General features: G+C 40.3%; 2 protein-coding genes across 6 annotated transcripts; one reads left to right on the top strand and one right to left on the bottom strand.

The window, feature by feature from the left end:
- Positions 1-19,067: 19,067 nt before the first annotated feature.
- Positions 19,068-23,984, bottom strand: LOC136872235 (uncharacterized). The gene is made up of 2 exons (XM_068227379.1): positions 23,844-23,984; positions 19,068-19,771 (listed from the first exon to the last, which is right to left on the bottom strand). The coding sequence occupies exons 1-2, from the start codon at positions 23,974-23,976 to the stop codon at positions 19,068-19,070; spliced, it is 837 nt and encodes a 278-aa protein (XP_068083480.1). The 5' UTR covers positions 23,977-23,984.
- Positions 23,985-145,793: 121,809 nt separating this feature from the next.
- Positions 145,794-279,834, top strand: stai (stathmin). 5 transcript variants are annotated; one of them, XM_067145358.2, is made up of 8 exons: positions 145,794-145,916; positions 181,118-181,203; positions 231,853-232,019; positions 252,665-252,856; positions 258,111-258,251; positions 260,652-260,792; positions 277,857-278,012; positions 278,310-279,834. In XM_067145358.2, the coding sequence occupies exons 2-8, from the start codon at positions 181,182-181,184 to the stop codon at positions 278,394-278,396; spliced, it is 906 nt and encodes a 301-aa protein (XP_067001459.1). In that variant the 5' UTR covers positions 145,794-145,916; positions 181,118-181,181; the 3' UTR covers positions 278,397-279,834. The 5 variants fall into 5 exon arrangements, with proteins under 5 accessions (XP_067001459.1, XP_067001460.1, XP_067001456.1 ...); XM_067145359.2 differs by having other exon boundaries at positions 145,807-145,916; positions 181,115-181,203; XM_067145355.2 differs by lacking the exons at positions 145,794-145,916; positions 181,118-181,203 and adding exons at positions 216,940-217,102; positions 217,452-217,529.
- The last annotated feature ends 1,713 nt before the right edge of the window (positions 279,835-281,547 follow it).

Genomic DNA, 281,547 nt, shown 5'->3' with positions numbered 1-281,547 from the left:
AGCTTTATTATTCACACCAGGCAGGCACCAGAAGAATACGGTTATAGTAATGCATATGCCAAAATAATGGCAGAAATTTATAACATTACGTTGAGTGAGGGTGAGAAAGAGTGTGCATTTCCTTAATTCCTCATTGAGCTTGAAAGCCAACTTAATTACAAATATCTTGATTGATCATTTACTTAGGTAAGGGAAACTCCTTTATTGATACTTAAATGAGGTTATACTTCATTGTAGTTATGCCTGGTGATTTCATTACATAAATAGTCAAGTTTGCAGCAGTGATGAGCCATTTAAAAAAAAAACTAGACTAGGGCAAAGATATTTGCTTTTTACGTGCATAACCTTACCGGTACATGCCGAGTACTATATATCCAGACATGCCAACTTTCAAAAGCAAAAAATCAGAAGAAATTTGGCAGCGAATCGTGACGTATTACGACACATCACTGATGGAAGAACATGTACTAATTCATTATAATTCAATACATTAACAATTCTATTTGGCCTACATATATATTTTTTTCATCATTTATATGTGAATACTAAATACTGGACATACCTGAACTGTAGGAACATGTAACTTCTCATCCTTCAACATGGTGATCACATTACGACTAATTGTTGTTCAACACTCCAGTAGCTGACTTAACCCTCTTCAGAAATTCGGAATTAAATTTTTGCTCAAAGCACTTGCCTTGCTGAACTGATTTCAAGGTTAAAGGTTTCTCCAAAGTTTGTTCAGACAGCAAGGATCTGAACTGTGTTTTTGTCTTTGTAATTCTGCTAAAAATCCTTTCACATTCTGCATTGGTATGTGGAATTGATAAATTAGCAAGCATATTCATATCATGTCATATTTAAGTGCAGCATCAGTTGATTTAATCTGACTTACCAGTGCCCATTGAACATCAGTTCTTCCTTTTGCTGCCAGGTCTGTTTCTTCGAGCTGAAAGTTACAGAACTGGGAGTGCAGAATATCAGTTTCTTTATCCAAATGTTCCGTTTTACTAGTCAAAATGTTCAGACACTAGTTAATAAAAAAATCTAAGGCTAGAAAATGATGCCTTACTTATAACAGAAATATTTACAACTTCTGCATTAATTAAAACTTCGTCTTTGAATGGAAATTTGTGTATCATGTAGTCACATGCTGAAGAGAAACACTTTCTAACAGACTTAAAGAATATGCACTTTTCCTCAGACTTCAAAGTGTTCACTAAAACAAATGCAGAGTTCCCCATCATCAGATCACAATCATCCTTTTGATTTGCTGGAATATAATAATCTACATCAAGGAGAGAGGAGGAGCTTTTAATAACGTGTGGTTTCACAAACCTTGCCATCACATTCTTCATTTGTTCCTCCAAAACTGACTTCAAAAAGTGGATGTGCAGCATACTTGACTGAATAGCTACATTTCGGTTCTCAAAGATATCCATAAAACTTGAGAGAAAAAGGTAACCAGATTTATGTAAATTTGATGAAAGGAACGTGAACAGTCATCCTTCACGTGACAATGCATGGCTCTTAGTGTCATCAGTAGATTCATTTTTTTTTAAGTGAAACTGATGACTGGGTTTTCCTTTTAACTGAGGAGTGAGGTGAAATGTTATGACAATCCTTCACCTTTTCAGACAAACAAGACACATCTGCACTTAAACTGTGCTTAGGAATTTTGTAAGTCCTCAAAGTTCCCATCTGAAAATCCTTATCCACAATTTTGCTCCTGAATAAAGTAACCAAAGGGTCCCACTGCAGCAAAATCCTATCTAAACACCTTCTTAGTGATAACCATCAAGTAGGCACATGCTTCAGAATTTTCCTGATCTGTGTGTTGTGTAAAGTCTGAAATTCTCTGAACTTTTCTTTACTCTTTGTACTCCTTTCTAAATAATAAAATGTATCAATTATGCTTTCAACTATATTTACGGGCAAGCACGCTGCACCCTTCTCTGCAGCGAGATTAATTAGGTGACAAGAGCAGCCTACAATGATTATGTTACTATTTTCCTGCTTCAAACATCCTGCCATACGATTCCTTAATCCTTCCATTACTGGAGCATTATCAGCACCAAGAGCTAGGCAGTTTTTGAATGGAATGCAGAATTCCCAAAAAGTTGAGAGCAAAAGATTGGCCTATGTTAGCTCCAGTAGCATCCCCTTCTAAATTAGGCACAGAGAGTAGACAACTCTGAATCTCATTGAGTTCAGGCCTAAAACGTGTTACGACAATGGGATATATATTCAAGTCATGTTTTTTGCTACCATCAGTAGCAACAGGAAATGCATTAACCTGCAGATGTGATACAATTTTTGCCCTTTCTTCCATGCACATTTCTGTAATGATAGCTGCTGTTTTTGTTCTAGCACACCCATATTGTTTAGCGATTTACAAATCAGAAAACATTTTCGAAACAAAGGTCCCGCATTATCGGCACAATTTACAGGCAGGTTATGTTCTTCTATAAATGATGTAAATAATGCCTCGGTATTTGTCACAGGATTTACATCTTCCTTTTCACGTGAAAAGTTCAGTTTCTGGTTTCTTTCTACACACTGGACACTCTCCTTATGTTTTATCGTTTGCATATGTTTGAGTATATCGCACTCTCTACCCCCATGCGCAACTGAAAAATCACACCTACATATAGTACAGAATGTGAATGTTGGTCCCTTTCTGGATTCACTCAAACATGGAAACTCTTCCCTGTAAGCACTTTTAAACACTGCATCATATTTCTTTTTTGACATTTGGGCCAAAACAAATATTAAAACACAACACGAGCACTTCTGCAGGTCTTGGCCCGGGTAAAACGACTATGTTGTGCTACTTCTGTGGTTAAGTTACTGTACTCCAAAGAGAATGTTACTCGCTTGCAAAGAGAATGACTGTATTATAGACCAAAGAGGGGCACATGACTGGCCACCGTGCCCCTTACTGTCATCTGTCATCAGCCATATATTGATAGAACGAGGAAATCCACGGGAGTTTAAAATGATTAGGAAAATCGGGAGATCGGTCCCGGCGATTGGGAGGAACAATGAAAAATCGGAAGACTTGGCACATATGTATATCCCTCTGTGGGATGAAGATCAGCTCTCAAATGTCAAATAACTGAACTCAAATGCAAAGAAACAAAAACTTTACTGATGTGATGAAAAACTTGTGTTTCAGATTTGTTGCCTATTTATTGGCTAAAGCATTTTAATGGTCCAAATGCAACACAATATTACAAAAGATTCCCCTCACACCATGGGCAATAACTGTTCTGTGAAACTAGTGACATTTGTCCTTGTTATTTTATTTTCTACGTTTAGTGAAAATTAATATTCTGGTATCAAGAGGCTCAGGTTGCTATCCGTCAGACGTGTAATACATATTCAGTCATATGGAAAAATAATCCTTTGCATTTGCTTAGTGAAAGAGTAAAATGATTCCAAACTATAGAATTCATTTCCTGTTGCCAGACTGAGTGGCTCAGATGATCGAGGTGCTGGCCTACTGACATCAACTTGGCAGGTTCGGTGCTGGCTCAGTCCGGTCGTATTTGAAGGTGCACAAATACATCAGCCTCGTGTTGGTAGATTTAGTGGCATGTAAAAGAAGTCTTGAGGGACAAAATTCTGGCACCTCTCAGTCTCCGAAACCATCAAAAGTAGTTAGTGGGGCATAAAAACAGTAACATTATATTATTATTTCCTGTAAAACAATCTGACGTTCCACATTTTTGCAGTGGACTCTTCAAATACAGTAGAAGTCCGTTATAGCGACAATTCGTAACGGCGAAAAATGTACTCACTATAACAGATTGTCGTTATATCCGATTTTTCATAAAAGTCTGGAAAAACCTCTACACATTGAAATTGGTATGAAACGGCAGTCAGTTTGTTCAAAACTTGCATTTTCACAGATGATATCACACTACATCTTGCTCTTTCGTTATTTTCCAAAATCTGATACTACGTGAAAGTGTATGTTTAATTTTACTTTACAATGGCGAAAAATGAAAGTATCCTCCTATTCAATACATCATATATTCCGTCATTAGACGGAGTAAACAAGTTCAGACATGTTTCGGCTCGTTTGAGCCATCTTCAGTGAAAAAATTAGGGGGGTTGGAATAATTTACATAATATGAGTTGAAAAAATGCTAAAAAACATAAAAGCGCAAATGAAAAAACAAACAAAAGAGAGCGCTTTCATTATGTTTTTTAGCATTTTTTCAACTCATATTTATGTAAATTATTCCAACCCCCCTAATTTTTTCACTGAAGATGGCTCAAACGAGCCGAAACATGTCTGAACTTGTTTACTCCGTCTAATGACGGAATATATGATGTATTGAATAGGAGGATACTTTCATTTTTTGCCATTGTAAAGTGAAAACCGTCAATACGGAATGATTCTAATATCTTGTATGTTTAATTCTCAAAAAATTATACTATCACTCCATAGGCCTCTGTTGCAAACGTTCCATTTTTCTTCTTCAAACAGCATCACCTAACCTGACCGTATATGTATCATGAAAGAGTATTTCAAGCACGTGTAGAGAAATGATAACCTCCTCGCTACAAATTTACATGGGAACAGCCTTTCCGAAATTTAACTAGACGCGAAAAAATATAAACTATCCTCTGAATCAGTGATGTAACCTACTCTGCCATATCTCATTCTTACTTAATTTCAGTATAAAACATTAAAAATTAATCAATTTCTTACTTCTTTACTTTAGCCTTTATTTCTAACGAGTTAACAACTGCAATCGGCCACATCATTTCCGCATTTGTTACAAAAACATGTTATCCTCTTTCATTTTGAATGTTCTTTTATAGCACAGCAGTCGACGGGCATTACTAATCGACTCCGAATTACAATATAATACACAAATGTTGAGGAGAAAACTTGCAGGTGTACATAGCGAGAAAACGATACCGTACCGAAGATGACTGATAGCATTTTGTGACAAATGTTTCAGTTTTCTTATTCACATGATGTCACCTAATCTAACTTAACCGAACTATATGTATCATGAAAATATATTCCAAGCGCCAGTAGAGAAATGATAACATTCTCGCTGTAAATTTACATGCGCATAGCCTCTCCGAAATTTAACCAAGCACGAGAAAATATAAAACTAACCTCTGAAGTCAAAGATGCCCTCTGCCATATCTTCAGGTGTATCACATTCTTACGTAATTTCTGGTTTTAGCATTAAAATGAAGTGATCGTTTACTTCAGCTTTTTATTTTTAAGAGTTAACAACTGCTATCGGATATGTTATTTACGCATTTATTACGAACACATGTTCTCCTCTTCCATTTCCATTTTTCTTTATGGAACAGCAATTGACGGGTATTACTAAACAACTCGGACAATGCCTTTGAATGTCGATGAGAGCGCTCGCTAGTGGACATAGCGAGGAAACAATACCGGTACCGAAGATGATCGATCGCATGTAATATAATCGCTGGGTGCATAAATGTGGGTAACGGAAAAAATTGTGCACGCTTAATTGCTCATAATAATGGATGCATCAGTGATAGGGCTCTTCCTGTAACTGAAGGATAATACACAGTTTAATATAGGAATTTTGAAGGGACAGACACAAACTGTTGTTATAACAGGGTTCTCGTTATATGCCGTACTCGTTCTAGCGGACTTCTACTGTATTTTATTTACAACATACTGAAGAAGTGTAGAGCATTATGATAATGAAACTGTATTGAAATGATGTTTTGTATAGCACACAAAAATTTCATTCTGAAATAGTTAAACTCATTCTTAAAAATACCATGAAACCTTTGTCAACCGTAATAAAGCATTGTTTCATGATTTTGGATGACCAACATTTCGGACAATAAGTAAATGGTTACTTGTGGCTTCTAAAGGTAAAAAATTACATGTGAAATAATTGTTTTGGTTGAGTTCTACTTCTTCTTTCTTGGGTTGTATATGTACCCATGAAACGGGCACTCCCGATCTCATTCAGGGTCAACTTGTCTGGCTCAGAGAGAGTATGTGCGACGTTCTTGCACCAGCTCTAATGGCACTTCACTCTTCCTCTCTTCGGCTCATCGATGGCAAGAGCTTTCTGTACGAAATTGTATTCATTTCTTCTTCTGACGTGGCCATAGCAGCGGAGATGTTTTTCCTCCATCTTGTCACTGATGGACACAACTTTGAAAGATCCTCTCACGTGCTCATTGTGCACTTGGTCATGCAGAGCAACATCCACATCCCTGTGGCATGCATTCACTGGTCATGCTTTTTCTGCCTTGCCCAACATTCAGAGCTGTACACGAGGGCAAGCTGGACAGTGGTTTTGTACATTTTGCCCTTTAATTTAACTGGCATCTGGTTATCACACAGACTGTATTTAAATTATAATATCAGTTTGCAGAATCACTTCATACACCCAACAATTCTTAAGTACCTTCCTACTGGACTGTGGTTTTTACAAAAAAATCTCTTGAGATTTTCTTTTTTAAACTTTCTTTCCACATGGGATTAAGGGTAGATTATTAAGATCAATCAAAGATATTTATGTTGACAATTGGGCTGCAGTTAGAATTGATAGTAGAATGAGGTCTTGGTTCAAGGCACTTACAAGACAAGGTTGTAATCTTTCACCATTGTTGTTCATAGTTTACATGGATCATCTACTGAAAGGTATAAAGTGGCAGGGAGGGATTCAGTTAGGTGGAAATGTAGTAAGCAGTCTTAATGGCAGATTGTTCCGAAAGCCTGCAATCTAATATCTTGGAACTTGAAAATAGGTGCAATAAGTTTGATATATATGAAAATTAGCCTTTCCAAGAATAAATTGTGTCATTAGTAGGGGGCGGATTTATATGACCTAAAAATGTATGAAATATGTATGCACTTATGACCTTAAAAACATAAAAATATGACCTATAAAATTCAAAATATGACTTAATGAATAGCATCTACGTTACATAGAAGCACTTTTATTACGATTGCTACAGGCTGCAATTAATTTACAGTTTAAAAAATGTTTAATTCTTTGAAATCTCTAACCCAAAATCAACTAAAATGATGAATATTTCATGAACTCGTTAAGATTACACTGCATACTCCTAGGCAAGGACGGACTCTGTGGAAGACATAAATACTACAGTCAATTTTACTGTTCAATATTCAATCAGTTTTAATTTATACACAAAACATATGTTATTTGAATGAAACTTTCATACCTGATCTAGTCTACATTATCAGAATTGTTGCAATTTATGACCACATGCATCTTAAGATTGTTGAATGAGAATCCCCTCCTGTTGTCGCTGAGTAAGGTCTTGTAGTGAGAAAAACTTCTTTCGATATCACATGATGTAACGGGAGCGTACTTGAAAAATGAAAATGAAAATGAAAACCTACAACCTGTTTTCCAGTCATTGACCGGGTCAGGGAGAGCGTACTTGAATAGAGTTAAATCACTTGGAGAAAATTTCTGGAAATCTGCAGATGAAGGGTTTCCACAAAGAATGTCACTTATTCCACGCAGGTACACAAGTCCACTATTTTTTTCCAGTACATTTTCTAATTTTCTACACACCCTAGATGCTATTGTCCCTTTCGCAAGCTTTAATTCCTGTTCAATGCACTTTACAACATCCAGTGCATCGCTTAGTTCTGCATCTGAAACTTCCAGTTGCGTGATTGCTCCAGATAAAGAATTAAAATAGGACTTTATGTAAGCCAGGTCCGCTTTTAATGTAGTGCTTGAAAATAAATCTTGAGTGGTTTTTATGGAGGACGATTCTGCAGGATCAAAAGTCTTCACGATCTTCTCCACGACATCTAGGTTGTTGCAATAGTACACTGCGGCATCAAGCCAAGTCCCCCATCGCGTTATAACTGGCTTGGGAGGTAGGGGTAGTGAAGGTGCTTCTCCTTGAAATTTCTGAACGCGAAGTGGAGCTTTGACAAACACTTTCTTACAATTCGATATTAATTTATCAACTTCAGGGTAGCTACTTCTGACTTCTTCAGCTGCCCTACGCAAGGCATGTGCAACACATGTCACATGTATCATTTTCGGGTATAGGATTTTAAGTCCCTTGGCTGCCTTCACCATATACGGAGCAGCGTCAGTTACAAGTAGAAAAATGTGCTCTCTCTTTGCCCCGTTTGGTCACAACAGATTCATTGAATTGTCGAAGAGAACTGCAATGGTGGAATGGTTCGTCTTCTCTAGCACTTCACATGCAAGGAGGAACGTATCTCCAGGCCGGTCTTCCTTCAGCGTGCCAACGATCACATTTGCTACCTATCTTCCATCCACATTTGTGGTCTCGTCTATTGAAACCCATATCTTACTGTCTCCCACGCCACGCCTTATTATATCCAATATTTCTTCATAACGAGGGGTCAGATAGTCCTTCCTGAGAGTAGATTCGTCGGGAACAGAATGCTTTGTATATTTTTCAGGAAACTGTCTGAAGCTTCGGCTGTTAAGTTTCTTTAAAGGGATATTAGACGGAAGCATCATCTTGCAGAGATCTTGTGAAAATTGTGAACACTGTGAACTTGATGTCGGGGTTTCGAATAGCAGACGTTGCCTATTTTCGAGTGCAGAATATTTAGTTACACAATTCTTATGTTTTACAGTATTACAGTGTTGTTGCACAGAGAAGCGTTTTTCGGCAGTAACTTTTACCTCACACAATTTACAGAATAATTTCACTCCATCCGTACTGAATATGTTTTCACCGAACTCGCGAACAAAACTTCGCAACTTTCCACAAATTGAGACTTTTGTTTTAGGCATATTGAAAGGAACTGAATGACTGAAGCTTCCTAATGACCAAGGTCATTCAGTGTGTTGAAGAGGGAGGGGGAAGGGGATAGATAAGAACAACGACAAATAACTGCAGAATTGCCTCCGCTTCCGTGTAAACAATAGCCCGATTTCGAGGAATTGACCCAGCTAGCAAACAATAGCTCATACCTGTTAGAAACATTCCATACAATACTTTATAATGGTTCTTCAGTAGTATATTCCAGTCTATCCTGAAAAATAATTTCTACAGCTTATTCTGATTTTTATAATACAAAATTAAAATGAAAATTACCAAAATATGCTGTTATAATGATATTTTGTTGAAAATATGCCATAAAACTTAAGAAAGCTAAAATTTGCTTTTATATGCCCAATGAAACCTGTTTAATTTTGATTATCATGCTTGGAAACGTGTTGAAAATACAAGACTATAAGATATAATGTCAAGGGAAAAAATATGACTGGTCATAGAAATCCGCCCCCTAGTCATTAGGTAAGAAATTCAAGAGAACTGAATGTCAGATTGAGGATACAAAGCTGGAACAGGTAGATAATTTCAAGTACTTATGATGTGTGTTCTCCCAGGATGGTAGTATAGTATGTGAGATTGAATCAAGGTGCAGTAAAGGTAATGCAGTGAGCTCGCAGTTGCGATCAATAGTATTCTGTAAGAAGGAAGTCAGCTCCCGGACGAAACTATCTTTACATCGGTCCATTTTCATTCCAACTTTGCTTTACAGGAGTGAAAGCCAGGTGAAATTAAGATATATTATTCATAAGTTAAAATTAACAGACATGAAAGTATAGAGAATGATTGCTGGTACAGACAAGTGGGAACAAAGGCAGGAGGGTACTGTACCAGGAAATTATTTGATAATAAGCCACGACTATATATTTCGGAGAGTAATGATATCTTAATCACAGGGCACAGTTGGTGTAGACCTGGAGCTGGGTACAGAGAGAGGCCCTAACTACTGTAGAATAAGTTCTAAATTCTTTAAACTGAATTATTCACATAAGGTTCACCTTACAATTATGCTGGTTACAGTGAAGTTGTTTCCATAGAGCCTCCTTGATGGACAGCGACCCAGCAATGGAAACACGATCCCTCGTGTGCAGCAACCAAACCATGGAGCCACGGTCCCTTGTAGGCAGCAACCAAACCATGGAACCGCGATCCCTGTAGGTAGCAACCGAACCATGATCCCTTGTAGACAACAATGGGTCGTTGTTGATTCTTGAAGGTCCGGGCGTGGGATAACCACTCACTGATTATGTTACGCGAGTGGCCACATTTAACTGTACCTCGAGTATCGGAATGATTCACATAAACCACAGCACTTAGTGGACTGTAATCGTTGTCTCGGCTCTAACTTAGAATTCAAAACATTAAATTAGAAAAATAAGTTGCACTTGGGAAACTTGTTGTGGCTTCCACAGGAAGAAAAAAAAACATATTTGACTTCTGCCACTTGCGAATAGTCTTTCTTTCTTTCTTTCTTTCTTTCTTTCTTTCTTTCTTAATCTGCTTACCCTCCAGGGTTGACTTTTCCCTCGGACTCAGCGAGGGATCCCGCCTCTACCGCCTCAAGGGCAGTGTCCTGGAGCGTGAGACATTGGGTCGGGTGATACAACTGGGGAGGATGACCAGTACCTTGCCCAGGTGGCCTCACCTGCTATGCTGAACAGGGGCCTTGCAGGGGGATGGGAAGATAGGAAGGGATAGACAAGAAAGAGGGAAGGAAGCGGCCATGGCCTTAAGTTAGGTACCATCCCGGCATTCGCCTGGAGGAGAAGTGGGAAACCACGGAAAACCACTTCCAGGATAGCTGAGGTGGGAATCGATCCCACCTCTACTCAGTTGACCTCCCGAGGCTGAGTGGACCCAGTTCCAGCCCTCGTACCACTTTTCGAATTTTGTGGCAGAGCCGGGAATCGAACCCGGGCCTCCGGGGGAGACAGCTAATCATACTAACCACTACACCACAGAGGCGGACGAATAGTCTTTCTACCAAATTAAAATTTGCACTGTTCATTGGATCTCATCACAACACAGTTTATTCCTATTCACGTCAAGAAATAGAATGTCTGATGCAATAACTGTACTCTTAGAATTATTATTTATACAGTAATTCTAAAGAAACTTAATGTTTGTAGCAACCTACTAGAAGTACCTTTCACTCGGAAATTTCACTTGCATTTTACATGAATGTCTATGAGTGCACTTGTGTCTATGTATAGTAGTGTAAATCACTTGGAAAAAAAATCACTAGCATTCCTGACTACTGTATTCTATGTGAAGTAATTATTATTAACTAGCTGATGTACCCATGCTTCGCTACGGGATTCTCAGAAAGACTGACTTTGTGGTTTTCCTAACTGAAATCAACATAAGTCATTACAAAAACATAAGTATGAATGTAGCGATTAAAAGCAATGCTATCATATAAAATACTCGATCAAACGGAAAGCCGCACGTTTTATCACTTTTAACGAACAGTGCTGCGGTTAGATTGCGGTGCCAGTCTAATAGTACAAAGTTCCAGAGCTGGGATGACCAGACCGCAGATTGCCATGAACACTCTTCTGCCATTATTCCCCTAAATATACACACTGTTCATTCCAATCGGTGCCTCAGAGTAGGGATTGAATAGCCCAAATGCTATGATGATCCAGTGTGTTACGTACCAGTAGTATCAGAAAATTTATAAACCAGGGAAATGGCATGCCAAAGAAGAAAGTTGTCTAACTCCCCAGCTACTTCCCATCAATATTCAGGCAGGCTGTTACACTCTGTACGACTGGGCGAGTTGACCATGTGGTTAGCGGTGCGCAGCTGTGAGCTTGCATCCGAGAGATAGTGGATTCGAACCCCATTGTTCTCAGCGCTGAAGATGGTATTCCGTGGTTTCCCACTTTCATACCTAGCAAATGCTGGGCCTGTACCTTAATTAAGGCCTAAGGCACTCCTAGCCCTTTCCTATCCCATCATCGCCATAAAACCTATCTATGTCGGTGCGACGTAAATCAAATAAAAAATACTCTGTACGCAGCAGTAGTCCTATCTATCGGAGATGAGGGGCAACAGAAGACACAAAGCACATGACGACAAACAGTGGTCCATGTAATGTTATTGTTGATCAATGTTAGGAGCTTTCTATATTGTAGGCCTTCACATTTAGTTTTCTTTCGACTCTGTGATTTGTAAAATATTTTATACCGTAAACTGTAGTTTCTTATTCTACGACTTGCGTAGCGATTTTCATTAAATACTGTTTACCCATTTTCTAGTTACTCGGCGCTGATATGGACTTAGTAACAAAAATCCAAATTCATGAATATGTTTGTGATCATAGCCAGTACGGTAACAATGTATAAGACATGAATAATAGGAAATTTAATACTATATAACCTTAGTTATGTAGCAGTCATCGATTACACCTCTAATAAGAAATATTTGAGAATTACATTTTAGGCCTTCCCCTAAACTACCATTTCACTCAGCGTGAATAAAATAATTTACAGCCTAGACTATAGCGACTTATTTCCTGACTTTGCATACCGATTTTCATCAAGATAGGACTACCAATAACAACAATATTTGAGAATTAAATTATAGGCCTTCCCCTAAACTACCATTTTTCTCAGCGTGAATGCAATTATTGATAGCCTAGATTGTAGCAACTTATTCCCCAACTTAGCATACCCATTTTCTTTAAAATACGACCACTAATGATATAAATAGTTGAGAATTCAGTTTTAGGCCTTCCCTTAAACTACCATTTCATTCAGCGTGAGTAAAATTATTTATAGCCTAGATTGTAGAGGCTCATCCCCCGACTTCACATACCGATTTTCATTAGACCACTAATAACATAAATAGTTGAGACTTCAATTTTAGGCCTTCCCCTAAACTTCCATTTCACTCAGCGTGAGTAAAATGATCTATAGCCTAGATTGTAGAGGCTCATCCCCCGACTTCACATACCGATTTTCATTAAATTCTCTTAAACCGTTTTCTCGTGATGCGTGTACATACATACAGATAGACAGACAAACAGAAATTACAGAAAAGTAAAAAGTGCATTTTCTTGTTACTATGGACATGACCGATACAGAAATACCATTATTTTCAAATTCTGAGCAATGTACAGACAAAACTCTTATCTTATATATATAGATTTTATTGTGAAAAGTCTGTTTACAGAAAAAAGAAAACATATCACTTTCACTATCGCATTTATCTATGTAATGTCTAAGTTGTACAAATGTTGTACGAAAGTGAAGTCCCTGAATATCCTGTTATTCACATCGTAATGTTAAAATTTAAGACAAGTTCACTTGGAAAAGTCACTATTCTGGCATACACGTAAATGTTAGTTATACAAAACTTAGAATCACCTTCTTTAATATATTTTATAAGTCCCTCAACGAGGTTCAACTTGCTGAAAGTTTATAAGTACCGTAACGCCAGAATTATTCTATGTTCCACAACTCGCACGTCACTTAAGCATAATTTCGCTCTGCAGGCTGACTCCGTATCATGCGGCGAACCAACATTGTCTTATTGCCGGTGTGAACTGCAGTGACAGGACGAAGAGTTGTCCTTTTATACAGATCTAGCTCTGACATAATGTTTTATAAAATTTTGAATATCTCCGTAATCCCTGGATCGATTTTGGAGAAATTAACACGAGGAGACTTTTAAAATGTGCACTATAAGATGCCATTGTTTCTGAATCAATACGTCAATTGGTTTAGGATATAGAAAATTTCTTGCTTGGATGTTTCCAGATCGTATGGCGCAACCTGTCCTTGACACCACACTGGCTGTGTGATGACGAAGGTGGCGTTGTGCGGGTTGACTACTTGATCTTGCAAGACTTTAGTAGTATGAGTGCTGAAAATACATTCCCTAATACTTTATAAATTATTTATGGCGTATGTGATTTAAGAAATACTTCATGTATGGTCAATCCCGGTACAGTACTTGCAATGAGGAGATGAAAGCCAAATTAGGAACGAACTCGATGGATGAAGCTGTATGCATAAGTCGGCTTCGGTGGTGGGGTCATGTGAGGCAAATGGAGGAGGATAAGTTACCTAGGAGAATAATGAACTCTACTATGGAGGGTAAGAGGATTAGAGGGAGAGCAAGACGACGATGTTTAGGCTCAGTTTCTAACGATTTAAAAATAGGAGGTATAGAACTAAACAAAGCCATAGAACTAACAAGTAGAGGATTTTGGCGGCATTTAGTAAATTCACAGAGGCTTGCAGACTGAACGCTGAGAAGCATAACAGTCTATAATGAAGACGGACGGATGGGTGTTCTTTCCACGGCGTTCTCTGGTAGCCATAGAACTAACAAGTAGAGGATTTTGGCGGCATTTAGTAAATTCACAGAGGCTTGCAGACTGAACGCTGAGAAGCATAACAGTCTATAATGAAGACGGACGGATGGGTGTTCTTTCCACGGCGTTCTCTGGTACCATTATCTTGCCATTGTGTTATTAGGAGGACATCTTCATGATATAACATCACTACTTTGTTCAATAAAGCTATCTGAGAAATAAATTTTTTAGAATTTTTTAATAGAAAATCCTTAGCTAAATTACTCACACTCTAATTATAGTATGAGGAAAAACGCTTACTTCTAATGCATTACATCCATTGTTGATGGTGATCAATCAGTCAGTATTTAGGTATTTATGGCAGTTGCCCAGCCCAGCCTTTTCTTAGATGATTTCAAAAAGTTGGAAATTTATTTAACATCTCCCTTGTTAAGTTATTCCAATCCCTAACTCCTCTTCCTATAAACAAATATTTTCCCCTATTTGTCCTCTTGAATTCCAACTTTATCTTCATATTGTAGTATAAGTGGTATAAGTTACCAACTTTATCTTCATATTGTAGTATAAGTGGTATAAGTTAAGCGACAAGGCCACATGGCCGTGTTCCGTGTTGTTTTACGTGTTTATAACATAGGGCATTCTCTCAAATGCAGTACCCTTAATGACAACCCAAAACACTAGTAGGTTCACTTGGACACTGTTGCAACAAAACTTTATTAACACTATCCAGGCCTGTATGATTAATAGATTAAGGATTTATATGCGGTAAAAATGTCCAAAAATGCATCCAATTATGCACTAAAAATCTTTAAAATATCCTGTAAGAACATTAAAATATTGTACTTAGGGCTGTGCACAGTAGGGCTACGTGAAATAATAATAATAATAATAATAATAATAATAATACACTGGCGGAAAATGTAATTTAGCGTTCTGTACATGATATTTTAGCCACTGAGAGTCAAAGTGGTATAAGTCAGGAAATGTTAGTGTTTGAGTTATATTACTGAGTGCACTCACAATGCTGAAAATTTGTTGGGGGGAAGTGGTATGCCTATTGGTGATGGGATATTCGATTCATTTGATCATCAGTGATCTGAATTTAGAGCTGTTGCCCAGGTGGAAGATTCCCTATCAATTGTTTGCCTAGTCTTTTCTTAAATGATTTCAAAGAATTTGGAAATGTCATTATATTCACGGTAAGTACATAATGCAAAATAAATAAGTTAAAAATTGAAATGCAGGAAAAAATAGGTACTTGTGCAGTACTATACATGCTTATTGTACTGCAGCACAAAAGTAGTTAATAATAATAGACATAACTCAAATTTTATACACTACCTTATGGTTTTGCTCAGTTCTCTGAAAGTCACAACTCTTATTAGGTATATATACAAAATTAGATGTAAAAATACCTTTGTCCACAATAAGCAGCCTACATATAAATCAAAGAAGTTGCTTTATGTCACACCGACATAGATAGGTCTTATGGTGACGACGAGATAGGAAAGGGCTAAAAGTGGGAAGGAAGCGGCCGTGGCCTTAATTAAGGTACAGCCCCAGCATTTGGCTGGTGTGAAAATGGGAAAACACGGAAAACCATCTTAACGGCTGCCGACGGTAGGATTCAAACCCACCACTCCCAAATGCAAGCTCATAGCTACGCGTCCCTTTGCACGGCCAACTAGGTCAGTCATCGTTGAAAATGTATTTTTCTATCAACAGAGGATTTTTTTAAATCATATTTTGTATAGGCTACCCTAGATGAACAGTAGCCCACTGGTTTTCTGATTAAACATTTTTTATTTAAGGTATTGCATCAGTCAGCTCACTTACTCACTGTCCACATACCCTGATCATCTCGTTATTTTGTTATTGAAGTATTGTGCAATGATGCAACATACGAACTGAGAGAATACCAAGCGGTTCTTCCCAATATAAAACAGACAAATTTTGAGTAGTCATGAACGTGACTCATAGTCATAGGGTAGGCTAGATAATAATTATATTGGCTTTACGTCCCATTAACTACTTTTACGGTTTTTGGAGATGCCGAGGTGCCAGAATTTAGTCCCACAAGAGTTTGTTTATGTGCCAGTAAATCTGACACGAGGCTGACGTATTTGAGCACCTTCAAATACGACCGGACTGAGACAGGATCGAACCTGCCAAGTTGGGGTCAGAAGGCTAGCACCTCAACCGTCTGAGCCACTCAGCCAGGTGGGTATGCTGGAGAGCTGAGTTTAATTTATTTTGAACTAGCTGATGTACCCGTGCTTCGCTACGGGATCCTCAGAAAGACTGACTTTGTGGTTTTCCTAAGTGAAGTCAACGTAGACCATTACAAAAACGTCAGTAGGAACGTAGCGATTAAAAGCAATATTGTCATATAAATACTTGATAAAATGAAAAACCTCACATTTTCTCACTTTTAACGAACAGTACCACAGTGCCGATGTAACAGTCCAAGAGTTTCAGAGCTGGAATAACCCGGATGAACCAGTATGTTACGTACCAGTACTATCAGAAAATGTATGAATCAGAGGAACGATACACTAAAGAAGAAAGTTATCTAACTCCCCTGCTACTTCCCGCCAATATTCAGGCAGGCTGTTACATTCGGTAAGCCCGGGCGAGTTGGCCGTGTGGTTAGGGGCGTGCAGCTGTGAGCTTGCATCCGGGAGATAGTGGATTCGAACCACATTGTCGGCAGCCCTGAAGATGGTATTGCATGGTTTCCCATTTTCCCACCAGGCAAATGCTGTTGTGTACCTTCATTAAGTCCAAGGCTGCATCCTTCACACTCCTAGCCCTTTCCTATCCCATCGTCGCCATAAGACCTATTGTGTCGGTGCAAAGTAAAGCAAATTTTTTAAAATACTCGGTACACAGCAGTACAGTATTAGATGAAGCAACAGAAGACTCAAAACACATCACAACAAACAATGATCAATGTAAAGTTATTGTTGATCAATTTTATGAGCTTTCTATATTTTAGGCCTTCACATTTAGTTTTCTTTCGACTCTGTGATATTGGTGCGTCTTATAAAATTACTTGTAGCGAAGACTGTAGTTCCTTATTCTTCGATTTTACATACCGATTTTCATTAAATTCTGTTTATCCATTTTCTCGTGACTCGGTAGTGATACGGACTTGTAACAAAATTCCAAATTCATTAATATCTCTGTGATCTTAGCCGGTACAGTAACAATGTATACGATATAAATGAGATGGACAGTAGGGGATAAACGGGAATAAAAGTCAGGGTGTGAGTTTCACAAATAGGAAAAGTCCTCTGTTTTAATTACTGCATTGATGGGGTGAAAGTTCCCTTTGGGGATCATTGTAAATACCTAGGTATTAATATAAGGAAAGACCTTCATTGGAGTAATCACATAAATATGATTGTAAATAAAAGGTACAGATCTCTTGCACATGGCTATGAGAGTATTTAGGGGTTGTAGTAAGGATGTAAAGGAGAGAGCTTATTTGTCTCTGGTGAGACCCCAACCGGAGTGTGGTTCCAGTGTATTGGACCCTTACCAGGATTACTTGATTCAGGAACTGGAGAAAAATCCAAAGAAAAGCAGCTCGATTTGTTCTGGGCGATTTCCGACAAAACAGTAGCGTTACAAAAATGTTGCAAAGTTTGGGCTGGGAAGACTTGGGAGAAAGGAGACGAGCTGCTCGACTAAATGGTATGTTCCGAGCTGTCGGTGGAGAGATGGCGTGGTAGGACATCAGTAGACGAATAAGTTTGGATGGTGTCTTTAAAAGTAGGAAAGATCACAATATGAAGATAAAGTTGGAATTCAAGAGGACAAATTGGGGCAAATATTCGTTTATAGGAAGGGAAGTTAGGGATTGGAATAACTTACCAAGGGAGATGTTCAATAAATTACCAATTTCTTTGCAATCATTTAAGATAAGGCTAGGAAAATAACAGATAGGGTATCTGCCACCTGGGCGACTGTCCTAAATGCAGATCAGTAGTGACTGATTGAATCTAACAATGGTAGGAACTCTGCGCAAAAATAAACCTGAAATTCCAGCCTCGTTCCTTCCGTGCAGAAAAAAGAAAAGTCAGAGAGAGATTGTTTTCAATATACAGTCGAACCTTGATATCTCTAGCCTCCATTACTCGAATTTTCAATATCTCGAAGTAACTTAAATTTCCCGGTCGTTTGTCCTATTCTTGGCGTGTATTTATTTCTCTGTTACTCGAAATTCAGTTACACGAATTTTTCGAAGCAAACATTTCCTCCCTTGAAGCAAAAAATACTCTGTAACTTGAATTTTGTGCAACATTAACTCTGCAGTACGTCATGTGTGGTTTGTGAGGAACAGTTAACAAGTTACAGTGATGCTGCGAGCTAATATGACGGGAACCGAAAAACAAAAACTTCTAGTGACCGAAAAATCGGCGAAGCCTCGCTGTTTCTCGGGTGTGAATTAATTACCGGTCACGTACGAAAGCAACCTCCGAAGCGCGATTGACGAGCTCGTGGTATTGACGAGAAGTTTCAACGTGAAGGTAGGAAACTTTGACAGTAACAGACAGAAGAGACTAAGGGATTTTTTCCGAAGGTATCTCGAAATTTCGATAACTCGAAATAAAATTGAACTGATTCAGCTCCCGAGGTGATTCGAGATATCGAGGTTCCACTGTATAAATACCAGAATATCTTTCGAAACCTTCAATTATACCGTATTTTAAGTCAGAATATCGTGAAACCAAAACTTGGTATAACTGGCATAAGCAACCCAATTTTAAGGAAGAGGGGCTTGTTATTTCTCCCAAGTAAGTGAAGCGTGTAACGAAGACCTAGTGTTTTATTTCCTTTGTTAATGGTAAACGAAGAACTTACATAAGAATGATACAGAAATGATATAACTCCATTGAGTAGTTTAAATACTCTGATCACGACTGTCAAATGCCACCAAGGACAATTCACTGATAGGTTGTAGACTTTCTTGTGATACCACGGTTAAGGTGGAGAGAGAAGACTGGGGAGTGCTTGCAGAAGAAAAATGTTGCTCGTATGCATATTGCTCAACAACTTCCTGAATCCGATTTCTGAAAGAAAGCAGTTTAGTCGGGGGAATCTTCCGAACGTGAGGAAGTAGACTTTTAAAGAAATGGAGATGTTCATCTTCATTTTCCCTCTCTCTCTGACGCTTATGCTTTGATTTTTCTTTGAAATAGTGAAGCTTCTGTCTTTCAATTTCCAACAGGGCTTCGTTGTATATGTTTGTAGGCCTCAGCCTTTTTGTCCTCGCTTGAACAGGAGATTCTTCACATGCAGGAGGCGGTAGGCTGTCCTCATTTTCATCCGCCTCTTCCCGGGGCGATGTTGGAGGTGATGTAACTGTAGTGAACTGTGAGTCATCCAAACTAAGAGCTGCGTCATGTGAACTGGGCGCCACTTTACTCACATTACCACTCGCTTGTCTAGGTCTCACCACATCCTTTAGGAATAACAACAAATTAAAGTATGGCCATTTCGATGTGTACGTGTTGCCTGCTTCACCTGAACGCGAGGATGGAATTTTCCCAAGCTCAACAGCAAACTGATCTCTTAGATACTTCCATTTCTTCCTCAGTTTTGTTTCTGAAAATAACACAAGTTATACGTTAGAATTGGTGTGGTACGGTATTTACATAACACATAAGTATTAAAATTAACAATTTTGTTTTCAAATGTCTTGCAAATGGATCGTCATTCAAGGCCCTTGCTTTTACTTATACAACGGGAGCATCTACAGTGGGGAAAATCATTGCTGAGACGGTATTGTATTATGAGATGAGCTACTAGAAGGACAATATTGCGACCCGTTGCGCGGAAAAGAACCTAAAGACGGATTTTTCAGTTTTTTTGTGGTTCAAAAACTGGCATAAGATACTGGGTATTTTAAAAAAGAGTTCATGCTTCTAGGTGCAATACCGGTACTTCAGAACATATTAATTATTGACTGTTGCTATTAAGAAAACTGTATTTTGAGAAACACGCAATTACAGCTTTTACTAATTTTCTTACCAATTGTGCGAAGTTTTTATAACATCGAGTGGCGAAGACTCGAACTGCTGCGTAACTCAGTTTTTTTAAGAAGACCCATGGGAAGCGCAAGAAATCAAAATATAGAAATGCAATTTTTATACTCCAGACACTTTAGTTCAGCTCTGTTGTAAACTTTCCATTGAAGACTTTGGATTCTTTTCCGCCCAACGGGTCACATAGGCCTATACCCATACTGACAAGAAAGCAATAGTAGAAGATTCATATCGCGCTTATAATTTTACTAGCAATTGTACCCGTGCTTCGCTACGGTATTCCAGATTGTATACGGATATCGAAGTAAATTACTGTACATGAAGTTAATAATAATTTTAAAATTGAATGTAAATTGGCGTTATCCGAGAAAAAGCATAGGGAGGTCCGCAGACGATGTTTCCAATGTATAGTGCGATTTGTGGAGTTGTGATGATAACGACAGGTGCACTTGTCTACCACAAACCATTATGTTTTAGAAACGTTCATTAGGGTGAAATTTGTGTAAGATTTTCACACAGTGCATTACTTTTCAGATACGTATGCGACAGCTTCAAACATAGAATATGGCTCACATATGGCTACTGGATGGGCCAATATTCGTGTAGAATTTGATGATCCCATCTTTCCTATAAGTGAATCAAACCACCAATTGTACGTGTACAAAGAGCAAAATTCAGGTAAATCCAAAAATAGAGAAAAATTTAATGTATACGGGATAGAGATACGACAAAAGGTCATGGGACCGAAGTTGTAGATCACTCCAAATTGAACGGAGATTGTGCCATCCGTTTTGTGATACGACTTACCGTTTAGCCACGAAATACATCGAAAGGAAGGACTGCACCGTCATTAAAATTGCCTCCATATTTCGATATTTTTCGGGGGTAAAAAATAAAATGTTTAAACATCTCGTAAATTTTCCGTCGGTTACATGCTAAAAGCTATAATTTTGCAAAGTTTCAATTTTCTAATTTGTTTGGGAGATTGTGCTGCGATCTTGATATGGGGGAGTGGGTTAAAAATCAGGACTTTAAGGAAACTTTTAAGCCCATAAAACTTGTAGGTTCTGGATAAATATCACCGACTGTGTTCTTATGCAGGTTTGAAACTCCCAGCATGTACCCCTCAGAGAATTATGAGAATTTGAGATTTTTCTAGGGATCCTGAAGTCATCAGGTTGTCTGGTACCAAAACAAAAGTAATGGAGTGCAGTTGAATGAAGGCAGGTGATGCAGGAAATATTAAATTAGGAAATGCAGTCTTAAAGGAAGTAGATGAATATTGTTACTTGGGTAGTAAAATAACTAACGATGGCAGAAGTAAGGAGGACATAAAATGCAGATTAGCACAAGCAAGGAAGAGCTGTCTTAAGAAATAAAATTTGCTCACTTCAAACATTGATACAGGAATTAGAAAGATGTTTTTGAAGACTTTCGTGTGGAGCGTGGCATTGTATGGAAGTGAAACATGGACGGTAACTAGCTCAGAAAGAAAGAGAATAGAAGCTTTTGAAATGTGGTGTTACAGAAGAATGTTGAAGGTGAGATGGATAGATGGAATCACAAATGAAGAGATATTGAATCGAACTGGCGAGAGAAGATCGATTTGGCTAAATTTGACGAGAAGAAGAGATAGAATGATAGGACATATCTTAAGACACCCATGACTTGTTCAGTTGGTTTTTGAAGGAAGTGTAGGTGGTAAGAATGGTAGGGGTAGACCAAGGTATGAATATGACAAGCAGATGTAGGATGCAGTAGTTACGTAGAAATGAAAATGTTAGCACAGGATAGGGTGGCGTGGAAGCTGCATCAAACCAGTCTATGGACTGATGGCTCAAACACAACACAACAACGACATTTACAATAAGTTACAAAAGTTGTAAACTAGAAAAGCAGCTGGAATTGATAAGATTTCTGGGGATATACAAAAAACAATGGGTTGGGATACTGTATCATATGTTCTGATCCCCCAGTAACCCTCTCCTGGCTACGCCCCTGTCTAGATGGAAAGTTTAAGTGCTTTCAGACTGTCCTGGATAGCGATGTAGTCTGAGCGCTGATATGTCCATACCAACGAGTCATACTGCATGAAAATGCAACCTGGTGTAAAAGCCTGAACTGCCATAGATAAAGAAAGCTTCTACAAGAAAAAGAAAACTGTTTTGTGATCCGCTAGAGAAAGATCTGAGTAGTTAGTGACTAGTGCAGTGTTACGAGTGTAGTATAGCTCTGTAGTCTTTACGGTGCCGAAACATGCAGTAGTCATGCACGATGAGGAAGGAAGAACAGAGAAGAGTAGAGACATTCGAGATGTGGATTTGGAGAAAAATAGGAGTGAGGTGGGAAGATAGAATAACGCACGAGGAAGTGCTGAAGAGAATGAAAGGAAAGATAAGTAAATATAAAGAAAGAGGCACAAGACAAAAAGAGATGTTACAGCTATGATTGGACCTTCCGAAAGGCACAACAACCTATGATGATAAAATGGTATTGAGAATTTGTACAGTGGCGTATGCTGGAATCAAGACGTGGGCTACCACTCGACTTAGGTTACCCCTTCTTCGATAGTTGAGCTGCAGCCAATTGCCACTGGAGTAGCCTGCTGTGTTATCAAAGCTGCTTCACAAGCTACTGCCCTGGCCTCTGCCACTGCCATTACTCAACACCTGATCAGTGGTGATGGTGGCCTAAGGTTTAGCAAATTAAAGTCCTGCTTTGTGGCTAAATGGATAGAATGCTTGCCTTTGGTCCGATGGTCCCGGTTTAATTTTCAGAATCAACCCCCTCATACTGTCAATTTCTCTGGCTTGGGGACTGGGTTTTTAAGACGTCTTCGCCATTCATTTTATCCTCGTTAGGTCACCACCAAGCGTATACAGATGCCATGCATTATTATTATTACATTAAATAAAAACGTTGAATTTTACAGCGGTCGTGGCCATCGTTTACTGGTTAATTAACTTCCTCGGGAGATCAATGGTGGTGTCCGACCCATGATCACGGGTTCGATTCCAACCAACAAAAGAGAACACTAAACTTGAAAGAATGCATTTCATTTTAGCACATCTACCTATAAGGAGAAAGCTACGGTATATCTACTCCTATAACAGCAGCCCTGCAGTGGCATCCTTCAAGGATGTAGAAGTAAACGGGAGTGAAATATCAGCGCTCAGTTATCTATACAATTAAGTCAGAAGTATGAGGTGAGGAAGCACATAAGATGAGTGACGCATGGTTGATAGTTATCAGTGGCGATCTGACGGAACGAAGCCTAGCACAGCTATCACCCCGGACCCAACACCTATCGGACATTCGTTAGCAAGCCTCGTGAGGTGGGTCGAGGGGAGAGGGACGACGGTCTGGGCTGCAATATCAGTCTCAGAAATACGTGCGACTTTTCTTTTTCTCGCTGCTTTCAAGTTTTGTAAATGGAACAATGTGTCAAATGCTTACATTATAATGTGCTTTAGACTTCCATCGTCCTCAATTCAGGTATGGGCTGCACTGATACCCTTGGTAGCTCTCAGTATACGCCACTGATTGGTGAGACCAGCAATCGTTGTGTTCAAGCTCGTCAATCAGTCACAACATTATTTTCATTAAACATTACCGTATTATTTTGTACTTACCATCTTCTTCCATGTCGGCACTTATATCTTTCCAGCACTTCTCCACCACATTTCTGTTGCTATGGTATTTGTCTTTTCTGTTCCATATGGAAGGTTTATTGTACACAGCAGCGATTAAAACTTCGCTGTCCATTTTCCTCTCTCTCTGTGCCGACAAGCAGCAAGTAAGCTGGTCGGCGCGGCTACAAGCCTTGTGAGACCTGGCGCATGCGCGCCAGTCACACTTGTCCCTCGCACTCCTTACCCAGCAATCGCTCAACCTGCGTCTGATATGCTGGCGCTGGCATCATTAGCTAGAATTAGTAGGAAACCTGCTTCTTTGCTCGCTGGCTGTCGGAGCCGGTTGAATGCAGATGTGAATGGGTAGTGATGTTTTCATCACCACCTTGCGTAGGGGACAGAGAAGACTAGTTCCACAGTAACAGAGGTGTTGGAAACAGTAAGTGCAGAAGTGAAAGAGGATGGTAGGCCTAAGTATGAAATTATGATAGATTACACTGATTTTTGTTTGGTTTCGTTAATTCTTAATCCCGGAACACCGCAGTGGGGTATGAGAAACCGACGTAAGATATATAATTATATAGGCTACCTTTCTTTTCTTTTATTTATTATTAAATTAGTTTACCGTACAGAGTTTTTTTTTTTTTTTCGGACTCTGCGACGGATCCCACGTCTACCACCTAGAGGGTAGTGTCCTGGAGCGTGAGTCATTTGATCAGAAAAATAACTCGGGAGGTGGAGGACCAGTATCTCGCCCAGGTGGCGTCACCAGCTATGCTGAACAGGGGCCTTGTCGGGCGGCGGGCCGGGGATGGGTAAGGAATAAGAAAGGAAGCGGCCGTGGCCTTAAGTTAGGTACCATCTTGGCATTTGCCTGGAGGAGAAGTGGAAAATCATTTCGAAGATCGCTGAGGAGGGAATCGAAACCCCCTCTACTCAGTTGACCTCCCGAGGCTGAGTGGACCACGTTCCGGCCTTCCTACTACTTTTCATATTTCGTGGCAGAGCCGGGAATTGAATCCGGGCCTCTGCACTAGAGAGGCGAGCCTTTCTTATTTTGACCATTGGAATTTTGGATCATCCCTGTAAATTAGGTTGCAAGAGACATTCTGACCACACAAACAAATACAGAAACCCGAACGTGTTTACCTCATAAACCAGTGCGTATTGTTAATGTGCTGACCTCGAATACTTGTGTCAATCTGGCTTATGACAATTATACTGTATCTGTGTGATGTTTAAAGTGAATAATTCCGGATTAAGACTGTCAGAAAAAATGCAGAAATTAGAAGACGGTGACAGTGAAAGGGGTGTACTGTAGGTGGTGACTGGGAGAGTCCGACGGTGTAAGCGAGGACATTGAAACCAGTAGTGAGTTGATGTGTTTGTAGTGTGGCAAACCGATCCACCAGGCTGAGTGGCTCAGACAGTTGAGGCGCTGGCCTTCTGACACCAACTTGGCATGTTAGATCCTCCCTCAGTCTGGTGGTATTTGAAGGTGCTCAAATACGCCAGCCTCATGTTGGTGGATTTACTGGCACGTAAAAGAACTCCTGCGGGACTAAGTTCCGCCACCTCGGCGTCTCCGAAAACAGTGAGACATAAAGCCAATAATATTACCGAGAATAGAAGCTTTAGAAATAATTATGTTACGAAAGAATACTGAAGATGTCAATGCTAGAACGGATCACAAATAAAGCGATACTGAATGAAGTTGGTGAGAGGAGAATGGTTTGGCAAAATTTGACCAGAGGACAAGGCAGAATGACAGGGCACATCTTAACATCTTGAGACATCCAAAAATTCTTCAGTTAGTTTTTGAGGAAAGTATAGGCAGTAAAAACAGTTGGGGTAGGTCTAGACATGAATATCTCAAACGGTTTAGAGTAGATGAAGGATGCTGTGGTTATTTCAAAGGCACAGCCAACAGCAAAGTGAGCCAGTTAGTGCATCGCGTGCAAGCACCTCTTCGAAGCACACTGGAATCACTCGGCACTAAGAAAACTCACCAGAAAGGATACAATATATGATGATATTATTTTGTGACATTCTTACTGCGAGTAACGTATAATAGCTTGTAAATATCAATCTACTGTCCGACTCCATGGCTAAATGGTTAGCGTGCTGGCCTTTGGTCACAGGGGTCCCGGGTTCGATTCCCGGCAGGGTCGGGAATTTTAACCTTAATTGGTTAATTTCGCTGGCACGGGGGCTGGGTGTATGTGTCGTCTTCATCATCATTTCATCCTCATCGCGATGCGCAGGTCGTCTACGGGAGTCAAATCAAAAGACCTGCATCTGGCGAGCCGAACTTGTCCTCGGACACTCCCGGCACTAAAAGCCATATCATTTCATCGATCTACTGAGTCGGCAAGAAATACATTCATAATAAATAAGTTATAAGATTGTGAGTAACTGCTATTTGCTTTACGTCTCACCGACACAGGTAGGTTTTATGGCGACGATGGGATAGGAAAGGCCTAGGAGTGAGAAGGAAGCGGCCGTGACCTTTATTAAGGTGCAGCCCCAGCATTTGCCTGGGGTGAAAATGGGAAACCAAGAGAAAACCACTTTCAGGGTTGCCGACAGTGGGGTTCGAACCCACTATCTCCCGGATGCAAGCTCACAGCCGCGCGCCCCTAACCGCACGGCCAACTCGCCCGCTATGAGTAACTGCAAACAGACCTCGACAATGTTGCGAGATGGACAGCAGGCAATGATATGATGATAAACGTGGTTAAAAGTCATACTTGCTACTTAAAATAAAACAAATAATTTAACTCCCAAGAGTTTCTTTCTGGGAAAAAGTTCTCGAACGATTTCCGTCCTACAACTCAGCGAAATAAAACTACGGTATACTTGTTCTTGCACAGTGTAGAAAGAAAACTTACCCTCACTCGCTGGTAAATCGTAACATTTGCTGTCGTGTTTAACGGGGTATAAAACAAGTTTGTAAGTTTTCGGAAATTAAAGCAGATTGAGCAACTGTTTTGTTTTTGAGCCCATAAATGATCTGTAATACCTGACCTCCAGTTATGTGCCACGGGAAAAACTGTACATCACCCTAGACACACAACAGTTTATTATTGAACTTGCACTTTCGTTTAGGATCCATTGCAGAAGTCAAAGTATACTGATGTTTATTAAAATCTCGTGGCCAGAAATTTTATTTCAATCAAGGTAATCTGTACAGCCCTCAGAACCTCCCACTGCCTGCTTACGCACTCCCTCAGTTCCCGAGAAAATAGAGTTGGAGTGATTTCTGAGTGCGTAACGCCATAAGCCACAACTCTTGGAAGACGAACACATGATTGTGTCTTTGCCTTGTTTGTTTCTCCTCCGTCCTCAAGGTTGGTCAAAGTTGACGCAAGTGCGATAATAATATCGAGCTCGAATAATAATTATTATTGTTCCGGGGTATTTGTGGAACGCAGAGAGAGGTAAAAGAAGGTGCGGGCTTGAATGGGTCTAACTATAACATCAAGAATTGAATTAAAACTTTAACAAAGATTATATTTCTTTAGAAATTCAAAAATTAACAAATAACAACATGACAGGTACAATTAGCAATCTTGAAACAAGACTTGGAAAAATCCAAGATGATTGAATATTTACAGATTTGGGGCTTCAAGCCTTTAGTCTACAGTTCTGAGCAACGAGCTCAGTTTTACAAAACTTTTAAATTCAAAATGAGGAACAACTTAGTCAAGGGCAGAAAACCTCTAAGTCAAGAGCACTTGCTCCCTGAATTACAATATCTAGTCTTCCAGAGGCACTCTTCATTAATTACAAAACCTTGAAAAGAGCTAACAGGCTCTCAGTTTCTTCCAGCCTACACGAGGCAAAATTACATCAAAATCTAACATTCTCTGGCCTCTCAAGGCACGAATTACAAATAGGAATAGTATTACACAGAGGTATCTAGTACCCAACCTACAGGGACTTTGCGAAAAAGAACAGATTAAATAAATGGCCCGGACCCAAACTGAACGGAGGCGTACACAGCGCTCCCAGATAATGAAAAATTAAAACCTACAGGGCTCTCGGCCGATGAAACTGGGGGTAGTCCCAAACTACCGAGATGGCTCGCATGGAAATAACTGTAATTCATTACAGGAAAGAAATGTTGCGAAAACGGAGTCACCTCAAACCCAGATGAAGGGGAGCTCGAGAGAGTAACTCACTCTCTATCCCCAATGTACAGTTAAAACTTTAGAAATGTTTACATTAGCCGAAAGAAGATAGAGATTTTAGAAAAGTTTGTTACATAATTAAAGGTTCGGACCTTCCCCTCGGATAAAGCTGCGGAGGTAGCTACAGAAAAGATAATTTATATGGCCATTACCTTGTAGATGTTCTGCCGGCCGAAGAAAGAGGCGCCCCGCCTCCTGCCTTAACACACACACCTAGAAAGACGGCGATCAATTGACAAGATAGCCAGAAAAGCCGCAATTTATATACCCTCAGGGAAAGTTCGAGAGAAATCAGGATTAATCCGGACACACCCTCTCAATTTTTATTGGTCAATTCAAAGTGAACAAGAAATTCGGGATTGGTTGAAAATTAATTACAAAAATTCCTGATTGGCCAGATACAAAACTGGCGACCAGAAAGAGAAGTGTTGCCAACCCAAAAATAAATGAACATAGATTCAGTTATGGAAAACCTAGGAATACGAAACTTCCTTAAGTTATAAGTTCTTCCACCTTGCACCAGAGTGCATGATCGGAGTTTTTTGGTAGTGACATCTGTGGAAAAATGTCCAAACTTCTTGATGTATAGCAAAACAAAACAAGGAGAAATTCAATCAGTTTAGGAAACTTCACAATAACACAGTTACTTAGTATTATAGTAGTGACATCTTCCGATTAAAGTTCCTACTTAATGTGTTATCAGTTTCATTTTTTGATCGATAGAGGAGTTTATTAAGGCGCTAATTTTGAATAAGCGGAGTAGAGGTGTACCTCCCGGTACAATTATTATTTTGCGATCGTGATTATTGTTATTATTATTTTACGATCGTGATGATTATTATTTCTTGTATGTATAGCTGTGAAGTGTTACATCCATTTAGTATTAGTATTACTATTATTTACGTAGTCGAATTATTGTATTATGTGTGAGGTTATGCCATGGAACATATGTTGTACATAGACATTGATATCAGTTTCGTTAATATAAATACCTGTAAATTAATATTATGTAATTTATTCTTACCTGTATAATTTGTAATCCATAATTGTGAAACACATTGTAACTTCCAGAATGGTATAGATACTAGAATGATTGAGAATATTCTGTACACTATTTCTATGTGTTAGACACTCTGGAATATTCAAGAAGGTAGGTTTTTTTTGTAATGTATTTTCTAGACGCCTGGCCAGGCACATATAAGGAGGCGATCTTGACGGCAACGAGTGAGTTGTGGAGTTAGTTACTGTTAAGTTACTGAAGTTGTGGTTTGGAAGTTATTGTTTAGTAGCACGTGGCTGACATGCCGAGTTAGGGCAGTCTCCATGTTGAATTAATCTGTAGTCATCTGTATTCAACTGTGTTTCCAAGTGTAACCTCGGTGGGATTCGGTGTCAGTTGTCAACTGTTTAAAGACGGCGGCTTTGTTGATATTCTACAAGTGAAGTGTTTTTTGTTTTTTTGATACTGTGATTAAGTTTATGTGTGTGTTAATTTGTGTATATGTGTGAAAATATAATTGTATCAACTGACAGCATCTCGTGTGCGTCTGTGTGAGTACGTTAAAGTCTACGTCCAAACGTTACCTGTTTTCTCCTTCCACCCGAAATTCTTCTGATCATGACTATACAATATCCGCCAGCGTCATTTCACTTGCCACCGACGTCTTGATATTTCAACAACTGCCAAACGACTGGTAAGTTTGTTATATAGTTCAATGGAGTTCAAATTGAATAAACACCTCTTTGGAAAACAATAAACCAATCAGTTTTAAGATTTTATAATAAGGTAGCTCAAAATGGACTCATTTATCAATTAATCAATCGTCATCTAGACCTTAATTAAGGGTCGCTGCCCAGGAGGTGCACTGAAGCTCGTCTAATAATGTCATCCCACGCCATCTCTCCACTGACAGTTCGAAATTCAGAGATTTAGAGTAGGTGAAGCACAGTAGCGGTGATTGGTAATAAAAAGTGCGGGGGCACAAAAATGTATAGACAACAAAAAATACCCGGGTCTGGGTGATACAGCGCGGAGGGGGGGGGGGAGGGGGGTGTAGACATCAAAATTGAAAAAATCCATAAAAGTGTAAATTTTTGCCGCACTCTGAGCGAATTTCTATAGAGACATAAAGGTTGACAGTCTACCAACTTATGTGCGGTAATAGTAGTACTATGCAGTAAGACTTTCACCAAAGGAACAATAATTATGCAAGTATTACAATTAGATAGAAGTACGACGTGATTATAAAATGTAAGAGTCATTTAGTATTTGACTCACGAACAAAGTAACAGACACAAAATAGAACTGAACAAACGCATTGACTGATTGAGACAGCCAGAATTAAGAATGCGCGCGGCGAGCGGGTAACCTTGGCTAAAATATACCCCTGCTACTCTTTGTCGCGGAATATGCTACACAATGCTCCGCGGGTCTCCACGACTTGCTGTAGCGTTGTACAATTCGATTAGCCGCCACGAACGACATTTTCTGCGGATTTCCGCTAAGTGTTTTTCTTAATTAAAGAAATTAAAGGAAACGATTAGCTGAAAAGACAACAGGGTGTGCACATTTTTTTTATAATTCCTTGTTTCAGGCGGCTAAAATAGAATAAGAATGTATTTTTTCTCCACAAAGTGGAACTCGCCCCCCCCCCTCCTCCTAATCACCACTACTGAAGCATTATCTGGTTCTGTAATCATTAAGAGCGGAATTCCTCAAGGCAGTATTATTGGACCTTTATGTTTTCTTACATAAATGATATGAGTAAAGAACTGGAATCCGACATAAGGCATTTTGCGGTTGATGTTATTCTATATAGAGTAATACATAAGTTACAAGATTGTGAGCAACTGCAAAAAGACCTCGGTAATGTTGTGAGGTGGACAGCAGCTAATGGGGTTGTGAGTTTCACAAATAGGAAAAATCCTCTCAGATTTAATTACTCTGTTGAAAGGATGAAAGTAACTCATCGTGATCATTGTAAGTACCTAAGTGTTAATTTAACGAAGGATCTTAATTGCGATAATAACATTAACGAGGTTGTTAAGAAAGGTTGCAAGTCACTCATAAGACCCCAGCTAGATTTGGTTCCAGTGTATGGGACCCTCACCAGGATTACTTGATTCGAGAACTGGAAAAAATCCAAAGAAAAGCAGCTCGATTTGCTCCGGGTGATTTCTGACAAAAGAGTAGCGTTACGAAAATTTTGCAAAGTTTGGGCTGGGAAGACTTGGGAGAAAGGAGACGAGCTGCTCTACTAAGTGGTCAGTGGAGAGTTGGCATAGAATGATATTAGTATACGAATAAGTTTGCGTGGTGTTTTTAAAAGTAAGAACAATTACAATATGAAGATAACGCTGGAATTCAAGAAGACAAATTGGGGCAAATATTCCTTTATAGGAAAAGGAGTTACGCATTGGAATAATTTACCAAGGGAGGTGTTCAATAAATTTCCAAATTCTTTGCAATTATTTAAGAAAAGACTAGGTAAGGAACATATAGAGAATCTACCTGGTCGACTGCCCTAAATGCAGATCAGTGGTGATTGATTGATTGATTGATTGATTGATTGATTGATTGATTGATTGATTGATTGATTGATTGATTGATTGATTGATTGATTGATTGATTGATTGATTGAACATACCGCTTAACCGAGCAGCTCATCTCCTAACTCCTAAGTCTTTCCAACCCAAAGATTACAACATTGTCGTAACGCTACACTTTTGTCGGTTATAACCCAAAGCAAATCGTGCTGCTTTTCTTTGGATTGGTGAGGGTCCCATGCACTAGAACCATACCTTAATTGAGGTCTTACCAGTGACTTATACGCCCTCTCCTATGCATCCTTACTACAACCCCTAAGTACCCTCGTAATCACGTGCAGAGAGCTGCAACCTTTATTTACAGCCTCGACAATGAAGATTTGTTTTCTTATATAAACACCCGGGTACCCACAATGATGACATTTCTTCTTGGTGAAAACCTGCCTTTTCATCCCGATGCTTTCGATTTTCACTGTTGCGATATACACGCAGACATACAGAACACTACGACAGAAATGGGTATAAACGTAGACTAGTTTTAACGTCCTGTCCCATGAAATACAAAGGGGTATTTATTTTCAATTCCGATCAGTCCGGACACCGGGAGGCAGGGGTGTGCGCAGAGTGGGGAATATTCACCACCCCTACGCCAAATGCAGAAGTATAGAACTTGTGATTAATAAGTGGCAACCATGTAAATGAAGATTCTAAGTGGCTCATAGTTTTGTTTTTAATTTGAACTACGGTACGTATTTGCCAAAAACATGTTGATGCTTCCATTAATACACTAATATTACTGTGAGCTTGACCTGGCATTTAACCTTCAGTCTGTGTTATATTCTGCAATTATTAAGACATCGTAGTTCTCAGGTAATTCCCATACGTCACTAGAAAAAGATAAAAAGGGTATTATAAGACCTCTGTGCAGTCTTTTGGAAGGGATTTTACCCTTACCTTTACCGCCAAAGAGTTGAGTGAGAGAAAGTGTGGACCTGTGGAGAAAGGGTACACTTAAGCCGCAAGTTGAGTGACCAACAACACATGGCTTTGTGAACAATGGATGACACGAGCAGGTGAAATATTTGCGATGTGACGAGTTCAGAACTTCAGACGGAGAGAGTCAGACACCAGACAGTACGCCTCGTGAAGTAACCTAGTGACGTCGGTTTCTGCAGACAACTTCGGTACTTTTACCGAATAAATAAAAACTAAATAAAATAAAGACGAGTCAGTTGAAGAATCTTCGAGTGATGTGTTATCTAGACTTCATCAGGGACGGTTTCTCCATAAGGTTGCAGGTTTGCGCTATCCCCATTAATTTTTTATGTTTATTTTAGGTACAGTTTTATAATTTGGATTACTCAACTACTGTATTTCCATTCAAAAAGACATACCTTTCAAGAGCTTGAAAGAGAAAATACTGACTACAGGCTTTGCCTACGAGATATACAAGGCCGGGAAATAGCTACTAGTTTGTCGCTGAAAAAGCGGCCCGACCGTGTTCACGGTTTGGCCGCTAGACGTCAGGTTTCCGTTCTGTTCTTGGCAGACTTTAACATTGTGATATGCTGAGTAATTGTAATGCTATGTTGATTTTGTGCAATTTATTGTGAATCTTGTTTCTGTCGGTGAGTGTCTGTGAGGTTGAGAAGAAGGTGCACTGTTGTGTACCTCTCTATGTATTTCGGATGACACTAAAAAAGCATGAAAATTGACGTTCCATAGTTTCCCTTCCGAGTGCGGTTTAAGGGAGAAATGGAAGCAAAGTATTTCTAGGCAAGGTGATATAGTAGGATTTTTTTATTTTAGGTACCTAGCAATTCTCATAAAACAAATTTCAGTGTAAGCATATCAATCAAACTTCCTTCTGTTTTCATTGTGTATCCTGTTCACAAACAGGAAAATGTCAAACGCAGGAAGTGTCCAGCTCCCAAAAATGATGTATTGCCATCAATTTTTTTTTTTTTTTTTTTGCTAGTGGCTTTACGTCGCTCCGACACAGATAAGTCTTATGGCGACGATGGGATAGGAAAAGCCTAGGAGTGGGAAGGAAGCGGCCGTGGCCTTAATTAAGGTACAGCCCCAGCATTTGCCTGGTGTGAAAATGGGAAACCACGGAAAACCATCTTCAGGGCTGCCGACAGTGGGATTCAAATCCACTATCTCCCCGATGCAAGCTCACAGCCGCGCGCCCCTAACCGCACGGCCAACTCGCCCGGTTCTTCAAAATTTAGTAAAAGTTCCGATTCAGATAACGATGAACATATCATATCTTCATACATCAGCCACAAACGAAAAAGGAGTACAAGTCTCGTTTCTATACCAAAGAAAGTCTACGAGTATCTCTGTTTAAAAAAAAAAAAAAAAAAAAAACACGGATGAGAAAGTGAAATACCAGATTACAGAAAAGCATCTGTAAATTGAGAAGTAGGATACGGGTAATGAAATCAGAAAAAAAAATACGGTATCTGAACTTGACCAAAAAGAAAAAAAAGCTAACCAAATTGAAAAGCATGCTAAAGTGGGTCATTTAGGAGCTTTATTCCTGTTAGAAATTGTTACGGAGTTATCCATGGTAGTTAGAGGTGAAAGAAGGTGCTGGGATGAATAGGTCTCAACTTACGAAATTAAAGTTAATTTAAAACTTTAACAAAGGTTATATTTTCTTTTCAAGATCAAGAAATAACAAGTATAACAGGAACACAGTTGTATATCAACAAGTTAAGAATGTACAATTACAGTTTATTAATGGACTAGCAAGATACCCGTGCTTCGCTACGGTATTATACTGAAATTTATAATTGAATGCTTATTGTTTTATATATAATCCGCCGAAATTCGCGATTTGACTCGTTCTCTGAGAGAATCTGCCAAAATTCGCGATCTGACTCGTTTTCTAATAGATTACGGCAGGTTTCCTCCCATCCTTCAATCTTTCTTTCCAGCAATCGATTTCGTACTTCCCGGGCTAGGTCCAGGTATTCCACCCGGCCAGTTGGGTCCCTAAATCTTTGCCATCTTTTCCTATAAGCATTTTTGATATATATATATATATCAAATCCTTCAGCAGATCCGGGGAGGTGTCGTCTTGGGTGCCTTGGCGCTACTGAACCCGCGGTCGGACTGCATTCGTAGTCATTACCCGTCCAGGACCCGTTTCCAGCACGGTCCGCACATTTGACGACGGTCCAGAACATTATTATTATTATTATTATTATTATTATTATTATTATTATTATTATTATTATTATTATTATTATTATTATTGTTACCGTGTTTTAGCGGTAGGTAGAGGCGTAAGAAGGTGCGGGCGTGAATGGGTTTCAAACTACGGAATCAAAGTTAATGTAAAAGTAATTTAAAATTTAACTAGGTTATATTTTCTTTTCAAAAACAAAGCAATAACAGACATGGCAGGTACAATGTAGCAAAACAAGGGGAGATACAATATTTACAGGTTTTGGGCTTCACGCCCTGACTTCTGCGATCAGCTCAGTTTTACCACAAACACAAGTTTTAACAGAGGGGCAGAAAACCCCATTCATCCCTAGGAGCCCCTGGCTCCGAATTACACAGAAAAGCCTCCACGAGGCATATGACACTCCATTTTCAAAAGAGCGATCCGCTCTTAAAATTTAAGCCTCTCAAAGGCCACACCAAACTCTACCTTCAAGCTGTCCTCTAAGGACGTATTCACAGGGGTAAAATACCCAACCTACAGAGGTCTATTACATGAAAAGAAGGTTGATTACATGACCTCTAAAATAACAATTTGAGAGGAGGCGATCTTGCACTCCTAATACACTTTGTTTTTTTTTAAAACCTAATCTGGCTCTGGGCCGCTAACGCAAGGGCTAATCCCATACTACAGAGGTGACTTAGAGAAGAACACTTTACATTACATAAACGAAGAATAGTTTGAGAAAATAAGTTCACCTCAAAACAAATGTGAGTGGGAGCTCGAGAGGGTTAGCACTCTCTATCCCAATATGTAGCTTTACAAGAAAAAGATGAAAAGAGGAATTACATTTTAGGAAAAGGTTACATGATGGAAATGCTTCGAACCCGCCGCGAGTGTTAAACTGCCGACCTAGCAAGAAAAGAAGTTATTAATAGGCCATTACCTGGTGTTGAACGGCTGAAGAAGAAAGAGGCGCTTCCCGCCTCCTGCTATGTACTTAATACACTGAAAGATGGAACAGAAGTGGCCCGGAGACCCCAAAATCAGCAGTTTATATCCTCTCGCGGAAGATTCTAGGCGTTAGGGGAAATAAAACACCCTCCCTCAAAGTTTTTATTGGCTAGGGAAAAGAAACCCCTACATAGAGGAAGAAGAAACACATTATTGGTGGAAAATTAATTAAAGAAATTCGGGATTGGCTAGATCCAAAATAAGGGGAGAAAGAGGGGTATACAGCCAACTTAAACCATGACAGAAAAAAAATTTAACAAAGAACAAACTCTTGAAATAAAAATTTCTCCAACAAAATAGTTCTTTGATTTCGCACTAGGTTGCACTATTGTAATTCTTCAGTAGTGTCCTCTAGAAGAGAAAGTTCACACTTCTTACTTCAAGCGAAACAAAAACACATCAAAAGTGACACAGTTCAAAAACTCAAAATTTTCCACGTGGTGACATCTTCTGAGAAAGTAGAGAATTAATAGAATAGATAAAGTTCAACCTTCCTCCAGAAGAGGAGTTTCAACTGGCGCAACTTTTAAATAAACGGTGTAGAGGTGTACCGCCCGGTACAATTATTATTATTATTATTATTATTATTATTATTATTATTATTATTATTATTATTATTATTAAGACCGCTACTTGGCGGTAAATTACGTGTGCTGCCATTGTCATTGTTGAGAATATGACCAGCACCATTGTCGCGCGTAGGCAAGTGTGCGGGATTTCTGGCGATACGAATGACATACTTTCGTGCATTATTGACCTTATTATAGAGGTGAAAAATAGGACGGTCAATCTCATTCCTATCGTTTATTTCAAATGTATTTAAATTTTTATTTATATGCCAGGAGAATCTACTGTAATGTAAGAACGTTCTCCGAAGGAAAAGATGGCTCTTGAAAACGAACCCAGGAAACATTAATAATGATCGGTTTATGATCAGAATAAGTACATCGAAAATCTACAGCCTGTTTCCAGTCATTCCTCAGGGTCAGGAAAGGAATGAATAAAGCCCCCCATCTAGCGACGACAACAGGAATTGTGCCGGCTGCCGAAACCTGTCGCACTCCTCAGGGTCAATGATTAATGAATGACAAATGAAATGAAATGATATTGGACAGTGTTGCTGGAATGAATGGTGACAGGAAAAACCTGTCCCGCCTCCGTTTTGTCCAGTACGAATGTCACATGTAGAGACCAGGATTTCAACCAGGGAACCCAGCTTTGAGAGGTCGGCGCGATGCCGCCTGAGCAACGGAGGCTCCTTATAAATACATTATGAACAGTAAAATCAATTGGTCTCACCTCCGTTTACACCCCACCGCCGTTAAGTTTATTTACCCCCCCCCCCCCAAAAGAACTAAAAGAAGGCGTGTTTCTTTATGTTTAAAGGAGATTCCAAACACCAATGTTCACGTCTATTACCTTTAGTTTTGAGATAATTAATTTTAAATTATTTCACCCCCCGCATTCATTGGATTTTCCGACAATAGGTGTTTCTTTACTTTTAAAGCAGATTCCAAATATCAAATTTCACGTCTGTAACAACTTCATTTTTGAGATAACAGTAGTCTAATTAAAATAATTCAACACCATTTTCAGTCCCTTTTACCCCCCCTCTCCACCCATGTGGTATTTCCGAAAGCTAAAAATACACGTTTCTTTATTTTTAACAGAGATAAAAATACCATTTTTCACTTCTGTAACATGTTAAGTTTTTGAGATGTACTGTATAAAAATTAACCCCCCCCCTTGTCATCCCCCATTAATTGGATTTTCCAAAAGCAAAAAAAAAAAAAGTTTCTTTATTTTGAAAGGAGATCCCAAATACCAATTTTCAGGTCTGTAATATCTTCAGTTTCTGAGATTTAAGTATCCTCATTAAAGGCATTCAACCCTTTTTTCACCCTCTTCTACCCTTCCTATCGGGATTTTCCGAAAAAAAAAATTAGTGTTCCTTTCTTTTTAAAGCAGATTCTAAATACCAATTTTTACATCTGTAAACTTTTAAAGTTTTAAGATATAAACACACTCATTTTAAAAATTCACCCCCCTTTTCACCCCCCCCCCCCCGATTATTTGGATTTTCCAAGAACGAAAAAATACGTGTTTTCTTATTTTTAAAGTGGATCCCCAATACCAATTTTCAGGTCTGAAATATCTTCAGGTTCTGAAATATAAGTAGCCTCATTAAAGGCATTCAACCCTTTTTTCACCCTCTTCCACCCTTCCTATCGGGATTTTCCGAAAACAAAAAAATACGTGTTTCTTTATTTTTAAAGGAGATTCTAAATACCATATTTTACATATATAAACTTTAAAAGTTTTGAGATATAGATACACTCATTTTAAAAATTCACCCCCCTTTCACCCCCCTCCATTAACTGGATTTTCCAAAAACAAAAAAATACGTGTTTCCTTATTTTTGAAGGAGATCCCAAACACTAAAATTCACGTCTGTAATATCTTCAGTTTCTGAGATATAAGTATCCTCATTAAAGGCATTCAACCCATTTTTCACTCCTTTTCACCCCTCCTATTGGGATTTTCCGAAAACAAAAAATACGTGATTTTTTATTTTTAATGAAGATTCTAAATACCAATTTTTACATCTGTAATCTTTAAAAGTTTTGAGATATAGATGCACTTATTTTAAAAATTCACCCCCCCCCCCTTTTACCCTCCCATTAATTGGATTTTCCCAAAACAAAAAAATACGTGTTTCTTTATTTTTAAGAGAGATCAAAAGTACAAATTTTCAGGTCTGTAATATCTTCAGTTTCTGAGATATACGTACCGGTATCCTGATTTAAGGCATTCAACCATTTTTCACCCTTTTTCACCCCTCCTATTGGGATTTTCCGAACACAAAAAAATACGTGTTTCCTTATTTTTAAAGAAGATTCTAAATACCAATTTTTACATCTGTAAACTCTTAAAGTTTTGAGATATAGGTACACTCATTTTACAATTTCACCCCCCTTTTTCACCCCCTTAGCGACGGGATATCCAAAAATCCTCTTTTAGCGAGCACCTACGTTTTAATATAAATGTATCTCCAAAGTTTCATTTCTTTATGTCCAGTAGTTTTGGCTCGGCGATTATGAATCAGTCAGTCAGTCAGTCAGGACAAGTTATTTTATATATATATAGATTTTGGGCTTCGAGCCCCAGATTCACAATCCCTGAGCAATGAGCTCAACTTTACTTATGAACAAGGTTCAACAAAGGGGCAGAAAACCTCAATCATGCCAAGGAGCACTAGCTCCCAATTACCAATTAAGCCTGCTCGAGGCACACAAAAACCAAATTTAAGAAAGAGCAGCCCGCTCTCAAAGTTCAAGCCTATTCAAAGGCCACACCAAACTCCACCTTTAAGCTGCCCTCCAGGCACATAAGAACAGGGGTAATAATACCCAATCTACTGAGGCCTATTAAGTAAAGAAACAGGCCAATTACATGGCCCCAAAATACCAACTTGAGTGGAGGCGTAACGTGCACTCCTAATACGACTTTTTTAAAAACCTATTTGGCTCTTAGGCCGCTTATGCAAGGGCTAATCCCATACTACGGAGGTGACACGATAGGAAAATTTATTACATAACGAAGCGAAGAAAAACGGTTATGGAAACGTAGTCACCTCAAAAACCATATGAGAGGGAGCTCGAGAGGGTTAGGCACTCTCTATCCCGATTTGTAGTTAAAGAGACGGAATTTTATACCAAGTGTCTTTTACATTTTAAAGGAAGGTTACATGATAAAAGTTTCGAACCTGCCCCGAGGGTTAAACTGCTGAGCTCGCAAGCAAAGAAGTTATTAAAAGGCCATTACCTGATGGATGAACTGCCGCCTGAAGAAAGAGGCGCTTCCCGCCCCCTGCTACATAATCACACTAAGAAAGATGATACTGAAGTGACCAGGAGACAAGAAAATCAGCAGTTTATATATCCTCGCGGAAAATTCGAGACGTTTCATGAATGAGAACCCACACCCCCCTCAACTTTATTGGCTAGGATCAAGCAACATATCCATATCGGAGAAGACACACATTATTGGTCAAAAATTAATTAAAGAAATTCGGGATTGGCTAAATTCAAAACAAGCGGAAAGAGAAAGGTTATACTGCCAACCCAAAAAATGACTGAAAGAAATTTAACAAAGAACAAACTTATGAACACAAAATTTCTCAAAAAACAGTTCCTTCACTTCGCACCAGGGTGCACAATTGTAGTTCTTCAGTAGTGCCATCTAGAAGAGAATGTTCACACTTCTCACTACAGAGAAAATAAATATAAATCGAAAAAGACACAGTTCAGAACTCTTCAAAATTTACAATAGCGACATCTTCTGAGAAACTTTAGAATTAGCATGGTTGTTAAAGTTCAGGCTTCCTCCAGTAGAGGAGTTTCAACTGGCGCAATGTTTGAATTAGCGGCGTGGAGGTGTACCGCCTGGTACAGAAATAATTTAATTTTCTTCTTCTTTCTTCATCCGTTTACCCTCCAGGGTCGGTTTTTCCGTCGGACTCAGCGAGGGATCCCACCTCTGCCGCCTCAAGGGTAGGGTCCTGGAGCACCAGACTTCGGGTCGGGGGATACAGCTGGGGAGAATGACCAGTACCTCGCCCAGGCAGCCTCACCTGCTATGCTGAACAGGGGCCTTGTGGAGGGATGGGAAGATTGGAAAGGATAGGCAGGGAAGAGGAAATGAAGCGGCCGTGGCCTTAAGTTAGGTACTATCCCGGCATTTGCCTGAAGGAGAAGTAGGAAACCACGGAAAAACACTTCCAGGATGGCTGAGCTGGGAATCGAACCCACCTCTACTCAGTTGACCTCCCAGGGTGAGTGGACCCGTTCCAGCCCTCGTACCACTTTTCAAATTTCGTGGCAGGGCCGGGAATCGAAACCGGACCTCCGGGAGTGACCACTACACCACAGAGGCGAAGACAAATTTAATTTTACGGGAAGAAAAAAGAGAAATACGGGTAAACGCCGCTAAATATAGCGTAACGGGCATAACATCGCTCACCAAACTGCGGCTTCAGTACGAATGTCAAAATATCAGATGTGCGGAGGAAAAGATTGGATCGCTGATAATTGGTGAAAGGGCGATTAAACCGAAAGTTATTTATGACCGCAATCTCGATCCGCTTATCGGATACTCTGAGGCACAATTAAAGGAATCGGTAAGAAGTGACAAACTCGCTATCAGATTTCTCTGCTTCTTTCGTGAATTACTTATTTCGTTTAAGCATATTGTAAGAAATATGTTGTAGAAAATAAGTCAAACAATTGCTCTTGGTCTATCTTTGATCTCGTATCTGTTTGCTGCCTTCTGAAATTACTAGTTTTAATGATTTTTTTTATTTTATTTTTTTATTTTTTTATTTTTTTTCATATTCGAACGTGTTGTAATGAGCGGGCGAGACAGAATAGTAAAGAGAACTGTAGCGGCGTTTGTCGGAAGTATCTCGAGGACAAGTTTAGTGTGCTGTATTTCCCGGCCTTGTGTATCTCGTAGGCAACGCTACAGGAGACTACAAGCCGGTCCTCTTAGATGTTCACTGCAAGAGCCGAAAAGTTTGCAGCAGAGTCAACCTGTGGTAGGATTGAACCTTAGCTGCCAGAGGGGTGCGCGGGGCTGATCGACGGGTGCTTTTTGGCTGCTAGAGGGGTGCACGGGGAGAGGAAAAGATAGGCGTGGCTTCTTATAAATTGCTTAAGCGCTGTTTTCCTAGAGGCAGGTTTATCGCGTCGCGCCGGACGTAATGCGCTCGGTAAAGTAATGCGCCCAGCGCAACGTAAAACGTTCAAGGCGACTGTTTTCCTAGCGAGCGCACTAGGTTGTCAGTCGAGTTGCGATCTGCATAATATTGTGTTCCCCAGAGTCATGGATCATTTTCAACTAAAGAAAAGGAAAGTACTGGCGATGTTGCTCTTACTAGATCAAGAGATTGAGGATGATGAGGAGTTCGTGCTTCGTGAGTGGTCGAAAATAAGGAGATTGGAAGATGAGATGTACAAGAAAAGAGCCGATGAAGGAGCACTTGAATGGCTGATTACGAAGCATTTGATGGACGAAGAGGAAAAATTTAAAGCTTATTTCAGAATCTCTGGTGAGAAATTCGTGTCCATTTTGCACCTCATCGAAGACGACCTTTCAGTGCAACCTTCCAATCGAATCAAGTCACCTGCTGAGAAACTGGGCCTTACATTGAGGTAAGTGTATACCAAAAAAGTACATTTTAAATAAATTCATATACGAAAAACAAGGTTACATGGTGTTCATAAAAAGGAAATATTTAACAAATAGTAATAGAAGATAAATTTAGTGTAGTTTTAAAACGTAAATATTTCAAACAATGCAATAAGCTTATGTGTTAAAAATAGTGAAGGATGACCACTAGGTATTGATTCAAAAGCAGAAAACTATGAAGTAGATAGATCTCTAGTCAGAAAAGGTACGACGTAAGGCTTCGTTGATTACGTCATTCGAACCGGGAAGTTCATATTGTGCTGTGTGGGATGTGGGCGAAGGAGAGGAGCTTGATGAGTACTGGGTATCGTCATATGGAAAAACTGAAAACGTAGAACCAAATGTCGTCTGCCGCTGAACTTTCATTTCAATGTCCGTGACTGGAAAATTTTCATTTCGGCCTCAGTAAGAAGGGCAGGTGGAAATTTATTTACCGTCATTGTCATCGTTTTGAAGAACATGACAACTTCATCTTCTGAAGGTGTCTGTTTCGCGAGTTCTTCCAGACAGGTTTTAAGGTGGGCTCGGTCTTCTTTCTTTTCCGCTAAATATTTTAAAAATGCTGAATTTTCCTTCGCTTCTTGGATGGAGGAGGTTGCATTGAAGCTGATTTAGATGACTGTGGGTTTGGTGGAGCTTGAGACGTAGAAGAGGGTTGAAGAGGTTGTTGATGGTGAGACGAGGTGTCTCGATCACTAGGTTCAACGTCACTGATTGAGTCACTGTTCATTTCGCTTTCAGTTTCATTTGAAGTTCCCTGAGTTGCAAATTCGGCATCTTCTGAAGAAACATTAGAAAAACTGTACCTTTCATCCTCCACTGAACCCAAAAAGTTCAGCCTATCCCAATAAGTGGCCCTTTTCTTTTTCGCAGCAGGTCCTGTGCCTGCACCATCTTTCTTTTGCCTTCTGTAATGATCGCGAATGCTTTTCCATCGTTTTTGGCAGTCAGTTTCTGCAATAAGCAAAGAGAATAAATGCACACAACTATAGAATAATGTAGTATATTAAAGTATTTAAATTATATAGACACAAAACACAGTAAGAGTATAAAACTATTGTAGGCCTATAATATTTTGTTACTGTATAATTGTATATGTGTTATTAGAACTCGAAATATGTAGAATAATATGCAGGGTGTCCCAGCTATTACTTACTACCCCCGGATGAACTCTATTCTTAATTATATTTTCTGTAGATTTAAACATTGAGAAGCCCCTTTTTTTCAGGTTCGCATTCCACACAAACGTTCATAAGAAATGTAATACATTTTTTAAAATGAAAATTTCGTCCAAATTGAGAAACTAACTTCACCACGCGATTCTGCGTTATACAATAATGCTAAATGACGTGTCATACGATGTGGTTTAGGTTAATAAACTTCATACTAAAATACGTCTTATTACTATTACGGTATACTAAAATGAAATACAATAGTTATTCATGAATATACAGTGTATACATACAGTTATTCTTATGTTCTTTTAATTATAATGCAGGTTTCTTGCAACAGGAGAATCTTATAGATCATTGGCATTTTCTTACCGCATCTCTCCATCTGCAATATGTGCTTTCGTACCGAAAGTTTTGCTAAAATTGAAAGAGAAGCTAGTACCGACGTTATTGCCACCCACTAACCAAATAGACTGGGGAAAAAAAGCCCAAGAATTCTGGACTCGGTGGAATTTTCGCAACTGTGTAGCAGCAATCGATGGCAAGTATGTTAGAATCGTAGCACCCTCCAACTCGGGAAGTATGTTTTTAACTACAAAGGATACTTTTCGATCGTACTTCTTGCAATGGTTGATACAAATTACAAGTTCACTGTAATTGATGTGGGTTCCTACGGTAAGGAAGGTTATGCAGGGATCTTTAATAAGTCAAAGATTAGGCTTCTTGTGGAAAAAGAAATGATTTTCCCTCCCCCAGACTACCTTCCCAATTCTGATATAATTTTGCCTCATGTAATAGTAGGGGATGAAGCATTCAAGCTTAGCGAACACATCATGAAACCGTACTGCAAGAAACACATTTTGGACGATGGGAGAAAACGAACTTTCAACTATCAACTGAGCAGAGCAGGAAGAGTTTCTGAGAATGCTTTCGGAATCATGTGCACAACTTTCCGAATTTGTTTTTACGCATATCAATTTGAAACCTGAAACTGTGGGTTTGTTAGTTACCGTGTGCTGTTGTTTACATAACATGCTGAGGGATGAATACTTATCGGCTCACCGTGGCGTGAAGGTGTCGCATTATTCCCATGAAGAGGATTTCCCTACAAAGAATATGATCCCTCTTGCAGGGACAGGTGGTTTTGCGAAATCAGAAGCATTTCAAGTAAGAAGCAGATTTACAGATTATTTCAACAGTGCACATTTTGTTCGCTTTGGTGGCTCAGACGATCTTTGAGCACACTATCCCGTAGACTTCAACAACAACAAAACATTAAAATAATAGTGACTACTTACATTCAACAGTAATGATACTAATGTATACTTATATCCATTCTTTTGTCTTACTGTGCACGAAATATTAATAATAAACTATGAATTATTTCATGTAACGTAGGCCTACTGTCAATAAATTAATTCTTTTGATGTAGGTGCTTACTTGTTTTGTTGATCATATTGCCGATATCTGCCCAAATCGTTTCTTTCTTTACAGTATTTTTGTATTCCGGGTTCTTCAGTTCCCACAGAATTGGATGACCTCTAACTATTTTAATTAATTCTTCACCTTCCGCAGCACTGAAACGTGCAAGTTGTGACATTGTGGCCAATGTGTATATGTATACGAACAATGAACGTGATGAACTCTGAATCCAAATAGTACGCTGGGCGCGAGACGCAATAAAGTCGTTCTAAACCAGTCGGCCAAACACGCCGAGCATTTGTCGCTGGCGTAGGACGTATTGCGCTCTGTAGGAAAACATCAACACTTTTTTTACATAGAGGAGTGGAGAGCGTGTTACGTTGGGCGCATTGCGTCCGGCGCGACACAACAAGCCAGTCTCTAGGAAAACAGCCCTTTAAATGGAGGTTTATTTTTATTTGTTTTACGTCCCACTAACTACTCTTTTACGGTTTTTGGATACGCCGAATTGCCGGAATTTAGTCCCGCAGGAGTTCTTTTATGTTACCTTCGGTTAGGCTATTCTGATGCAGAAGCTTTGTGAGTACTGAGTACCGGGAACACTCGGGAGAATAGCAAGATGAATGTCAAACAGACATTTGCATGAAGTAGTGATATGGTAACTCATCAAGGCACATAGTAGAAGGAGGATATGCATCTGTAATGTATGTCAAGAGAATTTCAACGGATGATAAGGTCAAGAAATTACAAGAAACGTCTACAACATTCAGAGAAGAAGTTATGCAAGAACGAAGAGTGCAAGTTTACGCTTTTACCTAGAAGGAACCTAAACCCTCCCTGGGAAAAAAGTGTACACGTGTCATTAATGTAATAGTGCGTTTTCGCGAATTGTTGAACCAGAAAAACACCATTGCATTCACTCGGGAGTGAGACTACACAAGTGTACAATATGCGGTAATACGTTATCATGAAACAAACTATAGATTAACCAATATACGTAATAATGCTCTTCAGGACCTGCTCACCTGATTAGCTAAACTGAGCACTGTCCCTGCATTGCAGGAGGCCATAGCCCTTAGGGGATTCGCACGGCTAATTTATTTATTTATTTATTTATTTATTTATTTATTTATTTATTTATTTATTTATTTATTTATTTATTTATTTACTTACAATGATCCCCAAAGGGAACTTTCACCCCATCAACGCAGTAATTATCCCTGTTTATCATCATAACATTGCCTACTGTCCATCTCACAACATCATCGAGGTCATTTTGCAGCTGCTCACAATCTTGAAACTTATTTCTTACTCTGTACAGAATAACATCATCTGCGAAAAACCTTCTATGATTTTGTTAAACAATAGTTGTATTTCTTGTACACGAATGTGTTTCGATGATAGACTCTCTATTGCATTTAATGCACTTTTGAATAAAAAACAGGTTATTTCAGGTGCTAGTTTTTAAAATGTGTAGCATAGCCTGCTTTATAGCGTTCAGCTCGTTATAGAATACTGTATAGTAGTTAGGCAATCTGTATATTATGGTAAGCTCAGCATAATCCCTCATCCATTTCTTTCCTCACATTTTTACCCATCAGTAGGCTATACATTGTACTGTGCCTTGGGTATATATTAGAAATTTCAAGAAATAATTGATGGTAGTGAGATCTGTCAATTTGGTCTTTGACACTGTAGGTTATTTCGGAGTTAATTGGTGGAAAGGTAATTGTCCATCTTGGGACATTAAGAGAATAGTCTGAGAGGAGTATCGAAGGGATATTTAGATTTAATTTAATTCTTCAGGGAACTTGCTATTCTGACATTGAAAGGCGGTGAATATGATCCTGATTTAATGTGTGTGCCTTGCTGTTTGTTAGGCAAAGCACATAACTTAATGCGCGTTTCAGTATTTGCTACCTTGCGCGCGTAAGTCAAACTTAGTTGTCTACGTCTAATAGCGAGTGGTTGTTGGGTAGCGACAGCAGTCATCTTAATGTTTAATACGTTGTGCAGTCCTATAGGCTATCCTTACCTAACATAAATTAAATATAAATTCACACTTTAACAAGATAAGTCACATCGTATTATAATAGAAAACAATAATACAATAATATAACAATGAAGTCTATTTGATACCTTCCAGAGTCTCCAGGTCTCGTCCATGTGTACAGCCGTCGTTTGTGGTATTTAAACCAAGTATTAGAAAGGCTAAATTGTGACTGATGCAGAATTCAAACAGCCGACTTCCTCTTTCGTTCCTTTGTCCCAATCCGAATTCTCCTACTGCATTGCCTTCTCTTTCTTGGCCTACCACTGCATTCCAGTCTCCCATCACAATGACAGTAGATTCTCGTCACCTTTTACACATTGTATTAAATCTTCTATCTCTTCATATATTCTTTCGATTTCCTCATCATCCGCTGAACTAGTAGGCATATATAGACCTGCACTATTGTAGTGGGTATTGATTTGGTGTCCATCTTGACAACAATAATCCTTTCACTATGCTGGTCGAAGTAGCCCACCCGCTGCTCTATTTTCTTATTCATTATTAAATCAACTCCTGCATTTCCCCTGTTTGATTTTTTGTTGATAATTCTGTAGTCGCCTGACCAAAAATTCTTCTCTTCCTGCCAACGTACTTCACTTATACCAACAACATCTAACTTTAGTCTATCCATCTCCCTTTTCAGATTCTCTAACCTACCACAACGATTCAAACTTCTAACATTCTACGCTCCGACTCGCAAAATCTTAGCAGCTATCTTCCTGATGATCGCCCCCTCTCGCTTAGTCCCCATCCGGAGATCTGAATGGGGGACTATTTTACCTCCGGAATATTTTACCCGGGAGGAAGCCATCATCAGTACATCATTCATATATGTCCTCGGGAGTTAGTTACAGCTGTAGTTTTCCGTTGCTTTCAGTCGTGCAGCAGTATCAACACAGCTAAGCCACGTTAAGTATTATTACAAGGCCATATCAGTCAATCATCTAGACTGCCGCCCTTGTGACTTCCGAAAGGCTGCTCACCCCTTTTCGATAAACCATTCGTTAGTCTGGTCTCTCGACAGATACCCATCCGATATGGTTGCACTTGCGGCCCGGCTATCTGCTTCATTGGGACGCGTAAGCCTCCCCACCGCGGCAAGTTCACATGGTTAGCACGGGAGGACATCGATTGTAAGCAAATTATATCGATATTTTCGGTTTTACTAGCATAACAGATCGATTGTAAGCGAATAACAAACGGCACAAAATAATATAAAAAATAATATAATAAAATATTTAAAATATAAAATGTAATAAAAGAATATAACTTGTTGACGATACGAGATGAAAACAAAAATCAGAAGATCTTACATCCGAAAAATTAAAAAAATGCGGACATTAGCAGAAATCGTAAAAATGTACGCGGACGCTACATTAAAGGTACAAAATACTGGCATGTCCGCATAAATGCGGACGTATGGTAACCTTAATTTTTTCCTGTGCAGTCATATTCTGCAAATGACGATTTAAATATTTCAGGGATGAAAAAGAGCGTTCTGGTGTAGCAGTGGTAACTAGTATGGCAGTAAACAGTTTCAGTACTCGATGTATTGTTGAGAAAATATCACTATCGCAAAATGTTACGTGCAGAAATATTGCCCATTAGTTCAGGATGATAGCTTTTAGAAGAAAAACTTCTTTTCCACATTTTGAGTTGACTGGAGAATACTATTTTACACAGGTTGATATCATCTAAATCATAATGGCATCAACAGCAAAATATATTTAATCATACGATACCTTCACAATTGATCGAGGGGGAATTATTTCCGTATTCTTCAGGATATACTTGCGTTTCAGAAATCGATGAAGACGAAGAAAATTGATATGTAATACTCCTGCGGGTCATTAGTCTCATAGGAAACTCGATATATTTGTCGACAACTTTCCGAGGAATCTCCAGCTTATTAACTCTAATTTGTTTTGCAATTTCTTTCGACTGCAAGAAACTCAAATTGAACTTGTATTTCATTTCTAGCAGTTCTTCTTCAAGATCTTCTCACAGATTAACACAAGTCTTCGTATCTACCTGCTTTGACTGAAAAACTGTGGGATGTCCAAGGGACAAACTGAAAACATTATAACAATAAACATTGATACTATAAAATCAGAATGCATCGCAGCTGCGAATGAAAATGCCTTGCTTGAAGTTTCAGAATCTACAGAGTTCTAAATTTCTGTAAGTGACTGTAGAATGACATCATGCAGCTAAAAAAAAAAAAAAAAGAGGGGAGTGGTGGTGGTGGGGGTGGTGGTGGGGGTGGTGGGGGTGGTGGGGGTGGGGCAATAGCATCCAAGTGTTCAACCCTGTGTGTCTCACAGAATTTGAGTAATCTTTTTTTCCTTTTAGCACTTTCCGTACATTTCTCAATGTGTTGTACTGTTCACAGTGGCCAAACAATTCCTTATGCTAGGCATGCTGCATGCATGAGAATGCTGAATTAAACTAACCATTTGCACAATACACATACTGTACAGTTCCTGAGAGTACTTTTCCCTTATTTCACCAGCAAATCCATGAAATTTTCGGCTCCGTTAAAACCCATAACCCTTGAACTGTTCAAATTGAGACCAAGATTATGCAGATTTTCGATAAGAAAATTGGCCAACGAAATACCACGAGCTTCATATACGGGAACAAATTTAAGGAAATCTTCCTGAATGACGAAAGATTGTTTCTGAATGTGTACATATCGAATGCAGAGAGGGAGAATTGTTCAATACCTGAAACATGTGCAGTTTCATCTCCTAGAACACTTAAAAATGTTCGTTCATTTTATAGACAATATGTTGGCAATGATTTGTCCGCATACTTCAACAGTTTCATTTTGTATCTTTGGAATGGCATAAGTTGGATTAGCATCACAATGTGTAAGATGTTCTTTTATCTCACTATCGCCGGCGTTAATTCGAAAACGCAAAAATGCTCTAAAATTTCCGTCATGCGAATCTTGATTTCTTTCCAAAGAAATGCAACCGGATTTTCTATGATTTCTGCCACAAAGGAGTACAGTTTTGATAATTGGAGTTTTTTTCCGGTTTTCCTCTATTTGGATTGCCCTGCCTCTTCCCATTTGGTCAATAACACAGCTATAGTTCATTCCATGTTAAGAAAACAGTGTTGCTCTTATGACAACAGCGTTGCCATATCAAACGGCTTTGCTCAGCACCATCACGGGAAAACGGCGGCACGTAAATTTGTGAAATTCAGTATTTAAGTTCAAGATAAAAAGCGGAGGAAACTAAGTTGAAAATTATTTTTATGAACTGAAGGGGACTGGGAATTTACAGGGGCTATTTTTGCTTTGTACAGAATCAGAGGTAAATTACGGCACATAAAATCCTAAGCATTGAAGTGTGAGGCAAAGTGGGGGAGAAAATAGAAATACAGTATTGTGTATGAGCTCGAGGGGTGAGGGATGCATTTAATAAATTTCCTCAGGCAAAGTGGGGTACTACTATGCTGTCGTATTGTTCACGGAAACAATAAGGAAAATTAAATGCGGTCGTAAAAAAGTGGTAACATTAAAATTGCTTGAAAAAGAGCAGCTAAATAACAAACCAAGCACAAATAGAACACACATAATTTTTTTAAAATAATAATAATGCTATTTGCTTTACGTCCCACTAACTATTCGTTTACGCTTTTCGGAGACGCCGAGGTGCCGGAATTTAGTCCCTCAGGAGTTCTTTCCCGTGCCAGTAAATCTACCGACACGAGGCTGACGTATTTGAGCATCTTCAAATACCACCGGACTGAGCCAGGATCGAACCTGCCAAGTTGGGGTCAGAAGGCCAGCGCCTCGGAATTTTTTTATTAGTACAAATTATGCCATGACTTATCGCTGCACAGCACAACACCAAAATCTTCAGTAACAATTTATGAACAGTGCGAAAATACTATGAAATATACAATCAACTCTCGCTCAACACAAGACCAGTACGCATTGATTTAAAGCCTAAAAACGCACACGCAACAAATAGATTCTGTAGATTACTTCACTACAAATGTGAGCTGCCGGCGGTTCACAGAGTGAGGGACTACATGATGCTTGTACCAGAGAACACAAAAGAAGTAAAATGAAGGAAGGCAAGGAAGCGATGGCTGTTCCGCCATTGTGCTTCCCCCCTACGAATGTATTTATGAAAAAGAAAATATTATGTAGTTATTTTAATAACTCACGGGCAAAAATGCCTCATCCTTTTTATCTATCTTTCATAATACATTACAAAGTACAGTATAATACAGACCCTCTTCAGAGGTAGCCCTGCCCAGGGATTGGCGCCCCTGTCTATGTGAGTCCCAGAGCACACTGGCCCGGTGTGTAGCATCCGGTAAGGGTCCCAGCACAGGGTTAAGAGTGAAGCCCTCAACGGAATCTACAGCGGAGAAGATGAACTTCTGAATGGTGGAGATTGCGGAAGAGGCAGCCCAGTACTCAGGGAGTAATATGAGTACGCTTGGCATCAGCAGTGTCTGTTTCCCATGTCAGAGGCGGCTGCAAGGGCGTCTGTTCCCCATGTAAGGGGAGGCCTAAATAATTGCTGGCAGTAGTTCTAAAATGCCTTTGGGAGTGGCAACCCCATTGTAATCAACGCTCCTGAATAAGATTCGGAGTGGCCAGCCCTGAAAGCGTTTAGTCTTCACCCCTAGTAAATTTCTTTACTAGTTCGCATACGATGATAAACAACGACGCAGGGAGTATCCAATCTCCCGTCACCAATGGTGGCGCATTCAGGTCTTCGGATTCTGGGAAGCCTGACTTCATCGTGGGGGAAGGTCGGAGTTCCCCAATATCACCAACCTATTGAGACCCAAAACTGTCACATACTTTGGAACCATCAATATTCAAACCCTCTGTAAGACCGGAAAACTCAAGCAATTGACCGACATCCTACATAAGCGCAAAATTGCAATAACAGCAGTCCAAGAAACCCGATTTACTGATGATGTGGATTTTGAGTCAGAAGGTTATAGAGTAATGAAGGGGAAACCAGCGTCTAAGAACACACATGGCTCCAGCGTTTTTGGTACAGCCTTTTTAATACGACGTGATATAATGGATTCTGTCATCGGATTTACATCAGCTAGCGAACGCGTCTCCGTGTTATCTCTAACATGTGGCAACAAGGGATACTCTATTGTAAATGCACACGCCCCAGTTAATGATGACAATAAGAAGAACCGTGAAAAGGTCCAAAGTTTCTGGCAGATGCTAGAAGACGAGATCGGTAAGATCCCCGGTCACCATGTCAAAATCCTCGTAGGTGACTTCAATGCTCAAGTGGGAAAAGAACGACGGTACCAAGATATACTGGGGCCTTACACAGCACATAGACGACCAAACACCAACGGCAAGCGCTTAATTGAACTGTGTATGTTATATCAGTTGAAGATCATGTCCACAGATTTCCCCAGAAAGGCAAGATACCAGACCACCTGGCAGTCACCAAACGCAGCTATAGGATCTTTTCAAATCGACCATGTTGCAATCAGTGTAAAATGCAGGAAAGAGATCATGAATGTAAAGTTCGTAAAGGTTGGAATGTTGATTCTGACCATTTCTTCACACAAATAAAGACCAGATCACTGCCCAAACGAAAGATAGCTTCTACCACAATTCTATCAGGGATTGACCCCCAATCCCTGTCGGAGAATAAAGAACGTTTTGCAACTGACATCTTGCAAAATATATGAAAGACTGGAACCAACTGAGGTCCACCATATGCGAAACGACCAATAACCTCGGACATCCTCGAAGGAAGAGACCACATAGATGGTGTAATACTGAATACGATCTTGCAGTTGATGAGCGCGCCGTAGCCTGGACGAAGTGTACTCGACAACGAAAGGAAGACTGGGAGAATTTCAGAATGGTGCGAAAACTGTCGAGTAAGACAATCAGACGTGTGAAAAGATCTTACGATCGGTCAAGACTGGAGAAGTTAGATTAATAATTCAAATTGTACAACACCAGAAACTTTCATCGGGCTTTCAAAGAGGAACTCTCGGGATATAAACCACAATGCCTTCACTTTAAAAATACTGACGGGGAGTTGGTCACCTGTAACCGCCGGAACGTGGAACTTTTGGCAAACTATTTTAAGCAGTTGCTCAATTGCGAAGAGCTCACGGAAAGATTACCTGTTGAAGATCCTCCAGAGATACACCTCCCATCTAACCCACCAATAATGCAGCAACTTGCTAATGCCATCGGACATCTTAAGAACTGCAAGGCACCCGGGAAAGATGGCATCAGTGCGGAAGCTCTAAAAGATGGTGGAAATAAGATCAGAGAGGCCATACACCAGATCTTGCTCGACTTCTGGGAGCCTGGCAAGATCTCTGATGACTGGAAATCAGCTATCATACACTCTTTACATAAGAAAGGTGACCGCAGTGATGTCAACAACTACCGAGGGATATCTCTGCTGTCAGTAGCATACAAAGTGCTATCAAGGATTTTACTGGACAATGTGGAAAGCCAATGTGATCGAACGATTGGTGAATATCAAGGAGGATTTCGGCGTGGATGGCCCTGTACTGAGCAGATCTTCAACCTAAAAACCATTCTCCTACTAAAACAAGTAATGAGTATGAACATCGCTGTGGTTTTCGTCGACTTTAAAAAACTTATGATTCCATCGACCGCCAGACACTCTTCTCCGTACTGCAAGAACGAGGTGTCGATTACAACACATGCACCCTCATCCAACAGACTCTTACGGATACAACATCTTAGGTGAAGTTCAGGGGAGAACTATCTCGGACTTTCAAGATAAAAACTGGCGTACGAGAGGGTGATGGCCTCTCACCCATTCTGTATAATCTAGTGCTTGATAAAGTCATCAAGAACTGCGAATGTACACTGTGGAGTCTAGAAATCAAACCAGTTGCCATTGGAGCGGGGACCGGAAAGATTGAGATCAGGTGCCTAGCATTCGTAGATGACATTGCAATCCTAACCAACAACTCTGAGGATGCTGTCATTGCTATCGAAGCCCTGCACGAGATAGCGGTGAAGGCAGGATTACAGCTATCGTACGACAAAACCAAGTACTTTGAGACTCGGCATCCCGGAAACCCCCCTTTGACGACCATACATGGAACGATTGGGAGAGTTAATCGCTTCCGCTATCTTGGTGAATGGGTCGACCCCAATGGTAGAGACGGTCATCCATCTTAGAAAGATGTAACGAACTGAATGCAGTGTACCAACTATCCCACAACCATTATAATAAGAGGTGCATTTCGAAAAATGCTAAGATCTGTCATTACAAAACTGTTGTCAGACCACAGTTTTTGTACGCCTCAGAGACCCTCCTGATGAACAAAAACGGCACTATGGATGATCTAGAAAAAGCCGAAAGACGTATCCTCAGGAAAATTCATGGACCGAGATTGCTCCCAGATGGAACCTACAGACTTAAATCGAACTCTGAGCTGTATCGACAGTTAGAATCTCCAATACCAGCATCCGACGTAGAAGGCTTAAGTTCTGCGGACACCTACAACGAATGGATAGCAACAGGCTTACTAAGAAGATCTTCTCTTTGGTTAAAAGCTACAAGACTGGAAGCTTGTGGCTTAATCAAGTACAGAAGGACTTGGATTCGGCTGGGATTTCAGACATTGATATAGAAGATCGCAGTGGCGGCTCGTGGCTGTAAAGTATGGTGAAGAGCTATAACCCATTCGGATTCGAGCGACAGATTTAGGAACTACGTGTTGTTTTTGGTTGTTTTGTACTCGTACCTCGTACCTGTAACTGGCGGAGGGATCAGCACGTGACCAAAAATGTATACAGACCTGAGCGCTGTGTAACGTCACAGCGCGGCAACCATGTAGCTGCCTTTACTCTACAGTGCAAAGTAGAGATAAGATCTGACCGTGAGACTAACAATTATAGAAGCGCGGCACCTTCAGGAAGAGTCGGACATTTTGTCGTGTTTTGTCAGCTGTTTACTGACGCTAGAAAACGAAAAAGTTATAGTAGTAAAGAAAATATATGTATTTACATTAATTGTTTTCTTAATAATTGAACTCACCTATTTCTTGTACATCAAGTCGATCCTCCGGTCCTTTAAAGCTGCAAACTTGTCGGTAATGTCTTCATAGAATGGTTGTTTGTTCATTAACTGCAGAAGTAGTTCTTTCTGAACAGCAATATTTCCCAAATAAGAAAGTCTCTCTTCTGAAATTACATTTCTAAGGTATGTTTTTATACGTTTTAGGGAAGAAAAGCTCCTTTCCACTGACGCAGTAGTAGATGAGATGGACAGAATAGGGGAGAACAATTTATAAGCGTCCGTAAAAATGTCTTTATCTCCGTGAAGCATTTGTAACATGTTTTCAGTAGAAACATGTCTGTACTTTTCATCGGCATACAAAACAGAGAGTTCGTTTCAAAAGCGATGCATCTTGGGAAACACAGGTCCAAAGAAATTTTGCACGTTTTCAAGAGCGCTAGAAGAAAAGCACGTGTTGTATTCTTCAAATTTTGTGTTATCGGCTAAGGAAACAAATTTAATTTTATCACAATCGCGAAATCTCTCATCAATTTCCATCAAAATGTTATCCAAAATTTCAAAATATAAAACTCGATACATCTGAACACATTCGTCCTGAGTAAGGGTGCTATAGCCTACTCTCGGGTTTGGCGCATATCCGTCAGTTTGCTGGCCTTTTCAAATATAATTGGAAAATGTTCATCGGTCCTCTTGTTTCTTATAAGATCACATGTTGTTCTTATTTTTGATATACAATAGTTCACATCCAATGACTTCTTTTGCAAAATATCATAAAGAGTATCAGTTAAACAAAAAATGTCATGAAACCCTTCTGCCAGAAAAGTGAATTCAAAACTGTTCATGTCGTGAAGAAAGCCTCTGGCAAGTAGAATACATTTGTCAGCGGACTCTTCACTGGTAACTATATTTTCGAAAACTTCTTTAAGCTTTTCCCAGTCATCCACAATTACACTCAATAATTTTGAGTTCGAGCTCCAGCGGACAGGAGTCACGGTTGGAATGCGTGGCCCCGATACAGCAGAAATGGCGTAAGTTCTCTTCGCCGAGTGATGGAAAAAGGATGGTATTCCAGAAATTGATGAAAAAATATACGACACTTTCGTATTGTTTTACAACTCTGTTGTAAGACCAAATTTAATCGGTGCGCCAAACAGTTTACAAATACTGCAAGAGGAGCTTTCTCTTTCATCTTTCTCTGGAGTCCATTTAAATGGCCAGACACTGTCCTACTAATTTGTGCTCGTAATCGAATGGTCCCAAAATTTTGTCCAATAAAGCAAACAAAGCATCTGAGGATCTGTCAGCACTTACATCATGGAAACCTAAGAAACGTTCCACTATAGCCCCGTCAACATTAACAAACCTCACAATTACAGAACACTGAGACACCTGTGTGATATCTGTCGTATCGCCCACCTGAACAGAAAAAAAAAAAAATCAGCAGTCGTCAATTCTGTTTTTACGAAATCATCGATGTATTCTGAAATGCACTCGATTAACTCATTTTGAATACTCTTTGATTCGCCACTAAACACACTTTTTATCTTAGAATACTGGTTTTGTATTTCTGCAGGGCTCCTTGATACCAGCAATGTTAACAATTCCTTAAAATTACCACGATTTATTGAATTTAATGTTTCGTCATGACCATTACTTAAATAGAGCACTGCATCAATTACCAACTGAAGGAAAAGCCTATTTAAACGCACATTTTCATTGAAGTGTACAATATACAGTCTAGCATTTTCCTTCAGGGCATCAGAGATCGTATTTTGGTTTCTTTCCAAAGTCCTCAAATCTAGCTGGCATTGTATATGTTCTGCAGAGTCTGAGTGCTTATGTAAAGAACGTGTTATGTTCAAAAGGGCTGAAAATCCTTCTTTATTCCAAACGTTATTTTTATTGCTAAAAAGCAAGCAGGGCCAACAAAACAACTTCTGTAGAGCTGGAGAGGAGCACAGCCATGGAAATTGCTTAAACCACAATCGTTTGAAACTAAGATGGTAAGATTAACCGGAATGTTTCACTTCTTTTGTAGCACAAATTCGCAGTGATTCAGTAGGGCGACCAAAACGTAGAACTTCATTCTGATCTTCGTTTCTCCAACGTGAAAATGGTGTTTCTAATAAAATACACACTATGTCATAAACAGGATACATGTTTAAATAAAACAGCACAACACTACGAATGAACCACGATGCGTAAGTACTCGTACTTTACACAGGATGACGCAGGGAAGACAAAACATTCCGATCTTCCCGCAACTTCACTTGTGAGTTCCCCTGGTTCTCGTCAAGTAATGCGAACTCTTGGTGCTCCAAACGCCGTACAAAAAACATTTATTTCCGTAAAACCAACAAATGTCATAAGAAAAGTAAATTTTAAAATAATCATTCTGGTAAAAATAAATGGTGAAGTGGCACTTCACCTACTTCACCTGAAAATCCGCCCCTGGAAGATCGTTCCAAATTTTGTGCTATGGTACAGGACCCCACCACCTAGAGTCCCTAGAAGTCGGAAGCCCCTTTCACAAGAGAGAAAGGAGAAATTATTATCAAGAGTTATTGGGAACGAAGAAGAGCATCGAGGAAGAACTAGTCATCAGCGCTCCTTAGTGGGCTTAAATCAATGATGATAATAATAATAATAATAATAATAATAATAATAATAATAATAATAATAATAATAATAATAATAATGATAATAATAATAATAATAATTGTACCGGGCGGTACACCTCCACACCGTTTATTTAAAAGTTGCGCCAGTTGAAACTCCTCTTCTGGAGGAAGTCTGAACTTTATCTACGGTCTTAATTTCCAAATTTCTCAGAAGATGTCACTACCTGGAAATTTTTGAGTTTGTGAACTGTGTCATTTTCGACGTACTTTTGTCTTGCTTGTATTAAGAAGTGTGAACTTTCTCTTCTAGAGGACACTACTGAAGATCAACAATAGTGCACCCTAGTGCGGAGTCAAAGAACTATTTTGTTGGAGAAAATTTAATTTCAGGAGTTTGTTCTTTGTTAAATTTCTTTCTGTCATTGTTTAAGTTGGCAATATTTACCCCTTTCTTCCCCTTGTTTTGAATGTATCCAATCACGAATTTTTTCAATTAATTTCTGACCAATCTGGTGTATCTTTCCCCAACTTGTATCTGTTGCGGGGTCCTACCCAATAAAATCTTTGTGGGAGGGTGTTTTCTTTCCCCTAACGCCTAGAACTTTCTGCGAGAGTATGTAAACTGCTGATTTTAGGGTCTCCGGGCCACTTCTGTTCCATCTTTCAGTGTATTAAGTACATAGCAGGAGGCGGGAAGCGCCTCTTTCCTCGGCAGCGGTCAACAATAAGGTGATGGCCGATTAATAAATTTTTTTCTTTGCCAGCTCAGCAGTTTAACTTTCGGGGCAGGTTCTAAGCGTTCCCCTATGTAACCTTTTCCTAAAATGTAACTTCTCTTTTCTTCTATTCTCTTGTAAAGCGACATACTGGGATAGAGAGTGTTAACCCTCTCGAGCTCCCACTCACATTGTTTGAGGTGAACTTATTTTTCGCAACCTATTCTTCAGTAATGTAAGTTAGTAGTTTCTTAAGTCACCTCTGTAGTATGGGATTAGCCCTTGCATCAGTGGCCTTAGAGCCAAAATAGGTCTTAAAGACAAAGTGTATTAGGAGTGCAAGTTCGCCTCCTCTCAAATTGTGATTTTAGAGGTCATGTATTAACTTTCTTGTCATTTAACAGACCTCAGTAGATTGGGTATTTTGCTCCTGTGTATATGTCCTTTGAGGACGGCTTAAAGGTGGAGTTCGGAGTGGCCTATGATAGGCTTGTATTTTAAGGGGAAGTTGCCCTTTTTGAAAATTGTGTTTCTGCCTCAAGGAGTCTTTTGGATGTAATTGGAAGCCGGTGTTTCTGGCAGGTTTGGGGGTTTTCGGCCCCTTTGTTGTATGGTGTTCATTGTAAGGTTGGGCTCATGGCTCAAGAATTATGTTTCTGACTTTTTGAAGCCCCAAATGGGGTACCTATGTAAATGTAATTGTCAATCGTGTTTCGGCTACTAAGTACCTGTTCAATTTGTTGTTACCTAATTTTGAAAAGAAAATATAACCTTGTTAAATTTTAAAATTAATTTCACTTTAGTAGCTTGAGACCCCTTCACCACCCAGCACCTTCTTTCATGCATAACTACCACCAAAACTCGGTAACAAGTGGTAGCAGAGCGTGGTTGAATGGGTCTCAATTTAGCCCCTTTTGACGGCTAAACTCTGTTTTGATCCGAACTCTAACCATTTTCTCAGTTGCTGGAAATTTTTTATTGAGGTTTTTCAAAATTTTTCTGTTATCATGCCCGGCCCTCGCGATGTTCTCCTCCTTAACTACTTGCGCAAAGAGGAGTTGATCTACGAATTAACTATTAGAAACGTGCAATCTGGAGGCACGGTTGCTATCGATACTAACAAGCTTAGAGACTCCCTTGATTTGCCCATTTCCATCCCCAATTTGGGAGAGAAAGAAATTGATGACTCTCTTTCCACGATCGTCGAGAACATTACTGGGCTAGCATCGGTCGTTAGTTTTTTTGATGAAAATGATCCGTCTCCTAATCAAATTAAGCGTGTGCAAGGCAGGCTATATCATTTTTCAAATAGAGTTAATGATCTGTTGTCTCTAAAGGTGAATGACGTTCAGAGGAAGGAAGCTAATACGCTCCTTGAAACTATTTCTGAATTGTCTAGTAAAGTCACTCAATTGTTAACTGGGGAAATTCCTCCCAAATCTGATCAACCCACCATAGTGAATGTAGGTAGCGAGGAAGAGTCTCCTAAGGGAGAAGTAAATAGGAAAACCCCCACTGCTCAAACTATCTCTGCCCCATTGGACAACGAGCCTGAACGCCGTGCATCGTTGAGTAACATCCGTTCTGAATTAACTTCTTTGCCCCTGAAACCTCTACCTACTATGTCACCCGGGTTTAGCAGCTTGCCTCATCCATTGGCAATGTTGCTAAGTGGTATCTCTAAGTTTTCTGTCAACACCACCAGTGAAGTTATTTCATTTTTAAGATTTTTAGTTGAATTTCAGGATCACGCCCTTGTGTTTTCTCTTTCCCCTTGTCAAATTTTACAAATAATCTATCCTTATGCTATTGGTGTTCTCTCAGATAAGATAGTAAGAGCTATTGCTGAACAGTCATCTATTGAAGATTTTCACGCACACTTGCTTGCAAATTTCATTCCTGCCCGCGCGAGGTCATCTCTGATTCAGAAATACTATTATCGGGTACAGCGCTTGGATGAAAACTTGGCTGATTTCATACAGGACATTAAGTTTTATACTAGGGTGTTTGCCCTTCATTTTCCTGAAGATCAGATTGTGCAGGCTATTGTAGAGGGAATTTCACCTCCCTATAGGTCATATTTGTGTTTCGCGGCGTGCCCGCAAACCTTCTCGGAACTTGAAGCGTTGGCCGTCTCGGCGGAAGGAGTTAGATACGCCGATTCTTTGCGTGTCGCGAAAGAACCCCCGCCTTCCTTTAGTAACACTCGGCCTCCACCTCGCCGACCAGTCAATCCCCGTAAATGTTATGCGTGCGGGGCGCCTGACCATCTGCGCAATAAGTGTCCTCTGATCAAGTCTAGTAGGGCAAATAATGAAGCTGGTTCATCACAAGGCTGTTTTAAATGTGGGGCTTTCTCACATATCGCCAAGAATTGTCCCAATTCGAATAGCACCCCCTCCTGCTCAACTTCTGGGGTAACTTCCAACAACAATCAAAAGTGACTAGTGGCTTCGGCTGAGTCAACTAATTCATCTTCCCGAGGCTCAGCCCCTGGTAAACAGATCGATAATTCTGGGAACGTTCAATCTGCTAATCTGTCCTTTGAATGCCCCAAAGAGTGTCTTAAGATTGCGGCGGATACCCCCGCACCTGTTCCTTTCCTTAAGATTGAGGTAAATAACGAACCTATAACAGCTCTATTAGATTCAGGCAGTGTTTGTTCCATTATTTCGGCTGAATGGTACTCGAAATTGAAGTCTGTTTGTAACCTACCTGTCTATGACTCTTCTCCTGTGAAATGTGTTTCTGCTAATACATCTCCATTAGAAATTCTAGGTTCCTTACTGGTCAAAATTCGTATTTTTAAATTTACATGGAAAATTAAATTGTTTGTGGCCAAGCAATTGTCTTGCCCCATTATATTGGGAGCTGACTTTATTTCTCACACTGGTCTTGTGCTCGATCTCCAGTCTAGGTCGTGCACATTCAAATTTGCTTCTAGTTGTAAAATTCCACTATTAAAGTGTAATTCTGTGTCATGTTCTTCTATTTCGCCTACCCAGGATGAGATGTTGTTAGACCTTAGACATCTACCTGAGGAGCAGGCTGATAGTATTCGCAAACTGTGTCAGTCGTTTCGCGAGGTATTCTCTGATACTCTTGGCGTTACTGACCTGATCGAATACAAAATTGAGGTCACGGATTCGATTCCTGTCCGTTTTCCACCGTATACGCTATCTCCACCTAAAATGAAGGCTCTGAAAGAAATCATCGATCAGATGTTGAAGGATGGTATTATTAGGCCCTCTAAGTCAGCGTATTCTTCGCCTATTTTTCTAGTCCCGAAACCCCAAGGGGGCTTCAGGCCTGTAATTGACTACAGGGCTCTCAATCGGAAGGTGGTGTTACAATCTGTGCCCCTTCCCGACCTTCATTCTTGCTTTTCATGGTTTCGTAAGGCCAAGTTCTTTACTATCTTGGACTTGAATCAGGCCTATAATCAAATTCCCCTTGCTGAAGAGTCTAAACACCTTACAGCGTTTGCCACGGACTGGAATTTATACGAATACAACCGCGTGCCTTTCGGGCTCCCCACGGGGGCAGCTGTGCTCACTAGGCTACTAGATAGGGTCTTCTCCGACATCAAATTCGAATACTTATATCACTACTTGGATGATGTCGTCGTGTTTTCGGAGACCTTCGAAGAACATCTAGATCATCTGCGAGAAGTTCTGAATCGCCTTCGTAAGGCTGGGTTAACTGTCAAGTTGTCCAAGGTCGCTTTTGCTAAGCCCTCTATGTCATTCCTAGGGCATATTGTGTCACCTGATGGTGTAGCAGTCGATCATTCTAGAACACAGGCCATCCGTGATTTTAAACCTCCCAAGGACGTTAAAGGTATCGCCAGGTTCATTGGTATGGTGAATTTCTTCAGAAAGTTCATTCCTAACTTTGCTAATAGAGCGGCGCCATTGAACCTTCTTCGTAGGAAAGGCATCAAATTCGAGTGGGGACCTTCTCAACAAGCCGCTTTTGAAGATCTGAAATTAGCTCTCTGTAATGCCCCTATCCTTGCTATGCCTGATTTCTCAAAGAAATTCATCGTCCAAACGGACGCGTCGTCGTCGGCGGTAGCGGCAGTCCTTCTTCAAGAGACTGAACTAGGGAGGCGACCCATCGCCTATGCATCTAGGACTCTATCGGCTCAAGAAGCCAAGTATTCCATCTATGAGCTCGAAGGGTTGGCAGTCTTATTTGCCTTAGAAAAGTTCCGTCTCTATCTGGAACATGTCAAATTCGACCTGGAGACAGATAATCAAGCATTAAGCTGGGTCTTAGGTAGGCCGCGTCGTACTGGTCGTATAGCCCGTTGGGCCATCCGTATTTCTGCCTTCCAATTCAATGTCAGGCATATCCGAGGTACCGAAAATGTTGTCGCTGATGGACTCAGCCGTATGTTTTCAGGCGACGTTGAGAACCATGAACAGGTCGACAGCCCATCACCTCCCGAGTCCATGCTATCTGAGGTTAATGCCATCCTAACAGATGTTCCCATGCTGTTTAGGGATATCGAGAAATACCAACGTGAAGATCCGACGCTGGCTCCGATAATGGAAACCCTTTCTTCTGGGGAACATGTTGTCCCTTATGTTCTGAGGAATGGAGTTCTATGTTGCCCTTCGAGGCATGATAAGATGATGAAAGTTGTTGTTCCAGCGGTTCTTGTACCTATGATCTTCAAGTATTATCATGAGACCCCATTAGGAGGGCATCTTGGTACCTTTAAAACTCGTGAAAAGATTCGTGATATGTTCATCTGGAAGGGTATGGACGGTGAAATCCGTGAATTAGTAAAGGCATGTAAATCCTGTTTGCTTAGTAAACCGACCATGTCCACTAAGGTAGGTCTTTTGTCTTCTCATCAAGCGTCGCGCCCCATGGAGCGCCTGTATATTGATTATGTGGGACCCTTCCCCCAGTCAAAGGGGAATGCCAACAAGTTCATCCTTGTATGTGTAGATGGTTTTACTAGATTTTCCTGGTTATTTCCGACTAAGCTGGCTACCGCTCAGTCCACCATTTCTTGTCTTAATACTATCTTTGCTTCTTTTGGTCCTTGTCAATACATAGTTTCCGATAATGCTAAGGCTTTTACATCTAATTTATTTCGTAAATTCTGTTTTGACTTATCCATCTCTCATGTAACTACTTCTGCTTATTACCCTCAACCATCTCTGGCTGAACGGGTTAACCGTAATCTCAGGTCCGCACTCATTGCCTATCATCATGAAGATCCTTCCAGGTGGGACACGTCCCTGCATTGGATAGCTTTTGCTTTGAATTCAGCGGTTCATGAATCTCACAAGTTCACTCCAGCTTCTTTAATGTTCAAGTTTGTTCCCAACTCGCCGCTCTCTAACCTCTGGTCTCTGAATGACATTCTACCCGAGATAATAGATCCGGACAACATTAAAGATCTTTGGAAGAAGGCTAAAGCCAATCTTAAAGTGTCTCATGAAAAGGTTAGGGAAAGGTATGATCGTGGACGGAGACCCACCCCTTTGAAGGTAGGTGACGAGGTTATGGTCAAAAATTTTGTCCCCGCGGGCAAGCTTGCCCCCAGATTTCATGGGCCTTGTATCATTCTCGATTTTCTTACGCCGGTTACCTTATTGTTAAGTAATCCAGCCACCGAGAGGATATTTAGGGTTCACCTGTCCCAGGTGAAACCGGTGTAATTTTGTGTTAACTTGCTTCATATTATTTTGAAAGGATATGAAGGTTATATTTTTTTTGAGTTTCACTTTTATGGCATTCTGCCCCTTCTATAATATTTTGGTTTTAGATGTAAGCCTTTTGTAAAATCCGCCCCGATCCGTTAAACTGCCATCCTGTTCTTGCCACGGCCATTACCACGCTCCCGTCTCCTGCTCCACCTTACACTGTGGCTTAATAAGATTAAATGCCACGGATATCTACACGCCGCTGGCCCCTCAACCTCTCCATAATGCCTGTGCCTTCAAAAAGACGATGGTCCAACACAATTCTGCCGCCTAGCCTTAATGTTTCAGTGCCCCCGCAGCCGCGCAGCGCCGTGCAGCAACTGGGGAGGGGGATGGACCCCCTCCTCTCCAGCGAGGACGACATGTGCACGGCGAGCCGGAGCTCTCCTCCCGGCCAAGGCTGATGTGCGGCGCACGACCTGCTACTGGCCCGCAGCCTGTATATGTTCACCGCGGGCGCGGCGTGTTTCAACACTCTGCTCCCCCTCATAGTGCGGGCGAGCGGTATCTCAGGGTACTTAAGGGGTCCGAGCGGCCTCCTTTTGGACGCAAGCTGCAACGGCCGGTCCGGCCATCCAACTTCATCAACATCAACTACATGGACAGTTACTATAAGAGATAACTACATTTGGGAATTCAACCGCAATATCTGATGGACATTGCAAATTTTTCCTTCACTTTTAAGTAGTAAAAGCTTATCTTCAGAAATTCAACTTCTATAAACCTAAAGACTTCACTTCACCTCCAACAACAAAATTTTGGAACCGAATTAAGAAATTTCTCAAATACTTCTGCAAGTTATCTTAATATCAACATCAAAACTTGGAACTTATTTTCAAACTAAAGTTTATGTTCTTCTGTGTTACCCCGTGGAGGAACTTTTGGGGGGGGAGGTCTGTACCGGGCGGTACACCTCCACACCGTTTATTTAAAAGTTGCGCCAGTTGAAACTCCTCTTCTGGAGGAAGTCTGAACTTTATCTATGGTCTTAATTTCCAAATTTCTCAGAAGATGTCACTACCTGGAAATTTTTGAGTTTGTGAACTGTGTCATTTTCGACGTACTTTTGTCTTGCTTGTATTAAGAAGTGTGAACTTTCTCTTCTAGAGGACACTACTGAAGATCAACAATAGTGCACCCTAGTGCGGAGTCAAAGAACTATTTTGTTGGAGAAAATTTAATTTCAGGAGTTTGTTCTTTGTTAAATTTCTTTCTGTCATTGTTTAAGTTGGCAATATTTACCCCTTTCTTCCCCTTGTTTTGAATGTATCCAATCACGATTTTTTTCAATTAATTTCTGACCAATCTGGTGTATCTTTCCCCAACTTGTATCTGTTGCGGGGTCCTACCCAATAAAATCTTTGTGGGAGGGTGTTTTCTTTCCCCTAACGCCTAGAACTTTCTGCGATAGTATTTAAACTGCTGATTTTAGGGTCTCCGGGCCACTTCTGTTCCATCTTTCAGTGTATTAAGTACATAGCAGGAGGCGGGAAGCGCCTCTTTCCTCGGCAGCGGTCAACAATAAGGTAATGGCCGATTAATAAATTTTTTTCTTTGCCAGCTCAGCAGTTTAACTTTCGGGGCAGGTTCTAAGCGTTCCCCTATGTAACCTTTTCCTAAAATGTAACTTCTCTTTTCTTCTATTCTCTTGTAAAGCGACATACTGGGATAGAGAGTGTTAACCCTCTCGAGCTCCCACTCACATTGTTTGAGGTGAACTTATTTTTCGCAACCTATTCTTCAGTAATGTAAGTTAGTAGTTTCTTAAGTCACCTCTGTAGTATGGGATTAGCCCTTGCATCAGTGGCCTTAGAGCCAAAATAGGTCTTAAAGACAAAGTGTATTAGGAGTGCAAGTTCGCCTCCTCTCAAATTGTGATTTTAGAGGTCATGTATTAACTTTCTTGTCATTTAACAGACCTCAGTAGATTGGGTATTTTGCTCCTGTGTATATGTCCTTTGAGGACGGCTTAAAGGTGGAGTTCGGAGTGGCCTATGATAGGCTTGTATTTTAAGGGGAAGTTGCCCTTTTTGAAAATTGTGTTTCTGCCTCAAGGAGTCTTTTGGATGTAATTGGAAGCCGGTGTTTCTGGCAGGTTTGGGGGTTTTCGGCCCCTTTGTTGTATGGTGTTCATTGTAAGGTTGGGCTCATGGCTCAAGAATTATGTTTCTGACTTTTTGAAGCCCCAAATGGGGTACCTATGTAAATGTAATTGTCAATCGTGTTTCGGCTACTAAGTACCTGTTCAATTTGTTGTTACCTAATTTTGAAAAGAAAATATAACCTTGTTAAATTTTAAAATTAATTTCACTTTAGTAGCTTGAGACCCCTTCACCACCCAGCACCTTCTTTCATGCATAACTACCACCAAAACTCGGTAACAATAATAATAATAATAATAATAATAATAATAATAATAATAATAATAATAATAATAATAATAATAATAATAATTGTACCAGGAGGTACACCTCAACGCCGCGCATTCAAAATTAGCGCCTAAAGAAACTCTTCTATCAATCAAAAGTGAAACTAATAACACAACAAGTTGGAACTTTAATCAGAAGATGTCTCCTCTGAAAAATTAAATAATCGTTTTGTTGTGAAGTTTCCTAAACTGAGTGAATTTCTCCTTGTTTTGTTTTGATATTCATCGAGAAATTTAGACATTTTTCTACAGATGACACCACTAAAAATTTTATGATCATGCCCTCTGGTGCAAAGTGAAAGAACTTATAATTTAAAGAAGTTTTGTATTTCTAGGTTTTTGTAACTGATTGATGTTCATTTATTTTTGGGTTGGCAATATTTCCTTTTTCTTTCCGCCAGTTTTGAATCTGGTCAATGAAACATTTCTGTAATTAATTTTCAACCTACCACAGTCTTCTTGTTCGATTCTAAGTGTAACTTTGAGATTAACCAATTAAATTGAGAGGGTGTGGCTGGTTTAGTCTTGAATGATCTCGAACCTTCCCCGAGGGTTTATAAACTGCGGCTTTTCACGTTTCTTGGCGAATTGATCGTCGTCTTTCTGAGTGTGTGTGTGTGTTTAAGCAGGAGGCGGGCGGCCTCTTTCGTCGGCAGCAGAACATCTATAAGGTAATGGCCACATAAATTACATCTTTCTTGTTGTAGCTACCTCCGCAGCTTAATCCTAGGGGAAAGGTCCGAATCCTTAGTTATGTAACCTACTTTTCTAAAATGTAACTTTCTTCCGGCTAATGTAAAAAGTTCATAAAATCTTTAACTGTAAATCGGGGATAGAGAGTGAATTACCCTCTCGAGCTCCCCTTCATCTTGGTTTTGAGATGCCTACGTTTTGTCATTTTTTTTTCTTCTGTAAGGTGTTAAAGTAATTTCTATACGAGTCACCTCAGTAGTTTGAGAATAGCCCCTGTTTCATCGGCCTAGAGCCCTTTAGGTTTTTCAGTGTTCATTTTCTTGGAGCGCAGTGTGCCTCCATTCACCTTGTGTTTGGGCCAGTTATCTAACCTGTTCTTTTTTCATGAAGGCCCAGTAGGTTGGGTATTAAATACCCCTGTAAAAATAAGTTCCATTTGTAAATGGTGGTTTGAGAGACCAGAGATTGATCTAATGTTGCCTTGAGTAGGCAGTAAGGAACCGAGAGCCTGTTTGCTCTTTTTCAAAGTTTTTGTAAGATTAACGAGTGCCTCTGGAAGGCCAGAAATTGTATTTTGGGAGCGAATGCTCTGTGAATTAGGGGATTTCTGCCCTTGAATAAATTTGTGGTCTTTGGTAAATTTGAGCTGGGAGCTTAGGTGTTGTAAAGCAAGAGGCTTGAAGCCCAGAATCTGTAAAGTTCACTAATCTTGTATTTTCCTTGACTTGTTTCAAGATTTTCATTGTACCGGATGTTTCATTGTTATGAAAAATTGTTAAGTTTGAAGTGCTAAAAATATAACATTCAGTTTAAGTTTTAAATTAATTTTGATATTGTAGATAGACCCATTAACCCCGGCACTTCTCTAACTTCTTTCTGCTCCACGGGTATCCCCGTAATAATAATAATAATAATAATAATAATAATAATAATAATAATAATAATAATAATAATAATACACTACAAGACAGTTGTATTGCCCGAAGCTGTATATGCCTCAGAAACCATATGCTTAGGTGGTCACTCTAAAATTACAGAAATTGAAAAGCAGGAGCGGATAATTCTCAGGAAAATTTATGGTCCTACGAGAGAAAATGGAATGTGGATTAAGAGGAGAACAGCGGACCTCTACCCCTTCACCGACAGGTTTACTGATGCCGTACGGAAAAGGCGCCTTAATTTCTATGGCCATATTTACAGAATGAACAGCGACAGACTAACTAAAAGATTATTCAAAGCAATCAACTCAAAGGAGGTCAAAATAAAATGGCTAGAAGAAACTAAGGCGGACCTCCAAGAAATAAATATTACAGACGATATCCTGGAAAATCGTGGAGCTTTTAGAACAAAAGTAGCCAATCATAAATTTAGGGAGAAACCAAAAAAGACAACTGGTAGGAAGTGGTCGACAGAACGCAAGATGCAACACAGTGCATTCATGAAGAAATTTTGGGAGGATAAGAAGGCACAAACCATCAAACCAACTAACAAGTTCAAACGCGCTCTATGAATGGGCATAACGAAGAAATAAATAAATAAATAATAATAATAATAATAATAATAATAATAATAATAATAGTGCTTAATCACGAGAAATTATGGGCATCTCAGAGGGGGGGTGTTCACTCGTTTTAGGTCCATAAGAGCAATACTGTTTTCTTAACATGGAATGAGCTTTAGATTTGATTGCAAAAACAGAGAGAATATTTTGAGCAATAATGCGGGCCTCTTTTGTTGTGATATTCGTTATTGTCATAGTTTCTAAACTCTTCATTGTCATTCTTCCACTTCTTAAATAGATTTTTAACCAGAGAACCAAGATGAACTGACTGTCTTTTCCTGTTCCCAAATGAGATGAAATGAGCTCTTGGAGGTTATGTAGTAGTGCTTTTGTGTATTCTGTTCGATCGGTACTTTCGGGGTTTGGGGTCGTCTTGTTGAAGTAGTGCCCCTTTTCCTTCTTTATTCCCATTTTCAGTCGGACCATTCTGTGGTCTGTATCGATTTTTAGACTATTGATTACTTGGATGTCTTTTACAATTTCTAGGCTACCAGCTAGGATGTAGTCTATTTCATTTGTGGTTTTTCCATTCGGAGCGATCCACCTCCATTTACCATTGTAAATACCTAGGTATTAATATAAGGAAAGATCTTCATTGGGGTAATCACATAAATATGATTGTAAATAAAGGGTACAGATCTCTGCACATGGTTATGAGAGTATTTCGGGGTTGTAGTAAGGATGTAAAGGAGAGAGCATATTTGTCTCTGGTAAGACCCCAACTAGAGTATGGTTCCAGTGTATGGGACCCTTACCAGGATTACTTGATTCAGGAACTGGAAAAAATTCAAAGAAAAGCAGCTCGATTTGTTTTGGGCGATTTCCGACAAAAGAATAGCGTTACAAAAATGTTGCAAAGTTTGGGCTGGGAAGAACTGGGAGAAAGGAGACGAGCTGCTCGACTAAGTGGTATGTTCCGAGCTGTCAGTGGAGAGATGGCGTGGGAGGACATCAGTAGACGAATAAGTTTGGATGGTGTCTTTAAAAGTAGGAAAGATCACAATATGAAGATAAAGTTGGAATTCAAGAGGACAAATTGGGGCAAATATCCATTTATAGGAAGGGGAGTTAGGGATTGGAATAACTTACCAAGGGAGATGTTCAATAAATTTCCAATTTCTTTGCAATCATTTAAGAAAAGGCTAGGAAAACAACAGATAAGGAATCTGCCACCTGGGCGACTGCCCTAAATGCAGATCAGTATTGATTGATTGATTGATTGATTGATTGATTGATTGATTGATTGATTGATTGATTGATTGATTGATTGATTGATTGATTGATTGATTGATTGATTGATTGATTGATTGATTGATTGATTGATTGATTGATTATGAATGAAGGCAAACAAGCCATCCTTGTGTGGGTACCTTAACACAGAGGTATTCAAGGCATTGAATCTCCTGATCAAACAGCTAAAGACGCTACATACCTCCCGTTAGGCGATCTAACAATGGCTAGCCCTCACACTGACATTATTACCTATGTTAAAACGTAATTATACCAAGAGTGGGAGATAAATTCGCTTAAAACTTCAAACAGTAAGTTCCATGTAATAACACTGAAATCTACAGTACATTATCTTCACAACCTTCAAAGGCAAGATCAAGTCCTAATATCTAGAATAAGGATTGGTCACTCCAAGGTAAGTTACAGGAACCTCCTTGAGAAGAAACATGCACTACATGCAATAGTGTGCTGACTGTGATGCACAACATCACAGACTGTTTACTGTACAACCAAGGGTGCCAGTACCACGGTATACCTAAGAAGGAACTCGCATCTCCTTCCCGATGCAATCAAATCATTCAGTTTTTGAAAGACACTGGACTATATTAAAAAATGTAACTGTTCAGTTTCAAATACCGACATATTTTATATTCCTCTTATTCTTGACTCTCGACCCATGATTGTGACTGTAATTTAACGTAAAATCTAGAATTAGAAGTCACGATACGACCTTAGGGTTAAAGTGACTCTGAACTAATTTAATAAAAACATACTTCGTCCACAGTGACAACTTGTAAATTCAGGAAGTTGATGATTCCACAATAAATCATCTTTCTCTCTTGGGAGTAATAGTTCACGGCCAAAGAAGTTGATTCTGAAAATAAGAGGCACTGTTTTAAGAACTTTGAGGAGAAGTATATCATATCCGCCAGTTGTTGGGAGGTGATTGGGTTGTTCTTCAACGCGCGAGGATCTGTCACAAAATTTTCAGTTAATTCTCTCCTTCGTTCTGGTATTCTTGTTTCGTTTTTAAAATGTATTTGTTTGGATGTTTTACGTAATTCACTGTCGATGGTAAATCACCATTTACACGATATATTCAAAGAGAAATAAAGTATTATTCGTTGGAGATAGTTGTACAACAGGGGAATTACAGAATTTAAAAATATGTAAGCTCATTTTGTCTTACAAATACTGTATGGGAATGTAAATGGCATTACCGTAGATGGTGTTACTATATGGTACCCCGTGTTATGGGGCAGCTATCCCTTGTGGAGTCTTTCTCTCTCTAGTACTAAATTATACATTCTTCACTTATTAAGTTGATTACTTTTCTGTTATTGTTTACTCCTTATCTGACTTACATATTTTTTCATTATTTGAAACTAATAAATAAATAAATAAATAAATAAATAAATAAATAAATAAATAAATAAATAAATAAATAAATAAATAAATGGGAATAGCAGGACTGAACTACTTTTAGGACACTGATACAAAATTTCAAGAGTTTCCAGGGTAAAGAAAAGAACGAACGGAATAACATCTGGACAGAAGAGAGGAGGAAAAAATACAATTAAATAATCAATAACTATTGGAGAGGAAGAAAGGAAGCAGGAAACAAACCGAAATGTATTCAGTGGGTTATTTTATGTGGTCCTAAGATGGCCAAAATCGATCAAAGAAGAATAATAAATGTGAAAGTATATTTGAACGACTTGATGAATCTGGATTATATTTCACATCAAGGTGGAGTATTTATTTATTTATTTATTTATTTATTTATTTATATCTCTTTATACACTGATTGCCATGATTAAAATATGTTTTGTGAGTCTGGCATTATCCATCCTCATTATGTGACCTAAGAACTTAACTCTCCTCTTCCTGGTCGTATCAGACATTCTTTCAGTTTCTTTATTTTCGTAGAGGTCTGCATTCTTCGTGTGTCTGAACTCCCTATTTTCAATATTTAATGCGCCCCAATTTTTCTGATAATTTTTCTTTCCTTTGTTCTTAGCTCTTCTATTTCTCCTGTTTTCATGGAGAACATGCACTGTGTAACATAGAGACATTCTAGTTTAATTACCATGTTGTAGTACCTGATTTTAGTTTTGAATGGGCCGGGCTGAGTGACTCAGACGGTTAAGGCGCTGGCCTTCTAACCCCAACTTGGCAGGTTCGATCCTGGCTCAGTCCGGTGGTATTTGAAGGTGCTCAAATACGACAGCCCCGTGTCGGTAGATTTACTGGCACGTAAAAGAACTCCTGCGGGACTAAATTCCTGCACCTTGGCGTCTCCGAAGACCTTAAAAAGTACTTAGTGGGACGTAAAACAAATAACATTATTATTATTAATAGTTTTGAATGGAGAGAGACTTCTTATTATAGGTATCCTTCGTCAGTTGGTAAGCTTGTTCCAATTTCCTTGCTCTTGAATTATTTGCTTCTTTGTCTAGACCATTAATCTTAATTACTTCCCCAAAGTACGTACTTAAATTTTTCCACCCTGTCGATTTTTTCATATTATCTTATTAATACTGTAAGTAAATTTCCAATGTTAATCATACAGTTGGTCGTCTCAAAATAAATCTAAGTCCAACCTTCTCTGGTTTCTCTTAAAAGGTTTACGTGCATGGGCCTAAGTGCTGTGTGTATATTCTCAGATAGGATTAGTAGGGATTTTATCAAGCAAATGGGGCTGAACAGAACTCCACCCGCCCAAAAAAAGATATTTAGACGAAGAGGGGCTGAGCTGGCAACATTGCAGTGGTTACTAGATGACTCAAGCTATTTCTATACTAGGACACGAACACCTTACCTTTTCTTCTCCTGCGGTTGAAGCTTGAGGCCACTTAGCAATTCAATGCGCTATGCAGATATGAAGCCGAGATGGATGGCTGCCAATGCCATTCTAATTCTGCATTATATTGTGTTCTCAGCTTGTAAGTTAGACCATATTCGGAGCTAAAAACGTTCACTCACGCCCCAGAAAAGTTGTACGATTCCGAGAACCATGGTTCGATTCCCAGTGTCGACTAAACGCTATAAGGGTCATTCATTACAAACCTAGACAGAGCGGGCAACACTGCAAATAACTGACAGACTTTCAAGAAGTGGTGATTACTGTTTTAAGAGGCAACCGTCTCTATTAACACTAATGAGAGAAGAAAAATTGAAGGGTTTCGACACTTCGAAAACTTAAGGTATCGGCCAAAGGAAGACAAGGACTACGAAGGGCGAGAAAATGAAATACTCCCTAGGCCTCGCAACCTAATGCCGTCGGGGTCGGAAAAGAACAAGAGTTCACCAAGGGAGGTCAGATAGGATAGGACAGATGAAAGTCGGGAGCCTGGCACAAGTAAGTGGAAGCAATTCCAGGACTCAGCTAAGGGCCCCGTGGTCGCCAACCGACGCTCCCAATGTAAAGAGCTCCTTGGGTCCCTTTCAGTCACCTCTTCGACAGATAGGGGATACCGTGGGTGTTATTCTACCGCAGGGGGAAGACTTTCAAGAGGACGACAGTGTTACGGTAAAAGTAATGAAAAAGCGAATGTATATGCAGTAATAACCGGTTGATATTTATATACTTTACGGGCTGAGTGGCTCAGGCGGTTGAGGCGCTGGCCTTCTGACCCCAACTTCGATCCTGGCTCAGTGCGGTGGTTTTTGAAGGTGCTCAAATACGTCAGCCTCGTGTCGGTAGATTTACTGGCACGTAAAAGAACTCCTGTGGGACTAAATTCTGGTGCCTCGGCGTCTCCTAAAACCGTAAAAGTAGTTAGTAGAACGTAAAGCAAATAACATTATTATTATTATTATTATTATTATTATTATTATTATTTATATATTTACAGTTTGATAAATATTCTTGAATTTATTACATTTACTGGCGATTTTTACAAGGCGTTGGCTAGTTTAATAAACGGTTTATTATTATTATTATTATTATTATTATTATTATTATTATTATTATTATTATTATTATTATTATTATTATTATTATTATTATTATTATTATTATTATTATATTCGTTGACGACCATTTGAGACGACGTTAAGCAAGAATCACACATTACTGGAGACCTTTATTTCAGCCCAAAATATTTGCATTCTTTCTCTTACAGCCTGTCTTCCTTCCTCTGTCCATGGCCTGTTCAGTTTCCGGTCGTCATGGAAACCTGTGAAGCTGTCGATCACTGATCTAGACTGCTCACGATCCTTTCGTACCTCTCCGAACCATTTGTCTAGGTCTACTGTCAAGTGTTTTAAAAACCTGTTTTGACAGCCTCTTCTCGTCCATTCTAAACAGATGTCGATGAAAATTTAGTCTTCATTTATTCATTGATTCAATCAATCTCTGCCTTTCCTGGTATAATTCTCCCCTTCCTCGTAATACTGGCCATCCACGATTTTTGGAGCCTCTAGCTTTCACTCAAATGTCTCGGCTTCGCTTAGTCCCGACAATCGGAAGCATTCACTAGCTTACAGTATTTTTAATTATAGTTAATACATGGTTTATTGAAAATTTCATCAAAAACAAAACGAACTCTCAGTATAAATGCATAACTCTTAGTGTTACCAGCCCTGCGGCTGTACATTCTGGAGGCGGGGGGCTGGTCTCCACCGTCGACTGTCCCGAAAATGGGTTTCCGTGGTTTCCCATTCTCCTGCACGAAGACGAATGCCGGGACAGTTCGTATTTCAGGCCACGGCCGCACCCATCTCACCTTCTCCGCAAATATTGTCACCGGTAACAAATCTCCCTACCCTGAGAGATTGCGTCACCATCTAAGAAGCTCCCGTACTCTGCCCGGGTTTGGAATGAAAACTTTAATCCAACTCACGTAAAAATAAGCTCACGATTTTCAAAACTAACAGATGTTTTTTGTGTAGATGTTATCTCTCAAGTTGAATGCAGAACATTAAAAATATCACAAATCTCCTCATTATTTATAAAACCTAACGGAAACTAGTTTTTGCAAGTAAACATTTTTATTTTTAACATCCCATTGCATGAAGCATCTTTCACTGAGGCACTTCGCAGAAGAGAAATTTCCTCATTGAGAACATTCCAGATCGTCAACAACTGATTAGGTAAGTCGGCAACAGGTCATCTGGATCTTCTAAACGACGAACTGTTCGCCGAGGGAGAGATGCATCAGTGGATGAGAGCGGAACTTCATGCAATGGGACGTTAAAAATACCATAACATGCGCATGTCTAGTGTACGTATTATTATATTTCAAAACAATTAAAACTACGGAGGCATTTGTTAGACGAGTAAGTTATCAGGCTATCATAATACAAAACTAATTGGCTCACTATCGGCCGGGTCGGGGATTTTAATCTTCAGTGGTTAATTCCGATAGCTTGGGGGTTGGGTGTGTGTAACGTCTGCAGTATTATAATTTGTCACAGATGTGCCATCCTCACAGAAGCACACGTCGCCTATACGGCGTCAAATTGAAAAATCTGCACCAGGCGTCTCCGGAGGCCACACGCCGTTATATATTATTATTACTACGCCCGCCTCTGTGGTGTAGTGATTAGCGTGATTAGCTGCCACCCCTGGAGGCAAAACTTAAAGTCTTGTTTAAAACTAGCAAGTTCAGACTTTTTTAATACAATTAATAATCATAGGACTTTTAATGAAAATAAGGGCAGCAAATCTGGCGTCCGTTTGGTTGGAAAGAAAATGAATATTAGTTTGTAATAATACGCGTTTTTCTTTATCAGCATGCCCATGTCATGCGCAGCATTTAACTGTACCAATCGCCATCAGAAAGGGATTAAAGTTACATTTCACAAGTAGGCGTATGAACAATTATTTGCGAGGGTTTTTTGTTGTTGTTGCTTTACGTCGCACCGACACAGATAGGTCTTATGGCGACGATGGGACAGGAAAGGGCTAGGAGTGGGAAGGAAGCGGCCGTGGCCTTAATTAAGGTACAGCCCCAGCATTTGCCTGGTGTGAAAATGGGAAACCACGGAAAACCATCTTCAGGGCTACCGACAGTGGCGAGTTATTTTAGTATAGACCTAAACCCAATTTCATATCCCATACGCCATTCTAATTATGACACATTATTTTTCTTCAACGTTTTCTTTCAACTGCCCCTGTGGGTGGTGGCGGTAGAATAACAACCACGGTATCCCTTGCCTGTCGCAAGAGGCGACTAAAAGGGGCCCGAAGGGGGTCTTAATTTGGGAGCGTGGGTTGGCAACCACGGGGCCCTTATTTGAGTTCTTGCATGCTTTCACTTACTTGTGCGAGGCTCTTCACGTTCGTCTATCTTATCCGACCTCCCTTGGTCAACTCTTGTTATTTTCCGACCCCTATGGTATTAGAGCATTCGAAGCCTAGAGAGTCTTGCAAATTCACGCTCTTCGTTGCCCTTGTCTTTCTTTCGCCGATACCTTCATTTTTCGAAATTTCGGATCCCTTCCGTTCTTTCTCTCTGATTAGTGCCTTATAGAGGATGGTGTCCTGCCGGGAATCGAACCCGGGACCCCTGTGACCAAAGGCCAGCACGCTAACCATTTAGCCATGGCGCTGGGCATCATTACATTTCACCTTGTGAATAGCTCCTATTTTAACTGTTATTTAGGTACCCTTCTTACTCTATTTAACATTATTATTCATGAAATATTATTGTTTAACAGGAATCTGGAGCCACCTTACAACCAACACAGTCTATACCACATAAACACAAACGAATTATTATTCTTAGTATACAGGTTGCTTTACGTCGCACCGACACAGATAGGTCTTATGGGGACGATGAGATAGGAAAGGTGTAGGAGTGGGAAGGAAGCGGCCGTGGCCTTAATTGAGGTAAAGCCCAAGCATTTTCCTGGTGTGAAAATGGGAACCACGCAAAAGCCACCTTCAGGGCTGCCGACAGTGGGGTTTGAACCTATTATCTCCCGGATGCAAACTCACAGCTGCGCGGCCCTAACCGCACGGCCAACTGGTCCGTTACAAACGAATTATTCACACTTGTTAAACACTGCCATCACACAACTTCTACGGTGCTTTTAATACATGTATTTTGAAAATATTTTTATCATAATTAAGGCCGGTTTTATTGCATGAAACATAAAGAGCAATGTATTTGATGTATACGTCTGTACAAGTACAGCCACTCTGCCATGGCACCTGTAGTTTGGTTTGCCTTCAAGTGTCAAGGCTGCCAGCAGTTCAAGTATCGGTAGATTCAAAGATGGTCGGCTGGTAGCAGTATATATCTTTCATGTCGTTGGGTTTTCTTCCTCTCTTCATTCTTCACTCTGTTATTATGTTCGCTCCTAGATAACATATGTAGGAAATGCAATGAAGCAGAACACATCTTCTTTTTCTTAATCTGCTTACCCTCCAGGGTCGGTTTTTCCCTCGGACTCAGCGAGGGATCCCACCTCTACCGCCTCAAGGGCAGTGTCCTGGAGCTTCAGACTTCGGGTCGGGGGATACAACTGGGGAGAATGACCAGTACCTCGCCCACGCGACCTTACCTGCTATGCTGAACAGGGGTATTGTGGAGGGATGGGAAGATTGGATGGGACAGGCAAGGAAGAGGGAAGGAAGCGGCCGTGGCCTTAAGTTAGGTACCATCCCGGCATTTGCCTGGAGAAGTGGTAAACCACGGAAAACCACTTCCAGGATGGCTGAGGTGGGAATCGAACCCACCTCTACTCAGTTGACCTCCCGAGGCTGAGTGGCCCCCGTTCCAACCCTCGTACCAATTTTCAAATTTCGTGGCAGAGCCTGGAATTGAACCCGGGCCTCCGGGGGTGGCAGCTAATCACACTAACCACTACACCACAGAGGCGGACAGCTGAACACATACTTTTCGAATGTGAGGCGCTGGGTATAATTAGACTCTCCACTCTAAAGACTACTAGGTGAAGAGAGAGAAAACATCCAAGAAGACCCAATAAGAACAACCTACAGCTTTGTGAAGGGAGCAGGTATAGCTAGGTGGGAATGAAGGAAAAACATGGTAGCAAAAGATCTTAGAGTTCGACGCTAATTAGGAACTAATATTTAGAGGCCCCATGAAGGAAAGAAGAAGAAGAAGATGTTCGCTCCTTCTTTCCTCTGTCCGGACAGATTTCCTTTGTTTTTTTTCTCTTTCTCTTGGAACCACCCGAAGTGCTTAATCTTTTTTTTTTCTTCCGAAAATGGCTATGTACCCAAATCGGCCATTTCCTGGTTAACTTCGATGAACTATCGGATAATAATGTTATTGGTTTTACGGCCCACTAACTACTTTTATGGTTTTTGGAGACGCCGAGGTGCCGGAATTTTGTGCCGCAGGGGTTCTTTTAGCTATCGTATTTCTATCAACACGGGACTGTCGAATTTGAGAACCTTCAAATACCACCGGACTGAGCCAGTGTCGAACCTGTCAAGTTGGGGTCAGAAGGCCAGTTCCTTTACCATCTGAGCCATTCAGCCCGATATGAACCATCGGATTTGTGATTTGGGATCTTTATCGAAATGGTCATATTATTATTATTATTATTATTATTATTATTATTATTATTATTATTATTATTATTATTATTATTATTATTAAAAGGATGAAGAATAACGTCGAGGAAAAGGGTTATTTTTTGTTTTTAATTTTTGGAGATTTAAATTACCTCTAGGATACATGAAGTTGCAGGAAGGGTTTCAGTCAGGTGGAAATGTAGTAATTAGTTTGGCCTATGCCGAAAAACTTGTTCTTAATGGCAGATTGTGTCTGATATCTTGGAACTTGAGAATGGGTGCAATGAGTGTGGTATGAAAATTAGCCTTTCCAAGCCTAACTCGATGTCAGTAGATAAGAAATCCGAGAGAACTGAATGTAGTTTGGGAATACAAAACTGGAACAGATAGATCATTTCAAACATTTAGAATGTGTATTCTCCCAGAAGTGAGACTTAATCAAGGTGCAGCAAATCTAATGCAGTAAGGAAGAAAATCAGTTCCCGAACGAAACTATATTTACATCGGTCTGTTTTTAGACTAACTTTGCTTTACGGGAATGTAAGTTGGGCGGTCTGAGAGTATTTTCTTCATGAGTTAGAAGTAACAGACATTAAAGTAGCGATAATGATCTCTGGTACGAACAGGTGGCAACAATGGCAGGTGGGTACTCGAAATCTGTAGATAAAGACTAAGTTAGGAATGAACTCAACTGATGAAGCTACACCGGCTTTTCGGGTGGGGTCATGTAATGCGAATGGAGGAGGGTAGAGTAAAAGAGTAGAGGAAGACCAAGACGACAATGGTTAGACTCAGTTTCTAATAACATAAAGATAAGAGGTATAGAACTGAACAAGACCACGGGACTAGTTTCAAATACAGCATTATGGCGGCATGTATGTATGTATGTATGTATGTATGTATGTATGTATGTATGTATGTATGTATGTATGTGCAGCATACCAGTCACGTTTTTTCGACAAATATTATTTTACATGTCACAGATTTTTGACCATTTAATGTAGTATGTAATAATATTGAACATGTAAAGTCTTTGTTATTAATATTGTATACTTAGTGCAGCTTTGTTAATTAAAGATTGCACTTTTGTATATTCACAATATGTCTAGGTACAGGGAATGTTTAATTTGCATACACACTTTTAATAACCAAAGTTGTAGTTTTCCGAGAATTGAATTTGTTGTCTGGTGCAAAAGTCCACAGTTTGGAACCCGCCCCATCAGTTCCGCCGCGTTCCATGAAAGGCCGGCGAGCGTGAGTCACTGCAAGTCGGCAGCAGACGTGGGTCGAGGAGACGGTTGAGACCGTTAAACCTTCTCTATAAGGTAAGACCGGCAGCCAGCGGCCGTTATGACACTCTAGAGCTCTAAGGCTACGGTGAGCAAGCATCCTACTTTAGGTAGGGCATTCATACTTTGTAATGTACTTTCTGGCTGTCCCCACTTCATTACTTTTGTTGGGGTCATCCGAAAATTAGTGACGTGACGCGGCCAAATGTGTGCCGGAAGTGTAAGCAACCGTGCAGGCTTTATGTCTTATGGCTGGTTGTCATTTGAAATTAGCAGTCGTTCATGGATGGCCATGACCGGGAGACATATTTATGATCATTTGATTTTCGCAAAGGAAAAAGTGGTTTCTTTTTTCTTTTCTTTTTTATCTACAAAACTTTCGATATTATTACTTCAATCATATTGTACATTATATACCGGTACAGATATACATGGCTTTTAGTGCCGGGAGTGTCCGAGGACATGTTCGGCTCGCCAGGTGCAGGTCTTTTTACTTGAAGCCGTAGGCGACCTGCGCGTCTTGTTGTTGTTGTTGTTGTTGTTGTTGTTGTTGTTGTTGTTGTTGTTGTTGTTGGTGGTGGTGGTGGTGGTGGTGGTGGTGGTGGTGGTGGTGGTGGTGATGATGATGATGATGAAGATATTATGATGAAGACGACACATACACCCAGTCCCCGTGAGAGCGGAATTAACCAATGATGGTTAAAATCACCGACCCAGTCGGGAATCGAACCCGGGACCCCTTCGACTAACAACAATTTAGCCATGGAACCGGATATAATAATAATAATAATAATAATAATAATAATAATAATAATAATAATAATAATAATAATAATAATAATAATAATAATTACATGCCAAACTCTAGTGAGGCAATGAGTGCTTTCCTTTTTTCTAGCAAATTCGTGGATCGCATCTTCATACTGCAGTCCAGCTGCTGTGTTATATGAGAATTCCTGCAGAGGCTGGCAAGATTCAACAATCTTACTCTATTTTACGATATGAATGATCGTAAATAATTCTTGAGTCTTTGAGCAGTTGCGTAATTAAGAAAGTGTGCCCCCCCCCCCGCAAAGTACAATTTTGGGGCGCCTTCCTCAAATTCTGACATAGTGCCATGTAATGATGTTTCCTACATTAAATCAAACATACTAGACTTATAATTAACTTAAACTTATCAGAACTGGTATCCATCACAATTTTTCGAAGCTTCGTTTTTCCGCAGATGCTGTTACAACCGGTAAAGTGAGATAGAGTTCGAGCACTGAACAGAAATTAGGGACACTACTGGCAATGGCCGAGTTTTCTACCATCAAAAGCTCGGCCAGTACTTTGACAGTTCACATGTCATAAACTTTTATTTCCAAGTATGTATCTCACCACTGTACCGGCAACGATGTTTCAATCATATTTTTCGCACTATCAGTTTTAAAATCACTTTGTTGTGCCGAAATATCAATGAAATAAATGTCATGGTCATTCTTTGCTGAAATGTCACTAACGCAGACATTGCATTCCTGTGACTTTTGTGTTGCATCATCATCATCATCATCTGTTTACCCCCCAGGGTCGGCTTTTCCCTCGGACTCAGCGAGGGATCCCACCTCTACCGCCTCAAGGGCAGTGTCCTGGAGCTTCAGACTCTTGGTCGGGGATACAACTGGGGAGAATGACCAGTACCTCGCCCAGGCGGCCTCACCTGCTATGCTGAACAGGGGCCTTGTGGAGGGATGGGAAGATTGGAAGGGATAGGCAAGGAAGAGGGAAGGAAGCGGCCGTGGCCTTATGTTAGGTACCATCCCGGCATTCGCCTGGAGGAGAAGTGGGAAACCACGGAAAACCACTTTCAGGATGGCTGAGGTGGGAATCGAACCCACCTCTACTCAGTTGACCTCCCGAGGCTGAGTGGACCCCGTTCCAGCCCTTCCAGCCCTCATACCATTTTTCAAATTTCGTGGCAGAGCTGGGAATCGAACCCGGTCCTCCGGGGGTGGCAGCTAATCACGCTAACCACTACACCACAGAGGCGGACTGACTTTTGTGTTGCATTCTCACTTAAATTTCCAACTGGCACATCGGAATCGGATTGATTTTTTGCTAGTTGCTTTACGTCGCACCGACACAGATAGGTCTTATGGCGACGATGGGACAGGGAAGGGCTGGGAGTGGGAAGGAAGCGGCCGTGGCCTGAATTAAGGTACAGCCCCAGCATTTGGCTGGTGTGAAAATGGGAAACCACGGAATACATCTTCAGGGCTGCCGACAGTGGGGTTCGAACCTACTATCTCCCGAATACTGGATACTGGTCGTACTTAAGCGACTGCAGCTATCGAGCTCGGTCCCTGAAAATGAAACAAATAAATGTTACTATAGTTGGGCCCACGAGAGTTCGAGTCCGACATTTCGCGGGACCGGCGAGAGAAAAAAAAAGTTGATTAACGCTACTCGAAAATGGTCTGTTGCTACGGCAACGATAACAGCGATGCCACATTTAAGGTAGCTATCGCCGCGTGCTTTGGTTTGCTCTCAGTCGCTTTTGTGATATTATTCGGAGTGGTACTGTGTTAGTTGTTGTTAGTTTGTGTTATTATTTACGTGTTTGTTTCCTGAATAGTGTTTTCTTTATTAGTTTTTTGTTTTTTGTTTTTTGTAAATTGACCAGTGGCTAGTTGCACAGTTCTATTCTCAATTTAACATATCAGTTTATGAAATCTCATATTTATCGGCAATGGCGTGTTCTGTCTTAAATGCTGGAATTATTGGACGACCTTAGGAATGGGTCAAAGTTTATTGAATTGCATTAGGTCTACATATTTGATTAAACATATGCCGCCGATATCAGACTCTAACTCTCGTGGGCCCGACTATAAATGAAGGCAATAGAGAATTTGTCTGTAAACCCCTATTAAGTAACACAAATAGTACGGTAACTTTTTTATCGTCATGCGCATAGAGAATTTGAATAACCTAGATTTCGTTTCAAGACGGCATGAAGTTTGTTAGAAACTCTGACCAGTGAAAGGCACCTAGCCGTCCCAGATTCTGAGAAGGGTCTAGTGCTGTTGTATGCAGTTGAGGCACTCAGACCTACTGTATTTCACATGCAAAGGGTTAGAAATCCCAATTTTAAAGAAATGTATAGCCAACTTTTATCAATTGAAATGCGTTCCATATGCGATGACATTCGCCAATTATTTTACTGGGGCAATAGTCTGAAAATTAAAAGAACTTGGACATTTTCTTAATAATTAGCTAGATATGTACAAAAAATGTTACATTATTCACATAATATGTAATATTACCAAGAATATGTAAAAATATGTAAAATGAAACACAGGTATAACCATGTCAGGAACCACAATTCGCCGACATTTTCAGTTGTCTACAAGTACAGGAATGGAATACTGTATGTAATTACGTAAGAATCTGGGCCCCACTTACAACTTCTGAACCAAGAATAGCAGACTTATTCAGTCTGTTTTGGATTACAGAGTAACAGTGTGGGATTCCTCAGAGTAAATTTTTAAATTGTCTTCCCCTTGAGTCCATACACAGCTGTTTTCGCCGCACCATACTCCGTGCCGTTCTCCGAAGTGCATCCTCACAAGTGATGGCGGTCTATTCTTGGTGGGTTCCGTGAGTATCCTCGAACGGGTAGTACCGAACTGGTCCGACGGTCAAAACATTCCAAATATATTTTTGTTCCATAACGAAAGGTCGCGGTTGAACTGGTCCGACGGATAGTTGGCAGGTAGAGTTGGCAGGTAGAGTGAGGAGGTTACTAAGTTAACCCGCCACCCCTCAGCAACTGCCTCATTTGTCTAGACTCAGTGGCAGTTCTCAGTCAGTCTCAGTGCAGCGTAGTACTAGTAGAAGTGAACAATATTTTCCATGTTAAGTGAGGGGGGGCTTTAAGTTAGTCGGTTTTGAGGGATTTAAATATCCAAAAAGTGACAAGGCAAAATCGGGTCAAAAGTGGCGATCCTAATCTAACTGAAAGGCAATTACGTATATTTACTATATTGACCTGTGTAATTTCATTGGGACAGTTGGTATAATATATGAGCGGACGATAAGGCTTCTTCGATCCTTGGTTTTGTTATTTTAGCGTCGGACCAGTTCGACCCCACCGCCTGTGCAAACCATCGGACCAGTTCAACCTCGCTAATTGGTTGATCTCCAAATTCCTATAACCATCGGACCAATTCGACAACACCCCCTCGAACATCACCAACACAATGTTGACTCATTCCAGGCCTGTGTTTTTCCACTCTCGCTGCGGAGCGAGGCAGTTGCCTCCAGCTTTCTTACAATCAATACAATTGTCCGCCTGGCTGGAACATCGCGCACCCGAATTCTCTTCGAAACACACGTTGTGTGTCAATCCCAGTATGATTTTAAAACAAAAAGACGCTGCAATGTTCGTGTTATTACTACGAACGGATGAATAATAGTCAGCAATGGATGGTAGAAGGACCACTGAGACCACTAAACTCAATTTCAAGTTTACACTAACTCCCAGAGGGAAATTATAACCTATTAAAATTGTAAAAGTTTATAAGGATCGCCCTATTTAAAATAAAAATTATTACGTAGTCTACTAACTTTTGTTATTAAATTGCCGAAGCCACAGCAATACAAACCTCATGCTCTCGTCATCTAAAAGTGGATCCAGTGTTGTCAGATATTTAGAATTGAAATTCCCAGCATATCGCCAAAATTTCCCTCATTTACCCGATTTCCCCAACTCTGATATTTATACACCTAAATTCAAACTAAGCATCACACTGCTATAACACATTAAAATAAAGTTGTAGTGATATGGTGTGACACCAATCAAAACGAGTAATTGCTACAATACACCAGTTGTTATTTCTCAGGAGATAATTCATCATGAATCTACCTTTTCCATTTTTTGCTATTTGCTTTACGTCGCACCGACACAGATAGGTCTTATGGCGACAATGGGAGAGGAAAGGCCTAGGAATGGGAAGGAAGCGGCCGTGGCCTTAATTAAGGTACAGCCCAGCATTTGCCTGGTGTAAAAATGGGAAACCACGGAAAACATCTTCAGGGCTGCCGACAGTGGGGTTCGAACCCACTATTTTCCGATTACTGGATATTGGCCGCACTTAAGCGACTGCAGCTATCGAGCTCGGTCCTTTTCCGTTTAAGTGGGCCATTTAATTCACACATCATCCCGGCTTCCACCGCAATGTATGTATGGACAAATCGTATCACCGTCCCAGCGATAGTTGTATGTGACTTGTGCAACGAAATATGTCACCGGTATAGCAAGAACTGAACTAAACTATACTAATACCCATTCGCAGGGATACATAGGCACATCGGGAATTCAGTGTGACGGCGAGTACTTTGAACATTTCATGTGGTAGGCTGGTACGTTCTGTTACTGTGTATTTCCCATTATCAATGTACTATGTAGAGTCGTTTTAGGCAGGGCTGCATTCTCTCACTATATCTACACTGAGCACATGATGAGAAAAGTGCTTAAGGACTGGGAAGGAGGTATTTCTATCGGAGGAAATAGGAACATCAGCAACCCCAGGTACGCTGACGACACGCTGATTCTGGCAGCTAGAGCACAGGAACTACAGGTCCTCGTGGAAAAGCTGATGTTGATTTGTATGGAATATAGCCTGGAAAGTAATACACGAAAGACGAAGGTAATGATTATTTACATACAGAAAGCCAACAACGGAATGCAAGGGAGATAGCTGGTTTCCAGGTCGTCCAGAAATTGGTTTACTTGGGCTCCACTATTTCTAATACAGGAGGGTGTTCCGATGAAATAAAGAGGAGAACACCCATGGCCAGGGCAGCCACCACAAAGCTGAGTAGGATATGGAAGAACGGTGCTGTTACAAGGACCACAAAACTGTAACTAGCTCACTCCCTCATGCAGCTGAGACTTGGACAATCAAACAGGCAGATAAAAGAAAATGGAGAGCTTCGAGATGTGGGTTTATCGACGCATTCTCCGATTTTCTTGGACTGAACACCGAACTAATGCGTCCGTGCTGGAAAAACTAGGTGTCCAGACTAGACTTTTCGAGCGGATCTGTCAGGCTTACCTCCGGTACTTCGGACACATCGCCAGAAAAACACGCGTCGTGGAGAAGCTTGTGGTGGACGAAAGGATTAATGGCAAGAGATCGCAAGGGAGACATCCAATCAGATGGGTGAACCAGCTGGAGCCTCACTCCTCGAGGCTACCGTTATAGCGACAGACCGCCAGACTTGGAGAAAGAAAATCGGGAGAGTAAGATCATGAACGATACCATGTCCTGTCAAGAGTGGTGGTGGTGGTGGTGGTGAATGTTTTAAGAGGGTATAACTGGGCAATCATCCTCTATTAACACTAATCAGAGGAAAAACATTAAAGGGGTCCGTCACTTCGAAAAATGAAGGTGTTGGCTAAAGAAAGACAAGGGCCATGAAGGACGTGAAAAATGCTTTAATACCTTCGAGGTCGGAAAAGAGCAAGAGTTGACTAAGGAGGTCGGATAGGATATATGAAAGTGAGGATCCTTTAGCAAGTAAGTGGAAGCAACCCCGGGACTCAGCTAAGGGCCCCGTGGTCGCCAACCCATGCTCCCAAGTTGAGAGCCCCTGGGGCACCTTATAGTCGCCTCTTAGGACAGGCAGAAGATACAGTGGGTGTTATTTTATCGCTCCCTGCCACAGAGGACCCTGGGAATGTTAGAGGATTGAGGAGTGTTGTAGAAAACGAGTTCTAACACGGAAATGCAGCGTTTTCGGACCCATGTTCATATAACATATTTTCTTCTTCTGCGTGTGAGGAAAGTGCCCTAACATTTCGGCCTACCTTATTGCTTCACCCTGTATTTAAGAATGAGGGCCAAAGAGGGAAGCATGAAGAGAATCGTTTGTTATGCGGAGAAATAATGAAAAAGGCATGTGTGTTGAGAGTGTGCAGGGAGACGGTTGGCTACACAGAGTGTATCTAAATTATACCGACTAAAAATCAGGAATGCTCTTCGTGTTATGTAAAGAATGATGGCGCAATCGGATTGGCGGAGAAAATTTTTCGTTTGGCAGGTGTGAAAACTTACCGCACTATTAGTTTACTATCTCACGCCTGTAAAATTTGAACACGTATTATTTACAGAAGAATGGAAATGAGAAGATCAATTTGTCTTCAGAAGAAATGTGGGAACACGTGAAGCAATCCTGACTTTACGTCTGATCTTAGAGGACCGAATTAAGAAGGACACGCCCGCGTGCATGGCGTTCGTAGATCTAGAAAAGTCATTCGATAATGTTGATTGGACCAAGCTATTTGAAATTTTGAAGGTGATCGGGATCAGGTACCGAGAAAGGAGAATTATCTACAATCTGTTCAAAAATCAGTCTGCAGGGATCAGAATTGAGAGCTTGGAAAAGAGGCAGCAATCCAGAAAGGAGGCAAGGCTGCGTTGTCCCCTCTCCTTTTCAATGTTTACATTGAACAGGCAATAAAGGAAATCAAAGAGGAATTTGGAAAAGGAATCAAAGTCCAAGGAGAGGAAATCAAAACCTTGAGATTTGCCGTTGATATTGATATTTTATCTGCTCTTGCAAGATATCTGGAGAAATTACTGAATGGTATGGATAGACTTTTGGGGAAGGAATACGAGATGGAAATAAATAAGTCCAAAATAGAAGTAATGGAGTGCGGTCGAACAAAGTCCGGTGATGCAGGAAATATTATACAGGGTCTTTATTTATGCTTGGAAGGGAGTTTATCGCTCGAACTTGGCTGCCGATGACAGGTTGCTACCGGCCGCTGGCGCGCGGGGTTTCCAGCACTCTGCAATTGTTGAGAGCTGAACTCCGAGATAGTAGGGTGTTCAATGAAGCTACTGCGTACCTACTGTATGTCGTATTGTATAGTGTTTTATTGTGATTGTGTATAGTGCTGTAATGTATGTGAAATATTCGTTACGTGAACGTGTATATCTGCATAATACTTACATTAAATGCAGAAAATCGTGCGCTAGGACAAAACAAAAGTTTCGAGCGAATTTTCCAGGGAGGCCCATTCCTGTCAATCGGACAATAAAACAACTGGCCAAGAAATTCAAACCTACAGGTTCAGTAAACAATAAAAATAGACGTAAAGGTCGTTAACTCCTTACTGAAGCGTGTTTGGTACGAGGATCATAGGTAAAAAATCTGTGGTCCCCTCGTAGCCCAAATTTAACGGCATGTGATTTTTATTTGTGGGGAATATTAAAAAATGTAGTTTATGGGAACAACTCTCACACGCTAGATGAACTTAAAGACAATATACGAGTTGCAATTGCATCCATCAGTGCTGAAGAACTTGGTAGAGTAACCGAAAACTTCATTAGGAGATGCCGATTATTTTGGCAGCACATGGGGAACATTTTCAACATTAAAAAATGGTGAGTAAAATGCATGATAATGCATGATAATGATTTTTGAGCATAAACTGTAAGCATGGTGAGTAAAACGCATGATAATGATTCTGAGCACCGTATTCTGCCGTACATACGCACGCGCGGTAGCCGGCAACTGAACCGTCACTGGCGGCCAAGGTCGAGCAAGAAAGACCCTTCCAAGCATAAATAAAGACCCTATATTAGGAAATGAAGTCTGAAAGGAAGTAGATGAGTATTATTACTTGGGTACTAAAATAACTAATGGTGACTGAAGTAAGGAGGACATAAAATACAAACTAGCACAAACAAGGCAGGCCTTTCCTAAGAAAAAAATTTTCTCACTTCGAACATTGACATAGGAATTAGAAAAAGGTTTTTGAAGACTTTCGCCTGGAACGTGGTATCGTATGGAAGTGAAACATGGACGATAACTAGCTCAGAAAGAAAGTGAATAGAAGCTTTTGAAATGTGGTGTTACAAAAGAATGCTGAAGATGAGATGGGTAGATAGAATCACAAATGAAGGGATACTGAATCGAGTTGGTGAGAGGAGATCGAATTGGCTAAATTTGACCAGAAAAAGAGATAGAATGATAGGACACATCTTAAGACACCCAGCACTTGTACAGCTGGTTTTTGAGGGAAGTGTAGGTGGTAAGAACTGTCGGGGTAGACCAAGGTACGAATATGACAAGCAGATTAGAGCAGATGTAGGATGTAGTAGTTATGTGAAAATGAAAAGGTTAGGACAGGATAGGGTTTTATGGAGAGCTGCATCAAACCAGTCTCTGGACAGATGAGGCTGATGACTCAAACAATAATATATATATATGTCTGTCTGTCTGTCTGTCTGTCTGTCTGTCTGTCTGTCTGTCTGTCTGTCTGTCTGTCTGTCTGTCTGTCTGTCTGTCTGTCTGTCTGTCTGTCTGTCTGTCTGTCTGTCTGTCTGTCTGTCTGTCTGTCTGTCTGTCTGTCTGTCTGTCTGTCTGTCTGTCTGTCTGTCTGTCTGTCTGTCTGTCTGTGACGGCTAATCTCAAGACCCACTGTATGGATTTTGATGCGGTTTCCGCCATTCTATTAAGCATTTCTCGAGAAAACTATATGTTTAGAAACATCCACCTATGACCAAAGGAAACCGAACAGTAACGATTTCAATGAAGCAAGTCGTAGAAAAAATGGCCGTTCGTGCGCGTTTTTAGCTAACGCTGGCTAAACTCTTGAATAATGTTCATCTGCTGTACCGTATACTATGAGAGTAAGAACTGTTCAGCATAATAAGTTCTACAAAAAAAGTCCGCGACAGCATACAACTATCTTGTTATAACTGTTTTCATGTTATATTTTGCAGTAAAAACCAACCTGTAAATAAAATTAGTTAATCCGTATCAAAATGAATCGTTTATTCCCTTCAAGTTGTTAATGTAAATGAACATATAATTTACAGAATGTTACTATTGGGAATATCGTTGTTTTAATTCTTTCGCGCAATCTCCCTTCTGAAATATGGAAATGTAAATTACCAGCTTCAGAGCAGAGGATGGTTATCTAGTTGTACTTTTTAAAACAAAATTCACCACCTTCAGAGCGGCAGAGTAGATCGCGAGCCAGCACGCGAGTTATCAACGACTTCGGCCAGCATTCGTTGAACCACGGTTGAACATGCTGCGATTCAATAATTAATAGTTTTCCGGTGATGTTTCGTTACCTTTATAAAATCTATGAAAATTCACCACGTTGAGACGGAAAGCGAATTTAGGTCTTAATACAGTGCTTTCGAAAACGTGCGTTTATCACGTAGCAATGAAACTGACCAACAACGGGATTCTCGAATGTCACAGGTGAGACAAATTCACTGCCCAGGTTCATGTATATTACTTGGTATACACAGCAGTCGATACTGAAGAAGCCACGGGCGCCCGCAAGGGGGGGGGGCAAGGGGGGGCACTTGCCCCTCCCTGGAATTCCAAAAATGTTGATGTTCAATTGTTTAATATCATACCAGATTATTTCATAAACTGAACTTACTGACAGTCATATAGCATCTGTTATAACTGGAAATTTCTGTAAACAATTTAATGTTGCTGACGTTATATTGGTTTTATATTCAAGAAAATTATTAATGTTCCCCCCGCCCCCCCGCCTGGAAAAGATCCTGCGGGCGCCCATGGAAGAAGCTGTTCATTACCCTAGAGAATATCTTAATTGTTTACATCTTTCCGGAGGCTTGCTACCACACAAGAGATTTTGAAAGAGGCGTGCTTGTTACATTGTTACGTAGGCTTAAATCTACACTCACCAAAGTTATGCAATGGGACGCGATTGATAATGACAATTTTAAAACCTGTTGATTGAAGCTATTAATTTAACTATTTGTGGCACAGGAGAAGCAGTCTTAATACCAACAATCCCTAAGATTCCTTCCGATTCGCCTTTTGATTTCAAACGAGTCTAATTCGCGGTAAGTCTGCTTTGGCATGACAATAAACAAAGCACAGTGTCAGACACTTAGCGTGGCTGGAGTTGATCTCACTGGAGAATGCTTTTCTCATGAACAGTTTCTTCACGTGCTACATCAAAACAAAATCTTTTCGTTTTCATTGCTGGAGGAAATGAAATGGTGTATGGCTTTAGTGCCGGGAGTATCCGAGGATAATTTTCGGCTCGCCAGCGGCAGATTGTTTGATATGACACCCGTAGGCGACCTGCACGTCGTAATGAGGATGAAATGATGGTGAATACAACAAATACACCCGGCCCCCGTTCTAGCGGAATTAACCAATGATGGTTAAAATTCCCGACCCTGCCGGGAATCGAACTCGGGACCTCTGTGATCAAAGGGCAGCACGTTAACCATTTAGCCACGGAGCCGGACATTGCAGGAGGAAAAACGATGGTTAAAAGTAACCTATCGCCTTAAATTCATTACTGGTCCCTTGCGAAACTGGGCGGGTGGGTAGATAAGAAGAAGAAGAAGAAGCCTAATACACACCGTGGGTATCCTTGAACCTAACTGCCGAGATTCAAGAAATTCTGTTAAGTCGAGGTAAGTACGATGCACGAGCACCCTGGAGGTGAGAGGAAGTGATACACGCACGACCTTGCAGCCCACTCAGCTGCTTCCATAGCTTCGCTTTGAATGCTTTGAATCTTTCGAACTCGGAGCAATCCGTTGAGTTGAGTAACCTGCAGGTGGGAAGAGAGACGGTTTGTGCTCTCCTACAGAACCAGTAGGTTGACCACAAATGTTTGATTTGAAAACAACGTGTCCGACCGTGGCTTTGAACTACTTGCCTGACGCTTCAGTATTTTCCACAGGGGTGAGCTTCTGTTGTAATTTTCTTTACCGGCCATCTGCTGAACGTCTTCCTGATAATACATACCTCTTCACCGGCTATACTTTTCAGCGTTCAGTCTGCGAGCCTCTATAATTTAAACAAACTCCTCCACAATCCTCTATTTGTATCTAGTTCTGTGGCCTTGTTTAGTTCAACACCTCATACTTCACATCGTTAAAAACTGAGTCTAGCCATCGTCATCTTGGTCTTCCTCTACTTCTCCCTATAGGTGGAGGTGGTCAAATAACAGCCGCGATAACCTCTGCCTATCGTAAGAGGCGACTAAAAGGGGTCCCAGGGGCTCTTGACGTGGGAGCGTGGGTTGACGTCCACTTACTCATCACTTTCATCCATCCTACCCGACTTCCCATGGTCAACTCTTGTTCTTTTCCGACCCCGGCGGTATTAGGCTCCCGATGCCTAGGGAGTCTTTCATTTTCACGCCCTTCGTGACCCTTGTCTTTCTTTGGCCGATATCTTCATTTTTCGAAGTGTCGGATCCCCTCCATATTTTTCTCTCTTATTAGTGTTAATTAGAGGATGGTTGCCTAGTTGCATTTTCTCTTAAAACAATAATCACCAACACCATACCTCTCTCTACTTCTCTTACCCTCCATGACCGAGTCCATTATTCTCCTAGGTAATTTATCTTCCTACATTCGCCTCACATGACCCACCATCGAAGTCGGTTATTGCGTACAGCTTCATCAATTGAGTTAATTTCTAACTTGGCCTTCATCTCCTCATTCTGAGTACAGTACCCTCCTGACATTGTTCCCACCCGTTTGTACCAGCGCTCATTCTTGCTACCTTCATGCCTGTTACTTCTAGCTTATGGCAAAGATATCCGAGTCCACCCAGCAGTAACTCCCGTACATAAAGTTGGTCTGAAAACAGACCTGTGTAAATATAGCTTCGTCCAGGAGCTGACTTCTTTCTCGCAGAATGGCGAGGCTGAGTGACTTAGACGGTTGAGGCGCTGGCTTTCTGACCCCAACTTGCCAGGCTCGATCCTGACTCAGTCCGGTGGTATTGCAGATGCTCCAATACGTCAGCTTCGTGTCGATAGATTTACTGGCACGTAAAAGAATTCCTGCGGGACAAACTTCGGCACCTCATCCGGCACATAGACGGGAAATTGATAGCGCTAATTCCAGATAGATGTAAAACATATCCATGTTAAAAATCAAAAGTTTTGGGGGAATCTCATCAGAGATTCGACTTAATCAGTAAAGACGGTTTTATCTGTGTCCTGCCGTAAGTAATTCCAGGACCGTTCGGTCAAGTGGAACTCTTTAGCCCAGTAGCGACGATTGGGAATTAGAAGTGGCGGGAAAACAACAAAAAGTACCCGGGTTTTTGGAATATACCGGGGGGAGGGGAGGGGATTATATACGTCAAAACTGAAAAAACTAGAAGGCGGTAAGTTTTTTGATGCTCTCTGAGCGAAATTCGACAGAGAGGTAAAGGATAAGAGTCTACCACTTTAAGTGCGGTAATAATAGTTTTTTTCAGATTTTGATTTAGTACTATACAACACAACTTTCACCAAAGGAACAATATTACACGTGTATTAAAATTAAATAGAAGTACGGTGTTATTATACAATTAAAAATCATTGAGTATTTGACTACAGACTGACACTAGAGAGACTGCCAGACAGACGAATGCGCGCGGCAAGCGGATGAATCATACCTCAAGTGTCCATGACCTTGGCAAGAAAAAAAAACTATACCTCTGCTACCCTTCCTCACAGCGACGTCCGGACATTTCGTACCATGGACATTCCGTACCACTTGATTTTTGAGGACATTTCCTACCACTAGGTCGTTATCTACTTGCGAACGGCTTTCCCGCAATCCCAAATATTTACGCCAGGACAATCCCTACCACCTGATGTCAAATTAGAATTCCATTTCCACTCCAGCGGGTCCGACCCGCAATGCCTCACCTTCGCAGCACCTATATGACTGACCAAGGGACTGCTTCCAAATCGATGATGCTTGATGTCTAAAGGAGTTCAATACCGTATCCATGTCAACGGTCCCTCATAATGGCACTTATCGCTAGTAAAGTTAGAATTTTTCTTAGAATTGCTATTTGTTTTACGTCGCACCGACACAGATAGGTCTTATGGCGACGATGGGAGAGGAAAGGCCTAGGAATGGGAAGGAAGCGGCCGTGGCCTTAATTAAGGAACAACCTCAGCATTTGCCTGGTGTGAAAATGGGAAACCACAGAAAACCATCTTCAGGGCTGCCGACAGTGGGGTTCGAACCTACTATTTCCCGGATGCAAGCTCACAGCTGCGCGCTCCTAACCGCACGGCCAACTCGCCCGGTACTAGTAAAGTAGAACCATGGTATTTCTCAAGTTGCGATATTAATCAAGGGTAGCGTAAACTCACGGTGTTCCAAACGTTATGGTACTACTCACAAGTATTGTACGTCGTACAGGTAACGCAGACCTATGGTGTTTCTCATATAATGGCGCCATTCGTAGGCAACGCAAACCCGTGGTGCACCTCACATAGGTGTACTAATCACAGGGACTCATCCTATCCCGTGGTGCTCCTCACATAGTGGGTACATATCACAGGCAACGCAGACTAACAGTGTCGCTCATATAGTGGTACTAATGAGAGGTACTGGAAACTCACAGTGAACCGCTCTCTGCTGCTACTAATCACAAACATATTGTGTACCGAACAGAGTGGTACTACTCGCAAGTAAAGGCGACCCATGACTTTTCCCGCGTGATGGCACTAATCACAAGTAGCTCCTTGGTTCTGATTCAATGTCCGACTCGTTGGCTGAACGGTCAGCGTACTGGCCTTCGGTTCAGAGGGTCCCGGGTTAGATTCCCGGCCGGGTCGGGGGTTTTAACCTTAATTGGTTAATTCCAATGGCACGGGGGTTGGGTGTATGTGTTGTCTTCATCATCATTTCATCCTCATCACGACGCACAGGTCGCCTACGGGAGTCAAATAGAAAGACCTGCACCTGGCGAGCCGAACCCGTCCTGGTATATCCCGGCACTAAAAGCCATTTCTGATTCAATCATCCTTTCGTCGCCCCTTTTAGTCGCCTCTTACGACAGGCAGGGGATACCGTGGGTGTATTCTTCGTCTGCGTCCCCCACCCACAGGGGGTAGACAAAGAGAAGAAAGAAGAAAAAGAAGGGATCCGTCACTTCGAAAAATGAAGTAACGGATAAAGAATGGCAAGGGCGACGAAAGACGTGAAAATGAAAGATTCCCTAGGCCTCAAATGCTCTAATACCGTCGGGATCGGAAAAGAACAAGAGTTGATCAAGGGAGGTCGGACAGGATAGATGAAAGTGAGGAGCCTGGCACAAGTAAGTGGAAGCAATGCCAGGAAACAGCTAAGGGCCCCGTGGTCGCCAACCTACGCTCCCAAGTTGAGAGCCCCTGGGGCGCCTTTTAGTCACCTCTTATGACAGTCAAGGGATACCGTGGGTGTATTCTTCATCTGGGTCTCGCACCCACAGGGGGAAATAATTATGTTAATAATTAAAGAAAATAAGGGAAAGATTTTAAAAAAATATATTGACAAATACATCGCAAATGGGAAATATCCCGGTGGCAATGGTCACTTACAGTAGTGTAATAATAAAGTAAAGTTAACATAATTACCCAACAGCAACAACAACAAACAAACAAACAAGCAAACAAACAAACAACAAGCAATTCTTTGGAAAGAAAATATTACAAGAAATACTACTAGTTTAAATCCAGCATCATCGTATACAAATTCGCACACAACTTAAGTATTTCCAGTGCTTAACACTACAGCGTACAATAGTGTAGGTTGAGCTTACTACTAGCTTAACATTATAAGTGATAATAAAATGAATTTAAACCATAATTAACCTATAACAGCAAGAAAAGTACAACAAGCAATTCCATGGAAAGAAAATATGACAAGTAATGCTACTAGTTTAACTTTCTAAATCCAGCGTCATCGTATACAAATTCTCACACAACTTAAGTATTTCCATTACTTAACACTACGGCTTAGATTGAACTTACCACTAGCTTAACATTACAAGTGATAATAAAGTAAAGTTTAAAAAATAACTACCCAACAACAACACGAGTACAAAAAGCAATTCCATGGGAAAAAAGTATTACAAGAAATACTACTAGTTTAACATTCTAAATCCAGCACCATAATATACAGTTTCATACACAACTTAATTATTTCCAGTATTTAACACTATGGCTTACAAAAATATAGGTTGAGCTTACTACTAGCTTATCATTACAAGTTATAATAAAGTAAGGTTAAAACATAATTACCCAACAACAACAAGAGTACAAGAAGCAATTCAATGGAAAGAAAATGTTACAAGAAACACTATTAGTTTAAGTTTAAAATTCTAAATCCATCATCATCATATACAAATTCACACATAAGTTATCTAAAGTATTTCCAGTACTTAACACTACGGCTTATGATACTATAGGTTGAGCTTACTACTAGCTTAAAACATAACTAACCAACAACAACAACAACAACCGGAGTACAACAAGCAATTTCACGGAAAAAATTACAAGAAATACTACTATTTTAACATTCTAAACCCAGCATCATCGTATAAAATTTCATACACAACTTAAGTATTTCCAGTGCTTCATTAGCTGATAAGACAACGGGGCTTGTACAAATTGCTTGTTTTAACAATTTCTATCATTCCTAATTTTAGTCGACTAATCAATCAATCAATCAATCAATCAATCAAATCACTACTGATCAGCGTTTAGGGCAGTCGCCCAGGTGGCAGATTCACTATGTGTTGTTTTCCTAGCCTTTTCTTAAATGATTTCAAAGAAATTGGAAATTTATTGAACATCTCCCTTGGTAAGTTATTCCAATCCCTAACTCTCCTTCCTATAAATGAATATTTGCCCCAATTTGCCCTCTTGAATTCCAACTTTATCTTCATATTATGATCTTTCCTACTTTTAAAGACACCACTCAAACGTATTCATCCACTAATGTCATCTCTCCACTGACAGCTCGGGACGCACTACATAGATTTTCTTGAAGAAATGGCGCTTAGTCTACTGATGCAATTTAAGGTTTTTCTCAAGTGCGAATAATGTATCACGATGCTACACCAATAACCCACAACTGTTGAGTATCTACTGAGTAAAATTTCGAAAAATCTAACATGGAGGCAGCCACGATTAAAAACTGAATCTCCTACTGTCTGAAAAGGCCCGCTAAGTGCTTGATCCACCACGAGCCGCGCCACAACTCCGGTACATTATTCAAGTTTTAGATGGAGAAATTCTAGAAGGGAAGCTATTCTCTAAAGTCGTTGCTATAACGACTTACTGATTTGAGGAATTTCAACTTATCTGAGTCAAATACATTGGTAAGACATGAGGCATTGAAGTCTGCACAATTTTTGAATGGATTTTCCTTCACGATAGGCCTATTATATTCTGAGAGTACAGTATTGACGTGATATTTTTAAGCCTTGTTTTGTTCTGCTTGAGACAGAAAATGTGATTAAAGATATTTTCTCCCATAAATACACACAAATCACTGGATAGGTAATAAGATTGTTGCTCTCAGTTCATTCAATCTCGAAATCAGGATCTCCATTAAACCTATCTACGTCATCCACGATGTCAGAATCTGCTTGAAGATTCTCGTAAAATTGTTTGGCATCTACAGGTATTTGGTGCATCAGCGAACCAAAGTCTCTTAGTTTGGCTTCAGAGATAATAGGTTTTCCCTTTGGCCAAAAAGGTATTAATGTCTGGTGAAAGGGAACTCTACTTTCCCATGGTCGTCCCTGTCTTGACTTATTTAGATTTACTTCCTGAGATTCACCATCAAATTCTAGAGAATGATTCTCAGACTCAGCCTTCTTAGCAAGCTGCATTAGTAGCATTGCCCTTCTCCTTACTTGATACATCGCTGAACTTCGTCACTTGATAAACCACTCAATGTATCACCACGTAAAAATGTCAGCACTATCGAAAACGCGGGCTCCTTCGCTGTCATCCGCGCGCAATGTGAGGAATATGGCGCTTGGTCCCATGATGCAAACTGGAACGTCGCATAGTCTACTGATGCAATATACATTTTTACTGATTCCCGCTTTGTCGCTTAGGTTTTCTGTTTACTAACGACTAACGGCCTCTTGTAATGCAGTGGGGAATTTTTTATAAATAGTTCAAGCCTTCCTCTACAAGATGGCGCTAAAATCTCAATTTTCGTCAAATGGCGCTTAGTCTACTGATGCATAACGGCATCCAATTATACTTGCCATCATCTTGTCCTTACCTGACTTCTTTGCTAGATTCAATTTCCTAGTAAGTTCCTTCAATTTCTCCTTACTTCCACAGCCATTTCTAACTCTATTTCTTTCCAGTCTGCACATCCTTCTTAGTCTCTTTACTTCTCTATTATAATAAAGTGGGTCTTTACCATTCCTTAGCGCCTTTAAAGGTACAAACCTGTTTTTACATTCCTCAACAATTGCTTTAAACCCAGAATCTGTTTACATTTTTATTTATCGTTTTCCACCGATCAGAGTTACTCTTTTTTTTAAACTCCCTCGTGCCTGCTTTATCAGCCATGTGGTACTGCCTAAAACTCCTACTTTTAAGACCTTCCTTTCTATTACATTTATTTTTAACTACGACAAAAACAGTTTCGTAATCGCTAATACCATCTATTACTTCGGTTCGTCTTTGTCTGTCGAGGTGTTCAGAACTTCAACGCAGATGAATAGGCCTACTTTTTATGAAAGTTTTTTAATAATAGATCTTGAAACCGCACAAAAAACGTCCATGAAATGGCATGACGTCTCATCGCTTGTGGATACAGTAATCGGAGTTGTGTAAACATAACAGCGTATAACTTCTTCCTTGGCAGCAGTTTCAAAAGCGTGAAAATGTATTGTTAAGAATGAAACACTCTGTTATCGCTCATTCTAGTCAGCCATGAATGAGCACACTCACTAATTGCTGCCTGTCTTCTTCACACAGTAGGCAGTCAGGCTTGTTGGTATTACCTAAAACGGCTAAAATCCTTACCGACAGGCTCACGTTACTTTTACTTTTGCTCGAACCAGGACTGCTAACCCCAACAACACATGATGATTCCTTGATTCGACTTCAGAGAAAATCCAGTGATTCAGACAGTTAAACACAGCGAATTACTTGACACTGCCAACTATTTATTTATTTACCGTGTGGCTTTTAGTGCCGGGAGTGTCCGAGGATATGTTCGGCTCGCCTGGTGCAGGTCTTTCTATTTGACACCCATGGGCGACCTCCGCGTCTGATGTGGGGCAATGATAACGAGGTAGGGAGAGGGTGAAACCCCGTGTCGCCACGTAGCCTCCTTCTGTCGAATGATCCCCAGGGGTCTGCTCAAGGCTTTACGTCCCCATCCGACGGACGAATCACTATCAACAGCATCTTATGCCCTCAATCCATAAGAACACTGCGGAGAGGTTTGAAACTGAATCCAGGCTTTTGGCACGCAATCAAGTGATTAGACATTGTATAGTACCTTCTCTCCTACCTTGCTGGCCAACATTCTGATGGTGAAAATATTTTCGACCAATGGGACACGAACCGGCTACCCACGGTGTCAGACCATATGAACTTGACGCCTTAACGATCATTGCTACCTGGCAGGCTTCACTGACAACTAAACAGCAACACCTCAACAGCGCTAACAAGCAGGACAATACTCTTCACAACACTGACCATTAACACTCCTCCAATTACAGTGACGACAGCTGCTCCAGGGCGGTCCTCTAGTCCACGGTATTACACACACCGCTCGGATACTCTGACACCGGTGGGGCAATGGCTCCAATCAACACTACTGTCGCCTCAGTCCGTCAGCACTACTACTACTCCTCGATCGCGGCAGCCTTGTATTTATATCTCGATGATGTGTACTAGAATATTTAGGACTCGGCTACAGACGAAACATTCCCTTTCGTATTCCAGAAGGTGCAGGGTAAAACCAGACGAAGAGAACGATACACGGAGAGGTCGGCGATGCCTTCAGGCTGGGAGCTCCCAGTTGACTCACTAGCCCCTCCAGCAAGAAGAAAAGAGGGCTACAACAGGACTGGCACGTGACAATATGTCCTTCTCGTATGCAGTTTCCGAATTTTAAAGGGGTACGCGTACCTCCCCGAACCTCGTGACAAACACTAGTGACCGGAAGAAAATACCAGTGTTCACTTCTTTCTTTCTTTCTTTCTTTCTTTCTTCCTTAATCTGTTTACCCTCCAGGGTTGGTTTTTCACAATTGTGGAAGAGCCGGGAATCGAATCCCACCCTCCGGGGTAGCAGTTAATCACACCACTATACCACAGAGGCGGACGGTAGGATAGTAAACGAAATGAAAAGTCAGGTTGTAAGTTTCACCAAGAGGAAAAGTCCTCTGAGTTTTAATTACAGTGTTGATGGAATGGAAGTACCTTATTTATATATTTATTTTATTTATTCGTATCAGAAGCAATACATCATATAAATTATTAATTAAGAATGAGAAATAATTAGATAGGCCTAACTGTTGAAAACATACTAGAGGTACATTGAAGTAAAAATTATATCATATCGGACCAGAATTTGGCGAGATCTCGACCATTTGGTGTGGCCTTCACCAAATCTTGCATGGTGCAAACGAGAGGGCAGGAGTTGCATTTTAAGTAGGTGCGCTATGGTTTGTTCTTCTCCGCAGGCACAGAGGGTTGACTCTTTAGACAGACCCCACTTCTTCATATTGTTCTTAGATCGACTGACCCTAGACCGCAGCCTGTTCAGACTCTTCCATGTAGACCATGACTCTTCATAACCATCTGGAAGGGTTTCAGATGGATCCATCCATCCATTGAGATGGAGGTTTCTGGATCTCCAAGAAGTTAGTCTTGATGATTAAGGTGACTCCGAAGAGCACTCAGTAGAATGAAGAAAACTTCTCATCGATTTAAATCGTTGTTGAGCAGGTTGATAATCATGTAACGGATGTGTTTGGGAAATGTCTACTTTAGATCTTTCATGTTTGGCAGCTACTTCACGTCTGATATCTGGGGGAGCAATGCCAGCCAAGCAATATACCTTGTCACAAGGTGTAGATCTTAGGCAACCAGTTATAAGCGGGCAAGTTTCACTTAAAGCAATATCTACCTGTTTGGCATGACACGATCTATACCAAACAGGGCCTCTGTGGATCCGTGGTAGAGTGTCGCCTCCGAATCCCAAAATAGCGGGTTCAAATCCGGCAGAGGTAGTCGGATTTTTGAAGAGCGGAAAAAAGTCCATTCGACACTCCATGTCGTACGATGTCGGCATGTAAAAGATCTCTTGGTATTTACCCGACAAAATTAATTAAATCTCAGCCATAGACGCCCAAGAGAGATCCGGTTTACTCTGTCTGCCATCTAGCCGACCTAGAGTAAAACGGAACGTCGAAATTGACGAGCAGACAGCCAGATGGCGTCAAATCGAAATGTCTGCACACGGTAGCTGAGGCCATACGATGATGATGATGATGATGATTATTATTATTATTATTATTATTATTATTATTATTAGGGCATGCATATTCCGCTGCAGAGTAGCTCAGTGCTATAGCAGTAGTTCTCATTGTTTGAGCTTGCATTCCCCAGCTGGTACCGCATAACTTGCGAAGAATGAAGTTTCGCGTAGATACTTTGTGTTCCGTGTTAACACAATGTTGTTCATACGTGAGTGCACGATGCAGAGTTACTTCTAGATATTTAAGTGTTGAGCAATTATCCAAGAGAGCACCTTCCCAGAAAATCTTCAGTTTTCTTCTTGACTGCATATTAAGTGAAAAGCGCACACTTGCGTCTTTGAGGTGTTAGTCTTTAGACGGTTTTCTCTGTAGTATGGACTCAGTTCATCTAATGCTTCGATTAGTCTCCGTTCAACACTCTCAAACTGATCACTCTGGGAGACAATAGCTCGATCATCTGCATAAATGAAGCTTTTTGTTCCTTTTGGCAAGGGTTGATCATTCGTGTAAATATTAAATAGTATTGGAGACAAAACACTACCTTGGGGTAGGTCATTCCTGAGGTTCTTCCAGCGACTATGTCGCCCTTGGAAATCTACAAAGAATCTTCGATTTTCAAGAAGATATCGAAGAAATTCAGTCAGCTGGTTGTCCTTTGTCATCTTATAAAGTTTACTCACCAGAATTTGGTGACTGTGTCATAGGCCTCAGTTAGGTCGATGAAGACTGCACCAGTTATTTTCCGCTTTTCAAAACCATCTTCAATATATTGGATCAAATTGAAGATTGGTGACGTACAGTTCTTCCCTCTTCTAAAACCAGCTTGTTCTGGGTGGTTCAACTATTTTTGTAAGCCTTACCAGAACCATTCGTTCCAAGATCTTGAATAAATTACAGAGCAAGGAAATTGGTCTGCAATTTTTAGGAACATGTGAATCTTTTCCTGGTTTATAGAATTCTATAACTCTAAATTTCCTCCAAATTTTGGGTATTCTGCATGTTCGAATGCAATTGTTAAGAAGATTTAGTACCCATTCTCTAGTAACAGGTCCAAAATTCTTGATTTGTTGAATACAGACTTCATCTACACCAGGAGCCTTTCCATTTTTGCCGTATATTTATAACCTCATTCAGTTCTTCCATGGTAAAGGGATTAGAAAGTATACTGGTCTCTGGTACGAATTTTGTCTTAGTAACGTCCACTTTTGTTTTAAAACTGGAGTTTACAGACTTGCCATTTTGGACGAGTTGGTGAGCAATTTGGTTTGCAGATACGTTACAAAGAGATGATGCTTTATTAGTATCATTACTAAGACGCCTGAGTAGCCTCCAGGCCTTCTGACTACTCCTATCCATGTTAACCTCTTCCATCAATTTTAACCACTGTTCTCGTTTAGTCTCTGAAATAGCAGAGAGAAGTTGTTGCCCGCTTGCATTTGTTTCAGCATTAAAAGGATCCCTTTCATACAAATCGAAGTGGTTTTTCAGTAAGGCAGATGTTTCCTGGCAAAGGCCTTGTATGTAATTAGTTCTACATCCTCTTGGAATGGCTTCTTTAGAACACAATCTAATGACATAAATAAATTGGTCATATGCCTCTGGTATGGGACTGATCATACTCTTCTTTTTATCTAAAGAGGAAGTGAAACATTCCCAGTTTGCCTTTTTGAAATTATATCTTCTTTTAAAGTTTGCAGATACGTTACAAAGAGATGATGCTTTATTAGGATCATTACTGAGACGCCTGAGTAGTCCTTCTGTAGTCTGACTGCGGCTAATATCTGGCATATTATGGGACGATGTTGTGTGTTAGGAATAGGAAGGCAGAGAGATTTAACGGACTGATCGACAATCCGCTCACTCACAAAAATAAGGTCTGGATTATATCCACGTTTCTACCTTCCACTGTTGAAGGATGAAGGAAGTTTGTTATCATGAGTGAGGGACAGTTGGTGTGATTCTGTCCAATACATAACAGCTTCTCCATTCTCATCATCATGTTGATAACCCCATATAATGCTGTGGCTGTTGAAATCACCCACGAAGATGGACACTTTCTGCAAAGTCAGATTATCAGGTTGTCTGAATGAAAAGCTTACCTGTGGGGGTTTATAAATGGAAAAAATGATAGAGTTACTCAATTCTATCGCAATAAATTCTATGTCATTTTCATCCGTGATGGAGGTTGCAATAATCCTGATATTTGGTTTAGTGAAAATGCCACTTCCATACTGGCCATGAGGATGTTCGATTGCCAGTCTCATTCCAGGGATTTTAGGACGTCGTTGATTAACATCCCTTTGAGTTTCTTGTATATATAAAACATCACAACTATTTTTAGGCATATTTCATGTAAAAGATCTTTACAGGAATACAGTCCTTCAATGTTAAGAGAAATAATTGTTAAATTGGGCTCTGATCAGAGCCTTTCTCCACTAGAATGAATCATTTCAGATAGTACTTTATATATTTATATATGAGTCGCCTAAAAGCAAAACGGATAAAGTCCATTCCAGCACATTTCGAGAAAATGGCAAAAAACCACTACCACCTTCTATTAACTCTTTACTGCATACTGTTGCCCTCGGGCAACATATAACTTTTCACCTGTATAAATGCAATAAAGGGTTAAGACTGTTGCTTACGAAATATAAGCATAAAATCACACAAAATTCACTGATTATTAGAACAAATAATTGTTGTTTTAAAAGTGGACTTTATTGATTTTGCTTCTAAGAAGTGGACTTTATTCATTTTGCATGTTAGCAGTATGGATTTTGCTCGTTTTGCTACTATTTATTAAAAGCACAAAATACAAGAAGACATAATATCCATGTTTCTTTCACTATGGTTTAAGAGTGCCCTGGGTAGACATTTAAACACACAGTTCAGGAGCTTCCTCTTTTGCACTGAAAAGTTCATTATCGACATTTTCGTTGACATCTGACTAACGTCTCTCCCAAGAGTCAAAGAAGTCAACGTAGAAATTCAGTGATGGGCTCAACTTCCAATCAGAGCTAAAGTGCAATTCAAGGAGCATTTTCACATCTGACACTTTATTCTTATTGACTGAAGTAGTGTTCTTTCGAACAGGTTAAGGGTTTATAGCCGACACAGTTTTCATCAGGGATCTGTAGGTACCAGTTCTATGATAGTAAAACGGCTCCCCATCCACAAGGACCATGAGATGAGACGTTTATGATCGTCTGAAAAAGTAGCGCTTGCAAGTTGCGAATTTAAAGTGCCATTGTTGAATAGGTTTCTGTTGCCTCTTGTTTCCAGTTAAATATATCCATGTCAATCCCTGGTTGACGAATGGTTGAAAATCTTTCAGTGATGTTAATGCTGGTTTGTGATCTTCGATTACTTCTCTCTTCTTGAATTCTTTTTCACAGAGACCGAATAACCGATCAGGGGGAATGAAGGAATGACATCTTACTGGAAAAATTAACTGTACCTCCTCTACGTCTCTTGGTGCTTGCAGGAGCCACCTTTGGAGCATAGCTGTCATCGTTCTATTTTTATTTTGCCCCCCCCCCCCCCCCACATCCGACAGCGAAAAGCTTTATCTTCTTAATGTTCGGTAAGTCCAAGTTTTGCAAGCAGTGATAAACGCAAGATGCCACCTCATTCGAAACTTTCGGGTAGGTCCCCTCAGTCCGTATGTAGCTGAAACAGTTATCTGGTGTCATTGTGCTCTTACAATTTCCAACAACAATGGATAAATTGAACGGTAGAGTTGGCGCCGATAGTAAGTTTCCTGATCAGGAATTTTGGGATATGGCAAATTCTTCTGACAATCGAAAGACAGTGTAAGTACACCTGGTTCACTTTCTCTGAGTAACGAAAAAAAGGCTTGTGCCCTTTTCTTGTGAATTGCTTTGCTAGCTTCCAGTGAAGACAACTTAATAGGATCAGTTTCCCGCTTAATTATCTATGAAAGTTCGAGACAAGTGGAGCTCACGTCGAACCTGGGTGATCCAAATCCTAGGTTAAACTTACGATTAAAAATGTAACGAACGTAGGAGTTCTTCACTTTCACTCTGTCATCAGCTTGGGCGTTGTAAGCATTAGCCAGCTTTTGGATATTCAGATCAGATCTAAGGTAACTTCTACGAGTTTTACTACAACAGGAGTGGGATTCAAGACACTTTAGTGAACTAATATACGCAACAACTGCTTTCTTCTTGTTGGTGTACCTACTTCTTTTCTCCCGGGCGGCATGTCCTGTTGTTGCATACGCGCGGAGAATATTCTGTATTCTGGAATTTCCCACCCCTAGAATTCGGTAAAAAGCCTGTCCACAAACTTGTAGGTCCTCCCTTGTATCAAAATTCCTCAAAAGCACTTTTCTGTGAACTGTTTTTGTTGGCGATTGCCGCATGTTCTTTTCTTACGGCCACTGCAAGAAACCAGCACACAATGTTTCATGAAGAAACTGTCTTGTCTTCTTTGATAGAAAGCGTCTCGAAATCTGGTGATAACTTAATCAGTTAACGTCTCAAATTTGAAAATTGGCTTCTTCTTATGTGTACATTCTGGAAGAGCTAAGTCCCCTTTCATAGAGTACGGTACCTGAAAACAATAAAAAAATCATAATTCAAGTTCAATACTTGACAGAATTAGGGAATCAACTATGAATGTACCAAGTGAGCACATTCACAGCATTTACATTTTCAGACATTATGTATTGTTATTTTCAACATTAGTGTGTTCTCTTGTACGAAAGCAAACTAGCTACTTACCTCAATTCTTTTGCAACAGCTTTCTTAGTCGCACTGATATTGAGTCTTTTCTTTCTCACTTTTGATGGAGACACTACAGAAGGTGATACTTCCATTTTCAAAAATGGAAAGCAAGCAATCTCTGATATAAAACTACGAATAAAGCACTAGTAGAAAGCATGCAGCTTTAGAATAATGGTAGCCATGTTGTATGTTGTTGTCACGTGCCGTAGAAGTCAGGTTCTGGTTGGTTGAAGCGTACTTTACTCATTTTGCTTTTAAAACGCAGTAGACTTTATCCGTTTTGCACCTACCCTGAGTTTTTAAAGGGAAAATACTTAAGGATTTTATGACTTTTGCTAGTAAATTATTTCATGCTTCAGTAGACACATCTTTTACCGATATATTTCTACCAATATCTCATTTTATGTAAAAATTGGACTTATCCGTTTTACTTTTAGGTGACTCATATATATATTCATTCATTCTGTACCGGAGGTACATCCGCCCCGTGCATTCAAATTAGGCGCCTTGGATAAGGCCATCTGCAATATAAACTTTGAAACTATTAGTACAGGAAGTTTGGACATTTTTAACAGATGTCGCTACTATTAACTTATGTTGTGCCGTCTGGAGTGAAGAAGAACTATTCATTTCTAAAGTAATTTGGTATGTCAAGGTTTCCTAAACTGGAATATTTAGTGTTTGTTTTTGATGTTCAAAAGTTATCAACACTTCTATCTCTTCCCGCACACTTAAGGCGTTGGCCAATCAAAAATGTTATACATTTACATACTTATTCACTAATGATACATTTTATATTTATTTTATTATCCAATGAGAATTGGAGGTGTGTCAGGGCCTTGGCCCAGAGTTTTCTGGAAATTTCCTCTCAGCTATAAAAGCCGAGGGCCGGTGAACCATGTTGTCTTAGTGATTGCTCCAGTCTAGAGTGTGTACGTAACGGAGGGAGGGGGAAAGCCTCCCTCGTCCATCTTCGGGAGGTCCACCAGCTCCACATAAAGGCAGTTTCGGCTTAACTATGTGATAGTTTTTGAAAGCTAGCTCGAGGGGAAGGTTTCAAATCTTTAGTAATATAACTTTTATTTTCTCAAGAGTAAATTTCAAACTTTAAATGTAAATTTCAATCTAGTCGAAAGAGCTTAACCAAAATTGGAGAATAGAGAGCTAGGTACTCTCTTGTATTCCCTCTCATTTTGTTCTTGAAGTGACTATCATTTTGTAACCTTTAGAAACTACCTTGTAATTTCTGTCACTTAAATATATTTTCTCCATCTAGTCACCTCTGTAGTATAGGCTATTAGCACAAATAGGATTTTAAGTGGTTCATGTAAATTTCATTTCGCCTCCTTACCATTTTGATTTGCGGCCAGTGACTTTAACCTTTTGCTTTTACCAAAGGCCATGTAGAATGAGTACTTGTTACCCCTGTTAAACTCTATTTCATTCATTTCATGTTAAAGATATCAGACTGTTGAGCAGTTAAGACAGTGAATACTGTTTGATTTTTTAAATGCAGGTTGTGCCTTTGATAGGCCTGGAAAGTGTGAATTTACGAAAATAGACTCCTAAAGTGTAAATCTGTAGAGCAATGATGTTCTTCCTTCTGATGTAAAAATTGGGAGATCCGTCTCCTTGTTTAAGTGAGCCGCAACGCTCGTGTAAGATATGTAATTAGGGAGCTTCAAGCTCAAGGTTGCTAAATGGTTATTAGTTGATTCTTCTGATTTTCTAAAATTGTTACCCTAGCTTATGAGATAAATTTTTGTACCTGAATTGTAAAGTCTAACTTTTGAAAATAAACCCAAAAGATATAAGGAAGATATATAGCTCCAATTTTAAAGTTTTAAATTCATCTTTTGACTTCTCCATACTCACCTATTCATGCCCGCACCTTCTTTCACCTCTGCATTCCACAGAATCTCCGGAACAAGTGGTAGCAGAGCGTGGTTGAATGGGTCTGGATGAAGCCCCTTTTGATGGCACCTCATAGGATTCGAAACCAAACTCTAAAAATTTTTTCGGTTGCTGGAATTTTCTAACTTCTGTCAGCTTTTCTATCACTATGCCTGATTCTCGCGAAGTCCTTGCACCTGGGTACCTGAGCAAGGAGGAATTAATATATGAGCTCTTAATTAGGAAGGTTCAGTCTGTTGGTAGGGTTCCGGCAGATATTGCCAAACTTAAAGAATCTGTCGAATTTCCCATTTGTATCCCAGTATTTTGGGAGAAAGATATTGATAAAGCTCTGTCCACTATCACTGACAATACCAATGAGCTAGCGTCTGTTGTTAGTTTCTTTGAAATAAGTGATCCCTCTACTAATCAACTTAAGCGCGTTCAAGCTGGACTGTTCCATTTTTACAATAGGGCTAGGGACCTATTGTCTCTAAAATCGAAGGACGAACATGCTAAGGAAGCTGGTAATTTATTGGAACACCTTTCCGACATGTCTAATAGGGTTAATCAATTGTTGTCCGGGGCCGCTAGTGCTAAAGTGACCATGTTCCAACTGGAAACTTGACTACGGAAGAGGAGTCTAGTAGGTCTGCTGAGAGTAGGAAGTCGGCAGTTATTCAACAAACGTCTGCCCCATCGGAATAAGTGTCTGATCATTTAAAACAACTTCCACCCTTCTTTATCAGTAATGCAGTGTTTGAACTCTCTCAACCTCCAATGCCGTCCCCTATTATTTCGCCAGGTTTCAGCAGCTTGCCCCACCCCTTAGCCACATTGCTTAAGGGAATATCCAAATTCTCGTAAATTGTACTAATGATGTGATTTTTTTACTAAGATTTCTAGTTGAATTTCAAAATCATGCTCTGGAGTACGCTCTCTCTCTCTCTCTCACTCGCAACTTCTCCAAATAATTTACCCCTATTCTGTAGCTGTCCTCTCGGACAAAATTGTGAAAGCAATTGCTGATAGATCTTCTATAGAAGACTTCCACGCCCACCTCTTCGCTAACTTCATTCCGGCTAGAGACATGTCATCTTTAATACAGCGTGATAGTACATATATCACACCCTCGCACTGTATGTAGAAGTTAGGAATATCATTGTCAGTATTCGATTTATTATTATTATTATTATTATTATTATTAGTAGTAGTAGTAGTAGTAGTAGTAGTAGTAGTATTTCATTTGTATATTTTGTCATTTATATTTGTAAGCTGGGAGATATCCAGATATGTAGTATGAGTAATTAGTTTTGCATGAGAGGGAAAACATTGCTATCTTGGACTCTGGTAATTCGTATGACTCATGCGGGCATCCCAGTGTCTGATTAGATGTGTTTGTTGATGTTATTGTACTAGGAAAGTTCTATGAGTCATGTGATATACCCCAGCGTTTGTTTATGTCTTGGGAGCATGAAGAAGTTCAAGGCAACCCTGAACGGTGCATCACTCATGATTGGCTGGCAAGGACCAATCCAGGCTGTTATGTGAGAGGAAGTGGAAGGCTGATGCCTATAAAGGTTGATCAAACGGCGGGAACCACTACTGACACTCGGTACGGACAAGAAGGAGTACTGACACACTGTACGGGAAGGAAGTGGTGCTGATACACGGTAGTGGAGTGACACGGCTGCAATGGACTGGACTTCAAACGTTCGTGGAGCGTAGTCTTGTTATGTTCGTGGAAAGTGACTGATCGACGGATTGTGGAGTGCTTGCGCATTAAGTATTGTAGCACTTGTGGCGGCCTGGCATTATATGTTGGTGAAAGCTATCTCAGACTTTCCATAATTTATGTTCAGGGTCGACAAGCGTGTGTTACTTAAATGTATATATCTTTACAACAAGTGTTAAAGTCTATGAACACAGTATTACGAGGTACAGTATCTGTGTGATGTTATAAGTGCTGATTATGAGAATTGGCAAGTAGTATTGATACAGAGACAGTGAAGGGTATTTATCTACATATATGTACGTTGTTCATCGGACTATCTACAAATGGTAGTTTAATAAATAATAATGTTATTTGTTTTACGTCCACCTAACTATTTTTACGGTCTTCGGAGACGCCGGGGTGCCGGAATTTAGTCCCGCAGGAGTTCTTTTACGTGCCAGTAAATCTACCGACACGAGGCTGTCGTATTTGAGCACCTTCAAATACCACCGGACTGAGCCAGGATCGAACCTGCCAAGTTGGGGTTAGAAGGCCAGCGCCTTAACCGTCGGAGCCACTCAGCCCGGCAATGGTAGTTTAGTTCTCGCTTTCGTTTTCCCACTGTTTTCATTATTGTTGTTTTAAATATGGAGTCTTCCAGTAATCTTGTGTTTGTGTATTATAAGTGTATTTTCGTGTGTTGATGAGGTGCACATGCACGGATTTCATTGAGAATATAGTTAGATATTTTAGAATCAGTGGAGTTATTGATGAACCTCGGTGCAGTTCCTACCTATTTAGTCGTTTTCAGGGGGTTAGGTAAGGCCTGTAGCAGATGTACCAGTACTCAGCATTATGTACACGCCCTGGGATATAAAGTTTATCATGCTCTATCAAAATTCGAGGGATCCATTCTGGTGAACTCTGGCGCGCATACTACGGACATTTCGATACATTATTTTGAGTTATATTAATTTAACTTATTTCAAGTATTTTATGAAGTTTTTGAATATTTTCATTTATGATATAATTTATGACTATTTATTAATACCATCAAATAGTTACAACAGAAGTACTACTTCCGAGTCCAAAGGATGGACGAGAATTTGATCGATTTCATTCAAGACATAAAGTTCTATACCAGGGTATTCGCTCTCCATTTTCCTGAAGATCAAATTGTGCAAACTATTGTCGAAGGAATTTCTCCACCTTATAGGTCGTACTTATGTTTTGCCTCTCGACCCCAAACCTTCTCTGAACATACTTGTTTCAGCTGAGCTGAGTTATAGAAGATTCCTCTAGTGCTGATATTTTAGTGTTTCACCTGGTCTTCTGTGAGGTGCAGTCTTCCGATTGGAGGAAAGCTAAGAGCTTGCACAGGACATGTGACTGTGAGAATTCTTTTAAAATCTTTACTTGTCTTGAATTTCATGCCTTGTATTGCCTTTTTTATTTATTTATGTCTTGCGTTTACTTTGACTGATGATGGTCTCTGGTAAGACCGAAACTAGTTTCAACAAATATATGTAACTTTTTAAGGTTACAGCAAACAGTATTTAATAGGTGGAAAGCTTTTACGTTACAAGGCTCTATTAACCATGTATACGATGTAGCCCGAAATTCTAACAGAACAACAAAACCGAAACCAAACCCCATGGCACAACAGCCCCGAGAGGCCATGGTCTACCAAGCGACCACTGCTAAACCTTAAAGCCTGCAAATTACGAGGTGTCGTATGGTCACCACGACGAATCCTCACGGCCGTTATTCTTGGTTTTCTAGACCGTAACAAAATAACCAAGGGCGGCGAAACGACCGACAATTCTCTACCGCCTCACTTCCTAGTTAAAACGAATTAACGGTACGTTTGGACGAAACGAGGGGACTGGTTTGGACCAGTTCTTTCACGACTGGCAGCATGTGAGAAGACAATAGCTAGCAGCACAAATAATAATAATAATAATAATAATAATAATAATAATAATAATAATAATAATAATAATAATAATAATTGCGGTGCGTGCCATAAGTACGACATTTTTCTCCTGATGGTAATACGTAGTGTATTATATTATGAGGCGCGGGGTAGCTCGTTGACGTCACTCACTTAACAGCCAATATCAGTAAATTAGGCGATGTGATATGACAAAACACTTGTTAAATGAATACTAACAAGTTGTTTGTTAACATTGTCTTAATAACTGAACATTATCCTCCAAACGTTTTCTGAGAAATGTCAGTTAACACGTTGTTAGCTCTCACGAGAGCTATATAGGCCTACAATGCGAATCCGGAAGGCAGCTTTTGAGCGTGCTCTAATGGGCCTTTGTTTAAATACAGGTCTTGTAAAACATGGCGCGTGAATCAACATAAAATGAGAGGATGGTTCCCTCGTTGTAATTCCTCTTTAAAAAAAATCACTACCATCACTGAGCATAAAATGTTTGTCTTGACATTTGATTCGCAAACTCAATCTAAGAATGAGAAGACAATAGCAAGCAGCAGAAATAATAATAATAATAATAATAATAATAATAATAATAATAATAATAATAATAATAATAATAATAATAATAATAATAATAACAATAATAATAATAATTGTTACGGAGATATCCGTGGTAGTTAGAGGTGAAAGAAGGTGCGGACTGGAATAGGTCTCAACTACAGAAGTTCGAAAGATGAATTAAAATTTCAACAAGGTTATATTTTCAAAACTTAACAATGGTAACATAGAATTTGAAAGCTTAACAAGTCAACAACAAGCCAAAAATCAAATTCAGAAGAATTACAAATGTTAGAGGATTATTATAAGGTCTGGGCTTCGAGCCCCACAATCACAATCCTTGAGCTATTAGCCCAACTTTACCAAGGTACAGAATTAAACAAAGGGGCAGAAAACCCCATCATGCCAAGGAGCACTTGCTCCTAACTACAATGTTAAGCCTCCTAGAGGCACACAGAAATCAAATTTAGGAAAGAGCAGACCCGCTCTCAAAGTTCAAGCCTATCAAAGGCCAGGACGAATTTTACTTCTATCTGTCCTCAAGGCACACAAGGAAACAGGGGTATTTAATACCCAACCTACAGGGCCTTCGCAATGAAAATAAAACAACAGGTTAAGTTATTGGCCCAAAGTACAGAGAGAACTGGAGGCGTGAACTTGCACTCCAAATACACTTTTAAAACCTAAGTGGCTCTAGGCCGGTACACAGGGGCTAATCCCAAGCTAGGGAGGTGACCCGTATGAGAACTTTAATACATTAATGAAGAGAAGAAACGGTTATGAAAACGTAGTCACCTCAGTTTCGAAATGAAGGGGAGTTCGAGAGGGAAAAGCACTCTCTATCCCCGCTTTACAGTGAAAGAGATTTGTAGATTTTACATAGACAGAAAGGAATTTACATTTTAACAAGATGGGTTACATATTAAAGGGTTCGAACCCTCCCCGAGAGTTAAACTGCTGAGCTAGCAAGAAATAAAGATGTTAAAAGGCCATTACCTTGTAGAAGAACTGCTGCTAGAAGAAAGAGGCGCTTCCCGCCCCCTGCTACATATCCACACACTGAATTAGATGTTATACTAGTGGCACCGATACAAGAAAATCAGCAGTTTTTATACCCTCGTGGAAAATTCGAGACCTTTCAGGAATGAGTAGACACACCCCCTCAATTTTATTGGGTCGCTAAAGGTTATACATCAACATCGAAGAAGAAAGACACTATTGGTCAAAAATTAATTACAGAAATTCGGGACTGGCGGAGTTCAAAACTGGCGGACAGAAAGATTAATATTGCCAACCCAAAAAATAAAAGAACAAAATTTAGTAAAGACAAAACTTAAGAATACAAAATGTCTTCAAGAGAGTTCATTCCATTGCGCCTGAGTGTATTACCATAGTTTTTTTGGGGGTAGAGACATCTGTTAGAGAATGTTCATACTTCTTGATCACTGAAAAACAAAAGTAAATCAAAAACACTCAGTGGCATCTTCTGATAAACCGTAGAGTTAGTTCGTTTTTTAAAGTTCAGGGTTTCCCCTGTAGAGTAGATTAAATTGGTGCAAGATTTGAACTTGCGTCGTAGAGGTGTACCGCCCGGTACAACAACAACAACAACAACAATAATAATAATAATAATAATAATAATAATAATAATAATAATAATAATAATAATAATCATATGGCCTCGGCTACCGTGTGCAAACATTTCAATTTGACGCCATCTGGCTGTCTGCTCGTTAATTTCGACGTTCCGTTTTACTCTAGACCCACTAGATGGCAGACCGAGTAAACCGAAACTCTGTTGGGCGTCTATGGTTGAGATTTAATGAATTTTGTCGGGTAAACACCAAATGTTCACCAGAGATCCTTTACATGCTGACATCGTACGACATAGAGTGTCGAATGGACTTTTTTCCGCCCTTCAAAAATCCGACTACCTCTGCCGGGTTTGAACCCGCTGTCTTGGGAACCGGAGGCCGACACTCTACCACTGATCCACAGAGGCATAATAATAATAATAATAATAATAATAATAATAATAATAATAATAATAATAATAATAATAATAATAACCGACCTTTCCACGCAGTTCTATGCTATTTATTTATTTATTTACTTCATGTCGTTTCGGCCAAATAAGGACCACGTCATTTCAGCTGTCTCCTTCCTCAGGCTTTAACATTTTCCAAGTACTCCCGCATCCCACCTCATTGAACCAGGCCCCTTTTGTCTTCTTATCTTGGAAGATGAGAAGATCATCTTGGTTGACCTTTGCAGGGCTCATTCTTGTCACGTGACCATAGAAAGCGATCCTTCTCTTCCGCATCGTATCGTTTATCTTTTCTACGTGGAAATAGAGCTCGTGGTTGTGCCGTCTCCTAAATTCACCTTTGTCCTTGAGAGGCCCAAGATTTTCCTCAAAATCCTTGTTCCTTTGATCTCAAGTTCTTGTTTTGTTCATTGCAAGGCACTCCGATGCATGGAGGTCCTCCGGACGAATGGCTGCGCGGTAGTGTCTGAACTTGGTGTTCAAGGATATTGACCTTTTGTTGTATAAATCCTTGGTTACATGGTATGCTATTTCATGCGTGACACGGAGGCTTCTTTCTCAGACATGTTGAGTTCTATCCACTCAACTAGATATTTAAACTTTACTACCAGCTTGATTTGTCCTTGTTACACATTTAGCTGTTTTGGTGCATGCTTTATATTTGTTTTCTCAAAGGAGATCTGAAGACCTGTTTTCTCTGCCTGTGTCTTAAGCTGCCTGATTTGTTTTGTAGCTGTCTGTAGCGAATCGGAAAAGTTTGCTAGATCATCTGCTAAAGCAATACAGTCAGTTAAAACGTTTGTTTCCTGCAACCCAGTCTGACCCCATCGTTGAACCCTTCATTTCTCATTTCCTTGAGCCATTCGCGGATGACTTTATCGTCAACACAGTTGAAGAGTAGAGATGATAACCCATCTTCCTGCCTAACTCCTGTCCTTATTTCAAAGGTACCTGAACTTTTCCCCTGAACTTCACTTTGGAAGTAATGTCCGTCAAGGTCTGTTAAATCATCGTTCTTTTTTTTTTATGGAAGCCAAATTCCTTTAGGATTTGTATTAGGACATTTCGATCAATCGAGTCGAAAGCCTTTTTGAAATCGAAAACAGTCACCACGAATTTCTTGTTCCTGAACTTCAGATATGAAAAGGTAGATTTTAGATTCATAATATGCTCTATACAAGAGCGTCCTTTCCTGAATCCTCCTTGGCATTCTTCCAGTTGTGGATCTGGTTGTTCTTCTGCCCTAGTCTGAAGAGATTTCGAAAGAATCTTGTAGGTAATTAAGAAGAGAGAAACACCAATGTAGTTGTTCACGTTCTTTTTGTCGCTTTTATTATGAAGGGAGTGAATCAGTGCAGAATTCCAGTCTCTTAGAAGTTTCTCTCTTTCCAAAATCTCGTGTCTATCAGTTTATAAATCGCCTTGTCACCTGCGTACTTTCACAGTTCAGTTACTATAGAGTCCTGATCTCTTTGATTTCGTCTTTTGTAGGTGGGGATGAATCATGATGAACTTGTGCATTTTCGTCAAATGTGAATGTGGAATTTGGAGCTTCACAGTTGAAAAAGCATTCAAAGTAATCCGCCAGAATCTGGCAATTTTCTTTCTTTCTTTCTTTCTTTCTTTCTTTCTTTCTTTCTTTCTTTCTTTCTTTCTTTCTTTCTTTCTTTTTTATTTATTGATTGTGGTATGTGATACAGAGGGGGTGGGGGAAGAAGCGACATGGCCGCAGGTCTGGACGAAGGAGAATGAAGACAATATCATATAGGCCAAAATTAGCTCATTAATCCTAAATCTATATAAATAAAGTTGTAGGGGGTACGTTGTCTGTAATTTCGTTTGTTTTGCCAAGTTTTCAGATATTTATCCGTTTTAGGTCAACTCAAGACCGTATCAGTGGTTTTTATTTTTCGTGTCTGTTTGTTTGTTCCACCATCACGGTGAAACGGCTGGATAGATCTCGACCAAACTTCATATTTAGAGTAAAATCATCTCGGGGAAGGTTCTGATGTGCATATGACTTTAAAATCTCTGAATAGATGGCGGTTATAGGAAAACCACCAAGAGTTTACTTCCATTTTCTCATATACTATTAATTTTCTGTAATATCGGTGGACTATATGTGGAGCATCCCTTCACTATAAACAACTTTTGTTATGTACATAATTTCGCTTACTCTTCAAATGACGGAGAAAATTACTATTTTCTGCGGGTCTCATGCTCTGTATTGACTGACCGACAACAAACCTGCAGGTTACCATGGCTACGTCTCTGCCAGCAGGGAAGTAACGTATTGCCATTTTCGTCATCATTCCTGTAAATTGCAGTTGTTCCTTAGGTAGGAAGCGGGAGAGACGTCAAGTGGCAATTCTGCGGGATATTGGCGGAATACCGTTGGAGTTACAATCGTCCTCGAATAGTGCTAAGGGCTGTTGTTAATATTTGAAGAGTTTCGCGGAGTGTAGCCTAAATTTCCCCTCTGTTACCGCCTACTTATATCCGTAACTCATACCATCACAATGTATTGAGGGGCATTTTATTTTCCAATACATCCACTTGGTATTTACATATTTGTCCTATGAGGCTGTCTTCAGTTATAATCCTATTTTCTATTAACTTCAACTTTCTTAACTGTATTACTTTCTTCCTTAATTACTCCGTATGTATGCGAGTGCTAATCCCGAAACCTGGACATACTTTTCTTAGAGAAAAAATTCCAAGCTGTTCGAATATATAAATTTTGGCCCCGGAAAATATCGAAATATGGATGCATTTTCATGACGCTTCATACCTTCGTTTCGGGGTAGTTCGTGGCTAAACGGTAAGTCGTATTACAAAACAGATAGCTCAATCGCCGTTCAATTTGGAGAGATCTACAACTTTGATCCAATGAGTTATTGTCGTGTCTCGATTGCTGATACGTTAGACAGCGCTGCAGATCTCGATTATAATCAAATATCTCCAACTCGATTGTGACTGTCATTAGGAAAAGGGGTCTGTCTTTATAATGAAAACTCTCCATCTCTACTGTGAATAGCGGTTGCCAAGTGAGCCTTCCATTACAGCAGAAACTCCCGAACTCGATTGTGATTGGCAGTAGGAAATGTAGCCTGCCGTGATGAACAAAACTTGCCCAATACCTACCTTCAATCGGAAACAATGGCGTCCTCCCTGTTTTGATTCTCGGATAGCGCTAAGAGACATGCAATTTAATATAGTCTTACTCACTGCCTTTAGAGCTGGTTTACACGGGTAGAGTAGCGAGGCGAGTAGAGTGGATAGTAGAGCTACTAGCATCGTGTGAACGACTGGGATAGTAGCAAGTAGAGTAGAGTAGCTAGTACGCAGTAGAGTAGAGTGGGTTTCCGCTGTGGTAAAGTAACTCTACCACTATCCTACCCAATTTTTTTTCGGGGGGGGGGGGGCGAAGCCCGCTCCCCCCGCGTGACCAACGACTCAATCTACATGGCCTCCGACATGCTATTATTTCTAAGAAAAAGAAAGAGATAGCAGGGAGGAGTGGGAAGTGATACAAGGAGTATCTGCCGGTTTCCGAGTCAGACTCGCTACCACGGCAAGAGTTTGTGTTAGGTATATGGTGTTGAAGTATGGTATTGAGGGGTCAGGGAAAAACCACATAGGCAGAAAGAAGAAAGAGCCTATATGTAAAACCTGACATCTTTTGATAGCACATGCAAGGATGTGGGCTGGAAAAAGACCAGAGGTTGTGTTAGTTAGGAACAGGTAACATGCACAAAACATAAACCAATTCCTCGCCATTCCATCGCCTGGGGATCAGTCCGTCTGGGCACTGCTGGGACTAGCGCGGTCCTTGCCGGCTGCGGAGCCATGCGTCAAGTACCACTAGGGCCTGTCGCACGGCTCCACCTCCTTGGGGTACCTCGTACCCAGTCTCCGATCCCGGAGAATGAGGCCAAGCCCGCCGAGGCGGGGGCCTCCTGGAATGGGGTGGGTCATGGCGCCGGGCCTCCCTCCTCTCTGCCCGCGCCATGGCCCTGTAGACTGGGCAACTGCGGTGGGAGGCCGGGTGGCCCCCCGCGCAATTGGCGCACACCGGCGCCTCCTTAAGTGTTGCGCAGGCCGTGTAGTGGTGATCACCACCACAACGGTTGCACTTCACTTGGAGTCCACAGCTAACTTGACGGTGGCCCCACGTCAGACAGCGGAAACACTGCAAGAGCTGCTGAGGGGGACGTTTTACTCTCACCTGACTGCCGCTACCCGCTGAGGTCCTCTCCTGATTGGCTCCTCGGTTGACTGCTGTCCTGGGAGCAGTCTTGGGTTGCGGTTGGGCGGCCCTCACCTGGTGGGACGGCGTCGCCTTCTGCTTCGTGGTCCGGCGTCTTCTTCTTCTTCTTCTTCTTCTTCTTCTTCTTCTTCTTCTTCTTCTTCTTCTTCTTCTTCCCGGGCGTGTCTTCTCGGCAGGGGAAGAGGCCTCGTCCTGGTGACGCTCCTCCCGGCCTGGTGACCGCGGGGTAGCTGATGGCTCCGCTGCGTCGCCGTCTTCTTCCTTCTCCTGGCTGGCGGCGGCGGCGTCGGTCGGTGCTAACGCTTGACTGCGTTCCCTGTCCTGTGGGACGCACATCAGGTCTGCAGCTCGATAGACGTGCTGGCAGCCTGGGCCTGGACAGCAGCCTCAGAACGCCAGGGGGCGTCCTCCTCCACTGAAGTCGCACAGTCGCGGCGCCAGAGGGCGTCATGCCCCACCTCCGTGGTGGCGTCGCTGGTCGCCGGCTGGGTGGCCAGGACTAGGTCGGTGTTAACCGCCCTATTCCTTAGCCTCCTCGGCGTCTCCCTGGTCTCCGTCGCGGCCCTGACTGCGCCGGTGTTCATCCCTGGCACTCCGTCCCTCCCTGGTAGACGGATGACCTGGAACAGAGAAGAAAGCTCCCTCTCTGCGTCGCGCATCCGCTCCTGGTCGTGATGCCTGATGATGAGGCCTCCTGGTAGGAAGCTCTCGACGGCCATGGTTGTCGAGATGATCCTGCCTCCTCGGCGAGGGCGCCGCATTCTGTCCAGGACGAGGCCCCGTTCAGAAGTTACAGGGCGCCCCGGCCTGTAGTACACGAGCAGCGCTTCGTGCGCCGGGTCGGTGTAGCCTTCGGAGAAGAAGAAGCCGTTAGGGGGGTCACACCCGTCCCTGTAAGGCTCCGTCTCCACCTCGATCTCCGGCTCCTCCTGCGGCAGCTCCGACTCGGGTGCCGGGGTCTCCGGCACAGGCTCCAGCGTCTGCGGCTCCGTGTTGCTCTCCGGTGTCGGTGTCATGCCTGTGAAGAGATCTCGGAGCAAGTGCCCGATCGCCACCGCCCGTTCTTGGGTTGTCATCGTATCCGCCTGGTTGTTCATCCTGGTCCTCCTGTAACAAACTCTGAAAGAGAAAGAGGTGAGCACTGAGAAGTGCTCAGCTCAGACAAATGCTCTTCCGAAGTCGTACTAATAAGTACAGCTGCCTGGTTAGCACTAGAAGTACTGAACTGAGCGCCTGGCAAGGAGAGAGAGAGCGCAGCGAGAGGCACGTACGTCCTTTCACTTCGGCAGTCACCTCGTCCTTCGTATCCTACCCAAAGACTTTAATATTACTTATATCCTACCTCCTCCACCGGAACCGAGCTCCGAGAGCTGGCGGAAAAGGCCGAGGACGCTCGATTTTTCAGTTGGCGCGTCATTCGCCTATTTCCATGTGTGTACTGACGGTATCCGCTGAGTAAACTGAGCATTTTTGTGCGTTTATTTGGTGGCAAAATCAAGTGTACGGAAGAAGAAACATGTAAATTTGTAGAACTGACAGTGAAAAAAGAATGTTTGTGGAACATAAACAGCATTATTTACAGAAAGTAAAATATGAGACGGGCGGCGGAAGAGGACTTGATTACGAAAATGGGTAAAGAGGGTTTTGGTTTTATGGAACTTAAACAGAATTTTTTTAAAAATACGATGTACCTACAACCAAGAACTGACGAAAATTCGTAAATCCAAGAAGTCTGGAGGTGGTGCCGCCGACATCTACACTCCCTCTCTTAAGTGGTTTAGTAAAGTATAATTTGCAAGGTAATACTGAAAGCCGTCCGCCTCTGTGGTGTGGTTAGTGTGATTAGCTGCCACTCCCGGAGGCCCCGGTTCGATTCCCGACTCTGCTACGAAATTTGAAAAGTAGTACGAGGGCTAGAACGGGGTCCACTCAGCCTCGGGAGGTCAACTCAGTAGAGGTGGGTTCGATTCCCACCTCAGCCATCCTAGACATGGTTTTCCGTGGTTTCCCACTTCTCCTCCAGGCAAATGCCGAGATGGTACCTAACTTAAGGCCACGGCCTCTTCCTTCCCTCTTCCTTGTCTATCCCTTCCAATCTTTCCATCCCCCACCAGGGCCCCTGTTCAGCATAACAGGTGACACCGCCTGGGCGAGGTACTGGTCATCCTCACCAGTTGTATCCCCCGATCCAATGTCTCATGCTCCAGAACACTGCCCTTGAGGCGGTAGAGGTGGGTCCCTCCCTGAGTCCGAGGGAAAAATCAGCCCTGGAGGGTGAGCAGATTAATAAAAAAAGAAGAATATTAAAAGCCACAACGTAACATTATAGCTCAGTGATATTAAGGGGAGGTACACCTTTGGAGGTCAAACAAATGCAGGTGTATTGTCCTATAATGGAGAAAAGACCTCGCTCTTTTCGATGGAAGAAGGATTTTTTTTTTTTTTTTTTGCTATTTTGCTTTACGTCGCACCAACACAGGTATGTCTTATGGCGACAATGGGATAGGAAAGGCCTAGGAATTGGAAGGAAGCGGCCGTGGCCTTAATTAAGGTACAGCCCCGGCAATTGCCTGGTGTGAAAATGGGAAACCACGGAAAACCATCTTCAGGGCTGTCGACAGTGGGGCTCGAACCCACTCTCTCCCGATTACTGGTTACTGACCGCACTTAAGCGACTGCAGCTATCGAGCTCGGTGAAGAAGGATTTAAAAAATACCTAAACCTATAATAGTTTCGAAGATGCAACAACAAATATAAACAAGTGTCATCTGGATTGTCCCTTTAGATGAAGGTTTTTCAAGTTTCAGTGTTACACAACGTGTTCATCATGTGTCTCGACGTGTTGAAGTTAGACAGTGATGGAGGACTGTGTATTTTAATCATATTAATAACATACTGAACCCATGACCTTTGTGCCCTAAGAACATTATGCATAAATCGACAATAATTTAAAAGTTGCTTCTTGATAGCATGGATTTGACACGTGACGAGGGGGTGATTACCTTCGGTCCCACGCTCTGGAGTACGTGACGTCAGCCACACGTGTCAACGGCGGAAGAATCTCAAGTCATTTTTGTGAACTATTTCAAAGCGCGTGTACATGGCGTGAACCAACCCAAGTCAAAAAAATATAGTGCCTCTCAAGGGAGGTCAATCATCTCACAAATCGAACCCGTAAAAATTTTAAATGTCCATGAACACTACCGCCAGAAATGTAGCAAGCATGTAGTCACTTTCAAAACTCTTGAAATTACAGTTTAGTTAAGTCAGAAAATTTATAGAAATTTTCTTGGCGGCGAAGGGAGATATCCGAAGAGAGGGGGTAACTGCTATAAATATGAAGGGACGCCATGACGAAGTCTCCTTCTCCGGCATTTGTGATACAAAGCGGACGAAAAATTGTTGAGCTGCTCTGCGAAATCAAACCAACGAAAGTAGACTGAGTTCAACTGCAGATTTCAGCCAGTGTGGCTAGGTCTTGTCTCCATGAGGAGATAGTTTTCTTACGTGAAATAATTGTACCAGATAGGACGGTCAAAGTACTGAATAAATTCTAATGTGATTAAGTAATTCGTGTGCGGGAATAATTATAGTCCATCGTGTGCGCTCAGCAAACAAGTGAAGGGTATTTTCTTCTTTTTATGCTTTATTCCAGGAAACCTGAAGAAACGTAATGGTTTGTAAAGCCATGAATGTAAAAATGGCTAAATAAAATGCCAGGGTCGCAGGTGAGCCCTATGACGAACACTGGCGTGACTACATGAGGTAGGTGACTTTCCATCTTACTACCTCTTATATCTTGTCTCATGATCTCTAAAAGTGTATTTGAATGGGGATATACGACGCAGTGGTCACCCCTACTAAGTTTGTAAATGTGAGAGTACGACTAAAAGAGTCATTTGTTTTATTTCCCACTTGGATAAATTTTTGAAGTCTTGCGAGTGCCGTATAATGTTGTAAAAAGTTATTGAATAGGGTTTCGAAGTGATATCACGTCCAATGTAGATCGCCATCCGTGTGAGTGTACTGCCTATATATTTTGATGCCAAATTAAGATATTCAGTCGACGTAAATTTTTCCTGTCTGCAATTTGACGTTAATAATAATAATCCATGGTTACTCATTTTCAATCGAGTGGAAGCGCGCTGTCGGGTGAGAACCTAGGGTGATGAATTTGGTCACGGAGAGAAACGTTTTTCTAGGCTCATTTTAAACTGTGTCTGACTGACAATAAAAAGATCTAGTAGAATGTTTCAGTCATTTTGTTCGTAAAAATCAAGTTATTAAATACGATCTCATTTATGCGAAGTTATTCATGAGTAATGCATTGTGCCATATTAGACGTCGAGATTTCTAGTAAGGATTTTATTCCAGTTCTTTGTCGATGATAATTGTGGAGCTGGGAAACAGGGGTTAGTTTTGTTGTTATGAGATTTGTGAATCAGGTTGGACCTGTCATTGAAGCCGAGACATGGAAGCCCGAGGAATGTTTTATATGAGTTGAGGTGAGATGTGCGAATCAGGTTCGAGTCCTGTCATTGAAGCCGGGACATGATAGCCCGAGGAATATTTTATAATGTTGGGAATGGAAAGAAATTCATAGAAATCCATAGCGGTATTAATTGGCGACGCGTATAATTAGTGTGGGCATCTTGAAGCATAATCTGTGCATTTTGTTGGTTAGAATATCGTATTTGTTTAATTATGTCGGCAGAGTTTAAAGAGAGCATTTTGAGAAGCCAGTCAGCTGGAATAAACCAGGTGTTTCATGTAACTGCCAAGCGAACTTGGGGGCGAGAGGCCTCAGCTGTGATAACGGGACAGGCGTGGAATTGAGATTGTACTGTATTCTCGGCCAGGGAAAACGTTAAAATGCTGGATTTAGTTGAAATTCATAGCCGGTAATGATCTGAGTATTGTGAAATACTGTAAAATTTGTTTAATTGGGGACGTATTGAACATTTGAAACCATGAACTTCGAGTATAAGGAACAGAGTAACCAAATTCAGGGTTGTCCAAAATATAGAGCGATGGTTGTGATGATCGGTTTGTCTGTGAGGGGTGTGCAAAATACATAATGGTATGACGAGAGATGACATCGTAATTATATGGCGAGTTGTTTGGTTTGTACGTAGATTCATAGGATATCCAAGTGTTAATAACGGTTAGGACTAGATTAGATTTTAAAGTGTGAAATCATGAGACAAGATGTATAACTGGACATGAATTATGTAACAATTCTTTTCCAGCCAGATAAATATCACAAGATTGAATTCACATCACAGCTGCGTAGGAATTTGTGAAGAAACCAGAGTCCGCGGAGATAAAATTTGTTGTTCGTTAACATTTCGTCAAATCATTTAAATTTAATTATTAAATTCAGTGAAACCGCATTTTGAAATAACTTTAATCAAGCGAATAATTTGGAGATGCATTCTGGAAATTTTAGTTTGTTTTTCTCGGGGAATATTTAAAAATAAAGTAACGATTAAGGGGACATATCCGAAGAAAATGGATTTTACTGCCACAAAGTTTGTGAGCATTGCTATTGTTGTAATTATTGAACTTTGATTGATTGAGCAGTGAATGTGCTGGGGATAGTAAAGTGGAAACTTTGGTCATCAACCGATGTAACTTAATTGTGTTTAGCCTTCAGCCTAGAAACTTGGATGGTCAGGGGGTCATCAACCTCAGTGACTTAGATTAGGGCCATATGCCATTGTAGCATTATTTCCTTGCGGTCATCATCCACAATGACTTTAAAGTAACTTAGAAGATTAGATGTCGGTCCATGACATAGACGCAGGTCACATCGATTCAATTAAGGGTCCATGCCGTAGAACCACTGTGTGGCACACACCGATTGGACTGCTTTAATTATACCCAGAGTCCAGAGTTCGTGTTACGAGGGCTGGACCATAACGAATCACTAAGATGGTACATGTGGTCTCACATGGAAGCCGAATTTAAGGATTTCCAGACTTTCCTTTCTTAAATGATTAATAATTGAGACAATGGTTTCTAGTAAGAATGACCATCAGGCAGTTACGTTAAAGTCTCACACCAGTGTTCTGACCATTATGTTAAAATGATTGTGGTGTCCAGTGGACACAGTTGACTTCTATGATACCGTTGACATATCGGATTGCTTCATAATTTTCCTGAATAAATAGGAATCTTTTAAATAGACCTTTCATTCCAGTAGATAGATTAGAATTACTGAACTCTACCTTTACCTCAGCAAGTGACGAAGAACCCGATACGACCCAAGAGACAGATCTCATGAACTTTGCTGATAGGTAAGGAAGGTAGGTATCCCTCAATATGGACCTAAAGGGTTCAATACATAGGGATCTTCTACCTCGTATCACTTGACAATGCCGTTAATTTTAAGCAATAACAGTAATGTCCACAACAAATAGAATAATTTTCATATTTTTTTGGAATATCCAAAATAATTATTGTTTACAGTACAATGTCAGGTCTTGAAACTTAATTTCTACACCTAGACCGTACAAGCAACGAACAAACGAATTATGTAAATAGATCAGTAATTGGGGTATTTATGGCAAAGAAGCTACTACAAATTAGGCCTAAGCCAGCGTGATTTACAGTGTACTGATGGCTATTATCATTGGCCAAGAACTTCAGAGTCACCTCAAGCTTAAATCTCGGTGTTATTGCATTTCTCATCACTGTGTTTTGTCTTTGAATTTGCGGTGTTATGGCATCTAACAGTGTCTGAAAGTTATCAGGCTTCGATCTCATACATTCTGTATTCTTCTTTATACTCTGTCGCAAGTCCTCTCAGAATTAATCTTTTAACATCTGATCTATGATCTCTTTCAGAGCCTTCATTTTAGGTGGAGATAACTTATAAGGAGGAAATCGGACAGGAATCGAATCCGTAACCTCGATTTTGTATTCGATAAGGTCAGTAACACCAAGAGTTTCAGAGAAAACATCTGGAAACGACTGACACAGCTTACGAATACTCTCAGCCTGATTCTCAGGTAGATGTCTAAGGTCTAACAACATCTCATCCTGGGTAGGCGAAATAGATGAACATGACACAGAATTACATTTTAACAAAGGAATTTTACAATTACCCGCAAATTTGAAAGTGCACGACTTGCTCTGAATGTCGAGCACTAGATCGGTGTGAGACATGAAATCCGCTCCCAATATAATGGGGCAAGACAAGTGCTTAGCCACAAACAGTTTAATTTTCCAAGTGAATTTCAAAATTCGAATTTTGGCATACAGGGAACCTAAAATTTCCAACGGAGATGAGTTAGTCGAAACACATTGAACCGAAGACGAATAAAAATCAGAAAATTTACAAACAGATTTTAATTTAGAGTACCATTCAGCCGAAATAATGGAACAAACACTGCCTGAGTCTAATAGAGCAGTTACAGGTTCATTAATCAATTCAATTTTGAGAAATGATACAGGAGCGGGGGAATCCACCGCAATCCTAAGAAATTCTTTGGGACCTTCAAATGATAAATTAGAAAACTGAATTTTCCCTGAGTTTTCGTCGGATTTAACAGGGGCTGAGCCTGAAGAAGGTGGGCACGCCGACTCAGCCGATGCCGCTAGTCACTTTAGATTGTTGTTGGAAGGTGCACCAGAAGTTGAGCAGGAGGGGGTGCTATTAGTATTAGGACAATTCTTAGCAATATGGGAAAAAGCCTCGCATTTAAAACAACTTCGAGATTACCCTGCTCCATTCTTTGCCCCGTTGGATTTAATCAAAGGGGACTTGTTCCGGAGATGGTCTGCAGACCCACAAGCATAACATTTGCGGGTTGCTATGGTTCGGCGAGGTGGAGGCCGAAGATTACTTAAAGAAGGAGGGGGCTCCCTCGCCACACGTAGTGTTTCAGCATATCTAACTCCCTCGGCTGAGACAGCCATAGCTTCTAATTCGGCAAAAGTTTGCGGACGCGACGCAAAACACAAGTATGACCTATAGGATGGTGAAATTCCTTCCACAATGGCGTGAACAATTTGATCTTCTGGGAAATGGAGAGCAAATACCCTAGTATATAACTTAATGTCTTGGATGAAGTCGGGAAGATTTTCATCCAGACGCTGTACACGGTAATAGTACTTTTGAATTAGAGATGACCTATTCCGGGCGGGAATGAAGTTTGCCAGGAGGTGTGCATGAAAATCTTCAATAGTTGACTGTTCAGCAATTGCTCTTACTATTTTGTCCGAGAGGACACCTATGGAGTAGGGGTAAATAATTTGAAGAATCTGATACGGGGAAAGCGAAAACACAAGAGCATGATCCTGAAACTCGACAAAAAATCTTAGAAATGAAATTACATCACTAGTAGAGTTAACGGAAAACTTGGAAAAACCCCTAAGCAACATCGCTAAAGGATGATGCAAACTACTGAACCCGGGTGACATAGTAGGTAATGGCCTAAGGGGCGTAGAAGCTGATTCAGAGCCTACATTATTTACAAAGAAGGGTGGGATAGAAGTTCGACGATCAGGCTCCTTTTCCAAAGGTGCGGGCGCCTGTTGGGTAACCGCAGATGTAGTACTTTCTTCCCCTTTTGGAGAACCCTCCTCGCTAGCGATGTTTACCACAGTGGGCTGGTCGGTTTTGGGAGCCGCTGCCCCAGTTAACAATTGATTAACCTTATTGGACATTTTAGATAGGTGTTCAATAAGAGCACTAGCCTCCTTCCCCTGAATGTCACTTAATTTAAGAGACAATAGATCACTCACCCTATTATAAAAATGGTACAATCTAGCTTGCACACGTTTAAGTTGATTAGGAGATGGATCACCCCCTTCAAAAAAACTAACTACAGATGTTAGCTCACTAGTATTATCAGTGATCGTGGAGAGAGCGTCGTCAATATCTTTCTCCCCCCAAGGTGGGGATACTAATCGGCAAATCAAGAGAATCTTTAAGCTTAGTGGTATCGGCCGCAACCGTGCCTCCAGATTGAACATATCTAATAGCTAATTCATAAATTGATTCCTCCTTGCGCAAATAGCCGGGATGGAGGACATCGCGAGGGCCGGACATGATGAGAAAAGATTGACAAATTTAGAAAATAAGAAAGAAAATTCCAGCGACGGAGAAAATTGTTAGAGTTCAAAACAAAAGCAATGTTTAGCCGTCAAAAGAGGCAAATTGAGACCCATTCAACCACGCTCTGCTACCACTTGTTACGGAGTTATCCGTGGAAGGCAGAGGTGAAAGAAGATGCGGACTGGAATGGTTCTAAGTACAAAGCTGAAAGCTGAATTAAAATGTCAATAAAGGTTATATTTTCAGAACTTAACAATTTTCATATAGACTTTCAAAATTCAACAAGTAACAAATCAACAAGCCAAAATCAGGTACAAGGTATAATTTATAAACCAGAGCATGAAAGCACAAGTTTTAGGAGATCATTACAAGTTCTGGCTTCGAGCCTCAGTTACACAATCCTTGAGCTACTAGCCCAACATTACCAAGGTCCACTCATTTATTCAAAGGGCAGAAAACCCCTTCATTCAAGGAGCACTTGCTCCCAACTTTTAACCTCAAGCCTCCCAGAGGCATTTTTCAAACACAAGAAAGAGCTGAGCCGCTCTCAATTATTCAAGGCTATTAAAGGCAATACCAGACTATTACACAAATTGCCATCAAGGCACCGCTTACATCAAATGAAACGGGGGTATCTCGTACCCAACCTACTGGGCCTCAGTGGAAAAGAACAGATTGATTAAATGGCCCAAAATACCAAGGTGAATGGAGGCGTTGCTTGCACTCCTACATGAAACCTTATAAAACCTAAGGGGCATTAGGCCGATGATACAGGGGCTATTCCCAAACTAGGGAGGTGACTCGTATAAGAAAATTTTGATACATTAAGAGTAGAAAATCGGTTATGAAAACGTAGTCACCTCAACTCAAAATGAAGGGGAGCTTGAGAGGGTAAAGCACTCTCTATCCCGATTTACAGTTAAAGTAATAAGAAATTTTTACATAAGCCGGCACTAAGTTACATTTTTAGAGAGGTAGGTTACATTGAATAGGTTTCGGACCTTCCCCGAGGGCTAAACTGCTGAGCTAGAAAGAAATAAAGATGTTAAACGGCCATTACCTTTGTTGAAGAGCTGCTGCCCGAAGGAAGAGGCGCTACCCGCCCCCTGCTACACTTCCATACATTAAGCTAGATGTTGATGAAGTGGCCGAGAGCCAGGAAAATCAGCAGTTTTTATACTCTCGGGGAAGATTCGAGACCTTTCATGAATAATTAAGACACACCCACAGGCGTTTATTGGCTAACTAAAATTTACACATCAAACATTGGGGAAGAAAGACACAATTGGCTGAAAATTAATGACAGATATTATTGATTGGCTAACTTCAAAACTGGCGGAAAGAAAAGATTTATGTTGCCAACCCACAAATGAAAGAACGATATTTAGTTATAGGAAAACTTATGAGTATAAAATATCTTCAAGAAAAGTTCCATCACTTCGCACCAGGGTGCATGATCATAGTTTTTGGTAGAAATATCTGTGAGAGAATGTCCACACTTCTTGATAATTAGTAAACAGAAACAATTCGAAATTAACACATTGACACCTTCTGATAAACGGTTGAATTAATTCAGTTTTAACCCTTTCAGACCTGAAAGAAAACTGGAGGTGTGAATTTTTGTTTGTACGTCAAGAACTGACTAAAATGCTCCTCAGTACACATATTAATAGTTTATTTTACAAAATAAAAGCTAACATCCGAAAAACAGGACCCACACAATTGTGCGTATCAAAATTCAAAACCTCGTTGTATCACGTACGATGGTGTAGCTTCAAAATTTACGTTCACTAACCAATGTACACACTTCATTGAATATATTCCGGTATTCAGTAAAGCTTCTAGATTAATATAAACGCAGTAAATAAATACTTACTTTCGGCACTACTGCTTCCTGCCATCTCGCCGATCAACTGTGCTTTTTAAACTCTTCTTCCTTTGCCCTGGCGGTCAAGTGCATACTAAAATCATTTGAAATACACGCCACGTGTCCTGCACAAGCACTGCAGTCCGGTGTAGCGCCGAAAAAACATCAAATACGGTCAGGGATAACTAAAATACGAACCCGCACAATTGTGCGTACTCGGTCTGAAAGGGTTAAAGTTCATAGTTTCAGCTGTAGAGGAGTACTTTGAGGCGGAAAATTCAAATGTGCGGCGTATAGGTGTACCAACCGGTATAATAATAATAATAATAATAATAATAATAATAATAATAATAATAATAATAATAATAATAATAATAATAATAATAATAATAATAATAATAATTGTACCGGAGGAACACCCGCCACGCGCTTTTAAATTAAGCGCCTTGTAGAATACCATCTAAAATATAAAACTTGCAACAACTAGTGCGAGAAGTTTGAACACTTCTCAAAAGATGTCGCTACCTACTATAAACTCATGTTGTGTCCTCAGGTGTGAAGATGAACTATTAAAATTCTAGAGTAATTTTGTATGCAAAGGTTTCCTAAACTGGAATGTTTAGCGTTTGTTTTTTGATTTTCAAAAGTTTACAACACTTCTATCTCTTCCCGCCAACTTAAGATGTTGGCCAATGAAAATTTTTGTACATTTATTTTTCTACCAATCAAATTTTTCTGGTATTTATTTGATTACCCAATAAGAATTGAGGGGGGGGGGTGTCGGGCCTTAGCCCAGAGTTTTCTGGAACATTCCCCTGTACTATAAAAGCTGGCACATTTTCAGACCAGGTTGTCTTAGTGATCGCTCCAGTCTAGGGTGTGTTTATAAAGGAGGCGGTGGCGCCTCGTCCATCTTCGAGTGGTCCACCAGCACAAGGTAATGGCAGATCCTGATTAAAATCTGATAGTCTTTCAAAGCTAGATCGAGGGGAAGGCTCAAATCTTCAGTAATGTAACTTCATTTTCTAACATGTAAATTTCAAACTCTAAATGTAATCTCAAACTAGTCGAAAGAACTTATCAGAAATCAGGGAATAGAGAGTGAGGTACCCTCTCGTATTCTTTCTCAACTTGATTTTGAGGTGACTATGTGTTTGTAATATTTTCTATCTTGTAATTTTTGCAACTTGAATATTTTTCTCCATCTAATCACCGTAGTATAGGCTTGTCTCTGTAACGTCGGGCCACAAGCCCAAATAGGGTTTTATGCACCTAAGGTAAATTTTAAGGAGTGCAAGTGTCCGCCTCCTCACCATTTTGATTTTTGGGCCAATAACTTTAACCTTTGTTTTTACCAAAGGCCTTGTAGAATGGATACTCGCTATCCCTGTTAAACTCTATTTCATTCTTTTCATGGTAAAGATATCAGACTTAAGACAGTGAATACTGTTTGATTTTGTAAAATGTAGGTTGTGCCTTTGATAAGCCTAAAATTTTCTGAAAATAGATTCGTAAGTGTAAATTAATTCATGTTGATGTAAAAGAAATAGCAGGACTCGTCTCCTTGACTGTTTGTTAACGGGAGCAGTTGTGCTAATGCAAAATTGGTAATTAGGGAGCTGCGAGCTCAAGCTTGCTATTTTTTTATTAGTTGATTTTTGTATTTTTCTAAAAGTTGTTACCTAGCTTGGAGCTGATTTTTGGTACCTGAATTTGTAAAGTCTAAATTTTGGAAAGACAAAAAAAGAAGAGAAAGAAGTATTGCTCTAATTTTAAAGTTTTAAATTAATCTTCTGACTGTCTTATATCCACCAATTCATACGCGCGCCTTCTTTCACCTCTGGAAACAACGGTATCCCCGTAACAATAATAATTCAAAGAGAACACAGTCCAACTGAACACCACATAATTATGAAACAATAAATTGTGTGCATACCTTGGTGAATGGATCCAGTCAAACATACTAGATAGACTACAGAGGCCTTCGCGGCCAGAGCAAAAAAATAAAATAAAATAGGAGGTAGCTTTCCAAACAACGCGGAGTATATATAACAGAAGGTGCTTTCCTATAAATACCAAAATTCATCATTACAACACTGTCGTCAAGCAGGTATCTATACGTCAGAATGCAAGACAAGAGATCTACTCTAAGGTAGAGAATATCACGGACACAACGCGCAAAGGTTAGGGCTCGCTTCTACGGTCACTTACGACGGATGGACGATTCTCGTTGATCAAAACGCGTTTTTTAAAACAATTTCAACTGAAAACCAAAAACAGCAAGTCCCTGGTACGTTAACGTCAAGAAAGACCTCGAAGAAATGGGCTTACGACCAGATGACACGCACAAACGAGATCTTTTCAGAACAAGTATCGTTACTTTTGGGACTTTCCGGGGTGTGAAGTGGACAAGTGGTGCAGAAAGTGGTCGGATGAATGCCGCGCTAGAGACAGCGAGCTAATGAAAACCTACTGGGTCAATCGGAAACTGAGTAAACGCCAGAAGTATAATGCAACTTATCGTGTTCCATAGTTGGCTGATTACCGAATAATAAATAAATAAATAAATAAATAAATAAATAAATAAATAAATAAATAAATAAATAAATAAATAAATAAATAAATAAATAAATAAATAAATAAATAAATAATAGCGTGTGGGCTTCGGAGAGGCGTGGTGCAGGTTTTTCGAGTTGACAACGTACAGGCGACCTGCGCGGAATCGAACTCGGGACCCCTTGGGCCAAAGGTTGGCCATTTTTGTCATGGGGCCGGTCAATGTTTAAAATCCGCCGCACTCTGCCTCTGCCAAGTAGTGTTCGCTCTGCTGTATACTCCTTCGTGGGCGACATGTTGGACCCAAGAGATTTTCATCATTCTTCTAGCCAGCCACATTACCTGAGCTTCTAGCCGTTGAATTATGGCCTGCTTTCTAGTCTAAGATAAAGCAATGTGGACAAAATATACCATTCACTATTTGCTGCCTAAGTCTTAAATTGAGAGCTTCGTTGCAGAACAGTGATTTAATTTTCTTGAAGGTGGCTCTGGCTCTTTATGCGCGTCTTAATTTCCAGATTAGGATCAAGGTTATCTGTAATCCAGTAACCAAGGAACAGTTTTTGAATTTGCTCACTTATTGCTTTGGTCCATCGTTCAGTTTTAAGGAAACCAGTTCCATTCTTTGTTTTGCTGAAAATCGTTAACTTTTTAAATGTTTATATTAAGGCCTATCTCTTCGCCAACTGCATTTCGTTTGTTAAGAAAGAATGCCTGAAACGCCAACTTCTGTAAGGTGTTAAATTATCCCCAAATGATCATTGGCGCAATTTACATACCACAACAAATGGTGGTGGTGATTATTGCTTTAAGAGGAAGTACAGGGTCACGCAGCTAGGGCGAGGCTGCCAGGCTGGCAAGCTATGCCGGGCTAGAGAGATAGCCTGATAAATGCTTGAAGTTCTTACCCAAGTCACAAAAGGAGATGCTAGAACTGCCTGCCTTCGTTTTCGACACATTTCTGCAATCTAAGAAACTACCTATTACGTACAAGAGAAAGTACGCTTCATCTAAGAAGAGAACGAGATTGGGATCAATTTCTCCGACATACACTTTATTCAAAATCTATTCCCTAAATCTAATCCTACACACACGATCGCCTGGTTTAAGTTGTTGCACCACAGTACATTTATAGAGTAGGCTACTAGCAATTACCCGCGGCTTCGCTCGCGTGAATTTCGTAATTTGATCAAAGTAATCGTTCCTCGGCATTGTACTAAGACATTATCTGAAAAATTCTAAAGTTTAAAAACTCACCCAAAAATTGAGTCACATTTACACCAGGAAATCTTTGTAAACCATGTTTGTGGTATTACCTTTTGGGGCTAAGACGACCATGCGACTTAGAACGGTACATGTGAGAAACAGTCTTCTCTCAAGTCGAAAAAATAAATACATGTTTCTTTATTTTTAAAGGAGATTCCAAATACCCATTCCCACATCTGTAACATCTCCGGTTTTTGAGATATGCATAAGTATCCCCATAAAAAGAATTCAACCCGTTGATCAGTCCTTCCCCCACCTGATCTAAGTGTATTTACCGAAAACAAAAATGTATGTTTCTTTATTTTTAAAGGAGATTCCAACTACCAATTTTCTCGCCTGTAACATCTTCAGTTTTTAAGATATAAGTATCCACATAGAAAACAATTCAACTATTTTTCACTTCTTTTCACCCCCTGTTAAGTGCCTTCTCCGGAAACAAAAACGTACAGCTTCAAGTATTTTTAAAGGACCTTCCAAATACCAAGTTTCTTGTCTCTAGCATGTGAAGTTTTTGACAAATAATGTTGATATACCGGTACTCATTTTAAAAATTCGCCCGCTTTTACAATTCCTGTCAGCCTTGGAACTGGATTTTCCGAAAACCAAAAAATACGTGTTTCATTACTTTTAAAGGAGATTCCAAATACCAGTTTTCATGTCTGTACATCTGTAACACCTTCAGTTTTTGAGATAAATGTATACTCATACGAATAATTTAACTTCTTCTTCTTCACTTTTTTTTTCCATCCCTCTCCGCCTTAAGTGGACTTTCCGAAAAAGAATACGTGTTTTTTATTTTGAAAGGAAATTCAAAATACCAACTTTCACGCCTGTAACAGCTTCAGTTTTTAAGATAAAGTATCCTCATGAACATATTTCAACTCCTTACTTAATTTTCAACCCCACACCCCTCGTCGATTTTCCAAAAAAACAAATGCGTGTTTCATCATTTTTAAAGGAGATTCCAAATACCAATTTTCACGTCTGTAACATCTTCAGTTTTTATATATAAGTATACGCATAAAAGTAATTCAACTCTATTTTCACCCCCCTTCGTACCCTCCCCAAAAGTACGTGTTTCTTTATTTTAAAAAGAAATTCCAAATACCAATTTTCACGTCTTTAACATATTTAGTTTTTGAGATATAAGTATCCTCACACAAAGAATTTAACTAATTTTTCAATTCATTCACCGCCCCTTAAGTGGATTTTCCGAAGACAACTGGGCAACCATCCTCTATTCACACTAATCAAAAGAAAAGGTGTACGTGACCAACCGTCCCACATTTTAAGGTAATTTGTAAATGTCCCGCGCAGGACGTCATTTGTCTCAGAATTTAAAAAACTTCTGATAACATTTAGACTGTAAAATGTTCAATATTTATTTTATTATTTCAGAATTTGTTGACTTTTAAACGTTTTCATTTAGATGAAGGGTCTTCAACTCACAGACTGGAAGATAAATTGCATTATTTATTTATTTATTTATTTATTTATTTATTCCTGACTTACATTTGTGGCGAAGTTAGAGCTCACGGCCCTCTCTCACACTTAACCACTATAAACAATAAAATTCAAAAATGTAAATATAAAAGTAAGACATAGAAACTCTACAAATAATACTAGGACAGATAATTCTAAGACTAAGTTACATATCAGTACGACAATTAGTACGACAATACTAATAATAATACTATAAATAGGAAATATAATAATACGAATAATGACTGAAGTGCTGTGATAGTACATATATCACACCCCCGAATTATATGTAGAAGTTATAGATATTATTGTCAGTATTCGATTTATTATTATTATTATTATTATTATTATTATTATTATTATTATTATTATTATTATTATTATTATTATTATTATTATTATTATTATTATCAGTATTTCATTTGTATATTTTGCCATTTATATTGGTAAGCTGGAAGATATCCATATATGTAGGTATGAGTAATATGTTTTGCATGAGTGGGAAAACATTGCTTTAATAACTCTGGTAATTTGAATGAGTCATATGGCTGCCCCAGTGTTTGTTGTGATGTACTTGTGTCGGGAAATTCATGAGTCATGTATATATCCCCGCCTGATGAGATGAGCTTGTTGTTGTATTAGGAAAGTTTGGTGATTCATGGAATATACCCCAGAGTTTGTTATTGTCTTGGGAGGAAGAAGTAGTTCAGGGCTTGGGCTTGAGAAGAGGACCACCAATGATTGGCTGGCAAGCACCAATCCAGACGTATCATCTGAGAGGAGGGGGATGTTGATGTCTATAAAGGTTGATCATACGGCGGCAAGCAGGGACATTGTAAGGGTGATTGTAAAGGAACGAGAAGGAAGATAACTACAACTACAACTACAACTGAGGCACTGTACGGGAAGGAAGTGGTGCTGATACACGGTACTGGAGTGACACGGCAGCAATGGACTGGACTTCAAACGTTCGTGGAGCGGTCTTGTTTTGTTCGTGGAAAGTGGCTGATTGTGGAGAGTGCTTGCGCATTAAGTATAGTAGCACTTGTGGCGGCCTAGCATTATATGTTGGTGAAAGCTATCTCAGACTTTCCATAATTTATGTTGAGGATCGACAGACGTGTGTATATATCTTTACAACAAGTGTTAAAATATGTGAACACAGTAGTACAAGGTACAGTATCTGTGTGATGTGATAACTGCCGATTATGAGAATCGGTAAGTCGAATTGATATAGAGACAGTGAAGGGTATTTATCTTCATACATGTACATTGTTCATCGGACTATCTACAAATGGTAGCTTAGTTCTCACTTTCGTTTTCCCACGGTTTTCATTATTGTTGTTGTTGTAAATATGGAGTCTTCCAGCAATATTTTATGTGTGTATTATATGTATAATGTTGTATGTTGATGAGGTGCTCATGCACGGAATTTGTTAAGAATATAGTTAGCTATTTTAGAATCAGTGTTATTGATGAACCTAGGTGCAGTTCCTATCAAATTAGTCGTTTTCAGGAGGTTAGGTAAGGCCTGCAGCAGATGTACCAGTACGCAGCATTATGTACACGCCCTGGGATATACAGTTTATCATGCTCTTATCTAAATTCGAGGGATCCATTATGGTGAACTCTGGCGCCCATACTACGGACATTTCGGTTAATTATGCTTATTAATTTTATTAAGTTTTTGAGTAATTTTATTTATATATTTTTATTCATGACTTTATTTATTATTATCATCAAAAAGTTACAGTGCATAATAGATGAATAAAAGCCATTCGAACAACATTCACACAATGACTCACACAACTCAGTTATATGTTCCCAGGAAAAACTTTCGGCAGGCAGATTTGAATTTATGAGAAATAAGGTGCCGAATGCCCATCGGGAGTGTATTCCAGAGTCTCGATGCAGTAACTAGAAAGGAATGATTGTAGGTATTCCTTCGATTTCGTGGAATTTCAAGTATTTTTCGTGTACTATTTCTAGCAAGAGTGCAGCCCTTGTAAGGAAGGCCCTCCGACGAGGGTGGGTGGCATCTGCCATGTGTAGGTAACTGCGTGTTATTGTGGTGGAGGATAGTGTTATGCATGGTGTGTGAGTTGCAGGGATGTTAGGGACAGCACAAACACTCAGCCCCAGGGCGATTGGAATTAACCAATGAACCCGGGACCCTCTGGACCGAAGGCCAGTACGCTGACCATTCAGCCAACGAGTCGGACGGAATTCCAAGTAGGGAACCAGAACGGGTACTAATTTCATGGAATGAGGAAAGGAAGCGAAAATTACAAGATAGGTAAGTAGGAGTGTTTGTCGAGAGCACTTGGTAAACAAGTGTCATTAGGTGAAAATTCCTTCGATCATTTATGCGTAGCCATCCCAATGTTTTGAAATATGGTGTAACATGAGCTTCATGTCGCAGTTGGAAGGCATATTGTGTGCATGAGTTGTGTGCTCGTTGTGTACTTTTCTGTGTTACTACTTCAATACGAGCACTCTTGAAAAGAAAAAGGAAACTGACAACACAATCCTTTTGAAAACGTTAACATTTTGGTCGTTTCAAAAATTAGAGCTAGAGATGTAGCTGTCCCCAAAAATTGTGGAATGTCCCCCGTTTTTTGACTGTCTTGTCCGTCATTCCTCCCTTCAACAGTTGGTCACCCTAAAAACGGAGGAGGTTCGACACTTCGAAGAATAAAGATATCGCGAAAAAAGAAAAGGAAAAAAAAAAAAAAAAAAACAACGAATGGCCTCGAAAGGCGAGAAAGTGGAAGACTCCCCAGGCCTCGCAGATTTAATACCGTCAGAACAAGGGTTGACCATGGGAGGTCGGATAGAAACGGTGAAAGTGAGGAATCTGACACAAGAGGAAGCAATACCAGACTCAGCCAGGGGAGCCGTGGTCGCCAACCCACGCTCCGAATTTCAGAGCCGCCCTTTCATTCACCTCTTGCGACAGACAAGGGATGTTTTCTATACAAAGAACGTTACATACATTTAACAAATCCTCATATCGCTGTTTATGATTCGTTTTTCAATAACATATTCATGCAGAAGCGGGTTTGCCTAAAAATATAAATACGGTGCCGCAGTAAGTTAAATCTGGATCACACCTCGCTAGTTTCACCTGGACCACCACACATCAGAAAACTGTGTCTCACATTCCGCTGAATAATAATAATAATAATAATAATAATAATAATAATAATAATAATAATAATAATAATAATAATAATAATAATAATAATAATAATAATAATAATAATAATAAGCTTCCAGACTGAACGCCGAAAGGCACAACGGTCTATAATAATAATAATGTGCCGTATGTATAAAAATAATTTTCTTTCTTTCTTTCTTTCTTTCTTTCTTTCTTTCTTTCTTTCTTAATCTGTTTACCATCCAGGGTTGGTTTTTCCCTCGGACTCAGCGAGAGATTCCATCTCTACCGCCTCAAGGGCAGTGCCCTGGAGCGTGAGACTTTGGGTCGGGGGATACAACTGGGAAAGACGACCAGTACCTCGCCCAAGCGGTCTCACCTGCTATGCTGAACAGGGGCCTTGTGGGGAGGATGAGAAGATTAGCAGGGATAGACAAGGAAGAGGGAAGGGAGCGGGCGTGGCCTTAAGTTAGGTACCATCCCGGCATTTGCCTGGAAGAGAAGTGGGGAAACCACGGAAAACCACGGAAAACCACTTCGAGGATGGCTGAGGTGGGAATCGACCCCACCTCTACTCAGTTAACCTCCCGAGGCTGAGTGGACCCCGTTCCCGCCCTCGTACCACTTTTCAAATTTCGTGGGAGAGCTGGGTATCGAACTCGGGCCTCCGGAGGTGGCAGCTAATCACGTTAATCACTACACCACAGAGGCGGACATAATAATAATAATAATAATAATAATAATAATAATAATAATAATAATAATAATAATAATAATAATAATGCTATTGCTTTTTACGTCCCACTAACTGCTTTAACGGTCTTCGGAGACGCGAAGGTGGCGGAATTTTGTCCCGCGGGAGTTCTTTTACGTGCCAGTAAATCTACCGACACGAGGCTGACGAGTTTGCGCCATCAAATACCAGCGAACTGAGTCGGTACGGTATCGAACCTACCAAGTTGGGGTCAGAAGGCCAGCGCCTCAACCGTCGGAGCCAGTCAGCCCGGCATATCCCCTTAAAATTTTGATGATTCGTAATCTCTGAATTCTAAAATTGATTGAAAATGATTCTTTCTTAAGTACCGTATGTATTATTTTTATATTGAGGCTACCAGCATCTAGTGTTCTGTGAAATTCCATTAAACATGGAATGCTTGATACACATACAAACTCTTAAATTTCTTGTGATGTGTTATAAAAAATGTTTATAATTTAATGACTTTGTTTATTTACGGCGTGTATTTAAAATAACGGTTTAATCAACTAAAACTGCGTTAATAATTAGCCAGGTACTCGTTTTTTAAAACCCATCATTCGGGGATTTTTTCGTGGTGGGGGTTGGGGGGAGCGTGTACAGTGAACTTTTAGTCATGAGTGAGGGTTGCAATATTACAGAATGTTGAGAACCTGTGGCCTATAACACTTCTAAAGTCAATAAAGCTGTGGCTAGTTTGACTTGGTACTGGTGAAGAGGTTTTCTTCGTACTCCCTGTTGGGCAAGACATCGATCCCATTATAAGAGTCTATGAATTTTAAGAGTTCACTTTCAATGAACGGAAGACAAAAATTCTACAGGCTTTATTTAGAAAGAGAAGCTATAGGAAACTACAGGGATTCGGTCAAAAGAGGGAGGTTTGAACTAGACTGAACCGAGGACAGATGCAACGCTTTCATGTTAAATGAGTAGTGTCTGTTCAAAGGGCGCTGTTTCCACCTTAAGGAAGTTGTACGAAAACGCAAGAAACGTATAATAAAAGGCACATGGAACGTACCCATGATTAGGTATGGTTACAACTTTTAAGGAATTACTGTATATCTTTCTGGTCTGGATTGCTCATGGCATTCGATAGCATTCAACTACTGTAATACATGTGGACAAACTACTGCTTGGTTTCTTGTTTTTGAAGTGGTGATACTACTACTAATTATAATAATACGACAAATACACAAAATCTGAGCGTAACAATAAGGAAGGTTACAAGTGCAAATTCTGCGATGCACGTTACGCGACAATAAAGCCTGGTCTGACATCAAACATCAGTTCGTGTTTGAAGTTAACACGTTGTTTAATTAACTGACCATTCTTTTTAAAATTCTAATAAGAACTTGTGTCTTGAGCATGGGAGCCCGCAACGCTTTAGGAGCGTTATAACACATCTCTTTTTGTTTCAGCAGCTATAATGTATGGTACCTCACAACAATTCCAGAAAATTCTCATCCTAACAGACTGCTTCAGCGTGTTACAATGTTTAAAACAACCTGACTGCACCACAAAGACTAATAAGTACATCCTTGATATTCTGCAATTAGTAAGAAACGCAGAACTCCGAGGAATAACAGTTCACTTTCTATGGACAAATACAGTAGGGACAATACACGACACTTACGGATTTCGCCTTGCTAAAATGGGAGACAATTCGACGGTGGCGCTCCTAGTGACTTGACCTGAAAAAATCGCGCTAAATTCAAATATCAATGGAAATGTAGATACGGAAATGGATAAATAAATTACGTCTAGAAAGAAAGTGGTATTGAGATATTAACTTCGAAGTTGCTAAAGCAATTCTGGATAAATGAATGAAGCATTATTTAAAAGATTAATATTCAAAGACTGAAATTAGACATATAAACAAGGTGTGAAATGGACTGCTGTGAAATGGCTTGATCTTTCATTTATGCATTACTTTTTTAGCTTTAGCATACCTGCCTGAAATCTTACGGTTGGATTTGTCTTTTTTCCTCGTTTAAAAACAATGTATCATCACATTAAGACATTTGTCAATAAAAATATCGGCACATTCCTTACACATATGATGCAATGAATTAACATTTAATAGCTGGACAATTTTCCTCTTAACATGAAGCCTACTAACAGAAAGAAAATCTATAAAATCCCGGCTTTAATCTGAGAAGAGGGATAAAAGAAAGAAAAGTTTGAAAATGTTGTCGATAGTGATGCTTTGAGGAATATTTACGTACAATTAGAGTAAAAATGTAACATACCCTTGGCTGTATAGTCGAGGATTTTTAAAGTCGCTGGCCTGGAAATGATCTGAACAGATCTTATAATTCTTGTACAAGCGTAACGTCCCTTCTTTCTTGTACACTTTATCCAAATCGCTTCTGTGACATTTCAAAACCCACAGATCACACCTACAACAACACATCGGTATTGAAGGTTAACTGCTGCACTATACAATAAAATATGCGCATTATATTTTAAGCCCGTTAAAACATGGGTCGAGCAGGTCAGAAGATTATGAAGTACTATAAAAATCTCTGTCACTGGAAGAGTATATATGCAAACACAATATTACTTACATGTTCTTGTCACGAGGGAACCTGAAGAACGAGCGCGCATTTTTCTCTACTTCGTAATTACTGCAGCCAAACACAGCACATACCTTTCCCCTCATGTTGAGAGGAGATATCAAGGAATGACACACGCTACTATTTAATTATGTCAACTCACTGAAAACGCATAAATAACACCAAAAACTTCACACAAAAATACACGTGCTCTTATGACAGAATCAGTACCGTTCAGGTCTATCCGCTAGAGTGAGCTCCAATAGCTGTCCCTCGATATCTCGCTCAGTGTCATGTATTGTCTCTACTGTATTTGCTATGGATCAAGGGACATGCTGGTATCGAACACAATGAAACAGTAGACCTCCTCGCTAAACAAAGTACAACTGCAACCAACTTACGAGCCATCCAACTCCCTTATACAGACTTTCTCCCCATTATCCGTATGAAAGATCAAAGAAAATGGTCAACGGAATGGAATACACAGGATCTGCACAAAGGACGATATTATGCCGCACTTCAAGCTAATATCCCTAACAAACGATGGTTCGACAGCATCAAGCTTGCCAGACGTCACATCACATCCCTCATACGCATGCGACTAGGACACGGATGTTACGCCGACCATCTCTACCGTATAAAAGTGCTGGACTCTCCGACGTGTGAGTATGACCCTCCGTGTGTCGCAGATTTGAACCACGTTGTATTTGTTTGTTCAAAGTACAGTGCTGCATGAACAGTAATGCTCTCAAAATTGATTAAAATTGGAATTCCATTTCCAACCAGTGTGCCAGTTTTTCTTTCTTCTGCCAACCAGAGAGTACATGCGATTTTAGCCGAATTTCTAAAAGGTAGTGATCTAAATATATAATTCGTGTCCTTCTTCTTTTTGTTTTTACCTCTCTTAATCAAAAGTTCGTAATGGTTTTCGCCACGGTCAGAAAAAAAAAAAAAAAGTGCAAATCATGAATCGTGAGTGTCAGAATATCCAAGGAATATGTGGTGTGAAGGAGACTGTCTCTAACCAGCGTGCCAGTTCTTCTTTCTCCTATCAAACAGAGAATTTAAATGACTTCAGCACAGTTTCTCAAATATAGCGTTTTAAATATATAATTTGTGTCCTTTTACCGCTCTTATTTTATCAGACTTTTATATTGATTTTAGTCATGTTAAAAAAATGTAAATGTCAGAACATCCAGGGAGTTTGTGAAGTGAAAGAGACTTTCAGGTGATTTTTCTGTCTGCCATTTTTGTCATTTCATTCCTGTGTCTGTCATATGTATGTATATATATTACTGTGTGACTTGTGAATTTGTAATGTTTGTTGCTGGCTGTATGGTCGATGGACCAAAAGCCAAATAAATTTTTTAAAAATCTCTTTTTGTTTTCTTGTAACTGTGCGATATTAGGGTGTCCAAGATGCAGGGTGTTAAACCTCGACTTCCTCTTTCTACAATAATTACCACCACCACCCGACGCCGCGCCAATTCATGCTTTCTTTTCTCCCTCAACCCTCATCCTTCGAGTGATCATTGCTTCACGTTTTGTTTTCTCTTTCCGATCCGATAGATATCTACAGTATCTTCCTGATCAATATAGGTTTGAAGATTATACAATCAGTGTTGCCATCTTGGTTGTTTTCCAACTAGATCTGGTTTCTAAGGCAGTTAGATACGAAAATAGGCATCTACAGTACTTGCTAGTTGAAAATCTAGCCTCTATCTGGTTGAAATATAGTTATTTTCTCGTTTAAGCAAATTTTTAATTTTTTTTGAAGCAAAATGTATTTCCTAAGACAGAAGATTGCTGATTGAAGGGATTACATAAGAAAAGAGGAAAGGGGAAACTGTTAACCCTGCACTGGTCGCGCACCCTGAAGGAACATTTCCAGTCGCGCTGAGTCTGAGAGGCCCATTTCTTTATTTTGTGTAAAGTCTTCTAAATTCAGTGCCACCGAGCTCGATAGCTGCAGTCGCTTAAGTGCGGCCAGTATCCAGTATTCGGGAGATAGTAGGTTCGAACCCTACTGTCGGCAGCCCTGAAAATGGTTTTCCTTGGTTTCCCATTTTCACACCAGGCAAATGCTGGGGCTGTACATTAATTAAGGCCACGGCCGCTTCCTTCCCACTCCTAACCCTTTCCTATCCCTTCGTCGCCAGAAGATCTATATGTGTCGGTGCGACGTAAAGCAAATAGCAAAAAAATTAGTAGTAGGAGTAGTAGTATGAACTGATCTAGAATTACAATTTAGGCCTATTCCAAATTATAGTACCACAATTCACTAAATAACTCAAAATTCAACCCTAAAAAGAGCCATTTCTTAAGAAAAGCTTCTTCCTCTTCACTTTTATTAAATCTACATTAATTTTATTCCAAATTAGCAGCGAAGATGTGGTTTCTTCTCTGGCTTGGAGGAAAAATTGCCTCCACGTCAGATAGTTCTCTCCCCTGCCAGTGTAGTGAATTGAGATTTTCCGACTCATCGGGTACTCCCAGAAAACAGATAAGTAAACGGGCATAGTTTTTTCCCTGGAACTATCCACTATTCGACCCCCCCCCCCGCCGAAAAAAGACGAAGATTGTTCACGGATGTCTGCGTCTTGATCATTCCAGCTCTGTAGCTTTGGACTGTTAGTTCGGCAGCATAGTACTGTTCGTTAAAAGTGAGAAAATGTGTGGTTTTTTATTTGATCGAGTATTTGGTATGAAAGCATTGCTTTTAATCGCGCCATTCCTACTGACGTCATTGTAATGACCCACGTTCATTTCAGTTGGGAAAACCACTAAGAGAGTCTTTCTGAGAGTCTATAAAGGCAGGCGGAGAGTGAGTGTCTGCCATTATAATGAAAACTCCCCAACCTGATTGTGACTGGCGTTAGGCAAGCTGGCCTACCAATACAATGAACATTCCCTAACCCAGTCTTCGTATGAGAAAATACGTTGGTGACTTCCCCGTCGTGTTTCTAGGGCAAAGTTAAGAGCTATGCAACTTAATACAATATTGCTCACAACGTTTACACTACCTAACCTAGAATTCTGTATAAAAATTTAGAATTCCGTGGCGAAGCACGGGTACGTCAGCTAGTTTAATACTATAGTTATGTGGTATTTATCGATACGGCCACTAATAACATAACTAATAACTGTCGGCAGCCCGGAAAATGGTTTTCCGTGTTTTCCCATTTTCACACCAGGCAAATGCTGGGGCTGTACCTTAATTAAGGCCACGGCCGCTTCCTTCCCACTCCTAGCCTTTCCCTGTCCCATCGTCGCCATAAGACCTATCTGTGTCGGTGCGACGTAAAGCAACTAGCAAAAAATAAAAAAAAAATAATAAATTGAGAATTAAATTTTAGGCCTTCCTCTAAACTACCATTTCACTCAGCGTGAATAAAATTATTTAGGCCCTAGATTATAGCGACTTATTCCCCGACTTTGCGTACCGATTTTCATTAAGATGGGACCACTAATAATATAATATTCGAGAAATATTTTTTAGGCCTTTCCTAAACTACCATTTTTCTCAGCGGGAATACAATAATTATTTATGACCGTGATTTTAGCGACTTATTCCCTGACTTCACCTACCAATTTCTGTTAAGGTACGGCCACTAATAACATAAATATTTGAGAATTAAATTTTAGGTCTTCCCCTAATCTACCATTTCACTCAGCGTGAATACTATTATTTATGGCCTAGATTATAGCGACTTATTCCCCGACTGTGCATACCGATTTTCATTAAATTCTCCTCAGCCGTTTTCTCGTGATGCGCGTACATACATACATCTAGACAGACAGACAGTTAGACAGGCATACAGAAATTACGGAAAATTAAAAAGTGCATTTCCTTGTTACTGTGGAGACGACATACAGAAATGCCATCATTTTTAAATTCTGAGCAATGTACTGTCAAAATTCGTATTTTAGCGTGCTAGTCTTTCGTCACAGGGGTCCCGAGTTCGATTCCTAGCAGGGTCGGGAATTTTAACCATAACTGGTTAATTTCGCTGGCACGGGGGCTGGGTGTATGTGTCGTCTTCATTATCATTTCATCCTCATTACGACGCGCAGGTGGCCTGCGGCTATATCGAATACGAATGACTGATTCGGATTCCTGCTCACATTGTGCTCAAGGTGACTCAATACCGGTACTTCACAGAGTGGCCACTTCTCTGAGGATCCGACCGGTGTATAAGATCCGATTACTTCATTACCTCAAGAACGAAACATAATTCTACACTATGGATAATTGGACACACTGTCCATATTATGACTACTGATGGGCAGCTGGACAAGGAGCTTTACAGAGAACACGATGGAAGTAAATCAAGTTATAGACTCTAAATTCTCAACAGAGAGAAATTAAAACACAGTGCAATAAGGTCTTTGTTTAGAATTCTCTGTGAAACTAGTATCACTTCGTAGCTTAGGTATTTCTGTCAGTTGAATGCGAATTGATAACAAGTAAAATGTATTTAGTTTGGGGAAATAATCCAGTCCGTACCGAATTTACATTTCTTTGTAACAGTAAAAAAGACGTGTTTATAAAAAAGTCCGGTGGTATTTGAAGGTGCTCAAATACGCCAGCCTCGTGTAGGTGGATGTTATTGGCACGTAAAAGAACTCATGCGGGACAAAATTCAGGCACCTCGACGTCTCCGAAAACCGTAAAAGTACGTACAATCAATAACATTGCAATTTTATTTATGCATGTTATTATTAAATGTGTTCCTTCTCATGTTTATAAATTATGACTTATAGGCCTATGGTAATGAGATCGGGTAGGCTATGTACGGACAATCGTGATTGTTGATTAGACTTGGACTGTTAACACAGTACAGTACAGTACAGTACCGGTACGTACCTAACAAAATAATTAATACTTGCAAGAATACCATGGTGAGCTTTAAAAGCATTTGGCTATGCGGTATCATACCCATACTGTTGCGAAAGAATATCAGCTGTTACGATATTGGGCACTTGTAATGTTTCGGTTTGTTACCAACGCAAAAAAGTGCAAAAAGTGACAAGAAAAATTTCAAACACAGGCTAGCCGTGTTATTTGTAAATTAACCAATCGTATGGCCGTTGTTGTAGGCGCGTTTGAAGTAACCAATGCTGCGACTTGTTTTATGCATGTGGGCGATGGCAGTAATGGTGGACAATATAAACGAGGGAAAGCGTTAGATTACTGTGCTATTAAATTGGAAACTGGTGGTTGAACATCGTGTACTAGCTACATTTGTAATCTTTTAGGTAAGTAAACTTTCATGATGAAATGAATGGCAGTTTATGTGATGAACTTACTAGCTTTGCAGCGATTTGGCAAAATATTCATTAATGGCCAACTGTTTGTCGGTAGGTTCTTTGTGCCAGCAGCGCAGATCATACACACAAGGTGGTGTAGATAGTTGCAAGCTAACTAGATATTTCTTTTTTCGTTATTAATGTCGGTATGAATTATGAATATGTAATTTTATTACTTAATTTGTTACGGAATAAAGTTCGGCCTAATATTTAATTTTTAAGTGCACCTTAAAACATTTTCGTTGATATACAGTAATATTATTTTTTCCAAACTTCACGAGGGGATTTGCTAAATTCTACATTTCGCCCAAATAATGTTTTGAAAACTAACTGAAAGTCGTACCATATAATTGGATATGGCTCTGTGAAGCTTAATTTAGCTGTCAGTAATGATTATCATCGTTAGTTTACAGCTCGGAGGATGTGTAGAGTTCAAAGCGTTACAAACCCATATTATCTTACTTGTATTTCGAAAATTCCTACAAATATATTCATTTAGTATAAACCGGAGAGAGTGATACATGTTCTGTGATACAGTGGTTTATTACTTACTGGGAAACTTCAAATGCAGTTTTGATAGATCTTGCACTTGCTTTAACCATTATCTTTTCCGTGCATCGCTGATGACCTCGGTGTGATCCTCATACATAAATATAATCTGTTTTCTGCCTTGTTGCTGTATGATAAGACTACCGTGTTATTCAGTATTTGTTTTCTATGTATGGCTATTTCTCGTGTGTGAAAAGGGTGTATTTCCTATATCTGTCACTACCTTGACAAAGTGTTTAATTTTTTTTTTTTTTCTTTTCTTTTTCTTGAGGGTTTCCTGTTAATATTTAAAAGTACAGTGAAACCTGTTTGCAACGGAATCTAATGGTACCACGTTTTGTATTTCCCTGTGCACAGGTTTCTGTAGAGAACAGGTAAAAGTGATAAAAGGTATATTCCACTAACGAAATGTGTACTGGGTTCTGCACAGCAGTCGGAGATATTTTCTAGTCACTTTACTGCATTCTAAACCTCTTCCTTTCTTTTTATTTTTTTAAAAATTTTTACAATTTGCTTAATGTCGCACCAACACAAACAGGTGTTGTGGTTTAGGAAAGGGATAGGAGTGGGAATAAAGCGACTGTGGCTTTAATTAAGGTACATTTGCTTGTTGAAAAATTGGGAAACCACGGCAAACCATATTTCAGGGCTGCCAACAGTAGGTTTTGAACCTGCTATTTCCCGAGCGTAAACTGATAGCTACGTGACCCAAACCATGCACACTTGTTTGGTATATTGTGGACCTCTTACGATAAACAACCTACAGCTGTATGTTATATTAATCATTTCGGGACACAACAATAAGTTTATTTTTTTCACTGCCTTTCATGTTCTCGATGAAGTTAAATTTCTTGTAACAATTGAAATTTTTGTAAAGATACAATAATTGATTTCTGGACATACTGTAACTTGTAGGATTGGTGACCTTCTTGCTTTACTCAAAGATTCAAAGACATTCAAAACCGTCTAAAACTTGTAAACAGTTCAACTCTCATAATGAATAAAAGATAACACAGATAAAATTATATATTTTCCACTTTATATTGAGAAACTTTCCATTTGTGTTGGGCAATTTCTGCTAAGTACAGGTACTATTGTGTATATTTTAGTGTTAACCTCATGGGAGCATGGAATATTTCTGTTGACACCAGGTTTCCACAATGTACAGGTTCTGTTGAAAACAGGTGTCACTGTATATTGTACAGTTAAACAGGTGTGTAGTGACTAATAGATCTCTGAGATAAAAAAACTAATGAAATTTAATTGCTAATACAAAACTTTACGTTGCACCAACACAAACAGGTGTTATGGTCTACTAATACAAAAACTAAAACAACTGCCATTGGTGAGCAGTAAAGGGTCCTTGATTGTGGGAGATCTGTATTAATAATTTCATGGCACCACGGAGACATCTCTTAACATAGTTGGGTTATGTGAGGGATTTGAGGTTGAATTATTCATTCATTTTCCAAGACACTTGCCAAAAATTATTGCTTCCAATTGAGCTAATTAAACCAGTTCAGGTAACTCGGTCACAAAAGTACGAGTGTTTTGCCCTGGTGCGGCTTGGGCCCATCACCTCTCAGGGATACTAAACTGGCTAGCTCACTGTAGCTATGATACTTGTTAAACACACTGCTGATTGAAACGTTCTTTATCGATTGTGTATTTCTGGATAATGGAACTCGAATTATTGATTATGATATAAGTACAAACTGCTTCTCATTCTAAGGTATTCACAGTTGTTATGAAAAGCAAGGTCAGTGGTGGATAGTTAGATGAAAACTGGAGTGGTTTAGATCACACTAACAGATTTTTAGTACAAGTCAAATAATTGAAAAATTCTAGAAGAGGAATAAACAGTATTGTTTTTTTTTTGTACAGTTTTTTTTTTTTTTTTTTTTACAATTTGTTTTACGTCGCACCATCACAGATAGGTCTTATGGTGATGATAGGACAGGAAAGGGTTAGGAGTGGGAAGGAATCGGCCGTGGCCTTAATAAGGTACAGCCTTGCCTGGTGTGAAAATGGGAAACCACGGAAAACCATCTTCAGGGCTGCCGACAGTGGGGTTCTTTTGTACATCCAGAGAAGGCACATGACAGAAAAGATATTAGCCATAGTGAGGAATTATGGGTAGTGTATGTATATCAGGCAATCAAAGGTCTGAATCTTGTCTTGATCAATAATAATCAGGCCACAGTGCAAATTGATTGTGGAACTAGTTCTTGGTTCAGAATACTACGAGTGGTTACAGAAGGCTGTAGAGAGATTCAGTTGGGTGGAAGTGTAGTATGCCGTTTGGCCTATGCTGGATTATTCTTAATGCCAAGACTGGTGAAAGCCTGCAATCTTGTACCTTGGTGGTTGAAAAAGTGGTGTAGTGAGTATGGTATGAACAGTAGCATTTCCCACACTAAAGTGATGTCAGCAGGAAGAAACCTAAGGAGATTCAGTGTTAAGCTGGGAATACAAAACCGAGACAGGTGGGTCATTTCAAGTATTTAGGATGCGTATTCCGCCTTGCTGACCCCGCTTGGAATTATGTAAATGTTCTGACTGCTTAGCTGGTTCGAGTTCTGTTGGTAAAAAAAATTGTCATCCTCGGAATTATGGCTATCAGGTTAGGGGAGTTGTTAAACTGCTTTCATGTTCATAAAAAACCAAACAGAACATCTTGAAACACTAGAGATAGGAAGAAAATATTCATAGGGCATGTTAATTAGTAAGTTCTGCAGAAACTATTTTTTTTTTTTTACTAGGGGCTTTACGTCGCACCGACACTGATAGGTCTTATGGCGACGATGGGATGGGAAAGGCCTAGGAGTTGGAAGGAAGCGGCCGTGGCCTTAATTAAGGTACAGCCCCAGCATTTGCCTAGTGTGAAAATGGGAAACCACGGAAAACCATCTTCAGGGCTGCCGATAGTGGGATTCGAACCTACTATCTCCCGGATGCAAGCTCACAGCCGCGCGCCTCTACGCGCACGGCCAACTCGTCCGGTTCACAGAAACTATTAGCACTTGCGTCACCTAGGTTCAGCATGTGTCCTGTTGCCTGTTTTGCACTGGGTCCTCCGTGGGCGCTGATAACTTGTTCCGTACATGATGGCATCAACACGTATAAGGCGCGAATGGCGTCCTGGGGTATAGCCATCCATGCTTCACTCACCTCGTTCCACAATTCTTTTTTGGTGTTTGGCATTGGGTCACAGCGCCACACCCGTCCTTTCAACATATCCCACACATTTTCGATTGGGAACAAGTCCGGTGATCGGGCGGGCCAGGGCAACAGTCTGACATCCTTTGACAACAAGAAGGCACCAACATGTGGTTGCCCATAGTCCTGCTGAAATATGGTGTCTGGGGTTTCGTGCAGAAAGGGTATGGCTATGGGTCGCAAGATGTCATTCACGTAGGTCAGACTGGTCACATTGCCCTGGACACGCACCAACTATGATTTGTGGTTGTACCCATTATAACCCTACACCATAACATCTTGAGTTGGCGCTGTATGTCTTGCGCGATGTAGTCAATGTAATGCCTCTCGCCCTGTCTGCGGCAAACCAAAATGCGGCCATCATTTTCAAACAAACAGAACATGGATTCGTCCGAAAATACTATCTGCTGCAGTTCCTTTCCCCAGTGATGTCGCTCCATACACCATTGCAGTCTAGCATATTTATACTCATTAGTTCAAGGTAGGCGGAGAAGTGGACGACGTGCCGGTGACACAGACCGTAATAAAAGGCGACCGACGGTCACTCCTGATAGTGTACGATGTGTTTCACTTTTCCGCCAGAGCCGAGGAGGACGCAGATCTGTCCTGCAACGCCATTCGGATGAGGTGTCCTATCTTCTCAGGGGGTGGGGGGGGTGGGTCTGTGTGGTGCGACCAGACCCGTCTCTTGTTCTGCGGCCTTCTGTGAACCATTGGACGGATGCGTCACGTTCTCTCATGTCAATAATGTGCCCTCTTTCAAACTCACTCATTTGACGGTACAGTTCTCGCATACCTTTGCGAGGCATCCTGCACGCCTGCTCAAGTTAACATTTATCTATTACCTTCAGTTTTTAGTGACGAGAGCCACAGGCACATTTTATCAGTCGGTGGTGGTGCGCCGAGGTATCGATGTGGCCCTTGAACCAGATGGCCAACATGGTTCAAATGCTAATCATTTCTACAGAACATACTAATGCACATGTCATGTGAATATGAATTTCCTATCTAGTCTTTCAAGGTATTCTGGTTTTTGTAAACATGAGTGTATTTCTAACCTCTACTATCTGCATATCACGAGAAGTCGCAGCAGCCTGTAGGTACGGCACGAGTAACAGATACTACACTCTAAGCTACAAACGTTCGTCGTGACAGACAGTGCAAAGTCTTCAGTATTAATTCGTTCATATGCAGTACTTGTAAATGTGTACCTAAATCACAATTGCAGTATCACTTTGAATCTTCAGAACAGCACCTCATTTCGCAAGAATAACTGTGGACGGAACAGATGTTCATTGTGAGGCCTTGAGAGTTGAGATAGGCACGTGTGGCAGCCATATTTACCCCTCGCAACCCTTATCCCGCAACCATGTGACTTCTCATCAGACGTCCATAGTAGATTGTGTGCCAAAACACTGGATTCAATTCCAAACCTCTCCGCAGTGTTCATATGGAGTGAGTGCGTGATTGATGGCGATTCGTCCATTGGATGGTGACGTTAAGCCTTCAACAGACACCTCGGTGCTATAAGGCAGGAGTAGGCTATGTGCCTGTACCAGGTTGCACCCTCTCAGTTCATACCCGACCCTGTAGAGAAACGGGCAAGGGTTGAACTTTCATTTAGATGGTTCACCACAGATCTAACTGTTCAGGCTTGATCCTCTGTACCAGATTTTTCAAATTTTTAATTTGAGAAAAATGCAGAAACTGGCAAATCTTCGAACATTTGAATTTTCATAACTATCTGTATATGTGACCCGTTGCATAGGCAGGGACGAAAAGTGTGGAATGGAAAGTTTACAGGTGAGCTGAATTTAAGTGTCTGTGGTGTAACAATCACATTTCTATGGTTTGACTTCTTACGCTACCTATAGGTCTTCTTAACAAACTAATTTTCACAGCAGTTCGAGACTTCGCCACTTGATGTCATGAAAACTTTGTAGAGTTGGTAAGAAAATTAGTGAAAGCTGTAATTGCGTTTTTCTCAAAATACAGTTTTCCTAATAGCTCTCTCTTTCTTAGCATTAATCCCGACTTGCAGGGTCTGCTGCTTTGCTACATCTCCTCCATTTCTGTCTGTCGTTGACATCTTCTGGTGTTAAGCCAACACTGTGGATGTCTGCCCTGATGTTGTCAGTCCATCTCTTTGCCGGTCTTCCTCGTGGTCTTGTTCTCTCTGGGTTGATGTGGAGCGCTGTTTTGGCAACTGAGTCGTCCTGTTTTCTCATGACGTGGCCGTACCAGCGGAGATGGGCTTCCCTCACTTTGTCTATGATGGGCGCGACACCAAACCTTTGCCGGACATCCGTGTTCCTTATGTGGTCACATCGGGTCAGCCCCATGGACCATCGAAGCATCTTCATCTCCTCAGTTTTCCTAAAGCAACAGTCAGTAATTAATATCTCTGAAGTATTGCACCTAGAATATTTACTCTGTTTTAAAATGCTCAGTATCTTAAGCCAGTTTTATAACCACAAACATCTCATAAATGAAAAATCCGGCTTTAGGTCCCTTTTCATGCAACAGGCACATATGGAACACCCATGTGTGGTTCAGTGGACCAGTAATTCCTTATCAGCCAAGATATATCGCATCCTTAAATTCTTTCCTGGAAGCGCCTTCATTTTCATCTTTGTCTGCATGAAATGGGATTCATTTCTGGTGGGCATGTCAGTTCCTGGAATTACATTGTTGTCAAGTACTGAAAAGTTTGTTACAGACATAGAAATGTCTGGTTTTTTGTTCACTCTGTGCTTTTACCAAAATCATGTTTTTTTATCACTGATTAAGACCTAGCCACAGCAGTCCTTTCCTTGTGATCATCCTCCCAATATTCCTTTTTTTAATCGCTGGTACAGTTCTTTTTTGTGCCTACTTTTCTCCCCCATCTTCCAGTCTCTGTAGATCAGACCATATATCTTCCTTAAAATCTTCCTTTTCAAATGAACAGTTACGCTCTTCAAGCATTTGTGGTGTTGCCAACGTCTCACAACCATACAGCAGAACCGATTGAACTTATGTTGTGTATAAATGTATTTTGTTATTCTGGGAAACCATGTGACTTACATAGATGGTTTTTACTATAATAAACACAATTAGCATTCATTATTCCTTGTCAGCCTTCCTTCTCTGTCTCACTTTTATTTGATCATACTGAGCACAGGTACTTGTTTAGACTTTCAAAATTATGGTCATCGATATTAATGTCTCCGAAATCAGTTTGACGATGTGATACTACCATATACTTTGTTTTCTCATCATTGACCAGCAGTCCTATCTTGCTTGCTTCGAGCATAAATCGAGATATCATCTTGTTCAGGATTTCCCCCATAATTGCTACATAGTCTACAAATGCTCGGATTGTCTCAATTTCAACCAACCCATCTCTCTCGTACGGCTAGTTGCATGTATCCCGTTCTCTAGTGCGTTATGGAAGATTGGTGACGGAGGATTGCTCTTTTGCAACATATTACTAAGGGTGAAGGGTGCTGACAGTTGATTGCCAAACTATACCAAAGCTTGTCCAATAAGAGTTACTGCAAAAACAATGGCAAACTGTGTTGCGAGATATCCCTTAGCTGCTTTGTTGTTGCATCTCCAAATGGCATTTCTGAGTTGGCTTCTGTAATGAAACTGTTTTTTCCTTTCCAAAGCTATGAAATTTACATATTCAGTCGAGCGACAGTGTGCACTCTTAAATATTGATGATGATGATGATGATGATGCTTGTTGTTTAAAGGGGCATAACATCTAAGGGCATTGTCCCATTCTTAAATATTATTACCCGTACTGTAATGATACTGCCGTAAAATACAATTATAGGAGGGCACATAATATTAGCTGAAACAACTTCATCTGTCATAACGCATAAAGGAAACGGGCATTCAACAGAGCCTTATAACGTTAACATCTATATATATATATATTGTTACGGTTTTTTCCGTGGTAGTTAGAGGTGAAAGAAGGTGCGGGGGTGAACAGGTCTCAGGCAACGAAATTAAAGTTAATTTAAAATTTAACAAGGTTATATTTTCTTTGTAAAATCAAGAAATAACAAGCATGGCAGGTACGGAGTAGCAAAGCCACTATTCGAGAATATACAATTACAGAGTTACAGGATGGGCTCCGAGAGCCAAACCCACAATACTTAAACAATTAGCCCAATCTTACGATATACAGAAATTCAACAAAGGGGCAGAAGACCCCAATCATGCCCAGGAGCACTTGCTCCCAATTACACAGTAAAGCCTCCTCGAGGCATACAACACTCAATTTTCGAGAAAGAGCCACTCGCTCTCAACTTTAAGCCTATCAAAGGCCACACCAAACTCCACCTTCAAGTTGTCCTCTAAGGACATAGACACAGGGGTAAAATACCCAACCTACTGAGGCCTATTAAGTGAGAAAAAGGTTAATTACATGACCTCTAAAATAACAATTTGAGAGGAGGCGATCTGCACTCCTAATACACTTGTTTAAAACCTAATCTGGCACTAGGCTGCAAACGCAAGGGCTAATCCCATACTAAAGAGGTGACTTTAGAATGAAACAAATTACATTACATTAAGGAAGAATCGGTTAAGAAAAATAAGTTCACCTCAAAACAATATGAGTGGGAGCTCGAGAGGGTTAAGCACTCTCTATCCCAATATGTAACTTTAAAAGAGAATAGATGCTAAGAGTCGTTACATTTTAGGGAAAAGTTACATGGTGGAAACGCTTCGGACCCGCCCCGAGAGTTAAACTGCTGAGCTAGCAAGAAAAGAAGTTATTAACCGGCCATTACCTGGTTGTTGAACTGCTGCCCGAAGAAAGAGGCGCTACCCGCCCCCTGCTATGTACTTTACACACTGAAAGATGGTACTGAAGTGGCGCAGAGACCCTAAAATCAGCAGTTTATATACTCCCGCGGAAAGTTCGAGGCGTTTGAGGAATGAGAACACCCTCCCACAAAAACTTTATTGGCTAGGGTTAAGCAATATATCCCCTCTGGGGAAGATACACCTGATTGGTTATAAATTAATTAAAGAAATTCGGGATTGGCTAAATTCAAAACAAGGGGAAAGAAAGGGTTATACAGCCAACTTAAACAATCACAGAAAGAAATTTAACAAGAAACAAACTTTTGAAATAAAAATTTCTCCAAAAAACAGTTCTTTCACTTCGCACTAGGGTGCACCATTGTAGTTTTTCAGTAGTGTCCTCTAGAAGAGAAAGTTCACACTTCTTACTACAGGTAAAACAAAAATACATCAAAAATGACCCAGTTCAAAAACTCCAAAATTTCCAAGTGGTGACATCTTCTGAGAAACTTGAAAATTAATACATTAGATAAAGTTCAGACTTCCTCCGCCAGAGGAGTTTCAACTGGCGCAAATTTTAAATTAGCGGCGTGGAGGTGTACCGCCCGGTACATATACAAAATAGAGTTTTGTCTGTACGTTGCTCAGAATTTAAAAAGAATGGCATTTCTGTATTGGTCGTGTCCACAGTAACAAGGAAATGCACCTTTTAATTTTCCGTCGTTTCTGTGTATCTGTCTGTATGTACGTGCATCGCGAGAAAATGGCTGAAGAGAATTTAATGAAAATCATTATGTAAAGTCGGGGAATGAACCATCACAATCTAGGCTATAATTAATTTTATTCACATTGAGTGAAATCGTAGTTTAGAGGAAGGCCTAAAATTTAATTCTCTAATATTTGTTATTAGTGGTCCTGTCAATAAATACTACATATGTAAAGTTGTGTAGAATTAAATTTCCGATCATTTATGTCTTACACGTTTTTACCATACTGGCTATGACAACGGAGATATTTATGAAATTCGATTTTTGTTGCCAAGTCCATATCAACACCGAGCCACGAGAAAATAGGGAAACAGAATTTAATGTAAACCGGTATGTAGAGTCGGGGAATAATGAACTACAGTTTAGGCTATAAATAATTTTATTCACCCTGGATAAAATGGTAGTTCAGGGGAAGGCGCTTAAAATTTAATTTTTAAATACCTATTTTATTGGTATTACCGAAAAGTTATAGAGAACACAATTTTCGATCATTTGTCTTATTCAGTTTTACCGTACTGAACCGACTGTGCTAAGAGTGGTATCACAGAGTCGGAAGAAAACTAAATGTGAAGGCCTACAATATCGAAATCTCATAAAATTGATCAAAAACATTACATTGACCATTGTTTGTGATGTTTGTCTCTTTTGTTGCCTCTTATCTTTGATAGATGAGATTACTGCTGTGTACCGAGTAAAACAGCCTGCCTAAATATTGGCGTTAAGTAGCTGGGGAGTTAGATAACTTCTGTGGCCTGGTCATTCCAACTCTGGAACTTGGGACTGTTAGATTGGCAGTGTAGTATTGTTCGTTAAATGTGAGAAAATGTGTGGTTTTTCATTTTATCAAGTAGTTCATATGATAGCATTGCTTTTAATTGTGACATTCCTACTGATGTCATTGTAATGACCTATGTTGATTTAAGATTGGAAAACCACTTAGACAACCTTTCTGAGGTGTAAAACTGCAGGTGGAGAGTGTTTGTATGCCATTATAACAAAAACTCCCCAACTTGATTGTGACTGATAGTAAGCAAAAGGGCTTGCCATTACAATGAAAATTCCCTAACCCAGTCTTCACATGAGAAAAGACGTACAGTGACTTCCCCGTCACATATGTGGGTTAACATTAAGAGCTATTCAATTTAATACAATCTTACTCACAGCGTGTACACTACCTAATCTAGAATTCTGTACACAATGTAGAATTCCGTAGTGAAGCATGGGTACATCAGCTAGTACCCTAAATAAATCAAAATGCAACCTCGAATACTGACATCCCTCACCCTCCCCTTGTGGGGTTGTAAATCTAGATGTTTTGTCTGGGCGGTTTGCCGAATTTTGCTGTGCACCCTTTTGCTGAATGGAATTTACGGTACAATTGGAACCACTTTCTGGCTCTGATTCTTGAATATTATTGTAAATTCAGGTTGGTACTCAAAATATCATGCCATTTTTATATATACACATCTTCATAGACTGTTATGCATTTCAGCATTTAGTCTGCAAGTTTCTGAGAATAAACTAACCTACACGGTTTGGCGTCATGTAGCTGTGAGTTTGCGTTTGGGAGATAATAGGTGTGAACTCTACTTTTGGCAGCCCTGAAGATGGTTTCCCGTGGTTTACCATTTTCACACCAGGCAAATGCTGAGGCTGAACCATAATTAAGGCCACGGTTGTTTCCTTGCCAGGGCTATCCCATGTCTGTGCTGGTGTGGCTTAGAACAAAATAGGTGAATAAACTAAGCTCCTGCACAATCCTCTGAAACTAGCATTGTGGTTTTATGTAGTTCCCTACCTGTAGCTCAAAATTGTTAAAAACTTAATCAAACCACCCTTGTCTAAGTCTTCCTCTGCTTTTCTTACCCTTCCTGACAGTCCATTATTCTATCATCCATTCACCTCACCATCTGCTATGCACATAATGCCTCGCCACTTCAGCCGAAACAGTGTACTGAGTAGCGCAATAATTCCCAATTACGCAGCTCAAGAACATTACAAGGATGTCTTCCGTCTTCTCGTCTGCTACGGATGTCTTAAATTCTTAATATCTTAAATATTCTTAAATTCTTAGGTTTGCGATTAGGTACATAACATGTTCATACTGTTTTGCAAGCAATTTTTTTCAATAAAGATTGTAATTGCTGTTTTACAAGTCAGTTCACTTGATTGCTCATTGTGACTGGTGACAGATGATGAGGTGCACATTAGTTAAAGGAGAAATTTTTCAGCACAAGTAGAAAACATTGTCACTCTTTTACGCAAACTCACTCACTCTCTCTCTCTCTCTCTCTCTCTCTCTCTCTCTCTCTCTCAGCTTCGCACATGAATTAGAAAATAATGGTCATTGACCACATGAGTGTTTCAGCTGGATAATGTAGCTTTTCTGAAGGAACTAAGAAGGCTGTCAAGAGGGACATGCTAATAGTGCTCCTGTGAGAAAAACGTCAACTGCGAGCTGTTCGCTGCTTAGCATGGACGCGGAAGCTAATAGCAAGGCGTTAATAAGCATAGCAGATGGCGATGATCTCACATGACCCCGCCACCAAGGTGGGTATATATGCAAGAGCAGGGGTCCCCACTGTGAGCCAGAGGGAGAAATATGTCCCTTGAGTCACTGTAACACACACTCCTCCTCCTCCCTTTCCTCCTCCATTATTCAATCTGTGGATTGGTTTGCGACAGCTCTTCAGTTGGCTCTGTTTTCTGCCCTCCGCTTGGGTTCTTTGTAGTTCAGTATAGCTTCCAAAGTTTGTTATAGTAGAAGTCAGTTTTGACTTAGAATTCCCTTCTGTTTTCAATTAATGTTTTTCTTTTTTGAGGTGTAATATGAATGTTGTTAAACATTTTTTTTTTCTTCAAGTATTTTCTAAATTAGTTTTGACAGACTTAAGAACCTGACGGTTAAAGCTTCCAAAGTTAACATTACTCATTATCTGCTGGATATACTGGAAGCAGGGTCTACCTCTATTTTTCTTTCCTTCAACTGTTCCTTCCAATATCAGTTAAACATGTTGGCTGCTGGAGCGGTTCATTGTGGCCGCGGAGGTACAAAGTAGTGCTGAGAGATGTTATGACTTGCCCTGTTGGGCCGACAGACCACTGAGCTGTTAACTTTGCTATGCTAGTGTACCACTATGGCCTCGGAGAAAATCGTGGCGTACTTTGTTTTCAAATTATAGTTTTAGTTTCTATATATTTCAAATTCGTTTTGGTAAAACATTGTTTTGCCTTGAAAAACATAATAGATCAGCTCGAAATGGACACTACTTACCACGATTTTCAGACTGAAGGATTAGCGTCATTATCCTCTGAGTTTGTGAAGAAATCAACTTCATATTTTATTAATAAACTCTACAATAACTGGTATAATAACATAGAAAGATCTTGTGCAAGTATTATTTCATACACATCCTACTGTAGAACTATAAGTGCCTTGGGATTGTAGTGTTAAGCACTAGTAAACAAATCGTGGGACCGTCTATTGGCTACAGTGAGTACTATCAAGCAACACAAGCTTCTAGTACTGCTACATTGTACCGCTCTGGCTGTGTAGCCAAAACCGTACAGTGAACTTTTCTGTGGGACCATGGCAGTATCTCAGGGTGCTAGGAATTTTTGTTGCATTTAGTATGAATATCACTTGGAGTATTGTTTTACTTCTGACTATATGCACAGTAGAAAGAAAACTGTGGTCACTGAGACATTTTTTGCTATATGTCCTGGCAGTCAACATGTTAAGTAAACTGCCATGTCTTAGCATATACCCTATTCATCTTATCCTTCTAGTCTGGCTTCTTGGTCAGCATTATGGCCTTTGGTTTGTTGGCCCCCAGTTTTGGTTCCGGGATGTGCTACTGATTTTAACCACATAAGGTTAATTCGTCCAACTTGAGGGTAGCTTGTTTGTGATAGTCTTGATACACATTGCCACTTAAACACAACATTTCGCAATACTAACCACCTCAAAAACATCTAGAAACGTTTTTCTTCCACACAGGGTAAGTGTTACAAAGGGCCGTAAAACTTGGCTTAATTCACATTAGTGCCAACCCCAGATTTTATTTATTTAATTGCCGGTTTACAACAGGGTAGTAAACCCCAATTACAGTACACCTAAAAATCTTTAAAGTGCTTATTAAATTACATTGACACAAAGTCTTCGATCTTAATAACTTAAAAATACAATTCTTAATAACTAAATTATTAATTCAATTACATTGATAAAATTCTTATATCTTAATAACTAAAAATACAATTCTTAGTAACTAAATTATTCAGTTTTATATCATAATAACTAAAAAGACAATTCTTAATAACTAAATTATTCAATTATTTGGTTTCTACAATAACTTTCTGACAGCTTTCAGTGTGATCTTAATTCTTAGTGTTGTGGCAGTGTAGCTGCAAAACGTTTTATGAATACAGGTATTGACATGTCGAAGTCCAAGTTATTGCCTGTGCTAACCGCTTCATTATAGTTGCTACATAACCTGTAGAGTGGTGAATGGTTGTGGGCGGTCATCAGAGCTCCGTTCTCTTGAGTGCAAGCGAGGTACGCGAAAATTCAATAGGGACAGTAAATACATACATTTTATAGTTTAATAATTTATGCAGGTACTTGGCATCGATTATTTTTTGCTGAATTTCAAGGCGGGTCATTCCGACACTGGTTAGTAAATTTTTGTATCCCACCGTAAATGGGTACAAGCCATGTGTTTGGTGGTGTAGGAATCTTACAAAACTTTTTGCACTCTTTCGATTGACTTAATATGCATTATAGAGTGCTATGATGGAATTAGTCTTCCTGAACAGTTTTGTGTTCCGTATGACAAATCCCAATGCCCGGTAGGCCTCTCCTGTCACCTTGTTTACATGAGCTGTGAAAGTAAGACCCTTGTCAAGCTGGACGCCAAGGTCACTGACTTGGTCAACTTACTGCAGGGCGTTTGGACCCAGCTTGTGTGGAAAGGTAATTTTATTCTTTTTCCAGGTGAATGACATTGTTACACATTTCAAGACGTTAAATTGTAGTTTGTTCATATGACTCGACATCAGAATACCATCTAGGTCTTTGTAGTAAGAGGCAGCCTTGTGTTGAGCTTACTGGTCTGAATATTTTGAAGTCATCGGCATAAAGGAGATAATTAGAATTTTTTACCTGTGTAGCCAATTACAAGATATTAGAATCATTCTGTATTGACAGTTTTCACAAAGGTGAAAAAAAATGAGTGTATCCAAATTCAATACATCATATATTCCATCATTAAACGGAGTAATCAAATTCAAACATGTTTCGGCTCGTTTGAGCCATCTTCAGTGAAAAAGGGGGAGGTGTTGAAATAATTTAGGTACATAATACAAGCTAAGAAATGCCGAAAAACATAATGAAGGAACAAATGAAAAAACAAAACAGAGCCTATACGGAAACAAAATTAGCACAGTATACAATATTTACATCATGTGGAGCAAAAAACAACTCACTGCGACAAAATTCAGTGAAACAGGGGTTAATACATTATCTAATTGTTTCGATATATTCTGACACAGATTGACCAGATTTGTAACTTTTGTAGATCTCCTAGATGTTGCTTGTCAGATGTTAGTGGTCCAATGTGTAAGATAATCTTATCATGAAGAATAAACTTGCGCTTATTGTTCATCTCCATCTGTATCATTTGTTTTCTTAGGTTAACACAGTTTTTAGTTTCTTTTATGTTTTGTATTAACTGCTGCCAAAACTAATTTGATTAATAAATGTATAAACTACTTGAAAAAGAAAACATGGCAACAGTATTATAATTTAAAAATAAGCAACTTAATTAAAGGACAAATAAGTCATCACAGTTCCCAGAATCTTCCAACAACAATTTCAACTTTTATGAAGAGGCATTAATTTTGGGATACATGAGAGCTTTTGGCACAGATACCCAGTAAAACATAACTATCATTAAAAATCTGTGAGATGAAATCTGACTCCATTCTGTAACTAAGGAATTTTTACAGATTATAGATTTAGAAGTTTTATAACGTAAAAACTTCATTTGGTAGGCTACCACAGTCAAATGTACTTGCATGATAAATCACTGTTTATTCTAATTCGCCAAAACTGGGTAGTTGCATTTACGGAAACGCATCCTTCGGTTTGTTTTTCAAGAAATCTCGAGCTACTGTCATGAAATGTTTAATAAACACTGCATCGGGCGAGTTGGCCATGCGCGTAGAAGCGCGCGGCTGTGAGCTTGCATCCGGGAGATAGTAGGTTCGAATCCCACTGTCGGCAGCCCTGAAGATGGTTTTCCGTGGTTTCCCATTTTCACACCAGGCAAATGCTTGGGCTGTACCTTAATTAAGGTCACGGCTGCTTCCTTCTCACTCCTAGGCCTTCCCTATTCCATCGACGCCATAAGACCTATCTGTGTCGGTGCGGCGTAAAGCACAAAGAAACAAAAAAAAGTAGCACAGCTGAACTGATGCCCAGGAGGTGGAGATTCATGAGGTACAATCCACTCTGAAAAGTGGTGTATTCTATTTCACCACTGGTCTTGGCATGCTGTTGCTGGGGGATTTATTTTAAGGGGGCAGAGCTATTGAGGAAGCTCTTTCTTGATTTTAATCTTTTAGGGGGTGGTTGAAGTCCAAATAGAGGATGACTCCTGTTGTTCTCCGCCTTTGTCCTCTCAGATCTTGCCACTACTTCCCTCCGAATATCGAATGATTCCAGCAAGCTATTGAAGTTTCTCAGTAGGGGGTTGCTTTCAGGTATCCTGAAACTACACTGCAGGTTTCATTCAATGGTAATCCATTTGCTTTGTTGAGCCGAATTGAACCACACAGGACTTGTGTATTCTGCCACAGAGAAACTGAGAGCCAAAGCAGATGTTTTCAGTGCTGTTGGATTTCGCTCCACTTGGTCGACGAGAGTTTATGGAGGATATTGTTTTAGGCTAAGACCTTCTGTCCAATATTTGTGCAGTGTGTCCTGTATATTAGGGCCTGGTCCAAGGTACTTTGGTAAAAAGCAGTGCTCTGATCACCTGCCTGCCCACTCCATAATCAACAGCCCATTAGCTTCCCAATTCCTAAGATGAAATGCACACATCTGGGGCTTAGTAGGGTTTTGAACTAACTGGTTTTTCTTATAATAAGTTGATAGTTCTTCAGTTGAGGAATCCAGTATCCCTTCAGTAGTTTGGAAATCATCAGCTTGGACAGCCAAAGCCAGATCATCAGCATAAATGAGGCTCCTAGTGAGAGGGCTTTGTGGTTCATCATTCATACATATATTTAAGAGGATTGGCGAGAGAACATTACCCTGTGGAAGGCCATTAGGGTTTGGTCTCTCCATCTATTATTCCTTTCTTGGAACTTAAAAAAACAAAAAAACCCAACCTGTAGTTCTAGAAGTCTCTTGATGATCTTTGTGAAATCGTACTCCTTTATGTGGTAAAGCTTGCACAATAACTTTCTGTGGTGCACCGTATCATATGCTGCACTGAGGTCCATGAAGGCCACATCAGCTACCATGTGTTTCTCTAATTCATCCTCAATGTACTAGGTGAGGTTTAGGACTTGTGATGTACAGTTCCTGCCTGGTTTGAAATCTGCCTGTTCATATTTTGCTCCATAAGCGTTTCTTGAAAGAAACAATCCACTCCTTTGCCTTGATACAGATGTGTTTAATCTGCCCCACTCTTGGATTTCTTGATGGCTCTTTCTAGGTCATTTCATGGAAGTTGAAAGTGTATTGAACATCTCCCTTGGAAAATCATTCCAATTTCTTAATTCCTCTTCCTATAAGCAAATATTTGCCCCAATTTGCTTGAATTCCAACTTTATCTTCATATTATGATCTTTCCTACTTTTGGAAACTACATTCAAGTCTACTAAAGTAATTCCATGCCATCTCTTTGCTGCCTACTTGGAACATACTGCAACTCATCTCATTACTCCCAAGTCTTGCCAGCCCGAAGTTTGCACATTTTTGTAACACTACTCTTTCCTCAAAAATCACCCAGAATAAATCTTGCTGCTTTCCTTTAGATTTTTTACAGTTCTCAAATCAGGTAATCCTGATGAGTGTCCCATACATTGGAACCATACTCTATTTGAGGTCTCATCAGTGACTTATGTGTCCTCTCCTTTGCATCCTTATTACAACCCCTGAATAACCTCAGATTCCATGAAAATATTGCATAGATACAAATAAAACAGTGCTGGGTTGAAGGTATATTGGGTGGCGATAAATAAGGTGTTGACTATGACATGTTTTCAAAATCTGTGGGATGACTACGTGTAGAAAAGATCAGTAATTTCTAAAGGGATTCTGTGGACTTCTCAAAAGTTGCTGCCAACCGACCAGGATTGTCTCACTGCAGGAAGATTGTATCCAAATGTAAGGATGACTGCAGTGTTATTTGTTCAATGTTGTCAACTTGGATTATGATTTAGCTCACACAATCCCTTATTTGAACAGGGTAACCATTTCTGATTACAAATAAGTATTACATGTTACAAATCTCATGTTATGGTCTGTATTGAAATGTACTCAAAGTCAAATAATAATACTAGATTATAAATTCCACCTGTATTGAACAGTAGTTGTGAGCTTTTTGTTAGAGGTGAAAGCTCAGCAGCTCATTATAGTGTTTATTTATCCATTCTTTCTTATACAGATTGTATAAAAATGTAATACTCAAACTTCTAGGGATTATAGAAGACACATCTATTAATATAAAATAAGGGTTTTTTCTGTACATTGCTCAGAATTTGAAAAGAATGCTATTTCTGTGTCGGTCATGTCCACAGCAAGAAGGAAATACACTTTTTACTTTTCCGTAATGTCTGTCTGTCTGTCTGTCTGTCTGTCTGTATGTATGTATGTACACGTATCACGAAAAAACGGCTGAAGAGTTAATGAAAATCGATTTATAAAGTCGGGAAATGACACGCTACAATCTAGGCTATAAATAATTTTATTCACGCTGAGTGAAATGGTAGTTTAGGGGAAGGCCTAAAATTTAATTTTCAAATATTTATATTAGTGGTCCTATCGATAAATACTACATAAGTTATACAGAATTTACAGTCTAAGCTATAAACAATTTTATTCACCCTGGATGCAATTGTAGTTTAGGGGAAGGCGCCTAAAAATTGTGTACCTATCTTATTGGTCCTATTGACTATAACAAAAGTTATAAGAATACAATTTCCGATCATTTATTTTTTATTCAGTTTTACTGTACTATGATAAGAGTGGTATTTCAGAATCGGATGAACACTAAATATGAAGGCCTTCAATATTGAAAGCGCATAACATTGATCAGCAGTAACATTACATTGACCATTGTTTGTTGTGATGTTCTTTTTCTCTTATGCTGCAACTGAACTCCGATAGATGGGTTTACTGCTGTGTACCAAGTATAACAGCCTGACTGAATATAGGCGGTAAATAGCTGGGGAGTTAGAAAATGTTTTTCTATAGCATGCCATTCCTCTAGTTCATACACTTTCTGATACTGCTGGTGATTCTTCGTAGTATTCCACCTGTTCGATCCCTAATCCAATGTGCTGTTGCGAATGAGCAACCTTGTTTGCTTACACTGGGTACAATTTTTCAGGATTTGCATTAAAATGGGTTTATTTAGATCATTGTTTAGAGTTGTTGACGAATATGGTATCAGATTTCTTGTAACACCCATCGTTTTATGAAATTGCGTAATTTTTCTGTGTTAACATTCATGCGTAACGACGTGCACTGATTGATAAAAATATTATGACTGATGGCAGGCAAGCAGGCCTACCATTACAATGAAAATTCCCTAACCCAGTCTTCATGTGAGAAAAGACGTTTGGTGACTTCCTGTCGCGTTTCTCGGGTAACGTTAAGAGCTATGCAATTTAATACATTAGGTAATTTTAGTTCTAAACTTGTGAAAAATATTGTTCAAAAGTGTGTCGTGCTTCAATATATGCTCTGTTAAGACTTACCATTGCCTGTCATACATGTTCAGAGATCTTGGGCATGTATTGTAGTAAGTATGCAGCTGCAAGCACCCGAGCAACGATCTCTTCTTCTCGTACACACTCTTGTCTGGTCTAACTGAACGAAAACGTACTGCGTGTTTTGTCACAGCAGCGATATGTAATATTGATGGTTTTGAAGATGGTTCGTGATGTGTGTTACTGTAGGTGTGTCCTAGTTCTTGAACCATGGGCAATGGTTGAGTGGCCTGGTAAGTGGTCCTGAGAGTTGGGATGCCAGTTGTTATGGAATGGGAGTGGGCATCTTGGACATATTCTAAGTCATGGCCCTCCTTGTGCTTAGGCAGCTAGGACTACACAATCCATCGTGGTCCCTAACCCGTTAGAGGAGAGATTCCCACTGGGACTATGTGTAAGTAGGGTAGCATTCTGCTTCACAGAATTTCCTGAGCCCAGAACATTTTGAGCAGACCTTGGACCTATTGGAGTAACAGTCCCACTTCCATTTGACAGGAGAGGGGACTCCTTGGAAACAACTTGGTGAATGAAATGGAATTGGATGGGGAGCTTATGGAAGAAATAAAGTAGAACTGGCTGAGTCAGCAAAGTTGATTCATCTGGATGTGTTAGGAAATATAGAGATTTTAAAGTGTTCTTGACCTGTGTTAAAAAGGGAAGGACAGTGTGGGGTGTGACTGTTCATCAGGAATACTATTCTATGCCACATAGTTTCTGTTAGACATTTAAATGAGCAAATGATATGGGTAGATTTGATAGTTGGAATTGTCTCAGTGTATTCACCATGTGGGGGTGCAGATGAGGAAGTTCATACATTTTATGAAGCACTGAGTGATAATCATAGTCAGCAAGGATAGGATAGTGCTAGTGGGCGATTTCAATTTAGGGAGTTGGAAATAGAACTGAAGTATATGGGAAGGGGATGGTTAAATGTGGGGAAGATATGGAGGCTAATCAGAATTGGAAGCATTTACTTGACTTTAGTGCTAGTATGGGATTAGCAGTTACGAATATATTCTTCAACCATGAGGGTATTCACCGCTACACATGCAAAGATAGGACTGCCAGATCCATTAAAGAAAGACTATATCATACTCGACTTTGAGTTCAGAAAATCTGTTAGAAATGTGGGGGTCTTCTGAGAATTTTTTGACTATACAGACCACTATCTGATCTTTAGTGGTCTAGGATAGAGAAAGTGAAATCTGTCTGCAGATGAATAAGGGTAGAAAATCTCCAGGATAGAAAATTAGACAGAAGTACTTGGACACGATTAGTGAAAAGTTCCAAACAGTACACAGGTTCAGGATATAGGAAGAGAGTGAGTGGCATATGGGGATGCTGTAGTAGAAATAGCAAGGGAATGCCTAGGAATAACTGTGTGTAAAGATGGGGAAAAAGCAAACATCATGGTAGAATGATATGAGGGCAGCTTGTAAAGGTAAAAAAGGCATATCAGAAATAGCACCAAACAAGGACTGATGCAGAAAGGGAACTGTACGTAGCATCATGTTTTGGGTAAATCAGGTGAACTTTTAATAGATCCTGGGGGATCACTGCAGAGGTGGAAGGAATGTTTTGAAAATCTTGTCAGCGTAAAGGGAAATCTTTCTGGTGACGTAAACAACCAAGCTCGTGGGGAGAACAATGATGATGGTTAAATAACACTCGAGGAAGTGAAAAAGTATGGTAAATGAACTCCATTGTCATAACGCAGCAGGAATAGATGAAATTAGACCTGAAATGGTGAAATAAAGTGGGAAGGCAGGGATGGAATGGCATGGAATGTTAATAAGGTACCTTCTGATTAGTTGAAGGCAGTAATTGTACCCATCTGTAAGAAAAAGCAGGAAAAATTGCAACAACCATCAAGGTATTTCATTGATTAGTGTACCAGCAAGGTGTTCACTGGCGTTTTGGAAAGGGGGGAGGGGGGTGTGACCAGTGGTTGAGGGGAAAGTTGGATGAAAACCAGCGTGGTTTCAGACAACAGAGGGGCTGTCAGGACCAGATTTTCAGTACATGCCAGATGATTGAAAAATTCTACAAGAGGAATAAACAGATTTGTTTTGTAGATCTAGAGAAGGCATATGAGGAGAGTCACGACGGAAAAGATGTCCAAATTGTCATTGTTACTAGAAAACGCTGCTTGGGGATGAGCCTCTTTATGTGTGAGACTACGCTCGAATGCCCGACGGTGACCCCGAGAATTCAGTTAGGTGGGAGCGCCATGTACCCGCGCGGTAGTATCAGCCTGACAACGCAGGTCCCCACACAGCCGAATGCCAGGACATATTATTATTGGTTTAATATTTAAAAGAAAAATACTTCTCACTCTGTACACGCTATGGGGTACATGCTATTGCGGGTGATTTGAGGAAGGGAGTGCTAGAGCTCATTGCCTCAGTCATTCCGTATCGGACCGCGGGCAGTATCTGCTACGACCAACTGGATATTGCCTTTTGGCTACAGAGGCCCCGGATCGGTGTGGGTTGCATTCGGGGAGGATGCTTTCGGGCATGGCTTCGAAACGTCTTCAGCCTGTCCAGGGTGGTTCCTCACCCAAGTCTTTAACTTTTGATTCTCTGAGGGGTTCAACCGCCTGGGATCATGCGCAGCGTGAAGTTATGAGAACCAGCTTCCCTAGGTTCCTGGTTGCTACCAGAACTGATGGGAATTACTTAAAGCTGGTGAAGTCTATTTTGTTTAGTAGACACATAGTTGTCTACGGCGAATTGGAAGACCTGATTAAAATGCGCTACGGTAGTGTGTTCAAACGTGCACTGCCGTGCAAGCAGGTCGGTTGCTCAAGTGTGACCACTTTGGCGAAATCCCCGTCAAAGTGGAAGAGTACAAAATCTTGAATCTGGTTCGTGGATTTAACTTCCACAGCGATCTCATCTTGAAAACTGACGATAGTTGAGGGAAGAAATGAAGCACCGTGGCGTGACACGCCCGGCGCATTATGCGCAAAGTCAACGGCGAAGACGTTGCCACGGGTGCGTTCATTGTCTCCTTCAAATTGTCTGTGTTACCAGAAAATGTCAAGGTAACATTATCGCTGCGATATGAGACCGTACATTCTGCCTCACATGCGCTGCTATCAGTGCCAGAAGTTCGAATCCGTCTGAGTGTGGTCATGAGGCGGAAGAGTGCACCCCTCTTTACAGGTACACTAAGTGCCTTGGTCTGCATTCTCCTCGGGATCGGAACTGTCCGGTATATCTGAGTGAGAAGTAGTTCCAGATCAAGACCCTGGGTGGACTATCCTCTCAGAAAGTACGCGGTAAATTCAATTCTATGAATGCACCTGCCAGGACACGACTGCAGCATGTTAGCTGAGAGTCATCCAGGTTCGTCGTTTACTTCAATTTCTGTGAAGATCGCTGCGCCCACGGCCCAACCTTCGACCACAAAGAAGCCTGTGCTGGCTGGGACTCCTAAGCCGGCACAGCAGGGGAAGACTAAGTCTTCAAGTCTTCTACCCCCAAGGGTTCTGCGAAGGCGAAGGCCGCACCCAAGCCGGCGGAGGCAGCATCGTCGACCGGGTTTTGGAATCTTACCTCCTAGCCCGTCTAAACCAGAAAAGAAGGCGAGGAAGAGGGACACCCTTACCAGGCGCTCACGCACTACTCCTGCGGAAGGGAAATAGTCTTCGATCGGGAGGATATGCATCAGCGCCAGCAGGTACCCCCGTTTCAAAACCTGAGCGCTCTCCTCGTAGGAGGAAATCCCGCCCTCAATATGTTGATGTTTAGGTTCAAAAGCGTCTCGCAGCTTATAACCTAACACTTTCTTTTTAGTCCACATTATGACATTGTTACATTGTGGTTATGACTGGCATTGTACTGAGCTGCGCCAGCCAGTAAGTTCGCGGCGAGTATAGTCTGTATTCAAGAAACAAATCTCACACCAGGTCGTCATACGATCTTGAGAATTTTTAGGCTATACTCGACAGAACGAGATTATGCCAACCGGGCTTCCGACGGAGTTAGCATTTTTGTTCCCTCTGCCTACCGCGAAAAGGTTCCCCTAAGAACCCAGCTGGAGGCAGCAGCGGTAGGTACGTGTTTCGTTGCCTGTCATAGCGACAGTTTGTAATGTTTGTCCATCAGCTGGCCTCTTAATTAAGTAATTAATTAATTTATTTATTTACTCGTGCCAGAAGCGTACTTAATCATGCAGTTAAAAATAAAATAATGAAACTATTTACAAAAATTAACAGACAAAGGAAATTGACCAAATTTACTGTGCATCTAGATGGTGTTTTTCCAAAACGGAGCCACATCTAGGGCGTTGTCATCAGCAAGCATTAAATCTTGCTCTGAGCATGAACATGGGCAGAGAGGACATAGATACTTATGGTTCTCTGTTTGTTCTTCACCACTGTAATTGACCTTATAGATCAGCTCCCAACTCCATTCCTCTTATTGGGTGACGTTAACGCCCATCACCCATTATGGGGCTCTAAAATGCCTCGCCCCAGAGGAAGGGAGATGGAAAGATTGAGAGCTGGAGTTATTCATTTTGAATACGGGAGAACAACGCATTTTAGCGTCGCGCACGCCACATTCTCTCGCATTGACGTTAGCCTGTGCAGCAGAGCTCGTTCCCTTGTTTTGGTGGGATAAACATTGTGACCTCTGTGATTGTCACCATTTCCCTATTATTCTTACTTCGTTGAAACAAATCTATCGAGGCTCGTTCCCGATGGATTCTCAAACGTTCTGATCGACCAAAGTTCAGATCACTGGCTATCTTTAACGATATGAATAGCGGGAGCGTAGACGACTAGATAACGTATATCACACAAGTTATTCTTGCTGCTATTGAGGAGTCCATTCAATCCTTTGACACTCTTCGACAAAAACCCGTTCTGTGGTGGAACGAAGAAATTTGCAGCAACTAAAAGAACGACGTCGCGTTCATAAACGCTATCGTAGGTAGCCTACTGTGGCCAACTTGGTAACATTTAAAAAAACTCCGCGCTAAGGCGCGAGTTATTTCCCAGTAAGAAAGCTTCATGGGAAATATGTGTCATCTATTACGTCACATACACCGTCATCTCATGTGTGTGCTAAACTTCTGCGTATTTTCGGAGTACAAGGACCATCCTTAATACCGGGAATTTCCATTGCAGGCAGTATCGTCATTGATACATCCACGGTTCATAACCATGCAGCAAGTCATTTCGCAGATGCATCCGATTCAGGGCATTACCATCGTGATTTCCTGGCTCTGAAGCGGGAGGCAGAACGTCACCATCTCACTTATGCCACCCAAGCTTCAGAGGACTATAATATGCTCTTTATGGAATGGGAATTCCGTAGCGCCTTGGCGCTTTGCGGGGATACGGCTCCCTGACCAGATGTAAACCAGGTGTTGAAACACCTCACTTGGGATAGCATCTTCACCTTGGGGTGTACAACCGAATCTGAGTAGAGTTTCCGTCACAGTGGCGAGAGGGAATAATAATTCCTGTCCTCAAGCCTGACAAAAATTCTAAGTATGCAGGAAGTTACAGACCTATTTGTCTTACTAACTGTATGTGTAAACTATTTGAGAGGATGGTGAATCGCCGACTTGTGTGATATTTGGGGAAAAGAGGATTTTTCGTCAGAGTACCAATGCAGTTTTCGAGCCGCCCGCTCCACCACTGACAACTTTGTACGCCTTGGGAGTTCTGGACGCATTCCTCCGTAAACAGCATTTGTTGGCAGTTTTCTTTGACTTAGAAAAGGCCCATGACACCACATTGCGATATGTCATCTTTTCAGTCCTGCATCAGTGGAGATTCCGAGGTAACTCGCCGGTTTTTATTGCGAATTTTTTGGGCCTTTGTCTATTCCGTGTCAGAGTAGGGAGGTTATATTCGCAATATCATGTTCAGGAAAATGGAGTCCCACAGGGATAGGTTCGCAGTGTCTCTGTTCGCGATTGTCATAAACGGTATTGTCACTGCTGCTGGTTCAGCAGTAGGCAGAGTACCATCGCTGTATGTAGACGATTATGCTCTGCATTATAGCTCGCAAAATATGGCAGTCGCAGAGCAACAATTACAGCAAGCTATTGGGAGAGTGGAACAGTGGACCTTTGAGCATGGCTTTCGGTTTTCAACTGCAAAGACATCTGTTGTTCACTTCTGCCGGAAGCGCACTTTCCACCTCCATCCTAAGCTATATTTAGGGTATGTCGCTCTTCCTGTAGTTAACACCAACTTCTTGGACTTCTTTTCGATAATTAATTATCGTGGAAGCCACACGTGCTTCATTTAAAAGCCAAGTGCGCCAAGAAGCTAAATATAATATTCTGAAGTTTCTTAGCGGCACCAATATTTTTTTTTTTTGGGGGGGGGCGGCGCACGATGTTATATAGGACACATATTTTATCTACTAGGTTATACTACGACAGACCGGGCGAGTTCGCCGTGCGCGTTGAGGCGCGCGGCTGTGAGCTTGCATCCGGGAGATAGTAGGTTCGAATCCCACTATCGGCAGCCCTGAAGATGGTTTTCCGTGGTTTCCCATTTTCACACCAGGCAAATGCTGGGGCTGTACCTTAATTAAGGCCACGGCCGCTTCCTTCCAACTCCTAGGCTTTTCCCATCCCATCGTCGCCATAAGACCTATCTGTGTCGGAGCGACGTAAAGCCCCTAGCAAAAAAAAAAAAAAAAAAAAAAAATACCACGACAGTGCAGCATATGGATTAGCAAGGCAAAGCGTCTTTGCTAAATTGAATAATATCCACCACAGCTGCGTTAGGTTGGCAACGGGAGCATTCCGTACATGCCCCATTGCTAGCCTGCTCGCTGAATCTAGTGTTCCACCTTTACACCTGTGGCGCTAACAAATATTACTGACCTATACTGCAAATTTGTGACAGGTGCCACTTCACCCAAGATTTCCCGGCGGATTCCAGAATGGAAACAGTCGGTTGTACACTGCGTATCCACGAGCAACACGGCTGGTTGGTATGCGCTTGAATAACAGTCGCAGATTGATGTACCTTCGGTTCCTTGTCTTGTCAGACGCCAAGTAGGGTACCTTCATGGATACTCCGACCGGAAATAATCGTGGATTTGTACACTGGGCCAAAAGAGAACACGGACCCTTCCATTTATCATACGCTCTTCTTGTCCGTTGTTGGCCGGTATCCAGATTCAGTAGTTGTTTATACAGATGGTCCGCGGGCAGAAGCGAAAGTAGGCTGTGCGTTTGTTGTCGACAGTAGCAGGTTTCTTTTTCCTCTCCCGGAGGCCTCTAGTGTGCACACAGCAGAGCTCTAAAACTTACGCTATCTTTGAAGATCTGCGGTACGCGGTGTCCAGGAACAGACTGAGTACAGACAGAGCTCGCTATAATCTATTCATGTATGATTCCCTCGGCACCCCCTGGTGCAGCGGATCCAGAGCGTGTTGTCCGGGTGTTGGGATGTTAGAAGCAGAATCACGTTCATGTGGCACCCAAGTCATATGGGTGTAGAGGGAAACGAGTTCGTTAGCTCATAGGGCTGCCATGGAGGGTGTCGCATTGCCTCCGTTGCCTTACAAGGTTCCAGCCAGTGATGTTCGCTCTCAGCCGAGACATTTGGTTATGTCCCATTGGGAGATGGAGCGGCAGGCCATCCCTCTCCGAAATAAGATGAGAGCGATAAAATGAACTACGAATGTGTGGAAGACTTCCCTTCGGGCTTCTCGTAGGAAAGCAGTGGCATTAGGTTGTCTTCGGATTGGCCGCGGTATAGCAACGCACTCTTACTTTAATACTGAAGGGAGAAGGACCACCGGTGTGTACTTGCGGCATTCATCTTACCTTGGTACACATCCTTACGGAGTGTGTGGACCTGGCCGATATGCGCCGTAGTCAAAAACTTTTGAGTACCATCTCCCACATCCAGGGAGACGACGAGCAGTCAGCAGTCCTCGTCATCCATTTTGTGAGGGATATTGGCTTGTTTTATCGTGTATACAGTGTATATTCTATGCTTTAAATTTAACTACGTTGACTCAGTTTTAGTTTTGTTTGTGTATTTTAATATGTTATTCTAACTTGTAATTCGATTTGAATAATATATATGACTGCACTTCAAAGCAGTGCCTTATTCTACCGTAATCTAGATTTTCTATAATTGTAAAAAGAGGCATTGTGAATTAGTTCCATTGATTATTATTTTAAATTCATAATAATTTTTCATCGTCATTCGGTACCATTAGGGGCTGATGACCTAGATGCTAAACTCCTTTAAACATCATCATCAACAACATAATCATTTTCACACCAAGCAAATGATGGGGCTCAACTTTAAAACAAGGCCACGGTCGTTTCCTTCCTACTCCTAGCTCTTTCCTGTCCCATCGTCGCCATAAGACCTATCTGTGTTAGTCCAGTCTGGATGCTGGTTGGATCCTCAAAAAGCACTACTGACGGTTATGTGGTTATAAGGAAACTGCAAACCTGTAGCGGTGCTGTAATGTGGCGTACCGTGATTGAACAATATTTCCATGTCGGCATTGATGGACTTCACAATAAAAATCTAAATTCATGAATATCTCTGCTATAGACTGTACGGTTAAAATGAACTGCCCTCGGGTCTGTCTCCAGATTTTCTAGTTTTTAAAATGGCAATGAATTTTGTTCATTTAAACTGTGGAGGTTGTTTACCAGTCTGAAACATGTCTCAAGCAGATATTGACAGTCAAACTCTAGCATTTTTCCCCACTGCAAAATTTTCAGGATGTATTGCATCAGAATGTGGATCTTTTTCAGTTGTGACACCCATGCGTGTTGTTTAACCTTAGTCTGCCGGGGCCTCAGTTATCCGCCTCATGACGTCACAGCGCGCAAAGCAGTGTGGGTAAATTCTCCGCTGAACGGGCGGGAGTGGTCTACCTTATAATAGTCTACTTATCTTGGGGCCCAAGTTTCTTAAACGGTTTTTAGTTCTGATAAGAACCTTGTATACACTGCATTCTGGTGTATCGTAGCCAGATCACTAGGATCGCTGTAGCTCGTTCATCGCCACGGGTATCACGCGGAGTGTTATTTTGGGGTTATACCTGCGGACGCAAGCAACTTAAACAGAAAATTTCCTTTCATCTCAAGTCAGTATATGGGGAAGATTGAACGAACGGAAGATAATGAAAATGAGACGATTTCAAAATTCACATTAGTAAAGTAACTAGGATGTGTGACTGAAGGAGGAATACACTGACTGACAGAGCAAATGCAACACCAAGAAGGAGTGGTTCGAAAGGGATGAAAGTTGGAGAAAAAACAGAGACGGCACGGACGAATAATTCATGTTTATTTCAAACCGATATGCAGGTTACACAATGCGCACGGCATCGACTCAGTAGGATGTAGGACCACCGCGAGCGGCGATGCACGCAGAAACACGTCAAGTTACCGAGTCAGTAAGAGTGCGGATGGTGTCCTGAGCGATGGTTCTCCATTCTCTGTCAACCATTTGCCACAGTTGGTCGTCCGTACGAGGCTGGGGCAGAGTTTGCAAACGGCGTCCAATGAGATCCCACACGTGTTCGATTGGTGAGAGATCCGGAGAATACGCTGGCCACGGAAGCATCTGTACACCTCGTAGAGCCTGTTGGGAGATGCGAGCAGTGTGTGGGCGGGCATTATCCTGCTGAAACAGAGCATTGGGCAGCCCCTGAAGGTACGGGAGTGCCACCGGCCGCAGCACATGCTGCACGTAGCGGTGGGCATTTAACGTGCCTTGAATACGCACTAGAGGTGACGTGGAATCATACGCAATAGCGCCCCAAACCATGATGCCGCGTTGTCAAGCGGTAGGGCGCTCCACAGTTACTGCCGGATTTGACCTTTCTCCACGCCGACGCCACACTCGTCTGCGGTGACTATCACTGACAGAACAGAAGCGTGACTCTCGGAGAACATGACGTTCCGCCATTCCCTCATCCAAGTCGCTCTAGCCCGGCACCATGCCAGGCGTGCACGTCTATGCTGTGGAGTCAATGGTAGTCTTCTGAGCGGACGCCGGGAGTGCAGGCCTCCTTCAACCAATCGACGGGAAATTGTTCTGGTCGATATTGGAACAGCTAGGGTGTCTTTCACATGCTGAAGAATGGCGGGTGACGAGGCATGCGGGGCTGCCACCGCTTGACGGCGGATGCGCCGATCCTCGCGTACTGACGTCACTCGGGCTGCGCCTGGACCCCTCGCACGTGCCACATGTCCCTGCGCCAACCATCTTCGCCACAGGTGCTGCACCGTGGACACATCCCTATGGGTATCGGCTGCGATTTGACGAAGCGACCAACCTGCCCTTCTCAGCCCGATCACCATACCCCTCGTAAAGTCGTCTGTCTGCTGGAAATGCCTCCGTTGACGGCGGCCTGGCATTCTTAGCTATACACGTGTCCTGTGGCACACGACAACACGTTCTACAATGACTGTCGGCTGAGAAATCACGGTACGAAGTGGGCCATTCGCCAACGCCGTGTCCCATTTATCTTTCGCTACGTGCGCAGCACAGCGGCGCATTTCACATCATGAGCATACCTCAGTGACGTCAGTCTACCCTGCAATTGGCATAAAGTTCTGACCACTCCTTCTTGGTGTTGCATTTGCTCTGTCAGTCAGTGTATAAACTGAAATATATAAACATCAGCCAAGTGTCGGTATGAAGTTGCTGCTCTAATTATTTATTTGAAGGGTCAAGGTAAAAGAGCAGGAGAGTCAATATTTTTAAAACTTGAGCAAAAACCTTTTTTTTTTTAAATTGTTGTGACATCAGTGTATTATTTTGATTTCCAGAAAAAAAAAAAAAAAAACAACAACTTGGGTTCACGAAACATGGAATCAGAGCTGTAGACATCGTGTTTGTCCCCAGAATATATAATTCCACAAAACCCTATCAAAGGCCACTTTTGAGTTTAAAAAAAATTAATAATGAAAAATCATAAGTCAAGTGGAACAGACCCGCATCATCTAGTCGTGAGGAATCTGACTGAAGAACTTGAGAGCATGAGAACTGCAAAACTTCATCAGACTTGGTATATCTTTGAATTTTTCTTTGGAAATCGGAGGAGACCTAGAATAAAGAACGGAAATATCTCAATGGATTGCGACAAACCGATGTTTTAGGAGACAAGTAATTTAAAAAAAGCTTAAACTTACCATTATAAGCTGGAGTGTGAAGTTCCAACAGCTCATCCTTCAATTGCCGACCGTGTCGTGGTGCCCTTATAATCCCCGTTTGCATTCCTCCGTAGTAAGTCGTGCGATACTGCAGCATACGGCTGTGGCTGAATTTTGGAAGGGCATTTTGCAGCGTATTTTGAGTCCAACATTGTCTTCCAGTGTAGCACCATTTATTGGGTAACGCTGACCACAGTCAAAAGTTTACATCTGGACGCTTTCACCATTTCTTTGAAATCTTCAGGTGTTTCCATCAAAGGTATTCCATAAGCCGACATTTTTATCGCACTCAAGTACGAATAGCCACGCACGGGGAATGCAAGTTTGATGTTTTTCAGGCCAGCAGTTTGGTTTGTGTTTACATAATGAAGCCGGCCCCTTGGTGTAGGGGTAGCGTGTCTGCCTCTCGCCCGGAGGCCCCGGGTTCGATTCCCGGCCAGGTCAGGGATTTTTCTCTCGACCTGAGGGCTGGTTCTAGGTCCACTCAGCCTACGTGAATAGAATTGAGGAGCTATCTGACGGTGAGATGGCGGCCCCGGTCTCGAAATCCCAGAATAACGGCCGAGAGGATGCGTCGTGCTGACCACACGGCCCCTCGTAATCTGCAGGCCTTCGGGCTGAGCAGCGGCCGCTGGGCAGGCCAAAGCCCTTTCCAGGGCGTTAAATGCCATGGGGGAGTATGGGGGGGGGGTTACATAATGAATGAAGCTGAAGATAGTATAGTTTTTATTTTGATCACCTGCGGAATCGCAGAAAATTGAGAGTTCTTCAGTGCCTCCATCCATGATGTGTGATGAAGTGAAACAAGAATGGGGTCACTTCATTCGGGCCTTTTTTTTGCAATACATTCTGGATAGATAGAAATAAATGATTGGGCCGTTACAAGAACATGGATATTGAACGAATGCATAGTCAGTTATCGTTCATAATAAAAGTAAACAGAACACACAAAGCATTCCGTGCTCTTAATCTGCCCCTGTAGGAAATTCATCCTAACTTTGACTGAGGAAAGAGATATTTAGCTCGCTTTAAAGTACGAGCTGCGATCTTTGGTCGCCTTTTGAGAGACATTACAGCTCACTGTTACCATCACTGCTTCACTCACATAATGATTCTTGTTCCTTATCCTCTTGGTACTATCTTAATTCATTTTCCTTCTCGGTGCCTTTCGCGATTTTACATCAGTGGAGAGGTATTTCGGTAAATCTGGAAAAATATCAGGCACCGCTCCTGGTTTTAATTTCCACCTTACACGAGAAAGGTCAACATTTTCACCGTTCACATCGAACAGTCTGCCTTTATAGGTTAATATGCCGAGAAATGCAGGTCACATTCTGCTTTCGGCAGACAATTGCTTATCTTTCCGCTGAATAACTTTCGTCCACTTCGCAAACAGATTACTTTATTTTGACGGTGTAAAAAAAATCGTCTAACGCCAGGCTCCCTTCCGTAACCCGATTTATAGCCAGGAACGTAACAGTACGACATGTTCTCGAAATAATAGAAAACTAGTTGATTGCACACACAAAGCACTGCACAGATATTAATGCGGACTTTGGTTAAATATAAAAAGCAAACAATTCCTTCGATAGCCATTAAAATTGTTACCTTGACTTAAGGCACGCAATTACCTTCGTCGACAATTTGGCGCACGTGTTGTTGCAGCTGGTTCGTTGCGACTGCAGCGCCACCAACGACAATGTTAAGAGAGCGGAGCGATCACACTATGGATTTAAGGTACCGGACGATCAGCGGCGCAACTTGTGAATAATTGCTCAATTCACATCCGAGGAATAGTCACGAGAGAGAGAGAGAGAGAATGGTGCCCTAAGACGAAGTTCTCCTTGCTCGTCTATTAAAAATGTAAAGCCGAACGGTTAGGAAAATGCGAAAACAGTGTCTATTTCTCGACTGACTAGAGGATTGATTATATTATACATTGGTTAACGATCTAACTGAGGGCTACAGTAATTCTTTCAGTTGTCGTCACATGTCGAAGTCATCTTACTAATTGATTGACTACATAAAATACAACAGGAAATGACACAGGACTAAAGAAGAGTTTCCCAGCAGAAGAAAAATGGGTCCCCACACTGGGGTAAGTCATGCCATAGTCGTTACTTTCTCATAATAAATGTTTTACAATTATCCGTAATTTTGAAAAAATATTGTTATTCGAATCCATCACAAATTATTTTAGTTACTCATTACTGACTCATTAACTCCTCTGAGGGCGTCAGGAAGGGCACCCGGTCGTAACAACTAGCTGCGACGATTCATCTCGCTTCATACCAGACCCGTAGAGAAACGGGACAAGGGGTGGACATAGGTCTACGTACTGTACGTACATACATTACTTATTCACGGTGTCATAGTTGCTGCGCGCTAACCAATTCTTCCGAACGAAATGTATTTAGAATAATTCTAATTATAAAAACATGAATGTTAGTTATTATAAAATTATTTCTGTAAAAATATTTACTTTGCGATGAAAATAATTTAGTAATACTAGTAACTAGTAGTAAATAAGGTAGGTAAAAACAAGCAACTTATGTTTATTGTACAACTTGTATTAATGTTAAGTATTCTCTCTTATAAAATACTGGGGGGGCGGGGGGAAACTTGTATCAGTAATATTAAAGATTTTCTAAACAAAACTTAAGGTCTACAAAAAGTTACTTGCTCTTCAATTTAGCCAATCCATCTGAGCTATAATTCACTAATATAGCAAGACAAAAAACCAATGGAACAAATTTAAATAATATATTTTTTTACAGCCCCAGCATTTGCCTAGTGTGAAAATTGGAAACCACGGAACTATCTCCCGAATGTAAGCGGATAGCTACGTGATTCAAACCGCACAGCTACTTGCTCGATCAGTATTCGACGGTCATATAGTTCTGCCATCTCCTTCCATTTGTTGTGCTAGTTTATTTGATATTTCCATGTTCATTAAAAGATCAAAATATGGCAGTGCACATGAACGAGTAAAATATTCACTCGACCACCAACAAGCTAATGAAATATCTCGGTGGAAAGCACAAGCTCAAGTGATATTCCGTATGCGCGCGCAGGTACATCGGGCGATTAGTTGCGCCACTAGTCGCCCACGGCTAATAGGCTACATTTACTGCAATGCCCTGTCAGGCAGTTGAGCAACTAAAAGTCGCCAGAGCAGTTGCCGGCTCAGATGACGGCCGGCAACTAGTTGCTCAATTGCGCCACTAGTCGCCCGCGGCTAATAGGCTCCATTTGATCCAATGGCAGTGACTCGCCAGAGCAACTAGTCGCCCACGGCTAATAGCGGCCTTACTTGCAAGAGGTCTGACGTTCCATACAGCTACATACCACAACGTCCTATTGCATTCGTCGGGTCGAGCACAGAGCTTTTTCCCCGCTACGATAGCTATATCTAATTCACTTGCTCATGCCATCAGTGTACATAACACACATCACACTACCAAACACACGATACTGAATACATCTCCTCATAGGGTTGGCGTCAGGGAGGGCATGTAGCCTTAAAACTGAGACAAATCCACGTGGCGTTGATCCCGTTCGAAAAAGGCCGGGAAAAAAGAATTAATCCCACTTACGTTAATTTAAATGCAACTTTTTGAAAAAAAAAAGTTTGCCTTCAAGAGTTGAGGTACTTAGACACTCGAAGACGAACCTGGAGGAGAGGTTGTGGGTAAATGAACGGAAGTAAAGACCGAAACAAACCCATGTAATGTAAGTTAAGCCCTCTGGGAAACATCTTTGCACGTCCAATGAGAAGATGACCTGCGACCATAATGGACCGCATGGTCTGATACTTGGTTGTTCTGACCCCAACGTGGCAGGTTCGATCTTGGCTCAATCCGGTGGTATTTGAAGGTGCTCACATCGTCAGCCTCGTGTCGGTAGATTTTCCGGCACCTCGGCGTCTCCGAAAACCGTAACATTAGTTAGTGGAACGGAAAGCAAATAACATTGTTGTTATAACGATACTCACACCGCCCATTTTAGGAACCACTGCCCTAGAATGACCAAGCCTCATTCGAAAGATTATAGTACCTGCGGGTGGTAGATTACTTTTACTACGCCGTCCTGTTAGTTTATCAGTGCTTCATGCCGATGTCTTGCATGCGTCCAGAAATCAGCCTGCGTTCATTGTGGTCAGCTTCCAGCCTGTAGGCTGGAAAGCATGTACTCGTATCAGTAAAACTGTCCATTTTAATAGTTGATTTCTATAAAAGAAAAATTAAGGATAAATGGGTAGTAATTTATATTTGGTGACCGTAATGTAATAGTTTGCCCCATTTGATTCATTTATTTCTTCCAGCCTGGCTATTGCCACCAATAACAACGAAATTAACATTTCGGATCTAATTCACTCTTATCAGGTCATGTGTGTTGGTGCGAGGTTGTATGAATGAGTTGTTAACGTGTGTGAATATCACTGGTAGTTCCATCCACTTGAAGGTAAAGTAGCAGGTTACGATACTGCAGGTGTGGAACAGCAGTGCGGGTATTCTTCAGCTGCTGTGGCCCCCTTACCCTCCTTGCTCTCACACCCGTCCTCCCGCCGCTCCCCTCAACTAGCCTAGGACACACACTGAATCGATTCTGTTCTCTCTCACTTTCCTAGCAGCATTCCGCAGACAGTCGCTGTTCGGAACCCCATAGACGAGATTCTACGTATCCCTGACTACAACATGGCTAATGTGAACGAGGAAGGTAGGTCAAACAATTTGCCTTGTTTTAAACTCATTGATGTGTATCATGGTCACGAATAATGTCGTCTAGAATTAGCGATGTTCACTCCATGAAGCTGTTCACGTTGTAGATTATTTCCGAATGTTATAACTTAAAGCGTTTTACTCTTAATTTACTTGCATATTCAGAGAAGTTGTTTTAAAGCACTTTTATAATTTAGGTGGAGGTTATTCCTGGCCATACTTAACACCTGACTTGGTTTTGTGTTTGTGTAATGAACCATGTTCTTTTCTTTATCCTTAGGTGTTTCTTGTTAAGTACTATTTTCATGAAGTGATGACCTACTAGAATTGTTGGAAGAAGCAGGGGACCGTATGTTCAATATTTGAATTACTGCTTTTGCAAAGTTTTATTTGTATGTTGGCTGGTATATTTGATACATCCGATCGGTTTTGTTTTCATGCAGTCGTCGCGTGTCCCCCCTGATAGTTCATTGACCTTACTACTTTAGCGTTCCTCATCGAGGTTGCGAGGTCCTTTTAAAGGCCATTTTTTTCTATCATTAGGAAATACCTGTCGCTATTACGTGGTGAGGAGCGATATCTTAATCGAAGGTCGCACATTTAGTCCCCACTCAAGCCAAGTGATCTTTTAAAGATATTGAACAAGGCAGTCCTACATTAGTAAATTTTCGGGAACATTAATTTCTTCGCCTCTGTGGCTCAGGCGGCAGCGCGCTGGCCTCTCACCGCTGGATACCGTGGTTAAAATCCGGTCACTCCATGTGAGATTTGTGCTGGACAAAGCGGAGGCAGGACAGGTTTTTCTCCGGGTACTCCGGTTTTCCCTGTCATCTTTCATTCCAGCAACACTCTCCAATATATCATTAATCATTGCCCCAGAGGAGTGCGACAAGCTTGTGCAACCGGCACATTTCCTGTCCGCGCCGCTAGATGGGGCTTCATTCATTCCATTCCTGATCCGGTCGAATGATTGGAAACAGGCTGTGGATTTTCATTTCATTAATTTCTTCGCCAGGACGAGATGTCAGTATCCTGATTTATGATCCTTAGAATTATTATTGTTGTTCTCGAATTTATTACCCTGTGGTTCGTCTTGTCTTCTGTAAAGGTGCCTTGGAACTTTACATCAGTAGTGAAGGGTTGTATTTTCGCGCATAGAAAGACGACATGGATCCATGGATAGGGTCAATTATCTGAAGGATTTCCTATCTTCAGTAATTTCGGGGATCATCAGTGCAAGTTTAGCCTCGCGTGGAGGCGCTCGGCATTAAATAGATGAGTTTTTCATGGCTACGTTGCGAAATGAACCGAGTTCTGCATTACCGGTACTTCCACTAATCGGGTATCGCACTTCCTCTTTAGCGTCCGACCTCCCGTGATCATTTCTACTCTTCCTATCCCAATGGCATTACTTTTGCATGGTAGAGAGAAGTTGACCCCTTTCTTTTTAACGGAAATGCTCTTTTTTTCCGCAGGTCAGAACTTTTCCTCTTTCAGTTAATGTTACTAGATGTGGGCGTTATTAGCGCAGTGGCTTAGGTGCCAGCTTACCGCCCGGACGGCCAATGTCAGAATCCCAGTCGATTCTGCGTTTAAATCTTCACGTGAAGTCACGTGGTGTCAGGAAGGGCGTCCGGCTTTAAACCTCCGGCAACAACCAAAATGAGCGTGGAAGGCTCCAGCGACGTGCTTAAGTTGACGGCGTAAGCTGAAGTCAGTTTAGATGTTGTTAAGCTTACTGTTTTGCTCTTAAAAACGACAAGCGCCATTATCTATGAGCAAACATTGTAGGGCAGGGAATTTAAATTGATCGTTAATTCTTATTTCATTTGAAGAAAGTGTAGAAAATAATCACATTGTCAGCCAGAAAAACTATCGTGCAGGACGAAGGCTGCCGACAGTTTGGACGGATTTTATAGGCTTTCTGAAACTATCTTTTCAGTTGGTTTCTCAGATGTCTAGAGCCAAGGGCATTTTTTCTTCGAGTAAGCAACTACAACTATATTAGGGATAGGTTAGTCGTATAACCACAGAATTCCTGGTCGATTTAATTATATTTTTCGCTGCAGAATCCATTTTTAAAATTAATTAAATTAAGTAAATAACTGTGCTGTCCCACAGGCGAGTTGTCGCGATGACTCACTTCCATACATGTAACTGAAAAGACACGCGAATGGCCTGCTTGTTATTTGTAAAACAAGCTGTATGTTGTTAGTGTCATTGAGGGCAGGTACACTAATAGGAAATCAGAACCGTATTTCTCATTGTAACATAACCCTCGCCTCTGTGTACAGGTTACTTTGGTTATAGGCCTATCCAAAGAATTGGAAAATTTCGCGAGTCGGATTGATTGAAGTCCTTAGCCTACTATGTTGTCTGAACGTTATATTATTTGAAAAGCGTTCATCTTTTGAAAAAAAGGAAACTTAAAACATTGAAGGAGACACGGCATAAGCCCAAAAGCCTATATCATGTCTAGAAGGAGAATATTGCTAATCTTGACTTTTGGCTGGGCCTTGTGTGTGTATGATTTGGAGGTCTTTGGTGAGAAGTACTGTACAGAGCATATTGGAGGGTCAGAGAATGTCGCCATGGTGGTCGTTTGCTGTAAGCAACGAACTCGTGCATAACAGATACTTTGGGGGCTTTGATGGTAGTCTGTCACGAGAGTGAAGGAAAAATAGTTGGTATGGTGGCAGTGTTTGTATTGTCCTGCGTTCAACATTAGACGTTTGATGGTGTATTCAGATAGTACCAGTCTCGCCGTGCCATAGGCACAAAACACATTGTCGGAGATTTTAATATGCCGTCTATAACAATCAACCAACCCGGAGGCGAACAAACGGATGGGCATGATCTGACACAGGTTCTGTAAAGTTCACCTGTGACGGACTTGGCAGATATACCAGGGGTTTCATTTATCTCACGTGAACAGTTCTCATACGAGGATACAACAACCATCACCACCACCACCACCAACGCAGGCTGAACTGTAGGTATCCTGTCAATCGCTCCCAGTTCGGTCCAGCTGTTCACCATGGAAATCGCCACCAGAAGGGGCCGTTCTCATTAAAGAGTATTCCCGGGGTTTTCCCTACCACCTCTCTTTACTCTTTAAATCCAGCAGTGTTTTGCAGGCCAGCTACAGTAGTGGTGATGGTGATTACGATGAACCTTCTGAATTTCATATCAACTCTTCAGAGTTTTTGGAGATTGGAAATTGTTTTCAAACAAGCGACAATATCACCAATTTCTTCATATTTTTAAATTGTTCTTTCTAGAGAGATGTAAGCGGTCTTTTCTTCGTTTACCTTCCATATTGAGCTGGGCCCTTATCAGCACACATGCAAAGCTTTCTGCTTCTTTCTTTAAACATCTGATGAGGTCTTTGATTCGAGGATTTGGTCTTCCAAGTTCGGCGTTAATTTTGTTGTGCCATCCCTCGACGGAGTTGGTGGTTCGATGACGCCTGCCGTAACAACTCCAAATCTCGACTCGAACGTCTTCCACCTTTCTACTAAATAGTCCAAAAATGCAGAAAGTTTTTCGTTGTCAGGTACTCTGGAATGTATTTCCAGCCAGCCATCGGAAACATCCTCAGGTCGAAGAAACGCTAAAGAAGCACACATGCGGAAGATCATTCTCACTTCTTAGTTCTTCATATACTCACAAGCAAGTCCCAAATCTTGAACTTTTCTCCAGGTGCACTTTTTCATGTGGAAGTAGCATCCTTTTACCTCTACTGCTGGAAATACAACTTTAATGGCCGAAATTGCTGCCGATTCAAAATCGACCGTCACTCTCGCTGGATTCCACTCTGGTATGGACTTAGTAAGAAGGCGAACAAGCCGAATATGTTTCTTTTGTTTGGCAAGAGAGCAAATACAACTGGATATAGATTTATTTCGGTTTTTTTTTTTTTTTTTTTTTTTTAGCTTCCAGTGTCTACATGAATGGTATGAATTTGCGAAAATTGTTTACTGCAACGCTTAAAAGTTCCATCACTAAAAAAAAAATCATGCTTCACAACGATTCTTTTCCTAAAGTTCCATTAAAAATAATAAGTCGCTCGCCAGTGTTGTCGTCTTTCAAAAGAAAACTAGTAGAACCCCGTTTGTCCGAAATAAAGGGGGCGGAGCCACTTCGGTTGACGCGTTATTTCGGATGACACATGGTAAATATTTTCGTTAGTTAAATGCCGAAATAAAAATGCGTAAACTCTGTTAAGCAAAGATGTATACTGTATATTAACATTAAAATATTTACAAAAGTATAAAATCCGTGTTTTTCTTCTGAATTTTCTTGGTACAGCGCTGTCGTGCAGGTATGTCGCGCCACCGTTTAATCAGCCATTCATTTGACTTTGTAGATTCATTGCTTTGTTCAACAAAGCGCAAAGCAATCTTAAATGATGAAACAATGATGATGATAATATTAATACAGCAATAATACTTCCTGCTTGTTCAAGAAAAAATGCATCATGGAACGAACTAGAGGGTAAGAAACTGTTCTGTTTTATGCTACACATGCATTCTGACATGTCATAATATAAAAATAGGGTTTGCCTAGTAGCTCAGCATATATAGCAAGAGAATGACTAATATCAAAGTCTAAGAACGGTAGAGTAAAAACAAAATATTAAAATACAATTTGCAAGAGCATTTCGGTTAAGCTGGGTTTCGGTTAAGCGAAGTTCAGTTAAGCGGGGTTCTACTGTACTCCCATCTGTCATGGTAAAGAAATTCCATTTCCAGGACTTCTTCAAACGATTCCGGTTCTCGTTGATTACCTTGCGATTTGGCTCTGTGACTATATAATGCCCTCTTCGTAACTTGCTGTGCTGGTATTTCGGTTACGAAATCATAGCCCTTGTTGTGGGGATTACACATTTGTTCTCAGTATATTTTAGAAACTGGCGTGTCCTCCTCGCGTGCTTCTTTCTTCGCCTGATTGAGTGCTTTTAATACTTCTAAGCGAGCTTTATCAGGAGGTCCACATTGATGCTCGCTTGAACTCAGTACTTCACCACGTTGGCTCTTGATTGATCCTCGGCAACGTGCCGACCTCTTATTTGTACAGCACTAAATTGCAGTTTCATCTTCTTTTGTCCTTTTAACATTGTACGAGTAACTTTGGTAGTGGGTGCACGGCTTCCCGTGACTGTTCGTTGAAACTTCCATATCAAGCACAACTAGAATGCACTAAATAAATCTGACCAGAACACTGACGCTCGGAGCGAAAATGAGAGGAAGTTAGGCTAGCAGGCAAGTGCAGTTTTTAGAGCGAAAGGGATAGTCCTGTAGAATTTCCCGGGAGGGAGCCGGGCAGCGAGTCATGTTCAGTTGGTAAACAGCTAATGGACTGGGGGCGATTGTTACACATTTTAAGCTGGGAGCGATTGTCACTGGGGGCGAATGGCATATATTCGAACTGTAACATACTGGCAAGAGGGTGTTGAGTGACGCACTCATGTACCAACTGGGATTTCGACCCATCTGTTCAGGCGACCTTTTTCTATACTTTGTGAGTCCAAAGGCGGTGTTCTCTGCTCGTGTCGGTCATTGTGCCTTCCTGACGTGCGGCGAACAGAGGTACCCGGTGAGACGGTACCCCATTGTGAGGAGGTGGTTGTAGATGGCCTCGGTGCTCACAATTCATTGTTGTCCAGCATTTAATTCGCTAGTGATCTGCTGCACTCTAGGCCCGTCTATTGCCTCTTACCATCCGACCTAGCCAACGGCGACCTTCGTCATCAGCACATTGTTCGCCATGGCAGTTAACTGTGTTGGTGTTGGTGGTGGTGGCTGTGGTGATGGTGGTTGTGTAGTTTTTCCCGAATCTATGTACTCATGGAAAATTGACACTGTGGCCCGTGGGAAGCCCAGTGCCTGCATTGTTCGGGCATGGAAAGATCCAAACGTCTGCCACCGATAACCTGGCCGAAATCAAGTGCGCAGACATCTCGTCTTTTGCCCATCCTGTAGTCAGCTGTTACACGACCAGTACGATGTCCGATGACATCGTAGTCACGTGCTATGCCGTACTACGGCATTTATCGGGCTGACACAGCGCCATTTACTAAAACGGCAACTATCTCTAATTCAGTTGCTCATCAGTGTATTATTAACTGTTAAGGGCCGGTTCTACTACCTACGAGCAAAATAGCGGGTAACTTGCCCTCGCGTAATAGGATATTTCCGTTCGACCACTCCCGCGTAGCACTATCGGCAGCACACCCGGTGCGCAATTTATCGGCCACTTGGATGGTCCGATAAGACTTACCTGCCGGGCAAGTTTTGAGAACTGAACGTCATAAGCTGTATTTTGGTGACAAACCGCTTAAATTACCATAGTATGTTGATAAAAGCTGCTGCCATAACAGTAATCGGTATTGTATTGCTTGATTTTAAACAGCAGCGGTTCCCTTAAGTAGCAACGGTCACACCAAACCCTCTCGTGTACAGCGTCGGGGACACACATTATAGAGAGTATCTCTCAAACCTTTTGGGTCAAACTGAAACAGGTGATAGTGGGTCCACAACCGATTGTTTTGAGATAGGATCAGAAATGCATAATTGTGTTATGTACATACACAGCGTACACCGCATAACAACAGCGTAACTCATGGTAATTGTTCAAAATGACTACCACCGGTCTCAGTGTATGCATGGAAATGGCGCATGAACTGCCGCACACTCTTAAAGATCCCTGGTGTCTGTTGTACCAGGAGACTGGCAGCTTGGACCCTAGGAAGCAGGTCTTCATCCGTTTCTGTGGGGGTTTCTTACACATACGACGTGACGTAACCCCAGAGGAATACGTCCAGAGGTGTGAGATCCGGCGATTGCGTTGGCCATGGGAAGGACCTTCTCTTCCACTCCAACGATGAGGGTATGTGATGTTCAGGTGCTCGCGGTCATTAACATCGAAGCGTGCTGGTTCACCGTCGTGTTAAAACCACATCCTTTCGCGAACAACAAGGGGTACAGTCTCCAGGAACTGTGGCAGCTCATCTCCAGGAGCACCAAGTAACGTGGACCAGTCGAACGGGGAGGCAGCAAATAAGGTCCTATTAGGTGATCTTGGACAATGGCCACCTATGTGGGTGGCGTGAGGACTTGGCTGTTGAAAACACCATCGCGGGTGAATGAGGCCTCATTCCTGAAAAATACACACTACAAAGTTTGGTACTACAGCACTGCGGTGGATAATCCATTGGCAGAAGAGAATGCGGGGCTCAAAATCCGTTGGTCCCAGTGTTTGCACACGTTCTGTATGATAGGGATATAATACCTGTTCGGCCAGTGTTATCCACACTGTATCCTTCGAAGTGTGCGTTTCACGGGCAAGTTGACGGGTGCTTATTGCTGGGTAGTCGGCCACTCGATCCAACACCATCTCCTCGAAGTCTGGTATTCGGACATGTCTTTGACGGGAACTTTCACCAGCTCTCCGTGGCGTGTGTGCCGTCTTCAGAATTAGAATGCATCATAGGTTCTCATTCTAACAAATGCGCAGGTCGCCTGTCAGGTGTCAACGCGAAAGACCTGCACCACACGCCATTAATTTATCTTCATAAAGGTAAACATTAGAATGAAATACATTATCAATAAAGGGAAGCATGCGAAGCTTAATGAGGTCACACAGCTAGTTCCAAATAGATCTTGGAGGGACAATTAATTCGCAGAAGACTGCAGATAGAATGTTCAAAGGCAGCAAGTCCTTAAGGAAGAACGTAAAAGAGAGTTAACAACGGCAGGGAACGAAAATAAATTTGAATTTAAAATAAACTAGCAAATGTACCCATGCTCTGCTACGGTATTCTACATTGTATTCGAATATCGAAGTAAATACTGTACATGCAGTAAATGAAAAGGTTTTAAAATTGCATGTGTCTTAGCGTTATCCGAGAAACCAGCATGGGGTGGTTCCTATACGTTGTTTCCAATGTAGAGTGTTTGTTACGGATTTGTGATGATAACGGCAATCTCACTTGACTATTGCCATTCACAATCGAGTTGGGAAGCTTACGTTGCAATTGCAGGCCCATTGCCTACTGCGCGGTCACAGTCGATTTGGAGAGTTTTTCTTACAATGCCAGGTCCCCTTTCCTACTTCCAAAAAGATTACAGTTGAGGATTTTTTATTATAATGGCTGGCAAATTCCCCACTACCAGTCGAAATTGAGTTGTGCAGTTATCATAATAATGGCAGGCCCCTTTTCCTACTGCCAGCCAGCTTACTGCCAGTCACACCAAGTTGGTGAGTTTCCATCAAAATAGCAGGCCACTATGACTAATGCCAGTCACATTTTAGATGGATACATTTGTTTATAATGGTGGGTACCCTTGCCTACAGCCAAACACAATCAGGTAGGGTAGTTTAAACAGAACTGCCTGCTACTTTGCCTTCTGCAAATAAAATCAAGAAGTGAATTATTCATTACAATGGTAGGCCTTCCTTACTAATGCCAGTTACACAGGAGTTAGAGAATGACCCCATTCCTACTGCCAGTCAAAGTCTGTGTGGGGAGTACTGATTACAGTAGCAGACACACCCTTTCTCGATCGCTACAAATCGAAATTAGTGTATATAGATCGACATACGAAAGTATATGCATGTTTGCAATATTGCAGACCTTCATTTACAGATTAACTGCTGTTAAACGGTACGTCATATCGACAAAGGATTGTACTTAAGACGCCGGATTTAACGGCCTAAATGGCTTGTCCTATGATATCTCATCTATTCATGGGTCGGATTGAGAGAATCGTTGAGTAGGGTAAAATTTGTGTAAGATTATCTCACATTGCATTACTTTTCGGGCAATTATGTGACAGCTACACACTTTGCATTCGGCTCACATGTGGCTACTGGGTGGGCCAATTTTCGTGTAGAGTTTGATGATTGTGTCTTTCCTATAAGTGATTGAAAGTATGAATTAGGCATGTGAAAAGTACACATTTACTCAACATCGAGAAATTGAGAAAAATCAGACGTAAAAGGGATCCAGATACGACAAAAAGTTATAAGACTAAGGTTATAGATCACTCCAAATTGAACGGAAATTGTGCCATCCGTTATGTGATAGGACTTCACGTTTATCCCATGAAATACCTGGAAAGGAATGTCTGCCTGCACCATCATTACAATTGCCTCCATATTTCGATATTCTTCGGGGATAAAAAATGAAACATTTAAAGATCTTGGAAGTTTTCAGTCCGTTACAGGCTAAAACGTATAATTTTGCCAAATTTCAATTTTCTTGTTCGTCTGGCAGATTATGCCGCAATCTGGATTTTGGGCGAGGAGGGTAAAAATTAGGACTTTTAGGAAACTAAACCAAAAAATATGCAGATGGTCATAATTACCCCTTAAACGGTTAGCTCTATGAAAATTTCGCCAAAATAATCGATGTACAGTCACACAGTCGCTACGATTTTATTTATATAGAGATAAGGAATCTGTTCCACGTACAACACTTTCTGGGCTATGTCCGCTGGACTTAACCTGCAAAACCGACAGTTCATCATATCTGCCTTATTAATCCTCCTGTCGAAAAAATGAACATGAAAAAAAGTTTTAGAAATGGATTTCCATCAAGTTTGTTCGATTTCCAGTCAGGTTGGTCTTGTACTTGTGGTGGAAGAGTAAAATCACCGTTTCGGTTCCCTATAAACCGCCAGTCCATTTCGGGAACATGTAATGTTATTGACCTTTAAAACCTACCTTTGGACAGGTGGATGCTAAATATAAAGTCTTCAGTACTTTTCAAGTTGGAAGAAATACGCTTTACACGCACCCGCTCTTAAGTCCGGTGGGACTTGTACCGGAAAACGATCCCTTAAGGATATCTCCCTTATTAACTCTCTAGCGTGTGCGGCGCAATGGTGCGCCTACTGGTTTGCTACAGTCACAGCGTGTACGGCGCAATGGCGCGCCGTGACATTTGAAACGCCCGCTACGTGTATTTCGTAACAGTTATCTACTTCATAGATGAGAGTGGGACTTCTGTGGAAGCTACACTTTGCTCTATGGAAGCTGCTGGGGTATGGGTGGTGCTGAGTAATGACATTTGGGGCACAACTAGTGTCTTGAGTTTTATGAAAGGTGTTGCTCATAAGATCAGTCGTGCTGCAGTGGCACCTTCTGGTCCAGTGAGGAAAGCAGTGGCAAACTACCTCACTCCGCATCTTGCCTAGTACGCTTCATTTGGGCTCTCCCATTGGTTTTTGCAGTTTCCCTAACTGCACAGTCTTTGGTGGTGCTATTTGAGGATCCAACTAGCCTCTGGGCTGATGACCTATCAGACAGACGTCTGCTTCATCGTAAGAATGGCAGGAAGAGGCAGCTTTTAGCCACAGTCTAATATACACACTCGCGAAGCTCTGATGATATTTTTCATCCGAGGCGACTACAGCGCTCCAAGCGGCGAGGTAGGGGCAACTTGCTAGCAGACAACAGGGAACGAATTGCCACTACAGTTTAAAATGGTCATAACTTCTGAACCATTCATGCAAATAATGTTCTGACAAGGTCATTGTAATCCTTATGAAATAGTGGAGGAGGTCAAATTATTTTGATGAGGAGTTTGAAGATATCGAAATATTTATTTAATGTTAAGGAGTTATTTTTCTTCAGCGCGGACTAATATAAAACCGCTTCTAGAGGGCAACCGGTTCGAAATAGGTATATACCATCGCGGATTTTTTTTTTTTTTTTTGTAGAAGTTTCTATGGACTACAATTTGTACGCTTACACTTGGGTGGCTATCGTTGGTTCATGCAGCGTAAGCCAAGAAAGCAAGTGACCGACAGACCGACATCGAACCTGTCAAGTTGGGCTAACAGCGCTCTACCATGGTCGGTCACTTGCTTTCTTACCCCCTTTGGGTGGGGGACGCAGACGAATACACCCACGGTATCCTCTGCCTGTCGTAAGAGGCGACTAAAAGGGGCGGGCGACCAAGGGATGATCAAATTAGAACCATGAGACTACTTGTGCTTAGTACCACCACGCGGGGAACACCATGGGCCACTTTTACTTGCACGTAGTACCACTATGTTAGGTAGCAAATAGGTTTGTGATTAATAGCAATAAGTTCTACAGTACCTTTGATTCGTAGCCCTATATGAGCGACACCATGGGATGAGCGACACCATGGTTCTGCCTTGCCTAGGCTTAGTACCCACTATGTGAGGCACACCCCGGGATAGTACAGGTCCTTGTGGTTAGTCCACTTTTGTGAGGACCGTCATAGGTTTGCATTGCCCGTATAGGTTGCGTTGCCTGTAAATAGCGCCGCAGTGTGCCGAAACACCATAGGTGTGTATTCCATGTGCGAATTTCATTACCTGTGAGTAGTACCGCACTGCGTGGAATGCCGCGAGTCTAAGCTGCTTTTGATTAGTACCGCAACATGACAAATACCATGGTTCTACTTTTCTAACGTTAAGTATCATTATGAGAGGCCGGTGACTTTGATTTTGGACCCCTTTAGACTAAAAGCGTTTTCGATTCAGTATTATGCTATAGTCGCAGTCCCTTGGCCAGTAATATTATATTATGGTGTGACGTTAGTTTCTGTGAATGTGAGATATTGCGGGTCGGATCCACTGATTGTTTTAAATTCATATCCATCCGCTCATTTTTCGGCATCACGTTTTGAATTCTGGTCAGTGGAGGCCTTTGGACTTTTAATTTGTCATTCCATTTCGTCTCATTTCGTATCATTAGGGGCCGATGACCTCGATGTTAAGCCCCTTTAAACAACAATCATCATCATCATCATCATAACTTGCTTTCTTGGCTTACGCTGCCTGAACCGTCATCGATAGACCCCAAGTGTAAGCGTACGAATTGTAGAGCATAAAATCCTCTACAAAAAAGTCCGTGATGGTATATACTGTACCAGTAAAATAGCCCGACTTGATAAATTATTTTCCAGTTGGCATGAAGTATTTCTCAGGGCAATTCTGGGTAAGGGTCTCATCTACAAGAAAATTTGAAAATATAGTGAAGAATAGAGTTTTATTCAGGAAAATGCATGTTGACGTGCACACCACCTTCCTGTAGATATTTGCTGTCTTCACCACGCTAAACTGGACTGGAACACGTTCTGCAGGCTACTCGCGTTACGATGAGATGAGGCTGGAGCACTCCGGTTGGCTTGACATGGGATCGAACTCTAACCTTTGAAGTTCTGAACGGTCTCCGACGACGTTTCGGGGTAATCACTCGTCACTTAACTCACAGGAGTGTCCACAATCGCACAGTCCCCCGACACATTTAACAGCACTGTTTAATTTAATATTGTCGTGATATGCAGTCGAACTCTACTAATCCCTTGTATACAGAATTCATAAGTTCATTAAAGATGAAGATGCGAATAGCATCGAGTTTAGAAATAAATACAGCACAGTTCATGAGTAGAAGTCATGAAACTGAAAACTGTTCACGCCCTAGGCACAGTTCGTGGTGTCTTTCCACTAAAGAAGGTCGCACTTGACATTTAAATAAATGTATGACTGCTCAAAAGTTTATCAAAGACACTGCTGTCAGTCATGCACTAATGATAATAAACATTTTGATGAAGAAATGAGGTTAGTAATTATTGAACACTGAAAGATGGGCGCACTTGACATAAAATATGCGAATGCTCAAGATTTTATCAAGACACTGCTGTCAGTAACGCACAAGTAATTAAACACTTCATAGAAGAAATAATGCAGTTCAGAAGGTAGTTGAGTTTCACTTTAATAGCGTTCACTTCACGTCATAAATTGAAAATAATAAAGTTACCAAGTACCGTTGTACATTAACACAGTTTGAATTGATTATCGTTCAGAATGAACCACTTGTGTCGAAGCACACAAGTATACCTTTACAATAGGTAATCACTTTCATTAACATTAGTGGGGAAAGTTTGAACACTTTCATGAACACTCTGATTTAATAATGAAATTATGCTGACTGAGATTTTAAAAGAATGTCACAGTTAATAATATATCGTAGTTGTGTCACGTTGAAAATAATACTTGTTCAGAGACAAAGTTCCACAGTGGCAACGTGGTAATAAACTAAGTTCCACAATCATAGAAGTAGGTAATATGGAGAAGTTTCTACAAGCACATAGATTCTATGTTCAATTCGACTGTTAGCACCTAAGTCTATTATAAGACTTGTCACAATTAGAGTTTCAACACGCGCACAAATTCTAAGTTCAACTCGACTGTCACAGTTTAAGTCCAATGCGAAGATAGACTTGGTCAGTACTTCGACGAACAGCAGTGATGCAGCCTGTAGAGTCAGACTGGACTCCCAGCTGTGACTGACTGATTTGGGTCAAGTGAGCTCGGCTTTTATTCTGGTTGGGCTCCTACGTCATCAGATAACGTGATATCTTTATAGTTGATTATCTCGAGCATCCCTCGACGGATTTGCTTGAGATTCACAATTGGAGACGTTCATGTGATCCTCTTCAAAATAACGTACCTGTCGACTTGCTGCGATTATTATTATAGAAGCTTTAAAAATTTTCCCATCGAATATTCGCGAAGGGGTGACGTTCTCTCTGGAACTAAGGCTATCTGGAACATACCAGGCCATGCAGGCTATACGTGGCATCAGGCGGGTGGCCTATCTTGTTCATGCAGCTACGTCACTCAACTCAGCTGCGGCTGGCTCAAGCCGGCTCGCCTCACAGAGCGTAAACAAACCAAGTTCGCAGCGAATGTCTTGCGTGAAGATGAAATATAATTAATCGTCAAAAATACGGCATGTACCGCTCGTAACCGGTGCAATACCTAATTCGAATCGGTTGCTCTCTAGAAGCGATTTTATGTTATAGTCAACGGTAAAAAAAAAGAAAACATAACTCCTTAAGATTAAATAAATATTTCGATAGTATCCTCGAACTCCTCATCGAAATAAATTGTTTGACCTCCTCCACTATTTGATAAGGTCATGCTATTTTCGCTTAGAATAAGGGAACGTGGAAACGAATGGTGCTGCACTCTGGCGCTAACTAGGGCTTTAGTTGTGACAGCTAGCTGCGGTAAAGGAGGATGTTCTATTGGTTCTGTTGGAATACCGGTATGAGCAATCTTAAGCATGCTTTGAAGTCGGAGCAATTGTGCAGTAGTAGGGTGCATGACAATTCAGCTGGAACCAGGATTATAGGTTTCCAAATGAGACAGTTTGAAAAGGAAAGCTTGGATTACAGCGCGGAAAAGGAATACAGTTGATGGGAAACAGTGGACTCCTGCTCTCTATGCTTATGTTGCTCGATGATGCTTGTTTGGGGCCTAACTTCTAAGGTTATCGGCCCAGATTTCTTTCTCATGTAAGCAACGGATATTTTGTCAATGTCATCCCTGGATACAACCCAACTCTATATGTAATGTCCAAAACTAGTAACAACGGGCGAGTTGTCCGTGTGGTTAAGGGCGCGCGGCTTTGAGCTTGCATCCGGGAGATAGTGGGTTCGAATCCCACGGTCGGCTGCCCTGAATGTGGTTTTCCGTGGTTTCCCGTTTTCACACCAGGCAAACGCTGGGGATATACCTTAATTAGGCCACGGCCGCTTCCTTCAAACTCATAGGCCTTTCCTATCCCATTGTCGCCGTAATACCTACCTGTGTAGCTGCGGCGTAAAGCCACTAGCAAAAAAAAAAACCAACAAAAAACAAACAAAAAATAATAACAAGACAGGATACAGCGAAGAGAATTTCGGAGAAGTATATAATAAAGCTGAGGCAAACAAAGCAAGAAGCAGAAGACTTCAACAGTGCATGTTCTAATTCTTCTTTTCTTCTCATGTAAACAGTCGGACGCAGACAAGAACACTTCATTTCTATGTGCCCTTATCGTACATTTCCCTTTGGATAATAAATAAATCACAGACTGAGCAATCACTCAGAGATACTTGTATCTGTCTGTAGTAGGCCTATGTGTAACTTCTCTTTAATTCAATGTCTCATATATTAATATGTAAATATAAGACAGGCTACGGTTATCATTAAGAAAAACGGGCTTGTACCTACATGAAAATAGACATTTAATTTCTACTATACCGTATTGGCCATCTGAACAAGGTACGAATCCATGTAGGATCTTCTTTATTGCAAAAACTTCAACTACGCAACAGCTTTTTTTTTTTTTTTTTTCGGGGGGGCCCCCGAAGCCCGCTCCCCCCGCGTGACCAACGACTCAATCTACATGGCCTCCGACATGCTATTATTTCTAAGAAGAAGAAAGAGATAGCAGGGAAGAGTGGGAAGTGATACAAGGAGTATCTGCCTGTTTCCATGTCAGACACGCTACCAGGCGAGATTGTATTAGGTATATGGTGTTGAAGTATGGTATTGAAGGGTCAGGGAAAAACCACATAGGCAGAAAGAAGAAAGAGCCTACATGTAAAACCTGACATCTTGTGATAGCACATGCAAGGATGTGGGCTGGAAAAAGACCAGAGGTTGTGTTAGTTAGGAACAGGTAACATGCACAATACATAAACCAATTCCTTGCCTTTCCATCACCTGGGGATCAGTCCGTCTGGGCACTGCTGTGACTAGCGCGGTCCTTGCCGGCTGCGGAGCCATGCGTCAAGTACCACTAGGGCCTGTCGCACGACTCCACCTCCTTGGGGTACCTCGTACCCAGTCTCCGATCCCGGAGAATGAGGCCAAGCCCGCCGAGGCGGGGGCCTCCTGGAAGGGGGTGGGTCATGGCGCCGGGCCTCCTTCCTCTCTGCCCGCGCCATGGCCCGGTAGACAGGGCAACTGCGATGGGAGGCCGGGTGGCCCCCCGAGCAGTTGGCGCACACCGGCGCGTCTCTAAGTGTTGCGCAGGCCGTGTAGTAGTGATCACCACCACAGCGGTTGCACCTCACCTCGAGCCCACAGCTAACCTGACGGTGGCCCCACCTCAGACAGCGGAAACACTGCAAGAGCTGCTGAGGGGGACGTTTCACTCTCACCTGACTGCCGCTACCCGCTGAGGTCCTCTCCTGATTGGCTCCTCGGTTGACTGCTGTCCTGGGAGCAGTCCTGGGTTGCTGCTTGGCGGTCCTCTCCTGGTGAGCCAGCGTCGCCTTCTGCTTCCTGGTGCGGCGTCGTCTTCTTCTTCTTCCCGGGGGTTGCTTCTCGGCGGGGGAAGAGGCCTCGTCCTGGTGGCCCTCTTCCCGGCCTGGTGACCCCGGGGTAGTTGGTGGCTCCGCTGCGTCGCCATCTTCTTCTTTCCCCTGGCTGGCGGCGGCGTCGGTCGTTCCCGAGGTTTGCTTCTCGGCGGGGGAAGAGGCCTCGCCCTGGTGGCCCTCCTCCCGGCCTGGTAACCCCGGGGTAGCTGCCGGCCCCTCTGCGTCGCCATCTTCTTCTTTCTCCTGGCTGGCGGCGGCGGTGGCGTCGGTCGGTGCTAACACTCGACTGCGTTCCCTGTCCTGGGGGGCGCACATCGAGGTCTGCAACTCGACAGACGTGCAGGCAGGCTGGACCTGGGCAGCAGTATCAGTACGCCAGGGGGCGTCCTTCTCCACCGCTGTGCTGCTCTCCACCAACACGGGCGCGTTCCTGGTTTGCGCCCGGGTAACAGGCCCTTCCTGGTAGGCCTGCGTCTGCGACCACTTCGCCCTGGTTGTCGCCTTGTTGGTCTGCGTGTACTTCGTGGAGTACAGCTTTCCAACTGGAGTCGCGCCGTCGCGGCGCTCGGGAGCGCCGCCGTCGTCCTCGGTCGTTGGCTCCGTCTGCGAGGCTGCCTCCTGGTAGCCCGAGACGTCCAGGTGCTCCCTGAGTCCTGGTAGCCGGGCAACCTGGAACTGCTGGGACGCGCGCTCCTCGTAGACCCTGAAGCTGGCTGCGTCGTTAGGGCGGATGATGATCGCCCAGGAAGCAACCATAATGCCGATGATCGGCAGGAGTGGCTCTCCGATGAACTCCGCAGTCGCATTCAGGTGGTCGAAGACGCTCAGTGTCCCTTGGTAGTCGCTTTCCCCCGGCCGGTTGAACACCACCAGTCCCGGGCGTTCATAGCTGGGGACATCCGCCGTGTCGAGCGCGTCCAGCAGCTTCTCGACGGCTCCCTGGTAGTCGTAGTCGACCAGTCTCACTGGTAGGGTCGGCTTCTCCATCTTGGTCCTCCTGTAAAATAACCTGAAACAGAAGAAAGAGCGAGCACTAAGAAGTGCTACAGCTCAGACAATGCTCCTTCGAAAATGTACTAACAAGTACAGCTGCCTGACTAGTACTGGGAAAGTACAGAGCGCCTGGCAAGGAGAGAGAGAGCGAGCGGGAGGAACACGTCCTTCTACTACTGTGAACTGAGTGATACGCAACAGCTGTTCATATTTCTGTACTTGTCCCTTATCTGACAGCAGGGGTAATGCCGGTATTTATGTATTTACTGATAAGGAACTGTTTTGCGACCTCTGGGTAATCAACATTCCTCAGTGTTTTAATTTGGTGGGCTTCTTGACTAGCAGATCACGTTGTTTTCTTCGAACCATTCTGTAACTGTAACTTAGTTTCAACTGCAGTTGTATTGTTACCGAACTAGTTGGCCATACATTTAGCGTCGCGTAGCTGTGGGCTTGCATTGAGGAGACGGTGGGTTCGAATACTACCGTCGGCAGCCCTGAAGATGGTTTTCCATTTTCACACCAGGCAAATGCTGGGGCTATTCCTTAACCTGAATTCGCCCAGGATGCCATATATGGCACGGCAAACTACACCGTCTTCTCGGACTTTTATTATTGAAACCGCGCGCGCTGTATTGTTTACTACGGTGTTGTGTTCAGAAGAGTCTCGCCTAACATCTTACGTGGTTTGTTTTAGTATATCTTGCTCATTTGTGTGGTATAGCTACATACAAAAAGTCTTTTGTTTTCACGAGTGCCAGTAATGGCTGCACGTTTGAAGTAAGTAATTCCTGTTTTACTTCTGTAGTTATTTTTATGGACCCTGTTGTGCTATATTTTTCTGTAAGGTGCTTATATGTATGGCGATTAGATACGGTATGTCTTGGTGATGATTGGTCCTTTCATTTGAAGTAGAAGTTTAGTCTACCCCCATGCATTAATGTAAAATACAGGGTGATTAATTTGAAAGTTCAGAGCGGAGTGCCGAGGATTAGGCGCGCTGGGAAGCGGAGACAGCGAGCGCAGTGCCTGCCATGACAAGCAGGCATAGTCGGCTCAAAGAAGCGTCATGATTACGCCTATAGAAATTAAACGAAACTGAACTCACCGGCTACATAGATGCTCTGGACAAATAAGTAAATGAATAAACAAACAAATAAATAAATAAATTAATAAATTAAATCAACTAGTAAATTAAACTGAACTCGCCAGTATTTACAGACGATGCTGAAAGTGATCTCCTTCAGCTTCAATGCAAGTTGCACATCTTGTAATGAGATTTCGAAACACACTTTGTAGTTCATGGACACCGATAGAACGCACCGTGTTCCTAATTTCAGTTTTTAATTCTTCTGCAGTTCGAGGATTATTCCTGTAAAATTTTCCTTTAAGATTTCCCCATAGATAAAAATTACATGTGCTTAAATCAGGCGAACGAGGGCGCCTTTACTGATGATCTGATCATCATCGAACATTTCCCGTAACCGTCGCATAGAGCTACAGGCCGTACGGGCTGTTGCACTATCCTGCTGGAAACAGCCGTACCTTTTCTCTTCTTCAGTCAGTTCAGCAAAAAATGGTTCCAGAATGTTGTGAATATAACGGTCAGAAGTAATCGTGTCCTGAAAAACCAGGCTTCGTCGCTCATAAAAAGAAAGTTCGGTCGGATCCACAATACCGTCGTGGACACTATTCATTAGCCAATTGCAAAATCATATTCTTACATTGAAATCTGTAGGCAGTGCGGTATGGACTGAATGAGTCCGATAAGATCGTAAATGCAACAATTTTGTTGCATTACCTCCTGAAGAAGGTTAAATACCACTTTCCCGAGCTACTCTCCGAAGCGACTTATGTGGGCTGACCTGGAGTCTTGCCTGTATATCTTCTAACCTCTCCCGTGTGATAGCTGTTCTCCTTCGCTTCTTTTTCTTATTGCTTACGGAACCAGTATTACGCCACTTGTAAACGAGAGGATGCACGTAACGTTTTGATGGTACTGTCGCACCGGGAAATTGTCTACGGAATTTTTGAAGGCACCTTTTAACTGTTTTCTTCTTCTTGTGCAAATAACACTCGACCAGAAATATTCTTTGCTCTATAGTGTATTTAACCATCATGATAATAACCTCACAACACACCTTAAAAGTCCAATAGTTCCTAGCGAACTGAGGGACAGAGTGCTAAACAGCTGCGCGCTGCCAGTGTTGACAAGCCATATGGCGCTCGCTCGGGTCTTCCCACGGCATGCGAACAGAAGTCTGAACACTTAAATTATTTTCCCTGCCGAAGCGGGAATATTGGGCAGCAGATAATTAAAATAAAAGCACATCGAAATAATAACAAAACTGATAAATTAGACCTATTAGGTCCTTCATTTTACTGTTAAGAAAAGGAAACACTGGTATATCAATTTACGACAGCTTAAAAATAGCCAGCCTGCCTTAGACCGACCTATGGTCAAATCTGTTTCGATTCAACTCTCTTACAGCACGATTTACACGTGTTTTCAGGTTTGTTTGTCCAACCCTTGTCCCGTTTCTCTATAGGGTCGGGTATGAAGTGAGATGAATCTGTCGTGGCGAGTTTTTATGACCGCATGCCCTTCCTGACGTCAATCTCAACAGAGGTGTTAATGAGATGAAATGAATCACATGATATATGATAGTTTGAAGGGAGAGGGTGAACTCCGATGTCGGCACATGGCCTTCTCCTGTCGTATAGCTCCAAGGGGTCTGCTCGAGGCTTATCGTCTCCATCCGACGGACGAATCACCATCAACAGCGTCATATGCCCTCACTCCATTTGAGCATTGCGGAGTTGTTTGGAATTTAATCCATGCTTTTGGCACACAATCGATTAGATATTGTATACCACCACCTCCCCTACCCTGCCGGCCAACATTCTGATAGTGGTTTTTTTTTTTTTTTTTCGACCAATGGGACTCGAACTGGCTAACCACGATGTCAGACTGTTTAGACTTCAACGCCACCAGGCAGGCTCTCACACGTGTTTTCAGGTACAGTAATGAAATTACACTAATAATGCGATAAACGTGTGCGTCCTCTGAGTTTAAATCTAAAGCATGTGAGCTAAAACTTGAGGGGAAAAAAAAAAAAAAAACACGTTTCACACAAGTTAGCTGTGACTTCATTAGGTATGTTCCCTTTCATGAGTGAGCTTAAAACGATTATATGTATTCTCTCCGAAATACGAAGTAAGTTTGCAAACATGAACATAATCTTTCGTAGGAATATGCACATTACCTCCATTCTTGAAAGAAATGAATGGATAAGGATTTTCTAATAATAATGTTTAATGTTATTTATTTTAAGTCTCACCAACTACTTCTGTTTCCGGGGACGCCGAGGCGCCGAAATTTTGCCCCGCAGTTCTTGTGTGCCAGTAAATCTACTGACACGAGGCTGACGTATTTGAATACCTTCACGTAGGTACCATAGGACTGAGCCAGGATTGAACCTGCCAAGTTGTGGTCAGAAGGCCAGCACCTCAACCGCCTGAGCAACTCAGCCCACCTAAGGATTTTCTTTTTCTACATTACCTTCCTTGCAAGTATCACACGTTAGATAACAACTGACTAACATCTTTACCACCATATCCTGAGATATATTCAATAATATTCTGTGATAATAAACCTTATTTTGATTGTAACAAGCTTACCAATCTTTCCATTCTAATTTTAACAGTAATTTTGATATCCTTACAATTTATCTTTAAGTATTAGAAGAGATCGAGGCCACTATTATTCCATTACCAACACAACTGAAACAAAAACTTAACTTATAACCCAATGTTGTTGTTATTGTTATTATTATTATTATTATTATTATTATTATTATTATTATTATTATGCCCCAGCTGCACTCCATCACAAGGGGGCTAACGTCGACAAATATACACCCGAAGGAAGTGAATTAGGCATTTTTATAGTGAATAAAATTGTGTTAAAAAGTAGGCAACAGATGTACATGAGCACATGTACGTTACTTACCGGTGTTGAAACTCCTATTCCTTCCTTATTCTTTCTTCGTAATTAGGAAAAACCACATCCAAACACTACGCAGGTAATCACCATTCTGCCACACAGTTGTTTGCCGAAGCATTATTGTGAGTTGTGCATTAAAACAACATAAAACAAAACTGCACGTAACACAGTAACATGCGTGTTTACCGTGGCTGTGTAGTGAGGTAAGATGGCGGCGGCCGCAAGTTTCCGGCTTCACTTGCACCAATGCTACGAGATAGGGCGCTACCAGTGTATATACTATAAATTATGTCTGTGGGTGGTACTTATCTAGCATGCTGGGTGGAAGTGCTGTCTTTCTGCCCAGCACAACTCAACCTGTAATTATTATAATTCAGATGTTCCTTTCCGTTCATTTTATTCTTTATCAACCTAGCAGCGCATGATGGTGTAGGCTATAAGTTATATGTTTTAATTTAACAAGTTTTAAACACACAGAGCAAAATTTTCACACTGCATTGCGGTTTTCTTGTTGAAATGTTTATTTTATGCAGTTATACATCCTGTCTTTTCACATGGTTCAAATTTATGGGTTCATACATTTTTCACGGAGAATTTCATTACGAGAAGTACTCAACTTGTTTGAAAGTGATGAATTTTCCGACGTAGAAAACGTATTCATCGAGCCTCTAGAATCTAGACCCTGCAGTTTTGTCGGACGAAGACAGCGGGGATGAAGATGGAGGTGCCTTCGCCGACAATTTACCTGGTGGGCAGCTTCGAGTGAACGCAGAATTAGTGACCCGTGAAACTCCAACTGACTATCAAGACTTTGAAGATGTGCCTATTGAAGTGGATCAAGCGGAGTTGGTACAAATAAGACCCAGAAAGGTACCTCGAATTCCTGCAAAATGGGAAAAGCAAAACCTTATCACACGTTCAGGAATATTTCGCGACAGTGACTTCACCCGAACTTCGAGAATAATCGTGCGTTGAACTGTTTGAGTCAATTTTTACAGATGACATTTTTGATCACTTAGTTTCTGAATCTAACAAATATGCCAGCTTTTTGAACTGTCATTCCCCGAATATTACTCGGCAGGAAATGAAAGTTTTCGTTACAATTTTGATTTTATCTGGATACAGTACCGTTCCTTCGAAGAGATCATATTGGGAGGATGCGTGTGATTTGCACCATTCTGTGGTGGGAAGTGCTATGCGGCGAAACTGGTTTCTTGAAATTTGCCGTTTCATTCATTGTGCTGATAACACGAACCCAAATTTCAACGACAAAATGTCGAAGTTGAAACCTCTGATTGGCCTACTTTCGAGCTGAGGAGCACTTGTCTTATGATGAGTGTATGGTGCCATATTTCGGGAGGCATCCCTGCAAACAATTTATAAAAGGAAAAATCTATTCGCTTTGGTTTCAAGGTATGGTTCTAAACACGCGTCATGGATCTTACAGATTTTGAAGTATAAGGAAAAAAAATCCTAACGCGAATGCCCAGTATGAAGCAGAATTTGGGAAGTGCGCAACCCCCCTTGTAACACTGCTGGATAATTCTTAAGCCGGACCTGAAAAATTTGCTCTTCAAATTATACTTCGACAATCTCTTCACTGGAATGGGATTGCGAACATATCCTTGTGCACGGGGATATGTTGCATGAGGCACACTTCGAGAAAATCGCATTCCTAAGGATTGTAATCTGAAATCTTCCTCTACCCTGAAGAAAGAAAAACGGGGTACATATGATTACCTAAAGATCTTGGAGGAAGGTGTTCAGGTTTGCCGTTGTGTGGATAATTCAGTAGTAGTAACTGTAGCATCTACATGTTATGGAGTGCAACCTGAAAAACAGGTATCGTTCTGTGAAAGGAGGAGGACAAACTAGAGGTGGAAAAGTCCGAGTGTCTCAGCCACACATAATTTCCTAGTACAGTGTGGGTATGGGAGATACTGATCGTATGGGTCGTGCCTTGATAGATGTGCGAATCGGAATACGAGGAAAAAAATGGTGATGGTTAATATTTGCCTGGCTCGTCGATGTACGAATGCTAGTTGCTTTACGTCGCATCGACACAGATAGGTCTTATGGCGACGATGGGACAGGGAAGGGCTATGAGTGGTAAGGAAGCGGCCGTGGCCCTAATTAAGGTACAGCCCCAGCATTTGCCTGGTGTGAAAATGGGAAACCACGGAGAACCATCTTCAGTGCTGCCGATAGTGGCGTTCGAACCTACTATCACCTTGATTTTCGACGAGCAATTGTCCAGATTTATCTCACACGCCACAAAGCTGCTCCCTTGTTCAGCAGATCTCCTTGTTTTGGACGTAATGCAGTGCAGAAACTTCGGTACGATGGAATGCGTCACTGGCCTTCTATAATTCCAGGAGCGAAGAGAAGATGATGCGAGTCAGAAAATTGCCTTGCTAAACCTAGAACCCAGTGTACCAAGTGCAGTGTAGGTTTCTGTGTAGACTGTTTTACTGATTATCATACGCGCAAAGGGAATAAGTACTGTGTACTTGCCTTTCAGATCACCACCGTTAGTGCAGTACTTATATGAACAGGTGACTTACCTTTGTACATAGCTGCTATAATCCCTCATACAGACTGATTGCCTCACGTTGTAATAAGTGATTTGGGTAGCTTGTGAGATTTTAGCATTATTATTTAAAATATAAATTCATTTCCTCATACAATCAACAACTCAGGTCAATGACAACCCCTATAAAATCATCCCTAGCACCAAAAATTAAACATCTAGGTATTTTCAATAGTTCTGGAACAACATTATTTTTGTAATATATGCAGATATTGAAGAAAACTTGTATACTTATGATTTACAAAAGAAAGTATTGGATGAAAGCATATCAATAAGCCAAATACGGAATAACATGAAAATTCCTGTATTTTTCTCGGAAGGTACATGTCGAATAAATAAAATTAAAGCTTTTCCGGGATCTTCATATGCACATTATCAAACGCTAAATGTTACAAATTGATTGTGAAAAAATAAAATCTTGGGCTGATCCAGGTTAAGGCCTGGGTCGCTACCTTCCCCATTCTAGACCTTTTCCATCCTTGCGTCGCGGAAACTCTTGGATGTGTTAGTGCACCAACATTTTAAAAAAAGTATTGTTTCTCATATGTGTTTACCATAACATTGGAGTTACAGAATTCTCGTAAGCTACCAATGGGTCTCGACTGTTTATAATTAAGAGTAGCATTTATGCACTGAATGAGTTTGTCTCACAAGCTTTTGAAGACATCTCAACAACTTTTATCCTTCACCGACATCTTAGGCTTGGAACCAGTCCACTTAGTTTCTTGGATGCAGGCAATGTCTGTGTGCCGGTTATTCAGTAAATCAGCAAATTCTCAGACATCGGCTATTCAGATTACCAGTGTTGATGGATGTCATCCTGATTTGTTGGACTTGCTTCTTTAGCCCACCCCGTCCTTCAGTGGGTAGCCCTTGGCCATTTCTCACACCATTCAGGCGATAATCATGCGCGTCGCTTCAAGTGGGGAACGCCCTAGCAGTTTGTATCTCAATGTTTCTTCTAGCCAGTGCATTTAGGTGCAACAGATGTTTTTACCAACCGGCTTGTTGCTTTAAGCCTGACGTTGAACCCATCTCCTTTATCCGGACTTGGGATCGGCAACAGCAAGTACTGAGCTACTCAATTCACCCAGCAGCAACTGCAGGCGAACTGATACTGCAATATACCGTTACTAATGTGTGTTGTGGCGCAGTACATTCACTGTTTATTATTTTTCAGTCCTTAATTTCCTACGGTATACAATGTAATCGCACTGACTCCATTTCCAGTCTTGTACGTCACTAATTAGTCTTCTTTATTCTAAAATTAGGTATAAATTACTTCTTGATCGAACACAACAGCATGTTGTATTATCCTGTCTTTTCGTTCGTTTCTTTCTTTCTTTCGCCTTTGCTTCACCTGCCAATCACTAATTCAGAGAAATCTACGAGTTACATCCATTCCTCGCAAGGTTTGAAAACCTAGGTTATCCACGATGACATCTGTATTGTAATTCGCACCGTATGGGCTCATTTTTTTATTCTTGAATAGCTCAGACTTCATAAAAGTCACACCCATTGCATCTGAAATTTCTGCGATATCATAATTTTGACGCTGACGTATCGTAACATTGCTCGCCGGCCTGTAACCGACGTGAAAAGGTTAAAGAGGTGTGTCAGTGATAAGCTGCTCGATACGGGCGCTTTCATCCTGACCTTCACTGCCCAGTCCCTATCCGAAAGGATAAAGGTTGCAATGTACCGTCTGACTGTACGTCCATATAGTACATTCCAGCTCCAATTAGTTGCTACAACTGTCAAATCTGGCCACACTTCCTTGCGATGTCAAGGGTCGACGACCTAAAAGTTGTGTGGGAAATTTGTGCATCATGGTGAAGATTGCGCACCGCCACCTGTATGCATCAACTGCTCAGATGTGCATGCTTCAGTTTCGTTAAGTGTCCTACATTCCGCCAGATGATGATAATGATGATGATGATGATGATCGAGGAGATAAAGACGCTAGATAAGTTATCTTACCCAGACATCCTGAGGAAGTCCATGACTGCTCCGGTGTTCTCAGTCTCAGTGCGGATCTTACCAGTGAGTTTTGTACAGAACATTAGTTCCGAAAATGCATCGAAAGTTTTAAGCCATCAACAGGCAATAGTATTCTGAGGAACTGAGATTTCAGGACGTTATCAGTACCTCCTGGGATATCAACAAGAGAGTTATTGCCGACGTTGTCTGGGCAGGGCACTTCCCAGGAAAGACTTCCCCAACCAGGGATGGAAAGTCGTTCAGCCCTCTTACCGAAGCCCAGACCCTGCAGGAGGAGGAAGAGAAGAGGAAGTCGTAGAGCTCGCCCTCCTAAGAAATTCGAAGAGCTTTCTCCAACCTAATCGGGAGTTACCGGTGGGTCACAATATCTCCAAAAAAGACCGGCAAACCATTTGCTGGGTCTTCTTCAAAGAATGCGGAAACGGCGGACAAGAGTGAGATGCCACGACGTTTCTCCCAGAAAGAAGACCCGCCGTTCACCATCCACGTAGAGCTGTCTCCCTCTGCTGAAGAGACAGTGGAGACTGAACCACCCATTGTCATGGACGGTCATCAATGACACAAAGACGGTTGAAAATGGCAGGTACAGGCCGAAAGAAGTACAATTGTCCTAATTTCGTAACGCTACCCACTATTGGGCCTGTGGAACTGCAATAGTTATACTCGTTGCCTAACTGAGTTACAAGTTGTCCATTTCATGACGGTTAATTTTATTCAATTTTACTTGAGGCAATAATAAAGTATCGATTAGGTGGTTATTTATACTTAACTGAGTTACGTCAAATGATATGTGTCTGCATCCTTCATAGTCTGTTTACAGGAATCTCGTTTGAGACTTGTATACTACTATGAGAGTACATCGTCTTTAGAATAAAAACAGGCTGTGGATGGCGGAGTTACTAGGGGCGTTTGTATCCTAGTTCGCTCCGACATCTTCAGTGACGAAGTACCGTTCCGTACTCAGCTGGACGCAGTTGCAGTACGTTGCCAATAATGACTACGGTGTTTAACGTGTACTTTCCACTACATTACGATCTCCGCATTCACGAACTCCCAAGATTTGATCGCTCAGTTACCCTCTCCTTTCCTCTTACCGGGAGTTGTAGCACCCTGTGGTGTTCAGTCGTCCTGCACCATACTCCTTTTTCCGGAATAGGACTCAGTTGAGTGGCAAAGCGCTGAACTACAGAAAATAAGCACCACCAAACAATGTTGCCAAGAACAGGCACTACCACGCTCCTCTCGTAGACTTTCGTTGATTGGAAAATAATGATACGTTCTCTATTTCCAGTAATACACTATCCACAATAAATGCATAGGTGAAAACTCACACGATCCTATCCTATCTTACGTAACCTAGAAGGAAACCATAATTTGATTCTATCGATTGCAAACGTTAGAAATATTTGAGCTCTACACTGGGGCGAAACGGTGGTGATTTCACGATTGAAAAAGCCTAAAGAGCTTAAATGTCTCTAACATTTACAGTCGATGAAATTAAATTATGGTTTCCCTCTAGGAACCTTATTTTTGATATAAAGGCCAAAAGCAGTCATTTATACAAGTGGAGGCACATGCTTGCCCTAGTGCGCAGTCACTGCAGGTTATTCCGTGCTTGATAATTCAGGTTTACGGTCAGGAAATCTGAACATACATAACTGACCTAAAATGAAATTGTACTTAGCACCTTACTCGAATATATATATATATATATATATATATATGAAAATAATAAATACCATAATTTACTAATGATAAAAACAGCTTCTTTATTTATTTAATGATAAAAATATTATTCCGCTTATTTCGTTGTAAGAGATCTTCTGGAAAATATTACTCTTTATTGATTATACTTATATGTTGTGTTAGGACTCCTCAGAAATTGTGAAAGGCTCGCGTGTCTCTTTTCAAGGTCCCGGCGATCGACATCGACCATATTGGCGCCCTTCGTGACCTGTTTTCAGGAACTCTGCAGGGAAGCTTTGAACCTGAAGGATAAAATCAGCAGTTAATCAGGCTGTTTTTCTGCCGATATTGCAATTTTAACTGTTTGAGAACTTATCTACCTGATGTTCACATCCGACGCATGTTAACAATGCTCCCAACTAATCGCATTGGTTGTATTTATTGTGACTTCGTCTCTATGCTGGAAGCTTACACATTAAAATGTAGCTTAGTTATTGTTGTATACAAGGAACTTGGTATACAAGGCACAGCATAAAAGTTTATTGCTTCAACACATTTATACACTATGTACATGAAATAGAACGGAACTTTTCTTGAAGCTGGTTGAGTTGCACACGTTTAATGATATTAGCAGAATGCTAACAGGAGACGTATAACTAGCAAGGAACTTGCGTCTAATGTTCATACATAGCAGAATGCTATGATTGGAGTCGGAGCACTGTAGGGACTTGAGTGAGTAACCGAATGCTTGGATGGGTGCTCGACGTGGCTACGGGATGCAGGATGAATGAGGCAATGTCCAGATGTGAAACCTCACGGCCAGGAATCAGTCCACCTATTCAGAACACATTTTTAAGAGGGTACCTCCGTGTCTGACTTGCAGTGTAGTCTGGTCGTTGGACACTGTAGGAGTCCTGGAGAGGCGAGAAACGGTGCTCCTTTTATAGCGCTGGCTGACGTCATCGACGATCACGTCAGCGCACTGCAGTCTGCCTCGTGGTCTCTGGAAACATACATGTGTCGGGCGGGCTGCGGAGATTGTAGGTGCGGAGGACACGCACAACAGTTACGGATGTAAATGAGTGATCAGTCAAGAATCACCGAGCGAGTTGGCCATGCGGTTAGGGGCGCGCAGCTCTGAGCTTTCGTTCAGGAGATATTGGGTTCAACCCCACTGTCGGCAGCCTGAAGAAGTTTCCGTGCTGCGCCGTTTTCATACCAGGCAAGTGCTGGTGCTGTACCTTAGTCGAGGCCACGGCCGCTTCCTTCACATTCCCAGCCCTTTCCCTGTACCATCGTCGCCACAAGACCTATCTGTGTCGGTGTGACGTAAAGCCAATTGAAAAAAAAAGTGGATTCGCGATAAAGAGATACTAAACGAAGTTTGCTACTGATTTTTAATCTGTCATATAATTAGTCGTTTCGTCGGAACGTTCTTTTTTTACCTGGATACCCCCTTGTTTCTAAGGATTAGAAAGCACCGAAGCACATCATGTGCAAGGCTTTGGTTATCGTGTTTTTACTTCCCATCATTACCACACCCAGCACCTCGATTGCCACAAAATCACAGGCGGATATGCGATTAACTTTATTGGCTTTCCATCCTTACGACTAAACTTCGAATCTTGGTGACTACAGGATGAATATTCCACCTAGTTAGTAACTTGCCGTCACGAACGAGATCTGATCTTAAAAATCAGTAGCCAAAACTAAATGTGAACCAGTATCTTCAAAAATAATTGGTTCAGATCATGCCAGAATTTGTTCTACAGTATCTCATTAAAAAGTATCCGAACACCCATGTACACTAGTAAACAACAAATATGGCATCATGCTGGTATAAAAGAAGGGAGGTTTATATTTTCTTCTCTTCGTCGTAGACATCCCACCACTACCACCACCACCACCACCACCACCACCTATACAAATCCTCCAGTTCGCTGACGACACAGCTATCCTCGCCCCACTCCGATCCGTCCAGAGCATCAACAAAACCCTGCAGCCCTTCCTGGACGTTATCCCTTGCTGGTGCGACCGAATGTACCTCCGCCTCAATCCTTCCAAAACCCAATCCATCCTAATCCTATCCTCCAAAAGGCGCTTTTTCATCACCCGCAATCCTGCCAATCTACGACTCACCATCGCTCAAATACTTCGGCATTACAATAGACCAATACATCACGTTCCGCCCTCACTTTCTAAACCTGAAGTCCAAGTCCTCTAAAAGACCTCATCTGGCACGTCGGCTGGCCGGCACCAGCTGGGGTCTTTAACACCAAACTTCTCCTCAACTACAAATCGTATATCCGCTCTGCCATTACCTACGTTAACCCCGCCTGGGCAGCCGTGGCCCACACCAGATCTAATCTATACCGTTCCCTCCTGTCTATGGAACCCCGAATAGTCCGAATTGCCATCAGACTGCATCTCCGATTTCATACCAAGGACCTATATGGCATCTTTTCTTTCCTCAGACTTGGCATCCACGTCTCCCTTCTCTTCCAGAAGTTCCTAGACAGGGCCCTCGATCACAACAACCGTTTGACATTCCAATTTCTATACATCACCCTAAGATCTCCCCTATACACCCTGTCCCCACTTCACTGACACCGTATTCTCACCCAACCCACAGACCAACCGCCTCCATAAGAACATACTGTCTTGAGGTAATCCTTCATCCTTAATCCTATCACATCAAGTACACTCCCCACTCCACCTCCTTCCACTATGGTAATCGTGGAATCAGTTATGTGCTTAGACAACCTGCTGGCTCATCTCCCCAGTAGCCCTGCAGTCTTCCATGTAATATTTTTCACTAAAGTATTCAAGGTCTTACGAAATGCATAATTCACCATCCATACTTGCATGTATATATACTTTAAACGTTTCAACAGTAATTAATATGCCATATATGTTATTTAAACTCAACTATTTTTTGTATGTCATCTTTTCTATTCATTTATGTGTTTCTAGTGATTTCAAAATCCAAATGCAAATCTTGTATTATGTCCTAAATAAAAATAGAATAAAACTAGCTAATATGCCCAGTCCTTCCTGTATCACCCCCTGTGGGTGGGGGACGCAGACGAAGAATACACCCACGGTATCACCTGCCTGTGGGAAGACGTGACTAAAAGGAGTGACCAAAGGATGATATTAGAACCATGACGTTACTTGTGATTAGTACCATTACGTGCGGAACACCATGGGTCGACGTTACTTGCGACTAGTACCACCTTGCGAGGGTCTACGTTATGTAGGAGCAGTACATTATGGGTCTGGGTATTGCTTGTGAAAGAGGTCGTCATGTGTATTTCACTGGTCTGTTCCACTGTGTTCAGTACGGTCTGCGTTACCTAGGAGTAGTACCACTTTATGTGCAACACTATGGGTCTACGTTACCTGCGGTTTGTCCTATGTGAGAAACACCACGGGAATAGCGGCGCTCGTGATTTGTACTACTATTTGAGGAAAACCATTGGTCTGCGTTGCCAGAGGAGTAGTATTATTATATGAGGAGCACCATGGGATTGTGTTGCCTGTGGGCGTTACCATGTGTGATGCACCGTGGGTCTGCATTGCCTATGATTAATACTACTATGTGAGCGACCCCATGAGTATACATGGCCTGTGATTAGTTCCTCCAAGTGAGGAACACAACGGGAATACCGGCGCCCGTGATTACACCTAGGTGAGGAGCACCATGGGTCTGTGTTGCTTGTGTGTGGTGCCTTTATATGCGAAACGCCATGGGTTCTACCTGCGAGTGGTGCCATTGTGTGACAGCATGGGTTAACATTACCTGTGATTACTACCACCATGCGAGAAACATCATGCGTCTACGTTGCCTGTGATTAGTACCATTGTAGGTGGACCTCCATGGTTTTAGTTTTAGATTCTAGTCGGTGGATACATTTCGAAGTTTTAATTTTTATTTCGTTACACCTTGTACCATTAGGGGCTGATGTCCTAGCTGTTAGGCCCCTTTAAACAACAAACATCATCACCCTTCCTCTATCTCAATTTTTTCACACCCTTCTTCCCACCTCCTTCCTCCATAACCCGCTCGCATCTCTTGACCAGAGAGAGGGTGTTACCCTTTAGGTGGCCCGACCCATCACACCCCATCCGATCAAGGTGGGGAGTGAAAGCTTGATGATGATGATGATGATGATGATGTTGCTCAGTGCGAGCACGGAATAGCAACATTGCTATAGGTCAGGCGAATTTGTGACGTTCAGCTTGACATAATCGTTGGTTATCACATATGCAAGAAACCTGTAATGTACGTTTTCAACACTGCGAATGTGCCCAAATCGACTGCCAGTGTCGTAATTGTAAAGTGGAAACGTGAAAATTGAGGCATACTGATGCAAGGATTTGGGTACGGAGAATGCCTGGGGAACGCTATCTACTTTTTTCTTCTGTCTGTTAGGTCATCAGCCCAGAGGCTGGTTGGATCCTCAAATAGCATCACCAAAGGCTTTGCAGTTATAGGGAAACCACAAAAACCAATGGCAGTACCAAAATGAGGCGTACTAGGCAAGATGAGGAGTGAGGTAGTTTGCCATTGCTTTCCTCACTGGGCCAGACAGTGCTATTGTAGCACAACTAACCCTATGAGCAATACCTTTCATGACACTCAGACACACTGGTTGTGCTCTGAATGTCAATCAGCACCACCCATACCCCAGCAGCTTCCATATTGTCACAGCCATGGATGAGACTGCGACTTCAGTGGAAGCTACACTTTACTCTGGCCTGTGCCAAGAGATGGATGCAAAAGTACTGTATCCATCAAGAAATGACAGCAGGCAGCACTTTTTTCTTAGCGATTTAATGTTGCGCTAATACAATTAGGATTTTCGGCGACGCAAGGATGGGAAAGAAACGACCGTGGCCATCTTCACGACGGTCGACGGTGGCATTAGAACCCACCATTTCCCGAATGCAAGCGCACAGCTATGCGATCTTAACCACACTGCCAACTCGCTCCGTCATTTATATTATTTTTTTCGATTAGATTGTATTGTGTACACTTGTCTGAAATGCTAATGTGGAAATTATGAATTTATTGACATTCCCGGCCAAAACCAAAATGAGCATGGGTAGCTCCAGCGACTCTGAAAATATTTGGGATAAGTTGAAGAAATTAAAAAAAATAGCATGTTTATTGTCCCAGTCCTCTGCTTTGTATTAACCCATTTGAGTTATCCCACCGTCGCCATAAAACCTACACATGTGTCGGTGCGACGTAAAGCAAATTTTATCAAAATTAAAAATCACTGTAGTAAATGTACACACAGTACATGTGAATAGAAGCCATACTGCTTTGTTAAAATGGTATGAAGCACACTGCCTAATAGTGGTTCAAGAAAAGAAAAAACTGATACATACTGTAGATACATCCACAATTTTACAGTAATATGCCTAAGACAGAACTACACGTGAAGCTAGACTATTTAGGAAGTAATTTATAAGAGATGTGTTACTCACTGTTACCATCCATCGCTATTGCACATACAGCCGCGCTTCAGGCATTAGACGTAATTTTCTCAAAGACTTTATGACGTAGCTTTGTTGCCCGACTTCAAGAAGTATTTACAAAAATTATCTTAATGACATTGGAGTGTTGCCTCATTTCAACTGGAAAATCAGTGTAACTCAAATGGGTTAATACAATGCAGAGGACTGGGACAATAAACATGCTATTTTTTAATTTCTTCAACTTATCCCAAATATTTTCAGAGTCGCTGGAGCCACCCATGCTCATTTTGGTGGCCTAAATTAACGTATAGCCCCAGCATTTACTGGGTGAGAAAATGGAACACCAGGGAAAACAATCTGGGGCTGCTGACAATAAGGTTCGAACCCACTATCTCTCGGATAGCTACGTGATCCTGACTACGTAACCACTCGCTGGGTCATATACTAAATTTCATATCGTCGCAGTGCCAACGCGCCGCGTCTGGTTTCATTTTCAAACAGTTGGCAGTTTTAATTTAGACTTCTTTTTATCCAATAGTTTCTCTATAAACTTACTAGAAATATTCAAATGCCCTTCAGATAAAAGTCAAAACATTTATAATCGTTTAAAAGAAGTATGAGCTCATTATAGTGTATGTTCCTGGCATTTAATATTTTATTACACTTAATTACCAAATATAATTCACTTACCATGTTGATACAAACCCTGTGGATACCCACAGCAAACACATCTATAGGTTCAGTCGTTACCTAGAAAAGTGTACCTGTAAAGAACTTGCGCACAATGCCATGCGCTCATTCTTTCTTTGAGCGACTGAAAAACTGTATTTTCTGAAACAATGAAAGGCAGATCTAGCAAAATTGCTTACTGAATGCCCGCAAGGAAAATTGATAGAGCATCATATTGATAACAATATAAGGCGTTCAGCACATCAGTTTTCCGTAAACGATTGAACATGATTAATCTCACTATATATTGAATAAAGAAGTTCGATCGTACATACAAGCTGTAGTAGTTCTAAAATCGTGATGTAATTCATTCGATTTCATTCTAAAAGGAAGAGAGATGGCTGAGGCTATTGAAAAGTTGGAAATATTGAATACTTTTGGAAACACCAGGGTAACGGTAAAATTATGCAGATAAGTTTGTTGCTGTATAGGCAGTCCTTTAGGATTATCACGATATTAACTAATTTCTTTTTTTTCCCCCTAGAGGTTTAACATCGCACTAATTCTGTAGACAGGTTTTCTGGCGACGGGATAGCAAATGGCGACAATGGTGTATGACAGAGCCAGCGCTTGTGGCCTTAAATAAGGTAAAAGGGCCGATGACCTTCGATGTTAGAACAACAAGCATCATCATCATCAAATAAGGTAAAGCCCCCAGCATTTAAGTGGTGTGAAACAGGGAAAGGATGGGGAACTTTTTCAGGGCTGATTGCAGGGTATTATGTCATGCTTTTCTAATGGTCGTACCCACAAAACCTGCCTGTAGAGTTATATTGCGACTTAAAACTCCTAGGAATGAAATGGAAGGACAGCTACACGGCCCGGCGCTGCCTACTCGCTTGATATTTCTATTTTCTTTTAGTGTGACTGCAGCGCTAAGTATGAATCGAAAACGCTTCACTCGGTTGTGAAAATGTGAGAATGTTATTTGTAATGCTAAATCTTACATGAATGCAACTTCGAATATAGTAATGGTTGCTAGATACGTTGCGAGTCAGACTTACAGTAGATTGTACCATTCCATTACCTACACATTAATAATAATATTTATAAATCTCTACGCAGACATCGGGCTCTGGATCTCGTCCCTTAGTTCCGAGGATTAAGGATTTCATTTGCTGTTCATGCTTTATCAGTTTATTCAGTTTATAGGTAATGCTGGCCTGATCGGGAATCGACACCATGAGGAAGGACATGTGACTGAATACATGCAGATTTACTGTGCTGGGGTAGGAGAATGTTCCCACCTTTTGGAGGCGACTGATGTCTGCAGTCTCACTCTAAGAGCTCCCCCCCCCCCCCTCTCCCGCTCCCCGCGCTTTTCTTTTTTCTTTTCCTTTGTAATCCAGCCGTAGACGACGATTTTCAAATCTTCATTGCAACTTTTGAGGTCAAAATATTTCGAATGCTATGTATAATAGTACTCCCGAACTTGGTTGAAAAGCATTAGCCAATATTTCCCAAACGGGAATTTCCGCTTGGTGATAGCCCTGGCGACGGAGGTAGGTGACTCATCCAGGTCAACGGCGGGTCCTGAACTCGAGTCTGCCTGTCTGCTTCCTCTTGGTATTCCGTCGCTGATGGCACGGACTATTGTCATTACTTGCAATTAATCTCTAAAATAAATGCTACTAGGTTGACATTGACAGGACACATCGGCTGAGGTCGTTGACCTTAATTCCTTTTAGTCTAACCCCTCCTCTCTCTGTTTTTCTCTTATGTATGTGATGACACAGAAAGATTCAATATATTCAAAATTTTGAACGAATTATGCCTTTTTTCATAATGTATTTCTCTAATTGTGTTTTTAAGAGAAATACAGTTCGTTTATACCTCTGAAAATAGGTTATAATGTTGACTTAATAGAGCTTGATTACTCTTTCTCGAGAGGATTGGTACTGCGAACTCGTTAAGAATAAGTATAGATTCGTATCTCGAAGAACCTAGCGTTTTCAGAAAATTTGTGTGTTTTGGCAAGTGGTGGTTGAAGTTAAGATGGCGCCTGTATGCGTCTGAGTATTGAGCGTATCGATCTGATGGCGCAGGGGTGGGGAGCGCCCGACGCCTGCCTACCCTAGCTCGGCTCTTCGGCTCCGACGGCAAGCGTCATATTGTGTCTAGGGTGCGTCGTGAACGGAACGGAGCAGATTGGGTCGGACCTTCAGCTTTTGGGGAGACACAGTATACCACTATGTTGATAAATCTTGTGAAGGACTCTGTGTTACAGTGCTTCTGCCACACATGTCGCGCCCCACTTCCCCCTGCAGGTAAGACGGGACTGGGGTGCGACAGTCATTAACATATTAGTTATAGGCTTCTTGTTCTACCTTCAGAGAACAAGCCATATTTAGTTTATACTTTTTTAATTAGAAAAGTTTAGGTTCCAGCTTCTTAAAAGCTGCGTGTTTCCGTGCTTAATATTCTTCAATATTAGAGGAAGTTTTAAGTATTTTTTCTTAAGAAAATGGTGAATAATGAATTAATCTCTCGTATATATCGAGCCTGTGTTAATATTAACCCAGTCGGTAGATATAGCTGGTTTATAAAGAAACACGTGGGATATACGGGGAAGTGTTTGAAATATTTGAAGGGGCTAACATGTCGGACGGTTTCTAGCTCATCGACGATCTGCGCCCATCAAGAAAGCGAAGACCAAGCCCCGTTCGAAGCAGCCAAAGAAAGTGAAATTTATCAGTAAGTATTTAACACGGCTGTGATCAGTCATAGCTTTATTATGATAGCTTGTTTGTGTTGGATCAATACATCATCATTATTTGCATGGACTCCTGCATCAACTGGAGGAAAATAAGATTCATTTGTATGAGTGCTCTTACATTCTTTGCGTAGAACATGAACTTCAGTGTTGAATTAAAAAAAAAAATGTAATTGTTGAATGGAAAGTTGGGCGGAAGATGGTGGGGGCTGATTGCAACTTAATTTTCAGGAACGTTTTGAAAAATAAAGCATTGACAATTTCGCTTTTGGCAAAGGTGGTCAATTTCCTGGTGTCTACTTCATCTGCTGATTTCATAGGAAGAATGCGGTAGATGTGGGCTGGGGGATTTGTGATGTTGAAGTACGGTTTTTTCGTCCCCGTTCTTAGATGAACCCACTTGATCCGGGAATTTTTGCGCAAAAGAGGGAGAGAGGAGGGAACGAAATATTGAGGGAATAAATAAATAAATAAATAAATAAATAAATAAATAAATAAATAAATAAATAAATACAAAAAACACCGCTAGAGTTCGATTATCGGCAATGCGCCGCTGGAGGAAAGTGAACTTAGGCGCCTGCCGTCTCCGGACCGAGTGACGTCATCGTCTGGCACAGACGGAGCGGCGCCGCCCAGGAGGATCGATACCACGCCCCTGGCGCGTCTGCAGCCCGCATCCCCGTAACAACCCCTCTGCTGGTGAGCAACAGGGAATTCCAACCCTTCATTTGTGGGAGTCTTACGTGTTCTGAATGCGATTTTTCAAGTTCGTATAATATTGATTTTTCAGGAAATATTCTTACACTGAACTTATATACTGTATGCCTGTTGAAATTATAAACTAAAGTCCTCCTTAAATACTTAATGTAGTCTGAGTAAAAGCCACAAATAGATCACTTCTAGGCCGATTGACCTGAATTAACTTTCTCTGAGATGAAAATTTTTTTACGAGCGTAGACCCTCCGCCGTAACTGAAAAAGAAATCCTTGTGCAGAGTTGCATATTTATGTCATAACACTGTCAAAATGTAAGAAATTCGGATCTTCGAAGTGAGGAAAGCAGTTTCCTGCTAAATGATATTGTAAAATACTTTCATAATGACAATGAGCAACACTTGAGTCTAGTAGTTTTTATAATTTTGTCAAAATTCCATCATTTTCTACCTTCAGGGAGTGTTATGAAAGTTTATCTTTCTCAGAATCTTAACTTCCCTTTGGAAGAGCAGTTGGCAGCCTTTCAACTTTTGTGACAGAAGTTTCTATATTTGATTTACTCTTTATCTAAAATAGAATCTGATATTTTCTAGAGAAGGTAGGAAAGAAGGGACAGTTTTTCCTCTCTAATTTTAGAATTCTGTTAAAGAGGAAAGTTGAATGAATGAATGATTAATTAGTGCCAAGTACTGTAATTACAGTGCTTGCATTTTAGTCTTGCTTCAAACTAAATTATGTACGCAAGAGTTTGTCATCCTGCTTTTGATTTGTCTAATATTTGATAGATGAAGAGAAATGTGGTCTTACTTTTTAATACAAATTTATATGCAGTTTTTCCTCAGCACAGATCATGATCTGAACATAAATCTTAAGATGGATTATCAAGATATAAGGCATAGGGTGTGCTCAAGCTCAATCAACCGGGGTTAGAAAAGTTACATACCTCATCTCGTTGCTGCAGGATCAACAGGATGCATCGCTTAAAATTAGCCATGCTTTTGAATTAATCAGTCACATATTTGAAATCAACTAAACTTGTGAAGTTTCTCAGTATACTCAGTAAAACTAACAACTCCAATCTCACATGTGTTTGGGTAACCTGCAGCTTGCTCTTCACAAAATTCAGTTTTGAGATCACGCTTTTGCTGGAACAACTGGTAACTGGTATTGTAGAAACTTTTCTGCAGGTAATGAAAGCCACCGTGAAGTCTGTGTTGTCCTTTTCCTCCAAACACAAACACCATTCCTTAAAGCATTATTTGAACTATCCTTCATTGTAATGATACTTGGCTCATTTTTCAGAAGATTGTTGTTGATGGATAAAGTTAAACTTGCAAAACTTTGAAACAAAACAGTCTTCCAATGTTGTACTTAGCTCCAGAAGATAACTCATCAAGGTTAAGTTACTGCCTTAACAGTTTCTTGTTCATGTCTTGCGTCTGTTTCACCATCCTGCACACCATGTAGCTAATCTATGATGGGTATGGAGAAAGTAGATGATTTTACTTATATTACCTCAGGTAACACTGATTAAACTGGCTTTTCTCTAAACTTGCATACAGAGTTGCCAGAAACCTGAAATGGAAATAAGAGGCGGATATGCAAACATGGAAATCAACAAGACTCTCTTTCTACAAGTTGACACTTGGTTTCAAAATGATAAATTTCTTGTTTTATTGGCATCATAGTGCAGCTTTGCTAATACTTCAAAATTTATACATATGCTGAAACTTAAATTTTATTTCATTGTTCATACCATCTTGTGCGATATGAGCGTAATTTTAATTCCTCTGAACAGCTGTTAACTGTTTTTGATCATTCTTAGCAATTTTGTAACAATCTGCTGAACAACAATGAAGACAAATTTATAGAAATGAACAGCTCAGACTTCATCAAGCCAGCAGAACATCTTCTCACATCTAATTATTACACCCTCGCAACAAATGTATTTGGAGTAGGTACATGCAAGCACAGTAATGGTGTCCCGACGTAAACAATAAACACTGCCCCACTCCAGTATAGAAAAGGAGGTGAGGGAGTGAAGGGGTAGTGTCGAAGGCCACTCCAGTACTGAAAAGGAGGAGAGGGAGTGAACTGGTAGTGCTGAAGGCACAGTGTGTGTATTGCTATACATCCGCCACTGTGCCAATTTCGATCACAACAGTCTTGTAGCGGGCTGTCTACCTGCAGCGATGCGTTAAGCATGGAGGTGGGGGTATACCATGCATTGTTTATATCGGGACACCATTTCTGTGCTCGCGTGTACACTCAGAACAAATCTACAGTACTTTCACAAAATTTGATGCTTTATACTTTCCTACTCATTAGAATATTTTCACCACTTTTGCTTGCACTCTGTTTGCACTGTTGATAAACATTACTTTCCAGTGGGTAACTTCAACGTAACTAGGGCACTAATATCACCAGAGGGTGCTTACTTTACTACAACCTAAAATCCATTTTCTGGAAAAACAGGGAAAACACAGGGAAATAAAAATAAAATATACAGGAAAACACAGGGAAATGACTTCTCATCAAAATTGAGCTTTCGGTCTAAGACTGGACCCGAACAGAATGATATGAGCGAGACGGATATGTAGACGGGATGTGAGTAATACGCAGAGAGTGTACTTTGATAGAGACAGAGTGATCGATAATGTAATTCCAGGTCTTTACTTTGATAGATAACGTTCCCCCATTAATTTGTAATTGCCTTGTTCTAATTAAACCCATAACTTAATAATAATAATAATAATAATAATAATAATAAAAAATATAAATTCAAAGGAAAATAACTCTTATTTACTCAACGCTCCTTTTAAAATACCCAGTGTTTCAAAAGCTTTTAATATGTGCTGGCTATTAGCCATTAATTATGGATTTTGCCTCACTATGGAGAAGCTACTACAGCGAAGTGAAATTATCACAGAAAAAGTTATAGACTACAAAGAAAGAAATATGTCAGTGGCATTTGTTTCTATGCACACTAGTTGACCAGCATACATATTCGAATAACACTTTCATTTGCTACAGGAACTGGTGGGATCTTATTCCTGAACTTCTGAAGACTAACCCATACGTTTCTGTTCTGAGCGTGTTTAGAAACTGGTCCCTGATGAATGCAGGCTTTAGTTTGAAGAGTGATTGACTGATGGCTCGGGGTGTGACTTTTATGTACCATATCTTGATCATGGGTGGAAACACTTGCATATTTCTTTTGCTGTTCAAAATATAGCAAAATAGGAATAGAAACTGTCCGGGATGCAGGATATTCAGCACTAATACGGTACTATCCCGTAAAATTCAGGTGCCTGGCAACCCTTCTTGTGGAAAATTCTAAGTTCCCATAGAGGGGATTAGTATATATATATATATTTTTTTCACCAATAGAGCATGTCATAAAACAGCAAACGCCTGAAAAGCCTTACAACCCTTCTTGTACCGTATATCCTTCATTGCTACACATTCGTCACATCATCTTGCAGAGCTTGTATACACTGGCCAGGTCTATTTAGAACATAAGCTTCCATATTTCTTTGTCAGTACTTTGGTCCAGTTTTTCCCTATTTTCTTCACCTGTTCCTCCACTCCTTTCAGCCATCTACTCCTGGCTTTGGGTCTTCCAGAGAATCCTCTTTCTGCATTCTCTTTGTGTGTCCATGCCATTTGAGAGTTGATTCCTGTAGTCTCTCCTATCCTGTAATGGTTATACTTGTCTGAGTTCCCTAAACTTCTCATTTATTATCCAAAATTGTTACTCCTACTCTAGTTCTCAGAAATTTCATCTTGTTAGCTTGGATCCTGCTTTTCTCTCTTCCCCTCATTACCACACCTTCAGAAGCACATTACATCGGTATTGGAACACTGTTTTACTGTTTTGGGGAACTTCTTTCCTTCGCACTAAGCTTCTAACATTTCTGAGGAATGTTTCTACCAGAATCCCCACCCACTTATTTCCTTATTTCTTCCATTTTCCTGTATTAAGCTCCCAGGTACTTGAAGCTCCCCACTTCCTTTGTTGTTCTCAACCAGTTTTTACTTCAGTTGTTGGAGTCTATCTTCCTTCCTGGTAGTAAACACCATCTCTTTAGTCTTGATGCTGATATATCCTTATGCTTTTTCATCCCGTGCATCCAACTGCTCCTGAACTTCCTCCTTCCTTTCCCCAACCTTCAACTAGTCTGCAAACACCATAACATCCATCTATCTTTTCTTCACTTTCCTCTGCACTCTCATCATTCTAACATCCATTACTACAGTGGAAAGTAATTGTGAAAATGCACTTGCTTGTTTCACTGGTCACCTATCATCATAAATTAGGTACTTACCTTTTATGGTCCTGTAGTGTACATGATCTAATAATTGAATTCTAATTTATATTTTGTTTGATCAAAATAGAGTAGTTTGCTCAGAATAGTTTGGTGGGAGGTACTGGTTCTTAAGGGGCAGTCCTGTATGTACCACTTTGCTAAATTTTTCATGTGACATGGTTTATTGTCTGCATTCACTACTGATCTTCATTTAGGGCTGCATCCCCAATTTTTCTCAGTGCTGTTCGACTTGGTTAAGAGTCTGTTGAAAAAAGTTGCCTTTTCTTGCCCATTAAGCAAAAGTTGAGCCTACATCAATCCAATAATGGATAGTTTGTGCTAATTGTGTTTCTAAACTGTTTTAAATTCAACAGTGCTTACAAATTAGAATTTTACCAACATTTGCTTCTAAGTATACATACATACATACATACATACATACATACATACATACATACATACATACATACATACATACATACATACATACATACATACATAGTCATATACTGTTATGCTTTTGTGTTCAGTTAGCCAGCCTCTGTGCATTAACAGGGTGTCCACCCGTATGGAAAACCTGGGAAACAGGGAAATGTCAGGGAATTCGATAATTAACCGGAAAACCTGGAAATGTCAGGGAATTCAGGAAAAGATCTGGAAATTCATTCTTCTGTCAGATAAAATTGACATACCGTATTTATCCGTGTAATACAAACACATTTTTCAGTTTTTATAACATTAATCTAGGGCATGTCTTTTATGCCAGGAATAAATTTTAATGAAGAGTTAAAGTGTGATCTCGAATGTGAAGTAATCAATAATATTAATAGCTATATGATTGATCGATCAAATTTTCAATGTTTTATCTGCTTACTATTGAATATTCTGTGTTGTTGGGGAATGGTGAACTCGATGAATTAGACCTATATTGCGTTCTCAGCTTTTTCCAGTAATGTTTCCAGACTCTGAAACAGCTTTGAAAGTTCAACTGCACAGAACAGAAGTTGAATATACAATCACTCATGGTTTGGCTCTCTATTTCCATAAACAAGTTCTTGAGATGGGTAGTAAGTGCACACATTTCACCGTTGGGTTTGACGAGTCACTGAATAAAGTTTCTCAGATAGGCCAAATAGATCTTGTAGTTCATTGTTTCAATCCTGGTACTACTGAAGTATGCACTTCTTATTTTGATTCCATGTTTCTTCGTCACTCTACCTCCTCAGATTTGTTAAATGGTTTTTTGCCAGCACAGCAAGGACTCAATTACGAATTTCAGTGGATGGTCCAAATGTTAATAAAAAGTTCCTTCAGGATTTGGGTAATTTATTAGATGATCTAGATGCTCCTATTTTGTTGAACATTGGATCTTGTGGCTTGCATACTGTGCACGATTCATATAAAATGGCAGTAAAAGAAACCCAGTGGAATATTGCAGAGTTTCTTCGTGCTCTTCACTTCTTGTTTTGCTACGCTCCTGCAAGTCGTGCTGATTATATACATTATTCAGGTTCAAATGTATTTCCTTCGAAATATTATGCTATAAGATGGCTTGAAAATTTTCAAGTTATTGAACATACTATAGATATCCTACCTAATGTCGAAAAATATGTGGAAGGAACAGAGACAAGAAAATCCCAAGTTGTAACAGCTTCAAAATAGTATCAACTTCACTTAAAGATAAGGTTCTTAAGGCCAAGTTGTCATTTTTATTATCACTTGTTGGAGATTTGGAACCATTCCTAAAAGTTTGACAGGTCTCCCATTTGCATCACTCCTTTATGAATCTTTCATTGATGATAAATATCATGACAAGGTTTGTTGAGTCTGAGTCACTGCAGTCTTCAGAAAATCTCCTAAAACGTATTTAGACAGTAAAGAAAATCTGCCTGCATCTAAAATTGACATAGGTTATGCTGCTAAAGCAGCACTTCGTGGCAATCCTGGATTCAATGATAGATATATATTAGTGTTTTGCACAGATTGTCTGAGAGGAATGGTAGCTTTGTGCAAATAGTTACTGGAAAGGTCACCGCTGGCATATCGTCGTCATCATCTGCAGTTTCCAGCTGTTGGCCACATCTGCTCACCGCTAGCATATAAACTGACTAAATTAATTTCTTGTTTCGATCCAAGTGTAGCCAAGTAGCCTCTAAGCAGCAGACTGCTAAGGATAGCTTTAAATGCCTTTGTTGAAAACAAATGGATCTCGGGTAATGAAGCCATTCATGTACAAAGGGAGTTCACTTCTGTTTGTGAGAATGATACTTTGAAAGAAGTGAATTCTTTGTATTCTAAAGACGAGAGGTTAGATCACTTTTGGCTTCGCACTGTTCTTCCAATAGTAAATTTGAAAACAGAAAAGTTGGCTTCCTTTCTCAAAATGATACTAATATTGTTTCATGGAAATGCTTCACTTGAATGTGGTTTTCCTGTTAATAAAGAAATTATAGTAGAGAGCATGCTACAAGTATCCCTTGTAGCACAAAGAATAATACACGATTCTATCCCAAACCCTGGTGGAATTGAAAAGGTCTCCATTAATAAGAACATCCTCCATGCTGCAAGGAGTGCTCATGCTTTGTACGTTCAAAATCTAAAGGAGAAACGTGAAATATAGGAAGTAGAAGATTCTTTGCAAAAAGTAAGAGAAAGGCCGCTTTGTTGCTGAAAGAATTAGAAAAGAAATGGAGGGTGATGGCAGAAGCTCGAGTCGTTGGTGGCTACAAAGAAGTTTCTTCGCTGAAGCAGTAATGGTAATACATGTAAAAAAAACTTAAAGTGAATTTAATCAGACTAAATTAAACTTCCAAGTTTTAATATGCACATTAATTGCTCATTTTTTTTTTTTGGATGTTAAGTTTTAAAAATGTTTTTAATATTACTGACACTTCCTTTATAATTATGTTTTTTGTCATCATGTGTCAGGGAAAAAACTGGTTTTTATGTCTGGAAAACAGGGAAATGTCAGGGAATTTTAAAATCTGGATTTGGTGGACACCCTGATTAACTGCCCTCACAATCCTCTTATTTTCCACAAGCTTTGTGGCTTCATTTATTTCCACATTTCTTATCATTAAATCAATAAACTGTCTGTAATAACCATCGCTGCCTTGGGTCTCCTGCTGCTTCTCTTACCCTCCATAGCATAGTCCACCATAGTTCCTCTTCTTCACAGTAGCAGTGACATCTTTTGCAGAGGTTTGAAATGTAATCCAAACGTTGATCTTTGTGGGAAATGCCCAAAATTATTTTCATTGCTCTCTGGGCTTCTCGGAGCATTTGGATATTCTTTGCATCTAGGCTAAAAGTTCCACAATTGTAGGATTGATAGACTGATTTTAGACTTACAGGTAGATTGCTTTTGAAGACAATATTCAGCTTTCCAAAGGAACTCCGTGCTAACTTGACTCTTCAAAGCCTCCACATGAAGATTTCGTCTGACCTTATGTACAAATACTTTTCAAAGATGCAATATAACCATTATTTATTGATCTGTCCGTGACTTCAAGTACTTTTTGACATAGTAACTTGAGCAGAAGTTTTTCGCATTATGATCACATTTTTTCCAGAATTTGTCTTTGAAGTGCATGTTCGGAAAGGAATTGAAACCTTTTGTCCATATAATATACTATTGTTATTAATAGAACTGCTGGATTGCGTGGCTCTGATAATCAAGCTCTTGTCTACTGAGTTGAATGAAGTTACAGGGTCCGATCCCAACTCAGTTTGGTGGTATTTGAAGGTGCTGGCCTCATCTTGGGAGACTTACGGCATGTAAACGACTAGTCCTGAGGAAAAGAAATCCAGCACCTTGGTGTTTCCAAAAACTATAAAAATAGGTTTTGGGATGAAAACATTTTTCCAATATAACCCTTCTTTTTAAATACACATATATTTTATTACTTAGAAGTTGTTTCCTAAATTTATTGACTTCCATCAACTCTTTCACTGTCTTAGACTACCTTGCTTTCTCCACGGTGTTCTAAAACCTCATGCACATAAACAAGTATATAGATAGAAAATTCATTTTCAAATAAACTATAAATGTCATTTGAAAAAATTACAGAACTGTAGTTATTTGAATTAAAGTTGTCAGGAATATCTATTTTCAAACCTGCTTGCCCAGTAAATTGTAGTGTGTATCAGAGATGGGAAGAGAACATACATATTTGTGGAAATTTACAGTAATATGAAGCACATCACCACCACCTGTTGCTGGTAAAATGATATCGAGAATACCACTCTCATACTGAACCCTTTGGTCCATACTGAAGGATACCTACCTTCCATACCTATCAGCAAAAGTTCATGAGATCTATCTCTTGGATCGTATCGGGTTCTTCGTCACTTGCTGAGGTAAAGGTAGGGTTCAGTAATTCTAATCTATCTACTCAAATGAAAGGTCTGTTTAAAAAATATTCCTACTTATTCAAGTAATCTCTGAAGAGTTAATCATTTATCATCGGTAAGGTTGGGACCCAATCGTGTCCACTGGACACCACAATCATTTTATACAGAAGATCAGAACACTGGTGTGAGCCTTTGACATAACTGCCTGATGGGCATCCTTATTAGAAACCAATGTCTCAATTATTAATTAAGGAAAAGAAAGTCTGGAAATCCTTAGATTCGGCTTCCATGTGAGACTACATGTACCATCATAGTGATTCTTTTATGTTCCCGTCCTCGTAACACGAACTCTGGACTATGGGTATAATTCAGGCAGTCCAATCGGTGTGTGTGTCACACAGTGGTTATACGGCATGGACCCTTAATTGAATCAATGTGACCTGCGACTATGTCATGGACTGACACCTAAACTTCTAAGTTACTTTAAAGTCATTGCGGATGATGGCCACAAGGAAAATGATTCTACGGTGGCATATGGCTCTACTCTAAGTCACTGAGGTTGATGACCCCATGACCATCCAAGTTTCTAAGCTGAAAGCTAAACACAATTAAGTTACATCTGTTGATGACCAAAGTTTCCATTTTACTAACCCCAGCACATTTACTGCTCAATCAATCAAAGTTAAATAATGCCACAACAACAATGCGCACAATACTTTGTGGCAGTAAAATCCATTACCTTCGGATATTTCCCCTTAATCTTTACGTTAACATTTACATATTCCCCAGAAAACATACTAAGACTTCCAGAATGCATCTCCAAGTTATTTCAAAATAAGTTTCCACTGAATTTAATAATTAAATAAATTTAAATGATTTAATGAAATCTTAATGAACAACAAATTCTATCTCCGCGGACGAATGGTTTCTTTCACATGTCCTTACACAAGTCTTGACGTAATTAATTTTTTTATCATGTCGGATGTCTCTCGTCGGTAGCTGGAAAAAATTTACATCACTTATTTCCAGTATTTATCTTGTTTCGTGATATCACACTTTAATTTAATTTAATACTAACCATTATTACTACTTGGATAACCCTGATAATTATGTACAAAACCATAATAGTAACTCGCCGTACAATGTTAACCGATTACTATGTCATATCTTTATCATATAATTTCCGTGAAGCTTTGTGCGCCCCTCACAAACAAAACAATCATCATTACCAATGAATATTGAATTTTCACGACCGCATTGTAATCGAAACAGACTTTCAATGTATTAGGTCGTGTTACATACATGTACTTAACATCTCTTCAACACGCACTAATACGTTGAAAGTCTGTTTCTATTTCAGTCATCATTACCATCGCTCGATATTTTGGACAACCCTGAAATGGGCTAACCTTACTCATTATAGTACAAGTTCGTGGTCTCGAATGTACATTACAATCTCAACTAAACAAATTTACAGTATCTAATAACTCGCACGTTATTTCCGGATGAAAATTTCAACTAGATCCAACATTTAACGTTATCCCCTGCCAAGAAATGCAATCTCGTGTCGATGCGTAACACACTCTGCACTTTCCGTTATTCGAGCTGTGAACTCCTATCAGCATTGAGCCCTGACTCCGCTCTGCAGTGATATGAGACATCTGTTCATCTTGCTTGATTGGCCTCTCGGAATGAAACCTTTAGCTTCGCTGACAATTAAACAAATACGTTATTTCTGACCTGCAAAGTGCACATAGATTATACTTCAAAATTCGCTACTATAATAGTACACGTCGCAAATTAATACCGGCATGGATTCTCGCATTCTACTTTCCATCCCAAACATTACACAAAATCTTCCTCGGACTTATACATATCCCGGAACATTTATAGGCTTCCAATCACCTGATTCACAAATCCCATCTGAACTCGTTCAACAACTCTGAACTCTCGTCTCCACTGGACGGCTCTCACTGACAAACAAGACTGAAAAAAAATACTTGGAATCCACGACGCATAATATGTACAAATACATTAATAATGAACACTTCACATAATGATCTTGTATTTTCCAAAACTAAATTTCACAAAATGACTCAAAATTCTACTATTTTTTTATTGTCAGTCAGACACAGTTTAAATGGACATAGAATAACGTTTCACTCCGTGACAAAAATCACCCCTCTATATTCTCAGCCCGACAGCGTGCTTCCACTCGATTGAAAATGGGTAACCATGGATTTCTTACATTATTTACGTCAAAATTCAAACGGAAAAATTTTACGTCAGATAAAATTATCTCAATTAACATCACAAAAGTATAGGCAATAAATTCATGGAAATTGACGATCTACTCTGGACGTGATATCACTTCGAAGCCCTCACTAATAACTTTTACATGTCACATGGCACTCACAATATTTTAAATTTATCCAAGCAGAAAATAAAACAAATGATCGCCGGGCTGAGTGGCTCAGACGGTTGAGGCACTGGCCTTCTGACCCCAACTTGGCAGGTTCGATCCTGGCTCAGTCCGGTGGTATTTGAAGGTGCTCAAATACGTCAGCCTCGTGTCGGTAGATTTACTGGCACGTAAAAGAACTCCTGCGGGACAAAATTCCGGCACCTCGGTGTCTCCGAAAACCGTAAAAGAGTAGTTAGTGGGACGTAAAACAAATAACATTAATTAATTAAAACAAATGATCTTTCGTCATATTTTGACATTCGCCAAAAAACATAGGGGTGACCAACTGCGTCATAAAAACCCATTTCAAATGCACATAAGTTTGACATCACAAAACAAGATATAGTAGGTGGTAAGATGGCAAGGCCCCTACCTTAAATCGACGCCGGATTCCATCCTTCGGATTACCAGTGACCTTCCGTCGCTTTATCTGGCCATTTTACATTTCTGACTGTACATCATAATATTTATTTCCTGAAAATAAACATTTAAAAAAAAAAGCCCTTCACACGTCTCCGTTGATCGCACTCGACTGATGGTAGTTACTGCCCGCACACAAATTACTTTTTACAACACAAAAATATTTTACAGCTTTATACTTCTTCTGCAATATCTTGACTGTCCTTTTATAAGACTACCTTTGCTCAAACAAAATCCATTTGGATTCTTGACCCCAGCCATATCGGCCAAAATCTGTTCGTCGGACTTAGTCTACTTTTGTCGCTTGATTTACAGAACAGTCTAACTCTCTCACGCAAGATTCAATAACACAATGCAGGGGTTTCATAATGGCATCCCTTCTATATTTATAGCCATTACCCCTCTCTCCAGGCATTTTCCCTTTGCCGCCAAGAAAATTTGCGTAATCTTTCTGACTTAAATGAATCGTATTTAAGAGTTTTGGATGTAACCATGTATTTGTTAACTCACTAGCGGTAGTGATCCTGAACATTTAAAATTTATATTTATTAATTTAACTGGTTAGATGACCTCATTTGATAGGTACTACTTTTCTGTCAACTTCGCGTGGGACGCTACACGCGCGCCCTTCTGAAATAATCCACCGAAATGGCTTAGCTGTCTCAAACTTTATTCTGTATCCTTCCACATGCGACACGTGCGGATGACGTCACATATTCCAGAGCGCGGGACCGAAAGCAGCTACCCCATTGCCACGTGTCACTCCCGTGATATCAAGAAATGTTCAGAAATGTAGTAACTTTTCGTACTTAAAATTCTTAGGGCACAAAGGTCATGGGTTCAATACCAATCTTCATCATGATATTGACATTTCAATCATCACTAGGTTAACTTGAACTCCCATTTTCATCACTAAATAAATCATTATCACAATACAATTCTCTTTCAGCATCATTTAGCAAAGAACATGAAGCAATGCACGATGAGGAAGCCATAGTGTTAACAAATGGCAGCTAGCGTCATTCTTTTGTCCCTAGTTTGGCCATGCAAGGAGGATAAATACTTGAGAAGCGCTATTGCTAAGAGAATATCTTAGTGACTTCCGGTGTGCAGTAGATGGCGTTTGCATTCATTTTTGCCAACAGTTAAAGCTATTAAGGCAAAACTGCACAAGCCCAACTACATATGCAGGCTGATCCCGTGCGGCGTTAATGAGGAGCCTAAGTACGTATTTGGGCAGACAGCGAAGGAGTTGATGATAGTCAGGGATGGCACACTTTAGCAAGTTACAGAGTTCTGAAGAAAATAGATTTTTGGTTAAATCTGATGAATAGGAGTGTGTCTTGATAATATTAATTTGAAATTAAAATTATATTTGCACAGAGCAAATAGTAAAATAAAACTGCATTAAGTATAATATAATTGCTGGAATGGAGAATTGATGACGACGATGAGGCGACTAAGGATAACGGATAAAGCATGACACAGAAAGAAGCTAATTTATATTGATGTAAAATCAAAATAGTAAAAAAAAAAAAAGTACAAAATTAACTTGAGTCATATTGATGAATTGGTGACGGTGTTGAAAGAAATTGTAGAACATACCTGAATATTTTATTTGCTTTAAATGCAGAGCTGCTTGTTTACACTGAGTATTTGAGGGGCACAAACTTCTCAGTTTAAGTTTCCAGAAGAAGAAAGAAATATAAAGTTTTATCTTCACATTTTAATACACATTTCTCATTTTGAGTAAATTTATCATTGAGTTACATTTTCAAAATGCATTAAAATATGGTTTACAGGTCATGAAAAATAAAAATGCCAAGATACAAGCCTTTATAAGCATTCCGTATAATATCGCTATTGCGAAAAATCACCACCCTTTATGGTAGTAAAAATGTTTTTAACTTCACTGCATGAAAGTAACAAGAACCATTGTTACAGACAGATCTCATTTAAATGACGTTTTGAAAGTGATTCATATTATTTGTATGTTAATGTTGGTTTGACACACAATTTATCTCCTTTTCCATTTTAATTACAGCTACCGAGATCCGATGCCAAGAGAAATCGAGGGGCGGCTTGGCTTACGAGGTGATCCTGGCTGATCCAGTGACAGATACTCCACCAAAGCGACCAATTTCTCCGAACAAGAACGTCTCGTTCGAGAATATTGAGGAGAAACTTAAAGCTGCTGAAGGAAGGAGATTGGTGAGTACACTGGCAGTCTGTCCAGACCATCTAGTTCTTTTCAGCCAAACGGTAGAACTTGATTTTAATGACATTACAGTGACCTGATTAGTTTTTACCATCGTGACAGATTTGTACTGAGTTGAGTGAGGTGTAAAATGGTATAGAACAGAATTAGTCAGGTTCATTTTAGATTTACTTTTAACTCATTAATGACTGGCTCCAAGCTGCTACCCCTTGCAAGAACAAAATTACACTGCCGCACTTAAACTATTTTGTCATCATAGAGAGAACTGCAACCGATGTAATCAAACATCGTCTATCCATCAGTGGCCTCCACATTGATTGGGAAATCACTGGGCTGCTTCAGAGCCCATAGCAAGAGCGATTACATCAGACTGTTGCCGGATGCAGCTGATTTCAATATGTGGATGAAATGCCATGGTGATATAGATTATGAGACAAATTATATTAACTGTCGGTGAGGAATAAACAAGAAGTGAATGACAGATCACATCTGGATATTTAACATTTCAAAAAAGAAATAAATTATGGAAGGCTGATAGATTTGAAGTTACGGCCAAAACGTAAATATGTAATGATTCATTCACAACAGCACATTCACGCATTTAATATTTCAATAAAATTAAATTCTAGAATGTAAATATAGTTTTGTTAAGGCAATATTTAAGAAAATTAAGAGTACTTTACCCTAATTACAATCTGATAAAGGATGACCTCCAAGTTGGACACTCACACTCTCTCTCTGCTCATATCATGCAGATTAATGACAAGGCTATTGACAGTCATATTGCACAGACTGTCCGATTCCCAGAATCTCGACTCTTCTGCCTCCACGTGATGAATTATGGTATGCCACATTTCACCTGTTACTCACCAGAATTTAAAAGTTTAGTTATTATTCGTAACAGATCCCTTTACCAGGCTGCACACCAACTCAGTGGGATAAACATACCTGCCAACCCTTCCGATTTACCCGGAAACTTTCCGTTTTTTAACTCTTCTTCCGATTTTCCGATTTATTTTTAATTCTTCCTATTTCTGACCAATATAACCTCCAGTACAGTCAATACTCTTTCCCTAGGATAAAGAATAAATTCTTATGTGCTTGTGTAATTTACCCAACCTCATTTTCAACCTTTTTTAGTTGATGCTTTATTTCGCGAGTGTATTGTCTGTCACCTTCGTGTATCGTCTTTCCTGCTCGCTCCAGCAGCATGTGTACTTTATGGCTGGGGATTCGGGACGGAAATCGTTCTACAAGCGAGGCTAGCGACTCAAGTTAATCGGGTTGAAAAATGAGTATCGTGTGGTTCACGTACTATTAACATTGCTTCTGTGCATAATTTCGTTGGAGTTGTATGTCACGTGTTTTTTCTAGGAGTTCTGTGCTTTTCGCCGTGTTAGTCATATGTTGTTAATGTATGAGACATGCCTATCTGTTTTGTATGTGCTAGTTTCGTGCATTTCACTGCATTTTTGTTTATTCTTACTTCATAACTAATGAGTTGAATGTTTTTCTGGGAGTTGTGTCGGTGATTGTTTCTGGTATTTTCTCTTCGCGTTATGGCCAAAAAGCATAACAAACGTTATCTTCAAGTGTTCAGAAATGCCTATAAAATTAAATTTCCATTCATTTTACAGTTTAATGAAGGATACTATTATGCGAATCAGCTCGGGAGATAAATTTTATTGAAATTTCGAGATATAGAGAATACCGTTTTTGAGCATGTATAGCACATAGTTCAATCATATGTATCTACGGGCTTTTACTGAATACATTATGTTTAACCGTACTTAAAAATATACAAAGAAACTCTATTTTACGGCATTACTTTAATTATAACACTTGTTAAAGTAACTTTTTAGGAGACACGACACAGTACATATAGTAGTGAAACAAGAAACATAGCTCCGTTAACACGTTTGGGAAAAAATCCATTAGTCTCTTCTGTCTGTTGCGGTTAACCTTTCCTCCCTTCACGTTGAAACTTCTCGTCAATAACACGCAGCCGAGGTTAGTAAATGGAGCTTGTCATCCGCGACTTCTGGGCTTGCTTTCTTATGAGACCGGTAATTAATTGACACCCAAGAAGCGGCAAGGATTTGCCGATCACTAGAAGTTCGAGTTTTTCGGTTCCCGTCATATTAGTTTCCAGCTTCACTCTAACCCTTTCTTTACTTTACTTTACTCACAAACCCCAAATGCCGTATTGCACAGTTAATGTTGCACAAAATTCGAATTGCAGAGTATTTTTTGCTTCAAGGGAGGAAATGTATGCTTCGAGAAATTTGTATAACCAAATTTCGAGAATAGAGAAATAAATACACTTGAAGGATAGGACAAACGGCTGGAAAATCTAAAGTAGTTCGAGATACTGAAAATTCGAGTAATGGAGGTTCGAGATATCGAGGTTCGACTGTATTATTATTCATATGTATGTGTCATGAATGAGAGTGATTAGGTACATTTTCTTGTAACAATTTTAATGGATCTTTTAAAGTTTAAGATCTAAAATTTAATGGTCAATTCACATTGTAACTGTAGATATGTATGCTTTTTATCATGTCCTTTTTTCACTTAGACTGTGGCACATTATGTGTGATGAAATCCAAGGAAAAAATCTTATTTTTGATTTTTAAAAGTTGGCAGCTATGGATAAAGATTCCATCGAGCCTTTGTGAATGGACGATCTCATAAAGATTAGGAATACAACATGGCAGGTCAAGCTTGAGGGCATGTGTATCCGGCACTCTTCAATTTGAATTGCTTGCTGATATTAATGACCATGAATACAAATCAGTTCTTGCATTTTATTCTTATTTAAATTATTTGAGAACTTATATTTTGGGCATTGGGCATGTAGGATTGCATAATGCCATGACCTGGCTAAGGAACTATTTTGATGTCTCCGCGTAGGTGTTTTGCGGTCTATTAGTATATGAGCATGTACTACTGTATACAGCACAGCTGATTTTCTTGATGACTGCAGTATACTGTAACTCGAAAGATATTCAAGAGATCAACGTCAACCTTGGCTAGGTTGCTTAGTATTTCTGTGCAGTAGGCTCATTGTATCTATGTCTGCTACAAGTCATCGATTGTATCTGAATCACTGCTGTATTCCAACACATGAGCTTGTTGCCCACGATTTGATGTTGATGGACCAAAATCACTTTCCGAATCCTTCACATCATCAGAAATATAAAATTCACTGTCACTCAGTACATCTTATAACCGGTTTGCATATAATTAAAACACAAATATTGGTATCTTTTGGCAAATGAATGAATGCACTGTGCCATGTTGACAGCTGCACTGAAGCTCTACAGTTCCGATATTGTTTCGTTAACTACACGAAGGATTAAAGAAAGAGGCAACAATAGCTACTTTATACTCTGTATTAAATGAGTACACTGTTTGAAACCTACAATATCAATATCTGATTGTAGCAGCGATCAGGGAAACCCAAGGTGCATAAAAACTGTAATTCTCTTAGCCTGTCTCCCACTGTCGGTTGAGAAACTAAGAGAAATCTCGGGGCCCGTCACTTGTGTTGTCAACTTGAGTTTTAGGAGATGTTGTGTTAAGCCTGACATTGAAGTTCAGAATTGAAGTTCGCACAACGTGAAATTCATTCAATTTAATAAAATAATTTTAGCTCTTACAGTTTATTTTATATCTACAGTGCAGTATGTAGAGCCCAGCAGGCTACTGCTTTTAGCAGTAATTATAATAATAAGTAATTTTTGTCTCCCTTTCCTTGCTTGGCCAATATGCACTTTATAAATTATGTTCTGCTGTTATAATTTGTCACCATTTGGCTCCACCCCCTCCTATCTTCGTGTAACATATAGTCTAATTCTGCTTTAGCGAGTACGGCATATAGCGAGAACTCCATTGTAACGAACGATCTTTTCCGTCCCTTGAAAATTCCTATATTAAACTGTGTATTATCTTTCGGATACAGTGAGACCCCTATCACTGACGCATCCATTATTACAAGCGATTAAGCGTGCATTATTATTTCCACTATTGATATTTATGCACTCCAGCGATTACAATGAATGCGAACAATCGTATTCGGTATAGTTTTCGCGCTATGCGCACTAGCAAGCTCTCTCGCCAATATTCAAACTTGAAAGGAATGTCAGAGACGATTTGTAAAACTCATTGACTGTTCTTCTGCAAAAAAAAAAAAAAAAAAAAAAAAAAAAGAGAGAGAACATATTTCCTTCATAAATGCGTAAATAACCTGCCCGATAGTAGTAGTTGACTTGTTCGAAATAAAGGCTGAAGTAAACGATCGATTTAATTTAATGTTATGTACTGAAATTAAGTAAGAATGTGATACATCTCAAAATATGGTGTGCTCGGCAGAGTGACTCAGATGGTTGAGGCGCTGGCCTTCTGACCCCAACTTTGCAGGTTTGATCGTGGCTCAGTCCGGTGGTATTTGAAGGAGCTCAAATACACCAGCCTCGTGTTGGTAGATTTCCTGGCACGTAAAAGAACTCCTGCGGGACTGAATTCTGGCACATCAGCATCTTCAAAAACCGTAATAGTACGTGATTGGGATGCAAAGTCAACAACATTGTTAAAAAATACGGCACAGAAAGGATGACAGATTTCAGAGGTTAGTTTATTCAGTAAAATCTCGCTTGAACGTTTCTGCAGGGGAAAGAGAATGTGTTAAGCTAGAAAACATACTATTGAATACACGAAACAGAACTATCCAACAGGGATATGCCTTTTTTTTCTTCTGACATGCATACATTTAAAGTCAAAGAAATATTAATGTTTATTAAATTCCAACTATTCAATAATTTATATTTCTTTGACTTTAACGTACAATTCAATACGGACCAAAATATGAGAATTATAACGTGTAATGTGTACATTTTACGTCATGTACAGGTGCAGTGAAAGGTATAGGCTACCTACTTTTTCTAAAGATGACAGTATTAAAAGGCATGAAAAAGACAACATAAATATGAAAACATTTTCCGCTGGGGCATATCAAATGACAATTAAAAGGTGTGTAAAACACCAGACAACAAATAAAAACATTTGCACTGGGGTCCATGAAAGTGTCAGAGCATTATTTGCAGATCACACTCTTTCTAAAACAAATCTAAGCTGCAGCCTTATATTTCGGAGCAGTAGGTTATTAAACATTGTTTGCAGGTCACACGCTTTGACCATGAATTATTTGAAGGTTAAACTCTTCAATGTGCGAGATTACTTTGACCGTCATTTCAAATGCGACAAAACCGATCGACTCGAAGGTGCGAGTTTCAACCTACACGCCACTGTTGAAAGATGTAGATGCCTGTCCACTTCCTGGATTTTAATTTTTTCTTCATAGTAAGCGATATCACAGCATTTTCAGTATCCATAAGTGGAGTATACAATAATATGACCACGCCGGTAAACTTCATGATTATGTTCCTCATCCGTACATAGGCTGTCATGCAACAAATATTTGCTAACCTTTCCTGTCTCACTCAATACAGAATAAATGTCTAATTTCTGAATGGAATGCGAAATACAAGCACAAACAGGCTTTCTAGAACAGTCAGTAATATCAGTGAAAACTGTTGTAACCAAGGTTGAAATTTACAAAACACAACTTTTATTGCTTCACTTTATGATATTTACACAAATAACTGAAATTTATTTTGAAGCAAAAAAGAATATTGAATCTTGAGAAAAGTCTGTCTTTATACAATATGTACAGGTTTACAGTCTTTATATACACTTCTATCTTGAAAAGATAGTCTTTGTGAATTGACACGTTGATAGTCGAAAACTATCTGGCACACTAACATAAATGTCTTTGAGAGAGTCCTTGTTTGTTGAAGTGCCTGAATTCCTAAAAAGCAAGTTCAATTGATTGAAGAAATTCCACCTAGCGAAACTAAGGGAGCTTGCGTAAATTAGGGAATGAAAATGGCTTGTAAAAGAATTACGGAACATAGGCAGCGGAAACAGGTAAGGGAGCGGTGACCAGAGGTGAAACCTCGTACTGCCAGAAATTCAGTCCACCTGGTCGAAGCACATTTTCAAGAGGAGTAGCCTCCGTGCTCGACGTAGGGTGTATTCTGGAGCTGGACACCGGGGGAAGTGGGCAAGTGAGCAGGCAGGGAGCTCCTATTTATAGTACACTCGATGGTCAGGCACGCGCACTGAGGGCTGCGCGTCGAAGCTAGCAGAATGATACACAGGCGCGCGTGCAGCTGGCTGGCGGAGCGAGAAGGGAGCGCCGGACATACAACAAAAACCGGAGAGAAAAATTGAACTTCCTGAGGCTAACGGCTTCCTTCCCGAATGTGGTAAAGTTCAGGAATTCAAGGCCATTTCTCGTTTTTGCACAACTTTCTCTGACCGGCCTCCTGTGGCTAGGGCTTTAATCTGTGTGGGAAATCTGTTCCTTTCACAAGGCATGACAAATAATGTTTTCAGGGCGAGGAAAAATGTGATCGTACTATGCGGTAATAGTGAAAATCTGTGATGCGATAAGTGAGGTATTTATATATAAACTTAATAAGACATGAATTGGGACTTAGAATTTGTGACGTGCTAAGCAAGAAACGGTTTTAATGAGGAAATTCCTAAAGAGATTTTACTGTATTCTCTCACGTCTGGTTAAATTTTGGAAAGGCTATTCCCATGTAAATTTATATTGAAAAGGTTATCATTACTCTACTGGCGCTTGAAATATATTTTTATGATTTGATTTTAAAAACTGAAACGTTTGCCTCAGGAGCCACTTGAGTGATACTACTCCAATTTTTCAGAATGAAATTGAACGTACACGTTCATGTTGTCTCAGGATGAAAAAAATAACGATTAAGCTGTAGTATGGAAATCTGCGAAAACAAGTTTTGAATAAACTTATTGCTGTCTCATACTGATTTTAATGATGTTTCATGAAGAATAGTATATAACGACAATCCGTGTAGCGAGTAAATTTTTCTCTGTTATGAATTCTCGCTATAATGGACTTCTACTGTATTCACAGACCATTTGATCTCTAGAATTAACCAGGCCAAATTAAAGACACACTTCAGCTGGATTTCTTTCATTTTCAACTGTTGCAAACTTGCCCAATTTAGGTGAGGAAACTCCAGATTTTTCTTACCATGCTTCCCAACCTCCTAATTTTAAACCCTCGAAGTACTGAGTTACCAAAATTTGCAATTTTCTTCCTTTGTTCAGAGTATTTTCATTTGCATGTAAACACATTTTAAGCTGTAACTTTTAATCTTAAATGTAACTATGTTTTAACTCTTGCAGTGCCAAGATGCATCGGCGCTTACATTCTGTATGAAAAGTACCAGGATGCCGATTCAATCGGCACCCTCTTAAGTATGTAGTAAGGCGCTAGATTGCGTCACAAATCAAGTAGAAAGGAAGTAGAATGTTTATAATTTTTTCTTATGCCATTAGATGGCACTGAAATAGCTTCATTTTTGCTAGTTTACTCGTCCAGGTATGGTCTGCGAGTGCTTGATATCTTTGATCCAATATGGCAGCCTCCTTGTTTGTTTGTCCGCGTGTTGTGATTTATTTTCAATAAGTTTACGTTCTAATTGATGCAATTTGAGTTATTTATCATAATACATTAAATTTATTATTGTTTATACTGCAGTTATAGTTACATAACAATTTATTTAGGTCGTAGTAAAGTTGTAAATAGTTCATTTATCACAAGGCATGTCGTCACGTAGGCCTATTTCGGGAGGAGAAATTGAGGGACTTTTGGATCACTTTGAAGATGTAAGCGACTCTCATTTTAGTGAAAGTGATGATTACGATGTTTCTGGGTTTTCAGATAGTGCACCAGAGAAGGATAGAGCCGTGCCATTGGCTAATGGGCTTACAACAGCTCCTGTAATGTCAGAGTGACAGTGACAGTGCTAATGAAAATGACAGTGACACTGCTAAAGAAAATGACAGTGACAGTGAATTAGATGATTCTTGGACTGAATGCATATTCCCAGAAAGTAATGCTGTCCATCCCCACAATTTTTATGAAATCCCAGGCCCAAAACGTGTACCTCATCCTGATGTTCCACCCATAGAATATTTCAATCTGTTCTTTACACTTTCATTCCTGACACTATTAGTAACAGAGACTAACAGATATGCTTCACAAACTATAAAGAAATATCAGAATAAGCTTTCACCTGCATCAAGGGCATCCAGCTGGCACAACACTACAGTTCAAGACATAAAAGCTTTCTTAGCTTGTATACTGAACATTGGACTGAACAAGAAACCTACAATAGCTAGTTACTGGTCAGCTTCATTCTCCCAAAGTTCACCTTGGTTTAGGCACATGTTTGCCAGAAACAGATTTCAGCTTCTGTTGAAATTCTTTCATGTTGCCTTGCTGCCCCCTAATGAAGCAAATTATGATCCCTGTGAAAAATTCCAGCCTGTTGTTGACCATGCCAATCGAGTTTCAAGGTACCATTTCATTCCGCATCAGCAACTATCTGTTGATGAAAGTTTGGTGGGGACGAAGAATCACACAACACTCATGCAATACCTGCCAAATAAGCACCACCACATGTGGGGAATAAAACTTTGGATGATATGTGATTCAGTACTGAATTACTGCTTAGGATTACAGAGGTGCAAAATGTCAAAAAGATAAAGACCCTATTGCAAAGCATGGTTTAGGGTACTGTGTGGTATTGCACCTGCTCACTATAGGTAATTATTTACAGAAAGCATACCATGTGTTTGTTGACAATTTTTATGTCAGGGCCATTAGTGAAGGATTTGTATAAAATGGGGACATTCATAACAGGAACTGTATGACGGAATAGTAGATTTACTGGCACGTAAAACATCTCCTGTGTGACTAAACTCTGGCACCTTGGCGTCTCCGAAAACTGTAAAGGTAGTTCCTGGCACGTAAGGCCAATATTATTATTATTATTATTATTATTATTATTATTATTATTATTAAAATTAACACAATACACAAATCTAGAGCTTTTTCTTTCTTATGTTGCATGGTCCTTTTGTTTGCCACTGTTGTAATTGAGGTGTTCAGGAGATTGGTCATTGTGGCTTAAATAAGTTCAGTTTGAATTGGTTGTTGATGCAGTTTTGTTTAATATAACTGGTAATAAGTGTTTGCTCATGTGATAGAGCCAGTGATACTTTTCGTGTAAGAGTTAAAAAATTTACCGTATCAGTTATTGTTACAACACAGCACGTTTTGTTTTAGTAGGTTCGCAGGTATGCAGGTGTGGAGAACAGTGTTTGATGTGTGTAGAATTCTTATGTATCATCATTTCTGGATTGACTTTCCTTACAACACTTTTTGTAGACCTTAATGTTTAAAGCTGACAACGAGCAAGGTCATTATTTGCTTCTGTATCACTGAGATAGGCATCCGTATGCTCTTCCTTGATTGATCTTCAGTCATGATGTGGGAAGAGTAGAGGTGCCAACTATTATGGATTGTCTGTAATAATTACGGATTTCACTTCGTGATTACGGCATTACCTTCAAAGGGGAAATTATTTCAGAAAAGCAACATTATCACGATAAAAATTAATTTCTACGAAAAAAAAAGGAAAGAAAAAAAAAAGTTCATTCCCTTACAGCATTACTGGTCAACCCTATTTGTTTCAATGTTTATAAATTGGCAACTATACATATTTGGCGGTTATTTGATCGTTACTTCCTCTTGTTTCCCACGAGCGTTCTGAAATCACGGCCAGCTACATACATATACGCTGCTGCCTTCGTTAGAATGACGCATCAAGTCATCCGTGAAGAAGGCCGAACTCCTTTTTCTGCTGTTCTTCAGTACGCGCGTTCGGCTCTCTCTTTGTTGTGTGCGTAGACGTGACTGGTATATTTAGCGCATTTCAGTTCTAATTATCCTAGTCGTTGATTCAAAAAGAAGTGATTGGTTTTTGTAAAATGAAGCAGAGGAATTGTCAAATTGCATCTTCTTCTAAGAAGACATCACTCTTACAGAAATATCGAGACGAAACGAATGGCCGTGCCTAGTTGCTTCACGTGTTAGTGAAAACCACGTGTTCTGCAGTGTGTGTTAGTGTGTTTTCTCTGTGGCTCACAGTGGACGAGATGATTGCAGAAGACACACAGAATCAAAGAAACACCACACATACGGTGAATCAAAATTACAAAATCAGTCTGGTTCATCGGTCTTCATAAGAAGTAATGAAACTGCGGTGACAAGTGCCGAATTGCTGTTCACATAATTTCTTTTGGAGCATAATATTCCGTTATCAGTTTCAGACCATGCTGGAAATTTATTTAGATCAGTCTTCCCCGACTCCTCAGAAATATGGTTGTGCAAGAACTAAAACCTCTGCTTTAGTTCAATACATGACATCTGAGGCAAAAAAGAAACTTTTTTTTTTGCTAGTGGCTTTATGTCGCACCGACACAGGTCTTATGGCGACGACAAAAAAGAAACAAAAAAACCTGAGGAAATAAGTGAATGTTTGCAAATAATGCCTTTTTTCTTTGGCTACTGATGGTAGTACTGATTCAAATGCTGTTAAACTTTATCCTATAGTTGTCGCTTCAATTAATACTTAGAGTGGTCACATACCAACTCTTCTATTGCCATTGTTAGAGAGTACTGACAACACAGGCGAGAGAATTTTCTCTGTTATTAATATTGAATCGTTTTCTTTAGCCATTCCATGGGAAAATTGCATTTCATTTTCATCTGACAATGCGTACACGATTTTAAGGGCAAATAAAGGTGTTGCCAAATTTGTGAAGAACAGGCATTCTTCATGGGTTGTTCATGTCATCTCGTACACATCTGAGCACAAAAAGCAGCAGCCCAATTATCTTTGGTTCAGTTATATTACTATCTTGATGACAGTTGTAAAAGGCAAAACACGTTGAAAGTATACCAGGCTGTTTGTGACACAGAGGGTCACAAAATATATATATATATAAAACAAGAGTTTGTCTGTACATTGCTCAGAATTTGAAAAGAATAGTATTTCTGTATCGGTCATAACTACAGTAACAAGGAAATGCACTTTTTCCTTTTCTGTAATTTCTGTCTGTCTGTATGTAAATGCATCATGAGAAAACAGCTGAAGAGAATTAAACGAAAATCTGTATGTAAAGTCGGAGGATGAGCCAGTACAATCTGGGTAATAAATAATTTTATTCACGCTGAGTGAAATGGTAGTTTAGAGGAAGGCCTAAAATTTAATTCTGAAATATTTATATTATTATTGGTCCCATCGATAAATACTACATAACTAAATTCTATAGAATTACATTCCTGATTGTTTATGTTTTATACATGTTTACCGTACTGGCTATGACAACACAGATATTCATGAATATGTATTTTTGTTGATAAGTTGATAGGTTAACACAATTGAATGAAAATCTGTGTATAGAGCCGGGGAATAAGAAACTACAGTCTAAGCTTTAAACAATGTTATTCACCCTGGATAAAATTGTAGTTTAGGGGAAGACGCCTAAAATTATGTACCTATGTCATTAGTCCTATCGAAAAGTACTACACAACAAATGTTATAGAGAATACCATTTCTGATAATTTATGGTTTATTCAGTTTTACCGTACCGACTATGATAAGAGTGGTACTTCAGAGTCCGAAGTAAACTAAATGTGAAGGCCTACAATATAGAAGGTGTGTAACATCAATTAACAATAATGTTACATTGTTGATTGATTGCTGTGATGTTCTTTGTCTCATGCTGCTACTCAACTCCGATAGATGGGATTACTGCTGCGTACTGAGTATAACAGCCTGACTGAATATTGGTGGAAAATAGCTGGGGAGTTAGAAAACTTTCCAGGCAGAAGCTCACTTAGTAGTAGCCAAATTAGCAGTGAAGAGGAGGAAAAATTTGCCTCCAAGTCGGATAGATTTTTCCGCCGCTAGTGTAGTGAATTTAGTTTTTCAGACTCATCGGGTACTCCTAGGAAAACAGATTAGTAAAAGGGAATAGTTTTTTCCCTGGGACTCTCTACTATTTGACCCCTCCCCCGCCGAAAAAAGACTAAGCATGTTCACGGTTCATGGCTGTCTGCGGCTTGGTCATTCCAGCTCTGGAAATTTGGACTGTTAGTTCGGCAGCGTAGTACTGTTAATAATCTTGACCGTAGTGGCCGGTATTGGATCCTTATTGACTTAATCACAACAAATATATAGGTAAATTATCCGCCTAGTGAATACTATATATTGATTTTTATTTACCTTTCACCTCAACATTACGCCTAGTACATGTTTCGAGAATATATATACATTCTCTTCAGCTAGTTGAATTAAAATTCCAGTATACAATAAGACCTAGTAAGAGAGGGCGGGGGGCCCATTAAGAAATCTAAACTGTGACCATTACAATGTAACATTTAAAAAATTGAAGGATGAAGATATGGAATTAAATTCCATCTTGTCATGTACAGTAAAACACAATATGATAATGTCTGTTTGAATTAAAATGTTGAGCACAGCGTCGTGTTGTGATGCGAGGTCACAGTATCCTTGATGTTGCAATACTATCTTGTAAAATTCAAATGGATTGGTATTAAGAATAAAATGAGATTGCACTTAAACTTGAAGTCATGTTGATACCTTCCGTTAATAGGTGTGTTATGCAGCCAGGTTGAAATAAAGTTAAAATGGTCAATATAATGATATAAGTAGTGCATGTAGCATGCATCTATTGAGGAGATATAAAAGCAACTGAAGTTGTACGGCGTACTAAACATCGCCTCAATCCTCTGTTTCCAACTAGTGCTGTGGCCTCATGTAATTCTCTACCTCTTAACTTCGTTAGAAACTGAATCATATCATCGTCGTCTTGGTGTCCCTCTACTTCTCTTACCCTCCATAAGAGTCCATTATTCTCCTATGTAACTTATCCTCCTCCACTCGCCTCACATGACTCCACCGTTGAAGCCAGTTTATGCGTACATCTTCATCCATCGAGTTCATTCCTAACTTAGCCGTTATCTCCCCCATTCCAAATACCCTCTTGCCATTGTTCCCACCTGTTTGTACCAGCAATCATTCGTGCTACTATCATGTGTGTTACTTTTAACATATGAATAAGATATCCTGAGTCCACTCAGCTTTTGCTTTCGTAAAGCAAAGTTGATCTGAAAACAGACCGATGTAAAGATAGTTTTGTCCGGGAGCTGATTTCCTTCTTACAGAATTATGTTTATTACAACTGCAAGCCCATTGCATTAGCTTTACTGCTCCCTGCCTCAATCTCACATACTAATAATAATATATTGACAGGGCGGACTAAACAATCACCCTGTACATTATTGTTATTACATTTCAACACGGACCAATTAAGGACTGATATGGTCAAGTTTGTCGACTATAATACCATCCTGGGAGAACGCATCCTAAATACTTGAAATTATGTATCTGTTCTGGCTTTGTATCACCAATCTTACATTCAGTTCTCTTGGGATTTCTTACCTACTGACATCAGTTTAGTCTTCGTAAGGCTAATTTTCATACCATACTCATTGCACCTATTTTCAAGCTCCAAGATATAAGACTGCAGGCTTTCGGCACAATCTGCCATTAAGACCAAGTTGGCAGCATAGGCCAGACTGCTTACTATATTTCCTTCTAACTATATCCCTCCCTGCCACTTTATATCTTTCAGCATATGATCCATGTAAACTATGAACAACAATAGTGAAAGATTACAGCCTTGTCTAACCCCTGTAAATACCCTGAACCAAGACCAAAAACTCATTCTACAGTACTATCAATTCTCACTTCAGCCCAATTGTCAACATATTGATTGATTTTAATAATCTACACGTAATCCCATAGTCCCCTAGTGTAGCGAACATCTTTCCCTCGGTACCCTGTCATATGCTTTCTCTAGATCTACAAAACATAAAACATAACTGTCTATTCCTCTCGTAGAATTTTTCAGTCACCTGGCGTGTACTTACTGACAATCTGATCCTGACAGCCCCTCTGTGGTCTGAAACCACACTGGTTTTCATCAAACTTCTTCTCAACCACTGATCGCACCCTCCCTTCCAAGATGCTAGTGAATACTTTGCTTGGTATACCAATCAGTGGGATACCTGTATAGTTGTTGCAGTCCTTCCTGTTACCTTGCTTATAGGTACGTGCAGTTACTGCTTTTGTCCAATCTGAAGGTACCTTACCAACACTCTATGCTAATCTTACTGCTCTATGAAGCCATTTCATCCCTGCCTTCCCACAATACTTCACCATTTCAGGTCTAATTTCATCTATTACTGCTGCTTTATGACAATCTTTTCCACTTCCACAAGCGTAATTTCACCATTATTATTTTTCTCCTTCCCATGAGGAAAGCAATGGGAAACTGCCTCACTCCTTATTTCCCTAGTACGCCTCTTCGTGACGCCTAGGCTATTTATGACAGCTGTTGGCTGAGCTGCAGAGGATCAAACCAGCCTTCGGGCTGAATACCCAACACACATGAGCTCAGTTGTCCGAGACACCACCAGGAAAATATCATTTTTACGTTGAGAAGATTTTCACAATATTCCCTTCACCTCTCCAGTGATTCCCTGGGATCTATTATGAGTTCACCTGAATTACCCAAAACACTCTTCATTTCCTTTTTCCCTCCCTTCTTAAGATTTTTTATTACTGTCCAGAAAGGTTTCTCTGCTGCTTGACCTAGCCTTTCCAGGTTATTACCAAATTCTTCCCACGACATCTTTTGGATTCAACAAGTATTTATTTCTCTCTCTTTCTTTGACATTTATATATTTCCCTGTCTGCATCAGCCCTTTTTAGAGCCGTTTCTGATAAGCTTTCTTTTTAAATCTACAGGCTGCAGTCACTTCATCATTCCTCCAAGATGTTTGCTTTTTCCCATCTTTACACACAGTTGTTCTTAGGCATTTCCTTGCTGTTTCTACTACAGCATCCCTGTATGCCACTCATTCTCTTTCTATATCTTGTACCTGCTTGCTGTCTACGTTTCGGAACTTCTCGCTAATCGTATCCATGTACTTCTAATTTTCTGTTCCTGGAGATTTTCTACCCCTGTTTGTTTGCAGGTGGATTTCACTTTCCCTATCCTAGGCCTATGGATACTTAGTTCACTACAGATCAGATAGTGGTGTGTATCATCAAAAAATCCCTGGAAAACCTGACAGATTTCCTGAATTCGAAGTTGTAAGATATAATCTACTGGCAAGATACCTGTGCTTCACTACGGCTTTAAAATGAAAGTTATTATTCATTGTTTTACATTTTGTAGAATCCCCTGTCAGCTGAGCCTGGTGCAAAATCTTGGCAACAGAGTCCTAGCGTTCCTTATACTCCCTTCCTGAGAAGTGTGATTATTATTATTATTGTTATTATTATTGTTATTGTTATTGCTATTGTTGTTGTTGTGTTGTTATTTCGACACAAAAAGAAGTCCTATTTCACATAAAATATTCGGGTTATAGTTAACAAGTAGATAACTGGTGGTGGTGGTGATCATTATTTTAAGAGGGAGGACAAATGGGCAGCCATCCTCTCACTAATGTAATTGTAATGGCTGTTTGTGTGCAAGAAATCAAGAAAACTCACTTTGCTCTCATTAATTCTGCGCAGGAATTAACCCTTTTAATATAAAATATATATAAAATGCTTTATTTTTAATTAAATACTGGATTCAATAAGGAAAATTATTCAGATTAGAGAATTAATGCAAGAAGCTTACTGAAAAGATCCAAAACAAACTGTGTACATTATTTGATATGTTATAAAATATAGGCTCCTGACACAAAGGTTTAAATAACATAGTTATTATGGGACCATTCATAATATTTTGCAAACCTTATCTCATCATTTTCAGCCTTTGGATTAGTCTGTAGATATGTTCCAAACACAAACATTATCACTGTGACTTGAAATTTTTGATGAATGTTAACAAGAAGACACTCTTACTGCTGAACTAAATTATAACACTAAAATGCTCTTGGGTATTTTGAAAAAAAAAAAAAAGTTCCAAACAATTTCAGAACACCAAAAATTAAAAATCATAAACAAAACAGAAAAAAAAAAAAAAAAAAACAGAAAATTCAACTGAACGATAAATATCGATGCCTTCTTTGAAATGTCCTATTTCAGATGAATTAACCCTTACCCCTCGAATTAAAGTTCTCTGTGTTGCCTCTACTACTCGTATTTTAAATGTACATTTTTATCTTATATGACCTGTATTAATCTTTCACAATTTTGGAGATAGCACTTGGTTTTAAATGATGTAGTCAGGCTATACACGTTTACAGCAAGCTATACTGGAGCAAATAAAAGCAAAAACATCTGGCCTTAACATAAGATAACCACCACTTATACCAAGCATGGTTTGGGGCACGTAGCTGTCAGCTTGCATTCAGGAGGTAGCGGGTTAGAATCCCGCTGTTAACAGCCCTGAAGATGGTTTCCTATTTTTACACCAGGCAAATGCTGGTGCTGTACCGTAATTAAGGCCATGGCTGCTTCCTTCCTGCTCTTAGCCCTTTCCTATCCCATTGCTGCCTCTGTCATTGTGCCATAAAGCAAATTCTTTAAATAAAAAGTAACTTTTTGTGTTCTCTTATCTCGTCTATCTGCCCCGTCTCTTTACCGCACGATGATGTCTACTTGTCATTGATCTCCACTGATCTTATTCTATCCTCCACTGACGATGGCTGTGTCCAAAAATTTTGTGTCCGTGTTGTGTTTGTATTCTGCATTCTTGCATGCTTTCATGGTAAGTCCCTGTTGTCCACCTGTTTTGTATACAAACACGTATTTTGCTCCTGTTAGCTTCGTACTTCAGCATCTTTTCTACATGTCTCTTGTATTAAAATCATTAAATCAAAACATCAAAAATCAAAATCAAATCAAATCAAAATCTCTTTATTTGCAAATGAGGTGTCTACCTTGGTGGCAAATGGTACACTAAAATACATTATTGTCAAGCACTAAATTGTAAATTAACAGGAGACGAAGAAAATTTTCCTAGAATACAATATTATACAATTTACGCTAATATTTATTTCTATTAAACACACACATCATCCTTAATAAATTTATATTGTTTACAAAATTCTACTTATAGTATCTTACAAACATAGTCAACTCATATACAGTACAGTATGTGAAATTACGTCTAATAATACTATACAACTGGTATAAGATTAAAATTAACATTGAATTTATTTACATATTTATATTTTACCCATTTTGGAACCTAAGTAGCATAACAACCTGCTGCGTCTTAACCAGAGCCCCTTTTGCCACCACTTTTCAGAGTTCCTGAAGGGCCTTCACAGCTACCGTAGTGGTCCCAGGGCCCTCGAAGTCCCCACTGTACTTCACCCCGACAGGCAGTCCCCTACTTGGGCTGTCCAAACTCCTTAGACCAGGGGATGGAATTAATTTAATCACACACATTTATTATTTACAATATCCTGCACTGGTCGAATGCCCTCTAACATTTAATTTATTATCTCTGTTGTTGTTTATTCTCTTCTTGAATATCTGTACAGATTTTGGAAAAGGATCAAACACTACCCCTGGTAAACTGTTCCACTCCTTCATGCCCTTCCCAATGAAAGAAAATTTACCCCAATCGCTTCTGCTAAAATTCCTTCTAATTTTGTACTTGTGGTCAGTTCTACCAATATAATTATTTTCCAAAACCGAAGCCTCTCACGGATATCTCCCCATGCTTCTTCTCCTGTATAGCTCTATATAATCCTATAAGTCTAGTTTTCTCCCTTCTCTTACTTAACGTTTCCCACCCAAGTTCCTTTAACATTTCTGATACACTACTCTTTCTCCTGAAATCCCCTGTTACAAACCTTGCTGCTTTCCTCTGCACACCATCTAGTTCTTTTATTAGGTATTCTTGGTGAGGATCCCAAACACTGTTTGCATATTCTAATAATGGACGAACCATACTTAAGTAACTTTTTTCTTTTAATTCTTTGTTGCATCCTTTAAGTAGCCTCATTATGACATGTAACGATCTGTATGCTTTCCCAACAACGTCATCAACATGACCCTTCCAGTGCAAATTACTTTCAAATCTCACACCTAAGTATTTGCACTTGCCATCTTTTGGGATAACTACCTCATCCAAAGTATATTCAAATTCAGTTTTAAAGCTCCTGTTTGTAAATGTTGTAACAGTTGATTTGCCTCCATTAATCTTCATATTATTTTCTTCAACCCATTCTTGGATACTGTCAAGGTCCCTTTATAATTCTGAACAATCCTCAATGTTATTTATTTCCCTGTAAACAATTATGTCATCTGCATACAATCTTATTTTTGATGTTATATTGTTCCCTAAATCATTTGCGTATATTAAGAAAAGTAACGGACCGATTATACTACCCTGTGCAATTCTCTTCCAAACTTTCTCTTCCTATGATATATTATTTCCTACTTTGACTTTCTGAACCCTTGAATTTAGAAATGTTTTTACCCAACGTGTAACCCTTACGTCCAATCCTATTCCCTCCAATTTCTTTAATAATATTCCATGTTCCACTCTATCAAAGGCTTTGGAAAGATCTATGGCTATGCAATCTAACTGGCCTCCTGAATCTAACTGATATGATATGTCCTGCTGAAATCCCACCAGTTGTGCCTCACAAGAAAATTTCTTTCTAAATCCATACTGGCTCCTCATGAACCAATTTTTATCATCACATATCCCTCTGATGTACTTTGCTATTAAACTCTCCAGTATTTTACAAACTATACTGGTCAGGCTGATTGGTCTGTAGTTCTCTGGTTTCCTTTTATCACCCTTTCCTTTATAAATTGGTATTATTATAGATTCCTTCCATTCCTTTGGTATCACACTATTATTTATGACATAGTCAAAGAGAAATTTTAAATAAGGCACTATATACCACCCCATTGTCTTTAATACCTCCCCAGTAATTTGATCACTTCCTGCTGCTTTTCCTTGCTGAAGCAGTTGGATTTCTCTGAAAATATCTTCATTTGTGAATGAGAAGCTTCTTGTTTCCCTCTGTGTCTGTCCCTCTGTAACTTCTGTTTCGGTTTCCAACTCCTGATAATCATCTACTGAATATCTAAATTCCCTACTAAAGAGGTTTGCTTTCTCAGTATCTGTTAAATAGTGTTCACCCCCTTCTCCCACCATTGTAGGAATTTGGATTCCTTTTCCTTTTTGATTCCTAATATATGAATACAGCTTTTTCCATTTCCCTTTGTGGTCATTACCCTCTTGAAGAATGCCATTCATATAATTCTCTTTTGCTTCCTTTTTCACTCTATTCAGTTCTCTCATTAGTTGTTTTCTAGTTTCTCTATTCTCCCTACCTTCTTTGATTTTCCTGTTTACTATTCTACATTTTCTTTTTAATTTTCTTATTTCCCTTGTGTAATAAACAGGGTCTGAGGTCATTTTACCCTTTTTAACAGGTACAAATCTCTTCTCTCCTTCCCAAATGATTCCTTTAAATTTAGCCCAAAGTGTATCCACATTATTCCCTTCACTTATCCAACAACTGAATTGTGATTTAAGGTAAGTCCCAAATTCATCAACTTTAGTTTTTCTCAATAATTTCTTGTCTTTTGTGACCCTCTTATTAAACATATTTGGTACGAGTCCTACATCCATTATTACAGCCTTATGGTCACCTATTCCTTGAATTACCTCAGTTTTATCAACAATTTCCCATGGTTTAACCAAGAATACATCTAGCAAGTTATTGAGACGAGTTGGTTCTTGTACTACTTGTGTAAATCCTCCCTCCCAAATTAACTTATTTGCCAGTTTCTGTTCATGGGCTTCACTTGCAGCTCCATTCCATTCAACTTCAGGCAAGTTTAGATCTCCCCCAATTATTACCGTATCATTATTGTTTTTATGAGTATAATCTATTATTTTCTCAAATATTTCCATATCTCTTTCCTCTCTTCCAGGCCTATATGTTCCTATAATTCCCACCTCCTTCATATTATCACAAACTAATTTTATCCCTAATATTTCATCCCTTTCATCAGTAAACCATTCATGCGAACAATAAGTTTCCTTCACCAGAATAAATACCCCTCCTCCTTTTTTATCTCCTTGGTCTCTACGATAGACTGTATACCCTTCTGGAAATACTTCTGTATTACCCACCCCTTCTCTCAACCACGATTCCACTCCTATCACCATTGTGACATGTGACTCATATCCTCCATTATAAAAGGAATTATTTTCCTGGGTCACAGAGTTTGTTATTCATTACATCACATGATTGCATCATGTCAGATTAGCCATACTCACTTATACAGCAAACCTGCTATTGTTTTTTATTTCTTTATTACTGTTTTCAGCTGTGAGTCTCCAAGACCACTCCCCTTTTACAAATAATTCCATTTTACAGTATAACATTCAGAGAGGAAATATGAAAAAAATATTTATTTTGGGAGCAGCAGAAATGGGAAATGTAGGCTCTTTACTGAATACTTGCAGTGTTTCATATTTGTTGTGTTTTCCTTTCTCTCTATCTTTGCTTTCCAGAAGTAGTTCATATTTTTAGATGAAAATATTCAAAAGAGTGACCATTTTAAGTTACTCTGACTTTGATCTTTTCCAGTCTTTGGAGGCGAATAAAATGGCCGCCCTTGCTGCAAAGATGTCGAAGATTGAAGAGGCTTCAAAGAAAAAGGATGAACAAGCAAATGTTTTCATTGCCCAAACACGTGAAGCTTTGGAACAAAAAATGGATGCTCATGTTGAAAAGAGGGAGGCTTACATTAGCGACCTGAAGGCCAAACTCAAGGACCATGTAAGTATTTAAGCTGTTTGAATGCATGGGTATATATTTCTGAAAAGAGAGACCTGGGTGCAAGCAGGGCACTTCTCCAAAATGTAGGTTTCAAGAAATGTTATGTTGAATATTCAAATTATATTAATTTTATTGAATAACAGTGAGACTAATATGTATGAAAGTGACTCAGGTATGAGCGATGCTGTCAACAACATTCCATATACAGCCAGTCTCTGCCTATTATGATTGGTGTGAAATTGTTTCTCATAGGTTTGGTTAGTGTTTGTGTATTCCAGTGTGTGTGGCAGACTGATATGTAACATCGCGTTCTGGCTCGGTGAGGAAAGCAACAGGAAACTGCATCAGTTTCTTAGTACGCCCTGTCAATGATGCCTAGGCTACCTAGGGTTGCTAATTGAGGACCCAACCAGCTTTTGGGCTGAATACTTAAAAGTGCCTAATCATTATCATTGTGGACCATCTCCAGTTGCCCAAGTATGGTTCATAAGCCTCGTCCATCTTTGTTGGTAGAAGTAGATCATCTAATCTCCAATTTTAGTCAATTCTGTTTGTCTGTTTATCATATAGTGCATTTTCATGCAGGATTCAAATCTATTTTAGTACACTTTACTTTCTGAAAATTTTAGATTTCAATCCTCATGTAAATGTAGTAATATTCTGTTTAACCCCTCTACTGCATACTGTTGCCATTAGGCAACATATAACGTTTCATCTGTATAAATGGATAAATATTGTAGACATAGGTAATTTTAACGGCACACCTTTAACTGTACAGTCAATTAAAGACATATATCAGTGATGCCTTGTTTGTTTGTTTGTTTGTTTGTTTTTTTTTTTTTTTTTTTTAATACATAAGACAAAACAGCCCTACCAAAGGTACTCCTTCCACCCCGCCAACATCCATGCGTACCAACCACCATTTATTTTACGTGGGCCCTCCCAATCACATTACCACAAGCTTCAGGAGTACCTCTGGCTCAACCTCAAAGACATGGCCGACCTACGGTCGTGCAAGCTGTACTTGCGCCTTGCAGTACGTACCCATGGCCAGTAGGTAGTAAGTGATATTTTCGATATTTTATGATATATTATAAGTTTATGCGCAAATGAACATATTATTGACATATGAATTCAAAACAACTTCTTACATTTCATTATGATTGGAGTTTGTTTTACGGCCTACCGCATGTTCCCGCGTATTTCATATTTGCATGAATACTTAAGATTGTATACATATTAGTAAAGTTGTCCATCGAGACGACTGTATTTTCTCTTTTTCAGAAGTCTTTTGAGGTAAATGGAACAATAATTTTACATTTGAGTAAATTTTGACAAAATTGATCAATTAAAATAAAATTTCATAAGCTCCCATTTTCATTATTGTAATGCTTACTATTATTATTTTTATAACGTGCTCATTATTGTTGTTTTGTAATTGCTATACACATTTTATATTAGCAAAATAGGGTAAATGTAACAGTATTTCAGAAAACTGTACTTGCTTCGTTACCCGTCAGACTTTTTTTCCATTTGCAAAACATGGTATAATATATAAACAATTTTTAAATCTCAAGTGATAGTTGGCATGATACAAACAGCTTTCTTTCAAAACTAGATGCTAAAAAAAAAAAAGGAATCGTGCATATATCTCATACGTACAGAGATATAATGTTTTAAAAATCCTTAAAAATGCCTAGTCCAGAATGTTTGTTGCGGATATTAAGCCCCAGACTGGTATGGGTTAAATCTGAGACACTTATTCTGTGTGTGGCAGCTATTTCTCATCCTTTAAAATACAGCATTTCGCGAGAAACAACATATCCAGTGTTGCGTAACGAAATCGTATATTTTAGCAGATCCTCCTCTACTTGTGGAAAATTGCCGCTTTTTGGTTCGTGAAATTCTTTGCGAGACCTGTTGGTCAGTGTTAAAGTGCCCTTCTCTCTAACCACGGTAATGTAGTGCATTTTTTCCCCCCGTATGTTTCGGCATAAGTTAACTGATCACCGCAAATTTGTATGATGTAGTATTACTCGAATACTTGCTCACTGTGGACTAACAAACAATTTTGAGATCACAAAAAACGCATCTCCTGTACCCGAAACACTCGTAAAATATGTTTGTATCCAACTGGAATAGAGCATCACTAGTCATTTCTGGGCTGATTCCTCTCACTGAACTAGCACAGTGGTATTTCCTATCAGCTGATAACAGCACGTTGCCCAGTGTTTGGAATGGCCAGTTTTGCAATGGGAAGGCTACTACTTGAGCATTTGACATCTTTATTTTGAAACTTATCCTGAGCTGCGTGATGGATGTTCGAAGAAGTGGGTGCATCAAATATGTGAACATTTCTTTTTCTCCACTTTGGACCCAAAAATATTGGGATGCGTAAATTATGTAAGGGCGTTAATTATACAAGAATATAGTATGTCTCTAGACAGATACCCATCTGATATGGTTGCGCCTAAATCTTTACTTCCTGCTACAGTGGGATACATGTGCTGCTCTCTCATAGCAAGGTTACATGGTTCGCAGGAGAGAATGGAGAATTAGGGAGGGGGAATTACATTCAGGTTTGCATTTATTACTTTGAATTCCTGAATGTGAGAAGGGGCGTAGGATGATAGAGTGGGAGGAGACAAAATCTGAGAATGAAACCCGATGGAAGAAATGGAAATTGCTGTCAAATGAAAAGCAGCAGGATTGGACCTTACCCCTCGAATTCAAGTTCTGTGTTGTCTCTACTACTCGTATTTTAAATGTAAATTTTTATCTTATATGACCTGTATTCCACGATTTTGGAGATAACACTTGCTTTTAAATGATGTAGTTAGGCTATACACGTTTACACCAAGCTATACTGGAGCAAATAAAAGCAATATGTGGAATTTAAGACATTATTTTTGCATTATTATTATTATTATTATTATTATCGTTATCGCATACTGATTGGTTTCATTAATAAATTTAGTGTACAAATTATCGCTAAAAAGCAATTGAAAAACTTTATTCAGTCTCTGGTTTCATACCTCGTGGTAGTTTGTAGGCTGAAACCACTGTAAACGGCGATTTCTTGAAATCTGGATCTGTTGATTTATAATTGTGCCAGCCATTAGCATCAGGTACACGTTGGGTTATGGTACACAAACCGACCATCGTCAGTTCACTTTTAGGCATCGTGAAATGCAATTGGATATATTCATTAGGAGCAGAGGTGTGAAAATACTGTGGTTTCGTTTGTTGCCTGACATATACAACATATATAGGACTAGAAGAGCACATGGCGACCATGTTTGTTTACTATCGCCCGAGCTTTCGCGTGCGTGAGTGGACAGCTGACGGCTACACTGCCATCTAAAAAATAGATTTTTGACTGACTAACAAATAGTATCTGGATTCTACAAAGTTTCACGCGGAACCAAAAGATGGCAGTACAGTATATCATCATGTATTTTGTCGGCTAAGAGACGGCAGACGAGCGGTAGACGATAAAATGTCATGTCGGGTCTCCCCCGACATGCGACCAGAACGGGAATATTGTAATTTCGGGCCTCACCTGACAGACGGGTAGTAAGGGTTAAAATAGTTAAGAATCATATAATGAGGAGGAACAATGGTGGTTGGATAGAGGAAGATGGGAAGGGTGCCATAAACATTCCAACCTGGTGGGAGTTGGATGAGGGACATGGATGATAATTGCATTTGTCTTGGAACATGTATGTATGTATGTATGTATGTATGTGTGTATGTATGTGTGTATGTATGTATGTATGTATGTATGTATGTATGTATGTATGTATGTGGCGTGCGATTGTCATCTGACAGTTCTGTATGGGTTTTGGTTGAGTTATTGTCTTTCTTCCCCCATCCCTTCTCTGTTCTTGTTTTTGCAATCCTACAGTTATTGAATATCATGTGTGTCTTTGAGAGACTCAGTTTAAGTAGGTATAGCATGACAAGTTGAAGTAAGACCGTGGAATGTGAGCGATGTAAGCGCTAGTTTCGCTAGTAGGAGTGACAGAGGAAAGATGGTGGGTATGAGAGAGAAGAGTGTGGACGCGCTGTTGCCGTAGGGAAGCACAACAGCCGTAGTCAGCTGTTTAACACAACGATGGATATATGTTTTATCCGAAAATATGACTGGTCTCTTCTTGTCACCCAGCTTCTCATTCGTAAAGTTCTCAGGTACACCGACCTCTTGAACACAATATCGTTCCTTTCTTTCAGTATTTTCCTTTTATTTTGACATTTCTTAAATTTAAACCCTGTTGAATGCAAAACTTGCCTCATATGTTCGTGACTCCCCTTGTATTCCATGTCATTACGGAGCGTAGATCGTAATTTCCTTAATGTTGGTATTTCCTTCTTCATTTCATAATACTCTTGAACCTTCCGCCTGATAATGCACTTTTCCATATCATCCAGTATGATTTTCTTGTCTACTTTTCTGTTTTTGCCTGGAGTGGATAATTTCGTCTCATTACGCTCTGCCGTTATCACCTCCCTTCTGATTTTGTTAATAAATGTCTCGGATTTTTCTGTTGCCACTGAAGCTCATTTAGTTGCTTGACATAAAGGCAAACTAAAACATTGTGTAGACTTTTCTAAATCACAGAAAGCAATTGCATTGCGTACTATCTCCCTTCGCTATGAACAACTTTGTTTTTAGTACTTGCCATAACTTACCACATTTATACTTCCGATAAGGCACATTCCAAGAAAGACGTCAGGGAAAATCTCCCACTCAGTACAGTGCAACACTCAGCATACGCAATCCGGCAGCACTGCCTGTTTAGGCATGGTTCACGCTCGGTGTTGCCAAGCCGTGCGCAGTGATAGGCAAAGCACGGAGCTAGAGCACTTCAATGCTGACTTAATGGAAACGTCTCCCTTGAAAGCTAGGCGAGCACTGAATTGCAGTCGTTAATCGACAACATTGGGCGATGTTCACTTTTATTGGCTCGTGAGGAGACACACCCTTGTACACACTATTGGTCATGCATGGCTAGGGATAGAAGGGTAGGAGGGAGTTATTCCAAGTTCGCATTCCTTGCGGGTTCTCAGTTGGATTTGCCGAGCTCTAATAGCTCTTTGCAAAGTTTAAATGTATGGTTAGGTTACAAACTCAAACTATGGATATTTGATTGTAACATATTTCTGACATATTTCTGGTACCTATACGAAATTTGTTGGGAATTTCTTTAATTGTAATGGATAGTTTTTGCCTGATCATGTCTTGTTTGTTTAGCTGGAGAGTGTTGAGAAGACAAGACTGACCCTGGAGCAGCAGACAAACGAGGTGCGATCTGCTGTGGAGGAGAAACTCAAGACTGCTGCTGCTCAGAGGGACGAAAATCTCAAGAAAATGATTGATAGGCTTCGAGAACATGTGAGTTGGACCTATCGTTATTGTAGCATGGTTAAGTGGCTGTCCCTATGGTGCAGTGATCCATGTTCTTCCTGCATGGAAAGTTTTAAGTTAAGCACATTATTTTTATGAGTTATATGTTAATGAAGCTGTGCATCTGCTGGTATGTTGTATGTGTTACTCATCGAGTGCCTTTCTGGACCGTATTTCCCTGTCTGAATGTACGAGAACAGATCGAAAAGAAACTCACAACTTTCTCTTTTTGTCAAAATATGAAATGAGTAGAGAAAACAAAAAAATCGTGAGCCAGAATACTGCAGTTTTATCTGTTTTTTAAAATATGAACCATTTGTGTCGAAATATCTCTTCTATCCTGAGCAAAATTTTTCCTTCTGCAGCCCAGAGTTTATAACATTATTAGGAAGTTAAAATAATGCAAATCTTACTTGGAATACCTTGTAGAGGAGAGATGTGTTCATTGCGATGTCTAGGAACCCACCATCCCGCCCCCAGAAGTACCTTTACTTTTATAACCTAATAAGAGCAGTAGCTGCCATCGGCCATGTCTAGCGTAACTACTCGCATTCTCATTGGTGAACGTGAACGGAATGCGACGTCACTGCCATCAATGCTGATAGGTACATTGTGTTACCAACCCCGGCTGAATAAAAGCACAGAGAAAAAACACCATGTAAAGGAAACAGTGTGAAATACACTGTTCAGACCAATGGTCTTGTCCACGGCAAGAATCCTAACCGCCCAGACCAATCGTGTTTCCTCACGAAACTAGGTGCCTAGGGCCGCTTCGCGGCTTCTAACTGTCCAGACCAATGGTCTTGTCCACGGCAAGAATCCTAACTGTCCAGACCAATGGTCTTGTCCACGGCAAGAATCCTAAACAATAATCGCCAACAGTAACAGTAAGTACCACTCATTAGTTCCTAAGTACAGAGGTTGGCAGCCCTGATCGCCTCTCGACAACAAATCGACAACATTCTACCCGAGCGTGCAAACAAACGAATGTAGCGAGTGCTGGGCTGCGGAAGGTAAAATTATAATCTATCCTGAGGCAAGTTTAATGTGCTTTGTTCGTAGATTTCTATTTGCTGATAGTATAGCCATCTGCCCACGACAGATTTCACTTTGCCTGAACGAAAGTGTTGACCACCTAGGTAGTTCTTCAGTGTTGCAAAGATTGGGTACTTTCCTAATACTATTGAAATTATGAATGAACCGAAGCTGCAACGTGGGGATGAGCGTTGTGATGAAGATTCACTGAAGACATTTCTAGGAGGGCAACGTTTTGGTTAAGATGAAGTGTAATTGGTCATGTGCAGATGGCTATACTCCCAGGGAACAGATTTCTCGAAACAAGGCATATTCAGCTTGCTGTCACAATGGGAGAAATGTCTCGAGATATTTGATCCCTGTGTTAAAAAGTAGATAAAACTTATAGGCTTTTTGAGTGCCCAATTTTGAATAACAATTTTTTGTTACTGTGCCCCACGTAGAATTTTCAGTGTCACATGGGCATGTGTAGAAGTTCAGCTTTATAATTTTGCAACTATAAAAGTATCTAAATAGTTAAAATATGGTTAATAAGATGAATGAAAATATTCTTTAAAATAGTTTCAGGAATCTGCGACTTCTGTTTGTGTTGAAACAGAGATAAAATTAGTTTACTTCGCAAATCCATTGTGCTAGTGTGTGTCATCATTACATTGGTCTCCTGCTAGCTGCCATTGGTCACCATAATTCCCATAATGTCGGTTGAAAAGTTGAGAATTGTGCTAAAATGCACACTGTCCAAATGGGTTGGAAACTAGTATAAATGCATTAGGGAGGATAGAAGGAAATCTGAAGAACAAAGTAAGTCCAAGGTGTTTGTAGCAGAACAGGTCAGATTATTGGCAATGCAAGACAGTGGAGGTGTTCGTGCAGTGGAACATAATACCGAGCACTTCTCCTGTGCCTTCAGAGTTTGTGGACTGGGAGTCAGCTATAGATGACGAAAGTCACAGGGACCTCTTGTATATCATCTCTGACTGCCAGCAGTTCCTGGAAGATGACCAGGCTTGAGTGGAGGAGATGCGTCAGGCAGCCAAATATGTCAGGATTTGTCAAGCTGCCTCTTAAGTACTTTAGAATATTATTGTTAAATCTAATTCGGCCTACTTAGTTTCTGTTGGGAAGATGTATTCTATGCCACAAATGTTATCATGTCTCTGACACAGCCCATCTGTTCTTGTTTTGTTTTCCCTGCTCTTTTAATATTTTGTTAAAAATATGCTGTGCAACACTTTTTGATCTGCCCTCGTACTGTGATGCATTCCGATATTCCTTTTTCATTTTGGAATATCGTGTTGTATACTTGCTATCCTAGTTAGTGTTGAGTGGTGCATGTCTCTATGGTGTGGGCAGGAGGATCAGGTGCAGCGTGTTCGCATCGGTATGCAGGAGAAGGTGTGCCAGCTTGAGGTTCAGATCCAGAACAAGCTGGAGCAGGCTCAGACTCGGCGGGAACAACTGGAGCAGGAGCAATTGGAGAAGCTGCGAAGTCATGTAAGTATAAGCTTAAAGCACAGGAGCTCTACTTTTGCCCTTATCCAAACTTAATTGATCCTAATTAAAGCAAAATTTCTAATAAGTTTTGTTACCTTAATCAGGAGCATCTTAAAAATATTTCTGCTTTCAAATTAAAGATCAGGTGCTATCCTCCATTTCTTTATTAATTGTGGTGGGTTTTATAATTGTATAATGTTGATGTGTACTTGTATACTGTGAGATATGCATGCTAACCAATTTCCTTTCCACTAGTATTTTGATTTATGTTGTCTACTTCTGAATAGTGAAACTGTAGATGTAGGGAGTGTCAATATTTTCCGGTGAATTATTCTAGCACTTCATTTGTTATCAAACATTTGAGTGAGAACATTATTTTGATTTTCTTTTATTTCTTATCGAAGGCCTGTAAGGTGTTACAGAATAAGGCTTTTCATTGAATCTGCCTTTGAAATATGTGTCGTGGATCCAAAACGAGACTCTTTACACCAGAGATTGCCAGTGAAGTTCTGGCTCTTGTAGTGATCATGTTGTTTGCTAGGGATGTCTGAATTTTGTCCCATAGTTCTGCTTTCAAATAAAAGATCAGGTGCTCTCCTCCACATTTTTCTTTATCTAGAAGCCAATGAGGTGGGTGTTCTGCACTTGCACACCCTTATATGCCATGGACCTCCCTCAATCACAACCACTGTCTTGGAAACAGGACAATGATTAACCTAAGGAATTGTTTCGGTTGGACCAGACTGATTGTAATGTAACTTGGTAATGTGATGTTCTTGATGTCTTCTGTTGTTACTTAGGCTGTCCACACCATGACACAGTGAGTGATTCTGAACAGGAATCCAACATGCACTTTTATATGTAGGTGACTAAGATGTCATACTACAACATAATATTTTACTGCATTTGTCGGTAAAATTAATTTGCAGTGTTAAATTCTGTTCATGTTGCCAAAATTTCATTTCGAGTAAGAATTGATTTATTTAAAACTTTAAAATAGGACTATTGGTGCCCTACCACTCATTAATTTCAGTACACCATAACTGTTAATCTGGCATTTCAGATATGAACACAAAAGAATTTATTTCTCCAAAAATATAATTATTAATTATGAAGCATACATAATACCAACAGAATAATTTCCTTTCATCAAAGTGGATTTAATGACTGCCTCACAAACTCGAGGCATGTGGTCAATCAGTTTTTGTAGGTATATTGAGTCTCTGTGATACCACACATCCTTAACAACATTCCAAAGAAATCCTTGCTGGATATATAAACTTCCCTGATACGCCTGTCCACTTCATCCCAGACCATTTCATTGGGATTACAACAGGGCTTTGGGACGGCCATACCATATCTCATTATTTTCTGTTGATGCGATGTACTTCTTACAGAACGCTGACCGATGTTTTGGGTCATTATCCCATTGATAGGTGAACCCTTTCCCTATCAAGCGCAGTCCACATGATATTGTTTGATCCTGAAATAAATGTTTCCTAGACAGTGGTGTGTAAGTTTTATGAATTTGAGGATGATGTGGCCATGTGCAAATTTCGTGAAAAATATCAATATTAATTAATGAACATATGGAGATGATTTTGCAATTGCTGACTTCGCCGGAACAAAACTGCATACATGGCAACTTTTACGGTTTATCCGTAAAATTTATGGAAATTGCCGCATTTTACGGATCGGCGGTGTCATTTTACAACTTCGGGACAAAAATGTTAAATGTTAGCATTCTGTATATAATCACTCCACTTCCGTACAATGGATTGTTTGCGTGGGTCGAAGGCAAGTCCACGATAGTCGATAACTCATTCTTTGATGTGATTGGTATTTTTTAACCGTGTGATGTTCATGTCATTATTGGAATTTAATTTAAAGCCGGGACAACAGTCCTTCCGTGTGAATCTTAGGTGTCGACAGGCTCTGCTCCACAAATTCCCACAAATTCTTTGTTTCGCTTTGTTCGCTTGTTCTGATTTAACCCATATTCTTTGACCACGTGAGTGGTCTTTGTTCACGAAGTTGGCGTTCCTTGAATGGTTTGGCTGGACTAATTACATTCATTCCAGTGACTGGGTATACCGCTGTTGGCGAAGCCCATTAAATTATCAAGAAGAAGAATTACATTCTCTCCACGTGTGTGTATGTTTTTTCCATGTGTATATTCTTTGCTCACGAGGTTGGCGTCTTGTTCATTTAATGGTTTAAGACTTTGTGTGCTTTGACATGTTTTAATGAAGTGTTTGACTGCCTTGAGTGTTTATGAATTTTATGTGACGTCCAGCGGTCCAGGTTTCTTTCGATGTTTCAGTAGATATCGAGACATTTGTTCTCGTATATTTTGATACGCTATAGCCTATTCCTATTGTAGATTATCATGAATAAATCCAACAAGAAACAGTACTTCCAGACGTTTAAAGAATCATATTCTGTTTTGATTTTCCTTGCATACTAAAATCAAGAAAAGGAGAAAAATTTGCCTTTTGCACAGTATGTGGGTGTGATATGAATATTACACATGGTGAAAGAAACGATTTAAGTAATCATGTGAGGTACGGTAAACACCTAAGTTACGTTAAATCGAAGGAAGATAACAAGAAAATCACACTTTTTTTTTTACAGTGTCTGTAAACATTGACAGCGACGTAATTAGGGGAGAGTGTCTGTTTACTTCCTTTTTGGTGGAACTCAATGTGCCCTTAGTGCGGCTTATCATAATGGTGCTTTATTTAAGATGATATTTCCCACATCAGAAGTTGCAAAGAAATACAGCTGTGGTCGCATGAAAACTATGTGCATTGTAAATAAAATGGGAAAAAATGCATCATCTGAAGTTGTTAAGTGCCTTTAGAGCAGACCATTTTCTTTGGCAACAGATGGAAGCAGTGATACGAATGTCAAGTTGTATCCTATTGTTGTTACATTCTATTATGATATTCAGTGGGGAAAAGTAGTGAGCACTGTGCTATCCATACCAGCGTTAGACGGGGGCTCAAGAGGGCGAAACATAGGTAACCTGATGTTATCACAGCTGAATTCTCATAACATACCAATTGAAAACTGTGTGGCTTTCTGCTCCGACAATGCTCCTTTTATGATACGACACAAAAGTGGGGTTTTAGCAGTTCTGAAGTAAGTTCAGCCATGTATTGCCGCCATAGGTTGCATTTGCCACTTGATTAATCTAGCAGTTGGAAAAGGTGCTGGAAGATTAACACTTAAAGTGGATGAGATCCTTGTTGATATATTTTATTTCTTAGAGAAGAGTGTCAAAAGGAAAGAATGCCTTCAGAAATTTCAGAACTTGCACAATAGAGAGGCAAAGAAAATTATGAAGTATGTATGTTCTAGGTGCTTATCTTTAAGCAGATATTTGGATAGACTACTGGACCAATGGGATCAGCTTATTTCTTCAAGAAGGAAGTAATATTATGTACTCAAAATATTTCCACAAGTTTGACATCTTTCAGAATACCTTGAGTTGAACTAAGTGGATCCAAAGAATATCAGAACAGAATTCTTGGTTCTGCTACTACACATGCCCCTAAAAGAATAGCATATTCTTTCAAATGTGACAAACCCATACTAAAAAGCAAGACTTCTGCTACAACACGTGGGGAGAATTTTATGTTCCTATCCTCAAACTTGAACAAGGTCTTTTGCAGTTTCCTTCATGTAACTCTTCCTGTATTTGACAAATTTAATGTTGCCCTTCAGACTTCTTCCCCACAAGTTCACTTTTTATTAGAACTTCTAATAGATTTGCTAAAGCAGTTGTTCACCAAGTTTGTTAAGCCCAAAATTGTCAAAAGCTCCTCATTGCTTGAAGTTAAGTATATCTTAATTCAAAAATCAAAGAAGTGATGATGAGTTAGTTATTGGCATTCAGACTTCGAACATAGTGAATGATCTCCAGGATACAGATAAATCCCTTTTCTTTTCATCAGTGAGAAAGTACTTTTGTACTGCCTGTGACTACATCTTCAAGTTTCCACTCAAGGATGATGTGTTAAGGCAATGCTCAAGTTGCTAGGTTAGACAAAATTGAAGATGCACAGTTTTCTTCCATTTATATTTTATTGGAAAAGTTTTCTATCATGTTAAAGGAAGAGAATGAAACTGCAGATGAGGTGGTGAATGAGCTTCAGAGGCACTTCACAGCTCTTCAGGTAGATGACACTTCGGCTGCAAATCAAGATGCTGCAAGTGATTCCAGTTGGGCACAAATATCAGGAATTCGTGGAGCTGACGGTCTTGTAAAGTATAACCGAATTTCTAGAGTAATGCTCTCAGTTCTCAATACGGGCTACATCAACCACGTGCTACAACATGTCAGGATCGTTATTTTCCTTTTAGGAGAAATGCTGATCCACAACACGTATTATGAAGAGCGAGAATTCCTTGACAATATCGCACAAAATAGAACCTTAGATGACAATAACCTTACCGGCCAATGTTCTAAGCTAAAATATTTCACATAGTGGGTTTTGAAAGTGCAACGACGATATGTTAATACAATAAATGTCTGGAAATGATGAAAGTTCTTAAAATACAACTTTTAAATAATCTTCGTTGACTTGATGTGCAGGTGGAGAATGACACACACTTGTTATAGTTCGATGTTGATAGAAACAACAGTCTAATGCTTGCTGGAAGGTTTTACTAGCTCAAATAATTAAGACCAATTCATCTCTCAGCAATATAAACTTCATAGGCTTTCCTAATGACAACATTCTCAAGAACAAATCTCTGCAACAAAAAATTAATACTCACAAAGTGAAGTAAGGTTTTAGGTTGAAGGAAGAATCCCGCTTTCCAACACAGAACTTACTTGTTTTTCATGGCTAGTTTGTGTAATCACAAACATATTGCTGCTTAAAGTCTAGTTAAAATGACTTACTGTTGCCAGGGCACCTTTTAGTGCATTATCGCCATGTCCCACGTTTTTCCGTGGATCTCGAAGATCCTCTTAACTTATGGATACAAGTGTAGTTGCCAGTTTTTCGTTGCTAAAATTGTTTAATTGTCCTTATTACTGTATACTGCAGTTATATTCATATGTTCATAGGAATTAAAAACAGGTCAGAGTTTTAAAAACAGGAAATATTGTCGATATAGGAATTTTTTTTTTAGAAGCAGGATAGGAGTGACAAGAATGGGTAAGAGGAGATGGTTAGAGATGCAGTAAAGGAAGAGCCACTACAGAACACGATAGGGGCATCTAGACGTAGATGGTATGGACACATGAATAGAATGACAGAGGAAAGGTTACCCAGGAGGATGCTCAAAATGGAGATAACAGGAAAACGACCAAGATGAAGACCAGGAGAAAGCTGGATAAAAGGAGTGGAAGAGTGTGTACAGAGAAGAGAAGAGGAGTGGGCCAGAGTGAAGTAACAGGAAGACAAGAGGAGATGCTTATGTTCCGAGCAGACCTGGCCAACAGCTGGAAACTGCAGATGATGATAATGATAATGATGATATTTCATATGCACTGATAAAAGCAACAAAATATGTGAACATACGCATCTAAAGAGAAAAAGAAATTGTGCACTTCGAAATATTGGAAAACTTGCTTAATTTCAGGTCACTCGTACATTAAATGTTTTGTTAATACAGTAGAAACTCGATGTATCGTTCCTGGAACTGTCTTTTAATTCTTGTAAATAAGAATACTTCTAAGGGTCGGTTAGTGGGTCGAGGAGAAGCATTGGCACCAGGAAGCTCGTAGTGAGGTTGAGCGTGAATAACCTGCGCACATCACTCCAGCCTACAAGACTAGCAACTCAGAATCGCTCATACATTCTCGCGTAACGGGTTGCCGCTATTATATGCTAAGAGTATTGAGCAGTCCCTCTAAATTAAAAAAACTTGCGTATATTTTTCTTACGTACAATTGATCAGTGCGGGAAAATTGTGGCCAAGGACAAATAATTTTTCGACAATTGATGTGATAAAATAATAGTTCGAGAAATGATAGATGCAGGGAAATTTAACATTGGTTTATATGGAACATTTTTGGGACTGAATAAATTCAACGATGAATACAGGAAGAAGACAGTTCCGGGAACGATGCATCGAGGTTTTACTGTATGTGTACCAATTTCTAAGATTTTCTTTTCCATCCAAAATTAAGTAAATAAATTGTACATCTTTCCAAAGTAAGTTCCTTCGTGTGTACACAAGTTAGTTGTTACTAACTCCGTTAATTTACAATAAATTCTTCAATATTTTTCCTCGACAGAATATAACACTTTAGGTTCTACCTGTTCCACCTGGCTAGACACCACAGCAGCCTCAGGCCGCACATATCCCATCAAGAGTGTATCTTACTTCAGGAGGTTGTTTTGTATGCTCGGCAACCTGCCAGATCCATTCTCCTGACAGATTTTTGGTTATCAGTAAGGATATTTTTACGTAAACCTGAAATCTCTTCCCCATCAGAACATCGTGAAGAAATGTTAGTCCGGTTTTTATTTCCTTATTTCATCTGATACTGACTTTTCCACAGTAGACCGCTTGGTGGCCATGATTGTTAAGGCGTCAAGTCTGTATGGTCTGCCTCTATGGTTAGCCGGTTTTAGTCCTGGTGGTTGGAGAAAATTTCACCACAGACTATTGGCTGCCAGGGTAGGTGAGGTGGTAGTATACAATTTCAAATCATTAGGTTGCATGCCAAAAGCAAACAGTTACAAACCTCTGTGCAGTGTTCATATTATGGTGTGAGGGCATATGACTCTGTCGATGGTCCATTGGATGGGGACATGAAGCCTTAAGTAGATCCCTTGGTGTTGTTCGACAGGAACAGACTTTGTGCTGGTGCTGGATTTTCAACATCTCCCTCCTGCTGTTATATATCACGTCATTCATTCCATCTGATTAATTCCTCTGGCGAAGTTGATATCAGGAAGGTCATCCAGTCATAAAATCTCGCTACGAAGATTCATCTTGCTTCATATCCGACCCCATAGAGAAACGGGACAAGTATTGAACACGCGCATTAATTTTCCCACCATTTTTCTGGCAAAATTAAATACGGTATACAGCTCTAATGAAGTGTACAGTAACAGCACCCTCTTCTCTAAACCTTATAGTCTTCATTCAAATGCCTGATTGCAATAAGAGAAGTATGCTGTTACATGCATTGAAAGCAGAAATATGCACGGACACCTTAAGCATGCACTAGGAATCTAGTCATTGTCACAAATATCTTAAATTTAAACAATGATTGCATATGGGTTAGTGCGAAGGAACAAAATATGTTAAAATCCACCCCTCACATCTAATGCAGGAGAGAGAGAGCAGTAGAATGTTACATGGAAATTAATTTATGGTGATCTAAGAGGCTTAACTCCCTAATTGTCAGTCTAAGAATCTCTTGCAGGTTATGTGTTATTTCCTCATTTAGTCTTCTAGATACTGGTTACCAAAATTGGTGATGATTATTCGTGTGGAGTATAGTGTGTTTCATGGCTATTTCCTTAGATGTATGCTCCAATAGCCTTTCTGTTGCTCCAAAATTTGTTTGTAACTAACATTTCTTGATAGAGTAGATCTTGTTGTAGATTGTTCATCCAGGTTGAAACTGAAACAAAATTTCTGTTGTGTGTGTGGAATCTTGTGTGTAATATTTCATAAATTATTAATCATTCCTTTTCTTAGTAGCAGACATGATTGAAATTTATTGTTGAGTAAGGTGAGTTTGCTATGATTGGGATGATTTGAGATTGTTATTTTTGCTCTGAAGAGGGAGTAGTGTGTAGTGTTTTGCAAGGCATAGACTAGAGAAAGTGAAATGTATCTGTATTAACTGTTCAATATTACACTAATTAACTTATTCAAAATTAATTCCATGCATTTTTTGCCCACCATAAAGGCTTCTTCACTGTAGATCCTTTGTTACAGCCATGAGAGCTTTCATTTTGGATTTGAATTATTTTGACTGTCTATATAATGAATATGGCATTGACTGCGGCCCAGCCATGTGGTCCCTGTGGCGACATTTGAAAACACGTGGTGATACAAATGCCTGATTGCAAAAAGAGAAGTATGCTGTTACATGCATTAAAAGCAGAAATACGCACGGACACCTTAAGCATGCACTAGGAATCTAGTCATTGTTACAAATATCTTAAATTTAAACAATGATTGCATATGGGTTAGTGCGAAGGAACAAAAAAAAAAACCCCCTATGTTTTATTTCTCCCAGTGTTTTTCCATAATCATCCCTGCAGCAACCATTCTGGATTTACTCATTTGATTCTTGTACAGTAGAAGTCCGTTATAGCGAGAATTCACAACAGCGGAAAATTTACTCGCTATAGCGGATTGTCGTTATATCCGATTTTGGTATAAAATTTGGAAAACCCCCATACACATAAAAATCGGTGTGAAACGGCGATCAGTTTGTTCAAAACTTGCATTTCTGCGGATGATATCCACACAACGGCTTACCTGTTTTTTTTTTCGAAATCCGATACTACGTGAAAGTGTATGTCTAATTTCATTCTGAAAAAATTAAAAGTGCCATATTTCTCCGAATCCAAGACGAACCCCACTTTTTCCTTCAAAAATTTAAATCAGGCTCAAAAAGTGCTCACAATTTCATCTTCGACTTCTTTAAAGCGTCCTTGTTGCAGACTGCTGAGTGCATTTTTTTGTACAGTACACATTATTTTAGCTATCTTGTCTTCACGCTGCCGCCAAATATTGGCTTTAGTTAGGCCTATGTCATATTTTCTTGCGGCTGCACAATTGTTCTACATTTCCGAATGTTTAACAACCATCAACTTAAAATTAGCATCATAACATCGACGAGATCCCGTTGAAAATTTGCCGGCAATACTTGTTCCACGTATCTTAACGACTGTCCATCACGATAATATTCTTGCTGTATATAAATCTTAATTTTACTAAGAGTCGGATACAGTAGACGCGTTATAACTCTGCCACTGAGTAGCTGTGGCCTTTCTGTAAGAATTTGAAGGCTGGCATGTTTTGATACCATTCTGCAGATTTGAGAAATGTTTTTGTAGAGGCTAACAGGATGTCGTTCTATCTTCAATATTTCCTGAGATCCAGTGACATCGCACACAGGCACTGTACAACCGGTTGTCACGCCTAGCGATGTATAATAAAGAGGCGATTGTTTATTGTCAACAAATTGTGCGTGCGCGCGCATGCGCGGTGAAGTGAAGCAGCGTGGTTACCGCGTGAGTTGCCAGTGGTATTCATTACTGTTAGGCCGCGAATGCAAGACGACCTTTAATTTTTTGCATGAGATTCTGAGGGGAAAAAACGTAGTCTTGGATTCGGAGAAGTACGGTTATCACTCCAGAGTTTTCTTCTTCAAATGGCGTCGCCTAACCTAACCATATATTTGTCGTAAACATCTTTGAAACGCATGTAGAGAAATGAGTTATATTCGCTAAAAATTTACATCTGAATAGCTTTCCTTAAATTTAACGAGACGCGAAGGTAAAACTTTACTTCCCGTAGCCCAACGTTTATAACATTATAGGGAAGTGAAAATAATGTAAATCTTACTTGGAATTCCTTTTAGAGGAGAGATGTGTTCATTGCCATGTCTAGGAACCCACCAGCCCGCCCCAAGAAATATATTTACTTTTATAACCTAATAAAGAGCAGTAGCCGCCATCATCCATGGCTCAAGTAGTTTCTTGCATTCTTATTGGTCATGGTGAACGGAATGTGACGTCATTGCCATCAATGCTGATAAATACATTGCGTTACCAACCCCGGCTGAATAAAAGCACAAACAAAAAAAACACCATGTAAAATTACAGTGCGGCTTTAACCGTCTGGACCAATGGTCTTGTCCAGGTCTTATCCTAACCGTCCGCACTGCAAGAACCAGTCCAGACCAATCGTGTTTCCACATGAAACTAGAGGCGTAGGGCCGCTTCGCGGCTTCTAACCGTCCAGACCAGTGGTCTTGTCCACGGCAAGAATCCTAACCGTCCAGACTAATCGTCTTGCCACCAGCTATCGAAGCACCTCACTCATTAGTTCCTCCGTACAGAGGTTGGCAGCTCTGAGCATAGCTTCACAACATCCTTCCCGAGAAGGCCGCGAGCGTGTAAACAAACGACAGTCGTTCCGTGCGCAGCTGAATGTAGCGAGTGCTGGGCTGCGAGAAGTAAAGCATTGATGACGCGAGCAGATATGAACTATCCTCTGATATCAGTAAGTACTCTGCATATCTTGAGGTGTACCACGTTCTTACTTAATTTCAGTGTGTAACATTTAAATTAAGAGATCGTTCACTTCAGCCGTTATTTTTAACGAGTTAACAACTGCTATCGGCCACGTTATTTACGCATTTATTACGAAAACTTATTATCCTCTTTCATTTCAAATTTTCTTTAGAGAACAGCAGTCGTTGGGTATTGCTAATCGACTCCAACATCGCCTTCGAATGTCGACGAGAGAGCTCGCAAATGTACATGAGAAAACTATACCGTACCAAAGATGACCAATCGCATTTTGTGGCGAATGTTTCAGTTTCCGCATTCAAACTGCGTCACCTATCTGAACTTAACCGTACTATACATATGATGCAAACATACTTCAAGCGCCAGTAGAGAAATGATAACCTCGCTATAAATTTACATGATAATAACCTTTCCGTAATTTAACCAGATGCGAGAAAATGTAAACTAACCTTTGAAATCAATTATGCACTCTGCCATATCTTGAGGTGTATGCCATTTTTACTTAATTGCAGTATTTAGCATTAAAATTAAGTGATCCGTTTAGTCAGCCTAAATTTTTAACGAGTTAACAACGAAAATGTGTCCTCTTTCATTTTGAATTTTCTTTACGGAAAACAGCAGTCGACGGGTATTATTAATAGACTCTGACATCGCCTTTGAATGTCGACGAGAGAAATCGCTAGTGGACATAGCGAGGAAACGATACTGAAGATAAACGAATGCAACATAATCGCTGGGGTGCATAAAAATCGGCAACGGAAAAAAATTGTGCGTGTTTAATCACTCGTAATAACAGATGCGTCCGTGATAGGGCTCTCGCTGTAACCGAAGGATAATGTACAGTTTAATATAGGAATTTTGAAGGGACAGCACAACATTGTCGGTATAACGGGATTCTCGTTATGCGCCGTACTCGTTATATCGGACTTCTACTGTACTTTAATTGCAACTAGGTGATGTACCCGTGCTTCGCTACGGAATTCTACATTGTACACAGCATTCTAGGTTAGGTAGTGTACACGTTGTGAGCAAGATAGTATTAAATTGCATAGCTCTTAAAGTTACCCTAGAAACGTGACGGGGAAGTCACCAAACGTCTTTTCTCATATGGAGATGGGGTTAGGGAATTTTCATTGTAATGGTAGCCCCGCTTGCCTACCATCATTGTCAGTTTGGGGAGTTTTCATTATAATGGCAGACGCTTACTCTCCACCTGCCTTTTTACATCTTAGTGGTTTTCCCAACTGAAATGCACATGGATCGTTAAATGACGTCAGTAGGAATGGCGCGATTAAAAGTAAATCTTTCATGTGAAATATTCGATCAAATGAAAAACCACACATTTTCTCACTTTTAACAAACAGTCCAATGTTCCAGAGCTGGAATAACCAAGCAGACAGCCATGATCTGTGAACACTTTTAGACTTTTTTAGCGGGGAGGAGCTCAAATAGCAAAAACTATGACCTTTTACTAACATGTTTCCTAGAAGTACCCGAAGAGTCAGAAAATCTCAATTCACTACACTGGCGACAGGAAAATCTGCTAGGCTTCGAGGGAAATTTTTTCCTCCAAGCCAGAGGAGAAACCTCTCTTCACTGCTAATTTCGAATAAAAAGAATGAAGAATTTAATAAAAGTGAAGAGGAAGACACTTTTCTTGAGAAACGGCTCTTTTCAGGGTTGAATTTTGAGTTATTTAGCGAATTGTGGTGCTATAATTTGGAATAGGCCTAAACTGTGATTCTAGACCAGGTCATACTACTACTACTACTGCTGCTGCTGCTGCTGCTGCTGCTACTACTACTACTACTACTACTACTACTACTAAGTGAGCCTCTGCTTTAGTGTAGTCACTGCTCATTCAAAACAGTGCGTCAGAGTAAGGATCGAATAGCTGGAATACTATGATAAACCATTGTGCTAGTACCAGCAGTATCAGAAAATGTATGAACCAGAGGGATGGCATGCTAAAGAAGAAAGTTTTCCAACTCCTCAGCTATTTCCCACCAGTATTCGGTCAGGCTGTTATACTCAGTATGCAGCAGTAATCCCTCCTGTTGGAGTTCAGTGGCAGCCTAAGGGACAAATAACATCACAACAAAAAATGATCAATGCAATGTTATTATTGATCAATGTTATGCGCTTTCGGTATTGTAGGCCTTTACATTGTTTTCCTCAGACTCTGAGATACGACTCTTACTATAGTCAGTACGGTAAAACTGAATAAAATATAATTTATCAGAAATTGTATTCTCTATAACTTTTGTTATGTAATACTTTTCGATAGGACCAATAACATAGGTATTTAAAAATTAAATTTTAGTGCCGTCCCCTAAAACTACAATTTCATCCAGTGTGAATAAAATTGTTTATAGCTTAGATTGTAGTTTCTTATTCCCTGACTCTATATACCTATTTTCATTAAATTCTGTTAACCCTTTTTTCGTGGCTCGGCGTTGATATGGACTTAGCAACACAAATACAAATTCATGAAAATCTGTGTTATCATAGCCGGTACGGTAAAAATGTATAAGACATAAATGGTCGGAAACGTAATTCACCGCTGGGTTTCGTGGTTGAAATCCCAGTCATTCCATGTGAGATTTGTACTGGACAAGGCAGAGCCGGGATAGGTTTTCCTCTGGGTAATCCGGTTTTCCCCATTATATTTCATTCCAGCAAAAATCTCCAATATCATTTCATTTCATCGGTCATTCATTAGTAATTGCCCCAGAGGAATGCAACAGGCTTCGACAGCTGGCACTGTTTCTATCCTCGCCGCTAGATGGATGCTTCATTTATTCCATTCCTGACCTGGTTGAATGACTGGAAAAAGGCTGTGGATTATCATTTTCATGTAGTATTTATTGATAAGAAATCTAATAATATAAATATTTGAGAAGTAAATTTTAGGCCTTCTTCTAAACTACCGTTTCAATCAGCATGAATAAAATGATGTATAGCCTAGATTGTAGTGGCTCGTCCCTCGACTTTACATACTGATTTTCTTTAAATGCTCTTCAGCCGTTTTCTCGTGATGCGTGTACATACAGACAGATATTACAGAAAAGTAAAAAGTGCATTTCCTTGTTACTGTGGACATGGCAGATACAGAAATACCATTCTTTTCAAATTCTGAGTAATATACAGACAAAACTCTGATTTCATATATATTTTCTTTGAACCTAAATAAGGGCAAGTGATTTCTGCAAGGAAAATTTTACAACAGCATTTGATACACAGTAATATGAAGATATTTATAAATACAAACAAACAATGCATAATATTTTGATCATTTTCTCTCTCATACAGACACGAAAGGCAACTTATTGGCCCTTAAGATTATCTCTGTTCTCTTCTTCAAATGAACTAATTCTACTCTGTCACAGATTCACTTCCCCATCATCCTCACTGAAGTTATTATTCCACCTGCCCTTTTCACAGCTGTCCATGGTGTTGCAAATTCCATTTTCAAAAATCTGGTCTTGATAAAGTTTGCCAACAACATCCTTTTATTCTCTAGTGCTTATAATTTTAAATGATTGTTGTGTTTTTCCCACAGATCTTGCTTTCCAGTTGAGCATTATTTCCATAGATGTTCATTGTACCTTTCCCACTGCTTTAATCTTGTATACTATTCTCTTGCTGTCCAATTCCTCATCTCCATCAATGGTTGGTCATGTCTTTCTCGTGTCCATATCTACTAAATGTTGTGTATACAGCCTATTATCATTGTCTTTGAAAGCCTTGTTCACACATGTCTAAGGGCTGTAATGATAGAGAAGTTTTATTACCACATCAGTTTGTCTCGGGAAGGATCTTAGTCTTCTGCAGAAAGTGACCATGGAAACTGTCCCACACAAGCAGAGATTGCTGATGGAGCAGTGCGCTGAGTCATCTCTCACCATATCATTATCCATCCACATTTACGTTTGAATGTGAATGCTTGTCTGGAACTTTTTTTTGTTCCAAAAATTAAGTTTGGTGGTAACATGCATGTGTAGGCTGTTATGATCAGCATTACTGTGCATTGCAGTTTCTCATCTGTTGTGCTTATCGATATGTCCTTTCCCTTTAATTGTGATGTTTTACAAACAAGTTTTATCTGTTACAAAAATTGTGATGACTGTAATTGTTCCTTTTCTTCAGTCCACTTACATACTTCCAAAATTCTTGCTGTCAAAATTCTTTTGGCATACACTGACACGAGTCTTTAGAGATAACCCCTTCCTCTTCATAAAGCGACTGATCCACACCAGGCTTGCTTAACATTTCATGTGACACGCTAACATCATCTCATAAGTCTGTAACATATTCTAATAGCTTGCTTTTCCTGATTTTCTTTTTGTGTGGATAATTGTCATCTGTTTTGAGCTTCCTTTGTCTCTGCCAGTACCATTAGTGAGTTTTCTATATAATGAAATTCATAACCTGTATTGTAGCTCTATTCCTAAGTTTTTCTTCTTTTAATTTGAAGCCTGCTCAAATATTTGCTTTTGTCCACAGTGTATGAATATAACTTCCACAGAAACAAAAGCAATTTTAGTAGATATGCAAACAATATCAGGTAGGACAACATGTTTTGCCAACCATTCATCTAGGGGTGCTGCACTGTACTGACCCTGGCCATGTAACCGAAAAGGCTGTCCATAGTCAGTTTTAGATTGATGTATTTGTCAGCTTAGTAAATATCTTTACTTTAGCTCGTGTTACACAACAGCCCTGATCTCATTCCTAGCGTTATCAAGTACAGTGTGCATGAAATATTCCAGGAGTTGAAATTTTTTGAAATTCATGGTTAAAAATTGCAATTGCATGATTTGTGCGTCATGGCAGTTAAATGAATAAACACAGTAGACCAGGTGTTGACCTGTCGCTTCACAATGTGGTTCATTGATTGCTCTTGATCTTATTCATTATAATTAGTCCATGGGACAAACATGTAATATCCCTGTAGTTTCTGCATTTCCTCTTGCTCTTTTTTCTGGATTTTTGGTGTCCTACTAACTTTTTTCTGGTCTTTCAGAATTTTCTCTTCCCTCCATATGGTATTCTTTACTTTGAACAGGTCCTCAACAGCCCTCTCATAAAACCTTGCTCTGTCAGCACACTCATACTCAGATTTATGTACCTCATATGGGAACTTGCAGTTACTAGGGTTGAGGGTCCTCGTTTACACATTTGGGGTCATGTGGCTCTCGATCTGTTAACAAGCCTTCACTTCTGCAAAGTGTGAGTAGTAGTAGTAGTAGTAGTAGTAGTAGTAGTAGTAGCCTTTTGATTTTGAGTGGACATGTTCTGTATACAACTCGTGAATCGATTTAGGTCTTTCATTGTTTGTGATGAAATGTGGATCCACCATTTCACCCCAGATAACAAATGAAATAACCTGGACAGGTGATTCAAAGCACAGCTATCTGCTGATAAGATCTTGGGATCTTTCATCTGACGCATACAAGGTGTTATCCTTGTGAATTTATTTTGGAGAAAGAGCTTGTTAATAATGCCTACTGTAATAATAATAATAATAATAATAATAATAATAATAATAATAATAATCGTATGGCCTCAGCTACCGCGTGCAGACGTTTCAATTTGACGCCATCTGGCTGTCTGCTCGTCAATTTTGACGTTCCATTTTACTCTAGGCCCACTAGATGGCAGACTGAGTAAACCGAAACTCTCTTGGGCGTTTATGGCTGAGATTTAATGAATTTTGTCGGGTAAACACCAAATGTGTCACCAGAGATCTTTTACATGCCGACATCATATGACATGGAGTATCGAATGGATTTTTATCCGCCCATTAAAAATCCGGCTACCTCTGCCGGGTTTGAACCCGTTATCTTGGGATCCGGAGGCCGACACTCTACCACTGATCCACAGAGGCAGCTAATGCCCACTGTTACTGCATGTCAATGAAGTGTGCCATGCTGAATGGCACTGTCAAGAAAGAAAAAAGGCTAGATGTTGTTTGGAAATATTCTTCTTCATGACAGTGCATGACTCCATACTGTAAATTGACAGCAGTAGCTTTGGTTGAAATGTGCTGACAATTCTGACTTAGCCCGCATTAGTGGGATCCCTTAAAGAGTATGTGGAAAGGAAGAAATTCAGATCTACCAGGTTGAGTGGCTCAAATGTTAAGATTGTGAGTTAAATTCTGGTTCTGTCTAGTTGTTTCTGAAGGTGCTCGGATGCAGCAGCCTCATAATTATAGATTTACTGGCGTGTGAACAAACTCTAATGCAGGACAACTTTTACAGTGTGTTCGTAGATGCTCAGAGCTTGATACACTCTTATATCTGGACTTGATTGATGCCTAGATTTTGCTGGTGATATAAATTTCCCTCTCTCCTATGCTTGTTTATTTTAGAAGAACCTATTGAACTTGCTTGCTTCACACAGTACTGCTCCCTCTTCAGGTATTTGCAAACTGTAGATTTTTCTATCTGGTGGTGAATTCAGCTCTCTTCAGAGTCATGGTTATGGATAAGCCATTAGAAAACATAAATGTGACACAGAGGAAATTTCTGGATTTGGGTAGCTTTTTTTAATTTTTTTGTAAAATTATTTCAGTATGGGTAGTTGTTACAGTGTCCTTTCCTGTGTATGTTGCTCCTGAAATCTTCCCTTTAACATTTCCATTCTTTTAACATCATAGAAAGTATAATAAGAGCCTCTCGTAGCAATTCATAATTATTTAGGATAAGGGTAATAGTGATAATGCATGATTGCTGGAGTGATAAAAGTGTATGCTGTGGTTTTGAATGTAGCACCAGCTGTATGTAGCATGTTGTATCACGTTGTGTAACAGAACCTTGTGAAGCTTGCTGAGGTCCGACTGTTAAACGAGGAAAATCTCACCAAAAATGAAGAAAAGATGTTGAAGGACATCCAGGAACGGCTGGAAATTGCAGAGCAGAATCGTGTGAAGGAGATTCAAAAGAAACTTGAGAACATCCGTAAACATGTATGTTCTTCCTGCGTGCATGTTTGTAAACCTATTCTGTAATGCATGTCAATGATAATTCTCTTTACTTAAGTTGTAATTCTGTTAAGGTAAAGGGTAATCTCTTTCAGACTTGATATTTTCTCTTTGAAGAACAACTTTCTCACTGTTACATTTTCTAAGTCAGTAATTTTAAAGTTGGAAATTGCTAGTATTTCAGTTTGTTCTGCCTAATACCAATATATTGTGGGTAATGTTTTTGGGAGTGTATATTTGATTTCCTGAATGTTATTCTAAAATAAGTCTTGTCTTCTTCAGGAACGTCGAGCTGAGATGGTTAGGCAGAACAAGGAACGATTGGCCTGTCAAAATGAGGATGAGCAGCAAACTGCCTCTTCCGGCTAGTTCGTCCAAAAAAGAGTTTCCGCTGCCCAGCTCCCTCTTCCCCTCCAAGCAAGGAAACTGCTTCATCTTGTTCGTTCAGCCGCTTTTTATGAGAAAATTCAACCTGGGAACTTTGTAAACATCCCTTCTATCCATTGTAATGTAGTCTCGTGTTGTTCTCTCAATGTTTTCAAACTTGCCTCCTTTTTCTTGTAGTGTGATCGTTGAAAGTCTCCAAAGTAGGCTGTGTATTGAGTACTGTATACAATTGGGCTTCACGTTTCTTAATACTATGAGTAAAAACGGACTATATTGTTTGCTTTTCTTGTTCGAAATTGCCACAAGCGGCACCATGAGCGAACACACACAAGGAGAAGACGGAGGATCCGAAATTGCTGGTCTTGCGGAATTAAACTTCACTGCCTTTTTTTCACCTTCTAGTACATTGAATATTGAAGAGGGGCCAGTCTGAAGCATTGAAAGGTTGAGCATTTTTGTGATTTGGTACTGTTTGGTATTGTAAATGTTGAGAGTATGTCCTGCTTTTGGTATTGAAATATAATGTACAGATATCAGGTTCAAAGTTACTCCTGTAAGTGGCCTATGTTCGCTAAAATATTGTGCATAATTGGTGCAGTGTTTCCTGACCAAAGTGTAAGTCGATATTATGCTTGAGGCAATGAGAGTTTGTAATTTCAACCACAAAATTTTTTAAAAAAGTTGTGTGTTATGTGACTCAACTTACATTTAAAAGCACAAGCTAGCTTCTGTGATGGGTTTTTGCAAAACCAAGACTATTTCATAATATCTAGCTAGTTGGCTACATGACAACTGCCCCCACCCCCTCCTAGTGCTTCAGTTCAAATTGTCCTGGTGTAGTGTTGTGTTTCATATAATTTTATTTAATTTAACGCAAGTTGTGGAATGGTTAAACAGACTTCTCTAAGAACCACATCACTACCATCATCACACCTGCCAAAGATTAGTAGATGCACAGAGATCACTGCTGTTTTAAGTGCCATTATTATTGAAGAGAGGCCTCCATCTCTTCATTAACTGTAGATAATAATAGACTGTCGAAATTCTTGTCCTAGTGTCGTGAGGAATAGACTGACCAGTCCTCACATCTTTCTAACCCTTCCTTCCTCTTCACGTAACATTAGTCCCAGGTTTACTGATCCAGTCCTCACCAATCATGTTACCTTTTCTAGTTGCCTTGAGAAACCTGTCCTTTCTTGGGAATGAGAGGGAGGTCATTCTCGTGAAGTCTGTTTTGTGTGATTTCTTGAAATGTCTATTTTTGCATACTGTTTTGTAATTTTGCCTGTTTTCAAAGTTTGGTTCAAGTTGTTCTGTTTTGAGAATTGTGCTTAGTCTAGAGGTGATATATATTTAAAGAAATCCTGAGCAGTAGTTAATGTAGGTTACATATACCTTAATAAAGGATGAAAACTTTTAACTGCATTGATTTATTTTCATCATATCCTGAAGTCTCTTTCCTTTTTTCTGATGGCTCAAACTGTACATTATTCTATAGCCATAAAGTACTGAAGTTCAGATATTAGATGTACCCGTGTTTAAATCTCAAATAGAACTGTTTCAGGTAGAATTTTGAATACGATACAGATTTTAAATTCCAGTGAATGAATGGTGCATGAAAACCCAGTGAGGTACCCTTTAATGGAAATAATAATGAGGTTCAACCTATTCAATACAAAAGAATAAGAAATGCAGTGATTACATTCTTATTTAATAATAAGTAGAAGTGGTACTGGTTTCGACCCTAGTCCAAGTCATCATCAGTCGATTAAAACATGGAAAACAATGCATAGGAAAAAGAAAATAAAAGATCAAGTTCACTCCGGATCAGTAGAAGAGGTGATATAAAAAATGACGGGGGTAGTCATTGTGAAATTCAGAAGTAGTAAAATGTAAGTCACTTAAAAGAAACGGTGCGTAATTTTCTGAACGGCAGTATGGCACATGCAGTGTTAGGCAAAGTCTTGTAATGTTTATGAAAAGCAGAGAACGGTTAAATGAGCTAGCTTGTATACACTGTCAGGCACAGTCATAACACAATCGAACACGTATGAAGATCCATAATCGTGCTGAAGCTGAAGATGAGTATATCAATTGAAGTAACTTGCCAGCTCCCGGTGATCAGCGCGATATATTCAACTTCAGGCACTGTGGTTTCAACCGCCGATGTAAAATGAAGAATAGCTTAATGATCCAATATTTGCTTCGGTTGCGAGAATGTGTATATAAATGAATTGTGCAGTCGAGTAAGGAACTAAGTCAGATTTTGCTACTTTTCAGGAGAGCAAAAAAACTGATTTTCTTCGACACGCTTCAATGAATAGTTCCCATTATTTTATATAATATTTAGATCAGTGATAGATATGTAATGGAGGTAACAGGAAAATGTTCAAGAAAAATTTATAAATTTTATGACCGTTTAAACTTTTTTGACTTAGTTTCTTTCTCCAATAATACCGAAAAAAATTTGGAGTTTGGGAATAAATCTCTCATACAAACTACACCAACCTTTGTTATATATTAAACATAGCTTAATGCAATACATAAGCACTGTTTACAGTTTATCCAACAGAAAAAAACAGGGAAAACAAATACAAATGACCTTGAAGCGCCAAATAACTACAGTATTACAACCGAGACTACTAACCTAAGGGGAATTCATTGGCTGCGAAATAATGTCCAAATAAAATGCCAAAGCATCCTCATTCGCAACATATTTCAACAGTTTACGCAAGTCCTTTATTTTCTCAGCTTTTATTGGAACCCCACCCTCTGGATATGCTGCCATTGGTTGCAAGGAAAATGTGCAAAAGTTACCTTTCCCAAGATGAAACGTATGTTTCACAATGCTGTTTATGAAGGGAAGTGCTACAATAACTCCTGGTTTCTCTGCCCTATATCTGTATTCCTTAAACGAAGAAGGAGAAAATGCAATCTTTCCAGCACGAGGAGTATTCTTTGTTGATGTTTCAGCTGATACAGTCACTTTTTTAAAAAACTCAGGCCACCACTTGTCAAAATTAAATACTGCACTTGAGTCTACTAACTTAACTGTAACATTTGCTTTGCTGTTTACAATAATTGCCATATACTCTTCGATAGTATAAACTCTGTCTACTTTTTTAATGTTTTT

The sequence above is a fragment of the Anabrus simplex genome, chromosome 4 (genome assembly GCF_040414725.1).
Source record: "Anabrus simplex isolate iqAnaSimp1 chromosome 4, ASM4041472v1, whole genome shotgun sequence".
NCBI classification, from domain to species: domain Eukaryota; kingdom Metazoa; phylum Arthropoda; class Insecta; order Orthoptera; family Tettigoniidae; genus Anabrus; species Anabrus simplex.
The sequence above is the reverse complement of the archived record's forward strand: the minus strand, read 5'-3'. Positions and strand labels throughout refer to the sequence as shown.

Coding starts and splice junctions, on each gene's coding strand:
- LOC136872235 (XM_068227379.1), bottom strand. CDS start 23,976: ATGGACAGCGAAGTTTTAATCGCTGCTGTGTACAATAAACCTTCCATA. Junction 19,772..23,843: donor TGCCGACATGGAAGAAGATG/GTAAGTACAAAA, acceptor TGTTATTTTCAG/AAACAAAACTGAGGAAGAAA.
- stai (XM_067145355.2), top strand. CDS start 217,027: ATGTTGATAAATCTTGTGAAGGACTCTGTGTTACAGTGCTTCTGCCAC. Junction 217,103..217,451: donor CGCCCCACTTCCCCCTGCAG/GTAAGACGGGAC, acceptor GACGGTTTCTAG/CTCATCGACGATCTGCGCCC. Junction 258,252..260,651: donor TTGATAGGCTTCGAGAACAT/GTGAGTTGGACC, acceptor TGGTGTGGGCAG/GAGGATCAGGTGCAGCGTGT.